The following is a 244289-nucleotide window of genomic DNA, read 5'->3' as shown; positions in this document are numbered from 1 at the left end:
GGAGAGGAGAGGAGAGGAGGAGCTAAATTTACCTCAAATGCTTTATAAGTCCATCCCGGGACGTCTTTCATGTTCTCGGGGTGTGTCTGATGACTGCTGTTACTAAGTTCACATGTACGCCCCTCAAGGTTATAGTTACACGACACGCAGTTCGGCTCTTGGTGACACGCGGTCTCACAAGCACTGCTTCTCTCGACGGAGATTGTAGCAATCACGTGACCCTGTAGTGCTTTGTGCTCTTCGGGGAGACGCCAATACACTACTCGGCAATCCTCTACAAAAATAAACAATTTTAAGTTGATCCATACAATACTATTTGACACTTTCTAAATCGAAACAGCAGTATTTATCGGCCAACATTCACCTAATCAAAAACGATGACAGCTTGTATACTTTCAGAATAAATAGATCCTTCAGTTCGTCAAGTAAGCGCGCTACAGTGGCCACCTTGACAGTGTCGGCAGTATTTTGAAGTAGGCCAATAAGGAAGCGAGAAACGTGCTATCTGATACGACACGCGCTACCGTGGCAACCTTGGCAGTTTGTGAAGTAGGCAAATAAGGATGCGAGAAAAGAGCTATCTGATACGACGAGCGCTACCGTGGCAACCTTGTCGGTTTTGTGAGATAAGCCAATAAGGATGCGAGAAACGTGCTATCTGATACGACACGCAATACCGTGGCAACCTTGGCAGTTTTGTGAAGTAAGCCAATAAAGATACCTCAGAACACCACGGAACCCTCCTTATTCTAAAATTCTTCTTAAAACTTTGTCTTGGCTGCCAAGGTAGCGCGCGTCACACGTATGTACACAGAGCAACAATTAGTTGACACGTTTTAGTTTTAATATATTGACCGTGTCGATAGCCCGGCAAATAATTGTCTGTTTGGAGTGACAGAGACTGGAAACTAATGCTGTGACGTCAAAATAATTGTCATTTATCATGTGTTACAAATTTTAATTGCTGAGAAAAAAAGCAAACCTTCTAGCTTATAGTAACGTCCGGGTTTAGAACACTATTGCGATAGAATGGCTCGAGAATTTGGGGGAAAGATAGAGAAAATACAAATCAAAACAAACGCGGCACGACGTCGGGACAGAACTAAATGTATTCCAAAACATGCAGAAATCACACACGTGTAGCCAATTCACAAATAAGGGCATGACATCTATATACGGACATTTTACACAGGCTACCCAAAATAAGAGGAATAGATAAACGCGCACTCGTTACATCTTACACACGTGACGCACTAAATAAAGTATGTTTATTGTCACATTATAGCCATTATAGTTGCTAGTTTATGGTTGTCACTTAAAAATTGACGACTTCGCGCCATCTACACGAGCAAATATAAATGGTCACATAAAAAATGGTGGCCTATCTACACGGCCCACTTTATTTGTCAGCTAAAATTAACGTAGATGGGGCTTTATGCGAAAGTATTTTTATGGGATCATGCCGAATTCTATGACTATGGAGGCCCGTACCTAGGACTTTTCTTGGGAGGGTGCGAAATCCGAAAAGTGGACCTATTTTTTCGGAAGGGGGGGGGGGGGGTTGAGTTTTCTGATAAAAAATATGTGACCTTTCCAGAAGGAGCAAAATAGGATCTTTTTGTGCCATTGCTGTAACTCCACGGGATGTTTATTATCGGATTTGGCTACAAAAAGTATTTGACTTGTAGATAAGTGACAAACTAATGTCATCAAGAATGCTGTTTATCTAATTCTCTTGTGCTTTCAGTTTGGCTACAAATAGCACATCTATTGTGAACCGAAAGTGGACTTACCACCGTTGTTAAGGGGTGATGCGAACGCACCCCTTGCATACCCCCTGTATGAAACAGCGGAACGAATTTCTTTTTGAAGCAAATTAAAATTTGCTGTCAAAAGGATGTTATTATTTTTTTTGTTTTTTTGTTCGTTTTCTGACAGACTTTACAATCTGTGAATAATCTTGAGAATTCAAAACAAAAATGCTTGACTTCTTGCCACACGAAGAAGGTGCTCACATTCTCGCAAGTATCGGCTAAGTGTCCCTTTTTCCCCTGTTACCCACAACTTTCTTCTGTTATTTCCATATCTACCATTGTCCACCGCAGGGGTCTCTAAACGTTAGAAACCGAGAGTGAATCTAAGAACCTCGCGGTTTTCCTGTGGTCAAAATATTTATTTGTTAAAGGGGGAGGGACAATGCCAAATGCGAAAAAAAACTTCGTCACTCTTCCTCAGCTCCTCGCGCTCGACGCACCCCCACAGGAATCCCAAAAGTTTGTGTTTCTTTTTTGCTGCTTTTGGGCAAAGCGATATACGCCTGTTGAGACGGCTATACCTACCATATATGAATCGAATCATTTTCTACCAAGGTCCGGGCAAAGAAGGGTTTCAGGGAAGGAGTTCTGGCTCATATATTGTATTTTTAAGTCATGCTAGATGCATAATATTTTCCCGTGCTTTTGCCATCCCCTTGGGGATCAGTTTAATTAATGATTTTACAAAAACGTAGGAAGAAACCACCGGACAGCCTCTATCTGCTGATGTGCGTCGGACCTTGTGGTCTGCGTCGACAGTTGATTAATTAATAAAACCTTCGAAAAAGTCGACAACAACGCAGATTTATGTTTTTTAGAATTAATGATATTATTCCATGGTTTTGCTCTCGCAAAACTGAAAGACTGGAGAGAGAACAACAACAAACAATCGTTTTTTTTTTTGTCTTTGTTTTCCAATATCTGCTCATTTTTTTTTTGTGAGAAAGCCGTAGGACACTTGAATATATCGAACCCGCCAGCTAAAAACACAGGATTTGGGGTACCAGAAGTTAGCCTGGAATGCGCACCGAAGTATGCTTTTGTTTAAACAGTGTTAACATAGTTTTTTGCACGTTAGTTGCTGGATTATCACTAGGACGACGCAGAGGTTGCACTTGGAAAACTTTTCTAGAGTTCTCATGAAGTCTCTGACAATAAAGGTTTTCTGAAGGTTTGATGTTAAAAAAAAATAATACGCGCTGACAGATACGGCTGTTGTTGAGGAGTCAGTAGTGTCGATGACGAAAGAATTCTCGCCTTTACCGTGGCCTGCGCGACTGGACGGGTTGCCGATGGCAGAGAGAAGCCTTCATTACCGGTATATCCTTGCTCATATTACCTGATTAAAATAACTTGGGAATGTTGGGAACATAGCCGCGTCCGAACATCGGGTAACTGCTGCGAAGAACTTTCAATCATATAGCTTTACGAACACTATAAATAGGCAAACCTGTGTTCTGTTTCAATTCGCATGATAGTGTTGACATTTAACGCTGCGAACTCTATTAACGAACAAAATTTTTTAAAGATTTCCAGCCCCAAGGCTGCTGCGTGGCGTTTTGATGTTTTCCCGATTGAAAGAGTTTTTGCCGATTTCTAAAACAATGTGGCCCCACTACTAGAAATGTGATGCGTTGACAAATTAAAAAAAAAACTAAGTGCGACTCCAGTATCTGTTGGCTAGAGGCTTCTCCAATATTGCTATCAGGTTAAAAAAAAAAGTTACCTACCTGAATTAAAAACTGATGAAACAGCGATGATAAGCAATAGAAATACAGTGATGTCATTTAACATGATGATCAGAAGTCTTCTGTTTGTCTTTACGGCTATAAAACTCAGGATTGTTTAGAAAGCCTCTTTTAGAGTGAGCAAAATCGCTGGATTTGAACGGTCCAATTCATCTAAATAATTAATAAGATTTAATAAGACAAAGCAGGACCGATGACAGAGTATTTGACAGGTTATTAAATATTTAATAGTAGCCAATAATTTAAACTGAAAGATTTATGTGAAAGATATGAAAGTGCACAAGGGTTGCACAGGGGGGTACACAGGGGTTGCACAGGGGGGTACACAGGGGTTGCACAGGGGGGTACACAGGGGTTGCACAGGGGGGTACACAGGGGGGTACACAGGGGTTGCACAGGGGGGTACACAGGGGGGTACACAGGGGTTGCTCAAGGGGGTACACAGGGGTTGCACAGGGTGGTGCACAGGGGGGTACACAGGGGTTGCACAGGGGGTACACAGGGGTTGCAGAGGGGGGTACACAGGGGTTGCACAGGGGGGTGCACAGGGGTTGCAGAGGGGGTACACAGGGGTTGCACAGGGGGGTGCACAGGGGGTACACAGGGGGGTACACATGGGTTGCACAGGGGGGTACACAGGGGTTGCACAGGGGGTACACAGGGGTTGCAGAGGGGGGAACACAGGGGTTGCACAGGGGGGTGCACAGGGGGTACACAGGGAAGTACACATGGGTTGCACAGGGAGGGTACACAGGGGTTGCACAGGGTGGTGCACAGGGGGGTACACAGGGGTTGCACAGGGGGTACACAGGGGTTGCAGAGGGGGGTACACAGGGGTTGCACAGGGGGGTGCACAGGGGTTGCAGAGGGGGTACACAGGGGTTGCACAGGGGGGTGCACAGGGGGTACACAGGGGGGTACACATGGGTTGCACAGGGGGGTACACAGGGGTTGCACAGGGTGGTGCACAGGGGGGTACACAGGGGTTGCACAGGGGGTACACAGGGGTTGCACAGGGTGGTACACAGGGGTTGCACAGGGGGGTGCACAGGGGTTGCAGAGGGGGTACACAGGGGTTGCACAGGGGGGTGCACAGGGGGTACACAGGGGGGTACACATGGGTTGCACAGGGGGGTACACAGGGGTTGCACAGGGGGTACACAGGGGTTGCAGAGGGGGGAACACAGGGGTTGCACAGGGGGGTGCACAGGGGGTACACAGGGGGGTACACATGGGTTGCACAGGGGGGGTACACAGGGGTTGCACAGGCTGGTCTACAGGGGGGTACACAGGGGTTGCACAGGGGGTACACAGGGGTTGCAGAGGGGGGTACACAGGGGTTGCAGAGGGGGGTACACAGGGGTTGCAGAGGGGGGAACACAGGGGTTGCACAGGGGGGTGCACAGGGGGTACAACGGGGGGTACACATGGGTTACACAGGGGGGGTACACAGGGGTTGCACAGGGGGGTACACAGGGGGGTACACAGGGGTTGCACAGGGGGGTACACAGGGGTTGCAGAGGGGGTACACAGGGGGGTACACATGGGTTGCACAGGGGGGTACACAGGGGTTGCACAGGGGGTACACAGGGGTTGCAGAGGGGGGAACACAGGGGTTGCACAGGGGGGTGCACAGGGGGTACAACGGGGGGTACACATGGGTTACACAGGGGGGGTACACAGGGGTTGCACAGGGGGGTACACAGGGGGGTACACAGGGGTTGCACAGGGGGGTACACAGGGGTTGCAGAGGGGGGTACACAGGGGTTGCACAGGGGGGTACACAGGGGGTACACAGGGTGGTGCACAGGGGGGTACACAGGGGGGTACACAGGGGTCGCACAGGGGGGTACACAGGGGGGTGCACAGGGGTTGCACAGGGGGGTACACAGGGTGGTGCACAGGGGGGGTACACAGGGGGGTACACAGGGGGTACACAGGGGTTGCACAGGAGGGGTACACAGGGTGGTGCACAGGGGGGTGCACCACAGGGGGTGCACAGGGGGTGCACGGCCAATCCTGGGTACGCGCAAACAAGGTGATAGGCTGCATAAAACTAACGTCGGGCTAGGGTTGCTGCGCGCCAAGTGACAAAACATTTTGATCACGTGGTGTATAAGAGTATATACCACGGAAAACTATGGGAAATTTGTTTTAACAAATTTAAAAATCTTCTATAAATTATTTATCACTTGAATGATTTATAGTTACTTGTGGTCGTAAATATTAAAACGCGAATAGAATTTAAATATCCAATAGAGTGGTTTTCATTAACCCGCGAAACAAAGTGTGATAGTCAAAGGGTAATAGTCAGTAAAACACAAAAGACAACAATAGAATCATGTGTGTAATACGCTAAAGTGTAGTTCACGAGTTATAGAAATTCACTCTATTTAATTGTCAATGGCTCTTGGATTTGTTCCAGAACTTAGGAAAAGGGCGCTAATAATACTACACATACCCCAGTACCTTACCAATTTTTGCGACGTCAAAATTTCGCGATTTTGTGATGGAGATATTTCCTGACACTTTATTTTCGCGATTTTTCCTATTTGTGTAAAACCAGATCACTTTATTTTCGCGATTTCGCCATTTTGGGATATAAAATCAAGCAAGACAAGTGGAATTGAAATGTGCTGTAATCATCAAAACTGAAATAATTTGTAACATAAAGATGCGTGGGCTAAATTAAGTTCCATAATAATCTATAAATGCAAGTCCAACTCAACCCCTTACCGCACTATATGTACGGGGACGGGGGGGCTCATAAGTAGGGGCAATCAACTTCCCCACATTCTGGTAGTATATAGGTGTTACGGCGTTTACTAGGATCAGGCTATTTTTAGACGCGCGAATAAGCCAATCAAATTCAACCTTTGTGTTGACGTTTTGGCTAAGCTCAACTGCACGCGCAGTCTCAGACAAAAAGCTATGCTCTCTCTTCGGTACTTTGACTTTTTGTTGCTCTCTTCTTTAATATGAATCAAACCCTACCTACGACTTTGAATTCTAGCTTGCGATTCTTTTGGTAAACAAACAAAACCGACGGATGATGGATAAAAATATATTCTTCCTAACTGCAATTTGCGCGTGCAGCCTCACGTCACTCGCGCGCGCGAAACGTCAAAAAGTAGCTGATTGGCCCGTTCGTGCTCGCGCGTCTAAAAATAGCCTGATCCTAGGAAACGCTGTGACATTTATATAATACAGATTATTGCCCCTACTTTTGAGCCCCTGATGTACATTAGATGACTAAACAGACAAGGTGTTTCCATAAAGCTTATTTTAAACGTCCAATATTCCGCCAAAGACTTCTTGTGTACTCATTTAATTTTCGCGCATCCTAATTTTCGCGTCCTTTTATTTTCGAAAATCTTGATGCGAAAATTAAGTGTAATAAGGTAATCGAGATAGATCAACCTACCCTCGCAGAAAGCTATAAACCTATCTTTCCTTTATGAAATACGTCAAAAGTCGTTGAAGTATTCGTGAAGGGGAAATCAACTGTCTAGCTTGTTGGACTTAGTAGTTACTACCTATTACTGTTATTACTACAGATTTGATTATATAGATTTAAACATATTTTGAAAGCTGTGGAGACGACGCAAAAATCAAATAAGCAAAAAGAGACATCACGTAATAGGGGACTTGCGCTAAGAGATCGCGTGACTGTTTGAGTGGCTAACTAGCGGGCGCTCAGGCTTTTTAGCGGCAAAATAACAACAAATAAAAGCAACTTACTCAGCGCGAACAAAAAAACTAGAATTCTTTTTTTCAGAAAGGGTTTAGTTTCCTTTAAAATTTTATTTCTCCTTCGTTCTCTGGTGTGACGGGCGCAGTCATTTCTGATTTTTTCAATTGATCATTTTGTTTTGTGCCACCCAGGAAGATCACGTGATCTATTAGCGCAAGTCGCCTGTTGCTCGAATGAGCTTCTCCTGTATTCCTTTGAATCTTGTTCTAATTTATAATTAGACTACGAGTTCGAGTTTTCTATGAGTCAATAGATAGTCAACGAGGCGCGTAGAACGAGTAGTCTCATTGTTTTAGTATAGATCTACTCACATACTACCTTCGAATAACTGACGATTTTAATAATAATTTACGTTGTTTTTGTGAAAAAAGCTGTTTTTTTCGCTACTCGCTATCCATCGCTCAATAGATAGTGAGTACGGGAGCCAATCAAATTGCAGGATTCGTGATAGTATGTGAGTAGATTTATACTAATAAGCAATAGCTTAGTAATTTACAATACCATAAAGTGCAATGTTTCTTCACTCTCTACCCGATTTTACCTACAGCTTAGCTTTTTCTTATAAATTGACAAAGTCAATTAAAAATATTTGGTTGAGTCCATACATCGTGGTCTGGTGGGAAAAGATACCAATAGAATAAAATCGTAATAAAAAGAAAGACTGCCAGTTGGCTAAAGTCGTGATCGATTTCATTCGCATGTCAGCGCCTCGACCTGGATACCGCCCAGACTAAGGACGTAACTTGGGTAGAGTTGACTCAATTTAACCAGATCCCCCTCTAGGGGAGCGCACCAGGACAAGGCTAGGCGAGCTATCTCACTCTCGCTCAGCTCACGTGACCATAGGCTAAAACCCACCATGCTGCCGTAGAATCCCACATCACTGTCAAAACCCCCGCCGTACGAATCCTGCTCGTGCCCTACCACCAAATACCCGCTAGCGATCGAGGAACCTGTTGAAAAGTCACTTCCGTGATCCAGTAAGGTCGCGTTGAGGTAAAGCTTCTAGGCACCATTCACAGCGCTCCAGGTGAACACCACGTGGTGCCAGTTCCCATCGCGGAGTTCCCCGGATGAGATATCTCTGAAATTATGAATAGGCATAAATCTTTAGCTGCCATTTTAGGAGGCAACTCTAGGATAACCAAGCATAAAAATGAAATAGATAATATGGGTAATATCTAAAATCTGTAAGTTTTATTAGTAAGTCAAGAACTATATATCCAATCGATAAAAAGGCATCAATTCATACAGCTGCAGGAAATGTTCGGAGAGAGTTTGTAGATAAATGAAAACTGCTATATCTCACCTGGTATCACCTGTACTTTCAATCCTCATTTGCTTGTCGCGCAGATCTATCACGAAAGCGTCCACATTTGGTGGATAGAAAATAGAGAAAATGGTCTGCAACTGGGATCCTGGCACGATATTTGTCTTAAACCACACGGAAACCGAGAAGACATTGATGAGAGGCAGAGGATGGTAACTCAACCCGTTCTTGTGGAGGATGGTGGGAAAATGGGCAATAAACTGTCCTGGAAAACAAAGACAAGAACATGTAAGTTAAAGCTCCTTTCAAACGATCATGATAACCGTCAATTGTTAATAATTTTCAATACAGTAGTACTATAACATTGAGGAGCATCACTTGGTCCAGGGTTCGATTCCAGGTTTCGACGTGAGTATAGTTAGCCGGTTTTCACCTTAATTGCTCCGAAAGTTTTTCTCTGGGTTCTCCACCCTCAAGAAAAAATAAAAATTTCAATCTAAGCTTAGTTCCGTGTTCAGACACGTCGTGTGAGGGCTGAATGGGGCGCCAACTTATGCCTTCGACTACCATGTTGTATTTGTATCTGTGCTCGCGTAATTCAGCGTCCATATTCATGAATTTAATGCTTAAAAACGCGCTCTTGCGGCAGGTCTTTTGCTTATATGAGTTATAAGGTTAAAATTAATCACGCTGGATTGTATGAAAGAAAGGGACGAGGGTCTCACCCGGTAGCCCAATTTTTCACATTATTTTTGCTCGAAAATTGCGTCATTTAGCGCCGCACGTAAGTGAAATTTATATGCTTCTGTTAGAAATTGAAGAAAATAACGCATTTTTAGTTATTGCGCCAACCGATCTGGGTACCCTATTTTTTATTTCAAAATATCGTTCATTTTGCCGTTTGTCTAACACAAGCAGTTAAACACTAAGAAGTAACTAATTACTTGTTTGGGAAATGTTCAAGACCTCGGTCTTATATATTACTCCATACAGACCTCCCCTAATCAGGGTGCTTTCTCCCTCCTTTGTTTTTGGTTAAGGAAGCCAATAGAATAGAAACAAATCCTTAATAAAATATGGTATTTACCTTTTCCGCACTTGTATGCCTTCCCGCCTTTTCGCATCTTGCATACCATCACACTGCTGCAGAGCATGCTACTGCACCTGGTCACTGGTTTCACAACAGCGTAGTACGTGTCAGATGCTCCGCCAGGGTTGAAATGTCCAGGGAAAGCAAAATGAGTTTCGCTATTCAAATCACATTGCGACCTGTAAAAGGTTACAATTTTGGTTAATTGACGCGAAAAATTTCATTATGTCCGTCCACCTGTTCATTGGCCTGCCTGCCTGCCTGCCTGCCCGCCTGCCTGCCTGCCTGCCCGCCCGCCCGCCTGCCTGCCTGCCCGCCCGCCTGCCTGCCTGCCTGCCTGTCTGCCTGCCTGCCTGCCTGCCTGCCTGCCTGCCTGCCTGCCTGCCCGCCCGCCCGTCTGCCTGCCTGCCCGCCCGCCCGCCTGCCTGCCTGATACTTACTTTTTACGAAAGTTGATCGAGTAACAAGCGCTGTTGCGTCTGCATATCGCTCGACAGTCTTTCTCTGTTGTTGTTATTGTCTCAATCACGTGACCCTGCAGCACGGAGTTCGGCATCTTGAAAAAGCCATCGCAATCATTTGCATTGGTGAGTCGCCATAGCAACAGGCTATCCAACGTAGCCATGGCAATTTTAACTGAATGATAAAGATAGCGATGACTAAACAAACTAAGCCTACCTACTAAACCAAACTTAACCTACCACAGAGATCGCGACCGGTATTCAAAGCTCAATAGCTCCTTTAAGACTCATCAAATAACGACCGTTCCAGGTTATTCATCAGCTTTTAAAGCCGCATTGTTTTTAACGGAAAACGCGAAAAATATTACAAAATATTGAAAGCAGTGTGCATATTGCATGTTTCTTCGAGGATGTGATTGATAATTGAGAGCGGATGGCATGTTAAATATCTCGGATTCTAATAGATTCTTTTGTCTTTTAACTGTTGAGGTTTCCGTCGGACCTCTGGAAGTGAACTGGTGACAATGCGGCTTTGTTTGAGAACATTATCTATTGCGTAATGCGTTGTTTTCTTAGTGGGCCATACGGCGAGGTGAAAGGCCCTCTAATCAACCAATGAGAGCGCGCTATCACCGTAGTAGTTAATCCAGTCCGTTATTAACAAAGAATTCTTCACTAATAAGTGACCCCTTAGAGGTCCTTTTGGCGATGAGATTTTTAGATGATTAGATTTCAAAGCAATTCTTTAGGTGTCTTTAACTCATTTTTCTTATGCTTTCAAAAAAAAAACCAGATGGTGTCATCTGTTCGCAGAAACTTGCTAACAAAGCACTTTTCCTAATCTTTTCCTTTAAAATGCTAAGTTTGCCCTGCGAAATGACAAACGACGTCTGAAAAGTCACAATTTGCAAAGGAAACTCGAAATTGAGAAATCTCACAGTTTCAATATCAAAAATAAACAATGAAGTATATATATATATTAACGAGTTCGCTTTAAACTGTACGCGATATCCTGCTAGCGCAATCATGAATACTTTTTCTTAAAATGCAAAACTAACGATAATAAGGTTCGACCTTTCCTAAAGTCTTTTTACTCCCTGAAAAGATTTTTTTTCGTTTTCCCGTTCTTCTTAAAAAAAAACACATAAACGCCGACATTTTTGCGTTTATTCAAAAGTATTGTACAATGCCGGAAAGAAAGGCGATAAAAGGCAAAAATTGACGAAAATCTTTGGCTTGAAAAGACTATCATTTGGCAATATATACTTCAATTGTTTTTGTGTAGGAAATTGGCAGATTTTAAATCGCTTTCACCAATTTTAAAATTCCTTGTTAGTGCAGATGGCGAATTGCAAATAGTAGTTGTACGGATAAAAGATAATACGCATAATTCTTCCACATTGTCTTGTATTTAGTAAAATATGGGCAGTCACGTTATATTTTTTAATACATTTCTGAAGTGGTTTAAACTTTTTTTAATCAAATCTGCAGTGGTTTAAACTTTTCAAAGAGCAAAGTTTAGTGCGGCTACAAGGGAGACCTTACCCTTCTGAGTCTTGTTACTTTTCAATGTTAATATGAAAATATAAGACAGATGTTAGTGCTTCTAAGACCGATTTAAGCATTTTAAGACAGATTTAAGCATTGCAAGATCGATCGAGAACAAAAACACTCTGGAAGAATATGCCTGTGTTTCGTCTTACCTGAGAGAACTCGGGCCATTGAAGAGGAACTATTTTTTTGCCTCCGCCTCTAGATTCTTCTTGTACTTAGCTGAGTATGCTAAAATGCTCCCCTTCGTGTGTGATCATAAAAACTAATTTTGAAGCTCTAATGGGAAATGAACACCATATGGTATTGCGTTTGTCAAGACCCCAACCTATGATTTCCCATCACTTAACTTTTGATATATAAGTTTAATCATTGCCTAAAAAGAGAGCACCTAAATACATACCTTTAGATTAAACTCTAGAGACTTCTAGATAAATACAGGCCCTGTCCAATTTAGATATTGCTAGAAATAACAAGTTTCATTCAGTCTTTTTAATAACCAACCCAATAATATAAAATTTACATGTGCTCTCTAATACTTATCCAACTAGAGCCCAGGCCCTCTCACACTATAAAGTAAGAAAACATTTACCGTAGTGATTCGAATAAGTGCCCTTCTTTAAAAAAGCGCCCCCAACCCACCCCCCTCGACCTCGAATTTTGGAATAAGTGCCCCCTCCCAATAAGCGCCCCCACCCCACCCTCCTCGACCTCGAATTTTGAAATAATATATGTTTATTATTCCCTATTGCAGTTGAGACTGAATTGCAGGGAGAGCGCCAACAAAGTTACAGTACACACAATTAACAATTAACATATTTTACAGTTACAAAATCGTTTAGTCTTTTGGTTTTTGTCATCTGTGTGCGCCTCGTAGTACCCGACCTAAGACTGTATTTGGCAGGTACTACACATGTCCTCGAGTCCATCAGCTGTAGGACGGGATGCTCGGGTGGAAGGTTGGCTACATACTGGCGGCATAGATTATTGCGGTGCGTCTCAATAAGCGCTCCTCCCCTCCCTAGGGCTGTCGATAAGTTGCTCGGCAACTTTTGAGCAACTTTTGCTATTTCGAGCAACTTTGTTTACCTTGAGCAACTTTTAATTTTTCGAGCAACTTTTTCGATTTACGTCATAAAAAGCAAAAAAGTTGATCAAATAATAATAACAACACCAATGATGCAACACCAATACCTTGAAGCGTGTTCTAGGTCAGTTCAATTTGTTTTCTGGAACAAAGGCTAAAAAGGAGAGAGTCGTCTCTTAGGATTTCTGATCGGGCTCCTTGGTAAGAGTTGTGACGTCTAAGGTGAGGCCATCTCAACTTATTGTTTTGCTACTCGCTACTTTCTCCACTACCCGCACATCTACCCATTTATCGGCTTTCGTCGTGTTTTTCCCACTGCTTTTAACCACCCACTATCCCCTATTTGCCTACCCTCCACACCAGGTACTACGGTAAGAATAACCGCTTATTAAATAGGCGTTGTCTCCAGTTTACTTCCAGAGGGCCGACGAAAACCTCAACCGACAAAAATCTATTAGAATACCCGTTATTTAACAGGCCAGCCGCTCTAAAATCAGTCACATCTTCAAAGAAGCTTCCAATAAACACACTGCTTTTACAATTTGAAATATTTTTCGCGTTTTCCGTTGAAAATCAGCGAGTCAATGTTGCGCGCGTACTGATGTCATACGTTGGAAAGCAAAATAAACATCTGCTGCAAATCGGATTTTATCATCTCAATTTTCTTTCGGTTCGGGGAGGGGGGCTTTTAAATTTAAATTTGCCCTGAGTCCAATAAATCTCCCCCTCCCCCCCCCCCCCCCCCCCCCAGGGTATTTAATAAACCCCCCTTTACAGGGTGAAATATTCATATAAAGGTACTTAAAAGCAAACGCAAATCAGGTGGTTCGTCTTGCATGGGAGAAGAGGGAGGGGGAATATAAGAATACAGTAAATGTGATAGGGTCCTTTAACACTTAGGGGGGTGGGATATTGGAAGGGGGGAGAGGGGTTACTGAACCACCCAAAGGCGGTCTCCGAAGGAAAATGTGTCCTCTAAGAGGTTGGATCAGATTTTTTAATGAGCCCTTCTCAATCCTTGGGCTCTTTAAACTTTGGGCAGAGGTTTGCAACCATTGCGTCATCCTGAAGAGACGAATGGATAACTAGCTCGCAGGAGAAAGAAACCAGCAATAACAAGAGCTGGTTCCCCCAGTTATGTCTCCGACGATACAGATGCCTTCATTACATCTGTCATTACTGATCCATTTTCATTCAGATGTTCTGTCCCCCGTGATGAAGCGCGCTTAATCAGAATGTTCTAATAGCCAATTAATGGCTATAGGTAATGTATTCCGTAATGCAAACAAGTTTAATTAATGAGTCCTCTTTGCTGTAGATGCACCTGTACAATTATTACGAGTGGCAGTGAGACAACCCTGTCTTTCAATAATTACAATTGATCTATACCAATAATGCTAATAAAAATGGTATTCGAAATACAAAGAAATGCGCGCTTATCTTATCCCAGCCTCAAACATCTCAAAGCTGAGGTTCGCAATAATTTTCTCGTAAACTCCAGCTGGCTACATTTGAGGTTCTGGAACCATACCAAATCCAATGACTTCTACATACCTCCTAATTATGTAAAAAATAAAAATAAACAGTAGGTGGACTAAGAGTTGATATTAGCTAATTGAAAATACATACACCTAATGCAAGAATGCTTGAGTCAAAAGAGCGTGAATAAAAGAGGATTTCTCGGTAAATACCAGTGTGCCATGAATAGCTTGAACTCTCTAAGAACACATTTTATATTTCTGAAATATTTCAAAATCTATTTTTTTGAAAAGAGAGGGGGTAAACATGGGGAATTCCCTAGAAGACCACAGCAAGCACGCGTTGATAATTGCTACTATCATTGATTATTGGGAGAATGTAAACTTAAAAGTTTAATAATCGGGAAAGCGTCTATGTTTTTATTAATAATTCATACATTGAAAAGAAAGAGTTAAGAGTAATTGCAATGCCTGGTAGACTTCAGTATTGATAGAGGGTCGAGAATGGATGTCGTACAAAGGAGTGGATCGATGATGCTCTTTATTATATTTCTCCTTGGTTTTCTACCAGCTCGTGGAGCAAGAGGTAAGTCGACTTAGAAAGGCAATGCTAAGGTCACGTGCAAAAAAATGTTGCAACGTTCATGTAGGGGTATGTATTAGCGATGGAAATCCGGGACTTGCGCCGAGACCCACGTTTCAGAATCGGAGCCCGAGACTCTTGCATATCAAGAAAATTTAGCCAAAAAATGGCGTTTTGGAAAAACTGCATGATTCTTGTCATTTTCAAGGTTGCCGTAACGCAGGGGCTTCGTAAACTTTATGACTTGTAAACAGAAAAGAAAAACAGTTACTGTGACCAGTAGTCAACGGAGAAAGTATTTGAAAAGAAACTAAAATTTCTTTGTACCTGACCCCCAAAACGACAACGTTTTCTTCATTTGTCAAATTTCGGAATCTGAGCCCGAGCTTTCCGAACTTGTTTCCGAATAACTTGCTCGAGGTATGTCATAAACATCAGTTGAAAGGAATAAGTAGAGTAACTATACAATCTTGCTACAAGGGGAAACCGGTAGCATGGTAACAACATAAAACAGATAGCATTTGACAAGATCACTCCGAGGTCGCATTTAAAAATCCCAGACCGTGGAAGAAAACAGTGGTAGAGACCCTAAATTTTGAAATAAAACGAGCCTTGGAGTCTTGCATAAAAAACGCCGTAATTCCGAGACTTTGCGAATTTTTTGAAAGACTTTCGAAATTCCAATAGGTACCCATCGCAAACCCCTTCATGTGAACACAAGGAAAAGGAAGAGCTTACGAACTTCTTCTCTCGAAGCACATCACACAGGCCCGTACCAGGATAAAAATGGACCTAGTTTTTCCGAGGGTGGGGGGAGCGGGGCTTGAGGAGAAGATGAATTTTCTGATTAAAATCTGACCACACCTATAAGAACCCATTTTCTATGTTTTTTTTTTATGCCAATACAGTAACTCGGGACGTTATAGGATTTGGCTAAATAAACGTTTGACTTTTAGACTTATGGCATTACCTGAGTGTTTTCGCTTATGCTTTGCTAGAAAGGGATTTTTCGCGTCTGTGGGGGGTGGGGGCGGGGTACTGCTGGGTAATCTTGCTGGGCAGTTTCTGCCAGTGTATTTGTTTGCCCGGGGACCAACATAAAGGGGGAAGCCAATGCGAAAACACTAAACTCTAGGCGCTTGGCACGGTTTTGTTTGATACAATCAACTTTCTGGATAACTTTCCAAATACTGAATCTCTCCATCACACCACATTACTAAAAAATGAAGAATGGGTAAAAGTTTTAAATAAGCTCATAATTTCATATGAAATGGGGCCTTTTACTTTTTTAAAGTGCTAACCGGAGTATTGAGAAAACACAAAATATCAAACGCAGCTTTTTCAACTTAGTGGCATGGAATACTTCTCAAAATTGATTCGTATTTCAGTTGTTGGTATTTCATCCCCAGTTGTTGGTTCAGTTGTTGGTTATTCTCTCCCTCTCTCTCTGATATCGTATTTCTTATGTTTTTACAAGGAAGCGCATGCAAAACCATGAAGTTTTCTGATCGACTGACGGGAAAACAGCTGTACAACCACCCAGAAGCTAATTTTACTGACGTCACAGAGAAAGAGTGTGGCCTCAAATGCTACATGAGTGACACATGCCAATCCTACAACTACCAATCAGCTTCCAGAACATGTCAAATCAGCTCGTCCACTCGATTTCAGCACCAGAAAGATCTTAAAAACGTCTCAGACGACTTTGTTTACGCGGGAGCTATGGTAAACAAATAACAAAATTCATGCCCTCTTTTAAAGAGCGTTTGCCAGCCACATTTGTTATTGTCTTCGTTTAACAATGAAAGAGAAGGTATGTGTTGAAATACCGAATTGCTTATCCAAAAGCAAAGCCTACCCTTATTCACCAAATTCAATAAAAAAATATCGCAAAACATTTTCTCAGCCAATGGCATTGAAATTCTTCCTTGTGATTTGCAAGGTCGACAACATACACAGGTAGACTTTTTGAAAAAAATTCGCGAGGAAAAGCACGTTTGATTATCGGTGTTGTTGACGATTTCAGAGTTCATGTGATATCGTATCATGCCCAGACGGTCAGAAATGCAAGGCCGATTTCAAGACAGGAAACTTCTCTTGCATAAAAGGTAAGTCTTACTTCTGTTCAAATCATCAGAATCGGAGCTCTCAAAAAAGCCGTGATAGCATGATGACAAATTGCTTATAATTATTTGATCACACCTTTAATGAGCGTTTTTTACCCAAATTAAACAGAACATAATATTATGTAGAGTGACTGAATCTAGAGTGTATTCGGTAGAATTTGCTACATTGAGAACTTGATAAATATTCCTAGCAGTATTTACCTAAAGTAGTATTATCTTTTTTTACGACAGAACCGATAATGAGCTTTGCAACCACGATGACAACGCCCTTACAATCAACACCATCAGCAATCATGTCATCATCATCAACACCATCATCATCATTATCATCATCTTCGTCGTCAACAGCTGAAACACAAGCTGTATCAGCCACATCTACGTCTACTACTACAACAACCACTACAGGTGACACTAAAGCCCGTAAAAAGAAACCAAGGTTAACATCATAGCCGTAGCAGGCCTCGAATTATTGGGGGGGGGGGGGGGGGGGAGATACAGAAACATTAAGAAAACAATTGGGGGCACAGCCACGCCCCTACTGGTCATTTCCTTGTGATTTCCGAAAATACTGGGGGATGCACGTGCCCCCAATGCCCCACCCTCCTGCTACGGCCGACAGAGTAAAAAAATGGCATGAAATTTTCCAATTATTAATATATAAGCTCAAGATTCCGCATACAAGGAGTTCCTCTGATTCCTCTGACCAAAAGCTTAATTCCAAATTTTAAAGAAATTTAGAAGATATGACATTTAGAGACCGAGCAAAAAAAATGGCAAGCTTTCCCAAAATAAGGTCTGTTTAACTTTAGTAAGCTTGTTTTTTTTGCATAGAGGTTCCTTATTTAAAAGTGTTTTTTTTTCTAATGGATTTGTCTTCGAGATATGAGGCTTGAAGTTCAATTTTCAAAGGTTCAAAGTATAAATTCTCCTTGTCAGGCTCTGATCAGAAATTAAGCCAACTTTGCTCGCTAATATCTAAATTTCATATCTTCTAAATTTCTTTAAATTTGGAATTAAGCTCTTGGTCAGACGAACTCCTTGTATGTTGTATGCGGAAATTTGAGCATATATATTGAGAATTGGGAAATTTCATGCCATTTTTTGCCCTGTCGAAATTTAGATATTAGCGAGCAAAGTTGGCTTAATTTCTGATCAGAGCCCGACTTCTCCCTTCAAACGAGGAGAATTTATACTTTGAACATTTGAAAATTGCATTTCAAGCCTCATATCTCGAAGACGAATTCATTAGAGAAAAACACTTTTTGATATGTTGGTTAACATGACATAAGGAACCTCTATGCAAAAATTCAAGCTCACCGAACAGACCTTATTTTGGGAAAACATTTTTTTGCTCTGTCGATACGGCCCTGAATGTGGTAATTGGGGCTTCTCTGCAAAACATTCAGGCTACGCTCCTAACATGTTGAGTAAACAAACTAACAAACAAACTGTTCCTACCGCCCCTGCTATATTGAATCTTTACCATTTCTCCTAAAGAAAAAAAAATAACACAGCAAACACGTCTAATAATAAATGTCTTCAGTAAAGAGAAGATATATGTACAGATGTGAAAATGCGAATCAATGATTGTCGTTGTCTTCCGTTACTAATTAAGCTTTAATGACATCTAGTGTCAGCCAAAGGATGTGTACTCTACTTTCCAAGCGCGCTCACATCCAACCTCATCGACATCGACAATGCAATCACCTTGTGGTTTAGTACCTTCTCCATTTCTGTGTGGTTGAAAGTCGACCGTACCGCTACCGTCGATACGCTTATGGTGTTTTCGTACGCGACGAGTGACAGAGTAGACACTTTGTCCTTTGGAATCAAGTCAGATGGAGACGCGATAATTACACTGGGAGGCAAAACACAGTAAGCGACTGTCTATCCCTCCTTTCGACTGTCTGTGTGTCTGCTTTCTGTCCTTCCATCCATCTGTCTGTATATCAGTTATTCTAATGTATGTCTGTAAATCTTCACAGTAAGCGACTGTCTATCCCTCCTTTCGGCTGTCTTTGTGTCTGCTTTCTGTCCTTCCATCCATCTGTCTGTATATCAGTTTTTCTAATGTATGTCTGTAAATCTTCAGGTCTGTATTTTCCGTCTGTCCATCCGTCTACTATTCATTTCACCCAATGCACACACACCATCCAATCTATTGCCACTCACACACCATCCAATCTATTGCCACACACACACCATCCAATCTATTGCCACACACACCATCCAATCTATTGCCACACACACCATCCAATCTATTGCCACACACACCATCCAATCTATTGCCACACACACCATCCAATCTATTGCCACTCGCACCATCCAATCTATTGCCACACACACACCATCCAATCTATTGCCACACACACACCATCCAATCTATTGCCACACACACACCATCCAATCTATTGCCACACACACCATCCAATCTATTGCCACACACACACCATCCAATCTATTGCCACTCACACACCATCCAATCTATTGCCACACACACACCATCCAATCTATTGCCACACACACACCATCCAATCTATTGCCACACACACCATCCAATCTATTGCCACACACACACCATCCAATCTATTGCCACTCGCACACCATCCAATCTATTGCCACACACACCATCCAATCTATTGCCACACACACACCATCCAATCTATTGCCACTCGCACACCATCCAATCTATTGCCACACACACACCATCCAATCTATTGCCACACACACCATCCAATCTATTGCCACACACACACCATCCAATCTATTGCCACACACACCATCCAATCTATTGCCACACACACCATCCAATCTATTGCCACACACACACCATCCAATCTATTGCCACTCGCACACCATCCAATCTATTGCCACACACACACCATCCAATCTATTGCCACACACACCATCCAATCTATTGCCACTCGCACACCATCCAATCTATTGCCACACACACCATCCAATCTATTGCCACACACACCATCCAATCTATTGCCACACACACCATCCAATCTATTGCCACTCACACACCATCCAATCTATTGCCACACACACCATCCAATCTATTGCCACACACACACCATCCAATCTATTGCCACACACACCATCCAATCTATTGCCACACACACCATCCAATCTATTGCCACACACACCATCCAATCTATTGCCACACACACACCATCCAATCTATTGCCACACACACCATCCAATCTATTGCCACACACACCATCCAATCTATTGCCACACACACACCATCCAATCTATTGCCACACACACCATCCAATCTATTGCCACACACACCATCCAATCTATTGCCACACACACACCATCCAATCTATTGCCACTCGCACACCATCCAATCTATTGCCACACACACACCATCCAATCTATTGCCACACACACCATCCAATCTATTGCCACTCGCACACCATCCAATCTATTGCCACACACACCATCCAATCTATTGCCACACACACCATCCAATCTATTGCCACACACACCATCCAATCTATTGCCACACACACCATCCAATCTATTGCCACACACACACCATCCAATCTATTGCCACTCACACACCATCCAATCTATTGTCACACACACCATCCAATCTATTGCCACACACACCATCCAATCTATTGCCACACACACCATCCAATCTATTGCCACACACACCATCCAATCTATTGCCACACACACACCATCCAATCTATTGCCACACACACCATCCAATCTATTGCCACACACACCATCCAATCTATTGCCACACACACCATCCAATCTATTGCCACACACACACCATCCAATCTATTGCCACACACACACCATCCAATCTATTGCCACTCACACCATCCAATCTATTGCCACACACACACCATCCAATCTATTGCCACACACACCATCCAATCTATTGCCACTCGCACACCATCCAATCTATTGCCACACACACCATCCAATCTATTGCCACACACACCATCCAATCTATTGCCACACACACCATCCAATCTATTGCCACACACACACCATCCAATCTATTGCCACACACACCATCCAATCTATTGCCACACACACACCATCCAATCTATTGCCACACACACCATCCAATCTATTGCCACACACACACCATCCAATCTATTGCCACACACACCATCCAATCTATTGCCACACACACCATCCAATCTATTGCCACACACACACCATCCAATCTATTGCCACTCGCACACCATCCAATCTATTGCCACACACACCATCCAATCTATTGCCACACACACCATCCAATCTATTGCCACACACACACCATCCAATCTATTGCCACACACACCATCCAATCTATTGCCACTCGCACACCATCCAATCTATTGCCACACACACACCATCCAATCTATTGCCACACACACCATCCAATCTATTGCCACACACACACCATCCAATCTATTGCCACACACACCATCCAATCTATTGCCACACACACACCATCCAATCTATTGCCACACACACACCATCCAATCTATTGCCACACACACACCATCCAATCTATTGCCACACACACCATCCAATTTTTTGCCACACACACCATCCAATCTATTGCCACACACACCATCCAATCTATTGCCACTCGCGCCACCAATCCGGACCCTAAACTCACTCTTGCTCTGTCGCCACCCCCTAATCTTACTTGTTCCTCGCCAATCTTCACCCCCACCCCCTAATCGTACCTCTGTCACTCGCCAATCCTCACCACCACCCCCTAATCTTACCTCTGTCACTCACAAAACTTCACCGCCACCCCCTAATCTTACCTCTGTTCCTCACCAAACTTCACCCCCACCCCCTAATCTTACCTCTGTTCCTCACCAAACTTCACCCCCACCCCCTAATCTTTCCTCTGTTCCTCGCCAAACTTCACCCACACCCCCTAATCTTACCTCTGTTCCTCGCCAAACTTCATCCACACCCTGTAATCTTTCCTCTGTTCCTCGCCAAACTTCACCCACACCCCCTAATCTTACCTCTGTTCCTCGCCAAACTTCACCCACACCCCATAATCTTTCCTCTGTTCCTCACCAAACTTCACCCACACCCCCTAATTTTTCCTCTGTTCCTCGCCAAACTTCACCCACACCCCATAATCTTTCCTCTGTTCCTCACCAAACTTCACCCACACCCCCTAATCTTTCCTCTGTTCCTCGCCAAACTTCACCCACACCCCATAATCTTTCCTCTGTTCCTCACCAAACTTCACCCACACCCCCTAATCTTTCCTCTGTTCCTCGCCAAACTTCACCCCCACCCCCTAATCTTTCCTCTGTTCCTCACCAAACTTCACCCAAACCCCCTAATCTTTCTCTGTTCCTCCCCAAACTTCACCCCCACCCCCTAATCGTACCTCTGTCACTCGCCAATCCTCACCTCTACCCCCTAATCGTACCTCTGTCACTCGCCAATCCTCACCATCACCCCCTAATCTTACCTGTGTTACTCACAAATCCTCACCCCACCCCCTAATCGTACCTCTGTCACTCGCCAATTATCACCACCACCCCCTAATCTTACCTCTGTTACTCACAATCTTTACCTACACCCCCTAATCTTACCTCTGTTCCTCGCCAATCTTCACCCCCACCCCCCTTATCATACCTGTGTCACTCACAAATCTTCACCCCCACCCCCCACAAATCTGGCGCTACCTCATGCAGCAGACTGTTCATCAGCAATTTCTTATCCCAGGTCCCTCGCCTCAGGCTTTACACGAGACAATACCTGGCAGCACATATTGGTCAATTTTGGTAGCAATCTGGAAATTTACAAAGACAACCTAAAACGAAGCGAATTAAACATTGAGTCTGTCAGTATCCGTAACGAGGGAAGATTCATACTTGGCCAGCTCCAGAAGACAATTGGAGGAGGATTTGACGAAACGAAAACATTCCACGGTTACATGGGCAGCCTTAACATCTGGGATCACGCTAAAGATTCGTACAATATTGCCCTTATCTATAACAATCGTTGTCAAAGTTCTGGATCTTTCGCCTCACCTCCAATCATAAGCTGGGATACGATCACGTCAAAGCCTTTGCATGGAGACATACAACCCAAGTGCGATATGACTTGTATTTACCTTTGATTTGACCATCATCAGACGTGGTGTCTATACACCTCTTGAAAACATCACGTCACGTGAAATGTATATTTTTACCATTAAGACATTAAAGCTGCATTGTCACCAGTTTACTTCCAGAGGTCCGACCGTTAAAAGACAAAAGAATCTATTAAAATCCGAGATATTTAACATACCATCCGCTCTAAATTATCAATCACATCCTCAAAGAAACTTCTAGTAAACACACTGCTTTCAATATTTAAACATAGTTTTCGCGTTTTCTGTTAAAAATCATCGGAGATTGTTACGCAATCGACCGGAAGTAAACTGGTGACAATGCGGCTTTAAGTTAGCGTATTTCAATCTATTTGAAAAATGTTTGCCATTAGCATTGTAATTTATTAAACAAAATAGAATATACTTTGGTTAAGGTCTGGTTTCTAAAATTCACGCAATTTTTCCCAAATCATAGACTACCGGTCATTAGTATAGGCTAGCCTCGTCCCTAGGATTCTCGGCGGGCCTATCACGCTCTGTATGGCTATGACGTCATGGGCGCCATTGGAAAGTGTGAGTCTGTGCGCAAAGCATCATGGAGATGACAGCAAGGGAGTAGCCTGGTGACGAGGCTAAGTATATTTACATCTTTCCTGGCTGCCGGGCATGTAGACACTGGATTTTTTTGTTTTAGCAATTTGAGTTGTGTGTGTGTGTGTGTGTGTGTGTGTGTAGGGGGGGGGGGGGGGGTAGGGTGTGAAGGTTTCTGTCAGAAAATTTTTTTTTTTTTGGGGGGGGGGGGGTCCTTTATCCTTGCTCAACTAGACATCTTAATAGTTCACTATATTTACTAGGATCATAGAATTTTGTAAATTCAATCATTGTCACATTACCATAGCTATTATGTATGCTGAAAAATCTCTTGCTTGTGAGTGAATCTTAGTTTGTAATAAATCTGGTCTGAAATAATAAAACAGTCTTCATAGCAAAACAGTAGCTTGACAGATCGTTAAAAAGAGACAAGCAAGACCGACGAGTAAGTTGAGTGACCGATGGTAAATATAAATTAGCTGACACGGTGGAAGTTTCAAATCCGGTTAGTTCCCCCCCAAAAAAACGATATAAATCTAGGTTTCGCCGGTTCTGTTACAGAGTGGTGTGCAAATGTATCCAAAGAATCCACCAATCGTTTCGAAATCCAGTAACTCGTTCCCGTTCATCTGCGGCCTTAACGTTGGGGGGGGGGGGGGGGGGGGGGCATGCGGTAAATTTATCACGTTCTTGACAAGTTGTATAGACTTTTAACATTAATTCTATAAAGGAACACAATCTTTTATTGAGAACTTAAGAAGCACACTAGCATACACACATTGGCACCAGTCGGGAAAAGACGGGACGCTAGCACAGTCTATTACCCGTGCAGTTCGGCAACCATGGACAGCTGTTTCGTCCTTATTAGGACTCGTCAGCATGGCATAGCCGGTTTGCCTCAGTTAAACTCCATCGGCAAAAAAAACTGCAGGGCGACTTCGACTTTTTAAAGTCCACTTTTATTGAGAGGTTTAACGGGTGGCGCAGCATCCCACTGACGAGCTCAACATTCATTGTCTTGGGTTCCCTGTGGTCCCAGAAACAAGCTTTTTCATAATAAAAAAAAATCTTCGTATAACTTTAATTTTCAAAATGTCCACGAAATGTCTGTTAAAGGTTCTTGCCGAAAAAAAAAAGTAAGAAAAAAAAAACAATGAAGCCCCGTGGGAGGTTCGAACTCCCGACCCCTGGTTTACAAGACCAGTGCTCTGCCACTGAGCTAACGAGGCATCGCTGGGTACGGAGGTGATTTATTGCAATTATATAGCTTTGAAATAATAGAATATCGGAACATTTCCGTACGCTACACTAAATAACATAGTTTTATTTAAAAAAAAAAAAAAATTTGACTAGGGTTAGCAGAAACGTACAAAACAACCTCGCTAGCAAATTAAGTTGGCGTCAAATTCAAAGCCATTACAAATAGCAGCTAAACAAGAGGCCGAAGTCTAAAAAGCGAAAAAGATCAGCAATGAAATCGACCCAGGAGTACAAGCTGTAGCTAGAACAGTATTTTTTTTTTTAAATAATAATAAACAAGCTTTTTTTTCCTTCTGAGCTCGGTACCGGCGTAATCAATAAAACATTCGGTATTCGAACACACACAAAAACATTTTTCAGTCGAACTGATCGAGAACAAAACCGAACCATAAATCAATCACTAAAAGAAGGACCAATCTTAGTTCATATTGTATAATTCATATACGACTCAATTCAAGCAGTCGCCGCTATATCGAGCGTTTCAAAGGCGACTGCTTTGAGATGAGACAGTCTAAAATATTTCTACTGCTCCGCTGTCTCATACTGCCCTCCGGTTATTACTGCCGCGTTACTGGTACAATTTCGAGACTTTAAAATGATAGTTTTACTGATCGAAATGCTGATCGTTTTCGCTTTTTTATATGATCTATGGGTATAAAAATATTACAGTTATCGTTGGTAAATATTTCTTTCTTTCACCACCAACCTTCCAATGGGAACGCTCCGCCATTTTTAATCACCACAGGCTTCCCAACTCGTCATTTAGATAAGTGTTAGTGAGTTGAAAATCTATGTTTGATATATTTTTCGGATTTCTTGCTGCAACGCATGTTAGGTTTCCCCTCCAATTTTACGGAATTATTTTACTTCTTGCTTGTGCCCCCCCCCCCCCCCCCCCCCTCCCGTATCGCCCGTTATTTCCTATCTGACCTTTCTGGATCAAAGTGCAACGTTCACGGTAAGCGACTCAGTTTTTGTGATGATCGCGCGGGTACCCTGTGTGTCACACACCCGGTCGACCACACATTTTGAGATACTTCTGGAAAAGGAGCAGCGGGCTAGCCATAGTCTACAGGCATCCAGGCTTGATTAAATGGAATTTATAACAAGCAGCTATTGGACGAATGCGGTGATAACTATTGGGAACTTGATAATGTTGTCTGGTTGTAGTTTTATTGGATAGGTGAAATAAGTGAAAATTCATGTTAAAGTGACAATGCCTCTTTATCTGACAATAAGGTTCATTTTATGTTGCTTATTTATAGCCAAATACGTTGTTGCGCGACCTGCCAGAATCCAAAATCCCTTTCTTCGTTTGGGAATAGCGCGTAGTCAATCAAACCAAACAATCAAAACCAGACAAACAGCCCCCAAAGCTTGTGTCTGACTACGCGCTATTCCAAACGAGACAAGGATTTTGGATTCGCCGAGGTCGCGCAACAACGAATTTGGCTGTAAAGAGATAAAAAGGTGTCAACCATGATCAGGCGATTCACAAGGTTGGCTTGGGTTATTCAGTAGCGGATCTAGGAGGGTGAGGGTTTAGGGGGGTTAAATCCTCCTTTGGGCTGTCAGAAAGCCATATGTAACAAAAAAAATACCCCCCCCCACCCTTTGTCACCGAGCCAAACCTCTTTTTCGCGAAAAGCTTTATCCGCCCCTGTTATCAATAACCATGAAAAAAATTCAATGTCTTTTGATGGCGCGGATTTTAAAAGGCAATGGCCTGAGTGTGATTCCAAACTCGGCATCGAGCATTTCGGGTAAAGCCTCACTTGCACGGAACTCGAACATGCGCAGAAGCCGAACCGTGAATAGGAACAGCTCCATCCGGGCAAGTTGCTCTCCGGGACAAGAGCGCAGTCCCATGCCGTATGGAGTGAACCCCTCAGTGCTGGCCGTGCTGAAACCACCACGCGAGTCAAGGAACCTTTCTGGACGGAACTCCATGGGGGCGTCCCAGACCTTGGGATCATGGCCCATGGCCCATAAGTTGACTATCACAGTAGTGCCCTTGGGAATATGGTACCCTGCTAGGGCCGTGTCTGCCATGGCGAGATGTTGGATTGCTAGAGGCATCACACCAGTAATACGCAATACTTCGGCAATGAACGCCTCTAAATATGGCAAACGCTTTCTTCCTTCCCACGCTAGTGGTTGGACGTTCCTACTGACGTCATCAACCTGTTTCTGCGCGCGCACTTGAACATCGGGGTATTTCACAAGAAAATAGAGTATCCAGAGAAGTGTCATGGTGGGGGTCTCACTTCCTGCCATAATCATATCGTTCATTGTCATGATCACGTGATCGATGGTAAGCGTATCTGATTGGCTATTCGCAAAGCAGTTTGTCTTATTTGCTTCATCAATAAGCGCATAAGTCAGATCTCTATTAGTCGTGGTTGATATGGTGCTGTTCTGCCAGTTCTTTAAGTGATCGCGAAATTTATCGTTCAAAACATCGTCTCGTAGCTTTACCGCCTTTTCCACGCGTTTTACCATGCTGAACGGAACATATTTCAAAAACGGGAATGCATCAATAAAGCTAGTCGCAGTAAGGCCTTCGACAAATATTGTCAATGATTCCATAAGTTGCCAAAATTCTTTGTTTCCTCCTTTGTAACGCTCGCCGAATGTAATTCTGCCGACAACATTCCCTGCAGCAAAAGTCACCTCGTGGCGAGGATCAAAACTTTGGTCTCCAAAGATGAGTAACCGTTTACAAAGGTAATCGACTTCCTTTGTTATAATCTCCTGTAAACTCTCTCCTGTCTTCAGGGTATCGAAAAACTTCACTGTTTTCATGATAGTTTTCTGCTGGCGTCGTAAGGTGGGAGTGTAATTCTGAAACCCGACGCCTTTACCGTCTCGCGAAAACTTACTACCGACAAAGTGATGCGGTCGACCAGCAAATGCGTTTCCTCGCTTCATCAGCGCTTCCTTTGCAATGTCGTAGCTGTTTAATACCACCGCTAGCTGTGACCCCATATTCAATGTGTAGATGGGCCCGTAGATGTCTCCGAGTCGTGTAAGATCCAAGTGAGGTTTGCTGGATAGGAGATGAAGGTTCCCTATCAGAGGTAATGGCAATGGACCCGGGGGGAGACCTTTTCTCTTCCTTAGAATCAGCCAGGCGACGAAGTAAATGCCATAGCTTGCAAAGCATGCGAGTAAAATTCCTGCGATCATTTCTCCTTTTTGGACAGTAAAATCAATTTTCTGGAGTTTGCCTAGATAATAGGCACTAACAAGTAAGCTGACTTTTTAAGTGGCAAATTCAAGCCCAAATAAATACATAAACGGCTGAGCCCGTCACGCTAGAGAACAAACCCTCTCTGGCAAAGAAGCTTCCTGGCTGATTGATTTGCCAATCAAAACCGTCACGTGATATCTTAGTGCAGAGTTGCCTAATGGTAGAATAAAAATGACAAGCAACTGCTATTTGTCATTATTATGATAAAATATGTCATTTCTGTTTGTTTTGATCTTAATTTCCTTCACACCACAAATATGATTGTAATGATTAGTCGGGAGGAGTTCAGTGGTACAGTTGAGATATGCGAGTGAGTTGAAGGTTTACAATCTGGTCTTATTTATAGTAGAATAGGTATTAGGTTTGATTGACAAGCACTGACCACGTGCGCAGAGGGCAGTGATTGGACGGTACTTGACAATGCAAACAGTTACATCAGATATCATTAACTGTCGGCAAAATCAGCGATAACAAAGGAAAGCTTTGAAAGGATTAAGGGATACAAAACGAATGTCCTTTGCCATGAAACTAAGGGAGTCGGTAGGAAAGTTAAAAAGGTAACTTTGTAGAAACAAATATTTAACTTGTAATAGAAAGTTACTGAACGTAAAGGGGCAAGAGGGGTCGTCACTCAAGTAGCGTAGGTGTGGTATTTGCTGACTTAGATTAGCATAAGTAATCAGATTACCAAAAACAGTAGAGCTAAGCACAACTTATAGCGCGAGGCTGTCACCGGCGCATTCGATACGGATTTCATAATTTTTCGTAGTCTAAAATTCAGAACTACCGGTTTTCGAAGCAAGGTAAGTAATCTGTTATGTCTTATTTTTGTTTAATTTATATAACAGATTACTATGCGCCGATGACAGCCTTGCAGACTTTCCACCTCGCAGGCTAATAATAGTTTGCTTCGCTCCGTGTTCAGCCGAGCGTACCTAATTGTCCAACGGCGCCGCTGTCTCATACTGCCCTCCGGTTATTACTGCCGCGTTACTGGTACAATTTCGAGACTTTAAAATGATAGTTTTACTGATCGAAATGCTGATCGTTTCCGCTTTTTTATATGATCTATGGGTATAAAAATATTACAGTTATCGTTGGTAAATATTTCTTTCTTTCACCACCAACCTTCCAATGGGAACGCTCCGCCATTTTTAATCACCACAGGCTTCCCAACTCGTCATTTAGATGAGTGTTAGTGAGTTGAAAATCTATGTTTGATATATTTTTCGGATTTCTTGCTGCAACGCATGTTAGGTTTTCCCTCCAATTTTACGGAATTATTTTACTTCTTGCTTGTGCCCCCCCCCCCACCCCCCCCCCCTCCCCCTCCCGTATCGCCCGTTATTTCCTATCTGACCTTTCTGGATCAAAGTGCAACGTTCACGGTAAGCGACTCAGTTTTTGTGATGATCGCGCGGGTACCCTGTGTGTCACACACCCGGTCGACCACACATTTTGAGATACTTCTGGAAAAGGAGCAGCGGGCTAGCCATAGTCTACAGGCATCCAGGCTTGATTAAATGGAATTTATAACAAGCAGCTATTGGACGAATGCGGTGATAACTATTGGGAACTTGATAATGTTGTCTGGTTGTAGTTTTATTGGATAGGTGAAATAAGTGAAAATTCATGTTAAAGTGACAATGCCTCTTTATCTGACAATAAGGTTCATTTTATGTTGCTTATTTATAGCCAAATACGTTGTTGCGCGACCTGCCAGAATCCAAAATCCCTTTCTTCGTTTGGGAATAGCGCGTAGTCAATCAAACCAAACAATCAAAACCAGACAAACAGCCCCCAAAGCTTGTGTCTGACTACGCGCTATTCCAAACGAGACAAGGATTTTGGATTCGCCGAGGTCGCGCAACAACGAATTTGGCTGTAAAGAGATAAAAAGGTGTCAACCATGATCAGGCGATTCACAAGGTTGGCTTGGGTTATTCAGTAGCGGATCTAGGAGGGTGAGGGTTTAGGGGGGTTAAATCCTCCTTTGGGCTGTCAGAAAGCCATATGTAACAAAAAAATACCCCCCCCCCCCCCCCACCCTTTGTCACATAGCCAAACCCCTTTTTCGCGAAAAGCTTTATCCGCCCCTGTTATCAATAACCATGAAAAAAATTCAATGTCTTTTGATGGCGCGGATTTTAAAAGGCAATGGCCTGAGTGTGATTCCAAACTCGCCATCGAGCATTTCGGGTAAAGCCTCACTTGCACGGAACTCGAACATGCGCAGAAGCCGAACCGTGAATAGGAACAGCTCCATCCGGGCAAGTTGCTCTCCGGGACAAGAGCGCAGCCCCATGCCGTATGGAGTGAACCCCTCAGTGCTGGCCGTGCTGAAACCACCACGCGAGTCAAGGAACCTTTCTGGACGGAACTCCATGGGGGCGTCCCAGACCTTGGGATCATGGCCCATGGCCCATAAGTTGACTATCACAGTAGTGCCCTTGGGAATATGGTACCCTGCTAGGGCCGTGTCTGCCATGGCGAGATGTTGGATTGCTAGAGGCATCACACCAGTAATACGCAATACTTCGGCAATGAACGCCTCTAAATATGGCAAACGCTTTCTTCCTTCCCACGCTAGTGGTTGGACGTTCCTACTGACGTCATCAACCTGTTTCTGCGCGCGCACTTGAACATCGGGGTATTTCACAAGAAAATAGAGTATCCAGAGAAGTGTCATGGTGGGGGTCTCACTTCCTGCCATAATCATATCGTTCATTGTCATGATCACGTGATCGATGGTAAGCGTATCTGATTGGCTATTCGCAAAGCAGTTTGTCTTATTTGCTTCATCAATAAGCGCATAAGTCAGATCTCTATTAGTCGTGGTTGATATGGTGCTGTTCTGCAAGTTCTTTAAGTGATCGCAAAATTTATCGTTCAAAACATCGTCTCGTAGCTTTACCGCCTTTTCCACGCGTTTTACCATGCTGAACGGAACATATTTCAAAAACGGGAATGCATCAATAAAGCTAGTCGCAGTAAGGCCTTCGACAAATATTGTCAATGATTCCATAAGTTGCCAAAATTCTTCGTTTCCTCCTTTGTAACGCTCGCCGAATGTAATTCTGCCGACAACATTCCCTGCAGCAAAAGTCACCTCGCGGCGAGGATCAAAACTTTGGTCTCCAAAGATGAGTAACCGTTTACAAAGGTAATCGACTTCCTTTGTTATAATCTCCTGTAAACTCTCTCCTGTCTTCAGGGTATCGAAAAACTTCACTGTTTTCATGATAGTTTTCTGCTGGCGTCGTAAGGTGGGAGTGTAATTCTGAAACCCGACGCCTTTACCGTCTCGCGAAAACTTACTACCGACAAAGTGATGCGGTCGACCAGCAAATGCGTTTCCTCGCTTCATCAGCGCTTCCTTTGCAATGTCGTAGCTGTTTAATACCACCGCTAGCTGTGACCCCATATTCAATGTGTAGATGGGCCCGTAGATGTCTCCGAGTCGTGTAAGATCCAAGTGAGGTTTGCTGGATAGGAGATGAAGGTTTCCTATCATAGGTAATGGCAATGGACCCGGGGGGAGACCTTTTCTTTTCCTTAGAATCAGCCAGGCGACGAAGTAAATGCCATAGCTTGCAAAGCATGCGAGTAAAATTCCTGCGATCATTTCTCCTTTTTGGACAGTAAAATCAATTTTCTGGAGTTTGCCTAGATAATAGGCACTAACAAGTAAGCTGACTTTTTATGTGGCAAATTCAAGCCCAAATAAATACATAAACGGCTGAGCCCGTCACGCTAGAGAACAAACCCTCTCTGGCAAAGAAGCTTCCTGGCTGATTGATTTGCCAATCAAAACCGTCACGTGATATCTTAGTGCAGAGTTGTCTAATGGTAGAATAAAAATGACAAGCAACTGCTATTTGTCATTATTATGATAAAATATGTCATTTCTGTTTGTTTTGATCTTAATTTCCTTCACACCACAAATATGATTGTAATGATTAGTCGGGAGGAGTTCAGTGGTACAGTTGAGATATGCGAGTGAGTTGAAGGTTTACAATCTGGTCTTATTTATAGTAGAATAGGTATTAGGTTTGATTGACAAGCACTGACCACGTGCGCAGAGGGCAGTGATTGGACGGTACTTGACAATGCAAACAGCTACATCAGATATCATTAACTGTCGGCAAAATCATCGATAACAAAGGAAAGCTTTGAAAGGATTAAGGGATACAAAACGAATGTCCTTTGCCATGAAACTAAGGGAGTCGGTAGGAAAGTTAAAAAGGTAACTTTGTAGAAACAAATATTTAACTTGTAATCGAAAGTTACTGAACGTAAAGGGGCAAGAGGGGTCGTCACTCAAGTAGCGTAGGTGTGGTGTTTGCTGACTTAGATTAGCATAAGTAATCAGATTACCAAAAACAGTAGAGCTAAGCACAACTTATAGCGCGAGGCTGTCACCGGCGCATTCGATACGGATTTCATAATTTTTCGTGGTCTAAAATTCAGAACTATCGGTTTTTGAAGCAAGGTAAGTAATCTGTTATGTCTTATTTTTGTTTAATTTATATAACAGATTACTATGCGCCGATGACAGCCTTGCAGACTTTCCACCTCGCAGGCTAATAATAGTTTGCTTCGCTCCGTGTTCAGCCGAGCGTACCTAATTGTCCAACGGCGCCGGTCAAGGATTCAAATCGCTGCTTACTCGTTTTAAAAAATGGCTAGCGGCCAGGGAAAATGATTTAGCTCGGATGTTTTGCCACATATCGAATTTAAGTGTATCCTGGCATAGGCCTGCGAGATAAAAATATTTCGTTTGTTCTATTTTCCTCGCGAATTTCGACGGTATTCGAGTGCTACCGAAAATGGCGCCTCCAACCTTGTTTCTTTCCTTAGTAGGGGGAGAGAAGTCATATATTCCGTTACGAAAACCCCCCAAAATCGTATATTACACACAAATATGACAGCAACAAGGTATTTTCTAAGTTGTAAGGCAATTTTATTGGCAATGTTTCACAAAAAATCGCGACTTCAATCCACTCGTTTTACCTCTAAGAATAACAGCCGATTCCAAGCTACGAACAAGCTTCGAAACCATTGCCTGGGCTACCTGTGGTCCTACGTGGAGCGTTGATGATACCGACAGTCAACGTCCGACATTAAAAGGAACTCTATCAACAGAAGACTCGTTAACTAACTGATTCAACGGAAAGTAGAAGACAGATGAGTTCCGAAACATGGTGCGATCCCACAAAGGTCATTATTTCACTAATTCTTATAATTAAACGAACATCTTCCTATTCAAGCTAAATCAATAAAAACTAATAATGCTTCAAGAATGCTTTTAACCTTGAACACTCCTTTTAGCTAGAGCAAATATCTTCACTTTGTCTATTTGCTTACTACAATAAGTAAAATACGAATTCATTCTAACATAATCTATCATAACATGGTTTATATTTTTAATGACACACGCCTATCGCACTACAATGCCAATTTCAGTCAAGATTTTAGTGAATCGAATATTTCAGCCAAAGTAACGACACCAAAGGTCATAAAATACGACCAACCTCAAATCTCTCGGACGGTTTGTACTTATACAGCCTCACTGCCCCGCGAGGCCAAAAACTCACAGTGTGCGGGCGTCGATCGAACGAAATCACGTCTCTCGCGAGCAGTTTCTGTGCTGGCGAGAAGCAAAGTGCAAGCGTGAAATTTTTCTCACCGTGTGCGTTGAGCTTTAGAATCTGCACTAACAGGCCATCCGCTTTACATTATCAGTCACATACTCGAAGAAACTTTCAAAAGACACAATTCTTTTACAATTTTGAATTTTTTTCGCGTTTCCCGTTAAAAATCATCGGAGATTGTTACGTAATGGACCGGACGTAAACAGGTGACAATGCGGCTTTGAGGCACAGTCATTTATTACATGTGCGGTTACAGTACGATAACCACTTCCGTAGCAGTCCTAGTTCCGTAGACATGACGGAAAAAACATGACGTGACGCTTTAAATAAGCCCATTTCACATCGAATAAGGCGGAAAATTTATCTGAGTACTAAGTAACTTATAGCAAACAAAATATAAAGTGCGATATTTTTTAAATTGATGCGACTTTTTGTAAAGTGTCATTGAAATTTGAGCTTTTCGTCCCTGAACTGATTACACAGGGCAATGATGATCAAGGAAAAATTATCTTAAAAAGCCAAAATCTGGTTATGTGCACTTCGGCCTCACGTTATTTGTGTTTTCAAAATCAGTCCGTAATACAAGGAACCTATAGCCATTGTAAGAAATTGTGTCTTCTCTCTCTATCTGGAATTGCGCGTTTTCCAGGTTTTTCCGTCATGTCAGTTCCGTAACACTCAGCATTTGTTTTTATCTTTTTGCCTAGAATATTGTAGATTTAAACATTACAAAACTACTTAAATGATGAAAAACTATTAACCTTTCCTGAGATATAAATCCAGCTTATTTCATTCAATGGTTGGTTCAGAAAGTATCGTCATTTTGAAGCGCTTTTCATAATTGGGTGCTAAAATGAGCGGCGTTTATATTTACTGCACAGTGAACTGACCCGCGTCACGAAAGTCGGATAAAAACAATACCTCCTTCAACAAAAATTTCCTAATTTTTATACGAATGCTAATAAGAAATAATGTCTGTTTATGTATATAAGTTTTTTTTCTGGCTTGATGCGATTTTTTTTTTTTTTTTACATTGCTTTTAGTTTTTCGTGATTCCCGGAGGACGTGGGAATAGTTCCGTATCACCCTGCGCCCATAGTGTGTTTTGGGTTTGTCTGCAGATATAAAGCCGCGAAAAGGATTGATTTGATTATCCTGTTCTCAATTAATTATTTTAATCCCAGTAATGTTAATTCTACACGGTTAATTTTTATTATGTGGGCCTTTTATTTCAGTCATTCGGCTGAATAAAAGAACTTCATTTTAAAGACAACCTCATTGATATTGTTAGCGCTCGATAAAATATTATTCTATATTTAAATAATTACTGAAACTGTGATTGATATATCAATATGATAGGATGATTAAATAAAACGGCCAAAATTTACCATAGTATAATCATTAGTTGGCAAACTTACAAAGGGATATGGGATTGTTATTGCAGAACTCTTAAAATAACTACAACGCATTGGCGGCCGTAGAATTCACATTTTGTTCTTGTAAATAAAAACGGTTTTTTGTTGAGCTCTCGTACACGAAAATTATCATAATCACCCAATTCTAGGCTCACCTTATCCTCTACATTTTTGCATTTTGCCGTTTCAGTATTTGTATGGGTTGTGGCATTTATTTAGAAGAATTCAGAATCAGACCGTTTTGTTTCTATATGGATTTGTTAGCGACACGCGAGCGAAAGCCCATTGACGGTTGTTGGTTGTTGGGGCGGCAGAGTGGTCCCATAAGTGGGGGGGCGAAACTTGGGGGGAGGGGTGGGTAGTGGTTTCAAATTTGTTGTCAGTTGCATATGTACCGCTTGGTTTAAAAAAACGTTCATATATAAAGAAGCATCCGCTTAGAAAAGTGCCCCCCCCCACTTTCAAAGGTAGGGGGGGCTGGCGCCCCCCTGCCCCCCCCCTTCTGTCGCCCCTGTAACCTGCTGCATTTAAAAGTTAAAATCATTTTTATACATTAATTTTACGCAAAAAGAAAGGGATGTGATATGTTATTCAGTCAATATGGTTTTTTTTTATTGATTTTCAAATGAAAACATCTCGTACCAGACGACAGAATTTTTGAGTGATACGGAACTATGCCCGCTGTTACGGAACTACTCCCACTATGTGCAAACAGAAAATACCATATGAATCAATAAAATTTGAAAATGTGTAGTCTTTTCTTTGCATATTATATGCATAAATAAATTTGTAGTCGTCTTAGAAAAAATCATGAGCATTGGGCCCTCCGCAAAAAAGATAGAGTAATTTTAATATGAAGTGATACGGAACTGGTTATCATACTGTAAGGTTGGGTTTGAGTGATTTCGAAAAGCGCATTTTTCTCAGAGCAACTATGTCGTTATGATTTCGTATCTGACAGCCCATATCTTTTGGGTTCGCTTCTAATAAGGACAGTGGCGGATCCAGGGGTGCATATCAATATTTGGGCGACCTTCAAACACGGTCGGTCAATCTCTTGGAGGCCTGGGTCTATGGACTTTTCAAGAATAGTAAGAAAAGGATTTGACCAAGCGATCAAGTTTTTCTTGACAAACTTTTGCCTCGAGTGTCAAATTGACAGGCAAATTGACCAGCATTTTTCACCATGTTTTCTGTAGATCAGGGAAACGGGGAAACTTTAGCTCTTCTAAATATGGGCATGAATGCCCATATAAGGCAATACATACGAAGGACACTATCCGTGGGGGATATGTTTGATATGGTGACGGGGGTGACATGTCACCCCCCTTGTTGGGCGAAAAGAAAAGCATTTTGGAAAAAAAAAAAAACATTAAATCATCGCAAAATATAACAGCCGAATTCGATGTTATCGCGACGATATTCACTGGACGAAAACAAGACACTGTTCGCTACAGAAAGCCAGGCCACTGCACTAGGCGAAACATGGCATGAATTATGAATCAGAATGTTCTGACTGGTGGAACAGAAAAGCCGTAAACCCCAAAGGGATAAAAGCACTTTTCAAAAACATTTTTAAACCGCCCTTATAGATAGCACATTGGGTGTGGTCGAAGCAATTTCTAACCCTAAGCTCTAAAATCCCTGTGATACCCGTGGGGCAGCACCGGATGCCGAATATCGAGGATGCTGCCTTCATTCACTAAATCTAGTTATTTGCCACGCCTGCAATATAGTACGCAATATGTTGGATCTTGCCAAGGGCTTTTCAAGTTTTTTGACAACGCGCCGGCAGAATTCATTCAAAATCGTGTTGTGATTGATGCTTTTCACCCCAAAATAGAATGCGCAATCTGGAAGATTCCACGATACGAACGCAATTATAGTATCGATTGACGGAATAGAGGCCCGTAGGCCTTTTATGGCAACGCAACCATGGCGGGTTGCCTTAGACGCGAAATTTAATTCCCACAAACTTAAATATCGCGAAATTTGATTACCTCCTCCTTGTTATTCTCGTTTTTTTCAAAAAAATTGAGAAGACGATCAAGTGTCTTACCACTTGATCTTTATGGTGGCTTTATGACAATAGGACCGCCATTTAGACCTGACGGGTTGAATGGATATCAATATGACAGATGACAGAAAGACGGTGTTCGTATAGTTGCCCTCTCGTATCTATACAAGGAGAGCTATCGAGGTGATTTCAAGCTGTCGAATCATCGTCTAAGTGGCTGATCCAGGACTTCTATAACGTTGCGGGGATAAGGGAAGGAAGGCTCAACTGTAAAAAAAATACATGGTGGGAGGTAAACATTTGTGGTTTTCAGCAACAATACTTTTCTTCTAAAATTGGAGCCGCCTATGATTTTGTGCCTTAAAGCCGCATTGTCACCAGTTCACTTCCGGAGGTCCGACGGAAACCTCAACGTTAAGAGACAAAAGAATCTATTAGAATCCGAGATATTAAACAGGCCATCCGCTCTAAATTATCAATCACATCCTCAAAGAAACTTCCAATAAACACACTGCTTTCGATATTTTGAAATATTTTTTCGCGTTTTCCGTTAAAAATCATCGGAGATTGTAGCGTAATCGACCGGAAGTAAACTGGTGACAATGCGGCTTTAAGACCAAATCAGGGGAAAACGCCGGATACAAAAGAAAAGTCTCCCAAAAGTGAAAATACTTAACCGGATAAGTAGAAGTACAGATTAGCCATGTCCAATCCTTTAATGTCTCTTAGTGTGCGTCCCGCCTTTGCTTATATAAACAAAACCGTTATACCTAATTAAAAGGATAATAGAAAAGGGGCTAATTAGGATTTTTATTGGATTAAATATGTCATGGTGCTAGAAAGGGCCCATGGCTCAGCTTATTTTTCTTAAAGTAATTATCTATGTCGAAATAGATTTGGCTTTTAGGGCTCTTTTGCACCTACTCAAACAAAAGGACTACAAACAAAGACTACAAAGAAATGATAATCTTTCAAAGGTAACAGCCTGCTCAATTTATCTGACACTTTGGTGAATTTTTCACAATATTTACATTACTGGATGACATTCCTTTGTATCTACGTCTACTAAACAGTAAACGCGTCTCAAAGGAAGCGAATATGGAGAGCAACAAGAATTGCGAAAAGTTCGAAGAGTTTTTTCTAGTTTGGGAAAGCAGCTGTAGGAACTTTATTGACGACTTCTCATTTGCAAACGAGGAAGCAAGGCTGTCGCGATTAAGAATCCATGTGTTTTTACGGAAAGACACTCCGTTAAAAGCGCTGCCACCAGCACACGACTGGGTAGAATTACACTACTCTCTGACTACTTGTCCGTTCGCCTCAGATACGTGCATTGTCGCTGAATTACTGCAGAGATTTGGAGCATGCGCAGATAAACAGGAGCTCTGTGTAGAAAGCCCTTCTACAATATACCTCATCGCAGACAAAGGGAGGAAATACGAGGAAGTCATTGAGCTGTTGACCTACAGGAACACTCGGCTAAGATTTGTGGAAATAGACGGTCGAGATAACACTATTTTAGATATTCTTGATTCCGCGTGCAAGTTTTGTAAACTTGTTTTCAGTACAGTAGAGGAAAGGGATCTGCATAATCTAGAAAGTCATAATTTTTTTTGTGCCCACCCCGAATGCCCGCATCACACGAAGAGATTTTATACAGAGAAAGACCTCCAGGGACACATTCAGGGACAGACTATGTGCCCATATTGTGACGACTCAATTTTCTGCTCAGACCAAGCAAGACGAGAGCATATGAAAACAATTCACGATATTCTCGAACCAATATCTCCACGAGATAAAAATAACAATGCTCTAACATGCCAGTTTTGCCCGGAGAGAAAATTTACGTCTCGAGAGCAGGTGGAAATCCATATGAAAAATTGCCACAAAAAATGCAACTGCTCTTGTGGAAAGTACTTCAAGACGCGTGATGACTACATCGAGCATTTCTACACTGTGTACCCATTAGCATGTTTTGAGAACCGGAAGTGCCCTCATCGGTTCCAAAGCGTGATGCATCAGGCAGCCCACCACAGAGAGGACCACTTCGCCACGCACCCGTTCTATTGTGTCCCTTGTCAACATTGGCAGTCTGAGTCAGGTTCCCGGCAAAGAATGTGCTTTAGAGACGAGAAAAGCCTGCGCATCCATGGGAAAGCCCTAGGACACGACGAGGACGAGATGTATTTGATGGCGTCACATGAATCGAAGAGGCTCAATGCCCCAGGTCAGCGGCGCGCACCATCACGGACATGCTCGGCAATCAATTACTGCTAGGTTAGGATAGAGGGAACCACAAATTGAGAATAGATAGGCATAGTATATATGATATAGGCGATACCTATTATTGTCCAAGAGCTCTACCCTTTAACGACACCTAGGTTAGGATAGAGGGAATCACAAATAGATAGATAGGCATAGCTAGTAGATATGATATAGGCGATACCCATTATTGTCCAAGAGCTCCACCCTTTAACGACACCTAGGTTAGGATAGAGGGAACCACAAATAGATAGATAGGCATAGTTAGTAGATATGGTATAGGCGATACCCATTATTGTCCAAGAGCTCCACCCTTTAACGACACCTAGGTTAGGATAGAGGGAACCACAAATAGATAGATAGGCATAGTTAGTAGATATGATATAGGCGATACCTATTATTGTGCAAGAGCTCCACCCTTTAACGACACCTCCTTTTTATCTTTTTTTATAGATAAGCATTTTAAAAAATATAGAAAAGCAGGCCCGTACCCATGGGGGGAGGTGTAGGCGTACAAACGCACCCCCCACACACACACAACAGCCGAAGGTCCATTTTCAGTTCTCATTGGACGTGCTATTTGTAGACTATAAAGCATATAAGCTAGATCACTCTGGTATTCCATCAATGCTTATGTCAGACATTTTTGTAGCCAAATCGGACAATAAATGTCCCTTTGAGATACTGCAAGACATTAAAAAAATCCCTTTTTGTTCATTTGGGGGTGGTCAGATTTTTATCAGAAAACTCTTTCTCCAAGAAAAATCCTGGATATGGGCCTGGAAAAAGAACCTCAATGATCAACAGTAAACACCCACATATAAGAACCTACCTGCTGGAATTTGAAATATTAAGCACCCTTTTTGTAAGAAACCTTATCAGCCTGGTTGAGAAGAATAGGTTCTTATCTGGAAGATCACTCAAAACTTTTGTCAAAATTTGGATTTACAGTTGATAAAACACTATTAATTTGAAACCCCCATGGTGGAGAGCAGTTTTGAATGGGAATCTGTCCAGAGGGGGTGGCAGAATTGATAGTTTTGGAATCCTAGGCATGTCCTCACACTAGGGGAGTGAGGGCAATTAGAAAAACAACCTGAGGGTACTGGCTCATCTCAGATTGCTTGTCTAAAATGTCCTGTAGTTTGTACCTTTTGCACCCCAAAGGGTTGGGGCATTTGACAGAACAAACCAGTCCCCAAACAACAGACACACGGCAATCCCCAAACCACAGAACACACCAATCCCCAAACAACAGACACATGCCAATCCCCAAACAACAGACAAACCAATTCCCAAAGAACAGAACACACCAATCCCCAATCCACAGTAAATACCAATCCCCAAACCACAGACACACCAATCCCCAAACCACAGACACACCATTCCCCAAACCACAGACACACCAATCCCCAAACCACAGTACACACCAATCCCCAAACCACAGACACACCAATCCCCAAACCACAGTACACACCAATCCCCAAACCACAGTACACACCAATCCCCAAACCACAGTACACACCAATCCCCAAACCACAGTACACACCAATCCCCAAACCACAGTACACACCAATCCCCAAACCACAGACACACCATTCCCCAAACCACAGACACACCAATCCCCAAACCACAGTACACACCAATCCCCAAACCACAGACACACCAATCCCCAAACCACAGTACACACCAATCCCCAAACCACAGACACACCAATCCCCAAACCTCAGACACACCAAACCACAAAACACAAATATCCCTAAACCACAGTACACACCAGTCCCCAAGCCACAGTACACACCAATCCCCAAACCACAGTACACACCAATCCCCAAACCACAGTACACACCAATCCCCAAACCACAGAACACACCAATCCCCAAACCACAGTACACACAAATCCCCAAACCACAGACACACCAATCCCCAAACCACAGAACACACCAATCCCCAAACCACAGTACACACCAATCCCCAAACCACAGACACACCAATCCCCAAACCACAGTACACACCAATCCCCAAACCTCAGTACACACCAATCCCCAAACCACAGACACACCAATCCCCAAACCTCAGACACACCAAACCACAGAACACACCAATCCCTAAACCACAGTACACACCAATCCCCAAACCACAGTACACACCAATCCCCAAACCACAGACACACCAATCCCCAAACCACAGACACACCAATCCCCAAACCTCAGTACACACCAATCCCCAAACCACAGACACACCAATCCCCAAACCACAGACACACCAATCCCCAAACCTCAGACACACCAAACCACAGAACACACCAGTCCCTAAACCACAGTACACACCAATCCCCAAACCACAGTACACACCAATCCCCAAACCACAGTACACACCAATCCCCAAACCACAGTACACACCAATCCCCAAACCACAGTACACACCAATCCCCAAACCACAGTACACACCAATCCCCAAACCACAGACACACCAATCCCCAAACCACAGTACACACCAATCCCCAAACCACAGTACACACCAATCCCCAAACCACAGTACACACCAATCCCCAAACCACAGTACACACCAATCCCCAAACCACAGACACACCAATCCCCAAACCACAGACACACCAATCACCAAACCACAGTACACACCAATCCCCAAACCACAGACACACCAATCCCCAAACCACAGAACACACCAATCCCCAAACCTCAGACACACCAAACCACAGAACACACCAGTCCCTAAACCACAGTACACACCAATCCCCAAACCACAGTACACACCAATCCCCAAACCACAGTACACACCAATCCCCAAACCACAGTACACACCAATCCCCAAACCACAGTACACACCAATCCCCAAACCACAGTACACACCAATCCCCAAACCACAGACACACCAATCCCCAAACCACAGTACACACCAATCCCCAAACCACAGTACACACCAATCCCCAAACCACAGTACACACCAATCCCCAAACCACAGTACACACCAATCCCCAAACCACAGACACACCAATCCCCAAACCACAGACACACCAATCCCCAAACCACAGACACACCAATCCCCAAACCACAGTACACACCAATCCCCAAACCACAGACACACCAATCCCCAAACCACAGTACACACCAAACCCCAAACCACAGTACACACCAATCCCCAAACCACAGACACACCAATCCCCAAACCACAGTACACACCAATCCCCAAACCACAGACACACCAATCCCCAAACCACAGACACACCAATCCCCAAACCACAGTACACACCAATCCCCAAACCACAGTACACACCAATCCCCAAACCACAGACACACCAATCCCCAAACCACAGACACACCAATCCCCAAACCTCAGACACACCAAACCACAGAACACACCAGTCCCTAAACCACAGTACACACCAATCCCCAAACCACAGTACACACCAATCCCCAAACCACAGTACACACCAATCCCCAAACCACAGTACACACCAATCCCCAAACCACAGTACACACCAATCCCCAAACCACAGTACACACCAATCCCCAAACCACAGACACACCAATCCCCAAACCACAGTACACACCAATCCCCAAACCACAGTACACACCAATCCCCAAACCACAGTACACACCAATCCCCAAACCACAGTACACACCAATCCCCAAACCACAGTACACACCAATCCCTAAACCACAGACACACCAATCCCTAAACCACAGTACACACCAATCCCCAAACCACAGTACACACCAATCCCCAAACCACAGTACACACCAATCCCCAAACCACAGTACACACCAATCCCTAAACCACAGTACACACCAATCCCTAAACCACAGACACACCAATCCCCAAACCACAGTACACACCAATCCCCAAACCACAGAACACACCAATCCCCAAACCACAGTACACACCAATCCCCAAACCACAGTACACACCAATCCCAAAACCACAGAACACACCAGTCCCCAAACCACAGTACACACCAATCCTCAAACCACAGTACACACCAATCCCCAAACCACAGAACACACCAATCCCCAAACCACAGTACACACCAGTCCCCAAACCACAGTACACACCAATCCCCAAACCACAGACACACCAATCCCCAAACCACAGTACACACCAATCCCCAAACCACAGACAAACCAATCCCCAAACCACAGTACACACCAATCCCCAAACCACAGACACACCAATCCCCAAACCACAGTACACACCAATCCCCAAGCCACAGAACACACCAATCCCTAAACCACAGAACACACCAATCCCTAAACCACAGTACACACCAATCCCCAAACCACAGACAAACCAATCCCCAAACCACAGTACACACCAATCCCCAAACCACAGACACACCAATCCCCAAACCACAGTACACACCAATCCCCAAGCCACAGAACACACCAATCTCTAAACCACAGAACACACCAATCCCTAAACCACAGAACACACCAGTCCCCAAACCACAGAACACACCAGTCCCCAAACCACAGTACACACCAATCCCCAAACCACAGAACAAACCAATCCCTAAACCACAGTACACACCAATCCCCAAACCACAGAACACACCAATCCCTAAACCACAGTACACACCAATCCCTAAACCACAGAACACACCAGTCCCCAAACCACAGAACACACCAATCCCCAAACCACAGAACACACCAATCTCCAAGCCACAGTACACACCAGTCCCCAAGCCACAGACACACCAACCTCAAAACTACATAACACACCAATCCCCAATCAATCAATCAATTATGCAATCATCAGTTTATTACCGCCTCTCATCACAAGGCTGAATAACAGGTGGTGTCAGCAACATATTACAAAATGGGTGTACAATTACAATCGCAAGCTGAATAGGTTCTTATAAATTGGGTTACCTTTTGACAAATCAGGCAAGGTTCTTATTTCATTCTCATTTTTTTATATAGACTAAACTATAACAGTCTCTAGTCAGAATGTTTTCTAAACACAACATTTAAGCCCATGTTGTATTTAACCACAGCATACAGTGCACCAAAAATTTATGAAAAGTATCCTTTCTTTCTTGTTTTCCACTAGTCATTTGAAACCCCCACCCCCATGGTCCCTGGGAAGTGTGGGGGATTTGATTTTAATCCTGAACAAAACTGAAAAAGCGACCACAAAACTGCAAACTCAAATGCCCCTAGCCCTTGTGGTGCAAACATTACAAGTACAGTACATGAAATTTTAGCCAACAAGCAATCCAAGATGCAAACATTACAAGTACAGTACATGAAATTTTAGCCAACAAGCAATCTAAGATGCAAACATTACAAGTACAGTACATGAAATTTTAGCCAACAAGCAATCTAAGATGCAAACATTACAAGTAAAGTACATGAAATTTTAGCCAACAAGCAATCTAAGATGCAAACATTACAAGTACAGTACATGAAATTTTAGCCAACAAGCAATCTAAGATGCAAACATTACAAGTACAGTACATGAAATTTTAGCCAACAAGCAATCTAAGATGCAAACATTACAAGTACAGTACATGAAATTTTAGCCAACAAGCAATCTAAGATGCAAACATTTACAAGTAAAGTACATGAAATTTTAGCCAACAAGCAATCTAAGATAAGCCACTACCCTCAGGTTCCTACTTCCCTAGGGTGAGGACATCTCTAAGAGAAAAAAAAAATATCAATTTCACCACCCCCTTCAGGACAGATTCTTGTTCAAAACTGCTTGGGACCATGGAGATGGGGATTTCAAATTGCTAGTGCATTATCAACTGTAAATCAGAATTTTGAAAAAGGTTTCTAGTGATCTTTAAAATAAGAACCTATTCTTTCCCACCAGGCTGATAAAAAGGGTGCTTAAAATGCCAAATTTCAACCTGCAGGTTTTAATCTCTAGGTTCTTATGTGCAGGTGTTTGCTGCAGTATAAGATGTCATCCTTGCAGACCATCAAAAGTTAGAGAATTTGGCATCAAATACAAGTAATATGCTTTTGCTTTAGACAAAATGCTTTGATGAGCTGCATTTAATAAATTGAATTGATGTTGACAGAATTTTTTGCTCAAAATAAAAAAAAGTTTGGTGCTTATTCAAATGTTTCATTTTCATGTGCAAAAAAATAAACACTACATTTCACAAGGCCAATGTTTGTTTAAAAATACAATATATATTTCGATAGCCTCTAAAAACAGTTAAAACAACTAGTTTAAAATCTTCTTACAATTTACTAATTTAAGTGTTTTAATTTTAATTTAAGGCTCATTACATAAATTGTAATAGTCAAAGCCAAGCCAGCACACACACAAAAAATAATGGAAGGTAAAAGTAGACTGCTTAAAGCCTCTCCTTTGGTAAACATCAGTTAAAATAAGAGAAAAAGTATGTTTGTGTTGCACACATGAGACCACCCCAGGTCATTAGTTTGTTTATGCATAGTTAATTGCTCTGCTTGCCACAGAGGCAGGTCCCCCCTCCTGTTGCATGACAGAGATGACCTAGGACCACATACAACACAGATATACATTTCTTTCTTATTTTCACTGATGTTTGCAAAAGAAAGGACAGTAAGCAGTCTAATGTACTATAGCGATAAATATACTCAAAAGTGTGTTCCATGGGTTTGTGAAAACCACTCTATTTGTAGAGTGAGGCACCCAATGTCATTTGGGGGGACTTGAAATTCCAAAGGAATGGTAGAGGAGCAGAACTTCCAAAGGGGATCTAATCAGGCCTCAACATGGACCCCAAGCCAAGGGGGGGTACTCGTTATGTACTTTTTATGTCTAGGGGAGGGGGGGGGGGAGAAAAAATTACGACCAAATTGTCCCTTCAGTAATTTTGTAAAATGTTTTATCCATGTTAAAACTAACCTGTTATTGTCTATTAACGGAGTAGTACAGTCAATCAATGCTTGTTTCGATCATATCCCAAAGATAGTTCGCAATAAAATACTCGGAGTTTTGCTTGGCGTTCAAATCGAACGGTTTCACATTCTTCAAGCATGCGATAAAACCAGCAATATGATCATCCTCGCTCTCGTAATTCCATCTGATATGAGAGATATTCGTGTAAAGTTTGAAGTTGTATTTGGTCTTGGGCAACAGCTCACTCGTCTCCGACTCCTGTTCTTTTCGTTTCTCTTCAAGCATTTTCTTGCTTTCTCCAATTCCATGTTCTACAAGTTTGATTTCTGTTTCGATACCCTTGATTTCTGAGCTCAATTTTTTGGTTGCGGTCTTCAATTCTCCGATTGTCCTGTTCTGACTTGTGCCATCTAGCTTTAACAGTTTCTCCGAATCCGATTCAGTTTTGGCGGTCAACTGTCGAATCGAGTTGAAGATTTCTTCTTGCTCGAGTTTGCGGTAATGAATGACCTCGTTTAACTCTACTGCGGCATTTTCGACTGCTTCAGCATCATCGTTACTCGCAAGAATCGTTGTTATTTCATTGATAAGATTCAAATTCGGGTTGGACATCGTGAAGGCCTTGTTAATTTGTTGTGCGCGCGAACTTTTGAAAATGGCGGCTGAGAACTATTTGCCCTTATAAGGCTTATAGGCCGTTTTCCATCAAATGGGGCTCCTGTGGTATTTTGGCGCAAAAATGAGTGTGCGCGACAGTGCTGAATAACCTATGCGCATGCGCGTGCTCTGGCGAAAACAAGCACAATCGTAGTGTTGAATCGTTCGAGAAAAGGTACGAAAGGCTGACTTCAGTCGCTGATTTGACTAACTGTACAGCATTAAAACCATACTGTACAAAAGATGACAGATTTGTGTGATAATGAGGGAGTCATAAAGAAAATTATAGCCTTAGGTTTGGTCTAGTTTTCTTAGCATTCGCCAAAATGTGACAGTTTGCCGGTAAAAAGCCGCCATTTCAAAACAAAAAGGCTGGTTTAACAGCGCGGTACTGGAACTAGTCTTGCGTTTTTCAGCACTGGCAGTGTGCGCAGGGGCTCATGTGTTTTGACAACATCAGTTTTCTAGAAGAATTTGTAACATGAAATATATATTCCTTAAAATCTGGAAGAAAAAATCGCGACAGACTTTCAAAAAGGTCACCCTCCCCCCCCTTTCTAAATCCTAGATCCGCCAATGTGACACCTCATCATCGTTGCCATTTTACCTATTGTTAGGATATTTATAAAGGGCATCTTTGAACTAAAGCCTGACCTCCCAAGCTACGTATCTGTGTTGTCCTAGACTGGTTTCATAAGGGCGGAATCGTTACATCCCCTACTTTGAAAGAATTGACCTTGAAGCTTACATTTTTGCTAATTTTATTGAGTTGACAGAAATTCCAGATGATCTCTTTGTTTTCTCTGGAAAATATAAAATTGCCTGACTCTAGCTGTACCACAGTAACCCAGAAGATTAAACAAACTCGGACAGGGTACCACATTGGTCCGATTGTTTTTCTAGCATACCCAGCGGATACGAAACTATGCATAATAGAGTCGAAGAAATACCTCCCGAACCGAGAACCTACGTAATAATTGCAAACAAATACTCGTACTTTTTTACTTTTATGCCATGCGCGGCGTTCATTGTTTACTGGCCACTATTTGTGCCCACAATGACTAGCGCATGCGTGAAGCGTATATCCGCTGCGGGATAATAAGCCCGCATACGTAACGGCGTCCTCTGTAGAAATATCACGCGACGAATTATAAACTAGAAGTTCTCACAGAGAAGTGAAGTGCTCGGGCTCAGATTAGCTGGTCATCGAATTGCAAGAGTAAAATCAATATTCTTATAGATTTGCCTGGGGGCAGTTGGCACATTTTCCATCAATAAGCCATATTTATACAAGACCCCCTTTTCTTCCAGCCACTAGGCCTTTCCAGATTGTGCTCGGCACTATTTTAACGCAATTTGGGTTTGGGAGCAATATTTTGATCAGAGAGCACTTTTTGGGTAAACAAGTCAACTTCTAGCTTTTTTAACCCAAGTTACTAGATTTTGTTGTCTTGTATAGACATTTCTAGTTTCCTTAAATACAAATAATATTAACTCAACTAGGCTAAGACTGAAAGACTGGTGATTTCGGCATTTTAATGGGTAGCCTGTGCTTTGGAAACCACAAATATTGGGTAGCATGTGGAGTTCATTACAATTATAGAATGCCTTAAAGATCTGTTTGTCATGTTTTCCTGTTTTACATCTATTGTAATTATTTCTCGTTAGGAGATTGTTATAATTAAGGTCTGTTATCAGGTTTGACATTATTGACGTTGGTGATGTTTGTAAATGAACATTGTTTTTTAGTAGTATCCAAATAACAAAGGTAAACAATTAAAAGAGAACAAAGTTATTTATAATACAGTTAGTTGTTATACACTAAAGTGTGATTTACCCATTCATGGGCAACAATATAAGATACTCTAATGCATGTATTTAATAAAAGCAATATTCTTTCTTTTATATTCAAATTTTAATTAAAACACAACTTATCTCTAAATTATTTTAAAAATATACGGTAATTTTCTTTTCGCCAATGAGCACTATTTGAGCACTATTTTGATTTTGGAGCACTTTTTAAGGACTTTTTTGGGTGTTTTTGGGAGCACCTTTCTGGCCTTTTGGGAGCACTATCTGGAAACGCCTACCAGCCACCGTCTTGGCCTTTGTTTCTCTATTTGTTTTATAAGAGAAAAGGGACAAAAAAAATTGCTTGTAGCATTATCTTATAAAACAAAAGAAATTATTTAACCATAACAGGCAATCTGATTAGCTGGGGAGGGGACTACAATCATAGATATTTTGGAAAAAAGTATATTTTAAAAAGACTGCTTTTTGGTGGTTGAATGGGGAGGGGCACAACCCCTGTCCCCACCCCTAGCTGTATGTCTGTGTATACACAGTAAGCGATTTGGATCTAAGTGGTGGCCATTAAAAAAGCTATTGAAATGATTACTGTACATGTGTTAAAATATAGTGTACTATGCAGTATTATTAATCTCCTGCTTCTCCCTTACAAAAGATTTTGCAGGGGCAGTTCTAGTTTTTCGCTTTCGGGGGGGGGGGGGGGGGGGGTTGGCTCAGTGACAAAGGGGGAGGGGGTAATGTTTTGTTAAATATGGCTTTCTGGTAGCCCCAAAAGGGGGGATTAAACCCCCTAAACCCTACCCCTAGATCCGCTACTGTTTTGTACAAAAGAACACTGTAGTATTCAATGCCCTCTGATTTCTGAAGAATCTGTGTCTCCTCCATGGCTGTGTTTGCCTTGGTTTAAAATCATGTAGCAATAAATTTTGTCTTATTTCCTTATTTTCGCCATAGTATTCGCGGTATAAATCGAAGGAGCATTCAACATCGTTGAGCACGTGCAGAAAAATCATGGCCGCTTTTGTATCAATGACTGTCTAAGGGAGCCCAAACCTTGGTACTAACAGATGCCGTCCAAATTAAGCTGGAGGCCACGCATAACTACTTATTGACGATGGGGGGAGGGGACGAATATTTTGCTTCCAAGATGGCGGCTTGTTCCACAGGAAGCCCAAATTGATTGAGTTCGTTATTATAATGGCTTATGGCATCTAAATTAGTGTCGAGACATTTAGCATCGCGTTTCTAGAATTAACCGCAAACCTCGGTTTGACGTACTGGCGAAAACGTAGATATCAACGGTCGCACTCTTTGCATCTTTGGTTTACCACCGAGTATAAGATTCACGCTATCCACAAAATAAAACTATTACAATCCCTTGCACTTTTGTTAATCTATAGTACACGAAACAGGCGTTTGAGGCCTAGGCCGATGAGACGAAGATTCTGGATAAGGCCCGTCCTCGCTGAAAGAGGTGAATATCGGTATTAAAACACTTCGGAATCAGGATCCAGTGGCATTATAATCACATCCCCACTAGAAATTTTGCGATCATAACAATCCTAATCAACGTAAGCTCGATCCTTATGATGAGAGTAAAGCGCCTAATGGCGCTATGACGACGCGTCCCCACTCGAGTTATAAGAGACATGACGCCCGATGCTGGACTCTTACGACGCTAGGGGACTAGGCTTTAGTGCATTTGGTCTACATAAAATTTCTGATACTCATGGTTGCTACAGGGCGCGCTGGCTACGCTAAAACTTGGGGCACGGCTATAGGATAATTTGACTCCGAAATGAAGTCTAATGTATTGTCAGTTGAATAAGCACGTATTCCTACTTTAACTTGATGTATTTGCCTTGGTTTGAGCTCTTTCCCTAAGAGCTTGCGACCTTTCAAACGACGCGCTGTGTAAACCGCCGCCCCCTGGTAAATGAGTAACCCAGCGGGGAATGGGGAAAAAAAACGCCCACAACAGAAATATTTTCAACAGTAACATTTTTTTTACTTCTACTATAGCAGCTGATTTAATCAATGCTGAAAATCTGTGTCACAAGATTGAAATTGGACAGCCATTTATTTCTTGAAGAAATGTTCTGAGCATTACAACTGCTTTGATACTTCAATTCACTTCTTTCCTCCCTTGATAACCTTGGTGGCAGCCTTGGTTGTCTTGCCTCCAGCAGCTTCAGTTTTATCAACAGACTTGATCACACCAACAGCAACAGTCTGTTTCATATCACGAACAGCAAAGCGGCCAAGAGGAGGGAATTCAGTGAAGGTCTCAACACACATAGGCTTGGAAGGAATCATCTCGACCATGGCGGCATCACCAGTCTTGATCATTTTAGGGTTGTCTTCAAGCTTCTTCCCGCTACGACGATCAATCTTTTCTAAGAGCTTATCGAACTTGCAGGCAATGTGAGCAGTGTGACAGTCAAGGACTGGACTGTATCCTGCATGGATCTCTCCAGGGTGGTTCATAACAATGACCTAATGATTAAATAAGAAATAAATAGATATAAAAATGCAATACTTTGTACCAAATCGCTCCTGAGAAAAAAAAACCTGACGGATTCCCTCTCCCTAGTTAATTTCACAAGTTTTGCAAATTTACTGAAGCAGAAAAAACAACTTATTCAGAAATCTACGAGCAAAAAAAAAAAACAACTTATTTGTAAATAGATGTGGAATTCAAATATGTGAAAATGAATTTTGAAGTCTGATGCAGTTAGGCTCAATTATTCCCAGCTATTTTTCAATAAAATGATCTTCTTAAGTGCTAACAATATCCTCTCTAAGTGTACCAGCTCAAGTATGCCAATCATCTCCCTTAAAAGCAAGAAACTAGGGAAAATATTTCAATCTGAAGAGTGCTGTCAGATCGCCAGAAATCCAATATAGATGCTGCACGTGATTTGTCTGAATGCTGTAAGACATCACCCCCTTTGCTTGGTTGCTAGGAGTTGCCCCAGAAAGCTCATTTGATTGGTTTATTCTTTGAAACACCACAGATCAATTTTCAGATGCTTCCCTTACAGGATGGGAGCTAGAGTTTTTTCCACACGCAAGCAAAAACCGGGCGTTACAGGCATTATAGGGAATGTTGTCAGGGCGTTTTGGAGCAATTTTACGCCTAGATACGGAATTTTCCGTATTTTTCTGTATGCCTTTTTGTCATTGGACAAAAAGACAAAAGGACTGCCTTATATGGAAACCTAACACGTGGAATCGATAGAGCATGAAATTCTGCACGTTTCTCTCTTACAGCTCAAGTCAGTACAACGAACCATTCGTCATGAAATTTTTATCCAAAGTTAAAATTTTTTCGCGAGTTCGAAATCCATCCACGACCACGGACCTTGCCTTTAGATCATGGACTAGACTCGTGATATTTTGGGTGATTTTGATAGCGATTTAAAAGAGTTTTACAGCCTGGGAGAGACAGATTCACAATCGGTAAACAACGATGGCAGTGGGCTAACTTCTAGCAGAAAAATGTCGGTATTTTGCGACCGAAAGACCAACTTTGGTACAGAATTGGTACTGCCATTGAGGAACAAGAAGCTACTCCATTCATCGGACTGAAGAATCATCCAAATAATGACTTTGAACTTTGTTTTTTTATATTTTCATCATTCTGAATTGATTGAATTTCTTGTCAATCGAACGAACTTGTTTGAGGCACTTCTAAATGGCAAAAAGGAAACGAAGAGAAAGATTCTGAGTGGGTTGAGAGCAACAGCGAACGATGCAGGAACTAGCGGTGAATAAATTCAGCCACCATCTCGGTATTTTTGTAAGTACTCATGGCATCGGACTATTGACAACAATTCGCAAATATTTGAGTGAAAAAGACTGTTTCTCGTCCAGTTGGATATTTCAAAACCAATAGCAGCAAACAATACTTTCTTGCAAGCCTATTTTGGCCGCACCTGAACAACAATGCAGAAAATTCTTCACAATACCATCTTGAATTTGTTCAATAGTCACCACTCGATGATGATGATGATGTTCTCAAATCCTCGTGTTGTTGTGCTATACTTGATTTATTCACAGATTATGGCCAATTGTCAACCAATTAGACAATCATGAGCAAAAATGTACAGTTGAGTTTTGTTCAATCCATGAAATAAAGCTGCTAAAATTTAGAAATGAAATGATCATGCAAGCCGTGCTTTTATTGCCACCATGTTGATGCTGTATTGTGTAGAAAGGGTGCTGACATGACTATCACAACCAGCTCGCTTAAACCTGAAAAATAGCTATGTGTAATACTTGGATATGCTTCCCTAAAGAGTTAACTCTGAATCTTTGAAGTTAATTTGATGTAGTTTATCTGAAAACATGCATAAACTGGAACTAACAAATGACGAGCACGTGGTTAAATTGTGCTAAATTCAAAAAAGTTTGTCTTTGCCTGCTTATAAAAATTGTTGCAATACAATATTTGGAAAACCAGTACTTTATTCTGATCAATAATTATGTGGGCAATATTTGTTCTTACTATGTCAGCCCATAAAATTCTAAGGAAAAAGAAAAAATCTATAAAAACTGAAGACCTGGTGTCATTTTTTGTGCGTCAGTCAGAAAAAACTTGGGCGTGAAAGGGTTAAATCAAAACAAACACCAAAAAATAGCCTAAGTTGTTTTTTTAGCAGGAACCAGTAAGCTAACAAATGAAGCAATTTTAGGCATACTTAAAGCAGTTGTCATATTAAATTACCTGAGCAGTAAAGCTCTTGCATGGTTTAGGTGGGTTGTTCTTGAAATCACCAGCAACATTACCACGCTTGATATCCTTCACAGACACGTTCTTTACATTGAAACCAACATTGTCACCAGGAAGAGCTTCAGCCAGACTCTCGTGATGCATTTCAACGGACTTGACCTCAGTAGTGATATTGGAAGGGGAGAATGTCACAACCGTTCCTGGCTTTAGGACACCAGTCTCAACACGGCCTACAGGCACTGTTCCAATACCTGGAAAAAGAAAACATTGTAATTAATTTTAGTATAAGAAAATATTTGGCTTAGATAATCACCTATGCACATTGAAATGAGGCATGACTGTTTTCCAGATGGGATTGATGCATTTTGTTATTGAATATAGCTTTACTATTGCTTTGTCATGCTAAAAACAACAGGCTCCTCATATAATAGGCAGCAAGACCCAAGGACATTTTTGCGATTCCCAAGAGTGTGTTTCAAACAGGCAAATATGGTAATGTTGGCATCCCTTTATCTGCTTTTTTTTGGGGTTTAATATATCTTTTTGTAGGACCAGAAGTGGAGTGTGGAGAGGTACAATAACAAACCTCCAATCTTGTAGACATCCTGGAGTGGTAAGCGAAGAGGCAACCCACTAGGTCTTGAAGGAGGTAGGATAGAATCGAGACCCTCAAACAGAGTAACTCCACTGGCATTTGCTTCTTTTTTGGTTGCTGGGTCCACCCTCTCAATTGTCCATTGCTTGAACCATGGCATCTACAAAAAATTAAGAACAGCCTATTCAATGAACAATTCTTTAGTAAAAAATGTACCACATTGGAGAGAATGAGGCCATTCACTAGAAAATTCCTTTCTCACTCGGTGAAACCTAAACAAACAATTATCCCATTGAATCAACCTCATCTTGCAAACATCCATGATCATACCGTCTTGGGTCAGTGGTAGCTTAACTTTTAAGTTCTTAAAACCTTTCACTTATATCAATCTAGCCAAAACAAAGCATAGATAAACTTTCAAATTCTGAAATGGAATTGAATTTGATTGGAATTTGAATTTTCTACAGATCTTTGAAAATTCTTCTGGCTGTGCGAAAGGAGATTGAATCAAGTGAATAATTCCAAGTTTTGTCGGGAAAATCTGAAACAATGTATTTTCCTGAAATCCGTTAAAATTCAGAGATGGCAATACCACAAAATATTGGCAAAAAGTTTTTTTATTGCAATGCTGCCCACAATGAAGCGAAGAATAATTTTAAGTCGATAATTGTATGCAAAAAAAGAAAATATCATTTTGTGGTAGGTTTAAAAAACAGCACGCGCTCGTGAGGGTGTCGCCATTCTTGATTGCAAATGCAGCGAGCCCACAATGCAAAAACAATTCAAAGACCAAAAAATATCTGCTAAATTTTTGCAGATTTGTTTCCTGAAGTTAAATAATCATTTGACTATCAGGTTGAGATATAAAGATGAAAGTAAAAGTTGTAAACTTACAACGTTCTTCAGCAATAACTAAGAAGACATGAAGACGGGAACCGGTTTAGCGTGCACATGTTTTCCCATGTAATTTGGTTGATATCTCGATCTAAGTCACAAATGATGACTGGACCTGGGCCTTTCAGTTCACGGCCTGTTTTCGGAAGGTGGACCAAAATACCTCAATATTACAGATTTGAGTTATCCACTCGAAAGTGTGTTTTATAGGGTCCATACAAACCACATACCATTTGGAAGATGAAAATATAAAGAATTGACAAAGTCTATCAACTTTGAAAGGATATATGGACTTTAACTGGCAGTGTTCATTTGCAGATATTTCCAAAACTTCAAATTTTGATAAGCAAAGAAATTCACTCTTTCTGCATTGACAAGTTGTCACGTGTTTTACAGGGTCAAAGTCCAACAAATCATAAACAACCCACAAAAGTTCAGACAAGTGGTGAAGAAGTGTATGCTTCGTACAAACAAAATGGTGACAACAAAGCATTGTCTCATGGCACCTGTAGGAATGATTCTAGATTCCTGCAGTTAAGGACAAATGGCAATATTCTTCCTTTCCTCCATACTAAATACAGTTATACTCAAGGTGCTACTCACATTTTCGCTCTTCTCAAGCATGTTGTCTCCATGAAAACCAGATATTGGTATAAATGGCACTGCCTTAGGATTGAAGCCAACCTTCTTCAGAAAATTGGCTACTTCCTTTTGGATTTCTTTGAACCTTGCTTCACTGTAGGGTGGTTCAGTACTGTCCATTTTGTTTGCGCAGACGAGCATCTGCTTTACACCAAGGGTGTAAGCAAGAAGGGCATGCTCACGTGTCTGTCCATTCTTAGAGATGCCAGCCTCAAACTCACCAGTACCAGAGGCAATAATAAGCACTGCACAATCAGCCTAGAAAAATAAAATAAAAAAACAATGCAATCTTCCTATAATACTGTTGGGACTGAGCTTAAAATTTCTGTCTGTACTTTCAATAAGCCAGTTAATCGATTCGCTTCTATTTGCTTCTTGAAAGCAGGTTAATGTGAATCCAGTGTTAAATAAAGTTCTTACCCCATCAAATTCCCCGATAGCCATATTTATCCCTGAATTAATACTAACCTCCGCCTGGGAACCAGGCTCACAGCTACAAGGCAGATCTTAATAGCAGTCCTACAGTTTTACAACTTACCTGTGATGTTCCAGTGATCATGTTCTTGATGAAGTCACGGTGTCCAGGTGCATCAATGACGGTGACATAATATTTTAAGGTCTCGAACTTCCACAGGGCAATGTCAATGGTGATACCACGTTCACGCTCAGCTTTCAGCTTGTCAAGAACCCAAGCATACTTGAAGGAGCCTTTGCCCATCTAGAAAAAGGAAGTTATAGTTGGAGAATATTGAGAATTGTCCATACATCAGAACAAATATGCTGGTATTTGCACATGTGAGAGTACTTGACAGTAAAATTGGCTTATTGTATAGTCAATAAACATGTGCAAGGGTGGTATTACTAACTCCTGATGAAAGAAAATGGATTTAACCCATTGACTCCTGGCTTTTTTTTTAGCTGAATTTACAAAAAACAGACTGAAAACAGATACCTCCCCCCTATTCTGAGTTTTATACAGCCCGTCAAACACAGCTGCACTTGTCAGCAGTAGCCAAGCTTTCCAACAGTGCTTTGCAGTCCCCACTTTTAATCCCTCGTCGTTGTGCTGAAGCCAGCACAAGTTGATGGTTGCTTGTATTTTTCATCAAAAATACAGCTATGAGCATATTAGGAGAGTGTCTCAGGACATCATGAAGTCTACTGAGGCATAATTGAGTGCTTTGCTTATGGATATTTGCAAGGAAAGGTGGATTTATGATGATTTTTTCTTGTTTGGCTTTGCCTGGATGAGAATATAATTTTCTAATGAATCACCACATCTCCCCTAAATGCTGTCTTTTCTTAAACCAAATTGATTCCAAAATTGTTTACACTGCTATTCTGGGTCTGTATGACCTGGAATTATTTGTTTGGCTTCGGGGTGAAAAGACTTATCAAAAATCATCTGACTTTGGGGAGAGGAGTGTTGACTGGCCCTCCCCTCATGAATTTTCCCCTGGATCTCCCAGAATGTTTTGCAATACGTAAAGACATCTTCGTGGTTGTACAAGCCTTCAAGGAGTGGACATTGTGTTTTGAGGCCATGGAAATGTACCTGGAGGATCAGAATAAAGGTATCTATTTGTGTCTTGAGCTGTGTTTGCTGATCTCTCTCCCTTGTGTGGTATTTTGAGCGTTTTATTGAGAGGGGTGATTCTGCTTTTCTCTCCTTGTTTGATTTGAGATTTGTCAAAGAACCTGTACTATTATTTGGCTTAAGAGTAGATGCCAACACCTTGGTTGGATGCATATCTGCAAGACCATTTATCCCTTAGACTGATGCCTGAGTATCTTTATCTTGTTGTTTATTTTGCATTTATGAATTTTTTGGTTGTGGGTACTTCCCGAAGCCGGTACAGGCCGGTTGAGGGGTCAATGTGTTAAAAACATTTAACAAATTTTGGACCTCATATTTTAGGTTTTGGATGTGAAACCAAAATAAAAGAATTAATTCACATGGGCACACAACAGGATAACTAATGCATGAGTCACCGAGATAGATTGGTGACTTTAGTTATTCATTGCCACCTCGTGTTTCAGGTTTCCGTGTAGGATTTAGCGACAATTTCTCTTTTTTAGTCTGATCAGTACGCTTTTTGCTCAGTTTAAAGAGGAAATATATTTTATGTGTACAAGACAACTCAAACTTCAATTTTGACATAAACAGCAGACATGAAGAAAAGCATAATACCTCGCTGGATTCCTTCTCGAACTTCTCGATGGTTCGCTTGTCGATACCACCACATTTGTAGATGAGATGGCCGGTGGTGGTAGATTTACCGGAGTCGACGTGGCCGATAACGACGATGTTAATATGGATCTTTTCCTTTGGCATGGTGGTTGGTTGGTTTAACACTCAGGACTTTGGGGAAAAAAAACACCAGAAGTTATAAGTAGAATACTGAAAACACTTAACCGTCCAAATACGGAGAGAATCGTCGAAATGACCAGAAGACACGAGGAGCAACAGAGACTGAAAACGAACACGTCACACGCAAAATATAGTGGCTTGCCAAGAAGTTACGCGGAGCGAAACTTCGACGCATTTAACACTTAAAATATGATATATAGTAGATGAATAACTCTGGTTTTAGCTAAATGAGTTATGTGATGACATGAAATAGCAAAAAGAAACTTTGGAACGTACTAACGGGAGCGAGAGTGATCTAAGCGAGAGAGGGATTTTGTAAAATACGAACCAATTTTGCCGACCAAATATGAATGAATCTTTGGTAATATTCGATTTAAAGTATAATAAAATAACTCTTCGATATGTTTCGAACAATGTGAAGTGAGGATGGCCTGATTTTCAACGAAGTATTTCTAGATAAAAATGTGAGACTTCGCCGCATCTAAAAACCTCACCTATAGCCTTGCGGGAGTGAATGAAGAAAGAGGCCGGTCACATGTCACCAGAACAATTTATCTCTTCTCCTAAGAGGGGGGTAAGACTATTTCACCATTTCCTCCCGTGTATTGCGTAATGCTACAGTTCGGTAATGCTTCGGTTTTCCGACTTCTTACCGAAGTAAACGGCAAAAGCTTGTTGACCGGAAAATAGACCAAAAGCAAATCACTGTAAAATAAATAAAAAATAGTGTATTTATAATACAAATGACTGATTCTTTAATATTTTCAGACTGAGATTCATAAGAAAAACGCCCAACAAAATAAAAGCTTGACGGACCACAAAGAAGAGACCAGAAAACTCGCATTTTTCATAAAAAGAAATAAATGAAGAACAATGCAGGCACATAAAATCAATGCAATTTTTGCTTATATCTTTCTTCACCTTAAAATCATTCGCTAGACCGAGTGTTTATAGCCTCCCTAGCAGGCGTTTTAGGCAGGCGTCGCTCGCCTGCTCGCTGCGTAAAAACCCCTGCGAGGGAGGCTAGAGTGTCCAGCCCTTTTTTTTGTTCGCATGTTTATTATCTGCTTTCAAAATTGCGGACATACAACAACTCAGCCGCGTTTTGCCAAACGCGGTCAGTTCCATATAAGAAAACTAATAAATTTCGTAAACTTTATGACTCGTAATAAGAAGAGTAAAACAGTTACTGTGACCATCTTTAGTTTGTTGAGAAGGTCCCTGAAAAGAAAATAAGTTTCATCGATACTGTGTTGAACAGATAAAATAACAGAAGCTTGGCAGGAAAAAGGGTATGAGTAAACACTATTTGAGACATTAATAATACTAATAATACTTAATTTTTAAATTAATTAAATTTTATTCAATTTCTGAAGCACAATGGCACTAATATCCTTTCATTTTCTCTACAGGGAAGAAAACTGGGAATTTTTGAAGGATTTTGATCCTAAGGTAAAATCATCATTATCCAAACATTCTTGACATTCCCTTGCATAAATGACTTTCAAATCTACCGCCATTCGTTAGGCCCTGAGAATATGTTACTGTATCTGTGGGGCCCTGGGGGTGTGGATCTAGGGTTGGGCCGAGTGCCCCCCCCCTATTTTCAGATATTTTGCCAAAAAATAACAAGAAATGTAAGGAAAATCTGTGGAAAAACCCCTGCGAGGGAGGCTAGAGTGTCCAGCCCTTTTTTTTGTTCGCATGTTTATTATCTGCTTTCAAAATTGCGGACATACAACAACTCAGCCGCGTTTTGCCAAACGCGGTCAGTTCCATATAAGAAAACTAATAAATTTCGTAAACTTTATGACTCGTAATAAGAAGAGTAAAACAGTTACTGTGACCATCTTTAGTTTGTTGAGAAGGTCCCTGAAAAGAAAATAAGTTTCATCGGTACTGTGTTGAACAGATAAAATAACAGAAGCTTGGCAGGAAAAAGGGTATGAGTAAACACTATTTGAGACATTTTTCGAGCTTTCGAGCTGCTTTCGAGCTCCATTCCATTTGGAATCCAGGCCAGCCCAAGGGGGGAGGTGGGAGGGGGAAGAATATTCTTTGTGGCTAAGTGGAATCTAAAATTCAAGAACATCGTTCAGAATATTTTAATGCTCCAAAAATAAGAACGGCCCCGCCTCAACTTAAAATAAGACGTTCTGTTATAAAAAAGAATGTATCCCTGGCTAATCGGCGTCTACCCTGGGTACCAGGGAGGTAATTGGCTTCGGGCATTTTTTAACCCCTTTTTACCTATGCACTGCGGTTCGTGTCACCGAGTTTATTACATTCTAACAGTATCGGATCTAGGGGGAGGTTTAACCCCCCCCCCCCCCCCTTGGGCTGCCAGAAAGCCATATGTAACAAAGAAAATCGCTTTCCCCCCTTTGTCACTGAGCCAACCCCCTCCCCCCCTTTAGCGAAAAGCTAGATCCGCCTCTGTTCTTCATTCACTTGCCTTACGAGAGATTACTTTTGTATTTGTAATATTGGGAGTCTAAGGTTATTCACTCGTTGCTACGCAACACCACAGGGCAGCTGAAAGGTCACATGACTTTTACCTCAAATTCAAAAGGCACGGTGCTGAGGTTTGTTTTAGAAACCCTGTCGGCGTTTACATCGGTATTATTACTAATTTTGACCCTTGAAGCCGTAAAATCTATCACAATGTCTTCTGCCCAAGCAAGGTTGAGAGCAACTTCAGCGGGGTACCGCTTTCCTGAAGCAACATGGAGAAATACTCCTACAAACCCGAGTATGTACCACGAGAAGTGTACGCCGAAAAGCTTGAAGGAGCGCGTAAAATCTGCTCCACCAAGAACATTTTCCGAGAGAGAATACGCTAGATGTGATGTTGTTAAAGAAGATGAAATATGGAAAAATCAGTGTAGGAATGAAGGAAAGATGACAAGGAAGTGGTAAGTGTTCTAATTCGAGATGGAAGGCGTTCTTATGAGAAAGCTACTGTAACTTTCGGGCCGAACGACAGTCATTGTGTGTGTTGCAGTTTCAGTCAAGTCAAAAGAAAACAATTGTGTATTCTTTAGAATTGCTATTGAATACAGGCAATAACTGATTTAGTGTAGCAGCAAACCTTTTAAAAAAAAACATATTTTCTAACTCTACTGACCCTACAGCACAGAATATCTAAGAAACCCAAAGTAAATATTGACAAGTTGTAGTCGTAAACAGTGTTTATAACAGTGTTTATCAAAACAATCATCTTCTACTCATAATTTGCATCAGTTAATGAAAATCCTCTGCCTTATAATTAGTGCATGTCTTAAATGCTCAAGGTTTATTCTAGTTTTTAATGTAAAATCACTAAGGAAAGGGGAATTATAACTTCTTGCTCTTTCCACCCATACAATCAGATACCCTTGGTAACAAAGTTTTTTTCACTTCTAAATAGGCAAAACAAATAAATTCCAAATGGTTGTAGATGTAAGAATCCAAGGTACGATTCCGTGGGGGTTTCTGCAAAAGTACAACCTTCGTTTGGCAAGGCAGGCTTGGGCCACTATATCACATTGAGTTTAGCAAATCCAAACTGTCGTTCATTGCCGCAATATGACTTATATTTGGTACAGAGAAACGCCCCAAAAACGTTTGACAAGTTGTTTTGACAGCTTTGATGTTTTATTTTTTTTTTAAATATTGAATTATGATAGGTCCAAAACATGTTTGCGACATTTAATGAAATAGCAGGATTTTGTCAAATGACTGTACCAGGAGTTAATAAATTTTTAAGTAGAAGGCTGTGCTTTGGGAAGTATTCGGCTGAGGCTTCAATGCATAGAATATTGGCTCAAGGTCCCCAGGGGTAGGATAGGGCATGATAAAAATTGAACAAATATTAAAATGGAAATGGTGCAATTTTTCAGCTCGGAATAGTCACTGTGTTCCTTCTCTTTTACTTTCCATTGAAAATGATGATGCAATTGGTTAATAAAACATCAAGTGTATTAAAGGGTTCAACAGCTTTAGATTCACACAGTCCCAAATCTATCATCTGATTAATTGCAACTACTTTGTACAGAGTTAATGGAAAGATAGAAAAATACTGAACAAGATTTTCTTTTACCAATTTTCTTCAGTGAAGTTGCTATTTTTGTTCAGAGGTTAATAATTTTTTATGTAGAAGGCTTTGTTTTGGGAAGTATGTATGTGAGGCTTCAATGCATGCTCAAGGTCCCCAGGGATAGGATAGGGCATCTCACTTGTTGATAAAAATCCGATACAACTCCGATACAATGGCTGCAACTAGGAGGCTTTGTTTCTTGAGTGATACAAAGAATCCTCCCTCATTATTCTGAGGAGTCAATTCCGTACCTCTGTCCACACCTCTGCTTGAACCTATTTTTCACTAATATACTCCTCGTAAAATGATGATAATAATACTAATAATACTTAATTTTTAAATTAATTAAATTTTATTCAATTTCTGAAGCACAATGGCACTAATATCCTTTCATTTTCTCTACAGGGAAGAAAACTGGGGATTTTTGAAGGATTTTGATCCTAAGGTAAAATCATCATTATCCAAACATTCTTGACATTCCCTTGCTTAAATGACTTTCAAATCTCCCGTCATTCGATAGGCCCTGAGAATATGTTACTGTATCTGTGGGGCCCTGGGGGTGTGGATCTAGGGTTGGGCCGAGTGGCCCCCCTATTTTCAGATATTTTGCCAAAAAATAACAAGAAATATAAGGAAAATCTGTGGAAAAACAATGATTTCAGGCCCCTCTTTCTTGAAACTCTTGCTTCTCCCCCCCCCCCCCCTTTCTGGAACTTCTGGATCTTCCCATGTCTCTCCCTAACAGGGCTCTCATTAACTTTCAGAGCAGGCGGTGGGGATTGATAAGTAGGGGGTGAAAGTTACTTTTTTTTTTAGTTCAAATAAAACTTGTCGACTTTTAAAAAAATAGCCGGCGCTCGTCTAAAATAGCTCGCGCTTCCGCCGGCTGCGGGTGCCAAATAAAACCCCTGATTAATGAGTTTATTTTGCCATTTCTCTCATGAATCATCTGTTTTTCTATTCCTTTCTTCTAGGGAAGACCCAAACCTAAAAAAGAACTACCAGCAGAGGTATCAGTCTTTTCTAAACAATCTCCAAACACTACAAACCAAAATATTGGTCGTCGTGTGAAAAGCGCCCCTGCAAGATCCATGCAAAGACTTGAGCGATTAACAGACTATAGGATACGCAGGAACAAAGAACTCTTTATCAGTGAATGAAAGATAAGGCTCCTAATCCAAACAGCATTACATAGTTTATTAGAAGTTTTATATTTTTATTGTACATAGGTGCCAAAAATATTTAATTGTTAGCTCTCATGAATTCAAAAGATTTGAAGGGTGCAATCTTTGGAATATATACACCCTTGAATGGGATCATGTATACCATATACTAGGTACAGAAGAGATAATACTACAATATCCAGCAGTTACATTTAGAGAACTATTACATTTAGACAGGAGCCATGGCAACAGAAAAATCACACAATTTTTTCGTAAATTCAAATTATCACTCACATTACTCCAAGTGTCAGGCCTTTTTTTCTTTCCCTGTAAAGTATATACCAAGAAAAATAAATTCGCCTGATACTCAGGCTACATTGTCATCAGCTTCTAGGTATGAAACGACTTGCATTAAGAAATCATGACTTGGGTGTCCTACTTGTGTGTGCTCCAGCTGTAAGAGGCAAATATTAAGAACAACAAAAAAAATTTTTAACACTAACAAGCCAGAAAGGGCATCTTTTTATTGAAATTTTATTGTCACTGTTTGATATGATGGCACAGCTATTTCTATGTTAATTTTGACTTGAATTGGCCACTTAAAATCATATGATTTCTTAGTGCATGTCACTGATTTTGGATAGTCTAAATGGGAAACTCATACCTCTGGATCCAAAGAAATTTGTGTCTGCCAGTTGGCAATGGAAATAGAACAGGCTAAAAAGATTAGCCATTATCACTCTACCAGCCAACCATATTTGCCACTGAAAAATCTAACATAATAAATACAGTATCTTGTGTGCTTTTGATGCAGAATTTCATGAAAAAAACTTGTATAAAGAAAGTTGACTTTGAGCAACCTCTCTCCTACTTTATCTGTGCCAGGGAATCGAATCCTTCTGTCTATTAGTTTAGCAGGCTACATTCATTGGTTTATTATTTTATTTGTTGCCATGACCACAGCAGTATAGTGGATCTAGCGGGAGGGTCTACGGCGGTTACCCCTCCTTACTGCCATAAAGAGTGCTCCCCTATGGGGGAGTACTCTTCTCGTTTACTTATTTTAAGGGCACAGCTAATTGCCCGTATCGCAGCCCTGCGGTATCAGACAGGACGGGTATTTGCGTATGCCTTGTGCCACCCAGTCTCTAATTGCCCCTATAGCAGCCTGCGGGACTGGTGTTTGGGTATGCCTTGTGCCACCCAGTCCCGCCGGCTGCGATACCGAGTGCGAACCATTCCCGAGCGCGCCTCTCGGTGCCGCGCTTCCTCTGCCCTGCACGATTCGCTCCGCAGGTGCGGCACAACTGCGTCTCCGAATGCGTCCCTATGCCGCAGATCCTGCACGGCACGGGGAGGGGGCTGCCCTTACGGAGCCTTTGGAGGTGCACCTTGCAGTAGGTGTCCATGCACCTCTGGCCGCACGTGTTTGCGTGGCCGACCTTTAGCCACCCGCAATAATCTTTTTCGCACTTCATCCTTCGAATGCTATGCACATGTGTATATATACGTATATATATATTAATCTAATTGCAAGGTTTCCACTCGTTTCTATGAAAGGCCCCAGTCCCGCCGTAGATTAATGATTGCTAACCACTGCTAATTATTTATCAACGCGAAGTGGTCCCGACGTAAATTAATAATTGCTAATTATTGCTAATTGTTTATCTACGCGAAGTGGTCCCGACGAAGATAAGTAATTGCCAATTATTGCTAATTGTTTTTCTACGCGAAAAGTGTTTCGGTGTCTATGAAAGTTCCCTGTCCCCCCCCCCCCCCCCCCCCCCCCCCGTTTTGACTTACTGTACTTACTGTTTAAAACCATACTGTACAAAAGATGACAGATTTGTTTGATATTGAGCTACTGGAACTAGTCTTGCGTTTCTCAGCACTGTCGTCCCGTTGTTATTAATGATGATCCACTAGCGTGAGACCCCCCAGGGATAGCAGAATTGGAAAAATATGTGAACCCCCCGTTAGGGATAACAGTTAGTAGAACTTTTAAAAGATAGGATGATCACCCTCATCCACTTTTATGAAGAGTCCCACAAATGTGGCATGACTTTTTACAAATGTTTCACTACCTTACACAAATGTGACAGTTATTTAAGAAAATCAGCAAAATCTTAGGACAATGTATATCTATACGACAGTGCTGAATAACGTATGCGCATGCGCGTGCTCTGGCGAAAACAAGCACAATCGTAGTGTTGAATCGTTCGAGAAAAGGTACTAAAGGCTGACTTCAATACTCGTTTATTAGTCCTCTCGTAGCCTTAAAAGCTAAATTACAGGATTCCAATATCAAATATAATAAATACTGATTAATTGATACAATATAATAAATATAAAGGTAGTATGGGCAGTCAGATAGCCAAGGCCAGCGCGTGTTTGTTTGTGACAAAGTTGCCAAATCTATTGGTCGCAAAAGGTTTGATGTGATTGCCAGTGCGCGTTCTTAACTGGTAGCTATGGGTAGTAGCCTCAATGCGGTCTTGCACAAGCCGGTACACTGGATTTTGTGGCGTCAAACAAGAGATAAACCTGCAGCAGGCATCAGTCCGACGATCTTCAAGGGTGGCTAGGTTTGCCCTAGTTAGAGCATCCTTGTAATCCAAGCCCGGATAGATAATGGCGAGGGCGCGTTTCTGGTTTCAGCCAATGAATCAGAAAGGTAGCGTGGCAGGTCTGCGAAAACGACGCTTGCGTACTCGAGCGTGGATCGCACAAGGGAGCGATAAACCACTATAATGTTATCAGTAGACACGCCACAGCGCTTTAGCTGCCTTATAGCATACAGGCGCCGGTTTGCTTTTTTCACTATAGAGTCACAATGTACCTCCCACGTCAAGTCGTGAGTAATGAAGACCTCAAGAAATTTAAAGGACTTGACTTCTTCTAAGATGGTACCACCGGTCGCAATAGGAGGACATTGAAAACTATTATAGTGCAAAAAATCAACAGCCATTACTTTGCATTTTGTAGGATTCAGACACATATTATTGCTAGTTGCGAACGACTGGACCTGCGATACTATAAATGGTAATGTGGATGGCGCGTTTCTGGGAATAATTTCAATAGCTGTAAGGTCGTCGACGAACTTCGCGCGTGGAAGCCAGCAGCGGATAAGGTCATTGACCATAACTGCGAATAGAATAGGACCTAAACGTGTTCCCTGTGGTATTCCTCCATTGAGGTTGAGTGGTGGTGATGTTGAGGATGCTATGCTTACTACCCTCCATTTAGGTTGAGTGGTGGTGATGTTGAGGATGCTATGCTTACTACCCTCCATTGAGGTTGAGTGGTGGTGATGTTGAGGATGCTATGCTTACTACCCTCCATTGAGGTTGAGTGGTGGTGATGTTGAGGATGCTATGCTTACTACCTGGGTTCTACCTTCTAAAAAGGAAGCAATCCACCTGAGTAGACATTGTGGATATCTAGGCTACAAAGCTTATTTAACAGGATGTGGTGGTCTATTAGGTCAAATCCTTTCTTAAAGTCAGCAAAGAACCACCGCACCCATACGCCGCCTCGGTCTAAAGCCTCTAGTGTCAACTGCAGGAGGTACACAATAGCGTGTTGGCACGATTTCCCAGCCACCGCAAATTGCTTCGTGTCTAGGTGTTGCACGATACCTGGAAGTGATCTGGATAGAGTGAAGCCTTCCATTGCTTTGGCAAGATGACATGTGAGTGAGATCGGCCGTATGTCGGTTTCGATGCTCTTAGGAGGGCTCAGTTTAGGCAGGGGGCGCACGTTGGCCGACTTCAACAGACCCGGGAGGTGACCTTCCTTTAGTGATGTGTTGTATAACTCAGCTACTATAGGTGACAGTTCGAATGCAAACATTTTAAGAATAAGGGCTAGGATCCCATCCGGTCCAGGTGCCTTGTTGGTGAGAATCCCTCGCAAAGACTTATAAGCCTCATACGATGATACCAGGAAATGATCCGGGACATCAGGAACAACAATGGCTGTGGTCGTGGGGTAACAGAGGTCTAAAATCAGACGTTAGCTGGACGAAGAACTCGTTGATCTTCTTACACAGATTATCCACGCTGGCGATGGAGGAATCGTCTATTAACTGACTATACCATTCCCCTTGGCTCATTGACTGTCCTGTTAGGTTTTTAACTTCCCTCCACCACCTTCGCGTATTGGTGTCCTTAAGCTTTTTCACCTTCGACTGATAAAAAGAGCGCTTACACGTGCGAATGGCACTGACTACTCTACCGCGCCAGAATTTGAAGATGACAGAGTCGCTGCCGAATTTAGCAAGCATTTTCTCTTAGCAATCCAGGACTTTATTTTATTATTCATCCACGGTTTGTCTGAAGGATGTGAACGGACAACTCTAGACGGGCAGAATCTATCGAGTGCGTCCGTAATTGTATTATAGAAGACATCAAACTTGGCTTGACAGGTGTGAGCGCCGAACAGGTTTGACCAGTCGTGAGTAGTGATCCACTGGCCAAACTCTCTCAGTATACTTGGCCTGGTGTCGCGTCTAGTAGATGATTGTTTGCGCAGTTTTGGAGAATTTTCTAGTATCTGCTCTACCAGGACAGCATAGTGGTCACTGGTACCAATTTTCGGCAGCTGGGCCGGGCTCGACAGGAGGTGTGGTCTATTTGTCAACACCCAATCCAGTGTACCAGTGTCCCGGGTTAGTACTTTCACAGTTTGCGTCAGACCGCACAATCGTTTCAGTTTAGAGGCCGAGAAATTGGTCGAAGATGGATTGAAATCGCCAGATATGGATATCAAACACTCAGGGTGTTGGGATAAGCATTGGTCTATAGTCTCTTGGATGTGCTGATAAAGAGCCTCGTTATCATCGCTGTTCGCGTCAGGTGGATGGTAAATAGTGCCGAACAGCACACAGGACACAGAGCGAGGGAGTCGGGTAGGTCTTGCGATCACCCACAGGGTCTCAGGAATAGAGTCGTTCCCAAGTTCAACATCATAAAGTCGCTTACACTTGATATCACTCCGTATGTAGAGGGCAAGCCCTCCCCCTCTGCGATTGGGACGGTCTTTCCGGAACAGAATGTAATCTTGCAATGAGACAGCCGAGTCGGGAATATCATCAGAGAGCCATGTCTCGGTTACGCTTAAGACATCAGCGCGGTTGAGTTTCGCAACACAGTCCAGTTCGTCAATTTTTGGAGCTACGGAGCGAACATTGCACAGTAGGAGTGACGGTATAGATGCTGGCCTAAGGTAGTGTAGTCTTGTCGTAGGAGAAGGCAACAGTGATGGTGATACCGAGACAGAACTGCCTGGTGGGAATCCTGTGGGGAATACCACAGGGTGACCATGGTGGTTGTTGCTTGACTTTTTGGCTTTTCTTGATCTAAATGGTTTCCTTATTCCCAAATCGTCCAGATTATCCCATAACTCGGCAGGTAGACGTTGCTTGGGCTGATGTTTACCAATGGACTTTAAGATGGAACTGCTGTAAACAATTCTCGACGGCTCAAGGACATCGGAAGCATGGCTGATCCCAAGATGGCTGCCAGAAGATACATTGACAAACGATCGTCCACGAGACAGCCAGAAGTTAATTAGACGAGCAAAAAAGTAGACTACAAGCCCAGGGTGGAACATATACATTTCTTGAGGCCTCATGGCTACGTATTGGAATACAACATCAACTATTGCAAACGGTTTTACGGACAAGACAAAAACCGTGGCAACCTGTACGGTGCCGCTGACCACATTCGCTGATTTGACTAACTGTACAGCATTAAAACCATACTGTTCAAAAGATGACAGATTTGTGTGATAATGAGGGAGTCATAAAGGAGATTATAGCCTTAGGTTTGGTCTAGTTTTCTTAGCATTCGCCAAAATGTTACAGTTCGCCGGTAAAAAGCCGACATTTCAAAACAAAAAGGCTGGTTTAACCGCGCGGTACTGGAACTAGTCTTGCGTTTTTCAGCACGGCTGCTATCCATACTAGAGAAAAATGCAATAACGCCGACTTCGCTTGGACAGCAATGTCACCAGTTTACTTGATTACGTAACAATCTCCGATGATTTTTAACGGAAAACGCGAAAAATATTTTAAAACTAGAAGTTCTCATGGAGAAGTGAAGTGCTCTAGCGTATTGGTACGTACAAGGTAAACTAATGTTAGCTTGAGTTAATCGACAGTCCTTGACCTCCCTTGATAAATTACGAAAAAATATTTCCCAATAACAACTGGTCATGACAGTCACCCAAAAAAGAGAAAAGGAACGACATAAAATTTAGAAAATTCGAAGAAAAAAAGGGCCTCCCCCTCTCTGTTTTGTCTGGCAGGCTGCAGCACCGAGAAGCTCTGGGGCTGGGGGAACGATATAAACGGTCGAGAATGATAAATTCAGGCTGAGCAGCTTTGGATAACCCTCCAAATCAGCACAGGCATCGTTAAAATGATAAAAATTGTCTTCAGGATGGATATATTTAGTTTTCCATATACCATTCTCTTTGTTATTTCGCACAAACCATATGCTTGGGCTACGAAGTTGTTTTCGGGAAAACCCGAGCCCGACCCATCCTCGTTCGAAGGGTCCCACCCTCCCCTACCCCCAGGGGCAAGGGGGATATGAGGGGAAGACCCTGGGCCCGAGGATGAACCCTAAAGTTTTCACTTCTGCCTAAACCATGCAATGTCATATTTTTACAAATGGAATGTTCATAGCTTCCAATCAAGGAGTTTTTGTGATTGTCGATTTATAACTTGCCTATGATTGTCAATAAAAGCAGTGTTACATGCTGTACATAATTTTGCAGTTGGCACAGCATTCTAAATAGTAGTTTAGCTTGCGGAATGGAGATGAAGCAGAATTTCTAAGATCTAAAAATATTTACTGTCACTTTGACTCTGATAATGTAACACCCTTGTTTATACTTGTTTATACATTGAACACCTCATTTCTCAATCTCACTTTTCCAACAATGTTATAAATAAAACCGATCAAATGTCGGGTATTAGTTTTCACACTTACTAAATAATCTTGTAATTTCGACATGTTTGTGTAGTCAAAGAAGCTCTGATCATCGGAAAATTTCGCTAAATGAAGACGTGCCGCGAGCCACGCTACACTGATTTCAACAGGGAGCCCAAAACTTTCCACAAATGCCGTCCGTTCGCCCAAATGAATCGAGTATTATGAACACGCATAGAATAATAGCTGTTCATGGGGAGAGGGGATGGGAGGTTTTCATTTCCAAGATGGCGGCTTTAGCCACAGGGAGCCCAAAACTTTCCACAAATGCCGTCCGTTCGCCCAAATGAATCGAGTATTATGAACACGCATAGAATAATAGCTGTTCATGGGGAGAGGGGATGGGAGGTTTTCACTTTCAAGATGGCGACTGTGGCCACAGGGAGCCCAAAGCTGTCCACGAATGCCGTCCGTTCGCCCAAATGAGTCGAGTATGAACAGGCATAGAATAATAATTGTTCATGGGGGGAGGGGATGGGTGGTTTTCATTTCCAAGATGGCGGCTTTAGCCACAGGGAGCCCAAAACTGTCTTCAGATGCCGTCCGTTCGCCCAAATGAATCGAGTATGAACATAGTGAACTCTGCGAGATTAGTTTTGCTCTCGCTCGCTAACGCTCGCTCGAGCAATTATTAAAACAGTCTGTCTATGGGAAGTTTCTTTGAGGGTATGAATGATAATTTAGAGCGGCTAGCGTGGATTCTAATAGAATATTTTGTCTATTGTCGGTTGAGGTTTCCGTCGGGCCCAACGGAAGTAAACGGGTGACGACAATGCCGCTTTTAATAATCCATAATCTAAAAAGATATCCATATCAGAAAATAATGTAAAAAACCGACTTCGCTTTTAGGCAAAGCCTTTTAAAATAAGTCCCCCCTCCCCCTGTCCTAATACACATAGCCTTCAAGTTTATACGAAGACCTTTCCAAAAATTACTTGTTTTTCAGGCGTCGCGAGTTTTCCGATGCGCTGATACCCTGTTGCATTTTTTACTCCCCATCTTTAGCGTATCTTTTAAAAATGTTTTGGAAAAAAACGCCTCTATAAGGAATGGTTCAACGTTGAAAAAGCATGACACATCTCAGGCGAAAAACGCGATTACATAATAATGAGTTCCTACTGCGTGATTCTGTTTCCTAATATAGCTACGGGAGAGCAACGCCGTTACACACAATTCGCAAATAGGAAGTGAACTTTACGCGTATCGTGACGTCAAGATAACACGCGCGTGTTGAGTTGAAGCATAAACAGTGTGTGCAAGGACCCGCATCGAGTCACATGAAGTGGTGAACCAAGACTATCACTTCCAAACAAAGACTTCTACAGCTCAACCTTTTGTCTTCCTTAGTTCTAGAGTGACGGGCTTTGTGACGGATTCCTTGCTAAGGACAAGTCAATATTACGCCTACTGCGCGGGTAAGAGAAATCGCTCAACCGTCTCCTATATATAAATTCGGTGTTCGCCACATTTCCGTGGCAGTTGCAACCATTGAGGCCTTCGTGATGGCGATTATAAACTATGACAAAGGTATTCTTCGTGAGGGGTACCTTTTTAAACAAAGTCGACATGTGTGGAAATTATGGAAAGCTCGATATTTTGTCCTACAGAAGAACGGTCTTATTTATTTCAAGAAGAAAAGCGATTGTGCAGGGAGGCCTTTAGGGGCCGTCACGTTTAAAGATATATCTTTATACATTGACGAGATTGGAGACAAGAAGAGAAAATACTGTTTGAAAATCCACGCAGATGGGAAGAATTACTTTCTATGCTGTTTCTCTGAGGATGAAAGAAATGCATGGCTGTCTGCTATTCTTACGGCAATTTCATCGTATGTTCTCGCACTAAAGGAAGGAAAAACAGACGAAGAACTTCTAAGAGAACCTGGGAGCTCTTTACCACGATCAATTTCTCTTGAAGCACTCTCTACACAATCAATCCGGACTTTACCGCAGATGCGAAGTCGAGCAGCCTTTGGAAGCAGCGGGGATTTAGACAGAATAGTTCCTCTGCGGTCTGCAAATTCTCAACACCCAAACAGACTATCTGCTGCTTTCCCCATCACCAAGCGAAAACAGAAAGCATTTTCCGTCTGGGAAACAAAGTGGAGAGACAGTTATATTAACTTTTCTGAAATTTAGCATTTAAGAAGCATTAGTCGCGTGGCTCATTTCACAGAATAATTTCTCTCTGTTAATTATACTCAAAGAAACCTAATTCCTTTCTGCCATAGCGGATTCTTGTTTATTTTGCCCAAAAGACATTTCGAAACTTGCATCGAAACACAACATCAAGTGAGAACGGAAAGTGTATTAATAAGATACAGAAATTATATCTCTTATGAAAATTGATTTATCGATTGAGAATCAATTTTTGCAATGCTCTTTTCTTGTTTGAACAACATAATTCAACTTGTTGTCAATTAACAGATACCGAAAATGCATTTATATGCACATATGGCTTTTATGAGTCACTTGGCGCATAAATTTATCTGTGAAATTCAAGCAATGGAAAGATTGTGAGATTGTAAGGCGGTAGAGCCCGTGAATACTATTATTATATGTACAAACTAGAGTATGAAAAGTTTAATTTTATTCGATAAAAAAGAGAATACGAGCTTGTTACAGAAAATATTTAATAAAGTATGAGTAAAGCTGATTTTTTTGTTTTATTTTTTAAACACACAAAATATTCTGGTAATTGTTTTCTAAACATGACTATTCTTCTTCAATATTCTTTTTTCTATATTAATGACATAACTTCCGTTTTATTATTTTTTCAACATATAACAACATAAATGAGAAAAACAAATGATTATCTGACAATAATTGAAATATAAAATATAAACGACGTCACCTATGTCGAAACCAATATTTTGATCGTGAGGGATTAATCCAAATAAACAAATTTTGTTGGTAACGATAATATAGCGCTAAGCTGCTGTGGCATGTTCCGTGGTCGATATTTCTTGAGATAAAATTTATTACTAGGGAATGTTCGAAATGCCATCTTGTTGTATTTTAGTTACTTTCATCATTATAAAGATAAATATAAGACGACCCACGACCCGCCCCGGAAGATACTACCAATTCGTCACCATTCATGAATGTTTAATGGTTTATGCTTCTAGTATATGCAAGTTAATTCTCTCTCCGGAAACATGACGCAACTAAGACTCACCGCCATTTTTAGTTTAAGATTTCTTTTCGTACTCTGCACTTGGATAGGTCCACGATGTAAGTCAAGACTCTCGCAAGCGCTAACACCATCAGGAAGTGACAGCCCTCTTACAATAATCCTCTAAGGTTCTGTTACGGAAAATTGTTGACAGCTATGGTATATTGTTCAGGCCGCAAGCCTGATAGAAGGTGGGGGGGGGGGGGGGGGGAGGTGCCAGCATCTCTTCTCATCGGAAAGAAAAAGCGTTTTTTTCGATGCGGGGTTCCTGTGGCTAGTAAAGAAGAAAAATAACGCAGGGGGAGGGGACACTCGGTACCAGTCTCCCGCCTCCTAAAATCACAAACATAGGTGTTCCGAATCTGAATAAATGCCATTACAGAGTAGAGTTGCCTGCGGAGGAGGCTTGGGGGGAGGATGGGGTGCGATTTTGAAGACTTCCCGTTAAAAATCAAAATATATACTGTATTCAATAGAAACCGCGTTGCCTCTCAGCAGCGGGGAATATTTTATTAATGTACCTCACCCAATCTTGACCTTTGTCACGCAATGCGCTTTAGCCAAGTCACGCTTGCTTACGTACACCCGCCTGCTTACCCAATTCTATGGGTGCTCCTTTATGACACATTATAAGTCCAAAAGAATCGAAGTGGGAAAGGCCCGAAAAACGGCATCGTCACTTCCAATACGAAAATGTGGACTTAAAAAGCAAAGTCTACTACCCGTGCAGTTCGGAAAACATGGACAGCTGTTTCGTCCTTATTAGGACTTGTCAGCATGGCATAGCCGGTTTGCCTCAGTTAAACTTCATCGGCAAAAAACTCCAGGGCGACTTCGACTCGAACGAAGTGCTTTCAACCAAGCTTATATCCATGTGGAATCTAGAGCTGCGACCGGGCTAGCGTGATGCCAATTGTGCGGATCACGCATGCGACCTTTGCTAGTCTAAAACTCCGTCGGACAGCCAAACTATCCTTGCGAGTATGTATACATAAATGTGGACTTTAAAAGCACACTAGCATACATACATTGGCATCAGTCGGGCCAAGACGGGACGCTAGCCCAGTCTATTACCCGTGCTAGTGTGCTTTTAAAGTCAAATACGAAGCCTGTATGCAGATACTAAAGCATTTAAGAAATCAGTTGAGGCCCAGGGCGATGGTCTGGGATAATTAGTACAATCCAACCCTTTGTTATGGCGGGTGTGCTGTCTAAGGCCCGCGTACAGGGTGAGGGACATTTCACGCGTGCACTTTGTGTGTTGACGTCTCGCGGGCAACTGAGGTAAAATTCTCTCCTGATTGAACTGTAAGTTTTTGCAGGGACTGGTCTACGATGAGACGTTCGTTTGTTTGTTTGTTTTTTTAATCGAGAAAATGTTTCGAGAAGTTTGATCCACGCAAAACTGTAGGAGACTCATCATGTCTTCATCGGATGTCTTCACAAATGGTGACGTCAGCGGTGCATAGGAGTGACATTGATTCTTGGTAAACGAACTAGCAATCTTTTTTGGGTGTACAATCATGGAAAGAAATGAGAAAAATGTCTTCTGTGAAGGTAATAGGTTATGTCGTCAATATGAAACTTTTATTTGCTCAGAATAAAACAGCTGCCTAGGCTTCCCAAATCAGAATCTTCCTCTAATTTCTTCTTCTGTTTGTCTCTGCCAAATGAAACAATACTTTTATATAAAAAGAAAATTTAGGGGCGGGAATTTTTGGGAATATCAAAACAAAATTGAAGGGAAAAGAGATAACTATGCCAACCATCTCTCCCTCAATATTTGACCTGATTCCAACCCTCGCAAGGGCGGTAGGGACAGTGTTTGTTAGGCTAAATTCTGATAATAAACCACAAATTTGCCTCTTATTTGGCTATAATGTGCCTTGTTTGTGAAGGTGCTCTCCATGATTGGTTAAAAAGCCCGGTCAAGTTACGTTGGCGCACGAACTGTCCCCGATGCGCTAGCCGAAACGTGGCACAAATTAGAGGGAATTTCGTGGTTTATTGCTCGGAGTTAGCGTAGCGAACGGAGAGCAACTCTAATTAAGCAGAGGGGGAGTTCATTTTTTGCGCAGCAGTAATTAGTATCGCACATGCGCGAAATGTATATATTGGGGACGGATTTTGGGATTTTGGGGTTTGATGGAATGTTGTTGGAATGCAGCTAAGCACTGTACCTCTGGAATGCGGGACATTTCCGGTTATGACTCATTTCTATCTATTACGAACAATTTTCGAGTGATAAAACACCCTGGAAATCTGGAGGGTTCCCGTTCTCTCCTTCGATAAAATTAGACTCAGATGACTTGAAGGCCTCAAATTCTGGCTTTTCACTTGAAACTTCCAGTTGTGTCGAATTGCTAATTACAATGTTATTGTATCTTGTATTATACTCAAATCTGTTCATTTTTATTGGGCTTTTGTTCGCAGCATCCCTTAATGCTTTTCCCTTTGAAGGGGAAAACATATTGCCTTTACTGTTCCCATTAATCCGTGAAACACTAACTTATAGTTGGTGTGTACTAACTCTACAGAGCAAGAAAAAAAAGCAAACAAGAGATCATTCGGAATTTTATTTTGTGTCAAAACCTACTGTACCACTAACTATTTCACGGATTGATGGGAACACCTCTATTATATCTCCAAATTTAGCTCCGAGCATTCACTATCAACAGATATTCCTAGTTTTAGCCAGAATTTAGCCTTACAAGCACTGTTCCTACCGCCCTTGTCCTCCTGAGTAGGAAAGTTCCACCAGCAGAATTTTGATTGGCCGAGACAAAATATTCAAGCATTAGATACAGATAACACAACATGATTCAAAATATTTTTTAAATATTTTGGTTATAGGGTTAATTACTATGTATGATCCAGCTTTTCAGGTAAATTTTATGTGGGGAACCTTACAAAGACAACTAACAGCTATTGTTTTGGCTTCTTCTGATTGGTTCACCACAGAAAATAACCTGTGAGGTAAATAGCAAAGGGCATGTTTCACGCAATTTTTTTCAAAATCTTACTATCTTCTATATGTCCTGCATGCATGTTTGGTATAAAAAAGATCCTATGTGGGGAAGCTATGATAAAGCTTTTTGCCCCAGGACAATGGAACTTTGCCTAGTTCTAACACGGAGCATTACTTAAATGACATAGAGGTTTAGAGATTATCGGATAGGACTGCCAAAATGTTAAAGTACACACACATTAGCACCTTAAAGTCACCATTTCTTCAAACGAATGCTTCAGCGTTGAATGGAAGATGTTTATTAATAAAAAAAAACTACATTGATCATCTGACCTCACTATAATAATTGCACACTTGTCAACAATATGGCATGATTATATAATTAAAAATTAATCAATATTTAATGTTTTACATTACCTTAGCATTTTATTTGATTTCTAAAATCACATCCCTTAATTGTTATCTAAAACCATATATGAATTAATAATTAAAACTAATTTAAATCATGGTTACGTTTTCCACTTAGATTTATTTACCATTTGGGTACGAGAGCCGTGTGGACATCTTATTCAAACTTATATTAATGAAATCATCGGCAATTTAGAAGCAATGAAAATGAAAGAAATAGTGTATACTATTTCTATTAAATGAAGGAAATACTATTTCTATAAAAATAGAGGTGAAAGAAAAAACGTGGGTGTTGTCGAAAGTAACTTGTTGTGGGTGAAAATTTACTGGAACCTTAGAGGGACACTTTCGTTGCTTTTTGTCATTGTATGGTAGGATGCAGCCGTCTCTGAAATTTGACTCCCGGGCGTTCTTACCGGGTCCCCTGTACTCGGAGATCAACCGTGAGGCACCATGGGGGATTTGCTGTGACGTCACATCTCTTACCATTCACAGGAAACCCAACGACGGGAAAATCGATTAGAACGCCTGGGTTCAGGCTGCTGTATTACCCAAACGAGTTAATTAGATAAATATTCCTAACCCTACATTAGTCAATAATACTTTTACCCCCTAACGGAGTGTCTGTGAACCTTCAATATGAACTAGGGAAAATTGAATTATATGCTCTAAGAAACCATGCCCTATTCGCGGGACTCCTTGTATTGTTTGTTATGATGATATCACTTGATTTCTTCTTTACGAATTTACTGAGTACATTCCAAGTGAAATTATAATGAAGGTCCTGCCGCCTTTCAAGCACAAAAACAGGAAAATGACTACGAAAATAACCTTAATTAAAGCTAGGCCCGCTAGCTCCCTTCCATAGCTTTGAAATAACTATGAGCAAACCTGGACTCTCTAAACTATTCGGTCTAAGAATTCTTGGTGTCTCACGGAGTAATCGAAAGTCGGCGCAGCACTGAATAGCTGCCATGTGTTAACACACTTACTTTCTCATCTCTTAAGTGGTGAAGAAAGAAATATTTCCGCCGTCTAGCTACTAAGGCTAGAGTCCTGTTTACCCAATTAATGAATTTGGTTGTCTTGTGTAGATAAACTTTTTAATCCGATTGCTGGAATGGGTTGAGGTAGTCGTAGACTATTCCGCGCTTGCGGTTGTGGTCTTGGATGCTATGTGAAATTCCTTTGAGCTCGTCTAAGAACCTAAAATTGGTAATATACTCAGTTCATCTTCTTGTAAGAACGAAAATTTTTATTTGGGGCTAAGCCGTTTTTAATTGAGGAACATTTTAACTTAACGTTCTTACGGAAGTTCGTAAACTTCAGTGACGATTCAGACTGAAAAATCTTCCTTCGTATTTCGTTTCCTTGGTTGTATGTCAACCCCTAGTGCTACGCCAAGTTGGGCACTTGGGGCATGTGTCCCTCAATATTTTCAAAAATTCTAAATGAAAATGACCAGTACAGTAGGGGCGTGGCTGTGCCCCCCCTCGATATTTTCTTAATGTTTCTTTATTGTGCCCACCCCCCCCAATCTTACGTGGCCTGCCACGGCTCTGCAATGTGAAAATGAACGAACCTTTCAAAAGCCTTGACCTCTTCCGGGATGGACTGGTACCGAAGACGCATGTTGGAGAAACCATAGCGCCGACGCTCGGCCAGGAGTTTGGTGACAAGCATGATATCGAGGCAAGTTTGCTTTGGCGGAAGGCACTGTAAGATATCACTTTCTTCTCTCCAAGCCTGCGGGCCCAAGATAAAAGAGGAAAGGTTAATAATAGCGAACTCTTTTCTCTTCACGGGATGATGCAATTATTAGCAGATATACCAGGCGCCGAAAATGGGTTATTAGCACACCCTTTAGCGGATAAATATAATTAGAACATATAGATTAGTAATTTTAATATATTAACTCTGGTAGTCGGAGACGCCTTGTTTCTTTTTTTCTGTATTTTCCTCATTTTGTATCCTTGAGCATGTGTTGAGCGGGAATTAACTCTCTTTGGAGTTGTACGGCTTTTTGTTCAATTTAACCCTAGACGGGTCCCTTGAGCATGGGTTAGTCGGAGAATAACTCTCTCTAGGGTTGTTCGACTTTTAGCTCAACTTATTCTAGGGGGGTCTCCTTGACCACGAGTTAGTTTGAGATTAAATCTCTTTGGGATTGGGCGGATGGTTACTTATATTATATCTACGGGAGGGTCGTATGGGCGGATGGTTACTTATATTATATCTACGGGAGGGTCGGATGGGCGGATGGTTACTTATATTATATCTACGGGAGGGTCGGATGGGCGGATGGTTACTTATATTATATCTACGGGAGGGTCGGATGGGCGGATGGTTACTTATATTATATCTACGGGAGGGTCGGATGGGCGGATGGTTACTTATATTATATCTACGGGAGGGTCGGATGGGCGGATGGTTACTTATATTATATCTACGGGAGGGTCTCCTTGAGCATGAGTTAGTTTGAGATTAAATCTCTTTGAGGTTGTACCGCTTGTTGCTTACCTTATCTCTGGGCGGGTCCCCTAGCAACAGGGAAGGGTAGTTGGGAAGGAAGCCGTACTCTTCGTACTGCGGGGTGTTTGTTGCCGAGTTGCTGACGGTACTCGTGAAGATTATGCAGGTCAGCAAGGTGATGAGATCGGTTATTGAGCTTAGGGTGCCGTCCCCTGGAATTCCCTAACATAAAAACAATGAGAGTTACAATCTCACCCTTACTTTTTTATATTTTAACTAGTCATGGTATCCCTGTGTTTAGATATCCATATATGGTCATCCATACTAAACCATGCGTTTTTGTAGTCCGCCATCTTGAATTAGTCATACTTGTGCCGAAGCTTCATTAAATGTTGAATTGACAAGAAAAATAACCAAACCATTTTTATTTCGCCCACCTTTATGCCGCATCCGTCATTTCCCTCCTGAGCTAAATCTTTCGCCCACTCGGCCAACTCAGAATCACTCGTCAGAATATCTTGACTGGCTGTTAATCAAGATCAGTAAAATATTTATTTCTTATGTCTAATACTAAGCTTTAACCGGAAGTTGAACACCCGAAAGTCTACAGACGATCTAAGAATTGCTGTGTTGCTAAGAAACAAAAAGACCACAAAAAGTTTACGGATGATCCATTCAACCATCCGACGATCGAGTGACACAGAAGTCCCTTTGCATGTAGTTAAAACGAAATAAGGTCAAAGCCCGGGGCGACTCTCCAAAAAGTAGAAGGGGGTGCTCGACCTATCTTTTAGATTTTAGATTCATATTTTAGATTTTTAGAATTTTTAAGTATTTGACTATTGTAACATAACGCAACGTTTTGCAAAAAGTTTTTTAATGTTCAATGCCTCAACTAAATTTTACGACTAGATATTTAATCAACGCAGTATAGATTTGATCAAGCCTGTAATTTTAGATTCATATTTTAGATTTTTAGAATTTTAAAGTATTTGACTATTGTAACATAACGTAATTCAACCTTCGGGTTGAAAAGTTTTTGAATAAACCTATCTATCATATCTATCTATCAGGGTATAAAATTCTTACCAACTGCTATCTCTTAGGGGGTGTTTTAGGATTTTTCCGATTCTGCTATGTTTTACGGGTTTTCACGCCCGGGGAGGAGGATTTTTTCGATTCTGCTATCTTTTAGGGTGTCGCACGCTAAATGGTGGCCCAATCGCTCGAAACGTATTTTACAAAAAAACACAAGTCAACTGATCGGTTGATACTTCCAGCTTTATTGAGTATAATAACAATACAGGATCCGTCAGCCAATTAAAACGATAGTTCGAGCGTGCTAAATAGGAAACGTCAACCAAATGGCTTGACAGTTTACAGGAGAGATCAAAGCATCTAGTCTGAAACTATCTTTGTTTTATTTTAATGCTATCTCTTAGGGTTAAAAATTCCTTCGACCACACCCAATGTGCTATCCCTTAGGGGTAAGAATTGTTGTTGACCACGCCCTTAGTGCTATCCCTTAGGGTTTAAATTGATTTTGCTGTCGAGCACCCCCGTCTGTTTTCTCGAAGTCCCCCCTTCCCCCCGGGGTCAAAGAAGTACTAAGGAATCATCGAAAACATCCTGGCGATGTGACATGGACTACTGTAGTCACATTATAGCTCTGCGGACTACAAGAAAAAGAAAAGAGACCAGGAAACACACCAGCCATAGTTTAAGTTCCATGGCATCAAACAAATGGCACTGCCTAAACAGATAAAAGTGGGGCATTTGGGACAGTTAGATTTGAATGTACAAATCTTGATTATATTGTTTAATTAAATTGTTTAAATGAATATGTAGATGGTAGGAGGTCTTGTCAGACAACCACATCATTATATCATCATCATCACCACCATCATCGTCATCGTCGTTGTCGTTGTCGTCACCGTCATCATCACCACTATTAGTATTATTATTAGCGGAGCCAAGCGCGGCCGCAGGCCGCGCGTGTAGCTCCATAGGCATAAAAATATGGTATAGGTATGCGACTTGGTTTTTGTGGTCATCGCGCGGGTACCCTGTGGTGTCACTCGCCAGCCAGCCAGCCAGCCAGCCGCGCGACTCCCAGGCCCCACTCGGCCCCGAAATGGCGACTAAATACAAACACGGAGCAAGGGAAAAAGTTCTTGTCGATTATGCGATGATTATTTATTTTGCCTCAAATTTTGTGACTTAAGGATAAAGTCAACTAGAGGAGATCTACTAACATTCATTCACGCCAAGATTTATCTGGTTTTAGCTAGTAAATTTAAGCAAGTAACAGTTCACATTCAAAAGTGAACACAACCACAAGAAAGCGACCAAAAAAAACAATGCAAGGTGAGTTTCGGAAGACGATTTGTATTGTCTATTGAGATGACAGTTATTAGGCTTTTTGTTGTCCTTTTTGTATGCTTTGAGAATGCGAGTACTTAACTTAGTAATCAAATTATTTGAGCATAACAGGTTTTGTTTTGACATTCTTCGTTTTATCTATATTCTTGATTGTGTTGAATAAAATACAATACAACAAAAACTGGAATTCGTCTTTAATAAGACTTTATCAGGGCAGATTGATTGTGTTGAGATATTTTATAAAGGCTAACCAATATCGTGTTGCATTTGTCAAATACTGCTAAAGAAGACCGCTCTTGTGTTTATATCCTGTGCTCTTAGTCCTAAGAAGATACATATCCTTAGAAGATACAGCAACTTTTTCAACTTACAAGAGAAATTTTCCTTACCGAGGATAAAAAAAAACCTATTTTCAATATGTATTGTTGTTATTGTCTGCATCTTGCATCTCATGAGTTTATTTTTTTTCAAACAGTTGTGGAAAATTAATTATATTATAAATGGCTTGATAAAAATATTGTTTTGAAAGAAATAATAAATAATTGTTTTCACTCTTTTATGAACCAGGAACTACCTGAGGGCCAAGATGAATGCTAAAGACTGGAAGACATGAGAATTAAAAATCATGTCTTGAAAAGAACAGTAGGGTGTTCTTATTCACTAGTCATTTGATACCCCCACACCCATGGTCCCAGGGAAGGGTGGGGGATTAAACTTTAATAAAAGCCTGTTTCCAAGTTAAGAGTCAAAAACAGTCAATACCACCACCCCTCTTGACGTATTCTGGTTAAAAAGTGGTCTAAAACCCCACATTAACCCCTGACTTCTGTGGGACCATAAGAGAGGGGGCGCAAATGACTAGTTCATTACTATGTGATTCAGCAGTACACACTCATAGGTTTTTTTTAGAACAAGATACTTATATAATATAAAACTATAAAACAATCTTTTGCTTTTTAAATAATAAATCTGTAAAGAAAACAGTTTTCTATCAACCTAAAAATAATGGGAAAGGGGATATTTTAGAAAAGTACTGAATATAATTATCACATTATTGTTATTATATTTTCTTTTCAAACATTTAAGGAAGAGTCATATTTCTTCCTTTTTCTTCTCCCTGTTGACTATTTTTATGCAATTGATGCTCTTTGCTATTTCCCCTCTACACCAAAAATAAATTAATGAACAGATTTGATTTTTAAATTAGAAATTTTCATTTATTACTTTCACTTATATTTTCTTTTTAGGATTTTCTTTCCAAGTCTCTTGCCCATTACATTTATTTTAGATATTTAGATTTATTTCATTGGAATAGTTAGATCCAGGGTTTCCCAAAACACCAAAATATAATGCATTACTGGATGTATATTTGTAGATATTAATTCCCATGGGGATGGAAAATCACCACTTAAAATGGTGCATTAAATCTTCAGCATTGCATCTTATCTAAAATTGTGTCTGACACTATATTCCATCTTTGAAATCCTGTTTCATCCATTGTTCTTCGCAAGGACAAAGCTTGTCAGAATGTAGCTTTACAAATGTACATTAATGGAACTTTTATTAAGGGGAAGGGTTTTTTAGGGCAAGATACTTAAACTTTATAACACTAGCAACAACCTTGTTCTTTTTCAATAATAGAATTCTGTTCACATAGCTTGGATAGCAAAGACATGGCCTCTTTAGAAGCCTTTGGTGGTGAAAGGGTTAAGATAATGGGAAAGGGGAAATGTCAAGAAATGCTCAATCAAATTATTTTCATTACTGTTATATTTTTTTCACCAAACCTTTCAAGTTGAGTCAATTCACTTTATATCTCCTCTCCCGTTGATTATTTTTTAGTCAATTGATATTATTTGCTTCCTCTCTACCCCAAACATAGATCAATGAAAGGGTTTGGTTTGAAATTAGAAGTTAGCATTTTCAATCTGTTTTTTCTTCATTGCATTTATTTGGGAGTAGGCCACCAACAACAAGACCACTATATGGTAAAGTGGGGTGCACCAATATGTAATGCATGAAAGGAGATATATTTTTGGATTTTAATTTCCAGACATTTTTCTGAATATTCGGTCCAATGAAGAAGAGAATCGCCACTAAATCAATACATAAAAATCACAGTATGGCATCTAAACAGTCTAAATATATTATTTTGAATCTTTGGAATGCTGTTACATCCATGACATTTTCTGCACAAGGGCAAAGTTGTGGGAGTATTGTTTTGATTAAAAAAATATTCATAATGGAACTTCTATGATGGGACATAAGAATTTACCAATAGACTCTTGACAACTTTGACAGCCATATCCACACCAGGAATTGTGTTTGTTAACTTTGATGTATTGCATAATTTAAATTATTGAATGAGGCCTGGATCCATTTGGTTGGTACAATAAATAAATATCAATAGAGAGCAGGATCCTAGATCCCCCAATAATACCTTTGATCAGTCAACACAAAAGGTGTTCAATGCTGGCTCCGCTTTTAGGCAGTGTCTAAATCTATATATTATCATTATGTTAGTAGCACAGTTGATTTCACAAATTAGTGGACACTTCCCGCGTTTGCTACCAAGTACATGCTCGAGGATCCAGCGTACTTTGCGGGCGCTCCTTTGGGATCCTCGAGTATGTCCCAAGTATAGAATCGTGACTTACTATAATGTTGCGTGACGACGGCTGTCACGTAACTTTCCACCGCCTGGTACAGGAGTAAGGCGTCATCACGGTAGGGATAAACCGGAAGTATGTTCTGGTCAGCCACCTGAAAAATTGCGCTCATCTTATTTCCGGTTGCTTTTGTATGGCTTTAGATCTAGACATAAGCGACGTGCAACAGGCGCAAACACAGGGGGGGGGGGGGGGGGGGTGCTCAGGGGGCGTCCAAAAAGTGGGTTATTTCTTATTAATGAATCTTCAAATACTATGTTTTTCTATTTGAAACTTATGGCAGCGCACGTGCAATAAAAATCACGTGACTTTTGTGTAGCGAACTCATGACAAAATAAACACAGAAAATCAGCGGTGGTCACGTTAGATGGTCACGCCAGAGAACGCCGAAATAATGAAAATGATTAATAAGCCCTTTCTGACATAGACACTTTCTGGTTGGTATTTTAGCCAACACGGCTATTTAATCATCCGACACTGGCATTCGATTTATTTGTCCTACAGGGATATATTTTTTAAATGTCCGACATGGGTATTAATAAATCGGAGTCACTCATCTTAATGAATGATCACATTTAACGTACCCCTCTCCGCTCAAGGTCTTTTGGCAGACACCCATGTAAATCGAGTCTCCAGTCCTGAAAACTAAAAATTTAAACTTTAAATGTCATGAGCCCATTTAAGGTAGTAGAAACCCGCAAAATTAACTAAAAATACACCGACTTTGAAATACTGTAGACTGCCTCATTTTTAATTTAAAACCTTGATATTTTTTACACAGAAAGATCATTTATCTTGCTAACATGTGGTACTATTTTGTTTCTGATCCGTACAATTTCCAGGGGGGAAGGGGTACAATCAACTAGCCCTGCCATCTGTAAGTATATTTTTCCTGGAACAGCTATTTCTGAACAACGGATAGTTGTAATGCTGTAAAAATTGGTGATCTAAGTGTCCAATAGTAGATGAATGCAATGATATACATTTCAAGACCACTGAATAGTGTGACGTTGCTATGGCAACTGTCAAATTGAGAAAAGCTTGAAAAATCAATTTTGATGCTGAATATCTTACAAGCTTTAAGTCCTAGAGTTTTTATATGTATTTCATTGCATTCTACATCCAAAAATACATATAAATGCCAAGTTTCATAGATACATCTTGGTTATTTTACTCAAAATAGCTGTTCCCATATCGCAACCCCTATAAAATGCGAAAGTTAAGATATATGGTTTCTAACAGATTTTCTTGTAATACAAGGGCTAAAATCCCATTGTAAGTGGATTTTTTTAACCAATTTCATAACTCCACACTAAAATATATCAAAATTGAACAAAAACATCAAGGTCCAAAGGCACCAGAGTCATACATTGGCCCTTCTGCCTCTTCGTTGTGGTCCTGACGCTTCTTACGTTTAGCTCTCTGAACCTGTCTCTTCAGTTTGGCAGCATCAGTGGACTTCTGAGCTGCACCATACAGTCTTTGCTGGTCTATAGCAGTAAATCCAGCAAGACTTAACTTTCCCACCTCAAGATGGAGTCCTATGAGCATAGCTGCCAGGGTGTGGGCACCACCATTGAAGAGGGAAACAGCAATTGCACAAGCCGACCCTACAGTATCAGGGCCACTGAAGCCTTCTTTGGGGCAAATGTCCCAAACAAGGTGATTAAGGGACTCATTTGCATTTTGAGTGAGCCCCTTTGCAACACTTTGTAGCAAGTCCCTCTCACAGAGAGTAAGGAATGTAGGAAGTACCTCCGCCATAACTGCCGAGTCCACCTTCTTTGGTTTGAAAGTGGAGGTCCCATTCGCTCGGTCTTTCTGCCACTTGCACCAGGACTCAGAACCAGCTGGGCAATAATGGTGCTGGGGTTTTTCTTCTGTTGAAGCATAATGGTGCCAGATGGCCCGTACATCTCTCTCCATTCCATCTACATCTCCTATATTCTGGCGCAGTGCTTTCCCATAATACCTCTGGAATGTATCAATCAAGTTGTCTGTCAGGCGGTTACGACCACCTATTGTTTTACCATCATTCAGTTTTTGACCTTTTTTGTCCCTTTTGAGTCGCCTAAGCCTGCCTCCCATCCTTTTTTGTATGTGGCCAACACATTCCACTTTCGTTATGTTGACAGCACCATATGGACGAGAGTTAGACACATCTTTAAAGCTGGAGCAATCGCCATCCCCAACAAACTCTGTATACTGGAGCTTATTTGTAGTAACTGATCTGTTCCACATATCCACAGCCCCTGCCGATTCCATGGCTTTGGATGATTTATTGAAGTTGGCAGTGCAGTTGGGGGCATGTGACTCCGTCCAATTGATGTATTCCTGGGAAAGAGGATCCAAGTCTTTTTTGGCTCTACATTTGTAGCAGACCTTGCTTTTAACTTCATAATCCACTACCTTCCCAGTTTCCACACCAATAGCCGAGACCATGCCATAAAGAGACTGGTAGCCCCTTCTGGCCCATGTTCCATCACAAGAAACCGAAATATCGGCGACAGAGTCTCCTTTACAGCCCTTAGACTTTCGGATTTCTTTGACAGCTTTAGCCATTTCACTTCCGGCGACTTGTTTAGAGACGCGGTGTATAGCCCTCACATGGCTCGAAAACGATTTGGGTTTTACGGGACCTGGCATGTTCATAACGGCACAAAACTTGACCAAAGCAGCTCTTCCCCGTCCAATAACCCTCATGGCTAAAGCTGATCGTCTATTTACGTCATAGAAACGGGCCTTTCCATTGACTATTCTCTTAGATGTTGGTAGTTCAGTCATCGCTTGGCAGCCATTGTTGGAGCACAACAGCACAAGAGTACGGGCTAAACCACAGCCAGCTTGGCGTTCTAAAAGCCGTAAAGTGCCTTCTTTACAGTATTTACAAATAGCACAGGCCCCAAGAACTTGTTTTAGGATCGACATATCTTGAAATCGGTATCCTTGAGGTGGTTTCAAGCAGGAATCCGTCGAAGACTGTATTGAAGACTTTGCTACTGGGGTGCGAATTTTCTTTGCAGAAGCAGTCGAGTTTTCTTCTCCTTCTTCGGTCTGTTTTCTCTTCCGAGATCGATGTCCTCTCGCTACTGGCCTTCTTTTAGTCCTAAACTTAGTGTTTACCATCATGAATAGATTTGAAAGTGCAAAATTAAGACTTTTTAAGTCGATACGAGTTTGTTTACGAGAGCGTTTTAGATAAAATCTGTCTGTTTGATATTTTTAGACCGCGTGGGTCGCAAAAGCTGCTTACCAGTCTTTTAGCAGCCAGAAGTAAGCACAGGTATACCAACTAACAAGTTCCAGCCGTTTTTTGCAGAAAAGACCAATAATAGTCGCAGAAAAGGACGCGTTTTATTCAACGTTGCCATGGCAACGCAAAAACAGGATTCGTGCTGTGAAATAGCAGGTCGTTATATTTTTGCTTTTTATCAGTGTAGCATCAGAAAACAGACAAAAAAGGCCCACAATCATTAAATATACATCCATAGGGAGGTCTTAAGCAGAGAAATGATTATTCTCGTTCACTTCGATTTTTTTACAATTTTGCGGGTATCTCCTACCTTAATTGATTTCAGGTGATAAATTTGAGCCAACGGATTGAGTGGAACACTAAAAGACCACCTTTATTAAACAAACACAGTCAGGGGCGTAGCCAGGGGGGGGCCGGGCCCCCCTTCTAGCAGCCAAAAATACAGTAAATGCATGAGACATTATCTAAAACACAGGAGAAAATGCCTTGAAAAGGGCCTTATGGGCCCCCTCCTGTTAAAAATCCTGGCTACGCCACTGGTCACCATCAGGCGTTCCAATGCATACTCTATGTTTTGCACACGGAACATGTCGATTAGGAGCACCCATCAGTAGCGTACACTTGTTGATGTCCTTGAGTTATCCTTTTTTGCAGACTGGCTACGCCAAGCATAGGGCAAAATGGGTATATGAATGCAAGTTTATGTCTGACCAATTGACGGCATGCGGCAGAGCGCGAAGATAAAAAAAAAATACAAAAAAAAACGCTCAAAACGACGGCACACCATCAAAGAGTTTTTTTTTTTCAAAAAACAAATCATTGATAAAGTTCAATGAGAATATATTCGCACGGCGGAAATCGCTGAGCTAAATTTATTTTTGCATACATAAATGCACGTTTTGCCGAAAGATTTGACGTGCCCTGTATCCTTCTTTAAAGGTAAAGGGCATTTTTGGAACCCTCCGGTATGGGGCTCAAGACACTCCTTCCTGAAAAAAATTAAATAAAAAAATTTTGAACGACGGTTTTAAGAATTTTTTTTAGCAAAGCAATGCATGTGATTCTATTCAAAGCATATGTTGAACGAACCAAAGAGCAAAGAAGTTAACAAAGTTAGGAGATTTTCCCGGAAAATCACTCGCTTTAGACCTGAAGCTCGTTATTATTTGTATATATCTTTCGCCGCCATGTTGACTGGAACAGGTAATTTATTCAGTGCTTGTGCCTTTTTTTTGTTTATAAGAGCACGGTTATAACTAATTTTCACTTTGTGATGAGAGCACATTTGCCCATACTTCTTACTCATTAACCCCCCACCCCAATGGAATCTCAAGAAAAGTATGCTTTTCAAAGTTCTAAATATGCTTTTTTTTAGTTTTGCTATCTCTTAGGGTATAAAATTCGACCAACTGCTATTCCTTAGGGGTTTTTTTTAATGGTTTTTCCGATTCTGCTATCGGAGTTCGTTCCTCCTTCGACCACACCCGATTTGCTATATCTTAGGGGTAAGAATTTCTGTTGACTACATCCAAAATGTTATCCCATTGGGTTAAAATTCTTGATTTTGCCGACGATCACCCCCGTCTGTTTTTATCTGTGTCCCCCTCCCCCCGGTTGTTTAACTGCGTGTCTCTTTATGAAATAGCATAATATAAAAAAGAGAATATATGTAGAATACTTCTATCGGGAGATTCGAAGCCCTCCTTTTTGCCGGCGTGTCATTTTTATTGAGCCTGTGTCCTCAGAGAAGGCTTCCAGTGTTTCTTATTGGTTTAGAAATAATTACCTGACTTGGAGAAGATCCACAATTCCTTTCGAGCCTAGAGAAGTGCTGCTGTCAAGCCAAGAGCCTGGGGCGAGGAGCTCGTTCACTTCAAAGCTTAAGAAATGTGGACAATCAGTTAATAAAGTTAAGAAAAAGCTTGGGATGGGATTAGAAAACGAATTTAACTTCCAGCAGGTCGAACATGACAAGCTGAAAGTACCACCCAAAAACATAACTGCCTGAGATTTAAACAAATTTTGAGAACATGCTAAAAACATGCCGAGGCTCAGATATCAGACAATTATTGCTTTTAGTCCTGCTGCGTTCTAAAATGCAGAATCAACTTGTGCTCATAATAGCAACCTTATATATTAATGCTATTGATTATTTGTGTATTTCTCTTCCTAATAATGCATTGGGTATTATATTTTTATACACTTATTTCTTATTACTTATTTCTTATTTCGTAACCCGCAGTCCTTCATGGGTATCAGATAAATACCATCATAAGCGTAAATAAAAAAACAAAACATACGTTTAGAAAGCTTTAGCATTCTTGTTTATCAACCTCTAAACGATCTTACGGCGTTAAGAGACTATGATTCTGCTATTTATATGTTACCCATGAACCACTGAGGGTTACGATACATCGATTCGCGGGTGCAACCTTTAAGGTGTATACACTAAAATTTAAGAACATCGTTAAGAACATACTCAGCCTAAGATGCTCCAAAAATATGAACGGCCCAGCCTTTTAGACGTTCTTATAAGAAAAAGAGTGTATTCCGCCTAAGGGATAATTGATTAATATATAACCCTTCCCTTTCAAACCAAGATGATGGAACATATTCTACGACAAAACAAAAAGAGTCACACCAACATAGCCCTATACACATGAAGGGGGAAAGGGGGGAGGCGTAAGACCGTCCTGGAAGACATTAGGATGCAGCAAGGGCTACTCTGCCAACAGAACACATTGGAAGCATTCTGTGGAGGCCTCGTGTGACACGTGACACAAAGAGATAGGTAACAGGCATCTGTAGGAGGGGACGAGCAGGTACAAAGTCCTACTTTCATCGATAAATAGAGAAATAACCAATTGAGCCTGTTCAGCAAACGAAATTTGGACCGAAATTTTGCGCTCGTTCATTTTTGCGCGGCCAAAATCTCGCTCATCGAACTTCTCGTCAGTTTCCTCCATTCCTCTGGGTTTCTTTTTCCACAAAACACACGGAAACGCTTACTATGCAGGCTATAAAAAATGCGCCTGGGATCTATGAAGCGATAGGGTGACTCGCACGGAGAGCGATACGGTGGCTCACCTATTTATAGCTATTATGTCACGGATGAAGGGAGCCAGTAGTCGGAAAATGGGATGCGATGGCGACAGCTGGCGGTGTGTTGCTATAGCGATTGATTCGATCACAAGATGTGTAAACCCTGCAAACGAAAAACAAAATTTAAGGGCACTCGAGCAGGGAGGGGTGGGAAGGGAAGGGGAGGGGAGGGGAGGGGAGGATGTAATTATCTTTAGCATGGAGAGGTGGGGATGGGAATGTGTAGTAATCATTCGCCGGGAGGGTGGGAAAGGAGAAGAGGATGCAATCATCTTTAACGAGGATAGGTGGAATAGGAGGATATGCGTATACTTAGCATGGAGGGGTGGGAAGAAGGTAAACTTATTTTTAGCAGGGAGGGGTGAGAAGGGTGTGAACTAATTCTTAGCAGGGAGGGATGAGAAGGGAGTGAACTTATTCTTAGCAAAGGGAGGGGTGGGAGGGGAGTGAGCTTATCCTTAGAAGGGAGGGGTGGGAAGGAAGTGAACTTATTCCTAGCAGGGAGGGGTGGGTGAGGAGTTAACTTATTCTTAGCAGGGAGGGGTGAGAAGGGAGTGAACTTATCCTTAGCAGGGTGGGGTGTGAAGGGAGTGAACTTATCCTTAGCAGGGAGGGGTGTGAAGGGAGTGAACTTATCCTTAGCAGGGTGGGGTGAGAAGGGAGTGAACTTATCCTTAGCAGGGTGGAGGGAGAAGGGAGTGAACTTATCCTTAGCAGGGTAAGGTGAGAAGGGAGTGAACTTATCCTTAGCAGGGTGGGGTGCGAAGGAAGTGAACTTATCCTTAGCAGGGAGGGGTCAGAAGGGAATGAACTTAGCACATCTATATACTAGCTAACAGCACATCTATATACTAGCTGACAGCAGATCTATATACTAGCTAGGAGCATATCTCAGGCCCGTACCCAGGATTTTTCTTGGGGGGGTGCGAAATCCGAAAAAGTGGACGTTATTTTTCCAGGGGGAGGGGGAGGGAGGGAGCAAGTTCTCTTTTAAAAATATAACCAACTCCGAAAGAACAAAAAGGGGGATTTTTAATGCCTTTGCAGTATCTCCACGGGACGTTTATGGTCGGATTTGGCTACATACTAGAGTGATCTAGCTTATAATGTTTATTTTTGTCTACAAATAGCACGTCTATTGAGAACCAAAGTGGACTTTCGGCCGTTGTGTGTGTGTGTGGGGGGGAGGGGGGGGGGGGGAGGGTGCCTTCGCACCCCCTGCACCCCGCCTGGCTACGGGCCTGCATCTATATACTAGCTGGGAGCGCTAGGAGGACTTGCTCACCTATGAGTGCACATGCGCGGTGATACTGAGCCTCGGCGTGGTTGAACCACATCTTGGCAAGACTCCATGTGTACCAAGGGTCGCCTGGAAGAAAAACCTGGAAAACAGAACATTTATGTAAGCTTACTTAGTGAGCGAAATACATGCGTAAAAAAACCCTAGGAAAACAGAATATTTTATGTTAGGCTACTTGGCGACCGAAATATGGGCCGATTAAAAGACACACGTACCAGGTTATATAAAGACATACGTACCGGGTTATTGGATAAAAAGACACACATACCGGGTTATTAAAAGACATACGTACCGGGTTATTGGCAGACTTTTCTTGAAAAAGCTGTATCGCGATAGGCATCAGTTCTTTGTTATTGTTTAGAAAGAACAAGGCAAACGGTGAACACACCTGAAATGCGAACATGAAGCATATCCAAGTTACCCAATTAGAAGGCTAGGGATCTTGTTAAAATCAAGAAAATAACAAAAAAACTCAAGGGCCAAATCGGAAAATAGTGATGATCCATGTATTTTTTGTAAATATTATGCCAAAATAAATATAAGAACAAAAAGCTGCAAACATTGTATTATATGAAGCCGAGTTCTGATCTATATATGGATGGACATTCCTCCTAAAAGATCATAGATTGGGTATGGGGGTAGGAAGGCGGGGGCTCTATCCAGTTTTTTCTCACACAAACTCATATAAAACGGCTTCCGTTGTTGTCAGATTGTGACTGATTTCCTTGAGATCGGTCACACGACAGATTGCACCGAGCTTTTGGCTACTTATACCTACGAACACATACGATCTATGACCGATAGTCAACCTACGAACACATACGATGTATGACCGAGTCAACCTACGAACACATACGATGTATGACCGAGTCAACCTACGAACACATACGATGTATGACCGAGTCAACCTACGAACACATACGATGTATGACCGAGTCAACCTACGAACACATACGATGTATGACCGAGTCAACCTACGAACACATACAATGTATGACCGAGTCAACCTACGAACACATACGATGTATGACCGGGTCAACCTACGAACACATACGATGTATGACCGAGTCAACCTACGAACACATACGATGTATGACCGGGTCAACCTACGAACACATACGATGTATGACCGAGTCAACCTACGAACACATACGATGTATGACCGAGTCAACCGACGAACACATACGATGTATGACCGAGTCAACCTACGAACACATACGATGTATGACCGATAGTCAACCTACGAACACATACGATGTATGACCGATAGTCAACCTACGAACACATACGATGTATGACCAAGTCAACCTATGAACACATACGATGTATGACCAAGTCAACCTACGAACACATACGATGTATGACCGAGTCAACCTACGAACACATACGATGTATGACCGAGTCAACCTACGAACACATACGATGTATGACCGAGTCAACCTACGAACACATACGATGTATGACCGAGTCAACCTACGAACACATACGATGTATGACCGAGTCAACCTACGAACACATACAATGTATGACCGAGTTCTGATCTATATATGGATGGACATTCCTCCTAAAAGATCATAGATTGGGTATGGGGGTAGGAAGGCGGGGGCTCTATCCAGTTTTTTCTCACACAAACTCATATAAAACGGCTTCCGTTGTTGTCAGATTGTGACTGATTTCCTTGAGATCGGTCACACGACAGATTGCACCGAGCTTTTGGCTACTTATACCTACGAACACATACGATCTATGACCGATAGTCAACCTACGAACACATACGATGTATGACCGAGTCAACCTACGAACACATACGATGTATGACCGAGTCAACCTACGAACACATACGATGTATGACCGAGTCAACCTACGAACACATACGATGTATGACCGAGTCAACCTACGAACACATACGATGTATGACCGAGTCAACCTACGAACACATACAATGTATGACCGAGTCAACCTACGAACACATACGATGTATGACCGGGTCAACCTACGAACACATACGATGTATGACCGAGTCAACCTACGAACACATACGATGTATGACCGGGTCAACCTACGAACACATACGATGTATGACCGAGTCAACCTACGAACACATACGATGTATGACCGATAGTCAACCTACGAACACATACGATGTATGACCGAGTCAACCTACGAACACATACGATGTATGACCGAGTCAACCTACGAACACATACGATGTATGACCGAGTCAACCTACGAACACATACGATGTATGACCGAGTCAACCTACGAACACATACGATGTATGACCGAAACAACCTACGAACACATATCAGGCGCGTTCCCAGGGTTGGCCGAGGGGGTGGGGGGTGGGGTACGCGGTCATAAGTGTCACATGGACCGAGCTTTTGGCTACTTATACCTTTCGATTGTTGTCAAGCTGTATTTTGCTGATTTCATGAAGGTTGACGATGAATATTCGATTGTCCTCCAGCGCCTTGTCTAGTTCCAGTCCCTCTAAAAACGGCAAGACCATTTCTGACGTCACAGCAAAACTGACGATGCAAACAATAAAGAAAAAATATATACTTTTCACCACAGGCTTCCCAAATAACATACAAATACAGCATGGATGTGTGGATCCCAAAAAGGCTGTGTAAATCCATGTAGAGGTTTTTAGAAACACACACAAACGTCGTATCACATTTGTTAGAACGTCATTTCTCAAAAAGGTGGGACGACTTTATTACGAATGTGACATAGTGTTATTACAAATATGTCACCACTTTATTACAAATGTATCTTGTCAAATGTTTCAAATGTATCTTTGGTTCCCTGTGTATCTTGGGTTAGGTTTAGGTTACCCTTACTTGACAGGGATTTCTTTGCACAAAGAAATGAGAATCGGGCAGCAACCCATGAGCCTTTGCATGCCAAAATGACGATCATCCCGCCATAGATGCCGGCCCTGAAATCAACAAACAATATGCCAATACTGCTTGAAATTAGCAATATAAGGCACTATAAAATAATACCGGGTACTCCAGGGGAGTTCCTTAAATCTGAGGGGGAGAGGGCGTGGCTTCGTTCCTTTGAAAGCTTTACTGTAAATCAAGTATTATCATGACCACCTTTAAACTGCGGGGGAGGGGGGGGAGGTTTGTTCCTTTGCAAAATAGTTGCTGTTATTCAAGTAATATCATAACATCATAAAGTCCTTTCACTTTTAAAGTGCGTAATCATGGCCCGGGATATCGTGCGATGACTTATATGGCCCGGGATAGGATCCGTGCGATTGTTCAATGGAACCTATCGGTATATCGGAAACATAAAGTCCTATTAGTAATAGTCCGTCGTTTCTACATTGTGTTGTTCCAGAAAAAATCTATACCCCCCTCCCCCCTCCCAATGGAAGGGATTGGTGGGGTCAAACGCCCAGGAATTTCCAGAGGAGAGAGGGTGGGGGTAAAATGCCCGTTTTCCAGTTATTGTATTTATTTTTTTCCAGGGGGTTGGAAATTCCATGGGGGGGGGGGGTGGTATGGATATTTTCTGGAACTACACATTGTCTTATCAGTACTATGAGGGCGATATATCTGTAGGGTCGTAATATCGGTAATATGAGGTTGATATATCTGTAGGGTCGTAATATCGGTAATATGAGGTCGATATATCTGTAGGGTCGTAATATCGGTAATATGAGGTCGATATATCTGTAGGGTCGTAATATCGGTAATATGAGGTTGATATATCTGTAGGGTCGTAATATCGGTAATATGAGGTCGATATATCTGTAGGGTCGTAATATCGGTAATATGAGGTCGATATATCTGTAGGGTCGTAATATCGGTAATATGAGGTCGATATATCTGTAGGGTCGTAATATCGGTAATATGAGGTTGATATATCTGTAGGGTCGTAATATCGGTACTATGAGGGCGATATATCTGTAGGGTCGTAATATCGGTAATATGAGGTCGATATATCTGTAGGGTATCGTAATATCGGTACTATAAGGTCGATATATCTGTAGGGTCGTAATATCGGTACTATAAGGTCGATATATCTGTAGGGTCATAATATCTGTACTATGAGGTCGATATATCTCTAGGCTCGTAATATCGGTACTATGAGGTCGATAAATCTGTAGGGTAGTAATATATTGGTACTACGAGGTCAATATCTGTAGGGTCGTAATATCGGTACTATAAGGTCTATACTATAGCTTGTGTTAGCCTTACCGCCGGTGTGCTGATCTTTTTCCCATAAATATCATCAAACTCGTAGAGATTTTCCCATGGCTTGTTTCCATACGTAGGCAGCTTGTACTTTGACTTTAAAGTCTGCTTTCGGACCACGACATCCCACTAGCAAAGGTTAAAACATGGTCACATGATACATACTAGCAAAAGTTAAAACATGGTCACATGAAACGCACTAGCGATAGTTAAAATATGGTCACATGACATCCCACTAATATTGAACATGGTCACATGACCATCCACAGACAAGCCACAGGAAATACGCTTACTTTGTAATTTCCGCTAAATACTTCGTCCTTTGGGAACACGCTGATCTGAAAACAAAGAAATCAGACCATAGAGTCAAATTATCTCAATTTCAAGAATGTCTCATACATAATAGTAGCAGAATTTGAAGAAAATATTACAAAAACGCAGAGTTTGCAAAGCACCCCCAGCATCACATATCATGGCGTATAGACAAGTGCTTGAGTAATCAGGAAAGGGAATTGTGATTCGCACGGGGTACCACAGAAAACATATGTAGCAATAAATCCCTTACCAAAGAGAAACCTCAATTGTTGGGGATACATGGGGTAAACGCAATCTCACCTGTGGGGGGGGGGGGGTGCAATGGGAAAACGCAGTCTCACCTTTGGGGGGTGCATGGGGTCAACGCAGTCTTACCTAGGGGGGATACATAAGATAAACGCAATCTCCCCTATGGGGGGATGCATGGGGTAAACGTAATCTCACCTATTGGGGGATGCATGGGGGAAGCGTAATCTCACCTATGGGGGGTGCATGGGGGAAGTGCAATCTCATCTATGGGGGGGTTGCATGAGGTAAATGCAATCTGGGGATTTAATGTTATTATGAATTATGTATGGTGTAATGTATTTTGTAGTTAGCTGACCCCACCGGTAATTCAGTTGTAAAAGAACTGCAAACGGTTGAAATAAACGAGCATTATTATTATTATTATTATTATTATCTCCCCTATGGGGGGTGCATGAGGGAAGTGCAATCTCACCTATAGGGGGATGCATGGGGGAAACGCCATTTCACCTATGAGGAGATGCATGAGGGAAGTGCAATCTCACCTATGGGAATGCATGGGGAAACGCCATTTCACCTATGGGGGGGGGATGCATGAGGGAAGTGCAGTCTCACCTATGAAGGGATGCATGGGGGAAGTGCAATCTCACCTATGGCGGGATGCATGGGGGAAGCGCCATTTCACCTATGGGGGGATGCATGGGGGAAGTGCAGTCTCACCTATGGGGGATGCATGGGGGAAGCGCAATCTCACCTATGGGGTGTGCATGAGGTAAACGCAATCTCACCTATAGGGGGATGCATGGGGGAAACGCAATCTCACCTATGGGGGGATGCATGGGGGAAGCGCAATCTCACCTATGGGGGGTGCATGGGGGAAGCGCAATCTCACCTATGGGGGGGATGCATGAGGGAAGCGCAATCTCACCTATGGGGGATGCATGGGGGAAGCGCAATCTCATCTATGGGGGATGCATGGGGGAAGCGCAATCGCACCTATGGGGGGATATATGGGGTAAACGCAATCTCAACTCGGGGGGATGCATGGGGGAAGCGCAATCTCACCTATGGGGGGTGCATGGGGGAAGCGCAATCTCACCTATGGGGGAAGAATGGGGGAAGCGCAATCTCACCTAAGGGGGGTGCATGGGGTAAACGCAATCTCACCTCGGGGGATGCATGGGGGGAGCGCAATCTCACCTATGGGGGGTGCATAGGGGAAGCGCAATCTCACCTATGGGGGATGCATGGGGGAGCGCAATCTCACCTATGGGGGGATGCATGGGGGAAGCGCAATCTCACCTATGGGGGATGCATGGGGGGAGCGCAATCTCACCTATGGGGGGTGCATGGGGGAAGCGCAATTTTACCTATGGGGCATGCATGGGGGGAGCGCAATCTCACCTATGGGGGGGTGCATGGGGGAAGCGCAATCTCACCTATGGGGGGAAGAATGGGGGAAGCGCAATCGCAATTGTGTGTGTGTGGGGGGGGGGGGGGGTAGGACGGGGGTGCACGGAGCTAGCGCAATCTCACCTGTTGGGGGATGTATGGGGCATGCGAAGTCTCACGTGTGTGTGTGTGTGTGTGGGGGGGGGGGGGGTTGTCGGGGGTGCACGGAGCTAGCGCAATCTCACCTGTGGGGGGATGCACGGGGCTCGTCGGTGGTACCTATACATAGTTCTCTTCCAAAACAATTCTGTTTCCCTTTGCTCGGGCTCGTCGTCATCCTGCTGTAGCAGTGTGTCGTGCATGGTAATAGTGATGGGCCTTCTGTTCCGTATCCATCGATGCACCGGGAACACTAGATCTTCGCGCTCACCACTCTCAAAATACCTGCGAATTTCCACTTTCTCGACGAACCAGTCGACGCATTTGCGATCATGCAGCTCGCTTCTAGCGAGTCGAATTTTTTTGATGGGCCCTATTTTCAGCTCCGTGCTAAACGTGAAAACGTCTGTGTGACCTCGTTTAAATACCGAAACACAGCACCCGCTTAAGCAGTATTCCTTAGACTCCTTGCCATTCGCGTCTATTAAAGTCAGGTACGCGCAGTTGTGGAGCGACGAGCCACGGGTATCACCCGTCTTTAAGGCTACAATAATGTTTGGCGTTTCAAAACACGAGAAGCAATCTTGAGAATTTCCCATAGCGAATGATTCCACCAAGATTCATCTAACAGTAATCACTCGAAATTCACCGACCTCATTCGGGATAATATTTGGCTGTTTTTAGTTGGATATATAACTCTCACCTTTTGTTATAAAATCATGAGTTTGCATTTACTCTTTTGTGCAGTTTTCACTAGATGCGAGGAGGCCATGATCTTGCTTAGAATTCGTGTTGAGGACCGTTTCTATAATTTTTCTCTTACCCCGAGGGACAAAGCGGCGTTTCATATGTTGGAAAGAAGCGCCCCACAGACGCTAATGCATATAGGTCTGTAGTGTTAGTGCAACAGGTAGACTCACAAATATATCATTTATTTATCACCCCATTGCTGAATGCCAAGGACGCTAGCAAACTACGCAAATATCCCGGAGAACATTACATGATAAAACGTACAATTCTTAAAGTAATTTCTTATTTATTTTCGGGGGCTACCTATGCTATTTTTTTCTAGATGGTAAATGCAGAGGTTTTCAGATTTTGCGATAAGTCTGTTGAGAAAGCAAACTATATTAATTATTTACTATTCTCATCCATTTCTTGTGCAAGTATTTAGACAACTACCTCTTTTTGTTATAGCGGTAAAATTATTGCCTTAAAATAATTTGCCCTTATATTTAATTTGTAAAAGCTTTAACTTTAAAACATTCCAAAACAAAAAACATCACCCTGTAACATCCGGCAGTCTAGAATATTCAAATCGGGATTTTTTTGGAAAACACAAAATTACAGGAGTCCTATTCATTACCAGGTACCCCTACTTATTCCTAGAGCAAGAAAGAAACCTGTTTGGGTCAATTTAGAAATTTTATCGGTTTACGGTTAGACTAAAGGACTAAAGGCAAGTATAAGTTTATCGGATGAGCTTGAGGTTAGGATCTGCAATTTGCTAATCCTATCTTTTTAGTAATGGTAAAATCGATTAATTTCTAAATGTTACAAAGTCTGAAGAATAAGTTAGAATTAAGTTCTTTTTACTTAATAATAATATTTAAAGTAGTACTAGTAGCAGAAATGTTATCAATGCATCTCATTGAACTACACACTTATTCATGATTCATTTACAGTTCAGTCCAAGTGTGATATTCTTTGCATTAATTTGGCCTTTTGAATTACTAATTGTCGATGAGTTTCTATATAGTGTCTTAAATTGCCCTTGATGTGGTATTAAGTATTAACTGAGTATGGTTTATTCGCGGCTTTATATTACCGCCAAGGGGTCAAAACGAGTGCAGGTACAACAGGGAATCGAAACACTGTTGCCATGTCGACATATCACACAAGATCTAAATATCAGCGAACTCGGTTCAGAGCGAGGTCATTAACAGGGAAACCAAGTTCTTCGCCTACGTGACCGAGCGATAGAGAGGCTCCTCCATGGAATCAGATTATCCCTGTAACAGGCCCGTACCCAGGGGGGTGCAGGGGGTGCGAACGCACCCCCCCCCCCTCACGATGGCCAAAAGTCCACTTTCGGTTCTCTAGCTGACGGCAGGCTGTGTGACGAAGTAATATGAACACAATTACTGTATATCATCAGAACAAACATATATATTTTTTCATATTTGTGGCTCATTTTGCGATACTTCTTTAGCAATAGACGTGCTATTATTTGTAGACAAAACTATTAAGCATCAGCTAGATCACTCTGGTATGTAGCAAAATCTGACAATAAACGTCCCGTTGAGATACTGCAAAGGCATGGTCAGATTTTTATCAGTGAAATCCCTTCCCACCCCCACCTCCCGGAAATATCCTGGGTACGGGCTTGCTGTAATGACCAAAAGTACATTAATTATTTATTATATAGCAATATACCTATTTCCTAAAGTGTTTGTCACTTATGGTGGGAAGTGTCGGCGCTACATAGCGCTCATTTCTTTGTTGAAGAGTAAGGGTATTTACAGGAAAACTCAGACCGAGTTCTTCCATTTAGGCTACCAAAAAGTGAGCCATTTCTTATTGAAGGATCCTTTTTCCATATGATACCAAAGACTGCGCACCCCCTCCCCCTCCCCCCTTGGCAGAGAGCCCAAAAATTCGCACCGCTCCCATAAATATATAGATTTAGGCACTGCCCTTAGATTTAGGCACTGCCTATATTTTTTTTCCAATAATCGGACAGACGGACATCGTGTCACGAAAACTCGAGTCGATGGGTTACCAATATTTGCTATCATATTTTTCTTTTATACCACTTTTTCTTAGGTAAGGGGCTCCGCTCACGCGGCGCTTCGCGCGTGGGAAATCCGCTAAAAATAAACTCTCCTCGAATTAGGAGAAAGTCAGCGTTGTACAACATAGCGTAATGAAAACCAATCAGAATGGCAAATCGTTCCGTTACCACTCCCACTTCGGGCATTCTTCCAAAAAACTCGGAAAGCTTTTCTGCACTGCACCTAGGGGCATGTTGAAATTAATTTATTTCCGCAAGATATCAGAAGAAGATTAAAATAATTCTAAAATATGCCACGATGTGATCCAGAAATAGGAAGTACATAGTGCTTTCTTATAATATCCCTTGGCAGAATCGGATAGTCCAACATAGTAGTATAATTCTAATCACATAATCAGAGTAATGAACTTTAATCAACCTTCCGTTTCTCTCAGAGGTCTGCAGACGTGACAAGTTCTGCAGGATCTGACGCACTCTCTCTGTTATCATTTGCCCTGAGAGTAGAGTCTCGATGGAAAAGGTCGCAGAGTTGTTTACAAGTTTCTCAAACCGCACTTTTTGAGAGAGCCTTGGATTAAAAATGCAATAAGCTGACAGCAGTGGAACCCCTGGACAGTATCTAATCAGCTTAGAGTAGGTTTAAAGTGGATTATTCATGAATAAATAAATGAGTTCATGTGTGAACCCCGTAGGGTCTTTTCCTTAAACTCTTGGAATAACTTTAGCTTATTTAGCACTTATACACGCTAATGTCTTCGTTCTTTTGTGCTGGCTTGGCTACGACACTTTGACTATTAACACTTTCACAGGTTTAAGAAAACAGCTTTACCGTTATCTACTATTATCGCTTGTGACTATTTTTCTATCTTTTATCAATAAAAAGAAGAAATTAATTAAACAAAGGATTAGCAAAAAGCATTTATGGATCTATTCCTTAGCTTACACTGTGCAAAGGTATACTTTTACGGGTACTTTTGCCCCTGGGGTACGAACAGGGAGGTGGTACGGGTACCCACAACTATTATTAATATTATTTGCAGAACAAGTACGTGCCAGCACTCAAGCTTTATTTCCTCACCTGTCTCAGTTGGTATAAGTCTCAGCTTAAAATGTAAAGATAATCGTTTTTATATACAGAAAGGCGACAGGAAAAATTTCCAGCGGCTAAACCAGCTTAGAATGGCAAAAAAATGGCGGGCTTGTGCATCAGCAACGTCAAACTACTGTTTTATTTTCAAATCAGAATATTCATTTCAACTAATATTTCGCTCATGCAAACTCTGTAATAAACCTACACTCGCCGTAAGCCTGGGCTACCTGTGGTGTCATCTACTTCATATACCATTACCGTCCGATAAAATACACAAAACCCCCTTAAAAATGACATCTTTTTTATAAATAGATAATAATAAATAAATAAATGTAGTAGTCAGGATAAAAAGGTGTACCCTTCAGACAACCGTGCGGGAAAAACGATTGTTTTCGATAAATAAATATAAGCATGGGCTATTCAAAACGAATTTCACAAACCGAGCAAAGAGGGCGAAAAAATTGGTGTAAATGAATAAAATCGTACACAAATGAAAAACTCAATTGCTAAGACTTGCGATTTAACTTCTCAGCTTGGAAACCAGTAAATTCGACAATTTCCACAATTTAGACAAGATAAATGTTCTCGCGTCAAAACACTGAATAACGCATTTTCAGTCAGAGGCGTGTCCTGAGCTGCTTTGTGATTGGTTCATTTCGATCCGAAACTGAATAATGCTCGAAATGAATTCGCATATATAGACATGTAGTTAATATTTCAAAAAAGGTCTGAGAAAAACTATTTTTTCCTAAAACGAATTGTTAGCTGATAGCTTTTACGACCGAGATTCTGATTCCTTTGTCCATTTACTACTACTGGGTGAAAGTTGTGCGAGCAATGTCATAAATGACCAATAAAATGTCCGTTGACAACCAAAACAATACCGGCATTAGAAAATGCAAACACGAAAATAAAATTACCGGCATGAAGGTGTCAACTTTCATGCCGGTAATTTCTTTCTTTCTTTATTCGTACTTCCCATATTTGGTAAGTTCAAATATTTTCCTTTCGAGAAACGCCAAATCATCAATTCTTAACATTCTGTAAATTCTTCTATTTGTTTATAATATTTGTTTATGATCCAGGAATTAAAAAAGTTTTTCAAATTCTGACACAGGGATCTCTAAAAATCCCCCATATCATCCCATGGCTGATAATCGCATCGAGTATTGGACCAAAACAAATGCTAGTTTATTTTTTATCTTAGTAGTAACAATTTTTCGGTTTTGCCTTGAAAGGCCCAAGCTGGAACAAGAATTTTCATTCACTCGGCAACCACACTCGAGATCAGTAGTATTCGGCAGCTTTTAAATAGTGAAGTATCTTTTCAGATTCGATACCGATCGCGATTAAACGCGACTGGGATATATCCACTATCTGGCCACTATATAACTAAAGAAAAAAGATCAAGAAATTTTTAGTGAAATAGAAAACGTTCCCTGTAAGAAAAAATGCGGTGAGCGCTAACAGCTTTTAAAATTTCCTGTCAGCCGAAAATTAAGTTGAACTTCCGGCATGGTAATACTTCCGGTCACAACACTATAAATATGAGCGCGAAGCATTGCGCGCGCTAAAAGCGAATCAAACGTCGAGAGCGCACGATGGATGAGGTGTATAAACAGGTCCCGCTGTACACCAGAGACACCAGGGCAGTTCGGTTATACTCTGCGCAAGAAATCATAATCGAGTACAGTATAACGTTAGTCGTGCTAGGGACATTTGCACTTTTCCTGTACTCGCGTGCATGGCTCAGGCATGTCTAGGGGGGAGAATCAAACGCTTGTGCAGTAAAGCTTAAACCGCTCATTTGACCCGAGTTTTCCGAGAGCGATAACGCATTGAAGAGCTGTCGTATCAAAGTCAAGTAGCGACTCGAGAACGCCATTAAACCACATCACAGAGGTAAACTCCGCAATCAAACATCTACGCAAAGAGAACACCTATCAGTTTCTTTGCCTGGATTACTAGCGATACAGCGGCGATAGAGAAGGGCGAGTAAGTGCATTGAAGTAGAGGCGATGCGGGATACCGCACGTCCGTCTCAATGTGTTGATACTCAAAAGGGGCATTACCTAAAATGTAACAGAACCACCGAGACATTCAAGACAAGGTGATATGACCTGCGAGAGAATACGAACTTGTAAATATGATTTGTAAATAAAGTACATTTATCTTCAATTAAGTCTCACTTGTTAGGTCTTCGGGGTAGACACACGCAGTCATCAAAATTTGCGAGGCTTTCTTATTGACGCAAAGGGTAGATTATCCAGTCAGATGATCTATCTTTTGTCAAAGGGCATCGGTATAATGAAGAACCGACTGGAACGCGAACTGCGGAGCCTTCAAGTGACCATTTTAAGTGAGAGTACTCACTCAGAAACACTGAGGGCAACAACTCCACATAACGGATACTCTTCAATAAGCAGACAAGCCAAAGAAAAAAAAAGGCTACATTTGAACCTCCATATAACTGACACTCTGCAAGGGAAAAAATCCTAAGCGGACAGCCTTTATACTGCGGTCACTAAAGTCTCGATTCTCTTGGCAGTTAAACTTTGACACCTTCATTAAGCAAACGCAAAAAATATTTTATAGTTTCGCTTGCTAGATCAGGATCCACACGAAGATTTTTCCTCAAATTCTTACTCGAAAAAAAAAAACACCACACGCTTATCAGGCGAGCTACAGCGAGATTAATATAAATGATAAAATGCTTGCTCCATCCTGCGCAGAGCTTTCTGTGTCGCTCCTTTCCTTTGCTGCACAGTGTATGAGGGAAAGGGAACTGCTTTCTAGATTAGAATCTTAAGGCGACGCTTTTGAAAGATTAGAAAGGTCATTGGAAACCCAGATAACCGGAAAGGTGCCGCAAAGCACGGTAATGTTTTGTTGCGTCTTTTGCCAAAAAAATACCCGATCCGCCATCTTGTTGATCTGGCTTCGCGACCACCCCTTTAAGGCTAGCCCTCCCGTTTAGGGACAACATTCCCTGGGCGCTATCTTTATGCTAATTAGGTAGTGTGCCCTTGGGGGTAGAGGAAGGGGCACCGCAGCCTCATGCGAACTGGGCCTTACAGGGGGTGGGTAAGGCAGACTCGCAATCTCCCAGAACCCAGGGTACAAAGACCGTACTTTGCCTCCGTTGGACGATAACTGTCAAACAAATTACCGGTTCCGGTGTATAATTATATCAATTTTCCATCCTTCTCTTGCATGTTAACTCTATACGAAGGACAACTGGAGATCCTACCTGGCCCAGAAAGTAACGGACGGACCATTAGAAAATCTGGTGGAGACTAGAGGGTTGTACCCCCCTCCCCCTTCCCGAAAGAACAAATAATCCTGTACAGAGAACGTGTGAAAGAATAACGTTCATGCAGCGATAATTATATGGTTACTAGTCGAGTCCAATGTACTTCAAGGGGTCAAGGTTAATACTAAGAGCCAGCTACAGGCAAAAAATAATCAATTTGTATTGCTTGTCTATCGAGATAAGCTAATACTGTCAAAACTTTTTTCTGATGACCCAGAAGACGCCAATAACTAGACTTATCTAACAAATTTTTTTATTAAAATGTCACGCAGTACCTGCGTGACGCCGCGTGTCATGGGGTGCCTGCGTAAATCGGGGGGCCCGGGGTGCCTGCGTGACGCCGGGTGTCACGGGGTGCCTGCGTGACGCCGCGTATCATGGGGTGCTTTACGTTTGCGCGACGCCGTGGAACACAGAATCGTGGTTGGCTCAAAACAGCGAGCCATAAAACGAGGTTGATCAAAATCCCCATTTGCGCTTTCCAATGCCATAAAACGTGTGTCCCATAAAATGCGTATCTACTCTCTCTCCCTCCCTCCCTCCCTCCCTCCCTCTCTTAATTATAATCACCGAATGGTAATGCGCTGTGAACAAGCAGCGTAATAGCGGTCACTCTTTTAATATTCATTTCTTTATTCTTCATCTTGCACATGGTCGAAGAATCACTATTGGGCTAGCCACACCTCGAGGGAGTCGTTGACGTTCTCCAATCCCGCTACAGCTGACAGGACGCTTTGAGTACTGCACAGGAGTCCAGGGAGGTCCCTTGTTGGATGGACATCCTACAATTTAACCACACAAACCATTTCGACATCAATTATCCTTGAAAAGCCTGCAACACAAAGCTCCCCCCCTCCCCTTTATATATAATGCTATATATAAAGACAGGACACAGCAGATACGGAAATTGAGGAAGTTTTAGATATAATAACTGTCTTATTTTGCATTTTTTAGTCTTGTTTTACTATTAAATGCCCTGTATTAGGAGACAATGATAGTGCATTATCTTACCTTGGAGCCAATGATAGTACATTATCTTACCTTTGGAGCCAATGATGGTACATTATCTTACCTTTGGAGCCAATGATAGTACATTATATTACCTTTGGAGACAATGATAGTACATTATCTTACCTTTGGAGCCAATGATAGTACATTATCTTACCTTTGGAGCCAATGATAGTGCATTATCTTACCTTTGGAGCCAATGATAGTACATTATCTTACCTTTGGAGCCAATGATAGTACATTATCTTACCTTTGGAGCCAATGATGGTACATTATCTTACCTTTGGAGCCAATGATAGTGCATTATCTTACCTTTGGAGCCAATGATGGTACATTATCTCACCTTTGGAGCCAATGATAGTGCATTATCTTACCTTTGGAGACAATGATAGTGCATAATCTTACCTTTGGAGCCAATGATAGTGCATTATCTTACCTTTGGAGCCAATGATAGTACATTATCTTACCTTTGGAGCCAATGATGGTACATTATCTTACCTTTGGAGCCAATGATAGTGCATTATCTCACCTTGGAGCCAATGATAGTACATTATCTTACCTTGGAGCCAATGATAGTGCATTATCTTACCTTGGGAGACAATGATAGTACATTATCTTACCTTGGAGCCAATGATAGTGCATTATCTTACCTTGGGAGACAATGATAGTGCATTATCTCACCTTGGAGCCAATGATAGTGCATTATCTTACCTTGGAGCCAATGATAGTGCATTATCTTACCTTGGGAGACAATGATAGTACATTATCTTACCTTGGAGCCAATGATAGTGCATTATCTTACCTTTGGAGCCAATGATAGTGCATTATCTTACCTTTGGAGCCAATGATAGTGCATTATCTTACCTTTGGAGCCAATGATAGTACAGTATCTTACCTTTGGAGCCAATGATAGTACAGTATCTTACCTTTGGAGCCAATGATAGTGCATTATCTTACCTTTGGAGCCAATGATAGTACATTATCTTACCTTTGGAGCCAATGATGGTACATTATCTTACCTTTGGAGCCAATGATAGTACATTATCTTACCTTTGGAGCCAATGATGGTACATTATCTTACCTTGGAGCCAATGATAGTACAGTATCTTACCTTTGGAGCCAATGATAGTACAGTATCTTACCTTTGGAGCCAATGATAGTGCATTATCTTACCTTTGGAGCCAATGATAGTACATTATCTTACCTTTGGAGCCAATGATGGTACATTATCTTACCTTTGGAGCCAATGATAGTACATTATCTTACCTTTGGAGCCAATGATGGTACATTATCTTACCTTTGGAGCCAATGATAGTGCATTATCTTACCTTTGGAGCCAATGATGGTACATTATCTCACCTTTGGAGCCAATGATAGTGCATTATCTTACCTTTGGAGACAATGATAGTGCATAATCTTACCTTTGGAGCCAATGATAGTGCATTATCTTACCTTTGGAGCCAATGATAGTACATTATCTTACCTTTGGAGCCAATGATGGTACATTATCTTACCTTTGGAGCCAATGATAGTGCATTATCTCACCTTGGAGCCAATGATAGTACATTATCTTACCTTGGAGCCAATGATAGTGCATTATCTTACCTTGGGAGCCAATGATAGTACATTATCTTACCTTGGAGCCAATGATAGTGCATTATCTTACCTTTGGAGCCAATGATAGTACATTATCTTACCTTTGGAGCCAATGATAGTACATTATCTTACCTTTGGAGCCAATGATAGTACATTATCTTACCTTTGGAGCCAATGATAGTGCATTATCTTACCTTTGGAGCCAATGATGGTGCATTATCTTACCTTGGGAGACAATGATAGTGCATTATCTCACCTTGGAGCCAATGATAGTGCATTATCTTACCTTGGAGCCAATGATAGTACATTATCTTACCTTTGGAGCCAATGATAGTGCATTATCTTACCTTTGGAGCCAATGATAGTACATTATCTTACCTTTGGAGCCAATGATAGTACATTATCTTACCTTTGGAGCCAATGATAGTGCATTATCTTACCTTTGGAGCCAATGATAGTGCATTATCTTACCTTTGGAGCCAATGATAGTACATTATCTTACCTTTGGAGCCAATGATAGTGCATTATCTTACCTTTGGGGCCAATGATAGTACATTATCTTCAGCACTTTTTAAGTATTCAAGATTGTAGAGAAACGTGCTGACCACCGTCAGGTCCTGTAAGAAAGTAATCCAAAAAGATTAATCAATGTATAAATATGAAGTATAAATTGTACACGTAAACTTTTTAAGCTCTAATATACTCCTTAATGGCACTGATTTCTTTTGCTCTGGCTTGCATACTACACTTTGATTATAACACTCCGAGGTTTATGAAAACCACTATAACTCTAAGTGTTTCAAGAGTATCAAGGTTTAGGTTATGCATGTAGCACCCTTTTTGTTATTCACAGCTGGAAGTATGTATGTAGTAAAAAGAGTAATCTACAGATGGAAGTACGCAAATAGAATAAAGAGTAATCCAGAATGTGCATGTACAATAATAACATGGTCATTTTTAAATTTTGACTATTAAAATAGTCATAACTATCATGTTCAATAACATAGCATTTTAAAGTCATAACTATTATGTTCAATAACATAGCATTTAATAGTCATAACTATCATGTTCAATAACATAGCATTTTAAAGTCATAACTATCATGTTCAATAACATAGCATTTTAAAGTCATAACTATCATGTTCAATAACATAGCATTTTAAAGTCATAACTATTATTCTAAAATGATGCAGCTTGTGAACACATTTATCATTTCAAAAGCTGAGATACCCACGATGCACCGTGAGTTACGACACATATCCGTATTTTTAGGCATCTTTTTAGAGTGTGATAAATATGACAATTATATGGTCAAAATGTTGAAAGAAAAATAAAAAGGACTTTTTTTGTCCCTGAGCCGAAAAAAATATTCGGGGGTCAAGAATGGAAAGTGATGTTTAATAAAACATCTGGCACAGAAGGAGAGATTGAGAGTTCCATCATAAAATCCTTTTCTAACTCGGCGAGGTCCAAAACTAAAAATATCCTATCTAATTATAACTTGCCTCAGAGTAGATGGATACTCTATGGGGGTGGTCATTCAATGAGATATACATGAGGGCTATTCAATACGAAGTGTAGGTCTTACATTTGACATCATCTTGTGTTTGTTTCCATTTTTCTTTGCCGCTTGAAGTTCATCCCTTGTTCTGAATGAATAGACGTAGTATAGTATGCACCAAATTACCCTGTTTTTGTGGGTGAGCATTAAGTACTGGGGTGATCATGGTGGCATTGAAGTGAACATGGAGGTATTGGAGTGATCATGGTGGTATTGGAGTGATCATGGTGGTATTGGAGTGATCATGGTGGTATTTGGGGTGTTATTATGGAGATATTGTAGGTGAGGAGTTTGGAACTGGGGTGAGTATGGGGGTACATGGGGTGAGTATGGGGTACTTGGGGTGAGTATGGGGGTACTGGGGTGAGTATGGGGGTACTTGGGGTGAGTATGGGGTACTTGGGGTGAGTATGGGGTACTTGGGGTGAGTATGGGGTACATGGGGTGAGTATGGGGGTACTTGGGGTGAGTATGGGGGTACTTGGGGTGAGTATGGGGTACATGGGGTGAGTATGGGGGTACTGGGGTGAGTATGGGGGTACTTGGGGTGAGTATGGAGTACATGGGGTGAGTATGGGGGTACTGGGGTGAGTATGGGGGTACTTGGGGTGAGTATGGGGGTACTTGGGGTGAGTATGGGGTACTTGGGGTGAGTATGGGGTACTTGGGGTGAGTATGGGGTACATGGGGTGAGTATGGGGGTACTTGGGGTGAGTATGGGGGTACTTGGGGTGAATATGGGGTACATGGGGTGAGTATGGGGGTACTGGGGTGAGTATGGGGGTACTTGGGGTGAGTATGGAGTACATGGGGTGAGTATGGGGGTACATGGGGTGAGTATGGGGGTACATGGGGTGAGTATGGGGTACATGGGGTGAGTATAGGGGTACTTGGGGTGAGTATGGGGGTACTTGTGGTGAGTATGGGGTACTTGGGGTGAGTATGGGGGTACTTGGGGTGAGTACGGGAGTACAAGGGGGGAGTATGGGGGTACCTGGGGGAGTATGGGGTACATGGGGTGAGTATGGGGGTACTTGGGGTGAGTATGGGGGTACATGGGGTGAGTATGGGGGTACTTGGGGTGAGTATCAGGGCATTGGGAGTACGCATGTTAAATTGGGAAGAGCATGGGGTATATGGGGGCATTTAGGTATGGGAATTTGGGGGCGTGGTAGTAATTGAGGTGAGAATAGGGGTATTGGGGATAAGTAGGGGATAAATGAGTACTACTTACTCCTACTGGGGTAAGAGAAGGGGTAATGGGGGTGAGTATAGGTTATCAGGGGTGAGCATGGAGGTTTTGGAATTGAGCAGCAAAGGTGTTATCTTTTGTTGATAACAACAGCGTGGTTATCATGCCCATCGGTGCTCAAGGGACATTGTTACCTTGCTCTTTTCTGTTGTACAGCAGCTATCTCTCTCTTCATTTTTTCAACTTTTCTGTTCACCTTTTGGAAAAAAATACGAGGTCTTAGAATGTTAATTTAGAGTTGAAGCTAGTGAGGCATATTCAGGGCTACTAAACTGCGGATATAATAATAACAAATGGGTGGTTTGAGGTTCGGGTACTTTGCTGCAAGGTGACACCTGGTGACACTGATCAAAACAAAAAATCTCTTGTTACATTTATACGATGTTTCTTTGACAAACATCAGCAAATTCAGTGTCAACTCATTGTTGACAAAAACAAGATTCAAATAAATATTAGAATAATAACGTTGAACATCTATTTTTAAATCTGATCAAATTGGTGTTTTGAACCACATAGGAGCACAGAATATCTTGTACAATTAAAGATGCATTTCAAAAGGCAAATTTATTTGCACTTCTAGGTACCTCAGAGTCCGCATATTTTAGTTTGTTGTACTCTTTTACTTGATCAATCTGAAATAAATAACAAAATTTCAATATTAGCATTGGCAAGACCACAACCAACTAAAAATAGTTTCACTTCTCATCATATTTACCATCGCCATCATCAATATTATGATACCATTGCTGCCACCTTCATCACATACATTATAATGCCAGTCATAACACCATTACTTCTACAATCATCATCACCATCAAAAACATTATGATGCCATAGTCATCACCATTACATCCACCTTCCCTCCACTACCAGCAACACCCTTATCACCACCACCACCACCATCTTCACCACAACGACCAAATTACACATGAGGTAGGTCAAGCAACTTACTGCTTCACTTAGTTCTTTTCTTATGTGAATAAAATGATCCTTGATTGCTTGTCTTGAAAAACTTGATTCAACTTCCTCCCTAAAAGATAATAACTACTTAATAACCAAGAGTGAGATAATCCCCCAGAACATCTAACTGACGCTTTGACATTTATCAGCATGACCAAACGATCAAGGTTAGTAGTTGTTTATTATATTTCATTTTTAAATGCCTTTTTTGTTCGTGAAAATTTTCTGTTGTTCAATACACAATTCTACAATACCCTCTGACTACCAATTAGCCAATCACAGCACATGTTCAGTCATTGCCATATAATAATATGTTATTTGCCCATTGAGAAACCGATAAGTAACCAGTTTAAGATTTTAAAACTCACAACAAAATTCAACAATGAGATTCCGGTATTATAAATTGTGATCCCTTAACCTACTAACCTGTGTTCAAGGCACTGTCTTTCAATATGTGTCAATGCGACATCAAGCTCTGAGATGTCAGAGATGGCAACTTTTCTTCCTTGGTCAGCATTGTACAGCCGCACCAATATTTTGTCTGCAAATGTCAAGCTATTTTAATAAGGGATATAACTTTTTATGGGCAATATCCCAGAAAACAACAGTCACACAAGAAATACACAAACAAAGAGCTTAACAAACTTAACATAAACCTGCCAGAGGTCATAAAAAATATAAGAAATCAGTGGTACTGATATATTCTATTGGAAAATAGTTACAAAGCTGATTTTGCTTTGTTATCATGACAACTGATATTCAGCATTTCTTGCTAATATACATTAAATACGATCCAACTTGGAAAATCCATGTCATGATTCTTCATGGGTGTCAAATAAATAAGCTGTATACAAAATTTCAAGTGTGATTTCAAAGATGAGATAGAAAAAAATAGTCCTCTATTTTTTTTGTCATCTTTGTGAAATGTTCTTTACAAAAATTTTACCAGCTGATTTTTCTTCATGATGCCTCTTGAATCCCTGCAGCCTTCTCTTATTGCCCTTAAGTATTGCAAGGTATAATTTATTAAAAACAGTCAATGTTGTTATAACAATGTGATGCAAAACTTAGTAATTATACACTGAAGGTATAGAGTATCTAAAAGTTGTGACTCTAGCAAATAATTATGAGAACCTTTAAAAAAGCCCAATTGAGATCAACATTTAATTCTGGTTAAAAAAAAAAACAGAAGGATTTCTAATACACCAGAGTGTTTAGTGTGATACCAGGAGTGTTCAGGATGTACAACTTTTAAAATTGGGACTATCCCGTAGTGGCTAATACATCCCTCCCTAAAAAAGATTTGGCAAAAAGAACCTTCCCTAAAAATATTCTCAATGGTTTGAAAGAAACAGTGTTAGAAGTGTGCGTTCCCACACTTGGTATGATATTGATACAATGCCAGAATGGCAAAGTACTCCACACACAACCTGGATTGTTAAACCAGGATTTTTCCATATCAAAAATGGGTAGAATTGGGCATCATAACTTACCAGCTGGTTGATCTTCTGTGTTGATCTTTCATGTTGATCGGCAATCACACTGCTATCTTGGGAGATGAGAATTGAATCTTGTGTATTACTTGGAGAATTTTGTACAGTGCTAGAAGCAATCTCAGAGAAGTCTGAAGTGATATTTGGTCTCTCACTCTGTGAGAAGTCTGATATGAGGTGTTGTCTCGCACTCTCTGAGAAGTCTGACATGTTCTGCACACTTGTACTCTTTGCGGTGCTTGGCATGGCTTGTGCACTTGGATGGTTGCTTGGAGATTGTTTGTCTGTCATGTTACCATCAGTCCTTTTTTTCTGTGTGACAGTGTCTTGTAAGACAGAGTATCGCTTCTCAGCTTGGAATATAGGGCTCAGGCATTCAGCTTGCATATCAATAGAGGAAGATGGGTGATGTACTTGCTCATTCAAAGAAGAAGACGGGTGATGTACTTGCTCATTCAAAGGGGAAGACGGGTGATGTACTTGCTCATTCAAAGGGGAAGACGGGTGATGTACTTGCTCATTCAAAGGAGAAAATTGATGAGGTACTTGCTCATTCAAAGGGAAAGATGGGTGATGTACTTGCTCATTCAAAGGGGAAGACAGGTGATGTACTTGCTCATTCAAAGGAGAAGACGGGTGACGTACTTGCTCATTCAAAGGGGAAGATGGGTGATGTACTTGCTCATTCAAAGGGGAAGACGAGTGATGTACTTCCTCATTCAAAGGAGAAGACGGGTGATGTACTTGCTCATTCAAAGGGGAAGACGAGTGATGTACTTGCTCATTCAAAGGGGAAGATGGGTGATGTACTTGCTCATTCAAAGGGGAAGACAGGTGATGTACTTGCTCATTCAAAGGAGAAGACAGGTGATGTACTTGCTCATTCAAAGGAGAAGACGGGTGATGTACTCGCTCATTCAAAGGGGAAATTAGATGAGGTACTTGCTCATTTATAGGGGAAGACAGTTGATTTGCTTGCTCATTTATAGGGGAAGACGGTTGATTTGCCTGCTCATCCATAGGGGAGTTTGTATAGCTTGGAAGAGGTATCTTTGATGCAGACCCTACAAGTTAAATTTCGATTAGTAACAGTCAATGGATGATACTCCTACTCCTATACAACTAGGCTAGAAACTCTTATCAACCTTATGAGTAAAAAGAAATCCATTTTATTTCATTCCTAGTTATCATGGTACTTAACAAACTAGGTCACCTAACATACCAGGTCACTCTAAATACCAGGTAACCTAACATACCCTTCAAGTACAGTAGGATCTTGAGGGCACAAGCCACTGTGGCTAATTTTAAGCCAAAGGAATTAGCCACAACCAAAAAGCTATAGGGAAAAATTCAATTAAAATACCTTATTGGTCTCTTTCATTTCGCCACATTAAATCCCGTGAAATTCTATTCCTACAAACTTTAATATTGCAACATACCCCTTCCGTTTTGTTTCCCTTGATTTTTTTTAAATGACGACCAAGACCAAGATGATTAACCTATTGACTCCTGGCTATTTTTGAGCTGAATTTACAAAAAACAGACTGAAAACAGATACCTCCTCCCCTATTCTGAGTTTTATACAGCCCATCAAAGTCAAACGCAGCTGCACCTAGTCAGCGATATCCAAGCTTTCTAACAGTGCTTTGCGGTCCCTACTTTTAATCCCTCATCATTGTGCTGAAGCTAGCACAAGTTGATGGTTGCTTGTATTTTTCATCAAAAATACAGCTATGAGCATATTAGGAGAGTGTCTCAGGATATCATGAAGTCTTTTGGGGCATAATTGAGTGCTTTGCTTATGGATATTTGCAAGGAAAGGTGGATTCATGATGATTTTTTTCTTGTTTGGCTTTGCCTGGATGAGAAAGTAATTTTCTAATGAATCACCACAGCTCTCCTAAATGCTGTCTTTTCTGAAACCAAATTGATTCCAAAATTGTTTACACTGCTATTCTGGGTCTGTATGACCTGGAATTGATTTGTTTGGCTTCGGGGTGAAAAGACTTATAAAAAACCATCTGACTTTGGGGAGAGGAGTGTTGACTGGCCCTCCCCTCGTGAATTTCCCCCTGGATCTCCCAGAATGCTTTGCAATACGTAAAGACATCTTCGTGGTTGTACAAGCCTTCAAGGTGTGGACATTGTGTTTTGAGGCCATGGAAATGTACCTGGAGGATCAGAATAAAGGTATATATTTGTGTCTTGAGCTGTGTTTGCTGATCTCTCTCCCTTGTGTGGTATTTTGAGCGTTTTATTGAGAGGGGTGATTCTGCTTTTCTCTCCTTGTTCGATTTGAGATTTGTCAAAGAACCTGTGCTATTATTTGGCTTAAGAGTAGATGCCAGCACCTTGGTTGGATGCATATCTGCAAGACCATTTATCCCTTAGACTGATGCCTGAGTATCTTCATCTTGTTGTGTTTATTTTGCATTTATGAATTTTTTGGGTTGTGGGTACTTTCCAAAGCCGGTACAATGTGTTTACCAACACACCCTAAAAACAATGCCTTTTTCGCAAGCTTAGGTGCATACAACAGTGTAAGCAAATTCTGCTTGATAGACAAACAAGCCTCCATTTAGTTATGGCTGATATTCTAACAGATAATTTTTTATGTTAAAACCATTGAGGAAACCACAGGGAGTCCAAATTCTATAAAGTATTTGCCTTTATAAATTCAAAGCAGCAGTGTCAACCCACTTTTGATATTTTTCCTGTATATTCACCGTCAAAGTAATCTTATCACAAAACCTTGCCTGAATCTGATGTTTTCTTGGGCATTTTTTTCTAAAAAAGCTATGCATATCATCTCTATCAATGAGTCCAGTCATGTACAAGTAAAAAAAATTCTATTTTCTAGGTTATAGATATTTACTTGCTAGAAATGGCATATATGTGATCCAGTCCACTGGTGTATCTCACAGCACAAGTCTAAAAAGGCCTAGTTATTTTGATTAACGTACCAGGTAATTTTGGTTGTGGTGTTGATGGGCAGGCAGAGGAGGGCGATGTTGGAGGGAGGTGTACATTGCCAGACAAGGGTGCTTTTGGTGCCAAAGGACTTTTTGTTTGAGATCCAGGTGCAATGACTGAAGAGCTTTCATCATCCTAAAATATCAACACAAATAACTCTGCCAATTACAGTAAACATAAAGATGTCCAAAAAAGAAGCTCCCACATAACTGTTAAACAATAACAACCACACATCATATTCAGAAAACGTTTGGGTCTCTACGACATGAAGGGCAAAAATCATGCATGCACAAACTACAAATTTGAAAAGCCTATGTAAGGTACCAGAGAAAATACAATGAGATAACAGTATTTGATGACTCGATCTACAGGAACATAACAACAATGATGGACAAAACTAGTTGTCACGTCCTTAAAAAAAGGCGGATTTCTCGATATTTATCGTTAGTCAACTAGCTTTCTTCCCAAGACAATGTCATTTAAACCCTCTTTCAATGTTGGATGTAACCGGATTGAACAACATTGTACTGGGGGGAGGGGGAAGAGAAGCGCAGGAGGACTGGGTAACATTGAGCCCCCCTTCAGCCCCCTGCAGTAAAAAATCAAAAAAGGCGACAACAGTTTTGTCCAGCATTGCAGGTGTTGCATCCTGGCCAACAAAAATTGAACCATTTTTTATTGAAGGACTGTCAAACATTTTTTTTTGTTCATAAGATATTGAAACTGGTGTTCAGTCAAGGCAATCTAATTAGTTTTATTATATTGTACCCTTATAAAATCTATATCGTAGTATGCATTGCCAGTTTGGTATATAATAGAAAATGTGCCCTTCAGGATTCCTGAACCAACGAGGAAATCCTGGCGCTTTCGAAAAATGGGGTCACTTTTCGCTCGAGAGTGCGATATTATTTACATTTAAGAGCTGGCAAAACCCCACGAAAACCCGTTGTATGGCAATAAAACTTGGTATGGTTTGTTTTCAAGTCCTAAACTACTGATATGTTGGTATAAACCCGGAAATTAAGAGTTTGATGCTATGGGCACTTTAAGATTTTTACATTGTTCAATGACAAAACTGCCATAGTACCTTAAGGAGAGACAGAGGAGAGGGGAGGGGAGGGAGGCAGAGATAAAAAAAATTCAATGTGTGTTGTGCCCCCCCCCCCCCCCCCCAATATTTAATAGCCCATGTAATACATGGATTTGGCAAAATTTGCAAAAGTCTAGTTTGGGTAATTCATCAGAAATCTAGTTTCAAACTACAATAAGAGATGAACAAACAATTTGTCGCCTCATGCGTATCCTATAGTGATGTTAGTTAGAGGTCCTGATGGATACCTCTACTAAGGGAGGGAGAGAGGGGGGTACTTTAGAGGTGATCTCTAGGTTGATTATCCTTACCTTTACTGTTTCAGCAGGCCCCGTGGAATCGGATGTTCTCCAAGTACGTACGATCTTGAACGGCCTTTTTGTTGTCTTCCGTTTGCTATCATAAATATCATAACAACAACAATGAGCATTTCGCGAAATACGGGACGCGATAACTTATCAAAACGAACGGTAGTCTTCCTAATAGGTCCCCCTCTCTTCCTATGTTATCATTTTGCTTGCTGTACTCACGATGGCCGTCGCCTCAGATTGCAAAACTCCTCGATCTCCTTGATACGATCTGATGACATCGCCATTTTGGAATTTGGCGCTAAAACTACCGCTGACCCGAATTTTAATTTCAAACCACAGGAGTCCCAGCAACTTTCAAACGAGGAGGAAACGCTTGCATCTAAATTCAGACAAGGGATCGACTATAAGAAATCAAACAAAAACAATCCCAACAAACAGCATTCATGGGAAGGTAAAAAAGAAATAAGGCCGTAAATAGTAAATCAAGTCAGTCGCAAAATCGCGAAAGTTGGCATATAGCATTGTCTATCTAGGCGGACAACCATTGTATAGAACGACGCGCGCTACCCTGGTCACCTTGACAGCACTATCTGATTGACGTGGACTTCACTCACCAATCAACGAGGCAAAAAGAAATTCTCTAGTGTATATCATAAGCATTATTATAGCTGAGCTGCTCCCCATGATCGTCTGTGTGTTGGCTGCCTGTCTTATTTTTGGGGGTCAACATCGAGCCTAGGTACTTTTAGGGGGTATCTGAGAAAAGTTAGGGGGTTTCCATTAGAAATGGTTATTTTTAGAGGTTCACAGATAAAGCGTTACAAACCCGCGTTTTCTAGATGATTTAATTACTTCAGACTTTCAAACTATACACTTTTGACATTTTGTACGTCGACACTATATTTTTTAATATGACACTTCAAGTAAATCTGCGTTATGTTTTTAGAGGATATTTTTTTGCTTCTAGGGTAGCAATTTTTGGTGTGCAGAAATCTTTAACAGTATTTTTCGAATTTCCCGATCAGCACCTCTATCACTTTCTAATGCTCTCCATCTTCTAGTTAGGCTTTGTAAGGCGTCAACAAGAAGGATTTCTCTCAGTCTCATAGTTAGGCTTAGAGTTAGCCGTCACCAGGAAGGCTTTCGATAGAAAACATGGTGCTAGAGGATGATGCAGTGGTCAAGCGCATAGTAGTGATCGCATTGTCTTCTTCAATCTGCACTTTTCGTTTGACTTTGTTGGGATGGACGTTAGCTGAAGGCATGCCGCCATCCCTGTGTTTAGGTCTAGACAACCCTTTAGGGGGTGGGTAGTAGGAGAAGAAGTGGTCCAGATAAGTCTGTCTATTACCGAAATACTTGCCGCATGGACATGAACACTTTTTGTGAGAGTTTTTCAAATGTTTTTCAAGAAATGTCTCGGAGCAGAACACTTTGCCTGGACAAAACTGACACTTCATTTGTTTAGAAAGGTGAAGTCGAAGTTCCTCTTCCGTGGAAAATGAATTTTCCTTTTTGCAGTGCTTACATTCTGGATTGAAACACAATAAACTGTGGAAATCTTTATCATGCGAATGCAACTCTTTTCTATCTTTAAATCCAATCATGCAGGCCTTGCATTTGTAATCCAGAAAGTCTAGCAAAGTACATTCTTTTTGTAAGTTTGTTTTCAAGCTGATCCCTTTGTTGTAAGTACTCGCGATAATGTCCTTGCTCAGTTCGTTAGTTCTGGTAAACACGTATGCGTGTGGCTCGCCACTCAACCCGTCTGCTCGGCTATCCTGAGTAGTAAACTTATATTTTATTATGTAATTCTCTAGCTGTTCCCTCGTGCTTCCCTTGGTTTCTTTAGGCGTTGGATGCTTGAATAACCACGGTTTGTAGACTGGAAGAAGTGACTGACTGATGTCTTGCGGGTAGAAAATATGAACGATGATGTGCCCTCGAAGCGATGGCGATAGGGTCACCCCTTTGATAAAGCTGACAAATTCGCGATCCCATTCGATAAAAAATATCATTCTCCCATTTGCCGCCATCCCTCGATCGGTTCGAGCTTTAATGATTTCTAATGCTTAAACTCGACTTCAATGCAACCGAATGAATACCATTCTTGCATTTGACACCGTCTCTTAATCTAAGCCATCGGCGCGAGCTTACATAGGCTTTAAAATGCGTAAAAATCGACTTTGTCCGACAGGGTGAAAATATTGTCTGCTGTTTAAAATCTCGACATCGTCAAGCGAAGATTTCACCGTTGAATTTATCGTTTTTCTGCGATGTGCCGCAATCTGTAATGTTTCCTTTGATGAAGCAGGTGAACATATTTGAGGATTTTCTATCGTTGCTATAACAACAACGGAGCTATATAGCAACGTTGATATGCTAATAGGTAAAACACTATGACGGGTTACAGTTATGCTAATAAGAGCCGCAATGTGGCGTACTTAAGAACAATATGTTACTCCTCTTTTTAGGAATAAATGATAATTTGACGGCGGTAGAAATTTCTATCAGTATTTTTCAAACATTATCTATGCTCTTTGAGGGAAAAAATCAGAGGAAAAAACATGAAGCTATTACTATTTAAAAACTTTAATCGAGACTTTTATTTTTTATAAATCGATAATAAAAGTAATGCTTAAATTTTTGAGCACTTCGAAAGCATTTTGATAACATCTTTCTTATTATGAAAGGTGGGACTTCATTTCCAATAATCTTCACCGGTCTCAATATTAATAAGCATCCTCTTGGCTTTCTTTATGCCAAGTTTGGTGCTTTTGTCCGCCATTTACAGAATGAAACACTAAGCGGCTGTAAGGCGGGGCCACACAAGCAACTATAAACAGGGTGTAGGACGGGGCCACACAGGGTGTAGGACGGGGCCACACAGGGTGTAGGACGGAGTCACACAGGGCGTGTCACACAGGGTGTAGGACGGGGCCACACAGGGTGTAGGACGGAGTCACACAGGGCGTGTCACACAGGGTGTAGGACGGGGCCACACAGGGTGTAGGACGGAGTCACACAGGGTGTAGGACGGGGCCACACATGGTGTAGGACGGGGCCACACAAGGTTTAGGACGGAGTCAAATAGGGTGAACACGTAACCACCTTTATTGCCGGATTGTTTGCTGCAAATGACATATGCCGCCTAAACATTTACACTAAAAAAATAGAAGAAAGACAAGCATGTAGAGAGATTAATACCCACCATTGATTCGTTAATTCCAACATGTTTAAATTAAGAAATGCACCTGAAAACGATATCGCACAACCAGATTTTTTAAGAACTTTGATTTTCACAAAGTAATTTTGGAAATTGTGTTCGTAAAAAATAATCCTTTTTACTGTTTTCATCACCTTTTGATCTCTAAACGGCGGAAAACCAAAATCTCGTGCACGTTCGTTGGTTGTGCTTCCAGTCAATTATTGCGCCCGACACCTGAATAGGCAAATGGTTACACGTCCGAAGCCACAAGAAGACCAGGTGCAAATAGCTGTCGCTTTTTATCGCTACTTTCTGCTCTATGATTGGATAACCGCACAAGTGTTTGAGGCAAAATCTACACGGAAACTAAACAAATCTTGATAACCAAACAGACTAGCGACTCGAACTTCACTCAATAACTTCAAAGAAATCTAAGTATCAAAAGGAGAAATTCTGATAAATTTGCGATTTTAGTTTATTTCCGAAGAATCATTTTATAACAACAGGATGTCTGTCAAACTCTTTTACGTTGATTTTGAAGACGGAGGCGATAATTTTTTCAAAGAGGCTCAAAACTTTACTATGACCTCGAATGCGCAGAAACATAATCGCGTAAACGTGTTCCACAAAAAAGACTGCCAAGGAGCGCTCTACATCTCCCACATGGAGTGCATCGTCAAGTACCCGTCGAGTACATATGGCCCAGATGCATCATGGGTGTCCTTAGTGTCGACCCTCACTGTTGATAAAAAGCTCGTCTCGAGACCTAACGTCACTCTCTACTTGGTGTCCGCTCACGAGAAACGCTTAACGGAACTCATAGCTTTGCTAAAAATCACTCACGCCACGACTGTGAACACTGGAAGTGTCTCATTCGTGGACTGTTTTGATTCGGTTTGCAAACTCTGTAAGATTATTTTCAAAGATGACACGGAAAAGGAAGGCCATGACCGCATGAATCACCTTCTTCTTTGCGATAATTCGCACTGCGAGCGCAGCAAGAGAGGGAACGGCTTTTTGAACAAGGTAGAGCTTGATGAGCACATTGCCAAGCAACGCAAGTGTGACATCTGTACTTCCGGTGCATCCGCTGGTCTGAAATTTTGCAGTGTCGCCAAGCGTGACGACCATATGCGCACTGCGCATGTGCGTCGCGTAAATGGAATCCGCAGCGCTTCCGTTCTCGACGGGCGCAGTGAAGACCATGTCTTGCACTTCCGGTATAGCTTATGCCCATTACCGTGCTTTGCCGAGACTACATGCGTACAGCGGTTTCGCACATTATCAGAACAAGTACTTCACCATGTGACTTGGCACGGTTCTAAGTTCCCGTATGTGTGTATGGCCTGTGTGAGCACGTACGCACAGCCAGTGAGACTGGGTACAAAGTCAGCGCTAATTGAGCACGCCAAGCTGATGGCGCATGCGCAACACGAGGTTTTCTTACAATAGTAGGACCCTTATAACAAGATAAATCAAAATGATAGCAGCGAGTGTGTCACACCCCTCTTGCAACGATAGATCAAAACACCAAAATATTAAAGACTTTGAAACAATTTTGTACAGTGAAGTACAATCGTAAGGACTTTGAACCAATTTTGTACAGTGAAGTACAATCGTAAAATCTTTGAACCAATTTTGTACGGTGAAGTACAGGGAAGTACAATCAAAACCTTACTAAATCCAAAATGTTCTCTCTCACATTTACTATAAACTTGACCCCTATTTAGCGGTCACCTCTATTAAGCAGGCAGAGTTACCATATAGAAGGTCTTGTTTGCCAACTTGTGTCTGACCTCTATTAAGAGGTCACCTGGTGAAGCTCACCCAGTTTGTAGTTCCATTTTGCCAGGTTTTCCTCCGACTGGAATGTTTTAGATAGCATTTAATGACCGGTCAACCACTTTGAAGCTGTCACTTGCACAAGTCCCGATGCTGACCGCTTTATGGAAGTTAAACTATTATTTAATGTAATGAATGTTTGAATTTATTAATGTATAAATTAATGTTATTTATTCTAGATGTACTCCTAAGAAGCAAAAAGGCTTTTCGATCTTCTCCTTGCAAGAAAAACGCAGCATGAGAAACAAAAGAGAGCGAGGAAGACAGCTAATCAGATATGAGCGAGGATTTTGATGATGGAGAATAAGCGCGTATGGCATTAAAATGTTTTGTTTATATTTTAGATATGGAACATAAGCATTTTATATCATTATATAGCGGAAACCATGAAAAGATGTATACAGGTTTGCATTGCATAGATAACACGTGGCTTTATACGTATCTTGGACTCCTGGATTGTGCATGCCAAATAACTGCCCCCAAACCGAGACAAGTTAAACCAAGAAGTCTGATTAGACACTTCGTCAAATTATATAGTAGAGAAAACACCCAAAGGAATCAGTGACCCCCCTTTTAAAATCCAAACACTTTCGACACCCCCATTTAGACCTCAAAAATTACTCGAGGCCACCCCATAGCATCCTCAAGCCCCCCCCCCTCAGGATAATAAATGAGCTTTCCCTAAATCAAAATTATGCATCAAATACCAGGTGCTCACTCCCTTATTATATTTTCACTAATCTATGTTATTGTGAAAGAGTTCATAACCCTTACCATACATTGCAGAACGTTTCTATTCCAGGCACTCAAAAAGATCACAAACTGCCACGAATCAGCTTAAACAGCAGAACCTTTTTATTTAATGCACTCGAAAGATACTGTTGAATCCTATTATCATGAACACACAATTCATACCATAACATGATAAATACAGCAGGAACTTGTTATATCAAGCTCTCAATGTGTTATAATTCCCAAAATAATCATATAAAGTTCAATTAGCAATGTGATTAGAAAAAGATCGCTAATAAACACCCTTTTATATCCTGATGTGTCCCATAAGCTGTACCATCCTTGATTTTATTTTATATGCCCCATGACCTCATTGTAAGCTGTACCATCCTTGCTTTTATCCATCCTTGCATTTATCCATTCTTACTTTTATCTACTTTATCTGGACTAGATGTATGTGTTTCCTGTAATCAGCTGGTACTCCTGAGTTACAATTCTTTGGTCATGACTCAAACTATCTAGTGTCCTGTATCTAACTACGTTACCAGTGCTATCCCTTTTAACTTTTACATAGACAACACCTAACAATGGAAAGCACAGGCAACACAGACCCAAACAAAACCTGAATAGATTCCTCACTCCGTATGCATGGTAAAACCATCCCCCGATAACCACACCCAAACCCCACCCAAGTCCATAATGAACTCCAGCTATGACCCCTTCCATTGAGGTGTAGATTTCAGGTGGCGAGACAACACTTGCGAATGAGACACATGTGCTCCACATGATTGCCAGGGTGATTCCATGCAATGGCTCAATGAGGAGCACATACCACGGGTCATGGAGAAACGTATAGCAAACAAGTCGGATAATAAAACATGTCAGCGATAAGAAGAGGACACCAACATGTCCATATCTCTTTATGAGGTGTGAGGCGGCAGGAAAAACTGGGATCTCAGAAAGGCTCATGACTAGACTAGCAAGCCCAAGCAATGCTTGGGATGCACCAAGATCCTCAAGAAACCAGAACAGAAATAGCATGATTACCCCTCCGGATATACCCATCACAAAAATGTACCCAAGAAAACAGAGCACGGCACTCTCGCGCAACAGAATTCTCAGGTGCCCTACCACAAATTTAGGTCTCCTTTCAGTCTTTAGCTCAAACTGGAACTTCACCAACATAATGAGAAATACGTTAACCACAAGGAACATAAAAAATGCAGTCAAATAGTTTGGTTTTTCAGTGCCACTTTGAAGAGCATGTGGAGACGATGGGTGAAAATAGTTGAAGCCAGACGTCTCATCTATAGCCAGCCCTGAGAGATAACTGCCCAAACCGAATCCCAAAGCGCCAAACACACGTTGTTTGCCAAAGGCGCTCGTGCCTTCCCAGTAGATAATTGTACCACTCATTATCACGGTCACTGGGGCTGAGAAGAAATCGCCGAGTCCTACGAGAAGTAAGCTCGTCCAGAATATCGTATTTTCGCTGAGGTCAGAAGCAGTCGTGTTGGGATAAGCGAACGCCCCTTGATGTGATACTTGCTGAACAATCATAACGAAAGATAATGAGAAATACGCCAATACCGAGACGATCAATGAAGCCATGAGGATCAATTTGCGTTTTCCCGTCTTGTCCGCTATGCCACTAAATAAGGGATAACTAACAAGCCTCGTGAAAGGCCGGACGGATGTCAGCACAGACGTCAGCACGGCACCCAGACCCACGAACCTGAAGTAGACTGGGAGGAAGGTCTTAATAGTCGCGGAACCGAAAAAGAAGGCGAAATAAAACAGCTTGTATTTCATCGTCCGGGGGTTAATGTGCAGGAGAGATGTGTTAGGGATTTCTCGGAGCGGTAGTTGTTCTCGTACAAGCCTGGTCATCGTGCTTCTTTGACGTAATATGCGGACCAACGTATGTCACAACTTGTTACTAGACGGCCATGTTGTTTTTGTCCTATTACTACACAGGGAACCCACATTTTCGGCTCTAGGCAATAATGGGTTTCCTGTATTTTAATCGGAATAAACTGGAACTAGTCTAATCCAAGATGGCGGGCCTCTGATGGCGGGCTTTGTGTCGTATCACGAATTTATCACGAATAATTTGAGAATGGGTAAACCAGGTCGAACACAACGAAAGCGATTACGTCAAAAGAGAATGAACATAAGTGGTTCAAACCTCAAACCACAAGTTTTGTTGGAAGAAAATTACATATCTCTTCTTAAATGGGCCAAGAGGAATGGAATGGTTTTCAAGAAAATCAGACCGGCGATTTTTAGTTCCACTGGCCGTGGGATGCTAGCGATAGAGCGAATTCATTCAAGCGAATGTGTGATTTCCGTCCCGGAGCGGCTCCTCATAACCGCTAGCTCTGTCTTAGAAAGTGCAATTGGAAATTATGTCGCCGAGCGAATGAAGGGTGGAGCAAAGAGCTCAAATGACTATTTATTGGTTTTGTTTTTGATGTATGAGAAGTATTTGGAGAAAGGGTCGTTTTGGGCTCCCTACATTCGAACATTACCTGACACATTTAACACCCCATGCTACTTCACCAGGAAAGAACTATTTCTACTTCCAGAGCAATGCAGGGAGCAAGCTTTTGAGCAAGTCACCCAGATTAAACAAAGCTACAAGTCATTTGCCAAAGCATATAATGATGTTCTACAAGATTTTGACTGCAACTTTTGGAGAACAGTGGATTTTGAAAGTTTTAAGTGGGCGTGGTGTGTTGTGAACACAAGATCAGTTTACCATGATGAACCCAACAGACGAGCCCAGCCTATTGATGGGAACTGTGCGCTAGCTCCATTGTTAGACCTTCTTAACCACTGTGACAAAGCTGAGGTAAAGCCATGCATTTGCAGCTTTTAGCACTAGGGCAGTGTCTATGTACAATCAACAACAGATTGTTGGTACCTCCCCTCACCCTGCTTTAATGATGAGAATATTTGAGTTCTTATTGAATATGTTATTATCTCATTTTCAGATGTGTGGCAGGTTCAACAGCAGCTCCAAGAATTATGAGATTAATGTTATAACAGAATATCAGAAAGGGACTCAGGTATTTATCAACTACGGACCACATGATAATACCAGACTATTTCTCGAATACGGCTTTGTGCTACCCAGAAATGTACACAATTCTTACAGGTTCACCAGGTCAACCATTCTCTCTCACCTTGGAATGTCAAACTCTTTTCTGTCAAATGCAAAGGAAGAACTAATCGAAAGGAATTCTCTTACAAGAGATTTAAGTTGCGTTAGCAGTGAGGGTATTTCATGGAATCTCTGGACTTTCCTTGGAGTGTTAGCTCTTCCAGAGGCGATTGTGAGTCAGTGGGATATGATTTTGAGTAACAAGTGTCCTGACAAACTTAAAGGAAAGATAGAAATGTGGGCTAGATTGTTATTACAGAGAGAACTCAGTGACCTGGTAACATATAACAGTGGGTTGCAGGATATAGATCCGTCAGATAATTCCAGACTAGCTCTCCATTTAAGACAAGATCAGATAGATATTTTAAAAGAATCTTTATTGCTTTTATAATAGAACCCATGTTATAAGGGAATACCATGGGGGAATGTTTGCGTTTGTGGTGGGAAAAATGGAGGAGTGCTCTACTCTTCTTTTGAAGGTATGGTAAATACCTTTAAAAGCCAGTACGATTTTGTTTAAACTAAACAACCAACAAATTTTAGTAATCAAAAGTATATGCTTCTGCTTAAGTTTATTTAATTATATCATACACATGACCAAAATACAATGAAAAACTATGTATTCAAAGTAAGTATTCAATGAAGTCATATTAAAATATTATTACTTGTAAATTATTGATTTCTTGTTGCTCCTGATATATCAATGATATTTCACAATACTCTATTGAGTGCTGGCATTATGTATCATCTTACTTGCTTCTCCAAATCTGACAAAAACAAGGTAAGATGTTAGGGGGAGTAGAATAAAAGTACAGTTTGATACCACCATCCAGGCCTGTAGCCAGGATTTTGAGGGGGAAGGGGGTTCGTTGGGGGAGGGGGGTGGGGGAGGGGGGTGGGTGGGCACATCCTACCTTGTAGTGGTGCTTAATTTTCCTTAATTAGAGTGGAAATTCCAGTCGAGTGCAGGGGTTTTTCCTAGCCCCCCCCCCCCCCACTGGCTCCAGGCCTGTCACCATGGATGTGTACAGAAGGTTTGAAATGCCAGCTTGTATGATTAGTGTATACTCTTTAACAAAATGCAAACTGCTTTTAAGATTAAAGTATTTTCATAAGCTTGCATGAAACATTGTTTTTTAAACATCTGTATTTATGACCTTCATAGTTATTGATGGTCCTGATAGATATTGATTATATTGTGCTTATAGTAATTAATTGCCCTCATTGTCATCAGCCAATCATCATGAGTCATCATAGTCATAAGTATACCTTGCTAATCACATGATTGCTCAAGGAAGAGATGTATTCTGAGAAAGCATATAATCCTGTTCTATGCTGGCCATTAAATCTTTCTCTTCGTCATCATAGAAGTCAGTGAAGCTGTCTGTAGCAACCCCTAGCTTGTGCTGTCTGACAACATAAACACTCTGACCTTTAGAAATGACATCCAGTGTTTTTTATGATATCTGTACTTGTAGAAAAAGTGGTACTTATGGAATCATAGTGTTACGCCCTCCCTCCTATAGTACCCTCCCTCCCATGGTAGTATTTACCCTCCCTCTCATACCATTACCCACCCTCCCTCCCACAGTAGTACTTACCCTCCCTCTCATACCATTACCCTCCCTCCCTCCCATATTAGTACCTACCCTCCCTCTCATACCATTACCCTCCCTCCCATATTAGTACCTACCCTCCCTCTCATACCATTACCCTCCCTCCCATATTAGTACCTACCCTCCCTCTCATACCATTACCCTCCCTCCCATATTAGTACCTACCCTCCCTCTCATACCATTACCCACCCTCCCATAGTACTACTTATCCTCCCTATCAAACCACTACCCACCTTCCCTCCCATAGTGGCTCTCACCCTCCCTCCCCTTGTGGTACCTACCCTCCCTCCCCTTTTGGTTCTTATCCTCCTTCCCATAGTGGTTTTCACCCTCCCTCCCTTTGTGGTTCTTACCCTCCCTCCCCTTGTGGTTCCCACCATCCCTCCCATAGTGGTTTTCACCCTCCCTCCCCTTGTGGTTTTTACCCTCCCTCCCATAGTGGTTTTCACCCTCCCCTTGTGGTTCTTACCCTCCCTCCCCTTGTGGTTCTTACCCTCCCTCCCATAGTGGTTTTCATCCTCCCTCCCCTTGTGGTTCTTACCCTCCCTCCCATAGTGGTTTTCACCCTCACTCCCCTTGTGGTTCTTACCCTCCCTCCCTTTGTGATTCTTAACCTCCCTCCCCTTGTGGTCCTTACCCTCCCTCCCCTTGTGGTTCTCACCCTCCCTCCCCTTGTGGTTCTCACCCTCCCTTCCCTTGTGGTTCTTACTTCTTACCCTCGTACTTCACTGCTCTGTGTCGGGATTTCTAGAGTTGTATTGTTTTTTGTCTGTTTTTCCTTTGAAGAAAATAAAATAAATGTTTAGTCAAGTCAAGTCACGCTCATGTAAGCCTACTATATTAACCCGCGCCGTTTTCCGTTGCCTACCTTTCGCTGGGCGGGCACGTTCGCTGCTTTAAATTTATCCACGTCGATAAGTTTATACGGATCGAATGTCTCATCTAGTACATCGGCCTGTAACAAAATACACATACAATTGCATTAGATTACACATGAAATCGTACTTGCGCGATCACCCAGAAATGTCATCCTTGTCTTGTTTGGGAATAGCGCGTAGTCAATCAAACCAACTAAAACCACACTATTCTATATAGCGCTTATACAATAGCAAACCATGCCCCCATACGCTGACGAGCTAACACACTGAGACACCGCTACATAAAGCACACTGGAACACCTGTATACAAGGCAAGAACTGCAAACTGCCTAGGACTTCCATAACAGATAAAATGAAATTTAGAATAAAAACCAAAATACCGCTTCTTAAGGATTAAGTTATCGCACGCATATTAAAAATAACGGAAATTATTTTTGCTTGAGTATACCTATATGTTTAAGCGGAGCGCTAAGCTCTACTTCAGCAATAGAGCCAGGACCAGAGTAACCACACTTAATGCTAAATAGGAACATGTATGTTTTCTTGTATATTTATATTTTAAAATTTCAAGTTTATAGTATATTATTTATTATATTGTTAGTTAGTGTAGTTAGTTTCATTAGCATAGAAGAGCCTCTCATGTTGGAATGCTAATAAACCATTATTATTATTATTATTATTATTATTATTATTATTATTATTATTATTATTATTATTATTATTATTATTATTATTATTATTATTATTAATATTATTATTATTATTATTATTATTATATTATATGGTAAGTACTCATCTTCTCTTTTTGTTTTTTAGAACGCTCGATTTTTTTAATATTTACTTTCCATTTCAGCCTAGTTTCCTATTTTCGAGTTAAATATACATATTAGCCATTTTTATAACTTATTTTTCCATATCTACAAAGGATTTGTTAACATAGAAAAGTTTCCCGTTTGTTAACATAAATCCCAATTATCTTCTCCTGAAACAAATGATAATGTGCAAGTCTACAAAGCACCTGTATGTTGTTCGGCCCACTAAACTGCTAAATGAATGAGCTATTCGATTTTTAGTAAACTTATAAAATCAGAAAAACACTATCAATTCAGCCGCCGCCATTTTACAGATACTTAGCAGTATGTATTTATTTAGTAGTAATCAAAACTCTGTTATAGTCTATTTACCTTTCGTGAAATTGAAACAGTATGTGGAAAGGAACTGTCATTTAAAATACCATTCAAGTGAGATTCATGTCCTAGCGATGCTCGCCTATGAATTTCGCCGGTATTTTGAACCTCAGTTGACATAAAATCAATCCCATCTTTCCCGTATTCGCTATCGGAATCAAAGCTAGCGACATCCTCGCTTATCCTCTTATCGTAATTTCCATTTCTATCTGGCGAGGATTTTTTCCGTGAAGTGGTCCAGGCCCGTGGTGTTCTGGAGTCAGGTTGCCTCAGTTTACTGCTAAAGAGTCTTTGGTTCTGGGTGTTTTTTGGTGGAGGGTCGAGAGCTGTGATCTCTAATCGCTCTACAGGACTCGGCGGTGAGCGATCTTGCTGTTTGGTCCACTGGCGTGCTGTTGGGACAGGTGTTTTTTTATGCAGACTCAATCGATCCGAACTTGTGCTCCGCTCGTTGCTGTTCTTTTTCGGTGTTGGAACTTCGATTACGGCGTCGCCAACCGGTCTTGGTTTACCAGAACTGCAACCCATGCTCCCGATACAACACTACATTCCTTGGTCTCTAAAACACTTCATCTCTTTTTGGTAACTAATTTTGATATAAAAATCGGGGTGCCTGTTAAACGATTGAGATACGAGTTTCCGCTTAATTGTGGCTGTTTTGTTTATGGCTGTGAAACGCGGTTACGGAGTGAACAATCAGAACAACTGGAATGCTCTTTTTACGCGCGCGCGTATCTGTATCTGAAGACATTGTGTAATCGCGCTCACACGTCACACAGGCTAATACGAGTGATTAATTATCGTGTTCCATTCGGGACGTCACTACTACCAGGCGTTAATTGGGAGAGAACTATCCGAGAACTAGAACTAGACAATATTTGCTCATTCGAGTTTGTTTATATCGTCACAACGTTTGTTGTGAAACTAAGGACTGTTTTGTTTTTGAAATCAAGTTCTTTTTGTTTACTTTTCAGGTTTCCAACACAAACAACTATTTCCATCTTTCTGTGTTGGCAGAGTCACGGAAAACTCATCATTGATGACGCCCCTGTGTGCGAAGCGTTTAACTCAAAATTTAGTTAAACGATTGTCTCTGGATAATCGGCGTGTTAAACTCCATCTATACTTCTACTGACAGGATGACAGAAGACGGCTCTCGATGCGTATAAAAGAGTACTATCCCGGATAAAAGTTTGTGCACACTATGACAGACGGAATGCAATTATGTCTAATTCGCCAGGCGTTTGGCCAACAGCAACTATCATTTTCATGCACTATCGTCAACTATCGTGTAGTTTGAACATGTTTATATGTATTCCAATTCTTATGATAGTTGATGATGAATAAAAAAAAAGTTATTCGTAAAAAAAGTTATTCTTAAAACATTTTACGAAAACTCGCTGGTGTGTCCTCACACGAAGGTCCTCTACCATCTCGCGCCCTGACAATGCAACTCTCTTCCACTATCATTTACTAAGAGAGTCTACGATAGTTGATGTTTGCTAGGTACCCGCCAACTATCATCTATTATCTTTATCGTTTGGCCGGAGCTTTAGTCATGTCTTAAGTTTACATCGAGAGTATCGATGAATGTCTATAAACCTGAAGAGGTTACTCGCACGGTCCATACACGCAAGGGCTCGCAAGGGCTAGAATTTACTACCACAAGCTATCGGTCCCTGATCCTATGTAAGTACCTGATTTTTTCTTGGTTTTGTAGTAACAGCATTTTCTTTTTCCTATCCCGCGCGATCAGATGTTGCCCGCTTTCCTCATGAATCTAGTGAGGGAGACAGTAAAATAATTGAGTTTCCGAGGACGACCGCCCGATTATCAAGCAAAGAAAGCAAACCTAAATAAATTAATACTTTGATAATTTCTCCTAATCCCTAAATGGCTTCCCCTGGATACACCCATATATAGTTACAGAGTAGTCGTCATAATATATTGGATTTCAAGGTTTACAATTTTATCCTTATGTTCTATGACTATTGATATTCAATGAGGAAATTTCATCGACCAAAACCAAGTCTCTAGAAATCCTAATGGTATTTGAATACCAATTTTTTAAAAAAAAATATGGGTTTGATTACTTGTCCCAGAAAGTGCACCCACACGAAGGCCGAGAGGACATAAAAAGAGAAACGAATGTTTCCGAAATTTTTATGATAAGTAACAGTATTTACACTTTGTTGAAAAAAAAAAAAAAAAGAAAAAAAAGAAAAAGAAAAATTATCAGCATCTCACCAAATCGCATAATAATACGTGGGCTACCTTTGGTGGAACTTGTAGTGGTCGCATAGGCAACGTTCAAAATGGCGTCGTCGTTTTGTCAAATCATGGAAACTAATATCCAAGATCTGCCAGAGACAGTATTACTTCAGATCTTTCACGAGTTAGCAAACAAGAGGATCTACAATCTATTTAGATTGCGTCTTGTGTGCAAGAGCTGGTATGAACTTACAAAGGATTCAAGCTTATGGAAGTTCGTCTGTTTTCCTGGCTGTGACAGACTGGACGTGGACGTCCTATCACGAGTTCTGTCATGGTGTCCTGGTGCGAGGGAAGTGGACATAAGCTCGTGTCCATTGGTTAATGATCAATGCATAGAAGTCATTGCAACTAGGTGCTCACATTTACGAACCCTAAATGTAAGAAATTGTTACATAAGCGATGTCGGCCTGAGAGCCTTGGCCACGAATTGTTTTGGCATAAAAAAGCTGGTGCTTTCATATCACGACGAAGTTAGTATTACATCTGAAGTTTTAAGTGAATTGATTCGCCAATGCCCACAATTTGAGCACCTGGAGATCCTGCATAAGGACGAGGAAGACGATGCTTATGAGTGCAGTTTCTTGATCTCTACAGACCTGATAGCTGCCCTCGTAAATTGCCCCAATTTAAAATCCTTCCATTGTGTGAACGCTACCCTTCTTGACGACACAGTGTTTGATAATTGCAGGAATGGTCACTGTCTGAATATGAGCATTACCTCATTAAGCCTGAAAAGCTGCAATGACTTAACCAATAGTACTCTTAATGCATTCACATATAACTGCAATGCTCTTAAAGAGCTGGATGTGTCATTTTGTGCTGGAGTGAATGATGCTGGGATTGCAACAGTTTCAGAATTTTGCCCAAACTTAGAGCACCTAAATGTGCGATCTTGTCAGTGCATCACAGATATAGCTATTGAGAAGATTGCACAAAACTGCAGGGGTCTGAGGTATTTGTGTGTAGCTGGCTGTGAGCTTCCAAGACCTACTGGAAATATCACAGATGTTGCAATCCAGAAAGTTGCAGCATATTGCTTGAAGCTCTCTCATCTTGATGTGAAATGGTGCCAGGGAGTGACTGATATTGGGATTGGGACAATTGCATCAAACTGTCCGTCTCTTGCACATCTGAATGTATGTGGGTGTTTAGCTATCTCTGATCTCTCAATGCTTGTTGTTGCAACTTGTTGTACTGACTTGGAATGCTTGGAGATTGCAGAGTGCTTACGAATAACACACTCAAGCCTCAACAGAATTGCACAGAACTGTGTCAAATTAAAGTACATTGATATGCAGGTTTGCTCGTACTTACAAGACTTAGACTTTAGAAAAGACAACTCGGTACAGCTTGCTATGAGTCACATAGATCTCTCATATTGTACCAAGATCAACGATGACTGTGTCAAGCATATTGTCACTGAGTGTACCCAGCTGGAATTTATCAGTCTCGCAGGATGCCACCGTGTTACCGACTTAGGACTAAAGTATATTGCTTGCAATTGCCCGCTTCTCCAATACGTAGATTTGTCCTTTAGAGGGTCCCAGTCAAGTGCACACATCACTGATGATTCTGTGATGCTTTTGGCCAAGAAATGCCTTTTGCTGACTTACCTGGATTTGATTGGTTGTTGGGGTGTCACTTCAGATTGTGTGGCTCTCATTTCTCAGAATTGTCTTTATCTCAAGCAGTTTAATGTCAGTCTACTGTTTGAGGTTTCACAAGGTGGCGAGAGTGTTAGTCATGTTGAGGGCTTGGTTAAGAAGACAAGGTCTGCTTTCTCTGTCAAGCGTGTTGCAAGGTCCTTAAGGAACGGAAAGTCTGCACAGAGTTTTGTTCTACATATATCATCACTAAACCTATAAGCCACACAGGGTTGTCCCATATATCATAGCAAACACATGCCCAGAGTGAGGGTCTGAGGGGTCTGGACACCACCCTGCTTATGTGACAAGATGAATTTAACTATGGTTGACACCTTTGTTGGTAGCTAAGAAGAATTTTTGCATGCATTTAGAAATAGAAAGTTTCTAGATGGATCTACAGTAGTGACCTATTACCAGAGCTAAGGATGCCATTTGGAACTTGATTGATCTGTGGTCAGTGAAATTATACTCTGGACCCCACCTTGCTTTTTTCTCTTTACGCCTTTTTCTCTTTTAGCCTTGACAGCTAATGCTCCCCATGCCAGGGTGTTTTGCGGGACGGGATAGAGTACCTGATACCACACTTTGTGTAATATCTAGAAGTTTTAACTTCGTAGCCAATGCATAGAAAATCACTATAGATAGCCCTGCATTTTACACTTTCTCACATATTTACAATAAAACAGACGATAACACAGACAAAATTATTTACACTAAAAATGTGTGTGTGCCAGGAGAACTGAGAGAATTCTATGTATACACCTATTAAAAAACACAGTTAAAACAGCAAATGTCAAATGGCAGTTCTACCACTGAAAGTTACTTATGGGTATACCTATATTTTATTCTAACAATAAAGGTGAAAAATAAACTTCAGTGATGTCAAAACTTTTCCTTTAATGTATAACTTTACGAATTATACATATTTTTTTCTACATAATATATTGAGAAATATATTGAGATCCATATTTTATTTACAAAGCTTTTGGAAAGGTGCAATCTAAAAGAAGACATTGTTCTAAGCTTTTGAATCACTGATTCTATGAATGCAGCTCCTCTGGTTGTTTTTCTTGATCGAGTTTTCGGTTGAAGGTGGGTATTCGTACCAAAGCACCTGGGGTGGGTGGGTGGTGGTGGTGGTGGTGGTGGTGGGGGGGGGGGGGGGGGGTGTTAGGTGGATAGATAATCTGGAAGGGAGGAAAATGTTGAACATAAATGATGGCGTGGAATGGCAAGAATGGGGATGACAAAAACAAGTATATAGAGTTACAAAATGGAAAGGTGGGATATTTCTTAGAGCTCTTCGAAATGTAAAACAACCTTACCTGTATTCTAGCACAAGGTTTATCTACAAGTAGTGGTTTTCTTAAACTCTGAATACACTTATGCTCATTTAGAACTAATACTTTCTAATGTCTTTGTGCTTTTTTGTGCCAGCTTGAGAACTAGACTTTCACTATTTCAAGATTCATGAAAACCATTCTATTCTATAATAGCATTTTTATATGAATTAGGTAGTATATTTATTGTAAAGGTAGAGAAATCGCATGTCTGTCCCATTAAAAACGTTTTCACCAGCGTGAAACAGATGGTTATGGAGATATTTATAGTAAATGTAAGGTTTACAAACTCTAGTGCAGAAAATTAGGATAAGAAAGAAATCGGTTATCATAGACCTCAATATTTAAGTCATATATACACCTATTTCACAAAAGGTTGTCAGTGCAAATGGCGATTGGCAAATAGCTTATGGGTACTAATTATTCGTAAAATTTAAGGTGTTAATTAAATAAAGTCCAGCAATGTCAGAGCCAAGCATTGGTAACTTGGATAGATGTTTTGATTAATCCATATACTTCGAGACGCATGGTTACTTTCTGTCGTAGAACTGCCCTTTGCCAATCGCCATTTGCAATTTACACTGACAACCCTTATTGAAATAGGTGTATGATTCAAAGAAACTTGTTTATGCTAAGCTTCAGTTGATACCACATTAAATTTTAACCGTAAAAGTGGAACTGCAAAGTACATTTTAAGTGGAATTGCAAAGTAAAAGTTTGTCATTGAAAATAAATAACATAACAGTAGCTCGAATAAAAAAAACAACAAAAGAAATAAATAGATCACATAAAATCTTTAAAGAAAATAAGCGATCATGAGTTGCTAAAATTAAATGAATTTTTAAATAGATATACTTCTCTACATCTGACCACATTTGTGAACATATACAATTTTATTGTTATTATTTAATTTATACAATAAAATTGTATCTGTCTGAATTGAATTCTGCCTTGGTGGTCATTAATATACTTTTGTGGTAAATTCTTTTATTTTTGATTTTTTTTTTAAATCAGTATAGCATTTTGCGTCATTAATAAGGGCCAACACAAATTACACCATTTAGCATCTGCTTCATGAATAGCTTGGCGGTTCTTTATTATGGCTCTTTTTGCGGTTGTCGATATCACCAGGCAGATGGTAGAGCAAATTAATGTTGGAGGGAAATAGTTATTATTTCGTTCTTTAGCTCCGACAGAGGGCTAAACCTTGAAGCCATAGTAAAACCACCTTGTTTTCCAAGGTTTAATTTCTCTGTTTTCCTGACGGATTACGCAGACCACCCGCAGATTGCCTATGTTTTTTTTGTTTATACCATAAGGTTTTGGAGATTACCACTCTAGTGGTCCCAGAGTCGACCCCTGCATCTTAAATACCTTACACCTCTCATTCGATCTGCGAGACAAGTCCGATAATGGCGATCATGAATACGATAGCGCTGGCCCGGTATACCGTGGCTCCATTAGTAAGAGGTCTCGCGGGGATTCCGAGGCTGGACAGGTTTTTACCATACATCAAACCTTCGCTAGTCGGGACCGCCATAGTTTGGCCTGATTTATTGGGATAAACCAAGCTAGTCATAGAAGGGCTAGTCAAGCTAGCCATGGTAGTGCTAATGGGAACTCTCTTCACACAACGCTTACGGTTCGCATCCACTCTCAAAATCACTTTACTCCGCTCCGCCCTATTTCCATTTGCCGTGACATGGCATTCATAGACCCCACTATCAGATTCTTTAGCGTTCACAATTGTTATTGTGTGTAATGTAGCAAACATCCTTTGATGAGTGTATTTATTGTCGCTCATGAGCACAGTTCCGTTGAAAGCTCGTTTAATTCGTCGTTGTGTGAGGTCCCGGTAGTAAAACCACTCGCTTGTCATGACAGGATTACTTAGTTTCCTCGTGTCAATTGTTGCCATCGCTGAACAATTCAGAGTAACGTTTCCTCCAGGACAACTAGATACATTATTGCACTCCACGATACGCAAATAAACAAAACATGTTCCGTGATTCATTGCGTCATGGTATTGAAATCGGTACATGCCTTCGTCGCTCTTCGATAGATTCCTTACAACGACAGAGTTATTGACGAGACTATACTTCTCTGTATTGGCTGTTAAAGCCCGTCTGCTCGTGTCTCGGGGTTCAAAATACCATATCGAGAAGTCAACCTGGTGGTCGTGACACGAGAGTACAACGGCTCGCTCGCACCGAAGAATGCGAACTTGTCGGACAACAAAAACTCTCGCTTTGGCAGTTTGTGTCGCCGCATAAAAAATGTCACCCGACAGGAATAGAGCAATCAAAACAGTTCCCAATACTGCCATAAAAAGAACGCGAGAATTTATAACCCAAGTCTTGATGCCTCTTACTGTAGTTTTCAGACAAGTCATGTAGCGCGCTTCAGCTCTCGACTTAGCACCTTTTCTCTGGGTCGACGAGGTGTGTTTTGAATTATAAAAGACATGCTTCTTCCTTCTAATTGTATTTCTGGGAAAGTCCCCTTTGTCATTACCAAAATCATTGGCTATCTGAACCGAGGCTTGGTAGAGCGAGCTGCAATACCCGGGCGAGACCGGAAGAAGTAATTGAAATATCATACGTCGTGCTATATGTAAACTAGATTAATGTCTTTATCGCCCGCTAATTGATTTCTAGGAAATCCGAATTCACTTATAAACGATTATGATAAATCTATCTAAAGGATTGTTTTAAAAATTCACCCACAACCGATTTAATAAGTCTTTTATTAGCGTAACTGGTCCCGGCGATTTGTTTTAGTTTACATTGCAATGACCTTCAGAAAATGCCACAACTACACATCAAAATGGCATAAGCAAAGATTCGGTCAAGTTTTTGTGAATAGAAAATTGGGGAATTGATTTGATCTGAATATTAATGGTCGCTAAATATTGTTAGTCTATTACTTGCCGGACGCGACAGGAAGTCGAACACGGGCACCAGAGTGCAAGACGTCAGATAAATAATGCCAAGAGGTGTCAAAGATAGCGATCAAAAGGACGACGACGACTGCTTTATATAATAGCGAAATCAAAATGCGTTCGCCCTTGGCGTTTCAACTCCAAACTAATGGTTATGCAATAAGCAAAACATTGAGACCAGCAACGGCTAAACTAGGCGACATGTCGCGCGATACATTTATACACTGCAAACTTTCTCATCCTCAAACTGGAATTTTCAGGTAGTGGTTTGGTGGGAAACGGCTGATTAGTGTGCTTCATATTAAATTCGCAATGAAACTCAAATGTCGTGCTCTCTTGTCCAGGCGAGTCTCCGCCCTGGGTCCACGAGGACAACACAAATAGGTGAAATTAAATATATTTTCCAAATATTATTTTTTAATGACCATAAAGACAAAAAAAGGGGATGGGAAGAAAGAAAAAACTTAGTTTGAGCATTTTGTTTTCTCACACCCCGCCTTCCCCTGCTAGCATCAGAGGCCTCTTTTCTTAGTATTTGGTTGTGCTGGGGCCAAACCAAATAGAAAAAAAATTGCTTGGCTATCGTTTTGACAGTTGTTCGGAGTTAAGTAGGCAGTGTTTTACCCACACAGCTCTGCGAGCCTGGTTAATCACCACAGGCAACCCGTGCATAAATTATTCTGTGCTTGAGCAACACAGCGATCCTTAGATCATATGTATACCTCCGGTGTTCAACTTCCGGTTAGTACTATAATATAAAAGGGCTGTCATCGGCCTGTGACCGCTATGGTCATTCTTGAGTATGACCGTAAAGTACATATAAGCTAGTTTCTTCAGAAAAGTATCACATGTTAGTTGAGCATGCGCATGCGCCTTCGTCACTGACGTCAATCGGTCTTCTATGGTTAGTCCAAAGCTGTTAGTTTGCAAACAAATTAAGTTCTTGCCGATTCGCGTCTAACACAGATAATCGCATCTAAAAACACAGATAATCTCACTACTCATATTAGAACTCATCAGAGAACTTTATTTAAATTGGAACAAACTGAGTCAAATCCGGTAAAAAAAAACAAAACAAAACAAAAAAGTTGTCATATCCACTCCATCTCGTCTAGCTCATCCGAGGATGCCTGGAAACTACTTCTGCTCCACTGGGGCTGCAGCGGCAGTGGTGCTCTCCTTGGCTTGGTGGGCACGCAACACACTCACAGCTTCATCAACCTGATGCAAGTGAAATAGAGTGAATAAATGAAGAAAAAACAGGATGGAATGGAAGTGAATTAGAGTGAATAAATGAAGAAATACAGGATGGAATGGAAGTGAATTAGAGTGAATAAATGAATAAATACAGGATGGAATGGAAGTAAAATGCAGTGAATGAATGAAGCAAATCCTGTATGGGATGGAAGTAAATTAGAGTGAATGGATGAATCAAAAGCAGGATAGGATGGAAGTAAAATACTGTGAATAAATGAACCAGCTCCATGAGGGGATGCAAGTAAAATGCAGTTAATAAATGAAGTAAATCCAGGAGGGATGTTAGTAAAATAGAGTGAATGAATGAAGTAAATCCAGGAGGGATGTTAGTAAAATAGAGTTAATGAATGAAGTAAATCCAGGAGGGATGTTAGTAAAATGCAGTTAATAAATGAAGTAAATCCAGGAGGGATGTTAGTAAAATAGAGTGAATGAATGAAGTAAATCCAGGAGGGATGTTAGTAAAATAGAGTGAATGAATGAAGTAAACCCAGGAGGGATGTTAGTAAAATAGAGTGAATGAATGAAGTAAATCCAGGAGGGATGTTAGTAAAATAGAGTGAATGAATGAAGCAAATCCAGGAGGGATGTTAGTAAAATGCAGTTAATAAATGAAGTAAATCCAGGAGGGATGTTAGTAAAATGCAGTTAATAAATGAAGTAAATCCAGGAGGGATGTTAGTAAAATGCAGTTAATAAATGAAGTAAATCCAGGAGGGATGTTAGTAAAATGCAGTTAATAAATGAAGTAAATCCAGGAGGGATGTTAGTAAAATAGAGTGAATGAATGAAGCAAATCCAGGATCGGATGGAAGTAAAATATAGGGAATTAAGCAAATCCAAGATATTATATGTGAAACATGTCCTCTCCTATATATTTTGGTGATTTTGTTTGCTGTGTTAGGAACAGAAGTAAGAAAAATACCCTTTACTTTTCTTATATTTAAAAGGCAACCTGTGTTAATCTCAAAACCTATATTATACATAATAACTAACCCTAAAATAAAAATCTTCAAGAATGTTTGACAGAATTTAGTCCAACCAAATATCAGACATTGACATGTCAGTACGCACTTGCACACATTCCTCGTTTTTTTAGGACGCATTTCTTTATATATGCCTATATGCAATAAAAACACCCAAACAGTTGTATTCGTTAACCAGAGTATAAATACGGTTCACCAAAATGTGGTAGCCGACTCTGCAAAATTTCTTTCTTTTGGCAAGAGTCAACTACCAGATTTTTAGCGAAACCCCCCTATATGCAGTAACACGCACCTTCATCTGTAGGGCATCACGTGACTCAAGCATATGCAGAAGCTCTGCATTGTCAATCTCCAGCAGCATGCCGGTGATCTTGCCCGCCATATCAGGGTGGTTGGTCTGGATCAGAGGGAAGAGTCGTTCACCCAGCATCTGCTTCTGCTCCTGCGGGGTCGCAGCTGCCAAAACACTTGGGTTCAAAGGCTCCTGACCCTACACACCACAGCACAGAATTTTGTTAATTGATAAGGATTTGATATGAGTCATGGTAAGAACAATTGCATCACTATCCCGTACACTCCTTATAGTCCATCTCCACTCAACATAGCATTATCCCCACAATGACCCTCCCGCCCTCACCCCTGCCACCTACCTCTACCCGTATCACAACCATTATTCCCCTTTTATGTCCCCCTTCTCCCCAGGTGCCATGGTACGAATACCCGCTTTTAACCAAACACTTGGGTTCAAAGGCTCCTGACCCTACACACCACAGTACAGATTTGTGTTAATTGATAAGGATTTGATATGAGTCTTCTAAAGGCAAGGAAAACTGGGTCTCAAAGGCTCCTTACCCAACATAAATCATTAAATCATGTTCACCAGCCTGCAATACTTATAATTATCTAGCTCCCTTTTCAAAATAGTAAGAAATAGCTAGGAAATCAGCAAATACAAGCTTCTGTTTAGATGTGAAATGTTTCCTGTTTGCTTGGGTGAAAAAAGTGCCAATTATAGGTGGATAAATATAGCCATAGACATTATTTTAAGGTTGCTATAGATATGTTATGGTGTTATGTTACATATGTCCTGGTTGCTTAGGAATCGTGATCATGTGTGAAAGGTTGCTATGGAGACATGAAAGTGTAGAGTCGATAATATTATGGAGATGTTATTGTTGCCACGCTTACCCCTGGTATTCCCTGGCCACCTTCTGGCATCTGCCCAGCTGGAGGGGGGTTGCGCACAGTCTGAGAGAACTTGTAGGGCTGCCTCTGGGGTGGGACACCACCCATTCTGGCTTGTTGCACCGGCATGCGTGGCATCCCAGCAGGTCCTCCCTGAGGCATGCCAGCCTGGGGGCCAACATTCCTTGGTTGGACCTGTCGCACCCCACGAGCCCTAGGGACTTGCCCGCCCATATTCTGGACTCCAGTTGGGCGCATCTGCTGCTGTTGTTGCTGCGGTGGCATGCCCCAACGTGGGCGCACTTGCGGCATTTGAGGTGTGAAGAATGGACGCTGTCCCTATATTAGAAAATATCAATTTCGCTCAGTGAGGAAATTTTAAGAAGCACACATTTGAAGCATAGCTATTAGCGAAATTGCATTAGTAGGCTTTTATTCTATTTATTCTGATGAGCTGCCGTACTAGTAGGCTACAAGTTATACCCTATAAGTAGCTAAGCACTAATGACTAGACATTTTGGCTATAAAAATCACCTACAATAGTATGTGGTTAAATTCATTCCTTTTGCCCTCATGGTCTTCGAGTCAATAACCCATTCAGCCTTTGGCATAACTGTTAAAGCCGCCTTATAACCAGTTTACTGTTAGTTGATTACGTAACAATTAATCTCCAATTATTTTTAAGGAAAACACACAAGAAAATTCAAAATTGTGAAAGCAGTGTGTCTATTGGAGGTTTCTTTGAGGATGTGATTGATAATTTAGAGCGGATGGCCTGTTATGGTTATGGAACAGTGTGGACAAAAATACCGAAAATACAAATTTAACAATTACTGAATCCCTACATTAAATACTACCATGTTCTGGAACGATATGTACTGTTTGGCATTTTTCTTTGCCCATGTCTACAATCTTCCTCATTTGTTGGTCTTGTCAAAGGTGAGAAACGCAACACAGCAGTGGTCGATAAGCTAACTTTTGAATTTATGTACAATATAGATGTCTCGAACTGCATAAAATTTGGCAGAGTGACAGAGCAATACCTCAATAACAAAAGTGTGTGTGCAGTGTGTAAATCAATCAAAAGTTATTGAAATTTGATAACCGGATATGGCTGAAATTTGCATACTGTAACTTTGAAATATAATTACTTTTGAATGAAACTAGAAAGATATCAAAAATAAAAAACATACTATTTTTAACAAGCATGTGCTCACGGGGTATGGTACCTAAATTCTTTCAAGACACCTATATTGGTTTAGATTTAACTGCCATTTTTAAAAACAGTTTACTTTTAAGCCTAAAAAAACATACATAGGTGGATTCTTCAATTTATAATGATACATTTGATACCTCTTTGTATAGTTTGGATAAATTGTGTGTGCATAATCATTTTTTTTTCTGGGACCATGTTGCGAAACTGTTTCATAACATTAAATAGCACAGATTCTTATGTCTCTTGAAGTAATCTGGTGACAATGCGGCTTTAATTGCCAACTGGAATATTTGTTTTTAAATTGTAATTGTAGTATGAAACATGAAAATGGTAAGATAAAATAAGCATTTTAGACAATTATCATTACCTGCACAGGCTGCATGTAGAAGCCACCTGCCTGAGGAAACACTTGACCGGGCTGCTGTCCTGCCGCCTGTCAATCATAGACACATGCCATTAGAATAATACATCAAACACCCAAAATTATATCTTGGTAAAAAACATTTAAGGCGGTACGGAAGGAAACTTGCAAAATAAGCTCTATCTGTATCAGGATTTATTCAATCGAACTGAAACCTGTCAATCAAAAACTAGACACAATTTAGAAACTTTTAATTAGTTGCGAAAAATTAAAATTCAAGATTCGCTCGATTATTCCGAATTTTAATTTTTCACAACTAATTCCTCGCATTTCAATTTTTTTGGCGCATTCTGATGAAAAGTTTTATTTTATCCTTAGGTATTATATACTGAATTTATATTGGGTTACATCTTTTGCTCTAGAGTGAAAAAAGGGTGTTTTTGGCTTATTGACAGTCTGCGCCGAACTCCTCAAATTTCTTTTAGATATGACTAAAATGTAATTTGTATTTTAGGTTAATTTGAGCAGGTATTTGCGTTGTTTGCCTTTTGTACCGCCAAGAGGAATCTCAAACAGTGTGCTTGGGATTTGCTGGCAACTGCACATTGGTATTCACAGCTACCGCAGACACCCAATAATAATATTCCTGTACGCCCACTACTATCACCTGCAACAGCCTTCACACGAAAAGGGCGTGCAGAACCACAGGGCAACCCCATTCCTGCCACACCCACAACACAACCCCCCCCCCCTCACAAAAGCACAGTAAAACAACTATAAAATACCCTATATTACCCCTCTTATTTGAGACACCCTGTAATAGTCAGATTTTGATTTTACGCAAAAAAAAGTTTTATCTGTATAACGTTAGGAAAGTATATATTTCTTTTTCTAAATAAATGAATGTTTTAAATGGGTTACAAGCTACAAAATTATGCCTTGTGCATGTGTACTGAATGACTTCTTTTGCTAAACCTGCTCCCATAAAACAACAACAAAAGCTATACCAAACTATTGCCAAAAAGTATGTATATAATCTAAAGATTATGCGATACCCAAATGAAAATGATAAACACAGATCACTGCACATACCTGGTGCATGCGTAACCCTGAGATGCGATGCATGTGTTGTGCAGCCAACTGGGCTTTGCGCTCCTCACGCCTCTGGGCCAGGGCCACATACAATGGCTTGGAGATGAGGATTCTGCCATTCATCTCAGTCACTGCCTTAGTGGCCTCCTCAGGGGAGGAGAAACACACAAAGCCAAACCCTACAAACACATTGCATTAGTACACAAGAAACACACAAGGTCAAACACATTTCATTAGTACATGAGAAACACAAAGCGAAATCCTACAAACACATTTCATTTGTACATGAGAAACACACAAAGCCAAATCCTACAAACACATTTGATTAGCACACGAGAAACACACAAAGCCAAATCCTACAAAAGACATTTGATTAGCACATGAGAAACACACAAAGCAAGACCCTACAAACACATATGACCGGCACTGCTGTGTTGTGCTCCTCATTTTCAAGACTAATAATGCTATGGTCATTGCCTGTTAGAGCTAGGGGTAGTGCCCAGTAGAGCTAGGGGTATAACCCAGTAGAGCTGTGGGGATCGCATAGTAGTGCTATGGATATTGGTGTACACACCTTTAGAGTTGCCCTTGTCGTCCTTCATGACCTTGGCACTAGAGATGGTACCATAGGGTGAGAATTCCTCCCTCAAGCGCTCGTCATCAATGGGGTCATCCAAGTTCTTGATGTAGAGGTTCACGCCCTGGAAGCGGTTGATGCGTTCTTGGCGCTTCTTCTCAATCTCTGCCTTTACCTCTGCTGCACGCTCTGCACGCTTCTTGGCACGCCCAGCCCACAGTCTACGTCCCCCGATCTCCTTGCCATTCAGGACATTGACAGCCTAACAAAGAAAGCTTGTTTAGATCTATCTAAAACAAGGAACCTTTTTGACCCAAGAAACAAATAACAAAATAATGGATGGATTGTTTAAATTCATCATTGATTGAAAAATAGATTTATTGGTCAGAAGAACATGTGCAAGAAAGGATACCTGCCTTCTGCTATATAGTTGCTAATTGACTGTAGTTGTAGTTAAAGTGAGTTTATTGCAGCATGAAATGTGCAGATTGCCTTTTTGTGGTTCAACATTTTCTCCCTGTTCTTATAAGCTAGTCAATGTAAGCATGAAATGTGCTGATATTCTTAGTGTGGATCAAGTTATATTCCTTGTGCCTATGAGCTAGCTGACCATAGCATGAAATGTGTTGATATCCCATGTGTGGATCAAGTTATATTCCACCTTTCACCTTAAAGCTAGGCAACAGTATTATGCAATGTGCAGATATTGTAGGTGAGGTTCAAGCTTTTTTTCCTTGTGCCTATAAGCTAGTTGAATGAAGCATGAAATGTGCTGTTATCCCATGTGTGGATCAAGCTTTACCTCCTCCGCCTCCTCTGGGGTCTCAAAGCTGACAAAACCAAAGCCCTTGCTCTTGCCCTCAGGGTCAGTCATGACCTTCAGACTGACAATTTTACCAGCCTCTGCACAGATCTCCTTCATCTGCTCGTCATCCATATCGTCACCAAAGTTCTTCACATACACATTAGTGAACTTCTTGGGCTGGGTACCCATTTTCTCAATGCGCTCTTTCTTGGACATCCAGCGACCCACAAAGCTAAATGAGAAAAGAAGATTTGGGTAATTTTGGGATTATAACATATATATTCTTGTAATCGCTTCACACAAACTGCATTACGACACCAATACAAAGTAGTGCTTTTCTTACAGAAAATCTCAAACACTATTCTCTCCCAGGCAAAAATGATTTATTGAATACAGTAATGCCATTAACAGTGGTGTGACATTGTATTTTTGTGAATGTTATTTTTGTACAGTTCAGCACATCATGATGCTGCCTGTTTCCACGAGAGCATAGGATAGATTAGCATAGGCAACTGGCAGTTATCTTTGTTCAACAATGTTTGCTTTTTTAATGGCTGTGAGTTTGGCCATACAAGCCCTTGGTTTAGAGTTAGGAGGTTTCTTCGCCCCTGCTTTTCGGCCACAAAAGCCACCCCTGAACCCTACACCAAGAGCTTATATGCCTAAAGACAGTCAACAAAACATTAAATCCTGCATCCTGGAAAACCTATGGTGAAACCTCTTCAAATATGTTATGGAACACTACAACCACCGCGTTACCTCCCGAAATGCACACACGATACAGTATTGGAATATGGTGTATCAACTATTTATATTTATTTACAATATCAATCGAACAGATATTTCTGTACAATTGGACCATGTCAGATTTTTCTGAGGTTTTCCAGTGATTGACACTTCTTGGCTGTATTTTGTCACAGGATGAATAGAAAACTAGAGCTTCTGGTAACATGGTTTTACTAACTATTGTGTTCTGAATGGTCAAAACGACCCTAACTCAGACATGGCAAGAATTATACATTTCCTCGATAACTCGAAGCAACTCGACCGTGATTATTTGTTTGGAAAGTGGAACAGGAAATCTTGAAATTGTTAATTCATAATTCCGGTGGATTGTGTAATACCAGCGGGGTTTAGAAGCACGTGGCAAACAACTGAGTTCATTTAATTTTAGATACCAAGATATTGGACAAAACTGGCACAAATTACTAGAGACCTAGATAAAATACTCAAAATTATAATCTTCTTATAATTGACGACGATATAATAAATGAATGGTGAAAACTGCTATTCATTTATATAACTTAACAGTTCGAAATCAATTCTTATTCACATGAAATATTTGGTCCTGTTATTGCTTGTTGTTTATCACACATGAAGTGATCATTACCGGTTGTAGTAAAAGGTGTGATAGTAGCGGATTATAAAACTTACACCTTCTTGTCGTTCAACAACATGCCGTCAACTCGGGCAATGGCTTCCAAGGCAGCATCTTCTGTCTCGAAGTGAACGAAGCCGTAGCCTTTCGGGTTTCCCAGTTCATCTTGGGCAATCTTACACGACAGGATGTTCCCAAAGGCGCTGAAGGTGTCGTAGAGAGACTTATTGTCAATACTCTTGTCCAGGTTCTTGATGAAAATGTTTCCCACTCCGGATTTTCGAAGCGAAGGGTCTCGTTGCTGCCACATGATTCGACATGGACGACCCTTGATGGGGTCGAAATTCATCGTGTCAAGCGCTTTCTCGGCTAGAAAATAGATAAAATAATTATAAGAAGCACTCTTTCAAATAGGAAACGATATAGTATATGATTTTTGTTCGATCTAAAGATTAATTTGAGGTTAATTCTCGCTTAGAGTAACCCCAACATGTGGGAAGTTTTAACTCTTACCATGACCGGGTTGCTGAAAGTTCACATACGCGTACCCAAGAGATCGTCTTGTCACTAGATCACGGCAAACACGGATAGATAAAACCGACCCAGCAGTACTAAACTTCTCGTACAGCATGGCTTCGGTTACATCTGGAGCTAAATCTCCAACGTACAACGATGCAATGGGGTAGTTCGCGGCGCCGGTAGATGGATTCATCTCGATTTTACGTCTTGTCCTTGCTTTGTATTTACTTGAATCTTTTGGTTTTCAAGGTTTTTGGAAAGCTTTAAGATTTTTTTGGAAAGCTTTTTGAAAATTTTATCCTTTTTTTGGTTGTTTTCCGGTGTTTTTTATATTTTTTTGGCGGTTTTAGCCGATTTCTCGCTAAAACCAGTTTGAAATCTCTAAACGCAGTCTAAAGTCGAGAGTGGGAGGAAGTGAAGGGACACTTGGCCCTTATATGGACGCAGGGGGGTCCCACATGAAACCTAGGGCTAGCCTTTTGATTGGTCAATTCGTACTTCCGTCAATGACATCATTCCGGAAAAAGATTCGCACGAGCGAAAGTCGTCGGACCACGTGTAGTATATTTGGAGCTGCCGCGTACCCCAGGCGTCTCAAGTCAGTAAAAACAAGGTGAATCAAAGGCTCTCTTAGCCAACTCATGAATGCAAATGTTTTTCCTAGTTATTTTCTTGTGTACATAAAAGATAAACAGGATAGTGGGACAAAGCATGAACACATGCAAGGTGCTGAGAGTACATAAAAATGTCCGTATACCTTTTTCTTTTTTTCGATGTTGTGACACACCAGAACAGTATAATTAATTATTATCATAAAAAAGTATCGTAATGATCGAAAAGCTTTTTGCTAGCATGTCAATGTTCAGCATATTCTTTCCGGAAACAAAATAAAATACCCACAATAATTGATCACGCTACTGTCATACAATGTGTTTTATGCATGTTAACATTCTACGCAAAAATCGTTATTCGATGAAGAAGCGGGGGCCATATGTTTGTACGAGTTTTGTTTGATATTTAGTTTAGTTGATTGGGAAGAATTGTGAAAAAGTAATTTGTGGAAATCTATCCTCTTCTACTTGTCCTTCGAACAGAGGCTTTTTCCTTATTAACCTGCGACCAGAGACCCAGCTAACAGATCCTTTACCTAATGTTTATTGGGCTTAAAAGTCGCAGTTTTACTAGTCGCTATTCCAGCACAAATTCAAACAAACAACGCGAAAACCCAGAGACGCGAATCGTCAAGTACTAAAAGCAAGAGAATTAAAAGCTTTGCTAGCATTTTACTTGAAAAAAAATTTTGGCCCAGGTGGAGCTAATTGCAATAGAACATACTAATAGTCCCCAAAAATCCCTTTGGTTGAACCTGATATATGTGATTTTTCCATTTCGGACCAAAACCACAGGGTCGCTAAAACAGAAAAAAGTAAAATACACGTCTTAATCAGTACATCAGGCCATTGGTTAAAGTTGATTTAAGACACAGTTTGGATATCCAAACAAAGCAAATTGCCCCTGTTTTATATCTGTTTCCAATATTTCTGTATTCCCAAAAAACACAACCCGCTTCGAAAACCCTACAAAAATTGAAAATACAAGTCTGAATCAGAAAATTTCAAAGGTTAGTTTGCCAAAAATAATTAAATGAGTATCGAAATAATGCAAGTTATCCATGTTATATTTTTATTTCAAATATTTTCTCCACGAATGTATTTCTGCATTCTTCACGTCATTGATAGACCTATATGTGACAGCAACTCAGTATTCAATACATGTAATAGCAGCAGTAATCAGGAACACTTTTCTTTAGGTTTTACGACCAGCCCAGAGAAAGCTAGTTACACTTCTAATGAAACTAAACGTCTAGCTCGATTAGTCCAGAATTGTGTCAAGTCTGACTTTTATACTTTCCACACGATCTATCAGCGATCCATTGTGCTCGAGGCAAATCTGTTCGCATTAGCACAAGCTTTTCCTGCGAACGTTCCCATCCCCAATTCCCAGGGAGGAGTTCACAGTCTCCTCTCCACTGTTTAAGTCGGTAGAATATTCGTAAGCTGTGAAAAGCGAAAGCTGCATACGTCGCAGGCATAAATAGAACCACTCTCTATCCCCGACACATGCAGCTGCCGCTTTTCATAGCTTGCGAACATTCTACCAAGTTTATCCTATCAAGTCTCCTCCCTGATAATTGGGGATGGGCCAGTGCGAACAGACTTGCCTCCAGGACACAGATCGCTGCTAGAAATGGTGCGGTGCAAATGCACGCAAGGCTGGTGTAAAACCTCAAGAAAACACAAAAGTGTTACTGATTACTAGAATAGTCTTCAATAGTTTTATCAGACAACATAGATATGCCCATTGGGGTCATACGTAAACTGGCACGAGGGCCATGCACGACGTACCCAAAAATAAACAAATTGGAAATAGAATGAATATAGTTCCGTGCGATGGACCATGTACAGGGTATGTCTACGTTGAATACATCGGCAAGTAGAGCCTGATAGTGATTTTTTAGGAGATATTCAAGCGCGAGTAGGCCCGAGAACTTATTGAGCCGAAGTTACATACAAGATTTCGTGGTTTTACAATACGATTGAAATAAGATGCTTGAAACGTAGTTGTTCTGCAAAGCGCCGGAGATAAAGCAAAGCGGATCTAGCTTTTCGTTGAAAGGGAGGGGGGGTTGGCTCAGTGACAAAGGGGGTAGGGGTAGCGGTTGAACATTCAGGTCGGTCATTTCGAAGTTACACTTCGTAAAAAAGATTAGGTCTTTCACCTTCCGGTCGTAGACCAAGACCTTCCAAGGGTAGTTAATCGAGTTTTAGAAGTCGCTCTTTATAGCTCAAGTCCCCGATCTTGGATTTTAGAATCCAGCGGGTGGCTCGACTTTTAAATTTTTCTAGGATGACATTTTAAGTCTTACGCTTCCGGGGGACCAGACTTCAGTGGCGAATCATAACTGCGACTTGACAAGTGACATGTACAGAGTACGCCTGACCCTGTAGTCTGTAATTAAGCCACATGTCCTCTTGAGCAGACTGAGCATTCTGTTGGCCTTGGACACCACAGATAGAATGTGGGTGTACCATGTGACATTGCTTGATATTGTGACCCCGAGATCTTTTTTACTATTGATGCGCTGAAGACTTGTGGCGCCAAGTCCACCAGTATGGGCTATATCTTTCGTGAGACTGTCAAGACTTTACACTTGGTAGCGTTGAAGTTGATATTTGTTTTGTCACTCCACTTGTTTAGACTTGTCAAGTCATCCTGAAGAGCTTCACAGTCCTTCATCACAGTCCTTCATCGAAGAGATTATTCGGTATAGCTTTCTGTCGTCTGTGTATATATAGCGGTGCTAGTGCCTTTGTCTATGGCGTCTGGTAGATCGTTGATGAAGGTCGTAAATAGATGGGGGCCTACTAGGCTTCCTGAGGGACCCCGGAAGTCACTGTGAGGCGACGAGAGGCCACGCCTTCTATAACAACCCTAGCTACTGAGTTGCTTTTACATGCAAGTTTGTTTTCTAAAAAAAATTTAATCAATGACGGAGAATGCACAAATACATTTATGGAGAAAATATTTGAAATAGAAATACAACATGGACAAGTTGCATTATGTCGATCATTAAATTGTGTTTTTAATAATTCTTGACCAATGACCTTTGAAATTTCCTGATTCAGAGATATATATTCAAATTTGTTGATTGTTCTCGACGCGGGTACCCTGTGGTTTTTGGAATTATAGAAATATTGGTAAAAGATACAAAACACGGGCAGTTTGCTTTGTTTCGACATCAAAACTGTGTCTTTAACCAACTTTGATCAATGATCTTTTAAATGTACTAATTGAGACGTGTATTTTTATCAATTTTCCGTTTTAGCGACGCGGGTACCCTGTAGTTTTGATCCGAAATGGAAAATCATATATTTCAGGATGTTCCACCAAATGGGTTTTTAGGGACTTTTAGTATGTTAACTAGGTTGTATCACTTGTTGAAATTTCGTTGAGAGAAGTTCTATTGCAATTAGTTCCACCTGAAACCACAGATTATCGATATGCCGACACACTCAGAGTAGACAGGAATCTCAATTTGCTCTTTTAAGTTTGGAAACCGTATGATCCGTCACAGGCCATTGCCCCACTGAAGGGGATAGCACCGCGTTTTTTTCTCGGAAACTGCAACCGTCAAACCTCTTTTTGGCACGTGACTAGGCCTTGCGGTCAAGTTTGCAGTCTGCGGTTCGCGTTTTGACCTCAGGAGCACCGTTTGTCTCCCTTGGTTTTGAATTTGCAGCGCAGGTAACGATTGGACCTGTTTAGTGTACCTTATCCAAGAACATTTATCAATATAACTCCAGCAGCCCGAGTAGATACACAAACTACCTTCAGGTACTATGGACCTCAGAGTCAGGATAGCCTGCTGGTCGTCCACAAGACCACGAAACTCCGCAAACAGTAATTTCCGAATAAACCCACTGGAGATCTGGCTAGCAGGCCAGAGCCAGGACTACAGAAATTTGAATTTGTATGATGTACGGTATTGACCAGCCAGCCGTACTTGCGCAAGAGAGCACCCATGCTTCAGTGATACCCCTGTGAAAGGCTCTCCGCCCCCAAAAAAACAAACACACACAACTATTCCTTCGAATTTTCTGACTCTATGACGCAATTCAATTACGTTTATGTACGTCAATTATGCCAGGAGCACCCAGACATGGTTACACTATGAAAGTCCTATTCGGATGCGGTCGTTGTTGTAGTATGTCAAGAGCGCTGGTAGGTGGTACCCTGTGGTAGTCCTGCTGATCGGTTAGTAACGGATCACTAGAAAAGTGAAGGGGGTGGGGGTGTATCAGTCGTTCATGTTCTTTTTTTCTTGTCTCCTAGACGTGCATTAATTCATTTTCATTATTGTATTTATTTTTTTCCTGTCTGGTTTGGGCTGCATGCATTTTTTCCAGGCTTTTCATTGTATATGAATTCTTTGTTCCTTACCCCCTTCACTTTTCTAATGGTCCGTCTCTTAGCGTATTATATACTCGAATAAGCACACTGGCGCTTACTTTATTTTTCGACTCAGACGGGGCGCATATTTGAGGTAGGCGCTTATTCAAAAGGAGGATAGATGGATGGATGTAACGAGCACTGACGTGGATGCCCTGTGATACTGGATGTAACGAGCACTGACGTGAATTCCCTCTGGCAGTGCTGCGTTTGCCAAGAGCACTTAGGCCAAAATATTAGGTTCAACGTTGATTCAAAAAATGTATTAGATTCGGCACATCAAAAGCTCGACGTTTGAATCGGTGTCGTGCTGTTGCCTTGTAGTACGACTGGGGCAGCCGCGTATGGTGCCGTGCCGATTCAGACGTTGAACTGTTCATGTGCCCAATCCAAACAATTAGATGCGGCTCGGCAGGAGCGCGATGTATGAATCGGGCCTTAGATGGAAATGACGGTAGTGACTAAACAGTAGGTCCACCCCCTTCCTTCTCCCCTAATCCGTGAACAGGCGCGCGCATTTTAACACACACAAAAAACCCTTTATTTACAACACGTGCAAATATGTTCAAACAGGAGACAGATTTGCTTTGTAATTTTTAACATTCATATTTCTTATATATTGACCTGCTTATATTTGGGCCTTATACTTGGGGTTCGGAAATACTTCTGTTCTAACCATAGGGCTGCGGAGTGAAGGGAAACATGAACCGGAGTGGGATTTCTCCACATTCTAAAACAAGACATTTTCGGATAACTGAAATAAGAGGCGGATAGCAAGCAGATTATTCTTAAATTTGTGAAAGTAACACTGTACGCATTTGGCATTTTTCAAAGAGCACAAATACGGTAGACCATAATGCATTTGGGACCTCCGACTCGTCTCCCGATTACTCGTACGACTCGTTTAATTCATTTAGAAGGTTCGAGAACTCGAAACTCGACTGCAGTTATGAACCCTCGCTAATAAGAACGAGGGGCATTAAATTTTTAAAATTTAATTTTAAAAGAATTTATTTCAGCACTAACGGACCCTCGCTATTAAGAACTTATTGTATAACAGCACTTAGGGACCCTCGCTATTAAGAAGCAGCCCCAGAACAAAGACATTTAGCTGATTTGATTCTTGGGTGAGATTTGTCTTCCCTTCGGACATGTGAGTACACGATAAAACATTTTTTTTCACAATTCTACAAAAATTAACCTGTCATACAATACAAAATGTTATCTGAGGTTATCAAACTAAGCACGCGCGAGAAAGCTTGGTATTATACTTTGGCGATCTCCTGAACATCCCTATCCCTCCTGCATCACTATTATACTTTATATACTGTACTGGTATAGTTGAGTAGTAAGCTTTGAAATTCATTACGAAGATCCAGAAAAGCAGCGCCCTAAACTGCACCTGTCGTTCGATTTAAAATTAAAACACTCGACGTTACATCAGCAGACCCATTAGACCCTAAGATTCTATATATTATCCTGCTTGCCTGTGCACGACCTGGAGAAAAGCCTTCAAGCTGGGAAGTGTAAACTGCAGAATGCCGACTTGTTCACAGTTGGAATGTACAAAGATAAAACTTGGATACATCTTAGTGTTAGCGTGGCACGGTACAGGTTTTGGAGACGCTACGCACTCGATGTCGAACCTTGACCTCCGTATCGTGCTTATAGTCTGGACCCTTCCATTTCGTGCTTTGTTTGCTGAATAAGAAGAGACTTATTCTTGAAGTGATCAATCCTCGCCTGTGCTTCCTCCTCTAGTTTTTCCAAATCCCTGGTTTTAGACTCGGCGTTTCTTAACCTGTCTGCCGCGTGTTTGATGCCATCGCGCAAATCACTGATGATTTCTTGGTATTCTTGGTCAGATTTAGGAGTATAATTGGTCACGACCCGCTTGCCTATTTGCTCTGATGCGCGAAGCGTTTCTTCGTAATGGTCGATCTTATTCAGCGCGCGCAGATGTCGCCTCTCTAAATCATACAACTTTGCTTTCTTTTCTTCGATTTTCTTGTTTACTTCCGCAATATCTTTAACAATGTTCTTTGCCTCACTCAATTTGTCAGCCGTCTTTTCCTCATAGCCGGGAACATCGATCTTATTCTTTTTTAAAGTCTCGCAGAGTTTCATATTTTCCTCGTACCTCCGCGTCGCTACAAACTCCCTTTCCTTTGTGTACTGAATCTTTGCGTGTATTTTCTCGATCATTGTATCAATTTCTTGCATACGGTCGCCAATACACCGTTGCTTGTCCACCGCTGCTCTCTCTCTGTGTCGTTCCTCTTTTACAGCCATCTTGAGCTCCTTGGTTTTCTCGTCCTCCTCGCGAATCGCTTTCTGGAGTTCCACCATTCGAGCTTTAATGTGATTGAAGGTTTGGCCGATTATAGGCTCATACATCTCACTTATCGCAGTAGTCATTTTAGCTCCGCGTTTTCCAGGACCTTATCAAACAAGCGATGTGTGCTGTGCGCGCTGTGCGAGTGACTCACGCGGCTTCACCAACAAATTAACTCATTCTCCGAGCTGCGCTGACGTGTATAAATAACCACATCCGTACAATAGATCCCGACAGAGTTTAACTTAAGATAACCTGTGTTCTTAAAAACGCCTAAAAATGAACGATCTATCATTTAGCCTCCCGGGCGTTACTTAGTCAAGACTCGATTATAGGCTAGGGCTTGGATAAGCCCAGAATTAGACCCGAGCGGGGGTGGATTTTTGTACAGAAGTAAAATGCATCTAGCATAACGATTTGTGCAAGTGTCACGTAAATGTTAGCGCTTATGATAATCAAAATTATTAGCTCTGGCTTTTAGGCACGGACAAAGGAACATATTAGCTAATAACAAAAACACGGAAACAGTCTCTTTTATAAAATACTTCAATCGAGTCAGGGGTAAGGATATATTTCCCTAACCCGTCAAAGTCCACCGATCGTCCTTAAAAATATTCCCCTTAAATGTGTCGCAGTCAATCAATCCAGATATAGTTTATCTATGCAAAGACTTTAAGTTTGTTTTCGTGCATGTCCTAACCATAAAGATGACTCAGCGATCGTAACAAAATAGATGTGCCTTCAGGCCTTCCGTACTAGTCAACACCACAAAGATCAATTAAATTCAAGATGCATTGAACTTAAACACATGAAGCTTAGATGAAATTTTAAGAGATATAACTGACTCCGCGATGAGTAAATATCAACTAATGTTCCGTAGTGTTTAGAAATTCTCACGCGACATGTTCTGCTTGTGGGATCTGTCAGGAAAACAAGTTAGTAAAAACCGTCTAGAAAACACAAAAAAACACCTTAGTTGTTCAATACTATCAGGTAGCTATCCTTCGAAGGGCGCGAAGACTATTTACGCAAACATGAGCCACTCAGTGAAACCCAGACTTACTATTGGAGGGGTGATACGGCAAAACAGGGTCAAGGTTATCAGACCAGTCACTACCGAGCCCATCAAGCTACTCACAACACCACATATCACGACCACCATGCTACTCACACCCCATATCACGACCACCATGCTACTCACAACACCACATATCACGACCACCAAGCTCCTCACACCACCACACATCACAACCACCATGCTACTCACACCCCATATCACGACCACCATGCTACTCACAACACCACATATCACGACCACCATGCTTTTCACACCACATATCACGACCACCATGCTACTCACACCACCACATATCACGACCACCATGCTACTCACACCCCATATCACGACCACCATGCTACTCACAACACCACATATCACGACCACCATGCTTTTCACACCCCATATCACGACCACCATGCTACTCACACCACCACATATCACGACCACCATGCTACTCACACCCCATATCACGACCACCATGCTACTCACAACACCACATATCACGACCACCATGCTTTTCACACCACATATCACGACCACCATGCTACTCACAACACCACATATCACGATATCACGACCACCATGCTACTCACAACACCACATATCACGACCACCATGCTTTTCACACCACATATCAAAATCACCATGCTACTCACAACACCACATATCACGACCACCATGCTACTCACAACACCACATATCACGACCACCATGCTTTTCACACCACATATCAAAATCACCATGCTACTCACAACACCACATATCACGACCACCATGCTACTCACAACACCACATATCACGACCACCATGCTACTCACAACACCACATATCACGACCACCATGCTACTCGCGACCACAATGCTACTCACAACACCACATATCACGACCACCATGCTACTACCCCCTCATATGGATGTAGTAGTTGAAGGGATATGGTGAATATTTTCACCATATGAGTGGTGCTTTTGTTGATATCTTTTTAAGGGGGGCAGGTGGCGTAGCATGGTTTACGGGGGAGGGGGTGTATTTCACAAGGCTTTTATTCAAATTATGACGGTTCCTTAGAAACGTTGAGCTCCGAATCCATATGCGGAATTGTCAGCTGTTCTAACACCTCTCGCTTACCGCTACCTGTCTCTAAGCCAACGGAAAACCATCTTTACCCATCATCATTTCACCTCGTGAAGGGATGCGTGTGGTAGATTCGCTCTTGGGAAAGGTTAAAGTGGATGTTCGAGACATGTTAGCTTTGCCCATCGTCGGGGCAAAAAAAACAACATTGACATTAACACCAACAACAAAAACTTTTTTTTCTCCGACGAAGGTCTAACGGACAAAACGTAAGAGATACACACCATTTGCTCCCTTTGTAGTTTTGATATAATAAATCAACGGAGCCAGCAAATAGAGTGAAAAATGCCGGGCTTCTAACACCATTTCGATTCAACTTGCTTCTTCTTCGTAGCTACATTCGTTATCTGTCCAGGCTCAAACGAAATCAGTACGTGAGATCTTAAAGTTTAGCCTGCGTTGTCAGCCGAACTTAATTCTAGAATAGTGTTTATAAATATTTTAGAAAAAATCTGTTACGAATTATAGCAGATATGAAAATAATACTATATAAAAATTGACCACTTTCACATGCTGGATTTATCAATTATTGGCCATAAAAGGCTTAAAACTAACAGAGCCTGAATGAAAACAACTTTTTTATTTCATTCATAACCTTATTACATTTGCGGGTGAACCCAAATAACATTTGCGGGCGCTACATGTATTCCATATCGCTCGTGGCTATTATTCTCTTTTATTGACATGGTTCTGCTACCAAAATAACCAAACATTTAACCTTTTCAGGGATTTAGCTTCCTACAACTATATTTGCAAATCTCGTTTGTGTTTTGTTAGATTGATTTTCTTTTTACGGGATAATTTTACACGATCACCTTATTCTGCTTAATTTGCGCGCGTACTTAAATTCGCCGCGAATTTTTCTAAACGGTTTAGAAAAATTCGCGACCTTGAGCGTCGCGAAAAATAAAAAATGCGACTTTTGATCCCGGGAAATTTAATAGATATAGAAAAATCGTTGAAGGTTCTATTATAGCGATTCTCAATACATCGCGACCCTTCTAACGGTGATTTTGGTTAGTTCGTGGACGAAAGGCTGACTTCGGTCGCTGTTTTGACTAACTGTACAGCATTAAAACCATATTGTACAAAAGATGACAGATTTGTTTGATAATGAGGGGAGTCATAAAGAAAATTATAGCCTTAGGTTTGATCTAGTTTTCTTAGCATTCGCCAAAATGCGACAGTTCGCCGGTAAAACGCCGCCATTTCAAAAAGGCTGGTTTAACCGCGCGGTACTGGAATTAGTCTTGCGTTTTTCAGCACTGTCGCAAATGACATTTTTGGCAATGAAATGGAGGTAATTACAGGCGATGTAGAGGTGGTTTGGGGATTCTCTGCGAAAATAAAACCACCAAAGGTAAATTTGAGTTGCTCTCTATTGATCTACTGGGCATCCTATGTGTGTGTTTTACTCGTCAAGCCAGTTTTTCAGTCGCTTAATCCAGGGTTAGTAAATCGAGGGATTACTTGGCTTTCGGGAACGGTAAGTTATCCGTAGCTTAGCTAACCTACGATTAGCGAATTTTTACCTGGGATTAGACGCTGATCTAGGGTTAAGTTAATCGGCCTTTCATGAACCGGCAAGGTTTAGCCAGGTTCAGTATTAAGGAAGCAAGTGCAAAAATGATTGGAATGTTGTCAATCATTGTGATTACGCGTGAAGCTTGCCATGCGCACTAGCACAGCAAGCATGTAGCGTTTTACCTCCGTAGTCAATAGTAACCCTATAATCATTACGTAGGTCACGGCAAGTCCAAGGGTAACTCACTGGCACACCCACATTGGAAGGTCGCCCTTCGTACACCCATTGGCTAAAAACCTTATCCAAACGGAACCAACGCTTTTCGGGGTGTCAGTGAAGGTTTCCCGTTTGGACTTGCCGTTTTAAGAACACGTAAAAGGGGTGCGATACGATATCCCAAAAATCGTCTTGCAATCGTCTTGTACACAATGTGTAAGTTTCTAACGGCGAACAAGTAAAACCCGGTACCGTCCCCACATCTCGTCTCCAGTCGTTGTTACAGTATTCAATATTTCGCATTTCAATGCGTATTTCATTTAAACTACAAATAATATTACAATCATTGCAGCTCTAGGTGTATTTACATAATTATACAACTGTTTTCCTTACATGGTATCTAACAATTACTAAGATTATGGTTCCCCTTCCTGCGCCACTGGTCTAAAAAACCTTAGACATTTTTCCCGGGTGCGCCTCTCATCTCCTTTACCCTCCCCTTAACTAGGGCCCATGCACTCTTTACGTCGTTGGTGTGCACGCCGGTTACCGGATCTACGAAGTTGTATTAATGTGTGACTTTGCGGTGCGTGTCTATATTGGTTTTCGGTTGAAGGCGGGTATTTGTACCAAAGCACCTGGGGTGGGTGGTGGTGGTGGTGGTGGTGGGGGGGGGGGGAGGTGAGGGTGTTAGGTGGATAAATAATCTGGAAGGGAGGAAAATGTTGAACATAAATGAAGTTCAACGTACTAGTGACGTTCGAGGTTCCGATAGGCGGGGTAATTATCGGTTTGTACTGTGCTGCCAGGTGCAATCGCATTTTGGGTGATGGGTGTGAGAGTTGCTCTTGGGCGGCGGGGGACTACTTGGAAAATACCTCTACATGGTCTATATTCTGTAGTCATGATGCCAAACACAGAGTTTTTTACTTGTGGAACTCTGCCTCTACCATACTGTGAATCAGAAAAAAAAACACTTTCAATTAAAGGAATGACTTGTCACCATATCAATCCGCCATAACAACCGTAAGAACTACCACAAACCAATGTAGAACGTGACTTGCATACCTTCTGTTTATACGTGAACATACTCTCGTCGCATTTGCAGAGGTGGTGCGGCCCACCTATCTTAGGCAATGGCCTGTCAACCAAATGTTTGGTGCAGTAGAATCGCAGCTTGCGGTACAATTCCCCTAGGAGCTTTGTCGGAATGCAGTAGTTTTCCGATGAGGCTGTTTGTTTCTCTTTTACGGACCAGCGGTAGATAATCTTGACGTCATAGCACCTGTCGGGGCTAAGCAAAAACAAGATGGCGGCTATCGGGAAACTAGAACGAGAGCACAAATAGTATCGTTTTAAGATCTTTATACGTATTTTAGCGTGAAAACATGGTGAAAAGCCTATTCGAGCTGGCTGAATTACTTCTTGGAAACGTAATTTCATCTGGAATTCAACGGCGCTAAATAATAATAGCGTAATTTCAACTGGAATTTAACGGCGTTAAGTACTTTAGCAGGCTCCGAATTTTGACTCAACTCAGCATTACAACTGGATCCTTTAACTTGCTATCTCCGAAGCTTTTATACATAATACGTGTACTTAAATGTAGCTGGCCCGAGTTTGTCATTTACTAGATTTAATTTTTGGTTGCAACTGAACAAACTTAAAATATAATAGTGAGTGTGAACATAATCCCTCCATCGAATCACAGGCTTATCAACCTCTCAGTCAGTCCCCAGTCAATCCCAGTGACTAGCTCGAATATTTTCACGATTGATCACCTCCTGTAATTGTCCTATAATTGTCTTAAATCCTAGAATAAAGGTCACAATAAACTCATTGTTACTTGATGTGTATTTATTCAGATCAAGTGGTAAACGTCTGAGCAGTTGAGGGATTCCGTGTTACTTGATGCCTCTAAAACTTATTTTTAGATTTTTTTCTTACACATTTTCAATTGTAAAAATATTCGAGCTAGTTACTGGGATTGACTGGAAACTGACTGAGAGGTTGGTAAGCCTGAAACGAAACGAAAAGGGAGAGGAAGCTATGGGGATCGGAGAAACTATTGGCAGATTATAGAAACAATGCGCTAGGTCCTACGAAAACAGAAACGATGGAGGCGTTTACAGTTGATGGGGACACTAGTCTTGGCATTCAGCCACCGGTACCCACTCCGGAGAAGCACAACCTTGATAAAAATGTGAGAGAAGTTTACGGACATACGGATAAAAATAGCGTTGATCTGACCAGAATCCCTTTAGCGCTTAGGGAAATTATGGAAAGGAGACCGACACCACAACTTTCTGAAGAGGAGGTGCAGGTATTCGAGATACCGGAAAAGGGACAGATGCTAATCACCTATGTAAACGACGAATCACTCTTGCATTTGACTGTAAATGCTAGACAACAACTGGACTATGAGGGATAAACTTTTACTCTGACCCAACATATACTGTTCATATTTCAAAATTGTTGTGTTAATTTACTTTAATTAATAATCTTTTTATTTCTTTACATTAAAATTCTATTTGGAATGAGCTGATCAAAAATAGGAAATGCCACACCCCCCAATACCTTCAGAAACTAAAAGAAAAGGAGGGTGTGGCTGTGCTTCCAAATCTTTTCTGCATTGTCCCCCGTCCCTAAAGTATTTTGAGGCCTAGCCCTGCGATTACTGATATAATCTTTGATTTTTTTCCCAGAGCCACACATCCAAGCTAAACTATTGTAGGTGTAGTACAGTATATAACACATTTATCACACATAGGCTTGTGTCCACACCCTGTTTTGTCATTACAGCTTTCTGCTTTATCTCACACAAAAAAACTGTGTAGAAGTGTGCCAACAGAAACTTTGACTGAAATGCCTTTACACTTCAATCCTCTGTTTCTATCACTAAACTCTCATTCTCGAGCTCTTCCTGGGAGCTTAGCTCCTCACAAACAAGATTGTACAAGTTAATGAGGTCAGCTTTTTTACCTTTATCACCTCTGAATTGATTGCACTTTTGAACCAAATCTTCCTTAACCACGCTATCCTGTAGCCTGTACAACTTATCCTGTATAAACAGGGAGATCTTATCTTTGGTGCTGTTGTTGATATCGTCAGCCCTCTGCCTGTCCTCTGGTGTTATATGGACATTTTCTATGCTAGATGCTTTGCTAATGTGGCCTTGCTCTAAAATATCAATCAGGGCATTTCTGCGATTGCGCTGCAGTGTTGACATAAAGTTGACCTAGTCAGCATCCAGGATCTTCCCCCCGACTCCTTTATGAGGTCTTACGTGAAATGGCTCCATCAGATATCTAAAAGTAGATAATAATAAATATTTATGTTTATTTGATTTTGTGTTTGGCTCTTGTATTTAAAAACTGTTTAACTACCTTTCTTTTCTAAACTTAACCCTCCATGCCAGAATCTCCGCTTCCATATTGTATCCCCGAGCTGGCTTGACAGCATTATCTTTAGGGTCCTTCATCTCACATGTTGTAAACAACCAGCTTCGACGCTAAGCAAAACAAAAACAGAAAGGTATAACTCTGGCTTGGGATTTGCAAATAAGGACTAACAATCATGAGAAAAAAAATATATATATCATACTCATGAAGACATGTGCTTTGTACATTTTGACAAAAAAAGGAAGATAGCTTTCAAAAGTGTAGACTGACCTCAGTCAACTTTTCCAGATTTCTGAAGATTCTTAGCCAGTCAGTTGCCACTGTTGCCCCTCGATGCCACACCTTAAATGCCTTGTTTAATTCCTCCAGCTGGGCATCCATGTCTTCCCCCTTTGATGGATTGCCAGAGGTGTACACACTTTCAGGAAATCACTGAGATCTTTAGGATAGGACACCCTTGCCAACCTTTAATCATAAAGATGACATAAGAAAAATGATTAGTATCCTACTGTTTATTTTAATTAATTGACACATTAATGTGTGGTTCTGGAAAATATGCATCCATACCTTTTAACTAGGTCCTTTGAGAATTTCAGAGTTAAAATCAATACTGATTGGACATTTTCATACTTGTTAGGAGCTTTTAAACACCAAAAGAAAACATTTCTAACTAGAGATACAGTAGAAGCTCTTTCTATTTTTTTGTGTGTTTTTTACAGTTACACAGCTAATACAGTTTTGAACCCTCTGTCAAAGAGCAGCATTTACACTTTTAAAAAAAAATACAAAATTGAAAACCAGTCACTCTTGCGGGGGTAAAGGGAGGCGATTTGAGATTAAACAGTATTATGGAATTATATAGATGCCAAGTTAGTTTACCTGTCTAGCAATTCCACTTCAGCATACTTTGATGTCCCTTTGTAGTAAAAAAGGCCAGCAAAGGCCTCCATTCCAGCATTGACATAGTCTGAGTTGTTTCTCCTAATTCCAGCATGATGGACGAAAAATCCACCAAAGTATCTAAACATCATGTTAAACATGAATATGTAGTTGGAATCAGTGGCCCTAGGAAACCACTCATACAGGTAATCTGTGACGGAAATAGGCTGGCTCGTGTGTAGGCGCTCCCTTACATGTGGCACCAGAAGCTCCATCCAGGCGGCCTTGTGAGCAACATTGAGGAGTGTCATTGTGTGGTAGGTACTCCCACCACTCTTGGCATACCCCTGAGCAGCATCACTGTTGAACCCTAGCTCATTAGCTAGAGATGATGTCGGTCAGCCGTCTGCTGTTCAGCGGCAGACTGTTTCACTGTACGATTGAAGTCCGCCATGTTGGATTGGGAATAAATGTACAGTCACTCATAGTTAGCTCATTGCTCGTCCTGTGTACCCGACTTGGTGTCGGAAGTGGGATATGTCGAACCCGAAGAGACCGGAGCTAAAGCTGGCCGGAAATATTAGCGAAAATTTCAAAAACTTCGAGCTCCGATTCAACGATTACTGCATACAAGCGAACTATCGGGACCTGGAAAAAGACCCCAGAACAGAACGCCTGGAATACTACAAGAGCCCCCTTCTAGAAATATCGGCATTGCGATCCTCCCTACCCGATGAAGCTTTGTCCGTCCTTAGATACACTATTGAGCCACAAATACCTGAGAGAAGAAAAAACCATGGATTTGGATGGAAAAACTACGAGCCCACTACACAGGCACCACAGGGGGCTCGCTGTTGACAGATCGATTCAAGTTCTGGACGTCATGTCAGCAGAAACATGAGTCAATACAAGAATGGGAAGTGAAGGTCCGTCAAGCTAGCAGCCTTTGTGGCTATGGAGAGCTCAACGACGAACTATCCCGAGACAAATTCATCTTTGGTCTCAGTGAAGAACAGATGCGAACAGAGCTGCTGAAAACACACATCAAACCTGACACCTCAAAGAAAACCTTGACGGATGTGGCAAATCAATAGAATTTGCAAAGAAGACAAGTAAGCTCATCGCTGACTCGTCGGCAAAAGGAATCGAAGAGGAAGTACATTGGACAGGCCTTAGACACAGCCAAATGAAACTGCGACGAGAACCAGGAACCTGCTTTTGGTGTGGCGACCGAAGAGGACCCCACCCCTGGAAGGAATGCCCCGCCAACGGCAAGTCATGTTCTAAGTGTGCTGGCAATGATCATTTCGGCCGAGTGTTTTTAAAAGAACACAATCCCCAAGCGTCCGGTTCGAACCAGCGACAACAACAAGCGAGACGAAGAAGAAGAAAGGAGAAGAAGAGAGGAAGAACCTCAGGCAAGGGGATATAACCAGCGCAGTCGGCGGGGCTATCCACGTGCCCACGCCTCGCCTCGACCAAGGGATGTCCATTACACCGATATATGTGAAGAGCAGCAATATGGTCCAGCTCCCAACCCCGACTATGGCCCCGATATGTACGCACTGGAAGCACAAGTACACAACATAGATACAGACAGCACCTCCAAAAGCCCGGGAAAGCGCTATTTCACAACTCTACCACTTTCAACGACAGGGTCGTCTTACAGGCCGGTCAAGTTTCAGATCGACACAGCAGCTACCTGCAACACGATGTGTTACAACACACTGCAGTCAGTGCTACCAGACGCAGAAATCAAGCGGTCCCCATATCTACTGTACCCCTATGGAAACTCCAAGCCACTCCAACCAGTTGGCCAAGTAGAACTGGTATGCGACATGTCGGACAAGTACGAAACACTAGTTTTCCAAATCTTACCAGACTCTTGCATTGGCCTTAAGCCTGCACTACTCTCTTGGAGCGACAGTGAACTCCTCGGACTAATCAAGGTGCAAGCAGAGGAGATCCATTCACTCTCCTCGTCAGTGGTCCACACTGCCACCAAGACCGAAGATCTCCCAGGGTTCCAAACGACACCTCCAAAAGTGGATGAGGTCAGTCAGCACGGCATACGTCCACCCCACGAAACGAAAACACCCTTGAAATGCAACCACCTACAACAAGTACACGAAATCACCACAAACCCGTGTCAGCCCACTCCCTCTCCTTCAGCGGCGATCAGGTTTTAAAAGACTTCCGCCTCTAACCACCGGGCAATCTGAGAAAGGAAGACATACTCAATACGCCGACAGCTTTGAAGGACTCGGATTCTTGGGTCCCCCTGTACACTTCCAGTTAGACGAAAGCATACAGCCTGTTCAAATGCCGGTTCACAGAATACCAGCGAGGAAAGGAGAAAGAAGCCCTGAACCGGTATGTCAAGGCCGGTGTCCTCGCCAAGGTGACCGACCCAACAAGTTAATGTTCAAACGAGCTAATACGAGAAACACCAAAGAAATTCAGAGTGTGCATAGACCAAAGCCAAACAGTAAACAAGGCCATCAATCGCCCAATACACCAGATGCCCACCTTAAACGAACAGCTTCACAAGCTAAGTTCAGCGAGATGTTTCTCCCTTGTTGATGTCAAAGAAGGGTTTCTACACATTCCTCTCGATGAGGAATTGTCATGGCTGACAACAATGCACACATCATACGGAAGATACCGTTGGCGCCGCCTACCATTTGGAATCAAGAGCGCACCAGAGGAGTTTCAGATGCGACTGTTAACCGTACTCGAATGCCTGGAAGGCATCATATGTATCGCAGACGACATCCTAGTATTCGGAGAGGGAAAAGATTTCGCAGAAGCTGAGAAACATCACGACAGACGATTCGTCGCCCTGATGGAACGCTGTAAACAGAGAAATATCAAGCTTAATGCACAGAAGCTTCAGTTCAAGCTGACAGAGCTCAAATTTATGGAAACCATAATCTCGGACGAAGGAATGAAACCGGATCCAGACAAGATAACAGCCATAACTGAGATGCCAACACCAAATAACAAGCAAGCACTACTTCGATTTATCAGAATGGAGAACTAACTCGCGCCGTTCTGCCCAAACCTGAGCACAGAAATACAGCCGCTGCGCATGCTAACCCAGGACGCCGTTACTTTCAACTGGTCTGAAGCACAAGATAGAGCGTTCAAGAAAGCAAAACAACTGATCTCATTAGCTCCTGTCTTAGCCTACTATGATCTTCACAAGCCAGTCGTGCTACAGACGGACGTTAGTGACTATGCTGTCGGTGGAGCTCTGCTCCAACCCAATGACGAGGGTAAACTCCAGCCGGTGGCTTTCACTTCCTCAAGTATGAGCCCAACAGAACAACGCTACTCACAAATCGAGAAGGAGTGTTTGGCTATCTGTAACGGTTTCCAGAAATTTGACCAGTGGCTATACGGCAAGTCAGATATCGAAGTTCACACCGACCACCAGCCCCTCGAAACCATCATGAAGAAACCTCTCAACAAGGCTCCTGCACGCTTACAGAAGATGATCATGAAGTTGCAGCGCTATCAAAAGATGGCGGCCAGAGACACCGACAAGAACCCAAGGCTAACAGAGAACACTGAGAGCCAAATAAGGGAAGAGACAAGCAAAGATACTACATTGGCAGCCAGAAGACAAAACACGCCTACTGGTGCTACAGGGACGAGCTGTCAGTACAGAACGGAATAATCTACAAAGGCATACAAGTAATGATACCCCAATCAATGTATAAAACCATGCTCTCCAAGATACACGCAAATCACTTTGGCGCAGAATCCAACATACGCATGGTACGTGAAGTCCTATTCTGGCCAGGGATGAGGAAAGCAATTCAGGACGCATGTGAATCCTGTGGCACTTGTGCCCAATATGGACAATCAGCCCCAAAGGAACCCATGCGGTCTCTACCCATACCCACTAGACCATGGGAGATAGTCAGCCAGGATATATGTGAAATAGACAAGCAGAACTATTTGGTCACGGTCTGTCACTTCTCTGACTGGATTGAAGTGGACAAACTGGAAGACACCCTGGCTCCCACAGTCATCGAGAAAACTCAGGCACATTTTGCGAGATATGGCATTCCGGTGAACTGCCACACTGACAACGGTCCCCAGTTTATAAGCAAGGAATACAGACAGTTCTCAGCTGACTATGGCTTCAAGCACACAACGTCGTCGCCATACCACCCAAAAAGCAATGGAAGAGCTGAGGCTGCTGTCAAGGTCGCAACATCAATGCTGAAAAAGGCAAACGACTTTCAAAACGCGATGCTGATGTACCGAAACACCCCGCCTCAAGGTCACACCTACTCGCCAGCGCAACGCATGTTTTTGAGACGTACAAGAACCACACTACCCACCACAGAACAACTCCTGGCTCCATCCATGGTCAACTTTGAAACCGTAAAACAGGAAATAGTCAAGAAAAGGAGTGAAACGAAAGCGTACTATGACAAGACGGCAGGAACACAGCAAAGATCTCTTGACATAGGCAACTATGCCTACGCCCAAACCATTACCAAACCAACGCGGGCAACTATGGCGCTATGGTGAAGTCGACGAGAAAGATGAAACAGCAAGGTCGTACACAATACGAACTCTGCGCGGAATCAACATCAGGAGGAACAGAGCCCAGCTAAGTCCCGCAGCGCCACCACCAACTGACGACCGACCGCAGATGATGGTGATGAGATACCCAGCATCGGAGCCTTATATCGCCAATCCAGCCCAGTTCAGTCAGCCCACAGGGATCACCCACAATACACCGCAGATAAACAAAAGCCAGGTTTCGTCACACCAGGCTGAAGAGATCAATAAATCAAACCCCATGGATGGGCTCGCGGTAGAAATGCCTCTGCCTCAAGACACCCAAGGACAACCGGAAACGCTCAACCCGGCAAGACAGACAAGATCTGGGAGGGAAGTCAAAACTCCACAGAGACTTAAGTCTTTAAATCTTTAAAAAGATTATCTTCTCAAGTAGCTGATGTTTAGAACCACTCTTCAGGGACCACCATAGGAACACTGTAGAACGTTATGGTTAACCGTTAAGGCGTTGTTTGTTTTATTTTATTATAATTTAATTTTCGTTAAAAAGGGGGAGATGTTGGTCAGCGGTCTGCTGGTCAGCGGCAGACCGTTTCACTGTACGATTGAAGTCCGCCATGTTGGATTGGGAATAAATGTACAGTCACTCATAGTTAGCTCATTCCTCGTCCTGCGTACTCGACTATGACATGAAGACATCTGCCCATATTCATCTCCACATGGAGCTTTCCGATTCGGAGAACAACCCAGTCAAATTCAAGGACATAGTTTGTCCTTGCTCCACGATGTACATTCATGACATGATCCTGCCAGTCTTTTCTCCAGAAAGTGTTGTCATCTGACAAAGCTCCTCCCTTAGCCTGGCAATCAACACACAGTAAGGTATTTTTTACAATTTGCTGAGCTAAAGCATAAGGGAGCCCATCCATAGTAACAGGGAGCCCCTCTCTGGGATGAGGACTGTCAGGGCAATACCGTTTGACCCTAGCAGCCTTCCCGATGTGCCTGAGGACCTCCTTGACTGCAGAGTAGGAGCTGGGGTTGACAAATACTGGATCACTAACAGTGATTTTAACAGGATGGTCAGAGTGAAATGTGGGAATTGCTTCCCTCTCCTTCAATAACAAATCCAACAGTTATCTCTTTGAATTGGTAGGAATACATCCGTATTGGGGCAACAAGGGCAGTCCCAAGTAAATCTGTCCCGTTTGCCCTCGCCTCAGCCTGTTTCAAGGGCACCCTACATTCTTCCTTCACACATTTTCTTTTCTTTCTGTCCATTGATGTCCCACACACAGGGCACACCCTCTTTCCTTCCTTCTCAGCCATAGTCTTCAGTTTCTCATCGATCCCGTCTCCCCAAGTACTGTTGTCTTTCATTTGCTCCTTTACCACGTCCACTATTAATTTGTGCAGCATGGATTTGTTCTGCAAAAAAGCCATTATATGAACAAAAACAAAAACATGGGGGCACAGTACAGAAAATCGAGAGATTTATATATAAACTAGAGTGAAAATTCCCGTCAGCCAACAGCCAGTCTATCTAAAAGGATCCAAGATACCAGGGCTCAGTAGCGAAAATATAAATATAGTAGTGTGAAGAAAGATGCTACGACTCCCAACTTTTAGATATTATTAAAAATTTACTAAACGTTTCGGCCCTTCGGCCTTCTTCAGTATAAAATAAGTTGAAAGCTAAAAAATACAATGGGCTAAAAACTACATCCTTATATACTTACAACTTGTGAATTCTTTAAATGTATTTTACAAAACATTATTAAACTCTGCTATCAATGACTGATAAGATAGTCGTATCTCTCCTTCAAAAATGTCCTGGTAGCCTTTTCCAGTTTCTTTGTGGCAGTTACTTTGTGGCAAACTCCTGGGCTTTTCATCTTCACTGCCAGCATTTGAGGTATTGGCATCAATACTATCATCCAATAATGAGTAAACTTCTGGGTATACTGTAGTATATATAAAAAAGTCATGAATTAAGGGTACCTGTATCTATGTGTTTACATTGAAGGACCTGACTTGCATAACGCACTGATTATGTTTATTGTTTCCAAAATTCTAAACATGAGAAACAGCCCGATTCATGAGAAAATTCAGTTTGATGTGCAAACCAATGTAAATCTGCAACATTTAGCCAATCTGATTCACTTTTAGAGTTGTTTGTTTTGCCTGTTAACAACAAAAATGGCGTTGAAGCAGTGCATTGCGGGAACAGTGGGTCATTTTTATTTGGCAAATGCATCTTATACAAACTCAAGGATATTATGTTTGAAATGTGTATACAGTAATGCACAATTTAACCCTATATATTTAGGGGTTACCTCTATTAAGCTGACATGGTCACCATTCTGATAGTCCCAATAGCATCCAAAAGTGTTACAAATTGCCTTTAATTTTGCTAATTTTCAGAGCTCTTTCCAGTGATTGTGACAGTGTTTTGCCATTTCGCTTCTATCAAATGGCAGAATTAACTGCCAACTACAGTGGAACCTCTATTAACCTCCCTCTGGACCTTAAGAAGTGGCAGTTTAATAGAGGTTGGCAGCTTAATAGAGGTACCAAATAATATACTTGATTAGAAAATATGATATTTTTGGGATTTCAAAAGTGGCCATTTAATAGAGGTTGGCCGCTTAATAGGTGGACGCTTAATAGAGGTTCTACTGTAGTCTATTTCTTACAAACAATCTTTACAGAAAAAGTATGTATATGTAAATTGGAATAAATTTTCATCGTGGATGAAAGATACTTATGCAATATTTTCTATTGTCTTATTGCATTGTGAGTAGTAAAGTATTTTTATTTATTTATATGTACTAAATAACTCTTAGTGTGAAGAGAAAAATATTGACAAGTAAACTTCTTACCTTCAGCAAATTCGTGGTTGCTTATGTCACTGGCATTAGAGCTAAAAGGAAAAACTCTTGCAAACAACCAAATAGCTAATTTTAGATACATAGACACTCACTGTACAGTACTAGTATTTTTTTTTGAGGGGGAACACTTCATCAAATAATGGGCTACTTTATTTAATCATTATTTCTTAAGCCCGAATGGGCTAGGAGCCAATAGCCCATGAGGCCAAAGGCTCAGGCAAGAGGGAGAATCGTTTTATAGTAAAATCAGACCTACAACAGTAGTTGGTCGAAATTTAGTCAGTCTTTATGGTTGCAATTCCACTACGGTAAGTTACTTGTAGGCTACATGAACCAATCGTTCGATTGATTTTGATTGGATTCAGTAATCAAACATAATCGAACAATAAAATTTCTGTTTGAATGACTCAAAACTTTGCATTTTTGACTTGCCTACTGTAACTCGAACTCCCGCTAATTAAAACTGATTTTGACTATTAAAAAAGATGCAAGCTTAGTTATAAACTGAAAAAAAAAATGCGCTTACCTGACATTTTCGGGACTTGAGCAGTAACTGAATGAATCATCGAAGATTATGCAGTCATCTGAGGGAGTAGAGAACTCGCCACGTCCATAGCTAACAGTCGTCATTCGTTGCCTTTTGAAGGGCGGCGAACTTGTTTCTTTATGCAAGCCAATCGATCTGCTTTTTATCGGTGTACTGGTAAAAAGTGCTGGTCCTGGACTATCGTTGTCCATGGTATTGAAAACGACAATATTAAGAGCATAAGAGTGAAGACTTGGAAAAACATGGAGCTGTTTTAGAGACTGAATGTGTGACTGTTGAGTTGAGCGCGTTGATTGAGCACGTGATTTCAATCAAATTTTTGTCTGTTGTCTAATCACACGACACGTCAGCTGAATACGGAGCCCGGGAAGGGACATTTGAAAAAAACTACTGCGATTTTATTTCGTGCGGTATACTTTTCGCGTCGTGAGGACTAGTTTTCAATTTTGCGTGTCTTTTTTTTTCGTGAGTTTTAATTTTTTATCGTGAGTTTTAATTTTTTTCGTGAGTTTTATTTTTTTTCGTGAGTTTTAATTATTTTTCGTGAGTTTTATTTTTTTCGTGAGTTTCATTTTTTTTCGTGAGTTTTAGTTTTTTTCGTGAGTTTATCTTTTTTTGTGAGTTTAAATATTTTTGATAAGTTTTAATTTTTTAGCGAGTTTCTGTTGTAGGTCACGTGGTGGGTCAGGTGATAGGTGGAAAAAAGCATTATATAGACGTAAACGCGCAACATGGCTGCTGCACTGAGAAATCTCCGCGACGGTTTTATAAAGGAATATTTTCATATGGGCTTCAGCTGCAAGGAGATTTCTAGTTGCTTGCTGTTTGACCATGGAATTCAGCTTAGCGAAAGACAGATTAAAAGAATTTTAGCAAAGCAAAGCCTCGGAAGACGGCGTTTCAGTGACTTCGATGACATAATCAAAACAATCGAGGACGAGCTTAAAGGAAGCGGTAGCATTGTCGGGTACCGAACTATGTGGCAGAAACTAATAGTTGACCATCAACTGTCTGTAAGCAAAGAATTTGTGAGGAACGCGTTACTCATTAGATCCGGATGGCGTGGAGAGACGCTCGAGAAACAGACTTCGACGACGGCAGTATCATGCTAAAGGGGCCAACTTCATTTGGCACCTGGATGGTTACGATAAGCTTAAACCTTACGGATTTTGTATACATGGCTGCATCGACGGTTACTCGAGAAGAATCATGTGGCTGGAAGTTGGACGTACGAATAACCATCCGGGTGTCGTAGCAAGTTATTTTCTTGACTGTGTTGAAAGTGTAGGAGGGACGGCAAGAATTTTCCGTGGAGATATGGGTACTGAGAATGGCAGAGTAGCTGCTATTCAGCGCTTTTTACGGGATGAGGCCGAAGATAGTTGGTCAGGAGAAAAAAGTTTCCTTTATGGACGATCGGTTTCTAATCAGAGGATCGAGGCGTGGTGGGGACAATTAAGAAAGGGCTCATCTGAGTGGTGGATACAACATTTCAAGGAATTTAAGAGACAGGGGTCTTTTTTTGTGACGCGGATGCTGTACACGTAGAGTGTCTAAAGTTTTGTTACATGGGAGTGCTCCAACGCGAACTTCAAAGTGTAGCAAGACGGTGGAATATCCATCGTATTCGACCCTCAACAAGAAGCAACAGTTCCCCTCCTGGTCGACGCTGCTTTCTTTACCACTATCCCGAGATGACTGGAGGTCAAGAATGCAGGTTTAATGTTGACGCCGATGATTTAGATGTTGCCAGAGAACTTTGCTGCCATGACTTGCCCCAAAATTCATCACCCGGCTTTACCGAACTTGCTGAACTGATCATGAGGGAAGAAGGATTAAGAATGCCAGAAAATGGCAATGATGCACGAGCTTTGTATCTTACTCTTATCCACGAGATTGAAAGAATAATGTAACTTCTTCTGTTTTCCAGTTTAAATCATTCCGCACAGAGGCGAGTAATTTGTTGTACATTGTTACCGCAGCCTATGGAAATAGACTATTCTTTCTTCACTTAAGTAGGCCACTTCGTTTTACTGATAGAAGATATTCCATTACATTTTGTCGGTATTTGCGTTCCAGTTGAACCCAAAAGTTTTTACACGTGGTTCTGATTGTGTTAGGAAAAATGTAAGGCAAGCTCAACGCGATTTTGTTCTTACTAAAATAAATGTTGTTACCACATGGAAACGCAGCGTTTGTTTCTTGAAATTCTTGTGTGGAACGAAGCATATTAGGGAGCAGATTAAAACACTTGCAATTTGGATGAAGAAGGTGACGGTCACCGTCTGATACCCCACACCCCCTCTGATTTTGAACACCTTACTTTTTTCTCTAAAAGTGCTGTGTAAAATCTGAGAGCATTAGATAAAATGATGGGAATTGTTTGATGTGGTTCTCGTCGAATTTAGTTTCATAACTAAGAGCTATTCAAAATATTAAAAATTTGTATTTGAAATTGAAATTTGTAATCACCCTCCTTCACAGCTGTTGAGTTAAAGGAGACAAACTTGCGATTCTCTTTACCACAAAAGAGATGGGAATCTTCAAGAAATTGCATGATAAGCGAAAGAAACTCCCGCATTGGTCCACCCCAGTCGACAGGTCCTTCGCTAGTTGCAAAGTCATCAGTAAATTTGACTGATATTTTGTGTGTTGGGCTAAAGGTTTTGCGACTCAATGCCCGCTTGGCCCCCTCCCACAAAAATTTCCTCGCTATATTCAACTTTGTTAAGTGGTTCAGGTCTATCGCTTTAGCCAACCCGTCCAGTATATCAGAAACATCTTTGTACATTCTCTGGGGAGAGATGTACGTCACTGGCGGAGGGGTGCCTGGGTCTTCTTCTTCATCTTCGTTATCGGGGCTACCTCCAATGCCACTTGGCCCAGGTGTGCATATTGATGCATAATAGTTGTCTAACTCTTGGGTTCCAGAACTGGGAATCAAGAAAAAAAAATGCTCTATAAAGCGAACCAAAGCTCTGGCGAAAGCCAATTAGCCCAATTATTGGTTTATTATCATAAGCCTGAATTGCTCACGGCGCTAGGAAGTTTATAGATATATAGATTTTTTGTCAGGTGTTATTGTTCTTTGTTGCTTTAAATTAGCGGTTAGGATGCCTATCATGACCAGGATTTTTTTAAAAATTTAGGAACAGCAGAATGCTTACAGCTATTTCAGATAACACGCAACCTGTAAGTGAAAAGCCGATCAAACTGGTCTAACACAATGAGATGCTTGCCTAGTGCAGTGAATTGGCTTTCTGTCGCAACATGTCTAGAAAGGTTAGCTTAACGAGTACACTGAGCAAGGATGCGCTTGCAATGATAAACAAGGCAGAAAAATGGCCGTTTCAGAATTACATGCGTGTCTAAACTGAATGCTAGAAGTGCCGGTATCAAGTTTGCCGGATTCTTTCTAATCGGTAAGTTCTTTCAACTGAGGCTATTTCAAATATCCAATCACTGTTTAATCTCTGTTTTATAAGTTAAGTAGTCGTACGATTTCACCGTCGTTTTTGCTTTGGCCTTGGGTTAATTAATTTTTAAGTTATACTTCAGTTTTCTCAGCAAAATATGGACCATCTAACTTTTGTCTTTTGACCTTGTATTAAACGCAAGAGTTGTAAGAGTTCGGACAAATTTAAAAGCTTAACCCTTTCCGGACCAGGTAGCACTACAGTGCTACCTGACCACGTTGTCATATAATTAGGGAGTCCTGTGGTACCCATTTGCCGTGAATTAGAACTTTTAGGGGCCTGGGCACTAAAATATGTAAGAGGAAGCCATTTTCTTTTGAGACATTCAAAGATCATCGATTTCTCGTGTTTTGGAGTGATATTTTTCAATTTTTCGACCTGATGTTTACAGCTGGGGTATTTAAAAATGGCGTCAGTTAGAGTGAGAAGAAATCGGCAGCGAAATCTAACGGTAGATGAAGTTTTATCGAGTGTTTTTGACGAAAACACAACAGATTTGGACTCTTCTGACTCGGAGGATGGCGAAGATGAATTACCAACGTTATTCCCGGCAATTCCAGCCGATCTAGAAGACGATTCTGTCGAAAGTGTAAGCTCTTATGAGGACTCCAGCAGCTCTTCGAGTGATTCAGAGTTTGATCGACGTCAAAGTGTGACAAATCAGCGACAAGAGAAAGCGAGAAATCTTCGTGAATGTTCACAAAATGCTCGAAGAACTATTCGAGGGGTTCGCAGAGGAAGAGGTGCCAGGCGAGGCAGAGCAATTTCAGTTCAACAAAGGAGAGAAATCCAAGATGGCGGCCGTCAACAATATATTTGGTCGAAAGAGGTCAACAGAAGAATTTTAAAACCGTTTACAAATGCTGTTGGGCTGGCAAATAGAGGACAGAGGAGGGAGAAATCTGCTCTTGAGTATTTTGAATTATTTTTTGACCAAGAGGTTTGGGATTGCCTCGTCACTATGACCAACCTGAATGCAGAGAGGAAGGGAGCCAAGGGTACTAGTGGTGGACAATGGAAACCAATAACACAGGATGAAATGAAGGCCTTTTTTGGCTTGAACATTGCTATGGGAATTGTTAAACTTCCTGAGGCAAAAATGTATTGGCAGAAGAAAATATGGCTCTTGACTGTTCCCTCATTCAGTCAAGTCATGTCTCGTAACAGATTCTTTCAGATTCTACAGTACATTCATGTCTCAGATGACTCCAACATTGTGCCTTCTGGGCAACCGACAGCAACCGACAGCAACTGTACATTGGAAAGAATCCTGGGGAAAGAGCTGAGGTTGGACTGGCAGCAAGGGTTGTAAAAGAGCTGTGTTCAGGCCTTGAAGGTATGGGACATCACCTCTATACTGACAACTATTATACCAGTGTTGAACTCTATCAGTTCTTGTTTGACAACCAAATATATGCATGTGGAACAATAAAGGGAAACAGAAAAAACTTTGCAAAGGAGGTTCTATTTGAGAATACAAGAGGACTTGCTAGGGGTAGTAGTAAGTGGCTTATGTGTGGACCTCTTCTGGCAGTGGGGTGGCTTGACAACAAGGCTGTAAATTTTTTATCTACAATTCACCCCCCTGAGTTTCCAGTTCGTGCTCCAGTCCATGCAAGAAATGTCAAAAGAAGAGGTGCAGGTGAAGGAGGACAAAGTGGCGATATTCCTTGCCCACCCCTTCTCAAAGATTATAATGCCTATATGGGGGGTGTGGACCAGTCTGACCAGATGCTTAGGTACTATACATGTATCAGAAAGACGGTGAAATGGTACCGTCGTGTACTGTTTCATGAAGTAGAGGTGGCAATCCACAATGCTTTTGTGTTAGAGTGTGAGGATAGAGAGGGTACACCTAGACCAATCAGAACCTCTCTGGAGTTCAGAGAAGAGCTTGCTGAGAACTTGATTGGCAACATGCGGGTTGCCCATAATGCTGCCCAGAGACCCCCCAGAAATGAGGAGCTAAGACTGACTGATGTTGGTTTGCATTTGCCTGAAATGCGTCAGGATAAGGGTAACTGTGCTGTTTGTAGTAAGAAAATAAGAAAAACCCACTCTGACAGGTATAAGGATGTGCCATTGGCCAGAAGACCCAAGGTTCCCTACGTGCCACGCCCTAGCATCTATTGCAATGTGTGTAATGTCTTCCTCTGCTTGCAGAAAGATCAAAACTGTTGGAAAGATTTCCATACAAAAGTGGAGTACTGGCGATAGACTATGTTTTTAGGTGTTTTTGCATTGACATTTTCTAGTTTTTATGAAATTATATGTTATGTGTCTAAAGATAAAATATTGATTTTTAGTATGATATTTTTTGATAAATTCTTATTTTGTAAATTCAATTTCCATCAAACCAATGTACTGAGTACTGAAATATCTAATTTAAAGTAAAGAACAACATTTAAGCTTTAATTTCATATATAACATAAAGTACATTTCAAAGTCTGGGTTGTCCCAATAAATATTCTTTCGTTATCACACATTTGCTCTTGTTTTGGGCCTCAGGAGCCTGGGTATGAAAGGGTTAAGCTACATGATCCCACGCTGTGTCCTGGACCGCGCTATTACACTAGCTTAACTGCTAAAAACTATGCTGGAAGCTAATTTCCTGTTACAAAACATAACAAAAGGATGCTTTGACACTCCCGGATTAACCTATGTTGTGTAATTTTTTAAGTATAAGCGAGCTGAAGCGTAATTGCAATAAGTACCGCTAGGCAGGGCAGCTTGACCGAGACAGTATAAAGCCACAAGCCTCTGTCCCGGGTCTTTGCATTGTTATCACAAACTTTAACCCTTAGTGTAATTCCTTAATATTGTGGTATATCAAAATCGAATCTGGCAAGGGTTTCTTACACAAAGGCGGAAAACGCATACAACAGTTTTCAAATGTAATAGGTGCAAAAAAGTCTTCTGCAACAGTTAGAGGTAGAGGAGGCAAAGAAGTAACGAGAGATGTAGTGGAGGTGAGCCTTTCTAACACTTAAAAGTGTCTCATCAGACCAGAGCTGCACTATTTTTTTTTTCAGTACGACATCCCGTTATGAATATGAAATAGAATGAATATAGGAACATGTTGAGAGGGTCCAAGTTTTGCCTATGGATTTCAACAGAACCCAAAGTATACCAAATTGCCCAATGCTGATCTTAAGTATTTCATTAAGTAGACTTTTATGATTGATAGCATATTGAAAATATATTGGTAGAAATTTTTTGGCCAGTGGGTCTTAATCAGTGTATTTTTCTTCCAGCTTGAATTTGCCCATAATGCTACCAAGCCTACCAGATCTGTGATGCTGTATCCAGAATTCTCTAATCAATTTGATTGTGATGGTGACTTAAGGAAAATAACATGTACAAGTGCTGAGGGTTTAGCTAGAGAGCTCTGTGGCAAGATACAGGCACTCAAGGAGCTACCGTCTGTTGATGAGGCCACAGAAAGCGCCAAACCACAACACTACACAAGCAGTGCAAAAAAGACAAACACCACCCCTTTTTGCAACAAGTGATGCAAAAAGATCCAAAAAAGATGACAAAGATGGCTGTATATTGGACCTACGGCAGCGATGTGATAAGCATCTCATTGACAATAAGTAAATTGCTTTATCCAGTTTACTTGTGTGTGAGACACCAAGCAAGGTGCTTTACAATTGACTTTTGTAAATGGTTATTATGTGACTTTGAGTTCCTCTTTGGTATAAATTGCATGAGTCAGTATACAGATTTTCAAAATATTAAAATAGAGGCTCATATGCAATTTGAACTTTTTGGAAATGCACAAGTTCAATTAAGAAGCGATTTGGAAATACATAAACAAGCAAAAAAAAAATACACCAATATTTTCTGACAAGTTCAATGTATTCCAAATTGGAGCAAGAAAAGCTGTATGAATTTTTTGGGGGGAAACAAGCATTTTTGTTGGAGTGCACGAGAACAAACACCCTTAAAGAACATCTGTCCATGACAATGTACTGTTTTGATTCCAATGAGGTTATAAAATATTTCTAATCTATAAACTCCAACATGAATAGATTTGAATGAAATTGACTTCAATACAGTTGAATCCCACTAACTCGAACCCTCGATTACTGAACCTCACGCTAACTCAAACCGAAATCAATTTCCCTTGGATTTGCCTCATACATTACTGCAATTTTACCCCCAATAACTGCAACCCTTGATAACTCAAACATCCCTCTAAATCGAAGTGAAGCATAGAGTTTAATTATATTAGACTAAAAAATAAATGTCACGCAATGACATACATTCTTAAATTCTTATTTGATTCACTACAGATGTATCCACTTCTTGAGTTAAATGTGGGCATTTCTTTCAAATTCCCCCCCTTTTGGGGGTCCAGCATTAATTTAGTGAAAATTGTTTTTTCCAGATCTTGTGCACTTCATTCCTATTGAGAAGCTGGTGCTCCCTCCCAAGCAAAGACAAAGCAGGGAAGTAAATAAAACCTTTTTGGATGATTTGCAAAAACAACTACAAACAAAGCCATCTGGAAGCTACCAGATTTTGTCCGTTTTGGCCAAAGATGTCTAAGAAAAACAACTTTTTGACAAGGAAAGAATGACAATAGTATTGCCACTCTAGCGAGTAAAGTGTTGTGGTGAAGGCGATTCTGTTCTCTTATTTCTACCTTCAGCCATTGCAATGGCCACCATCTTGCAAGAGGGACGAAACTGTATTATGGTTTCTATAGCAAAGTTTTAGCAATGTAGATGAAAAGGAGGCAGTACTAATTAATATAATTTTTTTTTAAATTTAAGAAACTAAAGGGTGAACAGATTCTTATCTTTCTTTCTATTCTTATATTCAAATATTTTGGATATTCCAAGCGAAAATGGGGCTACCTATTACTAATAATTTAATGCAACCTTTCTTGTATTTATTGATAATTCTTTTTTTATATAATAAGTAGCAGGACACAAATGGCCAAAAATTCCGTGCTCATGGGCCAGAAATTCCGTGCTCATGGCTGTTCGTGGACCAGAAATTCTGTGCTCATGGCTGTTCGTGGACCAGAAATTCCGTGCTCATGGCTGTTCGTGGACCAGAAATTCCGTGCTCATGGCTGTTCGTGGACCACAAAATTCCGTGCTCATGGCTGTTTGTGGGCCAGAAATTCCGTGTTCATGGCTGTTCGTGGGCCAGAAATTCCGTGTTCATGGCTGTTCGTGGGCAAGAAATTCCGTGTTCATGGCTGTTCGTGCACCAGAAATTCCGTGCTCATGGCTGTTAGTGGACCAGAAATTCAGTGATCGTGGCATAACTAGTGGGCCAGAAATTCAGTGTTCATGGCTGTTCGTGGACCAGAAATTCCGTGCTCATGGCTGTTCGTGGACCAGAAATTCTGTGCTCATGGCTGTTCGTGGACCAGAAATTCCGTGCTCATGGCTGTTTGTGGGCCAGAAATTCCGTGTTCATGGCTGTTCGTGGGCCAGAAATTCCGTGTTCATGGCTGTTCGTGGGCAAGAAATTCCGTGTTCATGGCTGTTCGTGGGCAAGAAATTCCGTGCTCGTGGCATAACTAGTGGGCCAGAAATTCAGTGTTCATGGCTGTTCGTGGTCCAGAAATTCCGTGTTCATGGCTGTTCGTGGGCAAGAAATTCCGTGTTCATGGCTGTTTGTGGGCCAGAAATTCTGTGGTCGTGGGCATTAGCACGGAATTTCTGGCCCACTATGAGCGAAAAAGGGAAATATGATGGCAGGTAGCATGATGATTCGATACCCTTTGCTAAATTTAGTGTAAAAAGAAGTTAAAAAATAAAATTAAAAATCATGCAGTTGAAATCAATAGATTTGTTGATTGCTTGTTTTTTGTCATTCTCCAACAGAAACCAGGCTATATCTTTGTATTTATTGCACTTCGAGCTTCTTTTTAATAGTTTCAACAGGACGGCTGTCTTTGGTTCCAAAAATTTCTAGATTCCGGCGGAGTCTTGAGGTTTTTTTAAAGATTAAATCGCATATTTAGCGGAAAATGCTAAATGAGAATAATTCAAAATATTGAAGAATGTGTTACGGGCAAGATAACCAACAGGAGCAGTCTAGCTACTCAACCAGCAATCAGCTATGCGAGGCAATATTTACGAGCGTCCCAGAAGGCAACAGTGAAAGATGTTTTAGCTACTGTGAATTTGGACACTGGTCCATCAGCCCAATCTGCCCCAACAATAGCAAACCAGCAGGTACGAGTCGATCCATCAGTAATACAACCGCAACCAGTACCCATTAAAGATCCAAAGCAGAAGAACTATAAGGGAAAAAACGTTATTCTTGGACCAAGGTATAAGATATTGTGGGCAGATGTAGGAGTACATGGTAGAGCTTCTGGAAGAGCTATGTGGAATAAGTGCAGTGTCAAGATTTCACTGGCATCAAATGAAACCCCTTGCATACATGAAGACCCAAGAAGACTTCTTATCGGCAGGACCAGGCCTGTCTCATTTGCATTTACAGAAAATTATGCATTTTCTCTCGCCACCCTACATAATGCAGACTTATATACAGTCTAAGATGAACATGGAAGAGAGAATATTTAATTACAGGAGGATTTCCGAGAATACCCTTGGTATCTTTGACAACTGGCATGTTCTTCAACCACCTTTGGCCCTTTGCCCCAAGAAAATCTTTACAATCACCATGGCTATTCTCACCTTGCACAACTATTTCCTGCAGCTCCCTGACTCCAGTTCTTTACAACTCCCCACTTAATATTTGATGCACAAGACCTTGAAACTGGTAATATAGTCCTAGGGGCCTGGAGGTATGAGCAGTGCACTTCCTCTTGGCTCAACTGCCATTTAAATAAAACTAATTACTACAGTGATGTAGCTAAGTCGATTAGAGATGAGTATAAGGATTATTTCAATAATAAAGGGGCTGTAGAGTGGCAGTGGGACCAATGTGGCTTTGACTGCCCTTTTTTATATTCTCAATATGATCTCTCTTTTAATCCCATTTTATCATGTTTTTAGTGTATCGTGTTGATACAAATTCCAAGAGGCAAAAGGCTAACATACCAAGATTTTGAAACGATATCGTGTAGCATGTTTTATATGCTAATGAGATTTTTGAAATGCTAATGAGACAGTTTAAAGTTGGCGGAAAGCGCATTGTTTAATTACTACGTGTGTGGTTGGGAGAAGCAGAAATTACATGGAGGGGGGAATTGGGTCTAAAATGCAATCGAATCAGATAACATTCTATGAGACCAACTTTGCAATGCATTCAAATCGTATGACATTTTATCGGACCAACTTTGCAATACAACCGGATGTCTATCTATAGGACCAACTCTGCAATGCAATTGGATGTCATTCTATCGGATAACATTCAATCGGGTTATCCGTCATTACCATAAAGAAAAATTCCCGTCGTACCTTGCGAACAACGTGCGTTCACTTCTGAAGCTGGTCAAAGCTTTGTCATCGGAAAAAGTCAAAATGTCAGATGACAGTCTGATAAGAAGAGCACAGAATTTGTTAACCGAGCTTGTGGGTCATCTTTGATCGCTCACAAACAACTTCAGGTCCTGCAAGCTCTAGTCAAACCGCGCCAGCCCCAGGACAAGCGCCAGCACCAGGACATTCTGTGGTGCGGTGCCTATATTGTGGTGCCTATATTTTAAGGGGACTAAATCGGTCTTTTAATATGCTAGAGGAAAATTAATAATATGATGCTGATAATCTTGGGTCCTCCTTAAATAATATTATCATGATTTCCCGGAATGGCAGGCAGTCCAGTCCAGCCAGCCAAAAAGCGGGAAATGGTTGGCTATATAACTGCAAAGAGTTTTGTACCAAAAGACATATGACTTTTGTGTCTTGTCAAGACAAGACGCTATAATAAGTCCATCAAGGAGCCATACAAACATGCTGCTCGATGCAGGGCTTGGCCTTTATGTCAACCGGCGTGCAGTGTACCACTCCTGGGAAAGGAGAAATGAATAAAAGGGACTTGCTCTATTTTGCCATGCATTAGCAAAGCAGCTTACTACAAACAATTGGAGATAACTGTTAATGCTCAGGAAGAGGAGGCAAGACGTGGAATGTGTTTGATTGCACTAAGACTGCGTCAGAAGCTGATAACAGAAAACAAGGAGTGAGCTCCTTCATGTGGCTGTCAGTTTCGATGGAAGCTAGGCCAAGAGAGGCTTCACATCCCTTACTGGAGTGTGTTTTTTTTTTGCCATTTCTATATACACCGGAGAGGTCCTAGACTACCATGTCCTCACCAAACAATGCCAAACATGTACCATAAACAAAGGCAAAATTTCTGATTATAAAGAGTTTGAGGATTGGAGACTAGAACATGCGGCTTCAGGTGAATGTGACAAACTTTGTTGGAAGTTCTGCTACCATAGAGACAGAGGGTGCTGTTGTGTTCAGGAGTAGATCCATAGAACGCCACAACATGAGGTACAAGTGGATGATTTGCGATGGGGACAGCAAATCCCACAACTGTGTCCAAGAAATCTACGACTATTGTAGATTGGAAAAATAAGACTTTGTGGGGCATGTGCAAAATAGGATTGGGAAGCGGTTGCTCCAGTTAAAGAGTATGAGATTCATTCGTGATTTCAATCAAATTTTTGTCTGTTGTCCAATCACACGACACGTCAGCGGAAGCTATAACGTCAAAAGTCCAGAGTCCAGAAGGCGGCAGCGGCAATAATGTGCATCAGATAGCAAACAAATCCTTGGTGCCGGGCCCCTTGCTTTGAGAATAAGTCAATTAAATGGCCGTTTCAGAATTACATGCGTGTCTAAACTAAATGCTAGAAGTGCCGGTATCAAGTTTGCCGGATTCTTTCTAATCGGTAAGTTCTTTCAACTGAGGCTATTTCAAATATCCAATCACTGTTTAATCTCGGTTTTATAAGTTAAGTAGTCGTACGATTTCACCGTCGTTTTTGCTTTGGCCTTGGCTAATTAATTTTTAAGTTAAACTTCAGTTTTCTCAGCAAAATATGGACCATCTAACTTTTGTCTTTCGACCTTGTATTAAACGCAAGAGTTGTAAGAGTTCGGACAAATTTAAAAGCTTAAGCTACATGATCCCACGCTGTGCCCTGGACCGCGCTATTACACTAGCTTAACTGCTAAAAACTATGCTGGAAGCTAATTTCCTGTTACAAAACATAACAAAAGGATGCTTTGACACTCCCGGATTAACCTATGTTGTGTAATTTTTTAAGTATAAGCGAGCTGAAGCGTAATTGCAATAAGTACCGCTAGGCAGGGCAGCTTGACCGAGACAGTATAAAGCCACAAGCCTCTGTCCCGGGTCTTTGCATTGTTATCACAAACTTTAACCCTTAGTGTAATTCCTTAATATTGTGGTATATCAAAATCGAATCTGGCAAGGGTTTCTTACACAAAGGCGGAAAACGCATACAACAGTTTTCAAATGTAATAGGTGCAAAAAAGTCTTCTGCAACAGTTAGAGGTAGAGGAGGCAAAGAAGTAACGAGAGATGTAGTGGAGGTGAGCCTTTCTAACACTTAAAAGTGTCTCATCAGACCAGAGCTGCACTATTTTTTTTTTCAGTACGACATCCCGTTATGAATATGAAATAGAATGAATATAGGAACATGTGGAGAGGGTCCAAGTTTTGCCTATGGATTTCAACAGAACCCAAAGTATACCAAATTGCCCAATGCTTATCTTCAGTATTTCATTAAGTAGACTTTTATGATTGATAGCATATTGAAAATATATTCGTAGAAATTTTTTGGCCAGTGGGTCTTTATCAGTGTATTTTTCTTCCAGCTTGAATTTGCCCATAATGCTACCAAGCCTACCAGATCTGTTATGCTGTATACAGAATTCTTTAATCAATTTGATTGTGATGGTGACTTAAGGAAAATAACATGTAAAAGTGCTGAGGGTTTAGCTAGAGAGCTCTGTGGCAAGATACAGGCACTCAAGGAGCTACCGTCTGTTGATGAGGCCACAGAAAGCAGTACCACACAGAAAGCGCCAAACCACAACACTACACAAGCAGTGCAAAAAAGACAAACACCACCCCTTTTTGCAACAAGTGATGCAAAAAGATCCAAAAAAGATGACAAAGATGGCTGTATATTGGACCTACGGCAGCGATGTGATAAGCATCTCATTGACAATAAGTAAATTGCTTAACTCAGTTTACTTGTGTGTGAGACATCAAGCAAGGTGCTTTACAATTGACTTTTCTAAATGGTTATTATGTGACTTTGAGTTCCTCTTTGGTATAAATTGCATGAGTCAGTATACAGATTTTCAAAATATTAAAATAGAGGCTCATATGCAATTTGAACTTTTTGGAAATGCACAAGTTCAATTAAGAAGCGATTTGGAACTACATAAACAAGCAAAAAAATACACCAAGATTGTCTGACAAGTTCAATGTATTCCAAATTGGAGCAAGAAAAGCTGTATGAATTTTTTGGGGGGAAACAAGCATTTTTGTTGGAGTGCACAAGAACAAACACCCTTAAAGAACATCTGTCCATGACAATGTACTGTATTGATCCCAATGAGGTTATAAAATATTTCTAATCTATAAACTCAATTTTACCCCCAATAACTGCAACCCTTGATAACTCAAACATCCCTCTAAATCGAAGTGAAGCATAGAGTTTAATTATATTAGACTAAAAAATAAATGTCACGCAATGACATACATTCTTAAATTCTTATTTGATTCACTACAGATGTATCCACTTCTCGAGTTAAATGTGGGCATTTCTTTCAAAATCCCCCCCTTTTGGGGGTACAGCATTAATTTAGTGAAAATTGTTTTTTCCAGATCTTGTGCACTTCATTCCTATTGAGAAGCTGGTGCTCCCTCCCAAGCAAAGACAAAGCAGGGAAGTAAATAAAACCTTTTTGGATGATTTGCAAAAACAACTACGAGCAAAGCCATCTGGAAGCTACCAGATTTTGTCGGTTTTGGCCAAAGATGTCTAAGAAAAACAACTTTTTGACAAGGAAAGAATGACAATAGTATTGCCACTCTAGCGAGTAAAGTGTTGTGGTGAAGGCGATTCTGTTCTCTTATTTCTACCTTCAACCATTGCAATGGCCACCATCTTGCAAGAGGGACGAAACTGTATTATGGTTTCTATAGCAGAGTTTTAGCAATGTAGATGAAAAGGAGGCAGTACTAATTAATATAATTTTTTTAAATTTAAGAAACTAAAGGGTGAACAGATTCTTATCTTTCTTTCTATTCTTATTCAAATATTCAAATATTTTGGATATTCCGAGCGAAAATGGGGCTACCTATTACTAATAATTTAATGCAACCTTTCTTGTATTTATTGATAATTCTTTTTTTATATAATAAGTAGCAGGACACAAAGGGCCAGAAATTCCGTGCTCATGGGCCAGAAATTCCGCGCTCATGGCTGTTCGTGGACCAGAAATTCTGTGCTCATGGCTGTTCGTGGACCAGAAATTCCGTGCTCGTGGCATAACTAGTGGGCCAGAAATTCCGTGTTCATGGCTGTTCGTGGACCAGAAATTCCGTGCTCATGGCTGTTCGTGAACCAGAAATTCTGTGCTCATGGCTGTTCGTGGACCAGAAATTCCGTGCTTATGGCTGTTCGTGGACCAAAAATTCCGTGCTCATGGCTGTTCGTGGGCCAGAAATTCCGTGTTCATGGCTGTTTGTGGGCAAGAAATTCCGTGTTCATGGCTGTTAGTGGACCAGAAATTCCGTGCTCGTGGCATAACTAGTGGGCCAGAAATTCCGTGTTCATGGCTGTTCGTGGTCCAGAAATTCCGTGCTCATGGCTGTTTGTGGGCCAGAAATTCCGTGTTCATGGCTGTTCGTGGGCTAGAAATTCCGTGTTCATGGCTGTTAGTGGACCAGAAATTCCGTGCTCGTGGCATAACTAGTGGGCCAGAAATTACGTGTTCATGGCTGTTCGTGGGCCAGAAATTACGTGTTCATGGCTGTTCGTGGGCCAGAAATTCCGTGTTCATGGCTGTTCGTGGGCCAGAAATTCCGTGTTCATGGCTGTTCGTGGGCCAGAAATTCCGTGTTCATGGCTGTTTGTGGGCCAGAAATTCTGTGGTCGTGGGCATGAGCACGGAATTTCTGGCCCACTAGTAGCTAGAAATAGGAAATATGATGGCAGGTAGCATGATGATTCGATACCCTTTGCTAAATTTAGTGTAAAAAGAAGTTAAAAAATAAAATTAAAAATCATGCAGTTGAAATCAATAGATTTGTTGATTGCTGTTTTTTTTTCATTCTCCAACAGAAACCAGGCTATATCTTTGTATTTATTGCACTTCGAGCTTCTTTTTAATAGTTTCAACAGGACGGCTGTCTTTGGTTCCAAAAATTTCTAGATTCCGGCGGAGTCTTGAGGTTTTTTTAAAGATTAAGTCGCATATTTAGCGGAAAATGCTAAATGAGAATAATTCAAAATATTGAAGAATGTGTTACGGGCAAGAAGTAACCAACAGGAGCAGTCTAGCAACTCAACCATCAATCAGCTATGCGAGGCAATATTTACAGGCGTCCCAGAGGGCAACAGTGAAAGATGTTTTAGCTACGGTGAATTTGGACACTGGTCCATCAGCCCAATCTGCCCCAACAATAGCAAACCAGCAGGTCCGAGTCGATCCATCAGTAATACAACCGCAACCAGTACCCATTAAAGATCCAAAGCAGAAGAACTATAAGGGAAAAAACGTTATTCTTATGGCAGCCATTGGACCAAGGTATAAGATATTGTGAGCAGATGTAGGAGTACATGGTAGAGCTTCTGGAAGAGCTATGTGGAATAAGTGCAGTGTCAAGATTTCACTGGCATCAAATGAAACCCCTTGCATACATGAACACCCAAGAAGACTTCTTATCGGCAGGACCAGGCCTGTCTCATTTGCATTTACAGAAAATTTTCTCTCGCCACCCTACATAATGCAGACTTATATACAGTCTAAGATGAACATGGAAGAGAGAATATTTAATTACAGGAGGATTTCCGAGAATACCCTTGGTATCTTTGACAACTGGGATGTTCTTCAACCACCTTTGGCCCTTTGCCCCAAGAAAATCTTTACAATCACCATGGCTATTTTCACCTTGCACAACTACTTCCTGCAGCTCCCTGACTCCAGTTCTTTACAACTCCCCACTTAATATTTGATGCACAAGACCGTGAAACTGGTAATATAGTCCTAGGGGCCTGGAGGTATGAGCAGTGCACTTCCTCTTGGCTCGACTGCCATTTAAATAAAACTAATTACTACGGTGATGTAGCTAAGTCCATTAGAGATGAGTATAAGGATTATTTCAATAATAAAGGGGCTGTAGAAGTGGCAGTGGCACCAATGTGGCTTTGACTGCCCTTTTTTATATTCTCAATATGATCTCTCTTTTGATCCCATTTTACAAATACAAATTCCAAGAGGCAAAAGGCTAACATACCAAGATTTTGAAACGATATCGTGTAGAATGTTTTATATGCTAATGAGATTTTTGAAATGCTAATGAAACAGTTAAAAGTTGGCGGAAAGCGCATTGTTTAATTACTACATGTGTGGTTCGGAGAAGCAGAAATTACATGGAGGGGGAATTGGGTCTAAAATGCAATCGAATCAGATAACATCCTATGATACCAACTTTGCAATGCATTCGAATCGGATGACATTTTATCGGACCAACTTTGCAATACAACAGGATGTCATTCTATCGGATAACATTCAATCGGGTCATCGGTCATTACCATAAAGAAAAATTCCCGTCGTACCTTGCGAACAACGTGCGTGACAGTCTGATAAGAAGAGCACAGAATTTGTTAAGCGAGCTTGTGGGTCATCTTGATCGCTCACAAACAACTTCAGGTCCTGCAAGCTCTAGTCAAACCGCGCCAGCCCCAGGAAAAGCGCCAGCACCAGGACATTCTGTGGTGCGGTGCCTATATTGTCGTGCCTATATTTTAAGGGGACTAAATCGGTTTTTTAATATGCTAGAGGAACATTAATAATATGATGCTGATAATCTTGGGTCCTCCTTAAATAATATTATCATGATTTCCCGGAATGGCAGGCAGTCCAGTCCAGCCAGCCAAAAAGCGGGAAATGGTTGGCTATATAACTGCAAAGAGTTTTGCACCAAAAGACATATGACTTTTGTGTCTTGTCAAGACAAGACGCTATAATAAGTCCATCAAGGAGCCATACAAACATGCTGCTCGATGCAGGGCTTGGCCTTTATGTCAACCGGCGTGCAGTGTACCACTCCCTGGAAAGCAGAAATGGATATAAGGGACTTGCTCTATTTTGCCATGCATTAGCAAAGCAGCTTACTACAAACAATTGGAGATAACTGTTAATGTTCAGGAAGAGGAGGCAAGACGTGGAATGTGTTCGATTGCACTAAGACTGCGTCAGAAGCTGATAACAGAAAACAAGGAGTGAGCTCCTTCATGTGGCTGTCAGTTTCGATGGAAGCTAGGCCATGAGAGGCTTCACATCCCTTACTGGAGTTTTTTTTTTTTTGCCATTTCTATATACACCGGAGAGGTCCTAGACTACCATGTCCTCACCAAACAATGCCAAACATGTACCATAAACAAGGGCAAAATTTCTGATTATGAAGAGTTTGAGGATTGGAGACTAGAACATGCGGCTTCAGGTGAATGTGACAAACTTTGTTGGAAGCTCTGCTGCCATAGAGACAGAGGGTGCTGTTGTGCTCAGGAGTAGATCCATAGAACGCCACAACATGAGGTACAAGTGGATGATTTGCGATGGGGACAGTAAATCCCACAACTGTGTCCAAGAAATCTACGACTATTGTAGATTGGAAAAATTAGACTTTGTGGGGCATGGGCAAAATAGGATGGGGAAGCGGTTGCTCCAGTTAAAGAGTATAAGAAAAGGGAGGTTAGATGATGGCCATAAAATAAACTCCAGGAGTATGGCCTGGCAATTCGCCAGAACATTATGCAAGATAGCAATCCCAAAGAAAATGGGATGCCGGATCTTTAAAAACAGCATCGCTACTGCCCAAAAAGGGCAAATTCCTGGTGTAAGCTCAAACAGGACGAAGCCATCGGTAACTGGTCCGTTATGTGTTTATCTTTTAAATACATTTATATGGTGATGGAAGAATATTTTCCCATTTGTCTTTTGAAGGTATTCTGATCTTGTCAATGTGGCTTTGGAAGATCAGTTACTTCGGATGGTCAAGGAAATTGATGTAATAATGAACTGCTACTGGACGAGCTACTAGTGACGTGGTAGATGAAGAAAACAATTCGGAACATGCAACCTGCCCTCAAACATTGCAGTGGGGATTAGTACGAGCGCAGAAACATTCCACATGAACTTGGAAGACTACATGAAGTACAAGCCACCTTCCTGCGTAAATCTAAGCTTACTGAAAAGCGCGCATGAAATTCTAGAACTAATTGAATCATTACGAGGGGCGACATGGGTAAACTTTGTCCAGATATTGACAGATAACAACAAGCAGAGGCTATGGAGGAATTTTATACCATCGGAGCCAAGCTAGCCTGCGAACAGGCTCTCTTTGAGCTGTTTCAGAGTTTTAGCCTGTCAAGTGTTCAGGACCCCTGTGGCGCGCGGTTTCAGTCGGAGGGGCGTCGGGCCGAGCAAAGAAAGAAGAGCTTGCAATGGTCTATGTTCGAAAGTAAATTACTGATTGGTCAATTTCTCAGGTAATGACAGAATCCTTCAACAGCCCACAACAGAAGCATGAGCGTGACCATTACTAGTTTCGAAATAAAGATGGCGGTAATAACCAAATCTGTAACGCCATCAAATCACTGTCCATTGACCTTTCTAAAATAAATTTGATAAAGGAACAAGAGATTGCCGTAAGAACTCTTCTACATGGGGAAGGTATCATGCCTGTTTTGCCTGCGGGCTTCTGAAAAAGACTTGTATTTCAATTGTTTACAGCGGCGAAGAAAGTAGCGAATGACAGTGGTTGGGTCCTTGTAGTCTGCCTTCTCAAGAGCATAATCAAAGATCAAATCGAGGAAGCGTCAAATCTCGGACTGAAGGCAGTTGAACTAGTAGAAAGCCCAGACATGCTAAAAAAAACCTTCAGGAACTACCAGACATCATTTTTGCTTTAGCTGTACCAGTGAGCGCCGAATGTTTTCGCACCTTGATTAAAGCCAAAGTAAAACTCCATCTAGTGGTGGTCGACGAGTCTCACACCATCAAAACTTAAACAGAAGGGCAAGTCGATATTTTAATGTCATTTCTTGGTCAAAAAAGGATCTAGGAATTGATTTATATACTGGCTAGGAATAGTAGTTTCAAAACATCTGACTTTATATAAAGTTTAGACTTTCGTCTAACACGAAATTGTTCAACGAACCCAAAGAAACCCTTGAAGTTTATAGTATGAATATTAAATTGAAAATTTCACTATCTTATACCCCATTCACGCAAAAAAGGTTAAACATGCTTAAATGCCATTTAACTAAACGTGTTTAAAATTTGGACCATTCACACCGCGCGCTCCCCCAACTAAACATGTCTTCACTGTGTTTAAACTACCAGGCGAAGTAACGACAGCCGAAGAGATGAAAGCATTTCTTGGTCTACACATTGTGTTTGGGATAAAAAAGCTGCCTTCAGTTCAGCTTTATTGGTCTAAGAATCCACTGCTTGGTGTTCCAGAGGTTCAAAAAAGAATGCAGAAGGGCAGATTTGAAAAGCTTAGCCAGTACTTGCACCTCAACGACAAATCAACGGCGCTTCCCAGAGAAAACCCACAACACGACAAACTACACAAAGTTCGTCCCGTCGTAGACCGTGTGTTGGAACAATGCCGCTCTGAATACCTTCCAACGAAGAACGTTGCATTAGATGAAGCTATGATTAAGTACAAAGGGAGACTTGGCATGAAACAGTACATGCCAAACAAACCGATTAAAAGAGGAATTAAGGTCTGGGAGTGCACCGATTCTTCAAATGGTTACGTGCGTGAGTTCCAAGTTTACATGGGGAAGAAACAAGATGGCGGAGTTGAGCATGGCCTTGGGTATCGTGTTGTCCATGATTAGACAAGGACAATTACAGGGAAATACCACCATGTCTTTTGTGACAATTACTTCACATCTGTCAAGCTAGGAGAAGATCTTTTGAAGGACAAAATCTACATATGTGGAACGATCAGGGCAAACAGTTCGGGATATCCAAAGGAGTTGGGGAAAAAGCAACCCGATGTAAAGCGCCTTGAACAAGGGGAATCGTTGTTGAAGCGAAAAAAAACCTAGTAGCAACTGTTTGAAAGGGCAAGGAGATTGTTAACTTCCTGAGCACCCAGTCAAACCCTATTGGAGACAACACGGTTAAACGAAAACAACGAGATGGAAGAATCATTGATGTGCCGAGCGCTCCGGTTGTTAAAGTTTACAACGCAAACATGGGTGGCATTGATTGTAGCGATCAAGCTCGTGGATATTATGCTGTGGGGCCTAAGTCAAGTAAGTGGTTGTGGTATCTGTTTTGGTTCCTTATTGACTTGAGCATTGTAAATGCCTATATTTTAGAACTTCTAGCGCCAAATCATATCTCAAGAACGCAGCTTCAGTTCAGGTTGGAACTTGGGAAAAAACTGAGCGGCGAATTCACTAGTCGAAGATAATCGTGTGTTTCGGAGTCTGTTGAAGAAAGTTTCTATTCCCTGCACTGGCAGAAAAGATGCTTGAAAAAGAAAGAAGAGTGTGTGTTTGAAGTGTTTTTGTAAACATTCCGCTAGTGACCTAGGTGATTGGATGGATATTGAAGGCGCTAAATTCAAACTTTCCTCAATTTCATATTTGTGAAAATTACTAGATTTTTACAATAGATAACTCACTTTAGCCATATGCTTCAATATACATTTTGTCATTTATATTTCGTGTTTTCGATCTAGAAGATGAATTATAATAGATCAAACTCATGTGTTTGGTACATACAGCTTAGAACAAAATGGCTGTGAGAGCATTTTCTATGTTCTAGGAAATTAAGAGGTGTATTCTCTTCAGATTTCATGTATTTGCTACTTTCTTACATATAAAATTAAAGTTTGATATGTGATCTATAAAGTTTCTTTGTATTGCAATTCTCTATCTTGGCTTGTTCAAGAGTAATAAGGCAAAGTCTGAGGCATACTGAATAATGCACTATATATGCTAATGACCCTTGGGATTTGGGGCAAAACCCTTAGTTGATTCCCTATTCAAAGGGCGTTTCAACGCCAGTAATAACTAGTGCCAAAGTTTTCTAAAGCAGCATGCCTTTGAAGGAACTACCGCTTGCCATCCACAGGCGCGGCATAAGACTGTTATTAGACTAACGCTGATCAACACTAGGTCGGCCATGTTTGATTGTCTCGAACTCGTTGACTTATTCATGAAAGTTTGTCATTTTGAACAGCTTTTTGTATCTATTATTTAGCATATCCTACTGCATTGTATCCCGTCCGTCAATAAATCACTGTTGACAATCGGGGAGTTTTCTTCATGTAATGGATGAATTGAAACAAACCATGGTAGTCAACAAATACTCTATGCTTGACTGCACATTCAAGACAAACGATGTCTCTAAAAAAACACTTGCGATCACCCTTATCACCAACCACAACTTGGCCCACCAACAACCGGTACCAAGTCCCCCTGCACCCCCAACGATCCCAGGCCCTAAACTCGAGCAGCCAGAGATAAACATTGGGGTCAACCTTGAAGTCTTCCGGTCTGGCTCAGGAATCAACAAAGCCTCGGCACCCTCTCAGCTGTTCCAGTGCGCTGACAACCAACTTGGTGACAGCCTCCTTGAAAAAAATCAAACGTAGCCTACAGAACTCTGACCCAGCTACTCGCAGGCCATGCGATCCCTAGCAGTTATACCTGTCGTCACTTGCGTTCTGCGAACTGAACTCTTACAACTGCGACCAGAGTGTGACAAGCATATCAGATTGTATACAGCCAAAGTATGAGGGAGTGGTAGCAGTTTGGTCTTTGTTAGTATACGGGTGCATGCCTTGACAATCCATCATAAAACACTAGCAGTGAAGGCTTTCTACTGACTAAAGAAAAAGACCACAAATGTGTTTGCAATTATGATCAATGCTGCAAAAAAAAAAAAAAAAAAAAAAAAAAGGTGCCCATGATCCACACGAGAACTAGAAAGATCAGAATGCCTGGCAATAACAAAAACTGTTACAGTTGCAATAGGGTGTGCCACTAATTGTTCCAAGTTAAAACCAATGATGATCTTCAAGCAAGGTACAATACCAAAAATTCAGAACACTCCTTTGTTGCTGTCCAAGAAAAAGGCACACTGAAGAAAAAAAAGGAAACTATAGAAGCTTATGTGACAGACCCAGTGAAATGTAGAATAAAAAGATTATGCATGGAGTGGATGGCAAACGGAACTCATAAATTACTGAGGAGATGAGTTTACATACAAGAATGAGGTCGAGGAGATTTGTTATGGATAAGCTTGAGGACTTGTTTTCTTGAGAAAATTTCAGGTAAGAAAGGCTTTGTAATTTAGAATGTTAAGTGATTTATAATTTTTAACAATCGGTTGATTAAACTCTCTAGAATCATCTTATTTCTTTTTTTATTATAATTAATTTCAATAAATGTGAAGTGCTGTTTTTTTTTTTAAAGAAATAGTGCTATATAAATAGATTATAGCTATTATTGCTATTCTTTTTGCTATTGTTGTTGCTATTATTGTTGTTGTTATCATTGTTGTTGCTTTTATTGCTGCTGCTACTGTTGTTGTTGTTGTTATTACTATTATTATATATTAAGGAATTGTATTAAAGTATTAGGGATGTGAATAACATTATTTAAGACAACTTTTTTTGTTTATTGTCTTATTGATACCATCTGATGTATTACCATTTAATTATATAAAATAAATTTAATATACCCATATATCCAATATTTTCTAATATTAATATTTCATAAAATATTCACCCTATATGACACATTCTAAGAATGGAAGGTCGACAAAGGTTCTCTCTATCCAAATACATTAAATATATAGAGTAAATGAGTATAGTTTAGATATTAAAGTAAAGTGCGGAGAAGGCAGCAATGATGGAGAAAACTCTCATTGACAATAAATACTGTCTATGAGCAAGGTATTCCTCCATTAATAAACTTTAAATTTTTCAATCAATTTGGTAAATTTTGGTGGTGGGTGTCAGGTTCCCTGTCTCTTTTCTTTGTATTTCACTGGGCTGACATTCAAAAGGAAAAGAGACCTTTGCCATGGGTCGAAACTAATCCTGTTGTTCATGCGCAGGAAAGGACTGTGACATTTAGCACATGACGTATGGCGACACCTTTGAATCAAATCAACTAGCGCGCGGAATAAAAACCAGTAAACAAACAAATGGCACTTTGTAATGTCCCTTACCCCTAGTAATTCTCTGCTTAGAAAACAACCAAGAATATCCGTTCAGAACTTGCCAAAAACTCCCGAAATGAGGATTTTCACAAAAGATAGTTGCTGCCTTATTTGCAGAAAAAATTTAATACATCAGGTCAAAAAAGCTTCTTCAATACAAAAACAACTGAAGGACTTATCAAAGTCTTGAAACTATTGTTGGTACTGTACATCGATTAACTTCACGGAACAATTTCGTCGGGTTTGTAAAGTAAGCAAGTGCAGAGTAGCCTCAATAGTCAAGCGGTAGTCAATTTTACAGCAGAACAAGTTTTCTCTGGTAGAGAAGTTTTACTACAATAAATCGCAGGTGGAAGATCACAGCCAAGTTAAAGAAGGTGGGACTCCAAGCGTTCGCCTCCTCGCTTCAAAAGAGCTTCAAAGGATAGCCCCTTGAAGCATCCAAACTCGGAAGCTCTAAAAAATGTGGCATCCTTTTAAAATTATGAAGATGATGAACTTGGAGTTTATCTGTTAAATGAGGATTATCCAGCAAGCGCTAAAGTTTTGCACAACCATTGTTATGCAAATCGGCAAACAACATTCCAAAAGCAACAAGATAATATTACCGGAGAAGAATCTTTCTTGTCGTTATTGCTTGACAATGACTTTTTTGAATAAGAATTACCTAACGTAGAAGTTAGCGTTGAAGGAGCGAATGGAAACAACAACGGGCTGGCGAGTCAAGAACCCATTTTGTTGTAAGCAAACATTAAAAAATCCCACTGTTTCAATTACAGGTGGAGGTGTGAGTAATGGATTTTTGTTTCACCCACTATTGTTACACCCACTATTCCACTCCGTAATTGCTGAATTGAGAGAATAAGATAAAAAAGGAAAATGTACTGTTTTTCACTTTAGATTTAACATATTTACCCATATTTATTTTTTTCACTCCAAAATGACCTTCAAAATTAGGGTGCGTCAAGTATGCAGAATGCCACTTTTTATAACTTGCATAATATGGAAAACAAAAGATCGTCTATAATTGGTCATATAATTCTCATCTTAATAATCTGTCATGGCGGCCAGCCACGGCCTCGAGGGCTCTCTAACTTTGGAAAGCCTACGCAAACTATGGAAGGACGAACTCCTGAAGGATGTTCGAAATGAAGTTAAAGTTGCTGTTATACAACTTAAAGAAGAAATGAATTTATTTCGCAAGAAAATCGATGAAATCGAGGCATCTCAAAAATTTCTTGCAAGTCAATACGATAAAGTCCTGAGTAATTTACAAGGTACCAACCGATCTGTCCAAGACATGAATGCCAATATACAGCATGTAACGCAAGATCTAATCGAGACCAAAGAGTGGCTCGATGAACTCGACTCTCGCCTAGACGAACAACAACAATACGGTCGACGGGATTGCCTTGAGTTCGTCGGGATACCAAAAGTCGACAACGATGATCCTGTCAAGCTTGTCATCGAAACGGCAGCCTTGGCTGGAGTGGAGGTTAAAGAAGATGACATTTCCATTGCACATCGCCTAAAACCTACAAAGAAAGGGCAAGATAGGATAATCGCCAAGTTCATTAGAAGATCCAAGCGAGACGAAGTCTATTCTAATCGGAAAAACCTCAAACAGAAGCGTACGAAGGATCTACCTACAGTTCGAGATCAGCCAGCAGAATCCGGCGTCAGCCGAACAGCACATATCTTTATAAACGAGAGTTTAACACCTTATAGGAAGAAACTGTTTAGTCGGATTTCTAAATACAGACGTCAATGCAACTTTAAATTTATTTGGACAGCAAATGGAAAAATTTGGCTTCGTGAAAGCGAAACCTCAAATTCCATCGGATTTATATCCGACGCTGAATTTAATGAATTTTTAGATTGCCAGTCTCAACATTACTAGAATGGCCAACGAGGAAATCGAGGAAATTGTAAGTAATCCCCTGCCTTTTAGCTCGCTTTCCGATCAAAGATTCAAAATCTGATGAATCTGATTCTGACCTCATGCTCTCTAGTCCATCTTCCGAATACTTTTCGATCAATAAATTGAACAAATTAATCAAAAAGTCGAATGAAGGCCCTTTCATTCTGCACTGCAATTCAAGGAGCCTGTCTAAGAATTTTGACCTCCTTGAAGATATTTTATATTTAATTGATTCCAAGCCTCAAATTATTGCTGTCACTGAGACTAAACTAAATGATTATTCTGTTAAGAACATAAATTTTAAAAATTACAATTTTTTTCACAATGACTCTAAAACCAATGCTGGTGGCTCTGCCTTATATATTAACAATTCTTTAAATGCTATACCCCGTGAAGATATAAAACTTGACATGGATTTAGTTGAATCAACTTGGTGTGAGATTGAAAATGGGAAAAATAAGAAAAATATTATTGTAGGTTGTATTTATAGACATCCCACAGATAATCTTAATGAATTTACAATTCAGTTAGATAACATAATCAAATCTATTGACCCAAACAAAGTTGACTTATTCCTGTGTGGCGATATAAATATAGATTTTTTGAAAGCTAATTCCCATTTCCAGACTGATGAATACCTCGATATGCTTTTCTCTAATGGCTTAATGCCAATTATAACTAAGCCTACTCGTATAACCAGTCACACTGCCACACTGATTGATCATATCTACACTAATTGTCCCATTTCCCATGTCACTCCTGGTATTCTCACAGTTGATATCTCTGACCATCTGCCCATTTTCTGCACCTTTAAGTCCCATCTCAAGAAAACTTGTGAACAGCAAAGTTTTAGAGATTTTTCTAAATTTAATAGTGAAAATTTCTTGTATGATATGAACCAGCTTGATTGGAATTCCCTTCACCAATCAACTAAAACATTAAATGAAAAAACTGAAGACACAATTCATGCCATCCATTCTGTTATCGATAAACATGCACCAATGAAAATTGCCTCTCGTGCAAAAAAAAGACAACTTAGTAAACCATGGATTACCAATGGCATCTTAAAATCAATAAAGCACAAGCAAAAAATGTACCGAAGTCACTTTTTTAGCAAAAACCAAGAAAAAGTAATAGCATACAAGCAATATTCTAATACTTTATCACATCTTCTCAACAAAAGTAAAAAGGAATATTTCCATTCTCAATTTATTAGCTGTAAAAACAACCTCAAAGCTACCTGGAAATTAATCGGCAAGCTGATACAAAGGAAAACAAAGGGGCAAAGTGCTCCTAGTCGCATTACTTCAGGAAATAGGTCGTTTACCAATCCTTCTGATATTGCTGATCAGTTGAACAAATTTTTTACAAATGTAGGAACCAATCTAGCTTCCCAAATTAAAGATGACAAATCCATATCTCCTACATCCTATATTAAACAATCTACAACTTCTTCTTTTGTTATGTCTCCAGTTTCAGAAGCACAGGTTTTTTTACTTTTTGCATCTCTTAATGAAAATAAATCATATATTACTATTCCTAATAAATTTATAAAATTGTCAGCATCCATCCTAGCCTCTCCCTTTACTGCCATTTATAATGAATCTATAGCAAGTGGTGAAGTCCCTGATATTTTCAAAATCTCAAGGGTTACTCCTATATATAAAAGTGGGGATGCCACTGAACCAGGGAATTATAGACCAATATCAATAATCTGTTCATTTAGCAAGATTCTTGAGAAGCTTATCTACAACCAGCTGATTTTTTTTCTTGAAAAACATAAAATTTTATTTGAATTTCAATTTGGATTTCGGAAAGGCCATTCAACCGAACATGCCATATTAGAAACTGTTGAGACCCTCAAGTCTTCTATTGACCAAGGTATGACTACATGTGCTATTTTCTTAGATTTTTCAAAGGCATTTGATACTATTAACCACGACATCTTATTAGCTAAAATGTACAAATATGGAGTCAGGGGAACCCCCGCAAAATGGTTTTCTAGTTATCTCTCTAATCGTCATCAGTTTGTCAAAATTGGCAATGCGGAATCATCTATGCTACCAATCTCTTGCGGAGTTCCTCAAGGATCTACCCTTGGTCCCTTATTATTCCTCTTATATATTAATGATCTCCCCAACTCTTCTAAGAAACTGAAATTTAGAATATTTGCAGATGATACAAATCTATTTTATACTTCAAAAAACCCCAAAGATTTAGAAACCACTGTTAATAGTGAATTAGACAATGTCATCAAATACTGTAACGCTAACAAGTTGTCCATTAATTTTAAGAAAACACATCATATCACTGTCACCTCCCCCAGAAAAAGTGTTTCTATTGACTTAACAGCATATGGTATAAAGAATACTAACAACATAAAATACTTAGGTGTCTTTATTGATGAACATCTCAAATGGAATTCACAACTAAATCATGTTAATAAATGCCTCGCAAAAAATCTTGGAATCATTTCCAAGTTACGTTATTTTCTTCCCCTGACTACTTTAACACAACTATACTATAATTTAATTTACCCATATATTTCTTATGGTATAATGAGCTGGGGCTCGGCAAGCCAAACACGGCTTCGCCCTATCAAAACGAAGCAGAATAAATGCATTCGCTCTATTTTCTTTGCTCCCCAAAGGGAAAGTCCATCGAATTATTACCAACTGCTTAGGATCCTGAATCTTGATAACATACATAATCTAAGGATATCATCTCTTGTTTATAAGCTCCAACACTTTCCTGATACTATGCCTAAGCCATTATGTAATCTAATCCTGCCTGCCACTCAAGTTCACTCACATAATACCAGATATGCTTCCAAAGGCAATCTCTTTAGGCCAGCTTCCAAAACCAATTATGGATTAACTAAATTTACAGCCATGTCTTCTAGATTTTGGGAAAAAATACCAAATTGCATTAAGTCCTTACCTTACAATTCCTTCATAGAACAACTGAAATTGCATTTATTAAATAATCAGAATTAATATTGATCCACCCTGGCCAGATTTACTTTTCCTCACTCTAAAATATTATATTTTGTTTATGTATATATTATATATTGTAAAAAAAAAAAAAAAATAATAATAATAATAATAATATTATAATAATATTATAATAATATCCTGTAAGACCCTCGAAATCTGACTGTGGCAGTGACCATCTCGAAAGCTTATGCTTCTATGGTCACTGCGCACCTTAAATTTTTTTTTCTTCTTAAGTACCGTAAATAGTTAACTTCCCCTTTTTTCTACCTGTATCCAAATATTCTTTATCTTATTCAAAATAGTGCAAAATAAAAAAATGAATGAATGAATGAATGGTCAATTGATCGTTTGCATGTTTGAGTAACGGTTAGATTAATTATAATTAGAGGTCTCTTTTCCTCGCAAACGCCAGCCCAGCGAAATACAGAGAAAAAAGGCCTCTGCTAGCAGGGAAGGTTTCAGGTTGAAATAGATAAAATTGCTTGGCACTAGTATAGAGTATATATGAACCTGGTTGGTGTCACACGTGGGTTTTAATTTTTTAATGAAATTCCCATGAATTTTTATTCCTATAAACTTTCTTATCTCAAGACCTTATTTTAGTGCGAGAGACTCAATGGAATCATAAAAATTTTGAGTTTCGATTGGTGTTTTTTATCATTGCCAGTATTGTAAGTCAATCCCTTGATTGTCAACAGGGGATTGAATGGACTCAGTAACTTTTATGAAAAAAATCAGCAAACTGCAAAGAAGAATACATGAACGCTTTAGAAATAACTTTTGGTGGACGTCAATCAACGAGTTGGTTCTTAGCGCAATCACCACTGAACACTCTTCTTCCATCGCTAAGACCCCGTCCCCACGTATCCGTTTTTGTTTGAAAACGCAACCTTTGTTACGGATACGGGTATCGTCCACACGTAAACGCGAAAATGATAACCGAAAACGGAACGATTTGAAAACGATCTCCAGAGTGGAACAATTTGAAAACGATAACCTATCGGTGCCGTGGGGACGGACGAAAACGGAACTTTTCGAAAACAATGGCGTGGTTCGATTTGCGTGCGATGTAAACAAGCAAAATAGTGGGTCTACGCATGCACTGTAGAGCTTGTTATCGTTTTCGTATCGTTTCTGCGTTTTCGTGGGGACGGGTCGTATCAAAATGAAAACGCTTTGTGTGGACGCGGATCTTTTTGAAAACGGAACAAAAAGGTTGCGTTTTCAAACGAAAACGGATAAGTGGGGACAGGGCACTTACAAACGTTCCTGCTACTTGTAAAATTCCGCCATATTGGATTTCCTGTTGCGCAACGCCAAAATTTGAAACTCGTTCCCAGGTCCCGTGATGTAGCGTGACTCCGTCAATAGTTCATGCGCGAAGAACGCCTCGTTCTTTTTGTCTACTTTTGCTACTCATGACCCCGATATCATCCTTGGTTGTGAATCAAAACTCAGTCCTGACGATCCAACATACTCCTCGTTCCCGACAGAATATACTGTCTTCAGGAAAGAGAGGCGCGATATAGGGGGAGGTGGAGTATTTATTGCGGTCAAATCTGGTATTTCAGCCTTTGAACGCCAAGACCTTACAACCAATTCAGAGGACGAATCGCTGTGGGTGTCAATACAGCTTGCTAAAACCAAAACATTGCACATCTGCTCCTTTTATAGGCCGCCCGACTCTCCTTCCATTCGCCTTGATTACCTGTCTGAGTCTCTTTTCAAGCTATTTCATTCAAACAAGAAATCACATCCCAACATAGTAGTCAGCGGTGATTTTAATTGTGGAGACATAAACTGGAAATGCGATCTTCCTGAAGTTACTTCCCACGCCACCGCGTCACTAATGCACAAGCTATTGGACATGATCAGAGACCACGCCCTTACGCAGTATGTTACTGTTCCCACCAGACCAGCGTCCCTCAAGACCCTGGACCTTGTTCTATCCTCTGTCCCCTCCCTGGTCTCACACGTCCAGGTTAAGGCGGGCATGAGTGACCATGACATTGTTCTCTTTGACATCAACGTCAAGCCTAGAAAGTCCACCCGCCCTCCCCATAAAGTGTATTTGTACCATAAAGCTGATATGGAAGCTCTCCGCGAGGACATCTTAAGTCGGGCTACAGAGTTTCTTGACCAGTGCACCCACAATAACCTCGAGGAAAACTGGTCCTCCTTCAAGAATATCCTTATCGACGCAATTGACAGGCACGTCCCCTGGAAGATGACCCGTGCAAGACCTTCTCTTCCGTGGATCTCACGCTCGATTAAGCGTCAAATGCGTAAGAGAGACCGTCTTTTCAAAAAGGCAAAGCGCAGCTGTGACAAACTTTCTGCTGCTTGGGTGCATTATCGTCATCAAAGAAATAAGGTGGTAAACCTAGTTAAAGCATCCCATAGAAACTATCTGAATTCAGTTATTGGCGGGAGTCTACACGAAAATCCAAAGAGGTTTTGGAGCTACGTGAAACAGGCAAGGTGTGAAAACATAGGCATACCAACGCTGCGCTCCGGAGATTCCTTGTACATCTCTGATAGTGACAAGGCCGAAGTACTGAACACTTTCTTCCAGAGTGTTTTTACCCAAGATAATGGTATCCTTCCTAACAGTACCCCCTCTGTTAGCAACATCGAAGACATCAGTGATATGGAATTTTTCCAGCCTGGTGTGGAGAAACTACTAGCACAACTTGATTCATCTAAGTCACCTGGACCTGATGGCATCTCACCACGCTGTCTAAAAGAGTTATCGAAGGAGGTCTCTGGGATGTTAACAGCCATTTTCCAGCAGAGCTACAACATCGGTGCTCTACCCAATGACTGGTTAACAGCGATGGTTGAACCCGTCTACAAGAAGTCAAACAAGGCCGACCCCGCGAACTATCGCCCAATCTCTTTGACTTGTCTTTGTTGCAAGACAATGGAACACATTGTCCTGAGCCACCTGAACAAACATCTTTCTAGATTCAATATCTTGTCCAATGCACAGCATGGTTTTCGACAAGGTTTGTCATGTGAGACACAATTAGTCTTAACTTTCCATGATTGGGCTACCGTATTAAACCAACACGGTCAAGTCGATGCCTTACTGCTTGACTTTAGTAAGGCTTTTGACAAAGTTTCCTATCCAAAACTTATCCACAAACTGAGCCGCTATGGTATAAAGGGGAATACTCTGACTTGGATATCAGCTTTTCTACACAACCGTTCACAATTTGTAACTGTGAATGGCTCACACTCTGCCACGTGCCGCGTCACCTCCGGGGTCCCGCAGGGCTCCGTATTAGGCCCTACCCTCTTCCTACTGTTCATTAATGACATTGCTGAGTCATCAAACTCCAGGCTTCGCCTTTTTGCCGACGACACAGTGGTGTATCGTGAAATAAACACGGAACAAGACCATCATGCACTACAGGCTGACTTGAACAACTTGATAAATTGGGCATCAGATTGGCAGATGAGCTACAATGTAACAAAATGTCATCTCCTCCGTGTTACAAACAAGCGCAAGCCATCTGAATGTACGTACTACGCAGAGTCCGCTGCCGTTGTATTTTTCAGAGTGATCCTTGGTGTTTCCTGTGTCAGCTCGACTGATTTTCAAGGGCTGGCGCAAAGAAAAAAGACCGTCCTTCGACATCTGGAGCTCCAAGGTACTTGTTTATTAGGTTGCAAAGACATGATTCTACGAATAGCTGCGCGGTGTTTAAAATTGGGCCTGTTAGAGCGTATAATCTACCGATCTACAGCTCAACACAACACATTAAATTGTGAAAAACCTATCAAACATGGCATTGGACCCACAAAAGCTTAGCTTTTCCCGATTATACAAAGATAAATCACTACAAATCGATCATTACTCTTAACACGCGCCGAGGGGTGTTTGAAACAGCCCTGCCTGAAGATAGAAATATTAAGACAGAACACACTGACAATTGCACACAAAATATGATGCAAAAGTTTTTTTTTTGCCTCTTTGCTCATCATTTTTTTTTTGTATTTCTCTCAGAAATTCAATATGTAAACTTCAGAGCCTTGAATGATGTCTACCCTGGACGAGCACATAGCAAAACTTAGCAAGCGATATAGAATCTGTGGCCAGGCAGGAGGAGCTGGGGAAACTGAAGCCGAAAAATACAAGCAAGAGATCCTTGCGATTTACTCGGTGGATGTTTCACAAGATGACCACGCCAAAGTACCTTCCAAAATCTGCCCAAGCTGTAGAAAAAAACTGAACAGGTCCAAAGCTGCTGCTAAAGATGGCAACATTATCCCCAAGTGCCCCCGCCCTAAAGTAGTCGAAGATGACCTACGGCCGATCGCCTTGACATCACAACTCGCCAAGGTACTGGAAGGGTTTACGCTTCAGCCACTATTCCATCAAGTGCTACATCAACTGGACTGGTTACAGTTTGCAGTTGCTGGGAAGTCTACTACTGAAGCGCTGGTCTATGTGATGCACATAATTTTCGAGGCTCTCGACAAAGGGGACTGCTGGGTCAGACTGTTTTTTTCTGACTTCAGTAAAGGCTTTGATTAAGTGGACCATAACGTTCTAATAGCAGAAATGAGTCACCTAGGTGTCCATGAATGTATCATTCGATGGGTGTCGTCATTTGTATCCAACAGGAGTCAGTATGTTAAGATAAGGGATTCACGCTCCCATGTAATATCACCTAAGGGAGGAATCCCACAGGGCACCAGGCTAGCTCCGTTACTATTTGCAATATTGGTGAATAGGTTAGCGCGCGACTGGCAGTATCGCATCAAGTATGTAGATGACGCTACAGTTTTTGAAGTTGTTCCAAGAAATTCTCCTAGCTACCTTCCGTTTGTTGCGAATGACATAAATAGCTATGCCCTTGCACGCAATATGCGCCTTAATGCCAAGAAATGCAAAGAAATGGCCATGTGCTTCCTTACTTATAATTCTACTGAGCTTGCTCCTATGCTCATAAATGGTTGTGTTATTGAGCGCGTGGATTGCTATAAGTTGCTTGGTGTCCACATCACCAGTGACTTCTCGTGGAATACTCACTGTGATGCTATCGTGAAGAAGGCCACCAAGCGTTTGTATGCAATCCGTGCGCTCAAGAAAAGCGGTCTATCATCAAACGATCTTATTCAAGTATACTGTAGCACAATGAGAGCTCCTGGTACGACTGATGAAACCGAACATTTTAGAAGAAAACTGTACCAACAAGAAGAGGAGGAAGGAGCCAGAACTGTAGATAGTGAAATAGAGGTCACAAGCTTTAAGCTTGATCGCTGTGAACCTGAACATTTAGTTTCAATACTTGTATGTTCTATTTGTATGGGAGTGCCAAGCACCCCAGTTGTCACACAATGTGACCAAATTTTCTGTAGTGGCTGTATAACAGCCTGGCTGCGAAATGCAGGGGCTTGCTCTTCCTGTAGGTCAGTTTTAGAGGTTTCAGATATAGATCCTTTAAAAGGTCCACTCTTAAACATCTATTCTCTAGTCAAAATCAAGTGTGCATTTTCATGTATTGGCTGCTTAGAGGTTTTGGCTATAAAAAATTTGAAGGATTATGAATCTTTGTGTCCTGCTAGACATGGCAAACTTCCTCGTAAAAAAGAAACTAGGACTAGCAATCCATTTAAGGAGCCACTTATTTCTGTCACTGCTAAGTATGCAAGGCAAAAAAGACTTCAGGGAATTATTGGCATGCTTAATTCATTTTGCAAGGAACAATTTGAGGATAAGGGTGATGTTTTGTTTTTCCTTTTGTGCCAGCACCTTCGAGACACTCAAGATGAGAGGGCTTCTAGTATTGATGGACTTTGACAAAGGCTATCATACAGCCTAACTACAGACCAATGTTTGGCACTGCGTGTTGACACTCTCCAAACGAAAGGTCAGTACAAAGCGCAGTATGATTTTCTGAAGCAGAAACTGGCTATCACAGTTTTAAAGCCACCACTTGCTGTGTCAGAAAGTGAGCTGGCATACATGCCGGGCTCAGTTAGGTATATGGTGGAAGCTGAAGACCCATTGTTGTCTTACTACCACACACCAGTTTAGCAAAGTGGGCCAGTAGCAAGTGGATTTAGTGCTGACCCTTCATGTGAACCTATCAATATCCTTCAAGATTTTAATGATTCAATTCCTGAGTTCCCAACACCAAATGTCAAAGGAGTCAGGTTTAGGTTTACCGATGCCCTTGCAAAAACTCTTGAGGAGTTAGACCCAATAGTGAAGTCTAAATTGACTGAGCATAATTTAGATCCTGCCACCACTTTACTCAAGACAACTGTAAAGAATGGTGCAGATGGCATGGGAGATGTCTCTGTTTACAAAGAAACAGGTGACAGGTTTCTCCATGACAAAGCATTTCGCCATTCTTTTGCAGTCATCAAAATTGAGGCACTAACTAATGGTAATGTCATTCCTCTCTTTCTTGAAGACGAGCCGAACTCGGTTCGAACTAACAGGCCTTTGCTTGAAGCAATTGCAGATGAAAATAACAATGCGTCTAGTTGTGTGTGTCTAATCCCATCAGAGGAGGAGAAGGAATTTCTCAAAGGGAAACAACTGAAAATTCAGGTAGATGCTGGTGAGTGGAGAACTCACCAAGTCGTCTTTCATAATTCAATGATAGACGAGAAACTGGACCGTGCTGAAGGGGGTTTGGCAGGCAGTGGGTCCAGGTATCTCTGCACATTGTGTAAGGCCACAAGGGAGACAGCGAAAAGAGAAATTGGCAGCTTCAGCATATGTCGGACATACCAGGAAAATGCTGAAATTGCAGAATATGTCAGAACAAACCCTGATAACCTTTCGAAGGAGCAGCTAGACACACTTGAACAAGGAGTTAAGTCTGCACCAATTTTAAAGTCAGATGCCATAGAGAAAGGAATTGATGCCTGAAGAGTGTGTAACGCTGGCCGCTAGGGCCTAGGTCTCATGTAAGACCGCTGACCGGCTCAGAAGAGAGCAGCCGGCCATCTTGTTTTGAACATTATTCATGTAAGTCCTACGCGTTCATTTGTTATATCCTAGTTACCGTTATTTGTAATCCTCAGTTTAATTATAACCCTTGATTTATTGTATTGCCATAGGACTTCCTCATCTTTGTCAATAAAACCAATTGAACATCGAGGAGTATTTTCTTCATGAGGAAGTCATTATCATGGTGATCGTCGAATGTTCGGTACCCAACTGTGACTTCAAAACACAGGATGTCTCTGATGCAATCGCCGTAGCGTTACTAAATAACCACGGCCTCGCACATCAAGCACTACCTCCCGCTCCTACTGCCCCACCGCCGGCCCGAGGCCCGAAACTCGACCGACCCAAAGTGGACATAGGGATCTCTATCGAGGAATGGAACATATTCATGCGCCGATGGGGGGTTTTCCGTTCTGGATCTGGCATCACTGACGCCCAGGCGCCTTTCCAACTGTTCCAGTGTGCCGGCCCTGACCTCGGGGACAGCCTACTGAAAGCCAACCCAGGAGCCACCTCGTTGCCCTTGCAAGATTTGACCGCAGCCATGCGCTCGCTAGCTGTCATTCCTATCGCTACATGTGTCCTCCGTACCGAGCTGCTCCAGTTAAAACAGGAACGGGACGAAACCTTTCGTGCATTCGCAGCCAGGGTGCGGGGAAAAGCGGAAACGTGCGCATACACAGCAGCATGTGCGTGTGGCCAACCCGTTGACTACACCGACCACATCATACGCGACGTCCTTTTAAATGGCATTTACGACTCAGACATAAGGCGTGAGACTCTGGGCATTACAGATATCTTGACCAACCCAATTAATGACGTCATTGCCTCGGTGGAGAGTAAAGAGATGGCTCGCAACGCCCTACCGTCTTCAACCCTGTCCGCGATGTCGTCCTTCCAGCGTAACAAAAACACGCCACCCTCAGACCAGTCACCAAGCGCAGCAGAGAAATCACGACAGGCCTCCTGTCCTGATTGCAAAGTGTCATTTCACGTCTTCTCAGAAGGATCTCGGGGCTGGAATTCCAAACCTCATCAGGTATGCATCGATTGCTACAGAGCCCGTAGGCGCAAAAGGCGACAACCAGCCAAAAGTCAACAGTCCGCCATCGAGTTAGGCCCGATCTCCCAGATCGCATCTCTACAATCCGGAGCCGTACCTCGCTCTCGTGGTAGACCACAGAACGAGCCCGCCAAACTGGATCACCATATCTTCACCAAGGGGGAGTGGCGACGAGCTCAACTCCGTGATCATCCGCGGACAAACATCACTATATCGCTCGATACTCCATCAGCTTCGGGAGCCACTTCCCGTCCTCGCGATCACCTCGTAGCTCAGATATCAGCCGTGGCCGACACTGGTGCCCAGTCCGACCTTTGGTCTCTAGAGGAGTTCCTTGCATGCGGCTTCTCGCGCGATGAACTGCAACCGGTCAACCTCAGCTTGTCGGCCGCCAACCGGTCTCCAATAGCCATCGACGGTGCTTTCTTCGCTAAACTCTCACACGGTAGCCATCCCGTCATACCCACAGAGTGCAACCAGACAGTTCCACCCGCTGAACCCGTCGCTGAAACACCACCTACCACTCAAGCCAACAATGACCCTGTATCCTCTTGTATGCCTGACGCCTCATCTCAGGCCCCGCAGCCACTCCCTGAACCTAGAAGGCCAACTCGTGCGAGAACACGACCAAAACGCTACGAACCAGAGACAGGGAATTGGACAGTAGCAGGAGTCCGTTCGTCTAGCCTTGTATAGACTCTAGACTTAGTATAGACTCACGGACTGGGGGGGATGAAGAGTGTGTAACGCTGGCCGCTAGGGCCTAGGTCTCATGTAAGACCGCTGACCGGCTCAGAAGAGAGCAGCCGGCCATCTTGTTTTGAACATTATTCATGTAAGTCCTACGCGTTCATTTGTTATATCCTAGTTACCGTTATTTGTAATCCTCAGTTTAATTATAACCCTTGATTTATTGTATTGCCATAGGACTTCCTCATCTTTGTCAATATAACCAATTGAACATCGAGGAGTATTTTCTTCAATGCCACCCATGCTGACATCAATTTAGCCTCTTTTTTTAAGAAACTCATTGTTAGAGAAATTGCAGGTGTCACTGTGTGGGAGCTATCATCAGATGTAAAGGAGTTGCTTTTAGAGGCAGAGGCGAAATTTGATACCCATGTGAAGAGGACAATAGGAATCAATCCTCAAATGATGATGCCTGGTAATTATGCCAGGCAGCTCTTTGATGAGATTAAGTGCAAAACGTGTTGCTCATTTCTTGCATCAGAGGAGATAAAGGTTAATCTGGCTTTTATTTTAGCTAAATTTAAGGTTTTCGAAGAGTATATCGTGCTTTGCAGACAAAAGTGGATTTCCCAGCTGATGTTGCTAACTATAAAGTGGCATGGCCAGAAATTTCGGACATTGAGCCCGCGATCGCAAAGCGGAGTTCCCCAATCGCAGTACTTCGAGTTCAATCAAAATTATAAAAAAATGTATGGGAGACGATAACATTCATGTAAATAAAACCTTGGGAATTATTTTTTTAAATTTTGCCAAGTTTGTATTGAAGTCTATAACTAAGTCTGATTTCACACAAACTATAAAAACAGTAAAATTCAATGGGCTTACTTTGCCTTTCCATTGCTTTAATTTTGCCCTTCGCTATCGCCAATTTCCCTAGCATCCACCATAGATTAGCCAGAAGTATGCATACATTTTCACTTGGTTCCAAAGAATCCATGACTAATTTCTAATTTGCCAAGATCGATCTAAGTACGGCAATGTTTCCATTGATTGCTGGCAAAGAAATTGGAAGTCTTTAGTATTGGCAAAGTTTGACGTTTGGGAGTCAAAGTTTTTGATTTTTCACAAAAGAAGTTTCAATCCATGACGAGTGTATCCTGCTTCCGGAAGGCCAAGGTGGCGCACAAAATCCCGACTTTTTTGGCGTTTTAAAAAGCATTTTCTGACCGTGTTTGATACCAAAAAGTACCTCTGAAATGATGCTTAGCAATGCCGTAGAGAGTTCTGGGAAGACTTCCAAAGGAAGACCAATGATAAAAGACTGTGCACTTTTACTTCTGGTGAGATCAAGTTTGGCGCGAATTTTCGAAATACAAAACAAACAAGCTGTCGGATCAGCTTGATTTTTATGATTTTCAAAAGCTCCAAAGTAGTTTGAGGGTTGATTTTAGTTGTAGTCTTACCTATGTAAGACAAAGATACGTAAATACAAGTGAAATTTCATACACAATACACATAAACAACCAGTGTTTGAAGAGATGGCATGACATATCGAGGACAAGAAAAGTACAATTTACCGAAATATTGAATGTTTTCTTGGGTGCCAAGTACGGCCTTCAAGTCAAACAAAATTCAAAAAGGCTCGAAGAACAACTAAGGAAGCGTGCATCTGAAGCAAACAGCAACCTTAAGGGGGAAGACAGGTAGAAAGTACAAGCAAGTAATGACAGCTGTCAGATGTTTACATATTTTTACTGACGAAACACTGAATGCAAGAGACATTCAACTCCAACTTGAAAGAGTAAAAGCCAAAAACGAAATCCTGGAAAGAGATAATGGGAAATTGGAGGAGAGATGTGACGAGCTTTTTGAAGAAATAGTCAGAATGAAAGAGTCTCAGAGGGAAGTGGAGGAGGAACAAGAGAAATTATTTAAAGACATTGAGACACTTGAGGATGAAAATTTTTATTTAAGAAAATATGTAGATAAAATACAAGAACTTGAAGAAATGACAAATACATCAAAAAGGTTGGACCAACTGAAAGACAGACAACAAAGGAGAAAGATTAAAGAACTAAAGACTAATGTGGAAAGGGCACTGTGGTTTGCCAAGGCATTTGGACTGAGGCTGGCATCAGTTACTTTCAAAGCCACAAATGATAAAGATGCATCAATTGAATTATGATAATGAAGAGTCAGCTGAAGGCCAACGTAAATCTTTCAAAGATCTTTCGTCTGAAGACCAGGAAAAGGTGCAGCAGATCCTATACTTAGCTGACAGGTTTTGTATAGGTGAAGCCGCATATCATGAGCTATCCATGGCTCCTGCAGGAGAGGGACTTCCTAGGGCTTATTTGATTAAGCAATGCAAAACAGGACTGAATAGCATATGCCATATTACAAGAACACAAGGAGAGGCAGAGGGAGCAGAATTAGATTTTGAGAATGAGCTTAAAGACCAGCTGATTAAACACGGAAGCCAGAAATATTACAAAACTCAAACTCAACAATTCTACAAATTCAAATAGTATTATTCTCTAATTTTTTCATTGTTGCTATTTTCTGGAGCAGTTGAGATGAAAAAGGGAGCCCTTTGAAAATGATAGCGACGGGTAGTAATGTCTCAAAACCTACCTCCAAATCTACACGCTGTCAACCGTTTCGTACTACGCACGAGGTCGGGGTTTCGTTATCTTCTTGTCGCCGCTTTTATAAGCAATAGTTCATCTTCCTCTCTTTAAATCACAAGATTCTACTCAGTGTTCGTTTCTTCTTCCAGTTTTCCACAGGCGGTCTGGGACAGAAAGACTGAGGTATATGGGGAGGATATCATGGAAGGAACCCGTAGAACACGTTCATAGAAGAAAACGTTTCATCTTCGTCTCGTCGCAAAAATGAGCGCGAAAGTGCAACGCGACCGTCCTCGGCCCAGGCCTTGGCCACAGGCTGACCGTTTTGCGACTTTGCAATAAGAAATCACGTGACTTTGGCGACTTTGGCTTTGGCTTTTGGTGGGCAAAAAGGGGATGCATTATTTTTAGATTTTATTTTATCGTCCTCTCTGGCCAGGATGTTAGTGTTGAAAATTCAGCTCTAGATTGGTCCGACCGGCATAAGATAGTCCTCCAAAAAATTTGCGCCACTTTTGCTCAGACGAAGTTCTAACTTTCGAAAGGTCGGCGAAACGAAATGCATTGTTTTCTCAGGACAAAAACATACCATTTCAACCATTTGCTCATTTTTTTTCTGATTCCACCCACGCCTGTTAGACCACTTTACGTACAGCTCGGTGTTCTGTCTCGTCACGCAATATGCGACTCAAACGCATTGCGTGACAAAGGCTAGAACGACTACTTCGTGGAAGACTAAAAAATTAATTCCATGCCAGGTTTATCTATAACAAAAAACCCTCAATTTCCTCACTAATTAGTAGGGTGTTTGCATTGTCGCAAGTGATTCCTCAGTGACTCGGCCGTTTATTTGTTTGTTGATTTGTGATCGGGTAAACAGATAAGTGAACACGACAACAATCAGACGACTCCCAGAAGACCTCTCGGGCTTTGCTCGGGAGAGTTTCGCACCGAGTTTCCAAGATGGCGGCTCAGCTGAACAGCTCGGCGGAGTGCCCTGCCTTTAGCGACAGCGATATGAGCGCTGACGAGGGTTCCTCTACCGCCACACACCGTGATAGGGGTCTTATACACCTGCTAAAGCAAGAAAACAGAGTTTTGAAGATGGAACTCGATACTTGTCGCCTCAGATGCAAATCTCTACAAGAAGAAAACAGGGCCCTTCGCCAAGCAAGCGTTTCGATTGTAAGTTCTGGTAGACCCTAAGACCTAGATTCCTCTCCTATTTCTCTCTTTTCTATTTATTTTAGAAATTCGACTGTTAAAGTATTCGTCTCTGTCCTTAGAATCCGAGAAGTTTAACCATTTCAAAAAAACGCAGGGGAAAATTCTCCCTCCAGACATCATACATGAATGGTACTTGACTTTGACGTATACCTTAGATTATTTTGCTAGCATTTCAAAGGAGATGAACTCGTCTCACAGTGAACATAAATATGAACGCTAGCCTCTCTCTCTTTCTCTCCCTCCCTTTTCATTGCATTCCTTTTATCACTCATTCGAACATAATTATTTATATCAGCTTATAGTGAATACCAAAAAGTGACAGATTGCTTAAAGAGATATTCACTCACAGAACAGCGTCTCTGTAAAAACCTGCACAAAAGAACTTAGATTTTATCAAGCTAGCCACAACAAGTTCTTGAAGAAATGGTGCTTATCAAGAATTTAAACATATATATTTATTTGTTAATAAACAAATAAATATGATTAATTATAATAAATTCATTTTTCTTGACTTAGCTTGTTTGAAGGTCATACTTTAGGTCCTTATATCAAAGTTTTAACTGTATCTATTGCATATATGTATGCTCAGTTTAACCTTCCTCAAAACACAATTGCCACTGAAAATGCCATTTATGAAGTGTCAACTTAAAGTATCACAATCGGAAAGTAGATCTCACATCAATTGGGAGCCGGCCAGGATTATACATGAGTTGTAATTCGATAACTGATATTTCTAGGCTAACATATTGTGAATTTAGGTAGATTAAAACCAAACCATAACTTGACATCACTAATATTGCCACACTAGCTATGTTAAAGAGTTGTTGTCAGCCAAACCTTAGTTATTGCTTTCAACTAATATTGAAAAGAACATTTTATGCTAGAATTTCGAAATATACGTCTAAAACAAAGTTTAATACTATACTTACCAAAGTAAAACATAAAATCTTGCATTATCTTTCCCAAATGCATTTTCATACTTGGTACTTTGCTAGGATGACAAAATGGTGGTTGACACATGGTCTTTAACAAAATCATTGTGTTAAAATCATACCATAATATTTCCATATCTTAGTTCTGGCTATTCTTTACTAAATTTACCAGACATAGATCCTTCCCCCCATTTTGGGTTTGATCCCGCCAAAGTAAAACACTAGCTATACCTAGTAAGCAGTACCTAGGTTTTCAAACAGTGCTTTGTGGTCACATCTCTTAAATTTAAGCTAGACAAAGTTGGTAGCTGCTTTTTTTCTATTGTTTGGAAACATTTCGAACCCAAGATGGCGGCTACAAGCTACGATTTCAGGTTTTCGAGGGTTTTTCTTGCTGAAAACAGCATCTAAAGCCTACAGGTACAGAAGGCTACTAGTAGAGTGCCCTAGGACCTAGCCCTTTTCTTCTTTGGCTTGACCAAACACTAAAATATAAGTGGAGTTACTTCATTAATAGAGTCACTTCGCATTTCTAAAATTGTTTACACTGTATGAGCTGGAATTTGAGACGAAAAAACTGTGTAACTGGCTGGTGAGGCATGTTGTCTGGCCCTCACCTGCCCAACTTTTCTGTTTTTTAATATCCGATGCTTTGCAATGTATATATGCAAATGGTGGCAAGATGTCATTGATTCCAGGATCATACTTTCTTCGCTCAGGCTAAATGTGGCTGATTTTGTTGTTTCTGCAGCAAGCTAAAGCAGAACAAGAGGAAGAATTCATCTCTAACACACTTCTAAAGAAGATCCAGTCATTGAAGAAAGAAAAGGAGACACTGGCTATGAATTATGAGCAGGAAGAAGAATTCCTAACAAATGACTTATCTAGAAAACTTACACAGGTTGGTCAAATAATAACACCACTTTATCATGGGTTCCATTTTATCATGGGTATCACCTTTTTATGGGTACTACCTTATCATGGGTACCACCTTATCATGGGTACTACCTTATCATGAGTACCACCATATCTTGAGTACCGCCTTATCATGGGTACCACCTTATCATGGGTACCACTTTATCATGGGTACCACTTTATCATGGGTACCGCCTTATCATGGGTACCACCTTATCATGGGTACCACCTTATCATGGGTACCGCCTTATCATGGGTACCGCCTTATCATGGGTACCACTTTATCATGGGTACCACTTTATCATGGGTACCGCCTTATCATGGGTACCGCCTTATCATGGGTACCACCTTATCATGGGTACCACCTTACCATGGGTACCGCCTTATCATGGGTACCACCTTATCATGAGTACCACTTTATCATGGGTACCGCCTTATCATGGGTACCGCCTTATCATGAGTACCGCCTTATCATGAGTACCACCTTATCATGAGTACCACCTTATCATGGGTACCACCTTATCATGGGTACCACCTTATCATGGGTACCACCTTACCATGGGTACCACCTTATCATGGGTACCGCCTTATCATGGGTACCGCCTTATCATGGGTACCGCCTTATCATGGGTACCGCCTTATCATGGGTACCGCCTTATCATGGGTACTACTTTATCATGGGTACCACCTTATCATGGGTACCACCTTATCATGGGTACCGCCTTATCATGGGTACCGCCTTATCATGGGTACCGCCTTATCATGGGTACCACCTTATCATGGGTACCACCTTATCATGGGTACCACCTTATCATGGGTACCGCCTTATCATGGGTACCGCCTTATCATGAGTACCACCTAATCATGGGTACCACCTTATCATGGGTACCACCTTATCATGGGTGCCACCTTATCATGGGTACCACCTTATCATGGGTACCGCCTTATCATGGGTACCACCTTATCATGGGTACCACTTTATCATGGGTACCACCTTATCATGGGTACCACCTTATCATGGGTACCACCTTACCATGGGTACCACCTTATCATGGGTACCGCCTTATCATGAGTACCACCTTATCATGGGTACCACCTTATCATGGGTACCACCTTATCATGGGTGCCACCTTATCATGGGTGCCACCTTATCATGGGTACCACCTTGTTTTCTTCTTCCGAGTTATTTTAAATGATCTCTTTTCATTCCTATCGAGTTGGCAAAACAACAACACACAACCCGCGTGGATGTAGGACAAAATAAAAGGAGCAAATCCTCACGTGCAGTTGTGGGGTGGTGGTTACGAAAAATAGCCAGATTCAGAATCGACATGGCGCGCGGGTAATACCAAAGTGTCCCTCTCTTATCCTATGCTCTCTTGGTACCACCTTATCATGGGTACCACCTCAACATGGGTATCATCTTAACTTTTGTAAATGTTGTTCTTACTTTGTAGCTGAGACAAGAGAAGATTCAGTTAGAACAGACCTTAGAACAAGAACAAGAATACCAAGTGAATAAACTGATGAGGAGAATTGACCGTCTAGAGGCTGACGTACTAGCCAAACAAACTTCATTAGAACAGGTGAGATAACATGCAGGGAGCTAGCCAAACAAACCATTCAAAGACAATTAAGTAAATACAAGGGAGACTGATCAGGTGGATGTGTTTATATAAAGGGGTAATACTGATGGTTCTGTACTGATCAGGATATGAGGAGGGTGTATTACTGAGGGTGATGTTTACTTTGATCAGGGTGATGTTTAAATATAGAGGCTATGGGGTTATAAGGTTTTTTTTGCATATAGAGCACACAGTATTGATGTTGGTTTATGCACAATAAGATGGCATAGTACTGGACATGGTGGTGTTAACATACATTTGTTTTATTCAGTTGAGGAAAGAGAAGGTCGACCTGGAGAATACATTGGAGCAGGAGCAGGAGCTGTTGGTCAACAGACTCTGGAAGCGCATGGACAGACTAGAGGCTGAGAAAAGGTCAGTCCTAGTAGACTCATCTCGTCTAGAAGGCAAACTGTATCATCATTACACAATACTTGGATTTCTTAGATACATATACTGTATTATCAGGGAGACATGTTATATCTTGGTGATAATACAAAAAAATTTACAAAATAATATACGGACATAAGCAAAACTCACAAATAACCTATTGTTGTTCACCCTTGACCTCAACTTATTCCACTTGTCAATAATTGCTTATTATTACCCCAGAATGTTACAAGAAAAACTAGAGGAGCCAATATCTGAGCCCCCCTCGCCGCGGCAATTCACAGAAGCAGAGGACACAGTTGGAGGGATAGCATCTCACATTACATCACTAAGAGAGGAGATCAGAAGACTCAGACAACAGCTTGCCAAGTCTGAAGCTGACTGTAAGTACCCTATAAGTGGAAGCATAACACACATTGCTAAGAGAGGTGAATTGGAGGGGTAACATCTCACATGGAATCACTAAGAGAGGAGAATAAGAGGGGTAACATCTCACATGGCATCACTAAGAGAGGTGAATTGGAGGGGTGACATCTCACATGGAATCACTAAGAGAGGAGAATAGGAGGGGTAACATCTCACATGGCATCACTAAGAGAGGTGAATTGGAGGGGTGACATCTCACATGGCATAACTAAGAGAGGAGAATAGGAGGGGTAACATCTCACATGGCATCACTAAGAGAGGTGAATTGGAGGGGTGACATCTCACATGGCATCACTAAGAGAGGTGAATTGGAGGAGTAACATCTCACATGACATCACTAAGAGAGGTGATTTGGAGGGGTGACATCTCACATGGCATCACTAAGAGAGGTGAATTGGAGGGGTGACATCTCACATGGCATCACTAAGAGAGGTGAATTGGAGGAGTAACATCTCACATGGCATCGCTAAGAGAGGTGTATTAGAGGGGTAACATTTCACATGACATCACTAAGAGAGGTGAATTGGAGGGGTAACATCTCACATGACATCACTAAGAGAGGTGAATTGGAGGGGTGACATCTCACATGGCATCACTAAGAGAGGTGAATTGGAGGAGTAACATCTCACATGGCATCGCTAAGAGAGGTGTATTAGAGGGGTAACATTTCACATGGCATCACTAAGAGAGGTGAATTGGAGGGGTAACATCTCACATGGCATCACTAAGAGAGGTGATTTGGAGGGGTAACATTTCACATGGCATCACTAAGAGAGGTGTATTAGAGGGTAACATCTCACATGGCCTCACTTAGAGAGGTGAATTGGAGGGGTAACATCTCACATGGCATCACTAAGATAGGTGAATTGGAGGGGTGACATCTCACATGGCATCACTAAGATAGGTGAATTGGAGGGGTGACATCTCACATGGCATCACTAAGAGAGGTGAATTGGAGGGGTAACATTTCACATGGCATCACTGAGAGAGGTGTATTAGAGGATAACATCTCACATGGCCTCACTTAGAGAGGTGAATTGGAGGGGTAACATCTCACATGGCATCACTAAGAGAGGTGTATTAGAGGGGTAACATTTCACATGACATCACTAAGAGAGGTGAATTGGAGGGGTGACATCTCACATGGCCTCACTTAGAGAGGTGAATTGGAGGGGTAACATCTCACATGGCATCACTAAGAGAGGTGTATTGGAGGGGTAACATCTCACATGGCATCACTAAGAGAGGTGAATTGGAGGGGTAACATCTCACATGGCATCACTAAGAGAGGTGAATTGGAGGGGTGACATCTCACATGGAATCACTAAGAGAGGTGAATTGGAGGGGTGACATCTCACATGGCATCACTTAGAGAGGTGAATTGGAGGGGTAACATCTCACATGGCATCATTAAGAGAGGTGAATTGAAGGGGTGACATCTCACATGACATCACTAAGAGAGGTGTATTGGAGGGGTGACATCTCACATGGAATCACTAAGAGAGGAGAATAAGAGGGGTAACATCTCACATGGCATCACTTAGAGAGGTGAATTGGAGGGGTAACATCTCACATGGCATCATTAAGAGAGGTGAATTGGAGGGGTAACATCTCACATGGCAAGACTAAGAGATGTGTACTGAAGGGTAACATCTCACATGGCATCACTAAGAGATAAGAGTTTGAGGTAAAACATAACATATTTAAGACACTCAAAGAGAAGAGTAGAAGGGCTAGTATCACACACGACATCATAAAGAGAGGAGAGTTGGTAGGGTGGTATCACACAACATCATAAAGAGAGGAGAGTTGCTAGGGTGGTATCACACAACATCATAAAGAGAGGAGAGTTGCTAGGGTGGTATCACACACAACAACATGAATAGAGGACACTTGGTGGAGTGATATCACATATAACTACATCATTAGGGGACTAAGAGAGGAGAGTTGGATGGATGATATCACATATAACATCATTAGGGGACTAAGAGAGGATATAACATACATATAACATCATTAGGGGACTAAGAGAGGAGAGTTGGATGGATGATATTACATATGACATCACTAATACCACATTCACACCAGCACTTAAACCAGTTTGGTTAAATAATTAAACTGGTTTAAATCTTAATCTCCCAAGAGTGGACAGAACCAAGAACAAACTGAATAGACTGTGCTGTACATGTCACTAAGTCATCGTTTAGCTTGTAAGACTTCAACACAATGAGATACTTGGCAAGTTATCAGGCAAAGAAAAACCTTGTTTAACTAAACATGGATTTGGTGTGAATACAGCATTATGGTACAGAAATCATCACACAGACTTAGACTGAGGCAAGAAAATTGAAAGTTTGGCCCTATTAGTTGATGTTTTTGTGTTAATCAGATTGTGAGAAAATGGAAGCCTATGCAAAGGAGGAGAGACAGACCAAGGAGGAAAATATAAGATTGCAGAGAAAACTTTTACGTGAAATGGAGCGCCGTGAGGCCCTAAGTAGACAACTATCAGAGAGTGAATCCAGCTTAGAGATGGATGATGAGAGGTATGTATTCTGATTAAATGATGATGATGATGTAAGACCAATATAATATATTGTTTTAGCAGGCTCATGTCCAGAGCCTGGACATGCCTTTGGTTAAACCCTATGTTGGTAGTTAAGAAAAATGTTGATTTTATGTGTGTAGTTAGATAGAAAAGGTTAATAGATGGTTCTAGTAACCTCTTACAGAGCTATGGATGCCAATTTGAACTTAATTAATCCGTGTTCAGTGAATTACTACTCTGATTGCCCCTGTTTAAGAGGGCCAAATTTAGAAAAAACCGTGGCAGAGGTCTTGATTTTTAGAACAAACTCTCAATCTTCCTCTTTATATTTAAAAACCTTTGTCAAAATCTGAATTTTTTATTGTTTGTTTGCCTAGACCACCTAAATGTAACAGGGTGACTTTTTGCAGGAGCATGCGCTTGGACTGGCCACTTGTAACACGGGCTCAAAATAATGCCCCATTGTTTTTCTTAATTCACTATTGTCCGGGAATCACTGAAGCATTTCTTTATACATTCCAAATTTTCCCTTTAAAAATGATTTTTCTTCTTAAATAGCTTTATTTCTCAATGAATTTTACACCGATTGCAACCAAATTTACCGGGAAATGTCAAGAGCTGCAAATAAACTACGTGAGAATGTTTTTAACATATATATGGCCATTTTAAAGGAATGGTCCATTCTTAGCGTGCATATATGCAGTTCTGGAAGCACGCGCATAGTTTAGAGCACGATGGTAGCGTAAGAGTCGCACGAGGCGCAGCCGAATACTCAAACTTGAACAAGATTTGTTTTTCAGTCACGAATTTTATTAACCAAAATGTCATAATGTACAATACAATATGTGTATTACTGAGCCCTGAAACTCTATGTGGTATTATAATTGTGCTTATTCGTCGTATTCCCCAATTTTCAAAATAAATTAATCATGCTACCCATCTAAGCTAATGTTCATGGAACACACCAATATTTGAGATAGTGTGGTAAAAAGCCTGCATGTTTTAGTTCTGTTTCAATAATTGTAATTTTATGCAATTTCAAAAATTTGTGACTAATTCACCGTCTAGCTCTGCAAACCTAAGCTTGATTTCAACAGTTTAAGATAATAACAAACCTTTTACATCAGGAAATAGTGTATGTTTATAAATCCTTTGTTTTCTACCTTTCAGATTCTATAATTAACAAATGTAATATTCCGTCCATCGCTCTTTGACCTGATTTATTCGCATATCCCGCAGAGATTCTAAAGTTGAGAAACGCAACATTAAATAGCCAAATTGCTAAATGAACTCTATAGATACCTTGCAATAGCATACTGACATAGACATCCTCTGAGAAAAGCCTTCCTGCGTGCGTAAAGCAGAAAATTTTGGTCCAAAAGTTCATCATATTTGTAAACATCGTGAGTGAATCTCGCTACTCAGCCCTAGACATGGGATGTGATGCGCATGCTCAGACAAAAAGTCACCTTGTTCCCAAATGGTTACCAATAGTGCCCATGGCAAAAGGCAGATATATTTGAAAATATGGCACATTCATGCAGAATAAGTTATGCCTGCTAAGAAAACAATATAGATATTTATTTCATTGTAGACATTTTAATGAGATGACATCACACACTCCAGGCGGTGGAGAGAGGGCTCATCGCGAAAGGACAATATCTAGCCCTGTACCACTCGGTAAAACACCCCTCCCCTTCCATCTCACATTACTAATCTATGTTCCCCCCTCCCTCCCACCTCACAGTACCTATCTATGTTCACCCCTCTCACCTCACATTACCTATCTATGTCCACCCCCCTCCCACCTCACAGTACCTATCTATGTCCACCCCTTCCACCTCACAGTACCTATCTATGTCCACCCCCCCTCCCACCTCACAGTACCTATCTATGTCCACCCCTTCCACCTCACAGTACCTATCTATGTCCACCCCTCCCACCTCACAGTACTTATCTGTGTTCACCCCTCCCACCTCACAGTACCTATCTATGTTCACCCCTCCAACCTCACAGTACCTATCTATGTCCACCCCTCCCTCCCACCTCACAGTACCTATCTATGTTTACCCCTCCCACCTCACAGTACCTATCTATGTCCACCCTCCCTCCCACCTCACAGTACCTGTCTATGTTCACCCCTCCCACCTCACAGTACCTATCTATGTTCACCCTCCCTCCCACCTCACAGTACCTGTCTATGTTCACCCCTCCCACCTCACAGTACCTATCTATGTCCACCCCTCCCTCCTCACAGTACCTATCTATGTTCACCCTCCCTCCCACCTCACAGTACCTATCTATGTCCACTCCTCCCTCCTACCTCACGGTACCTATCCATTTCCACCACTCCCTCCCACCCCAAAGTACCTATCTATGTTCACCCCTCCCTCCCACCTCACGGTACCTATCCATGTCCACCCCTCCCTCCCACCTCACGGTACCTATCTATGTTCCAGGTTACGGTTTCACCCCTCCCTCTCCTCACATGAGCCGATATTCTTCAACAGGGAGTCTGTCAAGCTCTCTGCCTCTTGGCTCATCTCCGCCCACTCATCATCATCACATACAAGTGAGTTATAATGTCTATATTTCCATCATTGCATTCATGCCTTTGTGTTCTTGCCCTTGTTGTCTTGGTTTCTTGTTGCTGTTTCTGTGTTTTTGTAATGTCCATGCCTTTGTTGTCTTGGTTCCTTTTTGCTGTTTGTGTTTTTGTAATGTTCATGCCTTTGTTGTCTTGGTTGCTTGTTGCTCTTTCTGTGTTTTTGTAATGTTCATGCCTTTGTTGTCTTGGTTCCTTCTTGCTGTTTCTGTGTTTTTGTAATGTTCATGCCTTTGTTGTCTTGGTTCCTTGTTGCTGTTTCTGTGTTTTTGTAATGTTCATGCTTTGTTGTCTTGGTTCCTTGTTGCTCTTTCTGTGTTTTTGTAATGTTCATGCCTTTGTTGTCTTCGTTTCTTGTTGATGATGCTGTGTTTTGGTAGTGTTTATGCCATTATTGTCTTGGTTTGCTGTTGTTGTTATTTGGTAATGTTAATACTGTGTTTGTCTTGGTTTGTTCACGGGAATTAGGATAGTTTGTCAGCGATTTCTTTATAAAATAAACATGAATCCCCAATTTATGTTGAATATTGAACTCAGCGAATAAAATATTTCTAACCTTATAATCCAAAATGTCGCCTGCCTTCTTAGTTAGCGAAATCCTTTTTAGTTGCCTCTTGTTATATTTCTATTTCTCTTGTCTAAAAACCCTAGCAATCGTTGTTTTCAAGTCTCGAAACATTTGAACGGTACTGTGTAACCATAGCCTCTTTAGTGTTTGTGACAAGCCCGAGCCCTCTCCGAACCTAACTTTGTACTTAGATTCTATATAAAATAGGAAGTATCCTAATTCCCGTGGTTTGTTGCTGCAGTTACTGTGATTGGTAATGTTAATGCCATTGTCGTTTATTTGTAGAGACGGAACAGTCCTGCCGCCCCCAGCAGTTCCAGCCTTCCCAGACCATCCTCGGGCTCATAAGAAATATTGGGATAGTAACAGAATGGAGAGAATTCACAAAGAGCAGCCTTACTGCTAGATATAGTAATTACTAGAGTTGTCTCCTTGATGCAGTAACAATAGTTGTTATGATCTTTTGTTTTTAGCCTGTATTGGTCAGTGTTCCTATGAGGGTAATTGAAAACACACACTATAGCAGAGGTATTAAACTATTGTGCCAATTCAATACCCCTTGCAGCCTCGGAAACCTAGGGGTATTTATCTGAAAAGAGGCATTGATATATAAAACGTAAAGTCATGGATTTTTAGTTAACAGAGGATTTTGGTTTAGGGCAAGGCACTTCCTGACCCTGCTATCCCAACTGGTAACTACCCTTGCCCCAGTCATTAGTGCCTTATTCATTGACTTCACCACGAGTTTGTGAAAGTTCCACTACATGTTAATTTTATGATAGTGAGTTTGTTGAGGAAACCCATGGGTATAACTAGGGGAGGGCTCAAAGGACTCCCATCCCTTCTTGCAGCCAAACAAATAGAGAAGATGTATGGATATCATTTAAATACAAGATTAAATGTCTTATAGGGGCCTTTTGGGCCACTCCTATTAAAAATCCTGGCAACAACCCTTAAACCTGGTGGTGAAACATGTTTAGTGCTAAGGTTAAATGAGATAAATATAAACCAGCTTATTAAATGGTGTGGTTTCTGTGCCTCGTTAAAATCAAGCACGTACTGTATGCCATATTTGACAGCATGGAACTTTGTGAAACAAACCAAATTATTTTGCGGGAGTGTTAATTCACAAGAAAATCTTATAGTGCAAGATGAGATGGTGTGCGAGGTGTTAAAATTCTTTCATTTCATTTCGCATATCATGACCCTTCTCCTCCCTAACTTTCTCATGTCTAACAGGTTCCATGAACTATTGATTGTAAGAATTGAAAAACAGAAATAAATATTATGAAGGGTGAACAATGTGTGTTCAGTAGACAGGGTTGAGTCCACCACCTTTAATCCACCTACTGCAAAAATAAACAGAATAAGGGTATTTCTTCAACACATCACACCTGTACTGAAACTCAATAGATAATTTCTGCTATTGCTGGGCAAGCGCAGACTGGTGCTGAAATCAGGAATGAAATTGAGGCTCTGTGCATTTGTCTTCAAGATGGAATATGGTTGCAGTGGCTTGTTTGACAGATTTTCCATGTTACAAAGTTGAGGATTAGAAAGGCTATCTCCTTCAAAGAGGAATAAGGCTAAGCGATAAGATTTTGAAAATTTGCCACTGCTTCATTTCTGCAACCTTTGTGAAAAGCTCTTGCCAATATCTCTTTCTTTCCATTATCGCTTTGCTGTATTCTTATTTGAGGGAGAAAAAAAAGGGGCATCTGCAATATTCCTGCTACCATTATTTAGACAAATATCTAGAGCCCCGCTTTCATGTCTTATTTCGGCACCAGTCTGTGCTAACCAAACAATAGCAGAAATGAGCTATTCAAACACTGACTAGGGAAACTTCATGCTATACGGAAACAGTTAATTTATCAACCAATTAATTGACAATTACTCTGACCACTAGTTTTGTTATTTGCATTTAAAAACATTCTGCACAATGTGGCTGTTCCAATACATTTCTTAATATTTGTTTTTGCTAGATACATCAGATTAAAAGACTAAGAAAAAGTTACCCCATACAAGTGCTGGCACCCCCACTAAAATATCTTGATGTTTGTCTCTAAATAGAACTGTATGTACATACATGACCTAATCTGCTTCAGTTTTCTTAATCTTGGCCATCCAAAGTTATTGTCAATCCACTTCATGAGGTTTCTATGGTATCCCATATACTGATTCTCACTTGGACACAAGCCCATAAATCAATATATATTTTTTTTCTTTGAAATGCATTGAAATGTTTTTTTTTGTTTTTGGTTATATAAAACCTTGCAGATTTTTTTTTAAATTTAATAACTAGTAAAATATATAACAAATTTAAAAAACTGTAGGCAAGAATGGTGAAACTTTCTGAAAAGTTAAATGCAAGTCAAGATACAATACTGCCTGCCTTTTAGCACTCTTTCACCCAAACATCTCAGTCAGTGTCACTATGTTTTGTGCTGTTCTCAGTGTCGGTATGCTTGAAGCCGTTCTCTGTATCAGTATGCAGTAAGGCACGAGGAGTAACAGCAATTTCCTTAATCTTTTTCTGATATTTCCTCATTTCAGTTTTTTCTTTCTTTATCCAGGTTTTCTTGCCTTTCTCGTCAATTTCTTTCCATTTTCGTTTGAGCTTCTTTTTAAGTTTCTTTGCAGAAATGTCAGGGTTGCTAACAAGTAAATCTTTTCGCGCCTGGTTTGCCCATAGCTCAAAGGCACTGAGTGGGGGCTCTACATTTGGGTACTTATTTTTCAGGAAATCTAGCAGTTGTGTTTCATATTCCTTTTTCTCCTCTTCATACTGCTCAGAGTATGCTTTCTTCCTCTCCTCGGACATTTTCCTCCATTTTTTCGATAGCTTTGCAGCCAGTTCGGTGCTCTTCAAATTAGGATACTTCTTGGCTAACTTGGCCCGGTGTTTTTGGCAGTATCTGAAATAAGACGTCAGCGGCATTTTCGGCTGATTTGGGTCAACAAAAGGCTTTGGCGTCTTTGGTGACCTGTTTGCATGAGAAGGGACCTTAATATCTTCAATTACTTCCCTTGCAGTTCTCATCTTTCTCACTGATTGACATAGCCGGTGGAACTTGGTCTGTATTTCTTCATTTGAGAAGCCTGGTAGTGTAACTGTTTTTAGATCTAATGACTTCAGGTACATACCATGCTTTCCAGTTGTATTCTCCTGTTCGTCCAAAGCAACGCGGACTTTCTTGAGCAATTGTAGCTCCTCTTCCTTCGTCCACTGCCTGAGATTTGGCGAGGGTTTCTTAATTTTTTTAGGGGTTTGAACAATTTCACTAACATCGGCTTTTCTTTTCGTGTTAGAAGGCATTTTCTTGGTATGTTGAGTTTTCGCGCTGCTCAATTCACATGCGTCCGCCATTTTCAACCGATACACTGGGTCCCAGATCATCGCGGAAGAAAAGTTAGCACAGGAAGCCCAAAAATCAGTAGGGAAGCTCACAATAAACACAAGTCTCAATTTAACTCTATATGGAAGTGTTTATATATATCCAAAAAGCTAAGCAGAACTAAAACGCTTCAAAAGTAATGAAAAGGGATGTTCTGCCTAATTACGCCGGGTGCGAGCAATAATTTACATATTAAAAAATAGTGTTAGTTTGAGAAAAATACAAACTACATAGGTTTCCTAAACCTATGTAGCCTATGAAACCTATGAAACCTATGAAACCTATGAAGCCTATGAAAGCCTATGAAACCTATGAAACCTATGTAGTTTGTATTTTTCTCAAACTAACACTATACACCGCTCTACTTTCGAGTATTGAGCACTTTCTATGAAAGCCTTCAACCATCATTTCATATTAAAAAATATGTATATATTAAAGGCCTTGATGATACAAACCAGGGAAAATGCTACTAGGTAATTATCATTCTGGAAATCTTTTTGGACGAAGGGGTTTTAATATACACTACGGTAGTAGTGTAGATAGAGTGCCAGGCCAGTGCACTTTCAGCCGTCCTGGTCGGTAAATTGGGTTTCCTGTGGTCTTGCTTTTAGCTCGACTCAGCTTCTCTCGGTCGAGCTCAAACAGAGTTACTACAGTTACCTAGCAACAGTCAACAAGTACAAGAAGCTAGTGCCGAAGGCAGGAGAAAAGAGAGACTTCAAAACAGTACTAAAACAACCTCCAGAACAGTGAATTACAGAATTCTCATACAAACAAGGTAGACTACAATATTTAATGCCCCCATCCTGTGAGATAATTTTATTTAATCGCGCGATTCTGATGTCTTGAATGTTATTTCGTACGCTCAGCTGGTTGAAGAGGGAAATTGCTTTTCTGTTTTCATGTTTGATTGATTCCTAAAACGGTGTTTTTATCTCTTTTTGCAGTATGGTTTCTGCTGTTGCAAACGGAGGAGATCACACGGTATAAAGCAACGTGTGATTTATTCAACTTGCCATGAATAATCGACTCAAATTGAGTTAATAATTGACTGGGTCAATTCTACCATAACTAACCCGCCGTTTGCTATCTTTTAGCTTTACTCTCACGCCGTCAAATCTCTAGAGGACAAAATCCGCCTCGATGTCAATGCAAGAAATGTCCGACTAACGGAATACTTCAAGGACTTTGATCGCCTGCGAACGGGATTTATTACAAGTAAGAATAATTTCATTTAAATTACCAATAAGATATAAGTCACGGTCAGTCCCAAAGATGGATCAGATTCACCAGCAATTTAACCTTGGTATCATGTAAAATTATAAATAGAACACTTACAGTAACAACGGTTTGTTATGAAACAGTATTAAAATATACTCTGGATGTGTATTGTACCGGGGCAGAACACAAATTTGCTAAAGGGGGGGGGGGGTTGGCTCAGTGACAAAGGGGGGAGGGGGTAAATTTTCTTGTTACATATGGCTCTCTGGCAGTCCAAAGGGGGGGTGTAAACCCTCCCCCTAGATCCGCTACTGTTGTAGATGGAGAGTAATCACATCCAGTGGAAGCCACGCTTGATAAAGGGGGTCTAATTTGTTAGGGACAACCCTGTGATAGCAAATTTACACATCTCAACAGTATTCTTATTCCCGCCTGATGAGTGAAAACGTTATCGAACTTTGATTGACGGATGATTGGCATTTTAACACAATCAATTTCACAACAAATTCTCAATATGGAAGACCAAACTTTAAGTCATTCATAAGTTTCAATCCTTGTTATTATTGATCTTGCTGTTATCAATTATTAAATGTTATTGCTGCTTGAGCACTGTTCCAAAACTTTAAAATAAAAGATTATGAATCAAACTTGGTCTTTTCTGATGTTTTTGCTTGTCCCCTTACTCGCTATTGTAGAACCTCAGTTTGAGTGCTGCCTAGCAGACTTGGTCTTTACTGATGTTTTTGCTTGTCCCCTTACTCCCTATTGTAGAAGCTAAGTTTAAGCACTGCCTAGCAGACTTGGTCTTTACTGATGTTTTTGCTTGTCCCCTTACTCCCTATTGTAGAACCGCAGTTTGAGCGCTGCCTGGACCAGCTTTTCGGCATTGTGTTAACACCTGAGCAAGATGCACTTCTTATGGCAAAATATGGCAGTGACGCTAAGCAGAAGGGAATGGTCAATTATCGCATGTTTTGCCATGTTATCGGCTCTGTCTTTGATCCTAACTTAATAGTGGAAGATCCTGCCACACAGAGGCCAACAATGAGGTATGTGTACCATGTATTAACACAAATTTGAATACATTGTGTGCATGTGCATTCACAGGGGGGTACAGGGTTCATACATACCCCCCTTGGCAGCCAAACAGTTGGTCATTTCTTATTAAGAAATCTTCAAATTCTATTCTTTTTCTATCTGATTCCCATGACTGTGCACCCCCCTAAGCCAATCCTGTTGTGAATTACCATTATGGTAATGAAGCAATTTTGATCCCATCATATTATAATATAGTACAGTTAGATTAAACATGGCTTGGGCAAAAAAACTTAGAAGACTTTGTTATATTGAAATCATAATTAATATAATTGCTGTTTTTCTGTTGCACCTAGCAACCCAGTTGACAGGCGGCCTTTGAGTCCTGCCTCCCTGGCTAAATGCGATGAGTTACTCATGAGAATGGCCACTCACTACAAGTATCATGGTATAAATATCAAGTCCTGCTATGCTGACTTTGACATACACCACATCGGTGTCGTTACAGAGCCCCAGTTCTTCCGTAGTTTCCCAGGGCCACCTGATATCACCGATTATCAGGTTAAGCTCCTTGCCCGTAAATACCGTGACTCTGTGAGGCCTGGTCTGTGTAACTACTATGACTTCCACTTTGATATTGAGGACAAGCAAAAATGTAAGTAGAGTCTGACCACCTCCAAGTGTTACAAATCAAAACAATGTTGAGAAAGTATGTTGAACACCTCCTGTGAAACAAATGTTACTGTTTCTGTAACGCAACTACCCCATTTCACACAGGCGCAAAACATACCTCCTCAACCTTAAGTTGGTTCATAGCTTGTCCACACCACACCGACGCTGAGCATCTCTAGTTTTTCTACAGCTTGTCTGTAGTCTTTCTAGTTAAACCACCTCTAAGTGTTATTTGTATTGCAAGTTAGTGGAATGGGGTGGGGTGTGGTATGGTCGCAAACACTAAAAAGTGGGAATAAGAATTCAACAGATTCAATCCTGAAAAGAAAGGTCCGTTATGTACTAAAAAAAACAGCAGACGCAAGATGTAGAAAAAAAAAACAGGGAAAAAATCAACACTGATTCTCAATATTGTGATCTGCAGATCTTCAAGAAGAAGCAGATTTCACCAAGTATGCTCCTACAGAAGACTTCCTTCCTGCCCCAAGAGTGAGTGATCCCCCCCCCATGATAAGTAATGACTCTACACTTAACTCCAACCCTGTTAGTAAGACATGGCACACATTTGACTGGAGGTCTGTTAAGTTCCCCCCCCCCTCTCAGAATAAGTGATGACTACTAACCCCCCTCTAAGATGTGTCACCCATTATTTTACCCTCCCCTGGTCAAACAGTCTGAAATCTGACACCCATCTGTAGACTTGCTTAATTTGGAGTTAACTTTATTCTGTTCCAGAGCCCCAAGGCATCAACACTGCAAGAGATCTTTGAAAGGATCCGTGTGGCAGTATTCAAGAACGGAATACGTACCCCAGAATTTTTTCGTGACCACGATAAACTCAGAAGTGGCATTATCACAGAGAACCAGGTGCGCATTAAAAAACAAATTAAATGGCTCTAATTATACAGGCAACCAATTCAGTTGATGATCCAGGATCTCCTGCACTAAGGGGGTATTGTGCTTAATGTTGTTAATATTGTATACTTATCAGTTTATTTGTGGACTGAGTCTGTGCTGTGCCACTCAAGCCAATCTATCGCGGGACGAAATACAGAAGGTGGTAGACTACTACCGCACAGAGGACGGACGTGTGCGATATCAGGAGTTCTGTGACCTTATGGAAAATGGTAAGGATGAGAATAATTACAGTATATTGATACAAAGATACACTGGGCACAGTAATTGATGCATTACTCTTAAAACACATAACCACACAAAGTATAGAAGCTTAGTTGCTTACAGGATCTGGTAGCTCATATTTTTAGAACTGGCAAATGAATCCAAAAACTAAAAGTACAGTTGGCAGTTCCCAAAAATTGTCTACTACTAAAGCGGTAAGAGTTTTATTTTACAGAATTACAGTACAGAGCAGACATGATTTATAAATGATTACCTTTTATACCTTTCCCTTGCTAATCAGTTTCTAACCCCTTTGTTTGCTTGTAGCATTCACTGTGCCTGAACTTGAAAAAAAACCAACAGCAGATGCATATAGACCACCAGTTGGAGCTCTTGCCCAGGTAAGGCTGTGTTTCCATGGGCTTCGTATGTGAACAGATCAACTTTTGGAGCTCTAGCTTGGGTAAGGCTGTGTTTTCACTGTACTCACAGAGCTCTGTATTCAAACACAGGCTCCGAATCTACTGACAGAGCAGGAGGAGCGCCGTGTATATGAGATTTTAGAAGACATGAGGGACAAAGTGCGCAAGCGCAGATTAATGGCCTACCCTTACTTCAAGGACTTTGACAGGGTAAATTATTGCAGTGATCATGGATGGATAAATTAGACACATCATATCACTATACTGTTATAATGTGAAAGGCTTTTACTGTGGGACAGACAAGTGAAAATCTGGGCATTGCTTGAAATTACTTTTCTTAACCAACTTTTAGTTGAAACCTTAACTGATGTTTCTCTTTGTACAACATATTGATTTTAAGTTTGTCATTCATTTGCAGAGTAAAGGGTACACACGAGGTATTACAAAGACTCAGTTTGCAAGAATGTTGCACTTTCTGACACTTGACCTGCAGCCTCTTGAGCTAGCGGTAAGAACAACTGATGACACACAACACTTCAATGGAACAACACATATAACACCCTTAGTGGAACAGAAAATAACCAACAATACCCCAAGTGGGACAACACTCAACATCCCGCAGTGGAGCAACACACAACATTCTAGTGGAACAACATCTCAATGGAACAACATCTCAATGGAACAACATCTCAATGGAACAACACCATAGCTGTCAACCCAACTTGGGCAGAAATCTTGTGAAATTGGGTGAAATACAGTAAATATTTGAAAAAACCCAAGAGAGCCAATGCGGGTGAATACAGAGAATGTATGAACACACTTTCACAAAACACCTGCATAATGCTGTTGAGTTGACAGCTATGAAACACACCACCTCAACGGAACATCCCACAACACCACAAGAGAATAGTCAATATATAATCACTCATTCAATATTTTTTTTCCAGTTGATTTGCAAGAAGTTTGAGTACCAAGTTGGTGGAGATATTAACTACCCAGCATTCATACAAGCTATCGATACAGGTTTGTGTTTTTTACTGGATATTCTTACAACCTTTCTGTGCACTCTCACCACATTTCTTGTGTTTATAGAGTATATTGGGACGGCCACATCTCTATCAGATAAGATGAATAAGGATAGGGCTCAGACTCCACCAAAGCCTTCCCCACCCCTGGATTTGTCCAGTGTGGACTTGGATGAGCTGATTCAACGTATCCGTCATCATGTGCTTGTCAAGAGACTTAGGGTATGATGTCATTAATATTTAGTTCTGTCTGATGGTTTTGTACACTGGTATGATGTCATTAATATTTAGTTCTGTCTGATGGCTTTGTACACTGGTATGATGTCATTAATATTTAGGTCTGTCTGATGGCTTTGTACACTTGTAAAAGTTCATCTCCAATTATGGTATATTTTTGCACAAAATATAAGAAACTATTTTGTCTCATTTCATTTTATTTCTTAATAATCATAATTTATTAAGGGTGATTTATAGATCCATGACGCAGACAAGAGGCCCCTGCCTCTTGCATATTTGATTGCTCATGCACGCTTTTTTTGCTGGTGTCGCTTTCTGTTCAGGATGGCATTATTAATGCTTTTTCATGTCCTATTCATAACGGGATACCATAAAAAATTAGCATGTTTGTTCAATCGAACATGCCCAAGGTGGCTTTCTCTTGCTGCATCATGGAACTTTAATCACCCTGTTGTTAGTTCAGACTCAAAACAACAGTTATCATCTCTTCCTGAGTCATAACTTGGTGTTTTCATGTTCCAGGTAGAGGAGTTTTTCCAGGACTTTGATCCTCTGCGACATGGCTCCATTAGTGTCAGTCAGTTCCGCCAGTGCCTCAACTCCATGGGACAGACAGACCTCACACATGCTCAATTCCAAGTGTTGGCACAACAGTATGCCGACCCAAAACGTCCTGGCAACGTCATGTGGACACAATTCCTCACAGATGTTGAGATAGGTACAGATGAGATATATTCCATAGCTGTCAACTCTATACAGGTATATAAGGCTAGCTTACAAAGTAGGTTGGCCTGTATGCCTATCCATACATAACATAGATGTTGAGAAGATAAGTATACATAAAAAAAAATTCTTCATGGCACTGTTTTAAAGATTTGATTGAGAAGTTGAAGGTTTGGTTATTTGCTGACTCTTTTCCCCCCAAAAAAAACTCAACTCGCTGAGTGAAGCTCTATCTAGCCTACGCAATCAATTTTTATGTGATAATTTTTATTTGTTTTCAAAGTCGGTGGTAATGAAGTGGCAGCCAGAGTCATATAAAGCTAGCAGGTTTTCTTTTCCTCAGCATTAAAAATTGACACACCTATCATTACTAGTATTCACCAAGCGTGGTCTGGAGAAGGCTCCGAGTTATGAGGTCCCATCCAGTGAGGTGTTCCACATGCCCCGACCAGGCGCAAACCAGGGGCTGTCCAGTGGTGAACTTCAGATGCACTTAGAGACCATCATGCATCGCATGCACCAGAAGATCCTACAACGCCGCATTCTCTGCAAGCCCCTCTTCCAGGACTTTGACAAGTGAGTTCCTGGAAGCCTCATCACTTCTCGTTATACCCTTATCCTGTGGTACTTTGTCACATAGTGCTATGTGTTAGGGTTAGGGCTAGACTGGGTTGTCTGTTACCCTCATCATGTGGTGCTGAACAGAGTCATGTGACTGCCATTTCTTGGTGCTGTGGGCAGGGTTAAAAAGTACTCTTTGGTACTTTTTTTCATTTCATTTAAAGTGGTGTCAGCAATATATCGGTTGTATTGTTCCTTCGGCCTCTTCATTCACGTTGTTTTCTTGTTGCAGACATAACAATGGCCATGTGACTAGGTCCCAGGCTCGCCAGTGTTTGCACAATCTTGGTCTGACACACGACGAGAATGAGATGAAGGTAACAGAACTTGTGACCTTCTAGCCTCTGGCATTACCTTCTAGGGTGAATGAGCCTCAACCGCCAGTGTGACCTTCTAACATTGAGCTTGACGTTTTAGCATCTAGAGCCCAACCTAGATAATGATAATTCAATTGAACTGCTGATTTGAAATAATTGTCTGACTTCTGCATATAAAAGTCAGGTGTTTATTTACTAAATGGGAAATTTTTGCTTTATTTTCTTAATCCCTTTTCATGATGTCAAAGTACCTGAAGTAGAATAGTACAATTCAATATGTCCTGTACTGTTTTATAGATCATTGAAGCCCGATACTCAGATGACATCGGATTCAACTACATTGACTTCCTTGAACTGTTGCAGGTATTTGCATATAATATTTTTTCAGGCCAAAAGATTTGTGATAAGAAAATGTAACAATTTTTTGTGCTGGGCCATGAATTATATGAAGTTATACTGTATAGCATCATCCAACATGACAACCAGTTACACCATCTATCAAGTTTTCCATGTTAAAACGCCATTTTCCCAATATACACCTATTTCAAAATACCCTATGGTTACAAATGACAATTGCCAGCAGTTGTCAGTTCTGGTATCAAGAAATACAATGGGTCAGTTTACTACCATCTTTATTCTTACTGTCGAATCTGTTGTATCGCGACGCCAAATTTTCAAAACATCGATTTGTTTTGTGGGATTTTCTGTTCCGCCAGTCATATTATTCTAAGCCTATCAGATTCTTGCCATCTCTCGCCTAGTGCAGTTGCTTGGCTTTCTGTTGCGATACTGTCTGGTTATCGTCCAGAGGATAGCCAGGGAAGAGCACAAAGTGAGACTCTGATTGGCTCAGAATGGTTTTACTGACGGAAAAGAAAACCAAAACAAATCGTGTTTTGAAAACGCGGGTCGCGATACAACGGATTAGACAGTAAAAATAACCTAAGACCACAAGTGGTTGGCCTTAGAACTACCATTTGCAATTTGGCATTCAAACTAACACCATTTTTTTTAGTTAGCTTATAAACATTTTCATAAGTTATGGCATTGGTATCAGGCCTGTACCCAGGATTTTCCTTGGGGGGGGGGTGCGTAATCCAAAAAAGTGGACCTTTTTTTCTGGGGTGAGGGAGGGGGGTGGAGGGAGGGAGGGGGGGAATAAGTTCTCTGATATTCCGACCATCCCCGAAAGAACAAAAGGCAATTTCTTATGCCTTTGCAGTATCTCCATGGGACGTTTTTTTGTCGGATTTGGCTACGTACCAGAGTGATCTAGCTTATGCTTTATATTTTTGTCTACAAATAGCACATCCATTGGGAACCGAAAGTGGACCTTTCCAACCAGCGCCCTTGTTGGGGGGGGATTGCGTTTGCACCCCCCTTGAGTACGGGCCTGGGTATATGTGTGCTTGCCTCATGTAATTATACATAATAATATATTTGCCTGTTTGTAGCCCCCAGACAAGCCTGACCACATGTATGTGAAGCGCTTGGAAGGGCTCAAGCTGGTAAACAGCAAACAGATGGCAGATCTTGGTGAGCAGGACATGGAGACAATCATGCACAAGATCAAAGCCAAGGTATAAGCTAGCCTCCCACATGTATTAGCCACAGGAAGCCAAGGTAACATCTAGCCCAGACCTAGCCACGTGTACTAGCCACGTGTACTAGCCACGTGTACTAGCCACGTGTACTAGCCACGTGTACTAGCCACGTGTACTAGCCACGTGTACTAGCCACGTGTATTAGCTATACTGTAGGTAGCCAAGGTAAGAGCTAGCCCAGACCTAGCCACGTGTACTAGCCACGTGTACTAGCCAGGTGTATTAGCTATACTGTAGGTAGCCAAGGTAAGAGCTAGCCCAGACCTAGCCACGTGTACTAGCTACGTGTACTAGCCAGGTGTACTAGCCAGGTGTATTAGCTATACTGTAGGTAGCCAAGGTAAGAGCTAGCCCAGACCTAGCCACGTGTACTAGCCAGGTGTATTAGCTATACTGTAGGTAGCCAAGGTAAGAGCTAGCCCAGAGCCACGTTTATTGGCTATATAGGAAGCCAAGGTATCAAATAGCCAGATCTATGTAGCCACGTGTATTAGCTATAGAGACCCATGGTAACATCTAGCCCTTAACGAGCCATGTGTATTTGATATAGGAAGCCAAGGTATCAAATAGCCAGATCTATGTAGCCACGTGTATTAGCTATAGAGACCCATGGTAACATCTAGCCCTTAACGAGCCATGTGTATTTGATATAGGAAGCCAAGGTATCAAATAGCCAGATCTATGTAGCCACGTGTATTAGCTATAGAGACCCATGGTAACATCTAGCCCTTAACGAGCCACGTATATTGGCTATATAGGAAGCCAAGGTATCAAATAGCCAGATCTATGTAGCAACGTGTATTAGCTATAGAGACCCATGGTAACATCTAGCCCTTAACGAGCCATGTGTATTTGATATAGGAAGCCAAGGTATCAAATAGCCAGATCTATGTAGCCACGTGTATTAGCTATAGAGACCCATGGTAGCATCTAGCCCTTAACGAGCCATGTGTATTTGATATAGGAAGCCAAGGTATCAAATAGCCCAGACCTAGCCTTGCGGGTTATTTATCCTACGCTCCGGTCACCAGTCGATTCTCCCGACTGTGACGAGGACAAACCGCATGAACGACTTTGTATCATTTAAATTTCAAATGTATTAATTATTATTTGTGTCCAGCTGATGGCCCTGTAATTCAGCCCGGCTGCAAAAGGGTGGAATAAACCATTGATTGATTGATTGGTTGGTTGGTTGGTTGGTTGGTTGGTTGGTTGGTTGGTTGGTTGGTTGGTTGGTTGGTTGGTTGGTTGGTTGGTTGGTTGGTTGGTTGGTTCGTTGGTTGGTTGGTTGGTTGGTTGATTGGTTGATTGATTGATTGATTGATTGATTGATTGATTGATTGATTGATTGATTGATTGATTGATTGATTGATTGATTGATTGATTGATTGATTGATTGATTGATTGATTGATTGATTGATTGATTGATTGATTGATTGTATTGGCTATAGGAAGCCGAGGTCACAGCTCAAACAGCTAGCCAAGACCTAGCCATGTGTATGAGCTATATGAAGCCAAGTGAATAACTAGTCCACCAGATTTAGCCCCATTTATAAACCTAGATCTAACATCTCAATGTATTTGCTAGTAAGATATTTAAAGCCGCATTGTCACCAGTCTACTTCCGGTCGAATACGTTACAATATCCGATAATTTTTAACGGAAAACGCGAAAAATATTTCAAAATATTGAACGCAGTGTGTCTATTGGAAGTTTCTTTGAGGATGTGATTGATAATTTAGAGCGGATGGCCTATTAAATATCTCGGATTTTAATAGATTCTTTTGTCTTTTAACGGTTGAGGTTTCCGTCGGACCGCCGGAAGTGAACTGGTGACAATGCGGCTTTAACACCAATGTTGTGTTTTGATCAGGTGATGAAAGAGCGCATCCGGGTACTAGAATTCATGCGGGACTATGACAAGCTACGCACAGGGCGCATGCTCAGAGCAAACTTTATCCGGGCGATGGACATGTGTTGTCTGGACCTGACCAAGCGAGAGATAGAAATCATCATGGACAGGTACGCTATTGGAGTGTATCTCGGAGTGTAATCGGAAGTACGTCGTTATTACCCGTAATGTGCTCGTATAGGTAGGGTCCAAAATAGGTCTTAAGGGATGTAGTGTTTTTAGTGATCAGGATACGGGAACTCGAGAAAAACACAAGCGTGATAGAGATGTCACATAGAGATGTTGTTTTTTTGGAGGAGGAGGGGTTTTATTGATGGTGTGTAATCACCCGGATGAATTCGCTCGGGATTCTGTCGTTATCACTCGGAATTCAATTGATAGTGTGTCGTAATCACTCGGCATTCGCTCGAGAGTGTGTCGTAACTCCGGTGTGTTTTGTGCGGTAGGTACTCGTCCCCCGGCTATCCGGACTACGTAGATTACGCCCGATTCTCTGACGACATCGAGCAGATCTTCACCATCAAACGTAAGACTGCTATTGATAATTGTTAAACAATTACTACCGATGATTAGTGTTATGATAATGATGATAATGGCGGTGGTGATAATGATAGTAATAGTTGTGGTGATGATGGTGAGACTGCTATTGATAATTGTTGTTGATGTTACAAAACAATTACTACCGATGATTAGTATTATGATAATGGCGGTGGTGATAATGATAGTAGTAGTAATAGTTGTGGTGATGATGGTGATTATTAATTAATGGTTAATTGTCATCATCATCATCATCATTATTATTATTATTACCATTTTCTATTATTACTATTAAGATAATGATATATGATGGTGATGATAATGATGGCGATGATTATGATGAATGATGGTGAGAATGAAATTTATTATGATGATGATTGTCATGTATGATGGTGAGAATGATGAAGATGATAAAGATGAGGGTGATGATGATGATCATGATGCTTATGATGATGATGTTTCAGACCTTGAGAAGATGCCGCTTGTGGAGCCGACCCAGTTTAACCCTCACGTCCAGAGCGAGAACTTAAAACTCAGACCTGAGGCAGAGGAGGCGTTTGAACGCGTAATGCACAGACTTGCGGACCGAGTGCGCATCCGTAGAATTCAAATCTTCCCGCTCTTCGAGGACTACGATAAGGTAAAGGCATCCTTTGTAACAAAAATGTGTTATACTGAATTTGTTGTGGTTGACCTCTCCGCATGTCTAATGATGTCAAACGTTTTTCTCTCTATCTTATATTGTTGTACGTACTTCCCCATATCTTATATTGTTGTACGTACTCTCCCATATCTTATATTGCCGTACGTACTTCCCCATATGTTATATTGTTGTTCGTTCTTCCCCATATCTTATATTGCCGTACGTACTTCTCCCTATCTTTTATTGTTGTACGAACTTCTAAATATCTTATATTGTTGTTCGTTCTTCCCCATTTCTTACATTGCGTACGTACTTCTCCCTGTCTTATATTGTTTAACTACGTTCTCCATAACTTATATTGCGTACGTACTTCTCCCTGTCTTATATTGTTTAACTACGTTCTCCATAACTTATGTTGTCGTGCGTACTTCTCCCTATCTCCGTGTCTAATATTGTCGTACGTATTTTCAGGTCCATAATGGTTCCGTGTCGCGCTCGCAGTTCAATCGCGTCTTGTCAGAGCTAGATCTTGGAGGTCTTGTCAGCGCACGAGAGTTCGAGGTCCTCTACCAGAAATTTGACGTCGTAATCGGCCTGAAGCACGACTTTAACTATATCGGCTTTTGCGATACAATCAATGACTATGCTAATTTTGCATTCGGCATGCCTTAAACTTAAAATATTGTAGCTTCTTTTAGACGGAATAAGGTTGACTTTCTCAAGTTCTGTTTGAATTATTCGTAAGCGCCAAATTAAGTTATGCTGAACGATAATACAACATTTGAAATCAATATAGTATATTTTAGTTTTGAAAGCTTGTATCACACTAATGTAAATAAATGTGTAAGATATTTTCACGAAGTTTTGAAGTCAAAGTATTTTTTTCGCAATCAATAAACACAAGACAAGGCTTGGTACGTGTAGTTTTCCCCCGCGGTCATCCATGGGGCATCGCGTATTAATTCTCCTAAAATTACGTAAGCATGGCCCCTTTATCCTTAAATACATTTTTATCCCATTGATCACGTTGGTTTCGCGCTCAGTCTGATTGTAACGTGCTCATTTATGATTGTCACTCGCTCAGTTTGATTGTAACGCGCTCAGTTTGATTGATAAGACATCAGTTGATTGTCACACGCTAAGTTTGATTGTTACACGCTTAGTTTTATAAGTATTGAGCGATAAGTTTGTTCGTTACTACCCTGGGTACCAGAGCCTCCAGACTTCTCTCGTCCAGTGACGCTCAGCCAAAGGGCATTGCTAATTTGATTGTTACGTGCTCAGTTTGATTATTACCCGCTTAGTTTCATTGTTACGCGCTCAGTCTGATTATTACGCGCTCATTCTGATTGTAACGCGCTAAGTTTGATTGTTACGCGCTTAGTTTGATTGTTACGCACTCAGTTTGATTATTACGCGCTCAGTTTGATTGTCACGCGCTCAGTTTGATTGTTACGTGCTGAATTTGATTGTTACGCGCTGAATTTGATTGTTACGCGCTAAGTTTGATTGTTACGTGCTAAGTTTGATTGTTGCGGGCTCAATTTGATTGTTACGACATCCGTCGATTGTTACGCGCTAAGTATGCTTGTTACACGCTTCGATTGTTATGCGCTTTATTAAGCGCTAAGTTTTATTGTTGCGCGCTCAGTTTGATTATTACGCGCTCAGTTTGATTGTTATGCGCCCAGTTTGATTGTTACCCGCTCATTTTGATTGTCGCGCGCGAATGGTTTAACGCTTTCCATTTCAATCGGCAATCGGCCAAAAGCCTAGCCAGATATTACACAAATCGTCAAATTTGAGTAGCCTGCTGAGTTGCCTGCCAGTTTCCTTATGGTAACCATTTCTTACAAAATCGCAAGGAAAATAAAGCAGTCGATAAGAAAAAACGTAACCACAATTCACAACGGTTTATTGTTGAACAGCTTGTGGTAATTGATCATATAAAGCGAGAAATTTGATTCTGGAATTAATTATCTGTGGCTGGTAAGGGTTGTGGAAGATTTTCCAATTCCCATGCTGCCTCACAGCTCATCCAACAAGCACAGGCAACCCGAGACGAACTCCTGCAACCCGACTCATTGAGTCTACTCTCTTAAACCCAGTGAAAACGCAGGTCTTTTTTATGTGCCGTTCCAAAAAAGCGGTTTATTTTATTAAAGAATATCTATGACCGCACAAACCCCTGGAGCATTTTAGAGTATTTTAGAAATCTAGCGTTATTTTTTCACCTGCTGCCGCCAGAGGGGCGCGTAGTGATCTAACCTCGCGTCGCAAAGCCGTACATTCTTCTTTAGTTATATGTATTTGTGATTACCCGATAACACCAGAACTAATTGTTGCTTTCCCTAGGAAGCTTGAGTGCACGGGAGCCGAACCGATACCTACGAAGTTAATTAATACAGGCGTATAGCTAGGGGTCGGAGTAGGAGGGAGGCGCAATTTACTCTAGTAACACCACACTCCCGTCCCAAGATATCACCCCCCTCCCACCACATCGATGGAAAAGAAAAACCTATTCAAGAATAAAAAAGATTCCAGATGCGCGCATCCCCTAAACTGCAGGTTTTAAGCTGTATCCCTCAAGTTGCTATGTGTGTTGTTCTGGTGACTGTATATATAATCACTGGTTGCTAGGGCAATTCCATATTCGCGCGTCCTCTAAGTTGCAGGTCTCTTGTAAGCAGCATCGTCTTAGTTGCCATGCATGTTGCCATGATAAGTGTTACTAAAGTCACTGGTTGCTAGGGCGATTTCAGACTTGCGCGTACTCTAAGTTGCAGGTCTCTTGTAAGCTGCATCCACTAGGGTGCAATCATGGTAACTGTTGCTATAGTTACTGGTTGCCAAGGGCGATGCCCACTGGTATCTGCGCAAAAGAGAACTCCTCATCCTGGTGTTTCTCCTCCTCCACGTGGTTCAGAAGTTCCTCGGCGGTCTTGAGACATACAAGATAGTTGTGTTTGTAGCAAGCCATGCAGAAGTACGGATACGTGGACCCGTGTACTTGTTTGTGGTGGAACGCCTGATAGACATAAAAACAGATAGGAATTGATAGATAGGCGGGTGGGTTGGTTTTCCCATTTAGCGGACCATTTTCTATTAATTTTCCTCCTTTTGGGCGGACCTTCAATTCGTGTGGGGTGGTTCTTCCGAGACCCCCGGAACACCCCTTCCCCCCCCCCCCCCCCCTGGCCACGGGCCTGGTACACAAAACGCCTATAAACGTAGACACAAAAACATAAAAACTAACAGACAAAAACAGATAAGGTTAAGGCATAATTAGATCGGCATAACAATAGTACACGGGACGCCTAAACACGGACAAAAAGGGCATAAATGCCGATGAAGACTTTAACTATGGTGAGCAACTCATGGTACATCTCTTTCATTATTACGCTCGATATTCTGACATTCCCATCCGCATTTCCATTATTTATAAATTTCGGTAACATCCCCTTTTAAACAAAATGACAAACAAATAAAAGTAAAATTTGAATAATTGGGACACGTTTTTCCCCTGCTGCAATGAATGTTAACAGTGCTTCTGTGTTCGCCAAAGCAATGTGACCCATGATAAAGGCCAGCAAAGCTGTATTTCGCTCCTTTGACCACGAGAAAAAGGAAATCCTGGCGAAGTGTTGGCCAAAACGTCTTGCCAGCCCTGTGGCTTTGTTTGAACCGGGCTTAAAGGATAATGTCATCACCTGGTGTTCGATGTTAGGGAATCTCTCGTTGCACGAGGGCTCTTCTAAACAGGGCAGCGGCAGGTTGCTATAGTAATGCTCCAAGTAGTCGTCTGAAGTCTCAAAGAACTCTTCACAACTGCAATCACATTTCTTGTGAAATTTCTTTAAATGTTCCTCTAGTTTTTTGCGTGTGCAGTAAATCTTTTCTGGGCAAAATTCACAGCTCTGTTGGCCCGCTTTGTGTTCTTCGAGCTCCTTCTTGGTGAAAAATCCGTTTTGACGTTTACTTTTCTCGCATCTTGAATTGCCACAAAGAAAATTATGTGACTCCAAGTCGTGCCGTGTGGCTTCCTCTTTCGTTTTGAAAATCGTCTTACACTGCCCGCAAGAAAACTGGAAAATATCAAGGAGAGTTTTCTCCTCGGCGTTTATCGTTTTGATCGAGATCTTATTGAATTTCAAGATGGCGGCCAGTTCTTCGTATCTCGCTTCGTCACCACAAACCACATGCGCCCTGTACTTCGTATGCATATGAGGACGGGGCCAGAGCTTGCAGCGAGAGTTTGTACAAGTGCACGAAAGATGTGTGTAGAAATGTAGCACGTAGGTAATGAGAGCAGTCCATGATGCCTCGGCGGAGCTCGTCAGAGTCGGGTGCTTCACAACCCATTCATAGTCCTCGGGAAGGTCGCACTTTGGGGTCTTCTTGTTATAGAAAACATGGACTTTAATATCCTTCTGTGTTGATGTAAATTTTATGCCTTTAAGAAAGTCCTTTCCAGTTGTTTCCCAGTCAACAAAATACACATTCGAAGTCTTAATACTACACATCTTGAAAAAAATGGCTAAAAATGCCAACCACCGCTAATAGTTTTGAGTTTTTTTGTAAGGCCGTTTTTGGAGACCTAATTAAATACTCACTCGTTGTCATAACAAGAATGCTTTATTGGATGTAATGTGATAAAGACTGGAGAGTTTATCAAAAGCTGTGGTCAAGCTATTCATTATTCACGAGGACCTATTGTGGGCTCTATTTGCACAGCTTTTTATTGAACTATAAAAATAACCGTCCTCACGTTAGCAATCTCGTGCCTCTAGTCTTACGTACTATCAAGGCAATGTTACACGAGTCGAATTTTCCTGCAACTTTAAATGCATTTTTGTTGTGAGTTGCAATAAAAGTAGAATAGGTTTAAATCTACTTTTCGCAACAATGCGAGAAAAATTGCCTTGTGCATCATGTTTCTGCAACCTGAATTGTTTTTATTCGAAAAATTGTTGCATTGCTGTAAATTTGCCTCGCGTGACATGGCCTTCACTATCATATATAGGGAGACCATGATCATTTACCACAGGAACCCCACACTTACTAGTCCCTTGTCGTTTGAATAAACCATGCATGATCACGTGATCACATACACAAGTGGAATATAATTTGGGATCGTATGAGATTATCCTACTCTATCATTCTGGAAAAAAAAAACATCATGACTACCTCGTGACTACTGCACGAGCCCAATTCCTATAGATAAATAGGAAAATAAATAGGATAAATATAAATAATATCCCGTTTCGAAATACGCAAACTACATGCTTGTGACATACTTGAGTTTTCGTTGAAGCTGGTTATATGTGTAATCTTTCATTAGTGACATGTTACGTAAAACACAAAGTCGCATGATTTGCCAAACAGCCACCCTTTACAAAAGTTGATATCGATTGATTATGAACAGCATTATTAGCACCATCCTGGCAATGAATATATATTTTTTTAAACATGTGCAAGATTTGTTTATATATTGAATAAATTCGAAATAATATCGACCCTCAAAGTCGAAAATCGGAATCTGCATAACTTGAAAACATACATCGATAAAATCAATCTGGTTTAAAATTTGAAAAATTGGTTTAAAAGCCCTTGCAATGATGTTTGAATCTATGGACATTTTTGGCTTAAACAGCAAGATGCTTTTTTACACGAAAAAGCTTCAGTGAACTTTCTATAAAATGTCTCTAAAAAGAAAAGGTAAAGGCGTTCTACAGCATGGAATTGATGATAAACGACCTATGTATTTTAGATATTAGGTTAAACCTTCAAACAGAAATTAGTAAAAACAAAAAACGAAAAAATCGGTCTCTCATTGCAAATCTATATAATCCCGGGAG

At 41.2% G+C, this 244289-nt stretch overlaps 31 protein-coding genes, 1 non-coding gene and 1 pseudogene across 38 annotated transcripts in view; 15 read left to right on the top strand and 18 right to left on the bottom strand.

Annotated features, from left to right (window-relative positions):
• The window catches only part of LOC5518617 (pentraxin-4), a gene marked incomplete in the record, with an annotated part of 5722 nt that extends 2020 nt beyond the window's left edge, over nucleotides 1–3702 (bottom strand). Inside the window, 2 exon segments of the mRNA XM_048734469.1 lie at nucleotides 33–274; nucleotides 3545–3702. Coding sequence (XP_048590426.1) covers nucleotides 33–274; nucleotides 3545–3608 — 306 coding nt within the window.
• A 2481-nt stretch (nucleotides 3703–6183) lies between these two features.
• Nucleotides 6184–10557, bottom strand: LOC5518618. 2 transcript variants are annotated; one of them, XM_001638518.3, is made up of 5 exons: nucleotides 10378–10557; nucleotides 10117–10312; nucleotides 9674–9855; nucleotides 8626–8851; nucleotides 6184–8400 (listed from the first exon to the last, which is right to left on the bottom strand). In XM_001638518.3, exons 2-5 carry the CDS (start codon nucleotides 10299–10301, stop codon nucleotides 8322–8324), a joined length of 672 nt encoding a protein of 223 aa, XP_001638568.2. In that variant the 5' UTR covers nucleotides 10302–10312; nucleotides 10378–10557; the 3' UTR covers nucleotides 6184–8321. The 2 variants fall into 2 exon arrangements, with proteins under 2 accessions (XP_001638568.2, XP_048590427.1); XM_048734470.1 differs by having other exon boundaries at nucleotides 10117–10232.
• A 4201-nt stretch (nucleotides 10558–14758) lies between these two features.
• On the top strand, nucleotides 14759–23277 carry LOC116602104. Its single transcript, XM_048734336.1, has 6 exons — nucleotides 14759–14839; nucleotides 16314–16561; nucleotides 16863–16944; nucleotides 17194–17367; nucleotides 18594–18837; nucleotides 22687–23277. Exons 1-6 carry the CDS (start codon nucleotides 14785–14787, stop codon nucleotides 23081–23083), a joined length of 1200 nt encoding a protein of 399 aa, XP_048590293.1. The 5' UTR covers nucleotides 14759–14784; the 3' UTR covers nucleotides 23084–23277.
• Nucleotides 23278–24804: 1527 nt separating this feature from the next.
• Nucleotides 24805–24876, bottom strand: Trnat-ugu. Its single transcript has one exon. It is a non-coding gene; the product is annotated as a tRNA-Thr (tRNA).
• Nucleotides 24877–26058: 1182 nt separating this feature from the next.
• On the bottom strand, nucleotides 26059–28605 carry LOC5518564 (steroid 17-alpha-hydroxylase/17,20 lyase). The gene has a single exon (XM_001638519.3). The coding sequence runs from the start codon at nucleotides 28094–28096 to the stop codon at nucleotides 26594–26596; it is 1503 nt and encodes a 500-aa protein (XP_001638569.2). The 5' UTR covers nucleotides 28097–28605; the 3' UTR covers nucleotides 26059–26593.
• Nucleotides 28606–29741: 1136 nt separating this feature from the next.
• On the bottom strand, nucleotides 29742–32168 carry LOC5496305 (steroid 17-alpha-hydroxylase/17,20 lyase). Its single transcript, XM_048734479.1, has one exon. It carries the CDS (start codon nucleotides 31783–31785, stop codon nucleotides 30283–30285), a length of 1503 nt encoding a protein of 500 aa, XP_048590436.1. The 5' UTR covers nucleotides 31786–32168; the 3' UTR covers nucleotides 29742–30282.
• A 5572-nt stretch (nucleotides 32169–37740) lies between these two features.
• Nucleotides 37741–40225, top strand: LOC5518619. Its single transcript, XM_048734484.1, has 2 exons — nucleotides 37741–39560; nucleotides 39872–40225. The coding sequence occupies exon 1, from the start codon at nucleotides 38345–38347 to the stop codon at nucleotides 39521–39523; it is 1179 nt and encodes a 392-aa protein (XP_048590441.1). The 5' UTR covers nucleotides 37741–38344; the 3' UTR covers nucleotides 39524–39560; nucleotides 39872–40225.
• A 4044-nt stretch (nucleotides 40226–44269) lies between these two features.
• Nucleotides 44270–47048, bottom strand: LOC5504406 (kinetochore protein spc24). The gene has a single exon (XM_048734490.1). It carries the CDS (start codon nucleotides 46979–46981, stop codon nucleotides 46406–46408), a length of 576 nt encoding a protein of 191 aa, XP_048590447.1. The 5' UTR covers nucleotides 46982–47048; the 3' UTR covers nucleotides 44270–46405.
• Nucleotides 47049–50819: 3771 nt separating this feature from the next.
• On the bottom strand, nucleotides 50820–58713 carry LOC5504418 (elongation factor 1-alpha, oocyte form). Of its 2 annotated transcripts, none has more exons than XM_032372726.2 (7): nucleotides 58567–58713; nucleotides 57893–58063; nucleotides 56240–56419; nucleotides 55663–55959; nucleotides 54157–54325; nucleotides 53565–53821; nucleotides 50820–51331 (listed from the first exon to the last, which is right to left on the bottom strand). In XM_032372726.2, the coding sequence occupies exons 2-7, from the start codon at nucleotides 58034–58036 to the stop codon at nucleotides 50966–50968; spliced, it is 1413 nt and encodes a 470-aa protein (XP_032228617.2). In that variant the 5' UTR covers nucleotides 58037–58063; nucleotides 58567–58713; the 3' UTR covers nucleotides 50820–50965. The 2 variants fall into 2 exon arrangements, with proteins under 2 accessions (XP_032228617.2, XP_032228618.2); XM_032372727.2 differs by having other exon boundaries at nucleotides 58401–58577.
• Nucleotides 58714–60603: 1890 nt separating this feature from the next.
• LOC5504417 (uncharacterized protein C2orf50) lies at nucleotides 60604–64135 on the top strand. Its single transcript, XM_001625276.3, has 3 exons — nucleotides 60604–60987; nucleotides 62556–62595; nucleotides 63125–64135. The coding sequence occupies exons 1-3, from the start codon at nucleotides 60620–60622 to the stop codon at nucleotides 63308–63310; spliced, it is 594 nt and encodes a 197-aa protein (XP_001625326.3). The 5' UTR covers nucleotides 60604–60619; the 3' UTR covers nucleotides 63311–64135.
• A 7412-nt stretch (nucleotides 64136–71547) lies between these two features.
• Nucleotides 71548–72966, top strand: LOC5504405 (arf-GAP with coiled-coil, ANK repeat and PH domain-containing protein 2). Its single transcript, XM_001625275.3, has one exon. It carries the CDS (start codon nucleotides 71814–71816, stop codon nucleotides 72447–72449), a length of 636 nt encoding a protein of 211 aa, XP_001625325.1. The 5' UTR covers nucleotides 71548–71813; the 3' UTR covers nucleotides 72450–72966.
• Nucleotides 72967–76736: 3770 nt separating this feature from the next.
• On the bottom strand, nucleotides 76737–99268 carry LOC5504404 (polyunsaturated fatty acid 5-lipoxygenase). Its single transcript, XM_048734428.1, has 15 exons — nucleotides 98449–99268; nucleotides 96544–96588; nucleotides 96254–96379; nucleotides 94883–94980; nucleotides 94435–94567; nucleotides 92332–92427; nucleotides 92025–92121; nucleotides 90725–90842; nucleotides 89424–89516; nucleotides 84969–85029; nucleotides 84373–84478; nucleotides 79771–79859; nucleotides 79382–79555; nucleotides 78444–78607; nucleotides 76737–78067 (listed from the first exon to the last, which is right to left on the bottom strand). Exons 1-15 carry the CDS (start codon nucleotides 98959–98961, stop codon nucleotides 77965–77967), a joined length of 2016 nt encoding a protein of 671 aa, XP_048590385.1. The 5' UTR covers nucleotides 98962–99268; the 3' UTR covers nucleotides 76737–77964.
• On the bottom strand, nucleotides 85115–87952 carry LOC116620586. Its single transcript, XM_032386221.2, has one exon. It carries the CDS (start codon nucleotides 87511–87513, stop codon nucleotides 85726–85728), a length of 1788 nt encoding a protein of 595 aa, XP_032242112.1. The 5' UTR covers nucleotides 87514–87952; the 3' UTR covers nucleotides 85115–85725.
• A 6894-nt stretch (nucleotides 99269–106162) lies between the features above and the next one.
• Nucleotides 106163–118154, bottom strand: LOC5504415 (sporozoite surface protein 2). The gene is made up of 12 exons (XM_048734478.1): nucleotides 118023–118154; nucleotides 117804–117888; nucleotides 116393–116537; nucleotides 113430–114493; nucleotides 112883–112937; nucleotides 112363–112477; nucleotides 111928–112006; nucleotides 111561–111608; nucleotides 111111–111172; nucleotides 109752–109812; nucleotides 108697–108780; nucleotides 106163–106341 (listed from the first exon to the last, which is right to left on the bottom strand). The coding sequence occupies exons 1-12, from the start codon at nucleotides 118085–118087 to the stop codon at nucleotides 106225–106227; spliced, it is 1980 nt and encodes a 659-aa protein (XP_048590435.1). The 5' UTR covers nucleotides 118088–118154; the 3' UTR covers nucleotides 106163–106224.
• Nucleotides 118155–118632: 478 nt separating this feature from the next.
• Nucleotides 118633–120122, bottom strand: LOC5504414. The gene has a single exon (XM_001625258.3). It carries the CDS (start codon nucleotides 119837–119839, stop codon nucleotides 118925–118927), a length of 915 nt encoding a protein of 304 aa, XP_001625308.1. The 5' UTR covers nucleotides 119840–120122; the 3' UTR covers nucleotides 118633–118924.
• A 1110-nt stretch (nucleotides 120123–121232) lies between these two features.
• LOC116612108 lies at nucleotides 121233–123294 on the top strand. The gene has a single exon (XM_032372725.2). The coding sequence runs from the start codon at nucleotides 121519–121521 to the stop codon at nucleotides 122461–122463; it is 945 nt and encodes a 314-aa protein (XP_032228616.1). The 5' UTR covers nucleotides 121233–121518; the 3' UTR covers nucleotides 122464–123294.
• A 391-nt stretch (nucleotides 123295–123685) lies between these two features.
• On the bottom strand, nucleotides 123686–125478 carry LOC5504413 (major facilitator superfamily domain-containing protein 6). Its single transcript, XM_001625257.3, has one exon. The coding sequence runs from the start codon at nucleotides 125473–125475 to the stop codon at nucleotides 124033–124035; it is 1443 nt and encodes a 480-aa protein (XP_001625307.1). The 5' UTR covers nucleotides 125476–125478; the 3' UTR covers nucleotides 123686–124032.
• Nucleotides 125479–125656: 178 nt separating this feature from the next.
• LOC5504412 (SET domain-containing protein 4) lies at nucleotides 125657–127423 on the top strand. Its single transcript, XM_001625273.3, has 2 exons — nucleotides 125657–126439; nucleotides 126582–127423. The coding sequence occupies exons 1-2, from the start codon at nucleotides 125657–125659 to the stop codon at nucleotides 127140–127142; spliced, it is 1344 nt and encodes a 447-aa protein (XP_001625323.1). The 3' UTR covers nucleotides 127143–127423.
• Nucleotides 127307–131239, bottom strand: LOC116612107. Its single transcript, XM_048734441.1, has 5 exons — nucleotides 130430–131239; nucleotides 129236–129322; nucleotides 129084–129145; nucleotides 128021–128161; nucleotides 127307–127518 (listed from the first exon to the last, which is right to left on the bottom strand). The coding sequence occupies exons 1-4, from the start codon at nucleotides 130958–130960 to the stop codon at nucleotides 128041–128043; spliced, it is 801 nt and encodes a 266-aa protein (XP_048590398.1). The 5' UTR covers nucleotides 130961–131239; the 3' UTR covers nucleotides 127307–127518; nucleotides 128021–128040.
• Nucleotides 131240–132730: 1491 nt separating this feature from the next.
• LOC5504403 (F-box/LRR-repeat protein 7) lies at nucleotides 132731–135228 on the top strand. Its single transcript, XM_001625272.3, has one exon. The coding sequence runs from the start codon at nucleotides 132748–132750 to the stop codon at nucleotides 134569–134571; it is 1824 nt and encodes a 607-aa protein (XP_001625322.1). The 5' UTR covers nucleotides 132731–132747; the 3' UTR covers nucleotides 134572–135228.
• Nucleotides 135229–139639: 4411 nt separating this feature from the next.
• On the bottom strand, nucleotides 139640–148444 carry LOC5504411 (polyadenylate-binding protein 4-like). Of its 2 annotated transcripts, XM_032372722.2 has the most exons (9): nucleotides 148004–148443; nucleotides 147547–147859; nucleotides 146110–146344; nucleotides 145305–145569; nucleotides 144731–144909; nucleotides 143645–143710; nucleotides 142065–142400; nucleotides 141169–141366; nucleotides 139640–139854 (listed from the first exon to the last, which is right to left on the bottom strand). In XM_032372722.2, exons 1-9 carry the CDS (start codon nucleotides 148200–148202, stop codon nucleotides 139771–139773), a joined length of 1875 nt encoding a protein of 624 aa, XP_032228613.1. In that variant the 5' UTR covers nucleotides 148203–148443; the 3' UTR covers nucleotides 139640–139770. The 2 variants fall into 2 exon arrangements, with proteins under 2 accessions (XP_032228613.1, XP_032228614.2); XM_032372723.2 differs by lacking the exon at nucleotides 139640–139854 and having other exon boundaries at nucleotides 141311–141636; nucleotides 148004–148444.
• Nucleotides 148445–156388: 7944 nt separating this feature from the next.
• LOC125573796 (soluble scavenger receptor cysteine-rich domain-containing protein SSC5D-like) lies at nucleotides 156389–157333 on the top strand. Its single transcript, XM_048734574.1, has one exon. It carries the CDS (start codon nucleotides 156389–156391, stop codon nucleotides 157331–157333), a length of 945 nt encoding a protein of 314 aa, XP_048590531.1.
• Nucleotides 157334–160036: 2703 nt separating this feature from the next.
• On the bottom strand, nucleotides 160037–161186 carry LOC125573740. Its single transcript, XM_048734473.1, has 2 exons — nucleotides 160355–161186; nucleotides 160037–160240 (listed from the first exon to the last, which is right to left on the bottom strand). The coding sequence occupies exons 1-2, from the start codon at nucleotides 160727–160729 to the stop codon at nucleotides 160037–160039; spliced, it is 579 nt and encodes a 192-aa protein (XP_048590430.1). The 5' UTR covers nucleotides 160730–161186.
• Nucleotides 161187–167295: 6109 nt separating this feature from the next.
• Nucleotides 167296–168114, top strand: LOC116612118 (uncharacterized protein K02A2.6-like). Its single transcript, XM_032372735.1, has one exon. It carries the CDS (start codon nucleotides 167296–167298, stop codon nucleotides 168112–168114), a length of 819 nt encoding a protein of 272 aa, XP_032228626.1.
• A 1268-nt stretch (nucleotides 168115–169382) lies between these two features.
• Nucleotides 169383–172098, bottom strand: LOC116612103. The gene is made up of 3 exons (XM_032372714.2): nucleotides 171526–172098; nucleotides 170991–171031; nucleotides 169383–169536 (listed from the first exon to the last, which is right to left on the bottom strand). The coding sequence occupies exons 1-3, from the start codon at nucleotides 171735–171737 to the stop codon at nucleotides 169451–169453; spliced, it is 339 nt and encodes a 112-aa protein (XP_032228605.1). The 5' UTR covers nucleotides 171738–172098; the 3' UTR covers nucleotides 169383–169450.
• An 18-nt stretch (nucleotides 172099–172116) lies between these two features.
• On the top strand, nucleotides 172117–173733 carry LOC125573739 (annotated as a pseudogene).
• A 30167-nt stretch (nucleotides 173734–203900) lies between these two features.
• LOC125573737 (V(D)J recombination-activating protein 1-like) lies at nucleotides 203901–207482 on the top strand. The gene is made up of 2 exons (XM_048734472.1): nucleotides 203901–204006; nucleotides 204363–207482. Exon 2 carries the CDS (start codon nucleotides 204921–204923, stop codon nucleotides 206160–206162), a length of 1242 nt encoding a protein of 413 aa, XP_048590429.1. The 5' UTR covers nucleotides 203901–204006; nucleotides 204363–204920; the 3' UTR covers nucleotides 206163–207482.
• LOC116612117 (V(D)J recombination-activating protein 1-like) lies at nucleotides 206652–207245 on the top strand. Its single transcript, XM_032372734.2, has one exon. It carries the CDS (start codon nucleotides 206652–206654, stop codon nucleotides 207243–207245), a length of 594 nt encoding a protein of 197 aa, XP_032228625.2.
• Nucleotides 207277–209237, top strand: LOC116612113. The gene is made up of 2 exons (XM_048734471.1): nucleotides 207277–207344; nucleotides 207437–209237. Exon 2 carries the CDS (start codon nucleotides 207508–207510, stop codon nucleotides 209083–209085), a length of 1578 nt encoding a protein of 525 aa, XP_048590428.1. The 5' UTR covers nucleotides 207277–207344; nucleotides 207437–207507; the 3' UTR covers nucleotides 209086–209237.
• Nucleotides 209238–212623: 3386 nt separating this feature from the next.
• Nucleotides 212624–224244, top strand: LOC5504399 (coiled-coil domain-containing protein 6). Of its 4 annotated transcripts, none has more exons than XM_032372728.2 (9): nucleotides 212624–212894; nucleotides 214620–214769; nucleotides 216241–216369; nucleotides 216680–216783; nucleotides 217021–217181; nucleotides 219614–219770; nucleotides 221349–221452; nucleotides 222232–222344; nucleotides 223231–224244. In XM_032372728.2, the coding sequence occupies exons 1-9, from the start codon at nucleotides 212673–212675 to the stop codon at nucleotides 223291–223293; spliced, it is 1203 nt and encodes a 400-aa protein (XP_032228619.1). In that variant the 5' UTR covers nucleotides 212624–212672; the 3' UTR covers nucleotides 223294–224244. The 4 variants fall into 4 exon arrangements, with proteins under 4 accessions (XP_032228619.1, XP_032228620.1, XP_032228622.1 ...); XM_032372729.2 differs by having other exon boundaries at nucleotides 212625–212894; nucleotides 222283–222344; XM_032372731.2 differs by having other exon boundaries at nucleotides 212626–212894; nucleotides 221367–221452; nucleotides 222283–222344.
• A 598-nt stretch (nucleotides 224245–224842) lies between these two features.
• On the bottom strand, nucleotides 224843–226368 carry LOC5504397 (nucleolar transcription factor 1-B). The gene has a single exon (XM_001625254.3). The coding sequence runs from the start codon at nucleotides 226343–226345 to the stop codon at nucleotides 225368–225370; it is 978 nt and encodes a 325-aa protein (XP_001625304.3). The 5' UTR covers nucleotides 226346–226368; the 3' UTR covers nucleotides 224843–225367.
• Nucleotides 226369–226957: 589 nt separating this feature from the next.
• LOC5504409 lies at nucleotides 226958–239292 on the top strand. The gene is made up of 22 exons (XM_048734494.1): nucleotides 226958–227121; nucleotides 227291–227327; nucleotides 227441–227561; nucleotides 228412–228613; nucleotides 228956–229254; nucleotides 229696–229760; nucleotides 230007–230138; nucleotides 230263–230398; nucleotides 230718–230791; nucleotides 230903–231022; nucleotides 231231–231320; nucleotides 231760–231835; nucleotides 231905–232059; nucleotides 232597–232792; nucleotides 233172–233373; nucleotides 233651–233735; nucleotides 234033–234098; nucleotides 235190–235315; nucleotides 237213–237361; nucleotides 237698–237777; nucleotides 238253–238428; nucleotides 238903–239292. Exons 2-22 carry the CDS (start codon nucleotides 227292–227294, stop codon nucleotides 239101–239103), a joined length of 2787 nt encoding a protein of 928 aa, XP_048590451.1. The 5' UTR covers nucleotides 226958–227121; nucleotide 227291; the 3' UTR covers nucleotides 239104–239292.
• A 1037-nt stretch (nucleotides 239293–240329) lies between these two features.
• Nucleotides 240330–243300, bottom strand: LOC5504396. The gene is made up of 2 exons (XM_001625253.3): nucleotides 242142–243300; nucleotides 240330–241459 (listed from the first exon to the last, which is right to left on the bottom strand). The coding sequence occupies exons 1-2, from the start codon at nucleotides 242952–242954 to the stop codon at nucleotides 241271–241273; spliced, it is 1002 nt and encodes a 333-aa protein (XP_001625303.1). The 5' UTR covers nucleotides 242955–243300; the 3' UTR covers nucleotides 240330–241270.
• Between the last annotated feature and the right edge of the window lie 989 nt (nucleotides 243301–244289).

Source organism: Nematostella vectensis, chromosome 11, assembly GCF_932526225.1.
Source record: "Nematostella vectensis chromosome 11, jaNemVect1.1, whole genome shotgun sequence".
Taxonomy (NCBI): Eukaryota; Metazoa; Cnidaria; class Anthozoa; order Actiniaria; family Edwardsiidae; genus Nematostella; species Nematostella vectensis.
The sequence above is the reverse complement of the archived record's forward strand: the minus strand, read 5'-3'. Positions and strand labels throughout refer to the sequence as shown.

Excerpts from the sequence above, each read along its gene's own strand:
- LOC5504411 (XM_032372722.2), bottom strand. The coding sequence starts at position 148,202 with ATGAATCCATCTACCGGCGCCGCGAACTACCCCATTGCATCGTTGTAC. Across the intron at positions 143,711-144,730 it reads CAGGGTTACGCATGCACCAG|GCGGCAGGACAGCAGCCCGG; the intron begins GTATGTGCAGTG and ends TATGATTGACAG. Across the intron at positions 142,401-143,644 it reads TCTACATGCAGCCTGTGCAG|GGACAGCGTCCATTCTTCAC; the intron begins GTAATGATAATT and ends TTTCTAATATAG.
- LOC5504418 (XM_032372726.2), bottom strand. The coding sequence starts at position 58,036 with ATGCCAAAGGAAAAGATCCATATTAACATCGTCGTTATCGGCCACGTC. Across the intron at positions 56,420-57,892 it reads TCGAGAAGGAATCCAGCGAG|ATGGGCAAAGGCTCCTTCAA; the intron begins GTATTATGCTTT and ends TCCTTTTTCTAG. Across the intron at positions 54,326-55,662 it reads TGCTTGAGAAGAGCGAAAAT|ATGCCATGGTTCAAGCAATG; the intron begins GTGAGTAGCACC and ends AATTTTTTGTAG.
- LOC5504405 (XM_001625275.3), top strand. The coding sequence starts at position 71,814 with ATGGCGATTATAAACTATGACAAAGGTATTCTTCGTGAGGGGTACCTT.
- LOC5504409 (XM_048734494.1), top strand. The coding sequence starts at position 227,292 with ATGGTTTCTGCTGTTGCAAACGGAGGAGATCACACG. Across the intron at positions 233,736-234,032 it reads ACGACGAGAATGAGATGAAG|ATCATTGAAGCCCGATACTC; the intron begins GTAACAGAACTT and ends ACTGTTTTATAG. Across the intron at positions 234,099-235,189 it reads ACTTCCTTGAACTGTTGCAG|CCCCCAGACAAGCCTGACCA; the intron begins GTATTTGCATAT and ends GCCTGTTTGTAG.
- LOC5504399 (XM_032372728.2), top strand. The coding sequence starts at position 212,673 with ATGGCGGCTCAGCTGAACAGCTCGGCGGAGTGCCCTGCCTTTAGCGAC. Across the intron at positions 212,895-214,619 it reads GCCAAGCAAGCGTTTCGATT|CAAGCTAAAGCAGAACAAGA; the intron begins GTAAGTTCTGGT and ends TTGTTTCTGCAG. Across the intron at positions 216,784-217,020 it reads AGACTAGAGGCTGAGAAAAG|AATGTTACAAGAAAAACTAG; the intron begins GTCAGTCCTAGT and ends TTATTACCCCAG.
- LOC116612117 (XM_032372734.2), top strand. The coding sequence starts at position 206,652 with ATGGGAGATGTCTCTGTTTACAAAGAAACAGGTGACAGGTTTCTCCAT.
- LOC125573740 (XM_048734473.1), bottom strand. The coding sequence starts at position 160,729 with ATGAAATTACGTTTCCAAGAAGTAATTCAGCCAGCTCGAATAGGCTTT. Across the intron at positions 160,241-160,354 it reads TGTTCACGTATAAACAGAAG|TATGGTAGAGGCAGAGTTCC; the intron begins GTATGCAAGTCA and ends TCTGATTCACAG.
- LOC5504397 (XM_001625254.3), bottom strand. The coding sequence starts at position 226,345 with ATGATCTGGGACCCAGTGTATCGGTTGAAAATGGCGGACGCATGTGAA.
- LOC116612103 (XM_032372714.2), bottom strand. The coding sequence starts at position 171,737 with ATGGACAACGATAGTCCAGGACCAGCACTTTTTACCAGTACACCGATA. Across the intron at positions 171,032-171,525 it reads TCAAGTCCCGAAAATGTCAG|CTCTAATGCCAGTGACATAA; the intron begins GTAAGCGCATTT and ends TTTTCCTTTTAG. Across the intron at positions 169,537-170,990 it reads CAACCACGAATTTGCTGAAG|AACAAATCCATGCTGCACAA; the intron begins GTAAGAAGTTTA and ends GCTTTTTTGCAG.
- LOC5504413 (XM_001625257.3), bottom strand. The coding sequence starts at position 125,475 with ATGACCAGGCTTGTACGAGAACAACTACCGCTCCGAGAAATCCCTAAC.
- LOC116620586 (XM_032386221.2), bottom strand. The coding sequence starts at position 87,513 with ATGATGGTAAACACTAAGTTTAGGACTAAAAGAAGGCCAGTAGCGAGA.
- LOC5518618 (XM_001638518.3), bottom strand. The coding sequence starts at position 10,301 with ATGGCTACGTTGGATAGCCTGTTGCTATGGCGACTCACCAATGCAAAT. Across the intron at positions 9,856-10,116 it reads TCGATCAACTTTCGTAAAAA|GTCGCAATGTGATTTGAATA; the intron begins GTAAGTATCAGG and ends AACCTTTTACAG. Across the intron at positions 8,401-8,625 it reads GAAAGTACAGGTGATACCAG|AGATATCTCATCCGGGGAAC; the intron begins GTGAGATATAGC and ends TCATAATTTCAG.
- LOC5496305 (XM_048734479.1), bottom strand. The coding sequence starts at position 31,785 with ATGATCGCAGGAATTTTACTCGCATGCTTTGCAAGCTATGGCATTTAC.
- LOC5504414 (XM_001625258.3), bottom strand. The coding sequence starts at position 119,839 with ATGGCGGCAAATGGGAGAATGATATTTTTTATCGAATGGGATCGCGAA.
- LOC5504406 (XM_048734490.1), bottom strand. The coding sequence starts at position 46,981 with ATGTCCAACCCGAATTTGAATCTTATCAATGAAATAACAACGATTCTT.
- LOC5504396 (XM_001625253.3), bottom strand. The coding sequence starts at position 242,954 with ATGTGTAGTATTAAGACTTCGAATGTGTATTTTGTTGACTGGGAAACA. Across the intron at positions 241,460-242,141 it reads TCCCTAACATCGAACACCAG|GCGTTCCACCACAAACAAGT; the intron begins GTGATGACATTA and ends TATGTCTATCAG.
- LOC116612118 (XM_032372735.1), top strand. The coding sequence starts at position 167,296 with ATGCTCTCCAAGATACACGCAAATCACTTTGGCGCAGAATCCAACATA.
- LOC5518564 (XM_001638519.3), bottom strand. The coding sequence starts at position 28,096 with ATGATCGCAGGAATTTTACTCGCATGCTTTGCAAGCTATGGCATTTAC.
- LOC5504404 (XM_048734428.1), bottom strand. The coding sequence starts at position 98,961 with ATGGGAAATTCTCAAGATTGCTTCTCGTGTTTTGAAACGCCAAACATT. Across the intron at positions 89,517-90,724 it reads GACATAATAGCTATAAATAG|CTTTGAAGTGAACGAGCTCC; the intron begins GTGAGCCACCGT and ends ACATTTCTTAAG. Across the intron at positions 85,030-89,423 it reads GTGGATCTTCTCCAAGTCAG|TTTTCAGGACTGGAGACTCG; the intron begins GTAATTATTTCT and ends TTAAATTTTTAG.
- LOC116612108 (XM_032372725.2), top strand. The coding sequence starts at position 121,519 with ATGTCTGTCAAACTCTTTTACGTTGATTTTGAAGACGGAGGCGATAAT.
- LOC5518619 (XM_048734484.1), top strand. The coding sequence starts at position 38,345 with ATGGAGAGCAACAAGAATTGCGAAAAGTTCGAAGAGTTTTTTCTAGTT.
- LOC116612107 (XM_048734441.1), bottom strand. The coding sequence starts at position 130,960 with ATGGGTTGCAGTTCTGGTAAACCAAGACCGGTTGGCGACGCCGTAATC. Across the intron at positions 129,323-130,429 it reads CTGTTTCAATTTCACGAAAG|GCCGATGTACTAGATGAGAC; the intron begins GTAAATAGACTA and ends ATTTTGTTACAG. Across the intron at positions 128,162-129,083 it reads CAGAGCAGTGAAGTACGAGG|ACAGCACAAGCTAGGGGTTG; the intron begins GTAAGAAGTAAG and ends TTATGTTGTCAG.
- LOC5504417 (XM_001625276.3), top strand. The coding sequence starts at position 60,620 with ATGACTTTTACCTCAAATTCAAAAGGCACGGTGCTGAGGTTTGTTTTA. Across the intron at positions 60,988-62,555 it reads GGAAAGATGACAAGGAAGTG|GGAAGAAAACTGGGGATTTT; the intron begins GTAAGTGTTCTA and ends TTTTCTCTACAG. Across the intron at positions 62,596-63,124 it reads TGAAGGATTTTGATCCTAAG|GGAAGACCCAAACCTAAAAA; the intron begins GTAAAATCATCA and ends CCTTTCTTCTAG.
- LOC125573796 (XM_048734574.1), top strand. The coding sequence starts at position 156,389 with ATGAGCCACTCAGTGAAACCCAGACTTACTATTGGAGGGGTGATACGG.
- LOC125573737 (XM_048734472.1), top strand. The coding sequence starts at position 204,921 with ATGAGTCACCTAGGTGTCCATGAATGTATCATTCGATGGGTGTCGTCA.
- LOC116602104 (XM_048734336.1), top strand. The coding sequence starts at position 14,785 with ATGATGCTCTTTATTATATTTCTCCTTGGTTTTCTACCAGCTCGTGGA. Across the intron at positions 16,562-16,862 it reads TTGTTTACGCGGGAGCTATG|AGTTCATGTGATATCGTATC; the intron begins GTAAACAAATAA and ends TGACGATTTCAG. Across the intron at positions 18,838-22,686 it reads ACACTGGGAGGCAAAACACA|GTCCCTCGCCTCAGGCTTTA; the intron begins GTAAGCGACTGT and ends TTCTTATCCCAG.
- LOC5504412 (XM_001625273.3), top strand. The coding sequence starts at position 125,657 with ATGGCGGGCTTTGTGTCGTATCACGAATTTATCACGAATAATTTGAGA. Across the intron at positions 126,440-126,581 it reads ACCACTGTGACAAAGCTGAG|ATGTGTGGCAGGTTCAACAG; the intron begins GTAAAGCCATGC and ends TCTCATTTTCAG.
- LOC5504403 (XM_001625272.3), top strand. The coding sequence starts at position 132,748 with ATGGCGTCGTCGTTTTGTCAAATCATGGAAACTAATATCCAAGATCTG.
- LOC116612113 (XM_048734471.1), top strand. The coding sequence starts at position 207,508 with ATGGTGATCGTCGAATGTTCGGTACCCAACTGTGACTTCAAAACACAG.
- LOC5504415 (XM_048734478.1), bottom strand. The coding sequence starts at position 118,087 with ATGGCGATGTCATCAGATCGTATCAAGGAGATCGAGGAGTTTTGCAAT. Across the intron at positions 111,609-111,927 it reads GAAAAGAACTAAGTGAAGCA|ATTGATCAAGTAAAAGAGTA; the intron begins GTAAGTTGCTTG and ends TATTTATTTCAG. Across the intron at positions 106,342-108,696 it reads TACTATCATTGGCCCCAAAG|GATGTCCATCCAACAAGGGA; the intron begins GTAAGATAATGC and ends GTTAAATTGTAG.